This window comes from Rhinatrema bivittatum, chromosome 4, assembly GCF_901001135.1.
Source record: "Rhinatrema bivittatum chromosome 4, aRhiBiv1.1, whole genome shotgun sequence".
NCBI lineage: Eukaryota > Metazoa > Chordata > Amphibia > Gymnophiona > Rhinatrematidae > Rhinatrema > Rhinatrema bivittatum.
The window spans coordinates 301016185-301259977 of NC_042618.1; the positions used below are offsets into that span (position 1 = coordinate 301016185).

The 243793-nt window shown below is 44.1% G+C and overlaps 3 protein-coding genes across 15 annotated transcripts in view; 2 read left to right on the forward strand and 1 right to left on the reverse strand.

The window, feature by feature from the left end:
* Positions 1–20795, forward strand: part of DPH6 (diphthamine biosynthesis 6) — an 844298-nt gene extending 823503 nt beyond the window's left edge. For both annotated transcript variants that reach the window (XM_029600211.1, XM_029600210.1), the window contains one exon: positions 19090–20795. In XM_029600211.1, the coding sequence (XP_029456071.1) occupies positions 19090–19208 (119 nt within the window). In that variant the 3' untranslated portion in view covers positions 19209–20795. The remainder of the gene's footprint in view (positions 1–19089) is intronic.
* Positions 20796–97349: 76554 nt separating this feature from the next.
* On the forward strand, positions 97350–172370 carry ZNF770 (zinc finger protein 770). 11 transcript variants are annotated; one of them, XM_029600214.1, is made up of 6 exons: positions 97350–97547; positions 98103–98231; positions 133012–133122; positions 135750–135796; positions 166073–166222; positions 167942–172370. In XM_029600214.1, the coding sequence occupies exon 6, from the start codon at positions 168111–168113 to the stop codon at positions 170229–170231; it is 2121 nt and encodes a 706-aa protein (XP_029456074.1). In that variant the 5' UTR covers positions 97350–97547; positions 98103–98231; positions 133012–133122; positions 135750–135796; positions 166073–166222; positions 167942–168110; the 3' UTR covers positions 170232–172370. The 11 variants fall into 11 exon arrangements, with proteins under 11 accessions (XP_029456074.1, XP_029456073.1, XP_029456076.1 ...); XM_029600213.1 differs by lacking the exon at positions 166073–166222; XM_029600216.1 differs by lacking the exon at positions 166073–166222 and having other exon boundaries at positions 98148–98231.
* A 13797-nt stretch (positions 172371–186167) lies between these two features.
* Positions 186168–239590, reverse strand: TMEM220 (transmembrane protein 220). 2 transcript variants are annotated; one of them, XM_029600225.1, is made up of 6 exons: positions 239476–239590; positions 223907–223936; positions 202534–202594; positions 196097–196220; positions 195673–195822; positions 186168–186303 (listed from the first exon to the last, which is right to left on the reverse strand). In XM_029600225.1, exons 1-5 carry the CDS (start codon positions 239566–239568, stop codon positions 195780–195782), a joined length of 351 nt encoding a protein of 116 aa, XP_029456085.1. In that variant the 5' UTR covers positions 239569–239590; the 3' UTR covers positions 186168–186303; positions 195673–195779. The 2 variants fall into 2 exon arrangements, with proteins under 2 accessions (XP_029456085.1, XP_029456086.1); XM_029600226.1 differs by lacking the exon at positions 186168–186303 and having other exon boundaries at positions 195809–195929.
* Positions 239591–243793: the final 4203 nt, after the last annotated feature.

A 243793-nucleotide genomic window follows, 5' to 3' on the forward strand; every position in this document is an offset into this window, starting at 1 on the left:
GTTACCGAATTCCACCTTCCTCCCCTTAAATTTGAAGGTTAGCTTGCTGAAAGGACTGAGGAAACTCATGCGGTGGTGGCTGTACAGGAAGGTCCCCACATGCTCAGAAAGGTCTTCTAGGTTTTTATGAGCTCAGAGAACTTTTCCATCTTGGTGCCATAAGATTTCATCTCCCACTTGTGTGACTGATTTGTCCTATTGTCTATGGAGAATACCGGTTACAGATGAGCAACTTTGTTTTACCCCATCTAATTGACTATTAGGGAGATTTATCAAGTTGCAATAGGGCAATAATATGCATTAAAAAATGTATATCGCTTGATATAGCCCTGTCGCGATGATATGGTGTGATATTTGCACCTGAAACCAGCCCCTATTACAGTGAGCTGCTTTGCAAGGCATTTGCATGCATGAGTTTTGCAAATCCATGCAAAACAGCTCATTCATACCTAATCCTATGTAATAAAAAAAGTAACGTGGCTGACTTAGAAATTTTTCAGCCATGTTACCGGTATTTTATCTATACCTTTTCCAGAAATGCTATTCTGCTGCAGAAGCACCAAGATCCTGACATGGGTTCCAGTGCTCTTGTGGTAGAATTAAAGGGCCATGCAGCCCAACACATTCCCATCCCCCCTCCCAAAAATAAAAGTTTAAAGAAAGTCACCATACTGGGTCAGATCAAGGGTCCATCAAGCCCAGCATCCTGTTTCCAACAGTGGCCAATCCAGGCCATAAGAACCTGGCAAGTACCCAGAAACTAAGGGCCTGATTTACTAAGGCTTTTCTTTCATTCTGTGTCTATGGGAAAAATGCTTAATAAATGAGGCCCTAAGTTTATTTCATGTTATGGTTGCTAGTAATAGCAGTGGCTATTTTCTAAGTCAACTTAGTTAATAGCAGGTAATGGACTTCTCCTCCAAGAACTTATTCAATCCTTTTTTAAACACAGCTATACTAACTTCACTAACCACATCCTCTGGCAACAAATTCCAGAGTTTAATTGTGCGTTGAGTGAAGAAGAACTTTCTCTGATTAGTTTTAAATGTGCCACATGCTAACTTCATGGAGTGCCCCCTAGTCTTTCTATTATCTGAAAGACTAAATAACCAATTCACATCTACCCGTTCTAGACCGCTCATGATTTTAAACACGTCTATCATATCCCCCCTCAGCCTTCTCTTCTCCTAGCTGAAATGTCCTAACCTCTTTAGTCTTTCCTCATAGGGGAGCTGTTCCATTCCCCTTATCATTTTGGTCATCCTTCTCTGTACCTTCTCCATCGCAATTATATCTTTTTTGAGATGCGGCGACCAGAATTGTACACAGTATTCAAGGTGGGGTCTCACCATGGAGCGATACAGAGGCATCATGACATTTTCTGTTTTATTCACCATTCCCTTCCTAATAATTCCCAACATTCTGTTTGCTGTTTGCGGCACTGAACTGACTATTTCAATGTGTTATCCTCTATGACGCCTAGATCTCTTTCTTGGGTAGTAGCACCTAATATGGAACCTAACATTGTGTAACTATAGCATGGGTTATTTTTCCCTATATGCATCACCTTGCACTTATTCACATTAAATTTCATCTGCCATGTCGATGCCCAATTTTCCAGTCTTCCTGCAATTTTCACAATCTGCAATTTATCACAATCTGTTTGTGATTTAACTACTCTGAACAATTTTTTATCATCTCCAAATTTGATTACCTCACTCGTATTTCTTTCCAGATCATTTATAAATATATTGAAAAGTAAGGGTCCCAATACAGATCCTTGAGGCACTCCACTGCCCACTCCCTTCCACTGAGAAAATTGTCCATTTAATCCTATTCTCTGTTTCCTGTCTTTTAGCCAGTTTGTATTTCACGAAAGGACATCGCCACCTATACCATGGCTTTTTACTTTTCCTAGAAGCCTCTCTTGAGGAACTTTATCAAACACCTTCTGAAAATCCACCGGTTCACCTTTATCCACATGTTTATTAACTCCTTCAAAAAAGTGAAGCAGATTTGTGAGTCAAGACTTGCCTTGGGTAAAGCCATGCTGACTTTGTTCCATTAAACCATGTCTTTCTATATGTTCTGTGATTTTGATGCTTAGAACACTTTCAAGGCAGCCCTGCAAAATAAAGTTAAAAAATAGAAAATATCCAGCCAAACTCCTCCCTAATCCAGCAGCCACCCAGGCCCAATCGATGCTCCCCAGGTCCAATAAATGCTTCCCTACCCCCTGACCTCCCTTTCCATATTAAGTATAGATAGGTAGGGGCCTTCCTCCCACCCTCATCCCCCAAAGCAAATTACTTGGTAATTTAGAGGCTTCCACCGCAGACTCCCTGACACCCCCGTACCTTTAAAAAAAAATCATTGTTGGCCAGTAAGACGGCCCAGGGCACTCCTTCACCCTGGGACCAGTCAGTGCCAGTTTCCAAAATGGTGCTGACCAGCCTTTGCCCCTACCATGTGATGCCATTTTTTATTTAACTGTTTTATGTGGAACTGCCTCAAAAGACCCCCAGTTATGTTTTTAAGACTCTTGTTGGGAGGACATGAGCCCCATGGCCCTTTAAAACGATGGCGGTCCCATGCTTTGGGCACCGCCATTGTATGTTTTCAAGGCCCCTACTGTGTTTTTTTGCCTCATGGACAAAATATTTTATTGAGGAGGGGCAAAATATTGTGGGACCACCCCTCCACCATGATAAAATATCATGACTTAGGTTTTGTCCACGTAAGTTCTTACCCACCCAAAATTTACCCCCAAAAAATAAAGGCAGTGTTGAGGGTGTTCTGGAGGTAGGGCTTAACTTTAGTGCTGCTATTTGGTGCTATCTGTCAAAATTTAGCCAGGTAAGTCTGGTTGAAAAAATTGTTGACCTAAAGTTACCCAGGTATATTCTGCTGAATATCCATATAAAGTTATCTGATTAACTTTCCTACTCACCAGCTCGCTGAATATTGACCTCTAAATCACCAGCTGAGAGAGTGGCTCCTCTGGGAAGCAGATCTCTCACTGTTCAAATGGTTAGATCTAGCATGAGCAACTGAAAATGCTAGAGAAAGAGTAAGAACTTTGGAAGGTCATGAAACTGCTTTTGTATAAGCAGTACAGCTACAAAAGGACTAAAGAAAGAAGTCAGGAAAGCAGGCTTTAGATACTTTAGTAATCTTTTTATATTGTATCATCTGCAAATTTGATTACCTCACTCGTCGTATTTCTTTCCAGATCATTTATAAATATATTTGAAAAGTAAGGGTTACGCGCATAACCCTTTTAAAGGGTAAGTAAGGGTTACACGCATAACCCTTTTAAACCTGCTTCTGCGCACGCCGAGACTATTTTGCATAGGCCCGGCGACGCGTGCATGTCCCGGGGCTTGAAAAAAGGGGCGGGGAGTGAGTGGGGAGATCCGGGGGGTGGGGGCAGGACCAGGACCGAGGCCTCCGGCACAGCGGCCGTGCCGGGGTATCACACGCCAGCACTTGGCCGGCGCGTGCAATCTATGCCTGCCCAAAAGCAGGTGCAACTTTTAAAATAAAGGTAGGGTGGGTGATTTAGGTAGGGCTGGGGGGCATGTTAGGTAGGGGAAGGAAGGGGAAGGTGGGGGGGGGCAGAAGGAAAGTTCCCTCTGAGGCTGCTCTGATTTCGGAGTGGCCTCGGAGGGAACGGGGAAAGCCATCGGAGCTCCCCTAGGGCTTGGCGCCCGCAAGGTGCACAAATGTGAACTCCCTTGTGCGCGCCGACCCCGGATTTTATAACGTGCGCGTGAGTGTGCGCACATGTTTTAAAATCAGGCGTACCTACTAAAATCTGGCCCTTATATTTTAATCATGTAATAACTATAATATGGGTGTGTATTAACGCTGATATATATGCATTCATGTATTTTATAAAGAATTCACTTATTCTTCTTTTGTAAATACTTGTGCATGTACTTGGATTCACCAAGTCACCTGCACCCTTCAGCACTTCATCCTGACCTCCCTCCCAAAGCTGCAGACAAAAGACAAATGGAATTTCACTTCTGTGACTTAATTAGCAGGTATAAAAGCAGACAGACAAGTTTGGTAATGAATGTGTATATAGCGCATACAAAATAACTTGCGTGTGAACTTAGATATCCCACTCTGGATCACCACTAAACCGCCTTTTGTCTTTGTTTCACATTTACTTGCAGCTCTGCTAGTATGTGCATACTCTGGGCTCTTGCAAAATACTCCTTAACACACATAACTGTGAACCGAGGTGATGTTTTGCAAACGTGCCTCGGTATATAAGAAACCCTTAAATAAAATAAATAAAATAAATAAATAAATAAATGTTACACTTGCAAACAATTTGTAAAACATTTTAAAACGTATCCCTAAAAATACAATATATCAGCTAGGGACATGTGATCTTGTGATCACAAATCTAAGGAACAACCAAAAAATTCTAGTTGAAATTTGTAGTGATAGGTGACAAAGACCATCAGTCAATACTGGGGTACAAAGCAGTGCAAGCCATGAATTTAATACGAGTCCAGGACCATCATTTTATAGGTGTTATGCAGGATGATCTCCACTGGTCAGTGAACAAAGAAAACCATCTTACATAAATGTGCCCAAGTTTTCATAAATGTGCAAGAGGAATAGTTTATGGAAATTGACTATCTGGTGAATCTAGTCTGCCTGCCACAAAAGAAGTTACTAGTGGTCCTCAGGGATCCAGTTTACAAAATAATAAATGTCTATAAATGTATGTGCTGTGATATATATAGGTTTAATGTAGTATATGTGTGTGTATATATATATGTATATATGTGTGTATGTGTGTGTGTATTGTATTTGGATGTTACATTTTTGGATAGGTGGGATACAATGGGAAGATAAAAAAAAAAAAGTCTCCAACAAAGAAGCATCACAGTGCCAGTGTATGACAATGCAGTTTGGATAAGCAGTATGATGGTAGCAAAGGATTTGCATTGTTCCAAAGCCACTAAATACAGCACTGAAAAGCTGCCATTACGCTTTGCCCACAAGTAAAAATATCGTGCCTAATCTCGAGGGCTAGGATGTTAACAGTTTGTGATGTGAAGAATATATTTTGACACACAAAACTGGATGAATTGTCCAGTAAGCTCACCATCTTTGCAATGCTACAGATGGCATTTGCAGACTGGAATCAGCCCAGCATCTGAAATGTTTCAGAGCAGAGTTTCTCGATCCACGGTATGCGTACCCCCGGTGGTATGTGAGTAACATTGAGTGTGGCCGTGCTGGTGCCCCCTCCTCCACCACCAGTGCCCTTCTGCTTTAATCTTCATGCTGCAGGACACAGGAGATAGCACAGTTCTTTGCACCACCACTTGCCTAGGAGCTCCTGCCGCCGATAAAGCTGCAGTGTGCCTGGGAGCCCCCACCAAGCCTTCACCACCCCATTACCCTTGAGCACCATTGGAGAGAAAGGTATGAAGATAGGCCCCAGGTTGGAGGGACTGTAGAGCATGAAAGTGCAAACAGCCCACCTGACACAAACACTGCTTTGAGGCAAATGGCAGTTGCAGCACTAAAGTGTAACAATATAAACAACTACCAGATAGCGTAGGATATAACACTTTTGTTTCCTGGTAGTTTTAAAAGAAAAATGTTACTCTAAATATCCTGTTCCCCTTCTAGTCATGCAAACCTCTGGGATCCAACAGTAGGATGGGGTCATTTGTAAAAGTGTCTGTCTTTCCCTTCAGTGCTGATATTAGGCCCACGGGTACTCATTGAACAGCCAGGCCATTTAGGAAGCACTCTTGTACCAGACAATTTTAATTAAAATATGCTTGGAAAACAGATTTGGATCAATGGAAAGGATCCTGAACAAGAAGCTAATCATGTATTTAACAGTGTTCAGTTCAGTTCAATCACCTTCTCTGGTTTCTGTGGCTTTATGCATCCGTGTGAGAGCCTGTGTGTGTGTGTGTCTTTCTCCTTTAAATCCATCCCATTAGTCACCATATGCTTTCGATTCAAGAGGGAGCTGAGAGCTGTCTGCAATCTGCCAGGGATTTAGGGACATCAATAATTTGTGAATAGCCATGTTGGCACTGGTCGAAGGGTTAAGTGCTCTGCACACAGGCCATCTCTTTTGGGACTGGGACTCTTAGTCATTGTTAGGAACCTGATCCCTTTGAGGTACCTCTTTTTCATCCATACGCAGAAGCCGCAAATCCATACTGCTCAACATTGCAGCCTTATTAGCATTGGGATTTCCAGAGCTGTCGTGGATGATGTAACAGTATCTTTCAGCCAGAAGGAAGATGGGATGGGGGAGGGATGCTATGGCTGGTGGTACTTACAGTATTTCTCTCAAGTTTTTCTGTGTGTTTATTCTGTAACCATGGACAGCACATATTTTTCCTGCAGATAACTTATGAAATGGCTAAGCAGATTGAAGGATTCAGATAATTTTCAATACATGTCTTTCCTCTAGCTACCTTCTCTCTCACAATTGCTGCTTGCTGTTAGCAAAACATGTCACTTCAGTAACCAAGAACTGGTCCTGTGACACACATTGCAATGAACTGGATATTTGGTATGCTGTGATGCGTTAGCATATCAACATGAGAATTATCTAAACTTGTTATATTTAATTCATTTGAAGATGTTTGGTTTTGAAAGCTCATGTAAAGCATCAAGTTTGGATAATTCTTAGGTTGGGTTTATAAAAGATCAGAGCCTGTAAAACAAAAAAAGCTAGTTTTCTCCAGGACCAATTAAGGGTCTTACTAAAGAACACTATGGGGTGGATTTTAAAAGAGTTACACTTGTAATATACGAGCATAACCCTTTTAAACCCGCTCCTGCGTGCGCCGAGCTTATTTTGTATAGGCCCAGCGACGTACGCATGTCCCGGGGCTTGAAAAAAAGGGCGGGGAGTGGGCGGGACCGAGGCCTCCAGCACATCGGCCATGCCGGGGAATCGTGCACTGGCACTTGGCTGGTGTGAGCAAAAACAAAGGTAGGGGGGGATTTAGGTAGGGCTGGGGGGCAGGTTAGATAGGGGAAGGTGCGGGGGGGGGGCGGAAGGAAAGTTCCCTCCGATTTCGGAGCAGCCTCAGAGGGAACGGGGAAAGCCATTGGGGCTCCCCTAGGGCTCGGCGCGCACAAGGTGCATAAGTGTGCACCCCCTTGCACGCGCCAACCCCGGATTTTATAACTTGCTCGCGCACGTTATAAAATCGGGCGTAGATTTCTGCTTGCCGGGTTGTGCGCACAAATATACGCCGCACGTAGCTTTTAATATCTGCCCCTATATATATCAGGCTAGATTTAAAAAAAAAAATACACGTGCGCGGATTGGAGTGGATTGGGAGGGAACTTTCTTACCCCCTACCCTAACCTCCCTTCCCCTCTCCTCCCCACCCTCTAAAACCCTTTTTTTTTTTTTTTTTACCTTTTGTTTTGCAAGTTACTTCAGGGCCCGACCTGAAGTAACTTGCGCACGCTGGCAGAGTGAGGCATGGCGCTTTCCCGGGCCGTCCCCTTTTAAGGCCCCACCACTTACTCGCATCCTGAGGTTTACACACGTGGCCAGGCCCATTTGAAAATTGGCCCGGCGCTTGTAAGGCCCGGCCACGAGCGTAAACCCCAGGATTTACGCGCACCAGGGTTTTTAAATCCGGCCGATAGTGCTACAAAGTGCTACATCTTATGAGAGAGTTTGTTCTGAATGCATATTTAGAAATAAAAAAATATTCTACATGTTGGTGTTTTGCATCCAGGAAATGGGTATTTAGTATAAGAAGGTTTTTAGGTGTAGGGGCACTAATTTTAATGTGCAAGCTAAAATGGCACTCTATTTTTATTGTCTTTGTTTTAAAATAATATTATATCCCGTACCATCCGCTATCTATCTGCTATCTAATGTCAAGTGGCCTATTCAACAAACATCTTACTGTACAGACTCCTAACCACTGCATCTAAAGTGGCAAAAAGTAGCATATAAATAAATAATAACAGCTCCCATCAGACTCATCCGGCTATTTTACTTGAAATACAATAAATTATTTTTTAATATTAATTTTTATTGAAAATTGTTGTGTAGATAAAAAGAACAATGAGGTCAATATTCAGAGGCATTTAGCTGAATAATTCGGAACTTATCCAGCTAAATTCCAACTTTTGAATATTTTGGGCACTTATCCAGCTAAATTATAGATGGAAAATTCATTATCCATTTAAAATTTAGCCAAATAAGATAGGAGAGTTCCAGGGCAGAGTTTAGTTAGCTGGATAACTTATCCGGCTAACTCTGAGCATGCCAAAAAATAGTCCTATAATTAGTTAGATAAAGTTATCTGGCTATATTCAATAGTGTGATTGCAGCACTGAATATTTCTGAAAAGTCAGCAGGATAAGTTTATCCAGCCAGTGACTGGATATTACCCCAATACACCCAAAGAATAACACAAAACATTATATATAATATCACTATTAATCTTAAATCAGTCCTATCTCCATGCAACTACTGAAGTGTGAAGAAATAAAAAAAGATAACCTATCCTGGTTGAGCTTTTCCATCATTTGCAAAAGTCTGATTTGTCCAGTCGGTTTTTATCAGATGCTATAATATCAATTTTTCTTAAAAAAGAGAAAGACCGCACCTGAAATACTGGGTACAATTCTGGTCGCCGCATCTCAAAAAAGATATAGTTGCGATGGATAAGGTACAAAGAAGGGCAACCAAAATGATGAAGGGGATGGAACAGCTCCCCTATGAGGAAAGGCTGAAGAGGATAGGGCTGTTCAGCTTGGAGAAGAGACGGCTGAGGGGGGATATGATAGAGGTCTTTAAGATCATGAGAGGTCTTGAACGAGTAGATGTGAATCGGTTATTTATACTTTCGAATAATAGAAGGACTAGGGGGCACTCCATGAAGTTAGCAAGTAGCACATTTAAGACTAATCAGAGAAAATTCTTTTTCACTCAACGCACAATAAAGCTCTGGAACTTGTTGCCAGAGGATGTGGTTAGTGCAGTTAGTGTAGCTGGGTTCAAAAAAGGTTTGGATAAGTTCTTGGAGGAGACGTCCATTAATGGCTATTAAGTTTACTTAAGGAATAGCCACTGCTATTAATTGCATCAGTGGTATGGGATCTTCTTAGTGTTTGGGTAATTGCTAGGTTCTTGTGGCCTGGTTTGGCCTCTGTTGGAAACAGGATGCTGGGCTTGATGGACCCCTGGTCTGACCCAGCATGGCAATTTCCTATGTCCTTATGAACCTTTGAAAATTTGGCCATATTATCCTATTTTTATTATCAATTCAGACATAAAAATCTCAGTGAAAATTCTCCATATCTGCCATATCTGGTTCATCCAGACCAGATGGGATTTATTAAAAGCAGGTTTAATATCATTCATTTGGCACAAGTGTATCGCATTTCTTGCCTGGTGATATTGCTAGATGCAGACAAAGCCTCTGATAGATTACCTAGGTCTTTTCTTATCACAATCCTACATAAATATGTAATACCAGTGGACTTTATAACTTACATAGAGGCAATGTATGGGAATGCTAGGGCCCAGATAGTGGTCAGTGGACAGGTATCTTCTCACTGTCAGATTAAAGCAGCACCTGTCAGGGTTACCAATATTTTCTCTTCTATTCAGTCTGGCTGTGGAGTTATTTGCTCATATGGTAGGATAATCCCCTGCAATAAAAGTTTTTTCATCATACAGTAGAGTTCCAGTAAGATTTCATTGTATGTGGATGATACGCTGCTTTATCTTATGGTTTTTCTTTCCATTATTTCCCAATATAGTTTGGTGTCTGGATATAAAGTTAATTTGTCTAATCTGATATATTCCTAGTGGGTCCTTACACACAAATTCCCCAGTGCCTTTCCGAGTTTAAAGTTGCCAAGAAGAGATTTAAATATTTAGGGTTAAATGTGGATCCTTCTTAGAATGACTTTTTTTCAGGTTAATTTTCCCCCAGTGATTTCTCAGTTTAGAAAAAATTTAAGTAATTGGTCTCATCTCCCAGTATCTTGAGTGGACTGAATAGGGATTTTAAAGATGTTGGTTCTCCCTTGTTTACTATATTTATTTCAGCATTTACCAAGTAATATCCTTTGGGACTTGGGGATAATGCCATGGTATTTTACTGCAAGAGGTGAAAAATACTGCCGACTATAAAAAAAAACACCACAAGGGGCATTCCTGCAGTATTTTCCCCTCCACAGTTAACCAGCATGGCAGCTTCCCACAGTGTATTTTTCCATGAAAAAATTGCACAGGAAAAAATACTGCAGTGAAAAGGGAAAAAATTGTGGGATGGCAGCCCACTTTGTGCAGGGCTAGTGGGCTACTATCTTCTTAAAGGGCTAGCAATGGCCTTAAAGTACCCCCTGCTCTCAATGTGTAAGAAACCCCCTGGAAATCTTGAGAAACCCCTGCCCTATGCACTATCAATCCTCAAAGTGGACCAGCAGGTAAAAAAAAAGAAGGTAAATAAATATTTGTCCAAGTTATGCAGTGATATCCCCACCCCCTCCCAAACCTCCCCGGTCAACAAAAGTCAACCCTCCAATCCAAACTGGTCCTCATGGTTCCAAACCCTCCTGGACCCTACCCACCCTAGCCCACTTATCCCTTGGCCATACCTAGTAGTCTGAGTGGTTCCCTGGTAGTCTAGTGGGGCATAGAGTGCCTCCTAGGCTTCAGTCCAGCCGCCACCATCTTTCAAAATGGCACTGTCCAATCTTTTCCCCCTCACGTGATGGCCAAGTAGGGGTGGGAGGGACTGCTTTCTATGGGGAAGGATTTTGGAACTGACGTTGAATTTTCTTGAAAAAGGTGGGGCTTGGATAGAGGGGCAGGGCATTGCCATGCAACTGTAAATTCTATTTTCTAACTTTTGGTGACAGGGATAGGCAGAGATCTTACCAGAGCCTCCAGGGGACCGATGACACAGTGGGAGGGGGGTACTTTTGGCCTTCTAAATTTCATGCTGGTTGCGAGACGTGTTAGTATCCCAATGTTCCTGGAGAAAGCTAGCTATAACTCCTGAGTTATAGCTAACTTTCCAGAAAATAGCTTGCATTATTTGAGTCAAGCCATGTTATTTTCTTTGCATGAAATTAGATATTTATGAGCTGCTTTGCATGCATGCCCTTTATATAGCAAATGTTCTAGCTTTTTATGGATGGAATAACAAAACTCCTCTGATTAGGCTTTCAACTCTCTGAAACTTAAAGAAATGGAGGGATGGCTTATCCCAATTTTAAAATATACTATTTTACAGCCAGATTGGATGCCAGTTTCACCCTCCTTGTCCTGTGTTAAGAGGACAGGGGCAAAAGTTATAATCTAGCTGCATTGTTATGTTCTCTTCGAGGGAGTGGATGGGAAAGAGGGATTTGGAGAATTTGCAAATTGCATCCCATTGTTGCACACACAATAAATATATGGATGAAGGAATGCAGGCTTTTGAAAATTGAACCGGAATATCTCGACGCCCTTTCCCCTTCAAGTGAAAACCCCCATTTGTCTCCAATAACTTTCTCCCTGATGCACATTTATGGTGGGATAAAGGTCTCCGTTTTGTGAAACAAATGTGGGAAGGACACGCCCTTAGTTGTTTTTCAGAATTAAGGGCTAATTATAGTTTACCACCCCATTCACACTTATCTTAATTGGCAATTGAGAAAGGTTTTACTGAAACACCCAAAATGAGGAAGAACTCAGAGGTTTCATATTGTTTGCAGCATATTCCTTTATATCCAGAAGGAAATTTGTATCTAATTGTTATCAGAATTTAATCTCCTTGGTGGTTGGGTGTGACACAGCTTCTTTCCCTATTATCTGTGACGTGTGCTTGTAATAGTCTTCCTGAACTGGTGCATCATGCTCCCCTCTTTTATCATATTTAAAATCCCATCTAAAGGCCCACCTTTTTGAAAACACTTTTAAATCTTATGCCTGAATGTCTGCTTTTAGTCTTGACTAACTTTTTTTTTTTAACCTAGTCTCTTGTCCTGTATGTTTGTCTTATTAGACTGTAAGCTCTAATGAGCAGGGGCTGCATATATCATGTAGCGCTATAGAAATGTTAAGTAATAGTAGTAGTAGCTTGTGGAACAGGTACCTCCAACTCAGTCTAGAACAGGAAGACTGTGAGGGACTTTGGGAACTCACAAGGTATCAATTTGCAGTCGCCAGAAGGAATTGATGTGTATTTTGCATGAACATATAGTTCCTGGCCTAGCACTTCAGGTTTAGTAGCTGTTGACAAGATTGGGTACGGGTCAGTGGCATCATGCGTCCTTATATGGTGGCAATGTAGATTTTCCTAGCGTGGACAGATGGACTCAGGACCAATGGGTATAGTGTATGCCTGATAGCAGTTGGAGACGGATCAGATTTCAATCTGACTTCAGCCCTAGTACATATACCCCTGCAGGAAGTGCAGCTCTTCAGTATTTTCCGTCTCCATAGCAGTTAGGGACTCTATGCACGCTCGCACAGCGTTAGAGTAATTTCACCAAAGAAAACCAAAAGAATAAGAAATCTTACCTCTACAGACAAGCCCCGCTCTCCTGCAGTGACACCCATTGGATCCCTCCCCCAGTTGAGAATTCCCGAGGTGATTTCCGCGATCCCTCGGAGATAAGTCTCGGTCCGGCGGCCGATCCTCAGCGGGGACCTAGCCCCCGACATCAGGTGAGGCTGAGAGCCATCAGGTACAACCTCAAGCGCGGCGGTGAAGGTATTTTCCCTCTTTCCCCGCAGCTGGAGACCGCCCGGAACGAGACCAGGAAGCACTGAGACAAGGTAAGGTAGAAATCTAATTAAAAGTCTCCGGCCCCCGAAGCTCGAGGAGTCGCACAGGACACCAGCCGGGACCAGTGCCACCGGGTTGATCTGCCCTAGCAGGGCTAGACCCCGGTTAGATCCGAGGGTCCTTCCACGTGGAGACCCTCCAAGGTGGTCGCCATATTGCCCGCATGGTCACCATCACCATTTTGATCTGTTCGCTGCCCCAATCCGTGCGCACAGAGGCTAGGAAATCTAGGACCAGGTTGAGGATTAATCAAAGTGGTTAACAATAAACATACATAAAAGACTAAAAATAAAATAAAAAATTAAATTAAATTAAATAAGCACAAAAAATACATAAAATTAGACCAAATGCTAATAGAACATACAAGGCGCTTTCATAAAGTTTTGGTTTGTGTAATGAAACTAAGTAATGAGAGAAGTGAAAATGCAATTATGGGTGTTCTAAGTTTGAGAATTGATCAGTGTACTATAAGCTTTCCTAAATAGGTAAGTTTTTAATGTTTTCTTAAATTGTTGTATGGAAGATATAAGACAAAGAGGGTCAGGAAATGAATTCCATAGAATAGGGCCCGCTACTGAAAAAGCCCTTTTTCTGGTTAGTTCAAGTCTGGCCAACTTGTTAGTAGGTATATCTAAGAGATTTTTTGAGATAGATCTAAGTTGTCTAGCAGGTTTATAAATACGAAGATTAGTGCAGAGCCATGTTGATGTTGCATTATAGATAAGAGCATGAATAATAGTCAGTACTTTATATTGAATTCTGTATTTACCCGGTAACCAATGAAAGGAGAATAAAACTGGGGTAATATGATTTATGCAGGAAGTGCCTGAGAGAATACGAGTGGCTGAATTTTGTATTAATTGTAATGGATAGATGGCAGAGTCGGGTAAACCTAGGTGTAATGCATTGCAATAGTCCAGACCTGAAAATATCAAAGACTGTAGAACTGTATGAAAATCCTGAAGAAAAAGGAATGGTCGAATTCTTTTCAATAGATGTAATTTGAAAAAAGATTTTTTTGTAATGTTGGAAATATGATTAGACATTGTGAGATCTGAATTATGACTCCCAAACTATTAGTATAGGTACCAATTGGGATAGAAATTCCCTTGAAATTTAAATGAGAGGGGGGGTCCTGTGGAAGAACTGATAATAGATGAAAGGTGTGTAAGTACAGTTTTAGATGGGTTCAGCTTTAAATGGTTGTGGTCAAGCCAGGAATTTATTGTAGATAGGTACAGAGTGTAGCTTCCACTGCCATCCTCTTGGAAGGGTCATGGCAGGGGAATTCCACAAACTTGTCCGGAGGGAGGTGGTGGAAATCCAGGTAATATCCCTCTCGAATGATGGATAGGACCCACTTGTCCGAAGTTATCTCGACCCATCTTTGGTAGAATAGGGCAAGTCTTCCCCCTATGGCTTCTTCCTTTGGACGGGTCGGCTGATTTTCATTGTGGGGTGTGGCTGGGGCCTGGGCCCGAGCTGGCTCCCCTTTTGTTGTGCTTGTTCTGAAAGGACTGGCTTCGGCCTGCGGGGCGGGGCAGGCCGCTTGATATGTGCTTCTATATGGGTTGAAGCATTGTGATCCTCTGCCCCTGGAAGTTCGGGGGAAGGATCGCTGGTTTCTCTTATTCCTATCCTCCGGTAGCCGTGGCAGTGGGGACTTGCCCCATTTGTTGGCTAGTATCTCTAGTTCGCTTCCAAACAGGAGTGTTCCCTTGAAAGGCATCCTTGTGAGTCTCGTTTTGGAGGATACGTTGGCCGACCAGTTTTGGAGCCAGAGTTGTCTTCTGGCTGCCACGGCGGATGACACTCCTCTAGCTGTGGTGCGCACCAGATCAGAAGAGGCGTCTGCGAGGAATGATACTGCTTGTTCCAGGGCCTCCCCAGGAGTGTTGTTCCTGGTCTGTGATAAGCAGGCGTGTGTCATCACAGCACAGCAGGCCGCGATCTGTAAAGACATAGCGGAGACATCAAAGGACTGTTTGAGGATAGATTCCAGACGTCTGTCTTGAGCATCCTTGAGTGCTGCTCCTCCCTCCACTGGGATAGCAGTGCGCTTCGAGACCACGCAGACCATGGCATCCACTTTTGGACATGCCAGGAGATCTTTGGCATCTGGGTCCAGAGGGTACATGGCTGCCAGAGCATGCCCCCCTTTGAACATAGTTTCCGGGGCATCCCATTCCAGGTCAATTAGTTGCTGGACGGCTTGTAATAGTGGGAAATAACGGGAGGTCTGACGGAGTCCCTCTAGTAGGGGGTTCGTCTTAGGTTCCCCTGAGGCACTTGTGCCCGGGATAGCAAGCTCTTTTAAGCTATGTGTGACCAGGTCTGGAAGCTCGTCCTTGGTGAAGAAGCGTCTCATGGTTCGGTGGGGCTCGGTCCCCGGAGGGAGTTCCCCTTCCTCCAGGGGTTCTGAATCCTCATCCGAATTGTCTGTGTCCCCAAAGGTGGGGCTTCTGGATGGTGGGATCACTTCCCTGGGCATAGAGGGTCCCGTGATGTTGAGGTCCTCTGGCGGAGCTTGTGGCTGTATTATAGGAGGCCTCAGTTGCATGTGGACGAAGATATGCAGACCTTTGAAGAATTCCACCCAGGAGATAGATGTTGGGTCTAGACTAAGGGGCATCGTGTCCCTGGTGAGCCCTGTTTGAGGGGAGGTCACACTGTGCAATGCTAGGTCTGGTGTACTGTCCGAGAGGCTGGAACCCAGTATCGGCTGGGGAGGGCCATGAGTTGAATCCCCTAGGGCTTCTTCGCACTGTATACACAGGGCCATGGCCTCCTCATGCTGTGCAGCTCTAATGTGGCATGCTGAGCAAAGGCCCTGAGCCTTGAGTTTCTTTTCCGGTGGTGCCATGGCTTGTGCGCGTAAAATACAGTTGTGCGCTCCAGTGTGACGGAGTTGTGCGCGTAGGTTTGTTGCACGTTCAGGAGATGTGTGCGCTGTTGTGCGCACAGATCGAGTTGTGCGCCCGGCACAGTAAGCGGGAGATTTCCTAGCAGGAACCTCCTTCAGACCTCTCCGCGGCCTGTCTCTCCAACTATTAACATTGAAGACAGCCTTCCTGCTGGCAGTTCGGCCCGTCGTATATCTGAACTACAAGCACTGTCCTGCCAGAAGCCTTTCCTCAGCTCACCCCAGGAACCATCCAGTTACGCACAGTTCCGTCGTTCCTCCCAAAAGTGGTGTCTCACTTCCATCTCAACCAAACCATCTCGCTACCATTGCCAGATGAGCATAAGAATTCGGAAGAGGCTCGAAGTCTACGCCATCTCAACATCGGCAGACTACTAGTCCGATACCTGGAAAGGTCGGAATCCGTACCAAAGACGGACCATCTATTCGTCCTTCACAGCGGGAAGAAGCAAGGGGAAGCGGCCTCGCAAGCAACCATAGCCCGCTGGATCAAAGAAGCCATCAAGGAGGCCTAAGCAGAAGCAGGCAAGCCACCACCTTTACAGGTCAAGGCCCATTCTATTAGAGCCCAGGCAGTGTCCTGGGCGGAAACCAAGATGCTGTTACCCACTGAGATCTGTCAGGCAGCGACATGGTCCTCCATCCACACCTTCTCCAGGTTTTACCGCCTGGATGTTCAGGCTTGAAAGGACAAAGCATTTGCAAGGGCAGTACTACGTGGGTCACGAGCAGCCTCCCACCCGTTTCGGGAGTAGCTTTATTACATCCCATTGGTCCTGAGTCCATCTGCTACACGCTAGGAAATGGAGAAATTACTTACCTGATAATTTCGTTTTCCTTAGTGTAGACAGATGGACTCAGCATCCCACCTACGGCTGCCGTTATTCATGGAATCCTCGAGTGACATCAACGACAGTGAATGATTCATGGGTAAGCCATGCCTTTCTCCAACTAGAACACCCATCCTACCAGGTGTCGACGCTTCTCGGTTGGTGGCACTGGTGGTCTCCAGCTATAACCAATTCAACCAGTTCAAATTAATTAAGTTAACCAAGTTATAAAGTTAATCAAGTTATTCAAATTATTCAGTCCTACATATATCCACAATTGCTTTTCGAGGAGAATACTGAAGTGCTGCACTTCCTGCATATGTACTAGGGCTGACGTCAGATTGAAATCTGATCCGTCTCCAACTGCTATCAGGAGTACACTATACCCATTGGTCCTGAGTCCATCTGTCTACACTAAGGAAAACAAAATTATCAGGTAAGTAATTTCTCCAATTTTCAAGATTTTGGGTATCTTGTTAAACATTAAAGTACAGCTTTTAGGGATGCTGCTTTCACTCTTTCTCCATTTTGTTTACCGGGAAACTGTGACTCTTTTGATCTCCTTTCTACTCAGAAGAGACTATTGTTGCATCCAATTAGTTGCTTGTTTCTGGAAGATGATACCTCAGATAGAAGTCTGGTGGAGACAAGTGGCAGAAATGGCAACTTGTCTCCACCAATGGCCAATATTGGAGAAGCTAACAGCTGGCCTTAAAAAAAGAATTCTAGACAAATATGAAAATACTTGGGGATGTTACTGGTGGGGAGGAGGGGTATGATGTTTGTACTGTAATTCCAGTTCAACTTTGTTTGATTATGCTGCTTTTCAGGATATTGTTTTTATTCCTGAGCTGCAAATATATTTTTTTCCTATGACCCTATCATTGCCTTATTTGTTCCAATCTGATAGACTCAGTACAGAGTACAATCTTAATGTAGCTGCGCAAACACATTCTTATACATTTTTTTCTGACATTTGTCAAGAGATGTTAAAGCTACAAAGTCATGATAAAACTATTTGAACATACATGCCGCTATAATCATCGGTCCAACAATACACAAATATTTTTCTTCAGAAGTTTTTCTTCAATGCTAATAAACATAAATTTCTCATTTCAAGATTAAAGTGAAACAGGGGAACTCAAATGTTTGAACTGATATTGGTCCCAGCCCCTGATCCTACTGTGGCAGTTGCCACCACTGGGGAGGAGCATGATGCTCCTGCCCTCCCCTATCCACCACCAAGGGATCTATCAGTGGAAGTCCAGCCCCTTTGCTCCTAACCAGAGGGCCCCAGGCCCAAAGAGCTTGCTCACCCCCATCTAGTCAGGGCCTCCTTCCCCTTTGGTCCAGGGATATAAGAATGCTGGGACTCAGACTTGACAGCATTGCTGACCAAGGGAAGCTAAGATCCCACTCTACCTCTACCACCAACATCAGCTGCCCTGGGTGCTGAACCAGGCTCATTATCTGAAGTACTTGCTCCAGGTGATAAGCCTGCGCCTCAGCGCCTTTTTGGTGAAGGGATTCATATGATGGTGGAGGAGTTGAGGGGGATCCAAGTTGCCCCTGGGAGCCTGCTCGGTATGTTGGACTGTCAGAATGAGACACTACGGCATCTCACCATGGCAGTGCAAATCCTCACACTGAGACTGCCACCATACAGACCCCAGACTCCTAAGTCTGCAATTTCCAGCCTCTCTTCTTCTCTGGTCCTTTTTATGTTGTAATAAATAGTTTTTCTCCCTAGTTTTCCCCACCCCTGTCCTATTTTATGTTTTCTTTTATTTTGTACAGTTTTTATGCAGTTTTACAAACGTTTCATTATTTGCTATACTTTAGATGTGTGTATCCTTTATGAACTACCTACCAGGGCTTAATTTATGGGGGAATGTCCAAGAATGCAGTTCCGGAACCTCTTTTCACACTTAAGATGTAGAACAGCAGGGGTGTTTTTGTCCAGGCCCTCACCTCTTCTTCCCCCTCCCCCTAGATCTCATCCTATATTGCTGGGACCAGAAGGGTAATGGGGTGATAGTGAAGCAGATACTTCAGAGCACAGAACAGACACACAGAGGAATTGATTTTGCAGTAGTATGAAACTTGTGAGCAGATGATAGTCTGTCAGCCTCACTGCTTCTGCTACTCCCGGGTGTGTTGGCTTCTTGCTTATCAAGCTATCATCCCAGGCCCTTCTGCCTTTGCTTCTGGTGACCACACTGATAAGAGTGAAAGGGACAAGACAGTGAATTGGGGGGGGGAGGGGGGAGGGCATGAGTGAAGGAATCTGAAAGGTTATGGAGTCATGTGAGGGAGAGAGAAAGAGTAAATCAGGCTACCAAAAGGTGCTGAGGGGTGTGAGTGAGGGTATCTGAGGGACTATGAGATGTGAATGAGAAGATCAGGTTGTTTGGAAGGAGTCTGGTTAATGAAAGAAGTTGAAAATGCCTGGTATAGAATATAGAGAAGCAGAACTGGAAGTTACATAGTATTCTCTCTCTTCTTTTTCCAGGTCTAGGAGAATGCCTAGAGGAAGCCCTGGGTGAGAAGGGTCCTGTTCTGGTCCTGATACCTGTTATGGATTTACCCAACAATGAAATAGTACATGTTGTGTGCTGGCTGGCACACTAGCTTAGAAAAATCATGATTCCAGACATATGCTTTACCAATGAGGATGGTTTTTTGGGTTTTTTTTCTATTACTCTGCACTGCAAAGACTCTCGCCAGTGGTCATACAAGAATGTCAGCACCGCTCACAGGATAAGGAACAGCTCTGGATGACAACTTCAGAAGTACTGTCAGTCCAAGGATCAGGAACTTCCACAGAGCTCCTCTAACTGCATTTAAAAGCATCCTTAAATTTTCAGATCTCCATCGTTTAATTTAAGAGGACCCCCATCAAATCTTGCCAGGCTGCACATTTTTCATGTACTCAGTATTACTGTCTCCCTTGTATAAGAAATCAAACACATAGTAAAATATTAGAGTAGCCCTTCCTCCATCATTCACAAGGAAAAAAAAGCAGGAGTGAGAGGCCATTATATAAAAATAAATGGCATATTCCAAAACCTGCATTCCAAGGCAGGTCCCCTTTCTCTTCCAAAACAAATGATACCAGTGCTGTGGAGAGAGTTGCTTATGTGCCACCTCCTCAATCTTCTGGTTCAGGCTGCTAGAAGACCTAGATCACCAATACCCAAGAAACCCTCCACAGCATTTGCTATCAAAAGGAACACTTGTTTCATTATCTTGATTTAATTTGATTTTAAGGAAAATTGTACCAGCAGAACAATAAGTACACACAATGAATAATACAAATAAATTTTAACTCCTTAAACAGTACCCCTAAATTTCCTTGAAATCTTAAGAGCAGCCAGGTTGCTTCATACTCAGTGTGATTGGTCCATATTGACTCCAGTGTCAGAAATGAATTCATATACTGCATGAACTATTCAGATGTTAATCTATAAGAAACATTTTTTAACACTGCTGCAAGCATAGCTGTTTCCAGGGTTTCTGATGATTTGGTAAGTTGCATAATTATCAGAGGGTGCTTGTTACTGTTTGCTATGTGTCTTTTTAAATTATTAAGCATTACACAGAGAGTAAAGCTTTGTAAAGCCTTTTGCTTTGCAGTACCCTGGGTGTAGTTACAGTGGGGAACATATGCAACCGCTATCCAACTGTGCCGAAATATTCAGCAGCACAGCCACACTGGTGTAATATTGAGCTATCTAATAGTTAGCCGGATAAGATTATCCAGCTAACCTTAGCAAAGCTGAATAGCAGGACTAACTTAGCCCGATAAGGCTGAATATTGGCACTTATCCGACTAAGGGCCTCATTTATTAAGCATTTTTCCAATAAACACAGAATGGGAGAAAAGCCTTGGTAAATCAGGCTGTTAGTGGACTGGTTAAGTAGCTCTGCCCCAGAATGCTCCTATTTTGCCCCTCACTTATCTGGATAACTTTTTAACTAGATAAAAAAGTTATCCAGATAAGTGGCAGCTGCTGAATGTGGCTGAATATTGAAGCAGTGCCACTTAGCCAGATAAGTCCAGATAAGTTGAAAACAGTTAACTTGTGCTCCCTCTCTTAATATTTGTTTTTTTTACATATAAATATCATTGTCAAAATTCATTTCCTTCAATCTGGAAATGAAAACTTGCAAGCAGATGTGTATATTTGACATTAATTTGCAATTAAACAATTTTATATCCTTCGTTTTGACTTGAATTTATTCTTTCATTCTGCTTTCCTTCTGGCTTTACTCTTTTGTGCTGCTATTCCTTCCCACATACTTCTCTGTATTTCTTCTGAGAGTATTTAACTATCTTCTCAGTCCTTCCTCTATACTTTTCTCATTTTCCTAGTCTCGTCTTCCTGTATGTTTTTTGGCCAACAATAAGCAGGGCTGAATTACCCACGACATGTGAGTGATGTCTTCCGATGGTACTGAACAGACCCATTTCTCTGAGCTCAGTAGCAAGTTTAATGAGCATGAATGTTGGTTCCTGCATGCGCGCTGTCATGTGAGCTCCTCAGTCTGATTTTGTCCGAGCTCTCTCACAAATGTGTGATCCTCTGTCTCTATATTTTTTTCTATATTCTTTATTTGCCTCATTGCAGCTTGTTTATGCTATTTTATTGCTGTCTTGGCAGCCCCTCTACAGCATTTTTAAGTGCTACCAAAAATATATGGAGTATATATATAAATTATAAAAGTCTTTTGCCAGTTTGAGATACCAGAGAAGAGCCCAAGATGAAGCCATATGTCCATCACTAATGCTCATGTTGCAGATGTTTGGGCCCTAGCCATGACATGGCAAATTGCTATAATTGTGATTAAATGTCTCATAGGGCACAGCAATCACGGGCATGGAAGATGCAGGAGCTACCAAAGGTACTGAAACGCGCCAATGAGTCTGGTCAGAAGAGCTGGTCTTATTCCTGGGCTTTCATATCAACACTCTATCTCTCCCCCTCCTGTAGTGAGGGGTCCCTTATCCACTGCAAGCATGAGGTCAAGAAGAGTGCAGAGGCGCTTGGCACCGGTAGAGGCTCAGCCATCAGATCTTCATAACCAGGTGGAGCTCTTCAGGGTCGTGAAAGAAAAAGCCGTATGGAATCGTGACTGGGGTCTATCCACAAGTAGCTGGTATAATTTCTCAGCTGCAGGGTGTCATTTAGCAAGCAGAAGGAGTCAGTCAATGATAGCATATCAAAGTTAGACCTCACAGATGTTAAATAAAAAGGTAATGACAAACTAGAGATAGATGAGGGGAAGTTAAAAACACAAAAAGATCTAGACCCAAAAGGAGGAAAGAAGAAAAAGAAATCTAGGGCAAATAATAGGTATGGGAAGCTAAACTATCCTCAACCAAACAAGCTTCAGATACAAGGCAGCACCTGAAAGAGGTAACTGGAGGAAAAAATGAAGCAAAGGAATCTGAAATGGAGATCCTTGCCAAACAACTGCTGAAACTGGCCTAGTAAAGATGGAGTTGGAACTGCAATTAGAGGAAGCTCTGAGCAAGTTAAAAATATGATGTGGACAGTTATTTTGTTTTTTGTCAACTACAGAGCAATCTGAGAAAAGGTGACTGAGGAATGGAAGAAAGCCGAATTAAGTTTGCAGGAATCCCAAGCTAAATTTCAGGAGAGTAAGCAGGCTTAGGCAGAATTCATAGAAGAGACTGACCAGTTAGCAAGGGAGTTGGAGGCAGTGACGATAGAACTAAAAGATACTTTCCTAGCGTGTAGCAGATGGACTCAAAACAAGTGGGATATAGTGTGCTCGTGCTAGCAGTTGGAGAAGGATCTGACGTCAGCACGGGTACATATACCCCCACAGGAAGTGTAGCAATTCAGTAATTTCCATCTCCAAAGCAGTTTGGAGCTCCCTCATGCTCGCTGAGCGTGTTTCCAAATTCTACACGACTAAATTCATAGAAGACACCTACCTGAAGACGAGCCCCGCACTCCTGCGGTGATACCAGTCTGTCCCTCCCCCAGTTGAGTTTCCCGAGGCGATTTCCGTGGTCCCTCGGAGGTGAGTGCCTCGGTCCGGTGGCCGACTCGCGGCAGGGACCTAGCCCCCGAGTGAGAAGGGCTCGGGGGGGGCATGGAGGCAGCCTCGGTCCCGGCGTGGACTTGGCCTCCGAGCGAGACGAGTTCGGGTGCGGCCCAGAGGCAGCGGGTGCACTTCCTCGAGCGCGGCTGTGACGGTACTTACCTTCTCCCCCCGCAGCTGGAGACCGCTCGGGTCGCAACCGGGAAGCGCCGAAGACAAGGTAAGGCATACATCTTTACTTGGTCTCCGAGGAAGTGAGGCTTTGCAGAGTCTGCCTGGGTGGCAATCCGCCACGGAGGTCGCCATTTTCTTGCCTGGTTTGTTAGCCGCACGTTATTAGGCGCCTGCTGTTAGGCACACGGCGTTAGGCGCACGCTGTTAGGCGCACGCTGTTACGGCGTCCGTTCCTAGACGCACATGGAGCGTAAGACAGCCCAGGCATCAGCGGAGCTGGCCCCTCCAACATCAGGCATGAGCCTCTGCTCAGCATGCAACCTCAGAGCTGCACAGAGCGAAGAAGCAGACTCCCTATGTGCCCAATGTGAAGAGGCCCTGGGAGTTCCAGGCCAGGACCGGTCTCAGTCCAGCGTACTTGCCAGTTCCTCAGGGAACTCCCCAGACCTAGCCGGCGGTAGTGGGCAGCCGGGGACCCCGAGGGACCTGGTACCCCTCAGACCAGATCCTGCTTCGCTCTCCTAGGTGGAATTATTCAAGGGGATTCATGCTTTTGTCTCAATGCAGGCTGCTCCCCGAGCGGGTCCATACATACTGGATGACCCGGCCCCTGGACCCTCAAGGCCTAGGCACGGCCACGCGCCACTCGGGACCCCCACTTATGGGAATTCCGATTGCCCTGAGGAAGACGACGAGTCCCCAGAGGAGCGAGAACTTCCCTCGGGGGTTGAACCATATCGGACCATGAGGCACTTCTTCATGAGAGGGGATCTCCCAGGCCTGATCTCTCAATGCCTATCGGAACTGGCTCTTCCGGGCCATGCTGCCCCAGAGGAACCGAGAGTGAACCCCCTTTTGGAGGGCCTGCGCCAAACGTCTCACCATTTTCCCCTCCTACAAGTAGCTCAGCAGTTAATCGATCTGGAATGGAATACGCCGGAGGCCTCATTCAAAGGGGGTCGGGCCTTGGCTGGCATGTATCCCTTAGACCCGGCAACCAAGGAGAAGCTGGCGAGCCCTCAGGAGGACGCCATGGTTAGCACAATTGTGAAGCACACCACCATTCCAGTGGAGGGGGGGACAGCCCTCAAGGATACACATGACCGGCGCATGGACACCATTCTGAAACAAGCCTTTGAGGTGGCAGCCATGTCCCTACGGATTGCGACCTGCTGCACCGTGGTGACACGTTCCTGTTTATCACAGGCTAGGAGCAAAACCCCGGGAGAAGAAATGGAATCAGCTCTCTCATTCCTCACTGATGCAGCCTCCGACCTAGTCCGTACGGCAGCCAAGGGAGTGTCATCCTCAGTGGCGGCCAGGAGACAGCTCTGGCTACGTAATTGGTCGGCCGACTCCTCCTCCAAGACGCGCCTCACGAGAATGCCCTTTGAGGGATCCCTCCTGTTCGGCAGTGACCTTGAGAAATTGGCCAATAAATGGGGCGCCTCTCCATTACCCCGTCTACCAGAAGACCGGTCAGGGAGGAACCAGCGCCCCTTCCCCAGACCGTGCAGGCGGTGGAACAGAGAAGAGTCGGGGTGGAACATCAACCGACTAGAGGCACGGGCAGTCAGGCTAGCGTGCCTACGATTTGCCCACAGACTTCGCAACAGAGCGGTCAGAGTGATGTCAGACAATGCCACCACGGTGGCATACATCAACCATCAGGGCGGAACCAGAAGCCAACAGGTATCCTTAGAAATAGCCCCCCTGATGACTTGGGCGGAAGCAAATCTCCAGGACATATCCGCCGTCCACATCGCCGGGAAGGACAACGCCGCGGCAGACTTCCTCAGCAGAGAAAGCCTACATCCAGGAGAATGGCAGCTGTCGCCCTCAGCTTTCCAGATGATTGTGGATCGGTGGGGGACGCCGGGCATGGACCTACTAGCGGACAGGTCCAACGCTGAAGTACCCAGTTATTTCAGCCGCAGGCGGGATCCTCTATCCCAGGGGATCGATGCCCTGGTACAGCCATGGCCTCAGGGGATCCTGCTATATGCCTTTCCTCCATGGCCCCTGCTGGGGGCCATTCTACACAAGATTCAGCGGCACAGAGGCCTAGTTCTTCTAGTGGCACCGGACTGGCCAAGAAGATCCTGGTACGCAGACATGAGAAGACTACTGGCAGGGGATCCACTACCCCTGCCTCCACACAGGGACCTGCTGCGGCAAGGTCCCATCCTCCACGAGGATCCAGCTCAATTCTCTCTTATGGTCTGGCCCTTGAGAGGGCTAGATTGAAGACACGAGGATACTTGGGGCCGGTAATAGAAACCCTCCTCCGAGCACGCAAGTTCTCCACATCACTAACATATATAAGGATCTGGAGAGTATTTGAAGCCTGGTGCGAAACTCACGGCACCAATCCACATGCCGCCAAGATCCCTATCATTTTGGATTTCCTGCAAGATGGACTTCAGAAGGGTCTGTCCCTCAGTTCCATCAAAGTTCAAGTGGCAGCGCTATCCTGCTACGGTCCCCGGAGTGACGGCAACAGCATTGCCACACACCCAGACGTTTCACGTTTCCTGAAAGGAGTCAAACACATTCGCCCGCCACTGAAGTGGCCGGTGCCCCTGTGGAACCTCAACCTAGTGTTGGAATTTTTAGCGGGATCCGCCTTCAGAGCCCTTCGGGGCCTGTCTCTCCATTTGTTGACCTTGAAGATGGTGTTCTTGCTGGCGGTATGTTCAGCACACCGCATCTCAGAGCTACAAGCACTGTCCTGCCGTGATCCATTCCTCAGAATCACTCCAGAGGCTATCCATCTTCGCACGGTTCCTTCCTTCTTACCCAAAGTGGTCTCCCAATTTCACCTCAACCAAACCATATCCTTGCCAACCACGGAAGGTTTGAAGAAGTCAGAGGAAGGTCGAATACTGCATCATCTCGACATCGGCAGAATACAGGCCAGATACTTGGAAATGTCAGAAGCAGTACGAAAGACGGACCATCTGTTCGTCCTTCACAGCTGGAAGAAGCAAGGAGAAGCGGCCTCACGGCCAACCATCACCCGCTGGATCAAAGAGGTCATCAAGGCGGCCTACGTAGAGGCGGGAAAACCACCACCTCTACAGGTCAAGGCTCATTCTACCAGAGCGCAAGCAGCCTCTTGGGCAGAAACTAGGATGCTGTCGCCTGCAGAGATATGTAAAGCGGCAACGTGGTCCTCCCTCCATACCTTCTCCAGGTTCTACCGTCTGGAAGTTCAGGCCAGGGAGGACACAGCATTTGCGAGGGCAATCCTAAACGGACCTCGGGCAGCCTCCCGCCCAGTCCGGGAGTAGCTTTTGTACATCCCACTTGTTTTGAGTCCATCTGCTACACGCTAGGAAATGTTGAGATTACTTACCTGATAATCTCCTTTTCCTTAGTGTATGCAGATGGACTCAGCATCCCGCCCGGCTGCCGGTATACATGGGGATTCGCCGACTCACGGTAAGCCATGTTTGCTTGTATAGGGCTTCCACCCTGCCGGGTGTCGACGCCTTCCGGTTAAGAACACTGGCGGTCTCCAGCTACCATCGATTGGTCAGGGTAATCCTGTTCATTTAAACGATCGGTCAGTCACACATATATCCATAAAAGCTTTTGCAAGGAAGATTACTGAATTGCTACACTTCCTGTGGGGGTATATGTACCGGTGCTGACGTCAGATCCGTCTCCAACTGCTAGCACGAGCACACTATATCCCACTTGTTTTGAGTCCATCTGCATACACTAAGGAAAAGGAGATTATCAGGTAAGTAATCTCAACATTTGGACACCACTGCGACCCAGCAGAAAGAAGATGAGCAAGAAGGAGCTGTGTTGGAGAAGATAATTAAAGAAGAAGCCAACAATTACAAAGTCTAAATTCAGGAGATGAATCAACTGAAGATGCTGTAGAATGAACCTCAAGTCATGGAGGATGCAAAGCTACACCTGGAGGTAGATATGCAGATGTTGAAGATCCAGTTCCACAGAGACCTGCAGACATGAGATGAGTAGAATGAAGAAGAAAAGAAGATTTTTATAAAACAGATAAAGCAGAAAGGGCAGTCCAGCTTACTGATGAACTACAGAGAGTTGCTGTGGAATTATCTCAACTGGAGAGTGAGGCTACATAACTAGCTAGAGAAGCTGCCACGCATTAAAGCTGGATTTTAAATTATATGAAAATCAATTGGATTGGCAATCTTCCTCAGGAATTAGAATTGGGATTTGACCTATAATAAGAGCAATACTCTTAGGGAGCACACAGCTTGGATATTGCAGCATTTGTGTTTTATTGTGGCATGTAAGCTATATCAACTTATAACCAGTACTTATAAGCAGTATACAGTTTGCTTATTGCAGCATTTGTGTTATTTGTAATGGACACTACAGTTACATTACCAGTGAGCCCTGGGGTTTTCATCATAGAGATAGGACAGTTAGAGAATAATTAGGAGAGGATCAATTTGGTATAGCCCCTCCCTTTTAAAGGTACTAGGATGGACATCCCTCTCTGCGGTGCTAGGATGGACATTCCCCTCTCAACAGAGAGCTCTGGGGGCAGTATTAGTTAGGGATGTGAATCGTTTTTTGACGATTTAAAATATCGTCCGATATATTTTAAATCGTCAAAAATCGTTAGAGCCGCGATACAATAACAAGTCCCCCGATTTATCATTAAAAAATCGTAAATCGGGGGAAGGGGGAGGGGAAGGGGAGGGCGGGAAAACCGGCACACTAAAACAACCCTAAAACCCACCCCGACCCTTTAAAATAAATCCCCCACCCTCCCGAACCCCCCCAAAATGCCTTAAATTACCTGGGGTCCAGAGGAAGGGTCCCGGTGTGATCTTTTACTCTCGGACCTCCGTGCGTTGTAGAAATGGCGCCGGCGCTACCTTTGACCTGTCATATGACAGGTCAAAGGTAGCGCCGGCGCCATTTCGTTTTTTTTGTCCCCCGACGTCAGGAGCGTAGGAGATCGCTCCCGGACCCCCGCTGGACCCCCAGGGACTTTTGGCCAGCTTGGGGGGGCCTCCTGACCCCCACAAGACTTGCCAAAAGTCCAGCGGGGGTCCGGGACGATCTCCTACCGCGAATCGTTTTTCTGTATGGAAAATGGCGCCGGCCATACGCCATATGGCCGGCGCCATTTTCCATACGGAAAAACGATTCGACTGTAGGAGGTCGTTCCGGACCCCCGCTGGACCCCCAGGGACTTTTGGCCAGCTTGGGGGGACCTCCTGACCCCCACAAGACTTGCCAAAAGTCCAGCGGGGGTCCGGAACGACCTCCTGCAGTCGAATCGTGTTGCCGGCCGTACGGCAACACGATTCGACTGCAGGAGGTCGTGTTGCCGGCCGTACGGCAACACAATTCGACTGCAGGAGGTCGTGTTGCCGGCCGTACGGCAACACGATTCGACGTTTTCACTCAACGCACAATTAAACTCTGGAATTTGTTGCCAGAGGATATGGTTAGTGCAGTTAGTATAGCTGTGTTTAAAAAAGGATTGGATAAGTTCTTGGGGGAGAAGTCCATTACCTGCTATTAATTAGGTTGGCTTAGATAATAACCACCGCTATTACTAGCAACGGTAACATAAAATAGACTTAGTTTTTGGGTACTTGCCAGGTTCTTATGGCCTGGATTGGCCACTGTTGGAAACAGGATGCTGGGCTTGATGGACCCTTGGTCTGACCCAGTATGACATGTTCTTATGTTCTTACATAAGAGAGGTTACAAACTTCATTGTCAAATTTATATCAAAATCCAATAAAAATGTGTCATGTATCACAAAACCTTTCCCCTCATTCTCTCATACATATCCACTCATTAAAAAACAAATATACAATGATGAATAGGACACAACTGACATTCCATAGCTTGCACATCAATTACAACTTAGCATTGTATCATATAAGTGTCTGAAAGCCCTGTGGTATCTGTACTACATATATACAACCCTTAATGTGTATAAATGTGGCTACTATGTAAAAAAAACATCTTCTTACATTAATACATATTATTCAAATCTTAACACGTTTTTCTCTATTGTGTAGCCACAGCTTGTTTACAGCTGTTAATGTGCCCACACTTCTCTTAATTCTTTCTTCTGTTAGCTCACATGGCTGTTTAACTTGTTTTGACTGCTCAATCAGCCACAAATATCACCCCTACAAGAGGCCCTTATTTCTCCATGATCGGCTTCATCAGGGGGGCATCTCACCATCTACAGTACCAACCCATTGTTGCGCTTGGAGGTGGACCCTTGTCCTGCAGCAATGGAGAATGGCTCCCTGGTAGGGACCAGGAAGCACCTGCCCCCAGGGGGCGGAGCACTGGAGGAGACAGAGGCTAGGATGAGCTTCCCCACTAGAAGCCCGCGATCCCCCCGGGTGGAGCCTGTAGGGACCCGGGCCACTTGGACTTAGGTGGCCTCACAGGGTCTCCCGGAGAGGTAACAGAGAAGCGTGCCCACGAACAGCAAGGGAGAGCAGTTGGACTCTAGGCTGTAGGTCTGGTGGAGCAAGGAAGACCAGCACAGTGTAGGCGATGACAAGCCAAGGAACCAGAGCCAGAATCAGGAGACATGGTCAATGGCAGCTGAGGTCAGAATCTGAGGATCAGTCCAAGGAGTAGTCAACGAGACAGGGGTCAGGTTCCAGAGGGTCAGACGAGGTCATAAGGCAGGCAGAGGTCAGGATCCAGGCAGCAGACAGAATGGTCAAGGAGCAAGCTGAGGTCAGTACCAGAGAGACAGTCCAAGGGTACTACCTGGGAAGACAGGACAGACAGACGCTGGAACAGTAGGATGCTGAAACAAGGCTGGAACAAGACTATGAACGCGGAGGCAAACTAGTACACATGCAGTGCCGACCCGATTGCCAAGGGAAGAAAGTGCAGACAGGGACTTCCTTATATTGAACGTTCAATCAGGGCACGCCACTGAGCTAGGTCCCGCCCCTGGCCCTACAAGAGGCCAGGTGGTCCGCACGCGCGTAGGGTAATGGCCAACGCCACTGGAGACGCCGAACTCCGGCGCGAGGCCTGGTGCGTAGTGGAAGGCCCGGCGACTGCCGCCGCGGGACGCCGAGGCCTGGAGGAGCTTGTGGCTGCCGCTGGGAAGGCCGACCCATGACCTGCAGAGGAGCTAGCAAGGTGAGCAGGCCCGTGTGTGGGCTGGGCACAGAAGGGGCGTGTAACACCCATAAATTTAAACCACACACCTTCAACATTAAAATCCAACATGACACAACACTCACACTCCATTCACATGCTTACCAGATTATTTTCACCATATTGTTTGTAATAGACCAACTACTATAACCCAAACTTCTATGATTGTTAACATGCATTGGTGTGTCCTACAAGTCATTGAAGTTACCTTTGTTTTTACTTAAAGGTGAATGATAGAGAAGACCGAATGTTGATGCCTGACACCATACTACTGAAATAGTTTTGTATCCCACATTTTTACATAACTGTCCAAATGCTGGGCATCTTTCTCTAGCTTGTATGTGTCAGCAATCACAATATAAACAGTTTACTAAAGGCCAGAATCCTGCTATCCTGACTCTTTGCTTTCTTTCTGTTGTAGTTGTACTGTTTGTACTAAAGCAATCTCATGAGCTCCCAGAGTCCTCGATAGCATTTTCAGCTTCTTCAGCCAGATTTAAACATTTGCCTAATGAGTGATTTGCTTCTTGAAGGAGCCATTCTCTCAGCTGGCAATCTGCTGTTACACAGACAACTCTGTCTCGAATCAAAAAGTCAATCAACTTTCCAAAATGACATGTCCTGGCAAGTTTGCCCAGTGCTGTGACATAGGGATCTATTCCTTCACCTTTCTTTTGGTCTCTCAAAAATAATATGTAACCATCAGAAAGAACTAATGATATAAATTCTTCATCACACTTATCGGTACTTTAGATTTAGCATTCCAGCCCTCTCTGTTGGAGAGGCTGCGGGCTAGAGGGAACTTTTTCATATGTGGTGGCAATGTTTAAGTTCTGGATTTTTGGTGCCTTGAGAAGCATGAATATATAACTATCACCAGAATTATATTTATTCTTACACCCTTCTTTTGCTTGCTGGGAGAGTGAGATTCTATAGATTTTCCTCTTGTACAGTGGTGTCTCATTCTATAGTGGACATTACCATCTCCCTCAATTTATGCAGCCAGAACCACAATTGCTTGGTTCTGGAAAACACACCCTCAGATGGAGTTCTAGCATAGGCAAGTTGCTGAAATTGCAATTCTGGAATGAATTAAAGAAGAAGTTCGATAAGTCTGAGAATTCTTGGCGTCGATACTGGGTCTGGAGGAAAGTCAAATTATGACTTTTTCTCTTTACTGTCTCTGCATGACTGTATTACTTTTTGTATACTGGGATTGTAATTTCAAGTTCTTTGTTTCTGGAAGGTTTATGTAAACTGTGGTTTATAAATAAAAAGTTTGCAAAAAAATAATTTAAACCTCTCTACAATCTCATAGCAATGTAGAGAACAGTATTATCCTAATGCTGTTGGGACTGCATTCCAGGTGGATGTGGGGGTGAGCTTCAGTGTGTCACTCACTTCTCTTCCTCACCAATCAAATAGAACAATAACCTCACCTTCTTTGGTTCATCAGCCTTTGTCAAGTCTGCGTACAATTCAAACTGCTGCAGCCACCATTTCCAATGCAGGGGCAGGTTGCAGTCTGTAAAATCCAAAGTGCATGGAGTTTTCACACTTAGCTCCATGGCTCTCTGAGGATCACTCTTCTATCATGTATCATCAGCAATGGCTTCAGTGATTGTGGTACAAACACTATTTTATTAACAACATATGATACAAGTTCCTCTCAAACCAGGGCCTCTTTCAACAGTGATTCCACAGTGCCAGAAATCTTGATTCCAGGTCCTGGTGTCCAAGCTAAATGAGACCTCTCACTTACATGGTGTCTCATTCTATAGTTCCAGTCACCATGCTACAAGGATTTCATTTTGAAATCCCTGCATATACTTTTGCGCCTGCTGTAAAGTATATGAGTACAAAACTACTTGCAGTTTCCACTGGCCTCAAATTTTCAAAGGGATATTCTGCTAAGTCACAAGAAAAGACAACGAAGGGCAGATTTTAAAACATGCGCGCACATGTTATAAAATTGGTGCTTCCATGTGCGCGTGTTTTAAAATCTACCCTTCAGTGTCTCTAGGAGCGGGCTTGGAAGGAACTTTCCTACAATCTACCCTAACCTTTCTTCCCCTTCCCCTCTCCTCCACACCCTCTAAATCCCCCCCCCCCTTTTTTTTTTTTTTTCCCTTTTATTCTTCAAGTTATTTCAGGGCCTGGCCTGAAATAACTGGCAGCCGGCTGACGTGCGAGGCTTCGGGAGAGGAATGAATGGCGCTGTCCTGGCCAGCCCCGCTCTGCCCCCTGGACCAGCCATCCCCGACCCGCTTATTTGTCAGGGCCCAGCACTTATGCACATATCGCCACTTACGTGCATGGCTGAGCTCTTTTTAAAATGCACGCAGCGCGCAGCCACATGCATAAGTGGCAATTTCTACGCACATGGCCAATTAAAAATTGATCCCTCACAGCCGGATTTTAAGACTATCCGCTTTGGGACAAAATCTGCAGATACTTTTACCAGCAGACTTTGCACTAATTTTCAAAGCAAAACAGTTCGTATAATTTTACTATGAAAGTGGCCATGGGAAGAAAATACCTGCAGAAATTTGCACCTCTTTTTGTATGGGTACTTTTTAAAATGGAAAATAACTCGCATAGATTTGAAAATGCAGTCTATATACCTAATTTTCCTCCCCTGGCCTAAACACATTCCTGGGAATACTTCCTCTCAATGGAATATTGTGCAAACTTATAGTTGCTTAGAAAATTGTCCTCTGATTGATATAACAAGTTAGGGTGCAAGTTCTGGAGGACCAGTTTGGCTCTTCCCTGATCTTTAGTAGGGTCTTTCTTAGGAAACAATATTCAAAGCCATTTCCACTGGTAAAACAGAGGTCATTATTCAATAAGCCAAAAACTTGTACCTTTTCCACTGGTCCTGTGATTCTTTTGATCTGTTATCCATAAAAGAGGTTCAGCAGATTCTATCAAAGGTGAAAAAAATAGGTTATTGTAGTCTTGATCCCTGCCCATCCTTCTTAAGTAAGGAAGGTTCAGCTGTATTTTTGGCTCCACTTTAATGTGTAATCAATTACATAAGAACATAAGAAATTGCCATGCTGGGTCAGACCAAGGGTCCATCAAGCCTAGCATCCTGTTTCCAACAGAGGCCAAAACCAGGCCACAAGAACCTGGCAATTACCCAAACACTAAGAAGATCCCATGCTACTGATGCAATTAATAGCAGTGGCTATTCCCTAAGTCAACTTGATTAATAGCCGTCAATGGACTTCTCCTCCAAGAACTTATCCAAACCTTTTTTGAACCCAGCTATACTAACTGCACTAACCATTCTTCTCTGTGCATGTAAAATTGCTCCCCAGAACCCACCCCTCCCCATAAACCTTACTGTGTGTTACTAGTGCCCCCATTTACAGTGGAATAAATAGTTAACTTTTTTGTGAGCTTCTCTCTCTCTCCTATGCCAAGCAGTACCAGGAAAATTACCCGAACCTTGCCCCTTTTTTTTTCATGGGTGCTGGTTTTGCAATATTTATCGCAAAATGATGAATCTAGGCCTTAGATTGTGAGCCCTCTGAGGACTGGGAAATACCTACAGAAAAAACTATTGTAGAGATATTTCTCATTTTCCATGGACCGATAACTTGCGTAGGAATCTGGAGAGGTGAATTTGGTTGTTGTTCTTTTGGACCTATCAACCACCTCTGATACTGTGGACTACTACAAAATTCTTTTAAACTGGCTTCATTTCCTCGGTATCACAAGCAGGGCCGGACTGAGACATGTTGGTGCCCAGGGCAGGCTAGTAGTTTGGTGGCCCCCCTAGTAATTCAGCACCTCCCATCCCCAAAACACTCCACAGAATAGCACTGCTTCTTTATTTAAATTCAAAATAATGGATTTATTATATGCATTTAGGGATAGATTTTCAAACCGCGTGATTTGGCGTACTTTTGCTGGCGCATCAGGCGCAAGCAAAAGTACGTGGGATTTTAGTAGATACGCGCGTAGCCGCTAAAATCCTGGATCGGCGCGCGCAAGGCTATCAATTCCGTATAGCCGGCGCGCGCCGAGCCGCGCAGCCTACCCCCGTTCCCTCCGAGGCCGCTCCGAAATCGGAGCGGCCTCGGAGGGAACTTTCTTTTGCCCTCCCCTCACCTTCCCCTCCCTTCCCCTACCTAACCCACCCGCCCGGCCCTGTCTAAACCCCCCCCTTACCTTTGTCGGGGGATTTACGCCTCCCGGAGGGAGACGTAAATCACCGCGAGCCAGCGGGCCGCTAGCGCGCCGGGACGCGACCTGGGGGCAGGTCCGGAGGGCGCGGCCACGCCCCCGGGCCCGCCCCCGGAACGCTCCCGACACGCCCCCGGAACGCTCCCGACACGCCCCAAAAACGCCGCGTGGTTCGGGCCCGCCCCCCGACACGCCCCCCTCAGAAAACCCCGGGACTTACGCGAGTCCCGGGGCTCTGCGCGCGCCGGTAGGCCTATGTAAAATAGGCTCACCGGCGCGCAGGGCCCTGCTCGCCTAAATCCGCCCGAATTTGGGCGGATTTAGGCGAGCAGGGCTCTTAAAATCCGCCCCTAAGTATAACATTACATTTTATACAAACCCACAACACTCATACACACACACACAGTCACTCTCTGTCAGACAAAGAGATACACAGTCCCTCTCAGACACAGAGACAAACAAATACACACACACTGTCATGGTCGGGCATGCTGGATTCAAGTATTCCACCAACAGGAATGGTACAGGACTTCAGGACAGGACAAGGTCTTCTGCCTGACCAGCTCCCTTCCCCTTGGGTTCAGCCTGCAGGTTCTGGGGGCCGGTAGGACTTACCTGGCATAGTTCATGATAACAGTGAGGCAGGCCAGGAACTGGCAACAGGTAGGAGCTGAAGAAGAGGGCTGAAAGTGGAGGCAGGCAGAATCTGGCAACAGGCAGGAAGTTGAAATAGATAGGGGCTGGAGACACGGCTAGAAAAAGAGACAAGGGCTGGAATTGGCGACAAGGACTGGACTTGAAGACAAGGCAGTAATGAGAGACAAGGGCTAGACCAGATGACCCATAGGGAGCAGGGGCCACAGGGAGGACCAGGCAGGACAAGACAGGACACAGGAACAGAGCAAGGAACATACAAACTCAAGTAACCAGGAACTAAAATACAGCAAGTAACATATAAGACAAAACAAGGAAGCATGGACTAGGAGGCCTAAGTGGGCCACAAGGCAGGGCAAAATGGTCAAGGAGGCCACAAAATAACAAAAGAAGACCAAGGAGGCCAGAGGATAGGTCTAGAAGGTCAAGGAGGCCAGGGGACAGGGCTGAGAGTCCAAGGAGGCCAGGGGACAGAGCTGGAAGGCTGAGCAGGCCACAAGGCAAGGCATAGCAGACAACAGGAACCACAGGAGCAAGGTAAAGAAAGAGAGCCAATGCATGGACAAAAGGTAACTCGATGAAGAGTCACCAAGTTGTGGGAGAGGCAGGGCTAAATTGAGCTGGCCTTACTGAATCATGGGAGCATTAAAAGGTGGCTAGCACAGGAGATAGGGTGGCTCTGTGAGGACCTCTGCTAGCAGGGAGGCTGTCTAGCAGCCAGGATCAAAACACACACACACACAGTCATTCTCTCTCAAACACAGAGACAGACAGACACACACACATAGTCAATCTCAGATACAAAGAGAGACAGACACACACAGAGTCACTGAAAGACACAAACACACAGTAACTCTCAGGCACAGAGGCGCACAAACACAAACAGCCCTGGATTTATCAATAGGCACCCTTTATGTTTGTGCCTAGGGTGGCAAACTTTTAGGAGCAGCAGGCTAGCTAAGATTTGCTGCCTTCCAGCTCTTCTGAAGCTCATTCAGCAGAAAACAGCCGTCTACTACTCTGTAACAGATTCTTACAGAAGACGGGGAAGTGAAAACCCCAAAAGTGCCTAGAAGTAGCAAAATTCTAAATCCGACCCTGACAAAGATAGTCTCTCTCAGTCACACACACAGACACATACACAGTCTCTCTCAAGACACAGAGACAGACACACACCCATACGTTCACATTCTGCTGTTGTGTTGCCACTCTCGTGCTCACTCACAGGTTAATTTTCAAAGGACTTACACATGTAAATGTAACATACTATCGTAGCAATTTTCAAAAGCCCATTTATGCATGTAAAGTGCACATACATGTGTAAAACCTATTGGTAATTCAATGGCATATATTGTAGCAATTTTCAAAAGCCTACTCATATGTATAAAGTACATTTACACGTGTAAAACCCAGTTAGCACTGTCACATTATATGAAGTTCTTGCTTGCTGTCAGCCCTTCCACAGCCTGCAGCACCTCCCTCCTTTTCCCATTCTCACACCTCCTCAGCACCCACACTCTCCAGGAGACACCATATTCAATTACGCAGCTCACAAGATGCCCGTTAGCCACCCTGTGATAGGTGAATACCTCACAGATGCATAACACAGACAGGCTCACATCAAATACAGAATAGTGAGACCATAAATTATCAAAAGAAACTTGCTGACAAAAAAAACTAACTGGAAACTGCAACAAGCCTGACTGTATTATGCAATGCAATAATGGAAAAAAAGAAACATCAACATTCCTCATAAAACAAAGTCAAGAAATATAAAACATCAATTGTAACAGTAAAACTATATTAATAAACATAAATAAGAACGTAAGATATGCCATACTGGGTCAAACTAAGGGTCCATCAAGCCCAGTATCCTATTTTCAACAGTGGCCAATCCAAGTCACAAATACCTGGCAAGTACCCAAACATTAAATAAATATTTCAAAACAGCTGACAAATTGAAGCAATAATTAAAAACTCATAAAAATGTTTAACAATTTCACTTACACCAATAACATATTTCAAAACAGCAAACATATCAAATAATACCCAATAATTACAATGAATAAGGATTTTAAAATCCCCACTTCTCCATACCTGGAAACTTTAGATTATCATGGATTAGCCAGGGGTGGAGGGTGTGCACAGACTTTATCCTCGGTCTCTCTCATATAATCATATACTCTCTAACACACAAATGTTCATTCTCACTCATATGCTCACTGACTCTCTCATACATATGCTCACTGACTCTCTCATACATATGCTCATGCCGGGCAATTCAAGCAAATGCTCAGGGCACCTGCCTAGTACACTAAAACCTCACCATTTCCTTCTGTCTGCCCAGGTCACTCCCTTTACCCCCCTGGTATGTGCATGAGCTGAATGCATGAGTTCCGACAAGAAGAGATCAGTTCATTGTTTCTCAGCATTCATACAGGTTAATCCATGACCAGTGGGTAATGCACCTCTACTAGCAGATGGAGACAGAGCAATGCTGACGTCATGGTATATATACCCCTGCTCTGACATTAGCCAGTCTGTATTTTCCATCTCCAGCAGAAGCCTAAGCGGCTTGCAATCTGCACTGCTTGTCATATTCGGGCATCACAGCTTGGAGGCTCAGGGCAAGTTGTCTCCATCTGATTTTGCTGAGCAGGGCCCTTCCCAGCAGACTGCAAGAAGGGAACTGGAGGGGGACCTGTCAGAAGTTTTGCCTGGTTTTGAGACTTCCCTAACTGGTTCATCAGCAGGGGAGGGCAACTCAGTGGGCGACAGACCGACGACCCCTGGTTTTGGTATGGACCCTTCCGCCTTCTCTTGGGTGGAAACTTTTCAAGGGTTGCAGTCCTTTCTACAGGCACATTCAGCAGAGCTGGCCAAACCTGAAAGTTCAGGCTTGCAGGCTGCGGAATCCCACAAGGCTGTGCCACGGGTAAACATCAGAAGGCGTCTCAGGCTGTTGCGGTTCACACTGATGGGGACCCAGATGGCATGGATGAGGAAGGCGATCCTTACCCCCTGGAGGATAGGGAAAGTCCTCTGGGGTTGGAACCTTATAGAACAATTCATAGAGATGAACTGCCGGCGCTAATTTCTCAGACACTGAAGATGCTGGGAGTAACTGGGTACCAATCCCATGTCTAAGCCATAGAAGAATCCTGTTTTGGTTACTTTGCATAAAGCATCATGTTTCTTCCCTGATCTGAATGCTATTCAAGGGTTGATTGATCTTGAATGGAGTGCTCCGGAAGCTAATTTTAAAAGGAGGCGAGCCCTGGAAGGTCTGAACCCTCTGGATCCGGTGGTGAGAGAGCAGTTGCGTTTTTGGAAGTGGATGCACTGGTGTGTTCCATCACCAAGCGGACAACCATTTCGGTAGAAGGAGGAGCAGCATTGAAGGATGCTCAGGATAGGAAAATTGAGACTATCCTTAAACAGGCTTTTGAGGCAGTGACAATGAATTTGCAGATAGTCTCTTGCTGCTCCCTGGTGGCTCGCATTTGTTTGCTTCTATCACAGGAGGTTGATGAGATTGGTTTGAATTCCAGGGCGGTAATGGACCCAGCAACCGCCTTTTTGGCAGATGCAGGCTGCGACCTGGTCTGTACTTCTGCCAGAGGGGTGGCTTCAGTGATAATTTATTTATTTATTTTTTATTTATTTATTTAGTAACTTTTATATACCGACGAACGTTGGGAACATCTCGTCGGTTTACATATAACAGAACTGAGCAACAGGCTTTACAATTTTTGCGTAATTAGATAATTAAATAAGGAACATTCAGAGCATACAAATAACAGATTAGATTATATAAGTAAAATTATAAAAGTGTGATACATGAAAGAGGTTATCTAAACGGGGGTGGGGGGGTGGGGAGGGGGAGATTCTGATATATAGGGGGGTATCCACAATTAAAGGAGGTATATATACACGTGATTGGGCCAGGCATTAGCTGTGGCTGTGGTCAGCTAATGCAATTTCAAATTCTAATCTTATGAAATTGCCTTTTAAAGGGAGTGAGTTGGAAAAAATGGCCGATAAGAGTGGTGAGTCCCAGGTTCCTCGGTTGCCAGAGGACAAGAGGCAGACTCCGTGCTCATTCAGCACAGGAGGCAGTACTAGGGTTTCAGATGGTTTTTTTTACCTATGAAGGAGCAGCTTCTCAGAGGGCTTGACCTTTGGGTAGGTCTCAGTCTTTTTGGCCTAAGCAGCCCAGTTCTCTTTCACACAAACACACACAGGCTCTCCCACACATGCACACTCTACCAAACACATACACACACATATGCTTTCTTGCTGTCACACCCTCTCTCCCTCACATACACATGCCCTCATTCACTCAAGACAGGCCCCCTCATACACGCACATAGGTATGTTTTCTCATTCAAATTTGCACCCTCACATAGACTCCCTCCCTCTCTCTCACTAACACCATTGCTCTCTCATACACACACAATCCCTCTCACTCACACACACTGCCTCATTCAAGCTCCCTCTCTCTCTCTCATACACATTCCCTCACAGAGGCTCCCTCTCTCTCACAAACCTTCCCTCTGTCTCTCAAACATCCCCTTATACAGACACACTCTATCTCTTGCACACACACCCCTTCACACAGGCTTCCTCTCTCTCTGGCACACACACCCCTTATACAGGCTCCTTTCTCACATACACTCTCACACAGGCTCCCCCTCTCTATCTTGCACACACACACACACACATAAACAGAGGCGCCCTCACATACACACACACACACCTTTCCAATCTTTCTCTGGCTCACAGGTTCTCTTGATCTCTCCTTCTTCCTTCTGCAGGATTATGGGCTCTGCCCCCAGCTCTTCCTGGCCTCTTTCTTCTGTCTTTGGCCATTCCTAGTCAGCATGTGTGTGAGAGAGAATATAAGGGAGTTTGTGTGAAAATGAAAGTGTATGTGTTACGCGTGCCAGCCGCAGCAGACCCGCAGCTCGGCCCCCTCACCTCTCTCAAGCAAATCCAGTGCCTGGTCCCTCGTCTCTGGCGGTGATAGGCCGCCAGCTCCGTCCTCGGGCTACCCCTGGGGCCTGCAGCTCAGCTACAGACCCTGGTACCTCCAGTTCAGCTACTGCTAATGGTGCTCCACATCAGGCCTCTCTGCGTGGCTTGCGGAGAGACACTGCTACTCAGCGCCATGCCCCTCCCTAGGTGCATGCGAGCAAATCACTATGACTTAAGTAGGGCCCGCGGTGAGAACCGAGCCACGGCCCTGAATGATGACGTCAGCGGAGCTCCGGTATATAAGCCCGAGCTTCACTGCCTAGCTTTGCCTCTGCAACAGGTCTACTCACTGGTCGAGTACTCATTGCCTCCTGAGAGATTCTCCTAGTTCCTGTGTTCCTGATCCTCGCTGACCCCCCTGCTCCTGGTTTCCTCATTCCTGTGTTCCTATTGCTCCTGTTCTCCAACCTACCCTCAGATTGCCTTCTTGGATCTCGACCTCTGCTTTGCCTGACCACGCTGTTGACTTTCTCCAAGCCTCGACTTCTGCTTTGCTTGACCACGCCGTTGATTCTCTCCAAGCCTGGACCTCTGCTTCATCTGACTACTCCATTGCCTCTCTCCAGACCCAGACCTCTGCTTTGCCTGACTACTCTGTTGCCTCTCTCCATACCCAGACCTCTGCATTGCCTGACTACATTTGACTATCTCCGTGCCCAGACCTCAGCCTAGCTTGCCACCTCTTCCTGATTGCCGCCAGCCCTGACTCAAGCTTGCCCTACGACGCTGCTTCAGTCTACATCCTGGACTTGGCCTATTCAGGCTTTGGCCTGTTCTTGCTCGGGTGCCCCCTGTCTGACTTTGTTTCTTTGGTGCCCGAGTCTCTGGGACTCTACCTCATCCAGTACAGACTGTACCATTTCTCTGTTGCTGTCTCTGGGCTGACCTCAATCTTTCCATCGACGACATATGGAGGCCCACCTAAGTCCAGCTGGCCCTGATACCCAAAGGCTCAAACCGCGGGGAACAAGGACTGGTATTGGTGAAGCGATAGCTGGCCTCCGTCCATCAGCCCACTTCACCTGCCGATGGTGGGGACCCGTAGGACCCTTCCTACAGATTGCGTCAACCCCACCTTGGCCCAAGGGTCCACCTCTGGCACAACAGGTTGCAAAGGCCTGGCCTCCAAAGTACAAGAACAGCAGCAGTTTCTTGAGGCACTGGCCTCCTCACTTGAGCGTCTTCCTGCCCGGCTTGCTGCCCTAACCAGCAACCCACTTCTGGTACTGGCTTCTTATTTTCAACAGCCTTCTCCTTCCACCCCTAGAACCTTCATGGCCATACCAGCTCCACTTCGTTTCAATGGTGACTCCAAGCTCTGCAGAAGGTTTATCAACCAATGCTACATGCAGTTCTCTCTGCAGCCCTCTGTCTTTCACGATGAATTAACAAAGGCTACCTTTATCCTGTCTCATCTCAAAGGGAAGGTGCTGGCTTGGGCTTCTCCCTTGAGGGAGCGATCGAACTCCCTTCAACAGGAACTGTCTCGATTCGTGGCCGTGTTCTCGCGGACGTTCGATGATCCTGGGCGGCATGCTGTGGCGAGCACTAGTTTGTTACACTTTCGTCAAGGTCAAAGAAGCTTATTTGACTACACAATTGAATTTTGGACTTTAGCTTCTGAACCCGCTTGGCAGGAAGACTACCTATGAGCTATCTACCTGGATGGACTTTCCCCGCAGCTGAAGGATGAGCTGGCAGCACGGGAGCTCTCCTCCTCTCTTGAGGACCTTATAGACTTGACTGGCCAAATTGATCATCGTCTCCAAGAGTGTCACCGAGAGAATCAGATGCCCAAGAAGCCGTTCCCGTTCGCAACCTACCACCAGCCCTGCCTCTGGTAGGGTCTCTGTCATGGCCAAGATGGAAGAACCCATACAGCTGGGCCGTGGGCTGCTGTCCCCGGAAGAACATCTCCAGCGGAGGCAAACAGGCTTGTGTCTGTATTGTGGAGCACCCGGCCACCATCTACAGGTCTGTCCAGTCCATCCGGGAAACTTCCCGGCCTAAGTTCAGTTGGGGTCCTGAATTTGGGCACAACGTCACTGGCCCCTCAGTTATCCGTACCTGTCACCTTGATCTGGGACTCCCGGTCCTTTCTAGTTCTTACTCTGGTGGTTTCCGGAGCAGGAGGCAATTTTATCCTCAAGGATCTAGTTCAACTACTGGGCATAAAATCCTCCTCTGGAGACCTCCATGTGTATTGCTTCCATCTATGGAGAACCGCTACCTGGTCGAATATTCCTGACCACAGAGCCAGTTCAACTTTGTATTTATTTATTTATTTATTTATTATTTATTTATTTTATTTTATATACCGGCAACCGTTTGCACATCGTGCCGGTTTACAAGTAACTTATAAACAAGGAATATATAGGCGAGGCCTTTACAAAGAACAATATGTAACACAGTAACAAAGCAGATAACTAAATAACTTGGGGAAGGAGGGATAGAGACAAAAGGGGGGGGGGGGGGAGGGTGAGAACAGATACATAAGGATAAGATATATACATGGATTTGAGGAGCAGATGGTATGTACACTGGTTATATATGGAGTTGTATAAGTGCAGATAAAGACACGGGCACCATTCTTCTAGAACCAGTTTAATGGTGAGTAACTCGCGAGCTCTAATACTATAATTTTGTTCTGCTGAAGAGAACGTGCTCATTCTATTCTCGCATACTGAAGAGATCGAATTACTGGTACTGGAGAAATCCATTCACCCGGTAGTCTTAGGACTACCCTGGCTCCAACGTCATTCCCCTCAATTTGATTGGGAATCACTCCAGCTGGTGGAATTGGGGTTTCACCTGCCATTAGTCTTGTCTATGTAAAGTGGTACCACCACCCGTGGTTCCTCTAGCAGTCACCTCTTCAGGTATACCCGCTCCCTACGCGGATTTTGAAGACATATTTTCTATGCAAAAAGACCTCCTTCCACTTCTTTGGAGGTTTGACTGCCCCATTGAACTCCTACCAGGGACCACGCCTCCCCGAGGGCATACTTATCCTCTGTCTCTTCCCGAGACTAAGGCCATGACAGAGTACATTCAAGAAAACCTTGCGAAGGGGTTCATTCGTCCCTCCACATCTGCTGGTGCAGGATTCTTCTTTGTGATGAAGAAGGATGGGTCTCTCAGGCCGTGTATCAACTATCACAGCTTGAATGCAATTACCCGCAAAGACAAGTACCCTCTGCCTTTAATCTCGGAACTATTTGATCGTCTGCACGGGGCCTCCATATTCACCAAGTTGGACTTATGCGGGGCGTACAACTTGGTGTGGATTCGCCCTGATGACATCTGGAAGACTGCTTTCAACACCAGAGACAGGCATTACGAATATCTGATGATGCCCTTCGGCCTCTGTATTGCACCCGCAGTATTCCACTGAATGATGAACGAAATTTTCAGAGACCTACTATACACCAAGGTAGTTGCATAGCTTGATGACATCCTGGTCTTTTCCAAAGATCTGGCTATGCACTGCACTGACATTCGTACAGTCCTCCAATGCCTTCGTGAGAATCACTTATTCACAAAACTGGATAAGTGTTTGTTTGAGAAGTCTAGTCTGCCTTTCCTCAGGTTCATCATTTCACAATAAGGATTTTCAGTGGATCCCGCCAAATTCAAAGGAATCCAAGACTGGCCACAACCCATGGGTCTTAAGGCACTACAATGATTCTTAGGATTCTCAAATTATTATAGTCATTTTATTCCACTTTATTCAACCCTGGCAGCCCCTCTTACTGCATTGACTCGTAAGGGCCAAGATACTCGAAACTAGACTCCGGAAGCTATTACAGCCTTTCACCTCCTCAAAGAAGCCTTCCTAGCTGGTTCCTGTCTCCATCATCCCAACCCAAACCGCCCCTTCCTGGTTGAGGTGGATGCCTCCATGATTGGGGCTGGGGCAGTCCTGAGCCAACGCTCCGCTTCTGGATCTGCTGAAGAGAACTTGCGAGAATAGAATGAGCACGTTCTCTTCAGCAGAACAAAATTATAGTATTAGAGCTCGCGAGTTACTCACCATTAAACTGGTTCTAGAAGAATGGTGCCTGTGGCTAGAACGTGCTCAACACAAGTTTGTTGTATTCACAGATCACAAGAATCTGGAACATTTGAGCCATGCCCAATGTCTCACTGCCCATCAGGCCCGATGGGCTTTATTCTTTTCCAGGTTCAACTTTGAACTTCGTTATCGTCCAGCTGGGAAAAACCTCCAAGCGGATGCCCTATCACGCTCTTTTGAGCCAGAAGATACTCCAGAAGAAACCGGTCACATAATAGACCCAGCTTGTATTTGCCTGTTGTGCCCCGCCGACTCCGTGAAAGAGTCCTCTGGTGGGCACATAACTCTATGTTTGCCAGTCACCCAGGACAAGCGCGAACCCTGGCGCTGCTCCAGCAGTTCTTCTGGTGGCCCACTATGGTCTCTGACGCTAAAGCATACGTTGATTCCTGCAACACTTGCGCTCAACAAAAACCCCCAGTCGTCTGACCCTGGGGTCTGCTTCAGCCACTTCCAGCTCCGAAAGAAACGTGGACACACCTTTCCACCATCTAAGGGCCTCATGGTCATATGGGTTACAATAGATCGATTCTCTAAAATGGCCCATTTTGTCCCCCTACCGGGCCTACCATCTGCTCCCAAGTTGGCAGACCTGTTCTTTCATCACATTTTCCAATTGCATGGCTTGCCCAAGGACATTGTCTCCAACAGGGGTCCACAATTTGTTGCCCAATATTGGCGTGCCCTTTGTCGTAAATTTTGCATCAACATCAGTCTAACAACAGCCTACCACCCTCAAGCTAATGGACAAGCTGAGCACATGAATCGCTCCTTGAAGTCTTTTCTCCACGCCTATATCAACGATTGTCAAGACAATTGGTCCAAACTCCTTCCTTGGGTGGAGTTTTCTCACAACTGCCATATAGCCGCTGCTACAGGCATGTCACCTTTTTCCATCGTCTATGGGAAGGAACCACGACCACCATTGCCCATACCGTTATCAGTACCTTCTCCTGCTGTACACGCCACTGATGATGCCCTCAAGGCACTCTGGGAAGAGATGAACCTTCGCTTGCGTCAACCCCCATCCCGGGCCAAGAGATCTGTTGACAGCCGCTGATGCTTGGCTCCTGAATTCCTTCCTGGCCAGAAAGTCTGGTTGAGCACTCAGTATATCCGGCTCAAGATACCTTCTCAAAGGTTTACACCAAGGTACATTGGACCTTTTCCAATCATTCATTGTGTTGAAACAATTACATACCAGCTTCGGCTGCCGCCTACATTGGGAATTCACAATACATTCCACGTATCTCTCTTGAAGCCAGTGGTCTTATCCTGGCCTTCACAAAAAGACCCCGAACCATCTCCGCTGGTTGCTGAGACCGACACCACCTACATGGTTCACAAAGTCCTTGACATCCGCCATAGGTGCCACCAGTGGGAATACCTCCTTTCTTGGGAGGGTTATTTCCCTGAAGAAAACTTGTGGGAACTAGCTCGAAACATCCTGGATAAAACCCTCCTCCTACAACTTCACCGTGCCCATCCAGGCAAACCCAGACCTCCAAGGGGGGGGGGACGTAAAGGGGGGGGGTACTGTTATGCATGCCGGCCACAGCAGACCCGCAGCTCAGCCCCCTCACGTCTCTCAAGCAAATCCAGTGCCTGGTCCCTCGTCTCTGGTGTCAGTAGGCCACCAGCTTCGTCCTCAGGCTGCCCCTGGTGCCTCTGGCTCTGCTACAGACCCTGGTACCTCAGGTTCAGCTACTGCTCCTGGTGCTCCACGTCGGGCATCTCCGCATGGCCCGCGGAGAGATGCTGCTACTCGGTGCTGTGCCCTTCCCTAGGCACAGCACCGAGGCGCGCGCGTGTGCATCACTGTGACTTAAATAGGGCCCGCGGCATGAACCAAGCCACGGCCCCAGATGATGACTTCAGTGGAGTTCCGGTATATAAGCTTGGGCTTCGCTGCCTAGCTTTGCCTTTGCAACAGGTCTCCTCGCTGGCCGAGTACTCGTTGCCTCCTGAGAGATTCTCCTCGTTCCTGTGTTCCTGATCCTCGCTGACCCCTGTTCCTGTGTTCCTGTTCTCCAACCTACCCTCGGATTGCCTTCTTGGATCTCGACCTCTACTTTGCCTGACCACGCCATTGAATCTCTCCAAGCCCGGACCTCTGCTTTGCCTGACCTCGCTGTTGACTCTCTCCAAGCCTCTACCTCTGCTTTGCCTGACCTTGCCATTGACTCTCTCCAAGCCTTGACCTGTGCTTTGCCTGACCACACCGTTGCCTCTCTCCAGACCTGGACCTCTACATTGCCTGACTACTCCATTGCCTCTCTCCAGACCCAAACCTTTGCATTGCCTGACTACGTTTGACTATCTCCACACCCAGTCTTCATCCTGGCTTGCCACCACTTCCTGATTGCTACCAGCCCTGACTCAAGCTTGCCCTACGACACTTCTTCAGTTTACGTGGACTTGGCCTATTCAGGCTTCGGCCTGTTCTTACTCAGGTGCCCCCTGTCTGACTTTGTTCCTTTGGTGCCCGGGTCTCCGGGATTCTACCTCGTCCAGTACAGACTGTACCATTTCTCTGTTGCTGTTTCTAGACTGACCTCAATCCTTCCATTGACAACGACATACGGAGGCCCACCTATGTCCAGCCGGCCCCGGTACTCAAAGGCTCAACCCGCGGGGAATGAGCACTGGTATTGGTGAAGCGCTAGCCGGCCTCCATCCATCAGCCCACTTCGCCTGCCGACGGTAGGGACCCGTAGGACCCTTCCTACGGGTTGCGTCAACCCCCACCTCGGACCAAGGGCCCACCTCCAGTGCAACAGTATGGGCTAGATTTTAAAAGCCCCGCATGTGTAAATCCTGCCGGATTTACGCACACAGGGCACTCACGCGCTTGCGCACCTATTTTGCATAGGCCGCTGGCGTGCGCAAAGCCCTGGGACGCGCGTAAGTCATGGGGCTTCGTAAAAGGGGCGGGAGGGGGAGTGTCCAGGGGCATGTCTGGGGGTCAGGGGGCGGTTCGGGCGGGTCTGGGGGTGTGGCAATGGTTCGGGGGCGGGCCAAGAGGGCGGTCCCGGCCTGTGCCGGGGGATGCTGAGGCGGCGCACTCAAGTTACGCCTGCTTCAAGCTCGGCGCGCACAGGCTGCCAATTTTGCAAATCCGGCATACTTTTGTTCGTGCCGGTTGCGCGAACAAAAGTACGTGCTCGTGTAGTTATTTAAGATCTACCTCTATGTTAGAAAGTGTTTATGTATAAAAGAGGAGAAAGTTTGTGTATACCTCCTCCATAAACATTATATTATAGTTCACTATTTCCAAATATTGTATGTTTTTAATCCACATTACAATTACCATATATTTTAATCTATGTTACAAATACCATTTGTTTCAATCCATGTTCCCTGTAAAGCAATGTTATGCTGCACTAATGTTCTATGTAAACTGGTATGATGTTCCCAACGAATGTCGGTCTATAAAACTGTTAAGTAAATAGATAAATAAATAAATAAACCTTTTATCCCTGACTTATCCATGACAATCTCAGGGTGACTGGAATCTAAAGTTCCCAGGTATGGAGAGCAAGGGATTTTTTTTTTAGCCTTAGTTTTAATGATTTGGTGTTATTTGATGCGACTGCTGTTTTGAAATATTTTCTTGATTGGAAATTTAAAAAAACAATGTTATATATTTGTAATCATTGGATGTTCTATTCATCAGCTGCTTTGAAATATGTATTCTTTTTGTGAGTATGATTTTACTATTATGATTGATGGTTCATATATCTTGATTTTATTGTTTGATGTTTAATGAGGGATGGTGATGTTTCTGATTTTCTAGTGTTGCACTGCATATGGAGTCTGTCTTGTTATAGTTTCCAATTCAGTTTTTGTTTGCATGTTTCTAGTGAAACTTTATTGTCTCTTTATTCTGTATTTGGCAAGGGTTGTGTGTTCTTAATGTGTGACTGAGGTGAGATATTCTACTAGCATGTAGTTTATGTGTAGGGACCTATAACAGCTTGGTTTGTTCTATTTTCCTAATATCAGGTGTATTGGTGTTTTAGGGCCTGGTGTATTATTTGCAGTGTTGCCTTTTCATAGGTAGGGTTTTTACTGTTTGAGTGCAGGCAGTTAGTGGGTTTTTTTTGTATAGGAGATTTACTATATTGTAATTCAGTTTACTCAAAGCTTTCTGAAGGCCAACATGTTTTACAATATTCCTAATACCATATGGCTGCAGGTATCTTTTTTGCAAAGTTTTCTGACTTGTACCATATTAGTGCATGTAAATAATATACATGTTGTAAGTAATATTTTTACCTTAGACACTGAATGTTCTTTTTCATGTAAAATCTGATATTATAAATGCATAATTTTTAATTGTTTGTGGGAAGGTGGGGCCATGAGTGTGTGCAAGGCTGTAAGGTTCACTTATGACACCTAATACCCTTGCACCAGCCCTGGCTGCACTGGCTCCACAAGAGAAAGCAGGATTCCATCTGGAGCTGTGCTACTTTTGAGTTAGTGGCTCTCCCCAACTTGGTCAGGGCTTAATTTTCTCTTTTTATAAGCCCAGGGAACAGTATGGGTTCCCCCCCTCCCCTAGAGTAGGTAGGCAGAGCCGAGCCTGGGGATGCACTAGAGTGGTGAGAGGGTTGCAGAGAAGTTGAGGCAAGCTACAAGCACAGGAAGCAAGGGGGTAAGCCAGGAGGAAGTGCCTATGCAGTGTTGGGGAGGCTTCCATATGAGGTGACTGTACTGAGCTCTGAGAGAAGCTGCTGGCTGTGGAACCAGAAAGACTCCTAGAGAATGAGATTGAGAAAGGGAGGGGGCTGCTGCAGAATGGGGATGTGCTGGCAACAAGCAAAACTTTTATACCCTGATGCAGTAGTGCTGGACTGGGGGCACTCACTGTCAGGTCTATCCTGTAAAGTGCGGCCGCGTTTACCCTGCTCCTAAGCCGCGTTCTACTCACTTTCTGGCCGCGTTATCCCTTCCTGCGATCCCGAATCCCCTTTAACCTACTCCTACCGCGTCCTAAAATCCCCGGCCAACCCCTTCCGCACGCGGCATGTATATTGCATGCAAACGAGCGAATTAGCTATTCCCTAGCATCCCGTAACCCGCGCCCCGACTATCGCTATCTTTCCCTGCCGTTTTGTCGCGCATTTAACCTGCTAACTTACCGCCTACCCTTATCCCTGCGGTAGAGGCAGGGGTAAGGGTAGGCGGCAAGCTTTCCCCCAGCCCCCGCTCACCTGCCCCGGCCGCGATCATGGGTGCCGGTCTCCGGGGCAGCCCCAGTCCTCTCCCCTCCTCCCGAAGCAAAAAAAAAAGCGAAAAAAACGTAAAAGCAAAAAGTAAGTCGCTTCGCCGCTTCACACTGTCAGTGTCTCTTCTTCCCTCCTCCCGGAGCAAGGCTGCTTTTCACGCCCTGCTTCGGGAGGAGGGAAGAAGAGACACTGACAGTGTGAAGCGGCGAAGCGACTTACTTTTTGCACCCCCCTCCGGACATCGGACGACCTCTCCTGCCTCCAGCTGCTTGCGAAGATGGACGCCTGCAAAAAGTAAGTGTAAAGCGGCGAAGCAACTTACTTTTTGCAGCTCCGATCCTTGCTTTGCAGTAAATGTAACTGAGCTTAAAAGGATTGTAGCCAATAAACTGATAGCAATGACCTGGAAGTCATAGAAAAGGACAACAAATGCAATTCAGGTTTCTGAAGTTTTACGTTCAGATGGATGCTTTAAAGTTAACAAAGTCACTACAGCATCCCCATGAGAAATAAGAGAGGAGAGTGCCAGCCATATTACATTAAAAGGCCTGCCTCTTATCCAAAGGGCAGATTCATCCATCACAAATCTAAGAGGTTTCATTTATTTAAAAAGAAGAAAAAAATCACCTCTCCACTACACCTCGGACCTCTCCTGCCTCCCGCTGCGCGACTTACTTTTTTGGCAGCCGTCCGGCCATCGGGAAGAACGTATCGTGGCTCCCCTGCCTCCTGGGGAAGATGGATGCCAGCACGGGGGAAAGCGGCCCCTGTGCATGCTCAAGACGTGATGTCAAGACGTTTGGCGTCACGGCATGTGATGTCACGTCTTGAGCGGCCAATTGCATGCACAGGGGCCGCTTTCCCCCGTGCTGGCATCCATCTTCCCCGGGAGGCAGGGGAGCCACGATACGTTCTTCCCGATGGCCGGACGGCTGCAAAAAAAGTAAGTCGCGCAGCGGGAGGCAGGAGAGGTCCGATCGGGGCTGCATGGGCGTCCGATGGGCGTCCATCTTCGCGAGCAGCTGGAGGCAGGAGAGGTCGTCCGATGTCCGGAGGGGGGTGCAAAAAGTAAGTCGCTTCGCCTCTTCGTACTGCCAGTCCCTTCTCCCAGAGCAAGGCTGCTTTTCGCGCCCTGCTTCTGGAGGAGGGGAAGGGGGGCTGGCAGTCCCGACTTCCTGGTATCTGTCATTTCAAATGACATTTGAAATGACAGATACCAGCGTGGCGTGAAGCGTTAGGCCCGCGCACCCAGGATACTGTATAGGCGCTCTATCCAGTAAAATGGGTTGCGCGGGCCTAACGCTTCACGGACCCTTCTTAGACGCGGTTTACATTTGCATAAAATTATTGTTCAGGATCGAGCGGTAGGTGAGCTGCACTGTGCGTGCGGCAACCGCGGGTGCGCCAGGCACTAACGCAGCTCTTCCTACCGCTCGGTACTGGATAGACCTGTGTGTGAGCACATAAGCAGCAGCACAACTGTAGTATGTCTGTGTATGGATGTGTATCTATGTCTGTGTCGGAGAGAGTGAGCGAAAAACATACACCCATACACACTTTGTCTGTGACAGAGAGTGTGTGTTGGTGTGTCTTTGGTTCTGAGAAAGAGTATGTGTCTTTGTGTATTTCAGTGTGTGTATGTGTCAATAAAGTTTCTGCAATCTAAAAATCTGTTTGTGACTGAGCGTGTGTGTGTTATTACTTGCAACTGGTTCAAGAGCCAGACTGGGAATCCAGGATATATCTCATTAAGAGATATAAGCAGATGTGTAGGGGGCCCAATCAATTTGCATGGATAAAATGGGAGCAGCTCTGCTCACCCCTGTTCTAGAATGTGCTTAACTTCTTACAGGATCCGGCGGAGCACACTGTTAGCCCGCGTTTGGCCGTGCGTTTTCGACGTGCTATTTTTACCCCTTATACAGTAAGGGGTAATAGTGCGTCGAAAACGTGCTATTACCTTATACAGCACGTCGAAAACGCGCGGCCAACCCCCCTGAAACTAATAGCGTCCGCAAAATGCAAATGCATGTTGATGGCCCTATTAGTTATTCCCGCGCGATATAGAAAGTAAAATGTGCAGCCAAGTCGCACATTTTACTTTCAGAAATTAACACCTGCCCAAAGGCTGGCATTAATTTCGGCCGGCATTGGGAAAATGTACAGAAAAGCAGTAAAAACTGCTTTTCTGTACACCCTCTGACTTAATATCATAGCAATATTAAGTCGGAGGCCCCAAAAGTAAAAAATAAAAATAAAAAATCAGCCAGCAGGTTGGAAGACGGATGTTCAATTTTGCCGGCATCCATTTTCCAAACCTGTAGCTGTCAGCGGGTTCGAGAACCCACGCCGGTAAAATTGAGTGTCAGCTGTCAAACCCCCTGACAGCCACTGCTTCTGTCAAAAAGGAGGCGCTAGGGACGCGCTAGTGTCCCTAGCGCCTCCTTTTACCGCGGGCCCTCATTTGTATGTTGTTCCCTCCTGAATCGAGCGCACAGGAGAGTGGCCTGTGCGCGTGTCGGGAGAACGGGCGCTCGCCGGCTCTCCCGCAACTTTTTCTGAATTGGCCTGTTAGTTATTTAGAAAAGATTTTGGCTCAATTCTGCCAGTTTCTATGATAGACTTGTTGTGCTTTTAGGAGCTGTTGACACATGTGCTGCAGGGAAAGTGCCCCGTGGGCCGGTTTTGAAAACATCCCGTGGGCCACTTTTGAAAAAATCCCCCAGGCTGATATTTTCTTACAATCCACCTCTGAATTGGAGTGTGCATTTGCTCAGTTTATGGCCCACACACCTCAATGAGCTGTTGCTGCCACAATCAGGCCTCGGACTGGCTGCTTACATTTGGGGAGACATTGCCCCTCTCTCCTTTCTTCCAAATTCTGTCCATGACAATTTAAGACCTGAGTTGAAGCTCCTTTCAGCTTCCAAGCCAGCAGCAGAGCCCATGAGCATGCATTGATTCAGATCTCAGGCTGCAGTCACTCACAATCTCTATGAGCCTGAGAAGTCTGCTCATAGAGGGAGTGAATGGAAGCGAATGAGCATATGGAGTGGTGGGGGGGGGGGGGGGGGGGGGGGGGTGGAGTTGGGGAGAGCAAGCATATTTATTTATATGATTTTTTTTCCGCCCAGCCAGCTCATTCAGGCTACCCAAACAGTGTACAATAAACACAATACAAATGCAAATATATTAAAACAAAGTACCAAGAGCAAAAAAAAAAAAAATCCAGAGCAACACAGAGCCCATCAACCACATTCCATAAAGCAGTTGAATACAGAGTACTGTATTAACTCTGAAATTAGCTATCCCCAAAAAACAACCATGACTTGAGTTACATAAACAAAAAAAAAAAAAAGTAAGATAGCATGAATGTATGAATGTCACTTGTTGGGAGGGGACAGAAAAGAATTTACATGGAAGGGATGGGATCAGGGAAAAAAATAGAACATGGGCTGAAGGATGGGGGAAGGAGAGCTTTTGAGGGAACTCCCAGAAAACTGACATTTATTAGAACCCAAAATTTGTGTGACACCTGTGTGTTTTTGTTTTTTTATCCCAGTAGTTCCTTCTTTCTCCCACTATTCCTGCCTGGTCATTCTAGCAACAGTCCTAAGGCTGGGAGCTTACACCAGGGCTCTAAAATCCAGCCACCTGGTATCACCCTGAATGCTGATCATGATTCCTCCACCCCCTATCCCCAAGGTATGGAAACATTGCGTCCACAGCATTTCTGTACTGAGCCCCATCCAACCCATGGGACTCAAGCTGGGGACTTTCCACATGGCAATGCCTGACACTTGCCACTGAGCCACTGGGCCAGCCCTGTACAGGGCTTGAATAAAGATCCATTATTATAGCAGTTAAGGGACTGGAAGGCCCATTTGCTCTGCCCAATTTATTTCCTGTTACAACGCCATAGACCTTAATTGATCTCAGGCTTTCCCCTTCACTCTTTGTGCAGAGTTTGCAATTTACATCTATCATATGATGACTGCGTGCGGTCTTGATGAAGATTTGCTCTTCAGTTGTCTGTGCAGTATTCATACTTTTGCTTTATCAGTGTGATGCCTGTTTAAGATTCTGATGATAATTAACACAGCAGTGCCCTGATTTACACACATCCTTAACCGAGAAAATGGCTGAGTGTAAGGAGCTTTCAAAAGCCTTGAACATTAATATCTTTGCAGGAATAGACTATAATCCACCTGAAAAAGAAGACTCTTAAAGCATAAATCTTTACTGCCAGCTCAGTTATCCATGTTTTTCTTTAGTACTGCTGTTTTATAAAGGCCATAGACAGAAAATAAAAGGGGATAAAGGGTTATGGAGTAAAAACATCCAAGAAACAAATGTATTGTGAATTTTATTTTAAACCAAAGGAATGCCATTTGGATGGCTGCAGCACGGCTGTGACTGAAAGAGCGGGTTTTTCTAGCTTGCATTCAATGTTTGCTGTAAAGGACATCAGTATGAGCAACGATCCAAGGGGGAGTTGTTCCCAACAGGTCTTACGCTAAGAGCAGGCTTTTGGCACATAGAAGGAGGAGTTATGGTCCTTCTAAAGCGGCAGAAGTCTTGTTCAGTGCCCACTTCTGCAATGCAGCATGTTTAGTGAGTAAAGCAAGATTTCTGATGTCTTCCAACATAGTTTAACCCTAAAATCTTACTTTTGACTGTCCTTAGTATGCTACAAGCAGCTTTTCTACATATACTTGAAAAAGACATGTGTTGAATTTCTCATCTTTTTTTGGTTAAGATCAAAAGTCATGAGCTGGAGATTGCAACATTTACAGGTAAATTTTCAAAGGAGTTGGGATTATAAAAGTAACATACTCTCATAGCAAAGTTCAAAAGCCGTTTTCCCTTGTTAAGTGCACTTAACACGGGTAAAGCCTATTGACAATTCAATGGCATCTATTGTAGCAATTTTCAAAAGCCCACTTACATGGGTGAAATGGATTTACGCATGTAAAACCCAGTTTTAAGCGTGTAAATGATTTTGAGAATCAGGCCCATATTGTATAATATGGGAGGGTTAACACTCTGCCACTCAACCACTTTGGGGACACAAAACTGTTAAATCCTTACGGGAGGATAAAACATTGTGTAAAACCATTTTTTTTTATAGAGTCAGTTTAAGGACTACTCTATTTGGTGGGACAATGCTGCCCCCCAGTGTTTACCTAATAAAACATTTCTTAAGCAGTAAACCTCATTCAGCATGGAGTTTTAATTTAAAAAATATACTTTCAAATTAATGAGGGTGAAAATGATTAAAATTTAGAACATGAATGTTGTTTTTTGACCTTCCAAGCCCCTAATAAGTACTACCTCATATCTGTTGGACGATTTTCCTCTGATTGTCTCCCTCTCACATCTATAGCTCGCCATGGGGGTCCAACCCAGAGTCTCATCTGCCAGTTTGATTTGAATTTTCTCAGACAATCAGAGTTGTTATGTCCCAATTCAAAACTGACTACTTTTTTCAGGTTTGCTCATATTGGTTCAGATTTATGCAAATATTCAGAGATTCTAGGTGTTGGGAAAGGGTGTGAATACTACTTCAACTGTAAGTGTGATTTTGTGAATAGTCATGTATAAACCATGTAAACAAGATCTAAATCAGGTGAATATGGAGATTTGAGCAATCCATGTATGGGCCATGTTTATATGTACTATATATAAGATTTGCCATATTGGGTCAAACCATTTATTTTGTATCATATTAATATGAAGGAGTAAAACCAGGGAACTTTTTACTAATTATTATCAAAAATAGGAAGTACAAATTGGTGCTGAAACTGTTTCTGGATGGTTGGCATTGCCTCTGCTCCTTCCCACACATTCCTTGACATAAGAACATAAGAAGTTTCCATACTGGGTCAGACTGAGGGTCCATCAAGCCCAGCATCCTATTTCCAACAGTGGCCAATCCAGGTTACAAGTATCTGGCAAGTGCCCAAACATTAAATAGATCCCATGCTACTAACACCGGTAATAAGCAGTGGCTATTTCCTAAGTCAACTTGACTAACACAGTTTATGGACTTCTCCTCCAAGAACTTGTCCAAATCTTTTTTAATCCCAGCTAAGCTAACTTCCTTAACCACATCCTCTGGCAACAAATTCCAGAGCTTAGTTATACATTGCATGAAAAAGAATTTTCTCTGATTTGTTTTAAATGCTACTTGCTAACTTCATGGAGTGCCCTCTAGTCCTTCTGTTATCCAAAAGAGTAAATAACAGATTCATATTTACCCATTCTAGACCTCTCATGATTTATAAACCTCTATCAGATCCCCTCTCGGCCATCTCTTCTCCAGGCTGAACGGGTCATGTAAGTAACTGCTGTTCTTTGCACTTCTTTCCATATTTTTTATTTCTTTTAGGGGCCTGGCATTGGTAGTGGTCTCCATCTCTCTCTTCTTCTTGTCTTTCTATCTCCTTGCCTTTATCCAAGGTGGGTTTATGGGTTTGTTTGTTTCCTATGCCTTTTTATGTTTTGAGTTTAGGCTTGGGGCACCTATTATTTTTACTTGTCTCCTACCGTTATTAGGCGATTCAAGACCAGCCCTTAGCAGGGGAAGAGGGGCTTGGTGCTTAAAGTCCCCAAGCTTAGAATTTCTTGTTATCTTAAACGCTGGGCATTATGTCTTTGGTTTTTGACTATATGGCATTAGATTGGCCATGAGTTTTGCTGGCTCTCATTCTTGTGATCGCTTTTATCGTGCTGATGTTTATTATGTCTTGGAAGCTATGTAGATGTCAAGATTTGACTGGACTGTGGAGATCTCCTGCAGCTATGACAGCCACCCTTAAGTGGGTTTAACTGAGGGCGTGTATGGTTTTTGAATATCTGTAATATGTTAAGGACACGTGTGTTGCTTTACTGTTTTTTTCAAATGCGAGGGAGAGTGTTGCTATGTCCCCTCTGGAGCCAGATACCCTGGCCCGTTTCATGTGGGGGAGATACATACACTCTGATGTCCATTACCTTGCTAAATGCCATAATAGAGCCAAAGATGACATGAAATTACAGTTCCCTCTTGTAGGTACTTTTGATTTGGATAAACTGGAGTATTTAAGGGGTGCTATAGAAAAAAGACAAACGTAAGAAACAAGATGAGGTAGATGCCTATTACACTTGGTGGAAAGAAGCACATGAGAGAAAACAAAAATTAGTACATGCAGGCTTTAAAGATACTTTAAGAGTAAAAAAAAAAATCTACAGGAGACAAAGACATAATTGAATGAGCTGCACACAAAAATCTTTAAACATTCCCCTCTGGATTATGCTGTTGTGCAGCTACATCCTGTTATTCAGCTAGCTCAGTATTACATTTGCCTAGCCGTAGAGGGCCCCACAACCTACTGTAGTCACCCCCAAGACACCATCCGCGCTCTGATGTGGCATGGATGACACCAACAGATACCACTGTGCACACACATCAGGGCTCTCTTAAGGGCTCCACGGTGGCAAAGCCCAGCTCTGGCGCTCCCTGCTGATGTCACGTGACTCGCTATTTAAACCCAGCCATGACTCTAGCAACCCGCCTGAGCAACAGAGCCTCCTGCCTAGCAGTGCATGTTGCTCTCTCCCATTCCTGCTTCGCTGTTGATCCTTGCCTTGTTGTCCTGCTCGCCTAGCATTTTTCTCCTTGCCTCTTTGTTCAGCCCACCTTGCCTCTGTTCCCTACCCCCCTTGGTCTGCTTTGTCTGTTTGTCCTGTCCTGGTCCTCTGTGTCCTGTGTTCTGTCAGTACTGTCTGTCTCAGCTTTTGTACTGATTTTTGCCTTGGTCTCCTCTCTTGCCTGCCACCTGCCACTGACTGTTGCTTCGGATACAAACCTCTCTCTTGCCTGCTGCCTGCCACTGACCATTGTTTTGGACCTGGACTACGTTCTTCTTACTGCCTGCTTGACCCTTGGCCTGTAACCGGTGATTCTCTGACTGCTGCCTGCCTTGACCTCAGCCCGGCCCAGACTCTCTCTTTGCCTATGACCTGTGGGTCCACCACCTAAGTCCTGCCAGCCCCTGAAACCCAAGGGCTCAACCTGCGGGGAACGGGGCTGGTAAAGGTGAGCCTCAGCCCAGCCCCAGCTCAGGGCACTTCTGCCAGCTGTTGGTGTGGGCCTAGTGGATTCTCCCAACTAGGCTGCACCAACCACATCACAGCAAAAGAGTCTACTTCCCTTACACTCAGCTAGGAGATCAGGACTGGCTATTGCTTCCTCCACCTGCTTTACTGGAGGACCCTAGCTACAAAGGGGGGTATTTAGTTGCCTTTTCTGCCCAACTTTTATCTCCATGATCTCATCCATAAGATGAGAAACCTTTGATTTCTTTGCCAGACCTGCATACAGGGGGACCCCCATTTGGAGTCATCAGCACAGAGTTCTAGCCGCCTCTCCAATTGGGGTTGGGGTAGGGGGAATATCCACTGAGGATATAGGAACCCCTTCTAGTGACACCACTCCCGAGTCAGCCATGTCCTCAGAGACCAGTGCCAAATTATTTACAACTATGCATAAACAGGTGGCCAAGGATCTGGGTCACATGCTTGTTTGATGAATGTCAGCAAACTTTACAGACTCTGGCCCTCACTCCAAAGTCCTGGGGAAGACGGTCAACACCAAAGTTTGGTCTATGTGGCTGTGCTGACCACCCCGATTGTTACCATGCTAAATTAAAGTATCCTCACATAAAACAAGAACCACTGCATAGAAGGAAAACTAAGATTGAAACTGAACCAGGTGGAGAACCAAAGTCCGCTGTATTGTATCCATTGCGCAGGTTCCCTGATGCCCATCCAAGTGCCCAACAGGGGCTGCAGAAAGCGTGTATCCTATGGCCAAGGCAGGATTTATTGGCTATTAAGGCTTCATTACCTCATTACAGGAAGGAGCCAAAATTGTGGGGGTAGGAGATGCGAATCCTTTTATCGGCATTTTGTCCCACTTACCAAGATATGCAACAGCTATTGACATTGGTGTTGTCCAGAGATGCAAGGGTATCTCTGTGGGAAAAGACCAAATGGCCTGCCTCTCCTCCCCCTAAACCTGAATGTCCCAGCGCTGAAGCAATTAAAGTTCTTGTTAAGGCCGCCTTGGAAATTTTTCTAGCTAAGACAGACTGGTCGAAATTGGACCATTGTAAAATGATGGCTATCAAGGAGCCCTCAGAGTTTCTTAGTCATCTTATGGAAGTACAGTATTTGTGTCCCACCCAGTATCCAGAAAATGAAAAGAATCAGGCCCCACTGACTAATTATTGCTTGTGAGGTCTCCCACAGAAGCTAAGGGAAGAAGGTATCTTCTGTTTGTATTACTTGGGCCACTGAAATATCTACTAAAGTATGTGCAATTGCTCAAGCATGTTTCAATCAGATGACAGTATCCAAGGGGTCATAGGCAGATAAACTAATAACCTTACAGTTATGGAGGGAGAGGAGGAAAGGGTAGGGGAAGAGGGGCAGCCTCTATAATTTAGAGGTAGGTGTGCCTTCCCTTATACAAAGCCATGTAACTATTGTCATCAGCTTGGACACTGGAAGTGAGAGTGCCCTCAGATCAAATTGAACCCTCATCTACCTGCAACTTTCTTACTCTTTCCAGAGGCATGTTCTTATATGCCAAAGGATATAGCCATGCCATATGATTGCTAGGGTGTATGGAGACTGTCTTGCAGTAGGGCAGATGACGTGTTCTTCTCCTCCTTTAAAATCATGAGAGGTCTAGAATGGGTAGATGTGAATTGGTTATTTACCCTTTCAGATATTAGGACTAGGGGCAGCTCCATGAAGTTAGCTCCATGAAGTTAGCAAGTAGCAAATTTAAAACTAATCAGAAAATTCTTTTTCACTCATTGCACAATTAAGCTCTGGAATTTGTTGCCAGAGGATGTGGTTAGTGCAGTTAGAGTAGCAGGGTTTAAAAAAAGGTTTGGATAGGATCATGGAGGAGAGGCCCATTGACTGTTATTGTTCAGGCTGACTTGAGGAATAGCCACTGCTATTGCTGGCATCAGTAGCATGGGATCTACTTAGAGTTTGGGTTCTTGCCAGGTACTTGTAGCCTGGATTGGCCACTATTGGAAACAGGATGCTGGGCTTGATGGACCCTTGGCCTGACCCAGTATGGCAGTTTCTTATGTTCTTACATTCTTATGTTCTTGAGGCCATAATTACCTTGATAATCTTTGGAAAACCTGTAGAGTATCTGGTAAACACTGGAACCTCATGCTCTATACTTCAAATGCTTTCTGTCCAGCCACTTCTTCTCTTGTCTGAAAGTATTAAGGTAGTGGGTATCACTAATGTGCCTGAGACCCTCCCCCTTTCAGACCCAGTAATTATCCAAATTGGCTCACTCAGTACTAATCAATTCTTTCTGCTCTCAGCCTCTTCCCCTATGAATTTATTGGGCCAGGATTTGTTGTGCAAATTGAATTGTACAATTCGTTGATCTCCAGTAGGTGTTTTTCTCACATCGCTGGCATGTGAGGCCCAGTCTTTTGCAGGAGATTTCCTTGGCCTTGTTGTGGTACAGCAGCCTATGGCCTGCTCCCCAGAGTTGGATTTTTAATTGATACCTGATTCTTTTTAGGCCCATTGAGCCTAATACTATTATAGTTGATCTGTCTAAGCCTCTAAAAAAGAAACCGCATTTGCCCTGAAGCTGGAAGCTATAGAGGGTATTTATCATGTCATACAAGACTGGTTGAAGCAAGGAGTCTTGGTTAAGATGCCTCCTTATCATTATGAGCCACAAAACTCTCCTATTTTGATCTAGTGAAACCACACTCTGGCAAGTATCGGTTTGTACAAGATTTATAGTCTATTAATGTAGCTGTTGTACCAAGTACCCCAGTGGTCCCTGATACTTATATTCTCATCTCCCTGAATTCTGCTGAGGCACAGTTCTTTATTGTGGCAGATTTATGTTCTGCATATTTTTCTATTGAAGTCACCCCAGATTCTTAATTTTTTTTTGCCTTCACTTTTGAAAGCCAATGCTGCCTCAAGGATTTGTACACTCCCCTTCTATTTTTTCACAGGCACTTCACTCCATTTTTTAATCTTTTACCTTTCCATGTCATTCAGCATTTTTAGAGTATATTGATGATTTGCTTCTCTATTCTATTTCTTTTTCAGAATCAGTCAACAGCTCCAGCAGTTGGCAGCAATGGGCCTTAAGGTGTCTAAGAGTAAATTGCAACTTTGTTCATGGTCAGTATACTATTTGGGGATTTTGATTTCTTATAGACACCGGGCCTTAACTGATACTCAGATTCAAGCTATCTTACCAAATTCCTCGGCCAACCACCATAAAGTAATTGCGAGCCTTTTTAGGTTCAATCAACATTTGCCAATTCTGAAGTTTGGACTATGCAGCCCATACAAGTCCATTGTATGAAATGTTAAAGGGGGCACAACTTGCTCCCTCTATGGTCCTTGTTTGGACTAAAGAAGCTAAATCTGCATTCACTACCCTGAAACAGTCTCTGGCCTCAGCCCCAGCACTTGGACTTTAAATTATACTCACCCTTTTTATATTATTTTATCATGGAGAAGATGGAATGGCTTCTGGAGTATTAACTCAGTCACTTGGCAGCCACCTGTGATCAGTGGCTTATTTTTCCCTCCATCTAGATCATGTGGATTGGGCTTTGCCTGCTTGTCTTAAGGCTGCAGCTGCTTCTTGATCATACTTTGCACCTATATGTGTTTCATTCAGTATCAACATTGTTAACACATTCTTCCACACAATTATTATCAAATGCTAGACTTAGTATGGCTTGATTATGGCCAACAGAATTTAGTAGTTGTACAATTTTCTCCATTGAATCCGGCTTCCCTTCTTCCTTTGCCGGATGACAGGGATCCTCATGTTTGCAAGCTGGCAGTACAACAGTATGTTTTGGTCTGATGCTTTGGATGTCCCTCTTGATAATTTGGATTTTATCTTTTTTTGTCAATGGTCCATGCCTACATGATTTTTTTGGATGCCTCATGGCTAGTTACACAGCTTGTTCCCCTTTTGAAGTAATTGAGGCTGCTCACTTACCCTCTCATTTTAACTGCTCAAATCACAAAACATTTTGCACATACTCTGACTTGTGAAAACAGTCTTGGCCACTATATATACTGATTCCCAATATGCATTTGGAATGGTTCACAATTTGGCATCATTTGGAAGATTCTGGGATTTTTAATTCTAACTGGTTCTCCTATTCAGATCAGTAATTTTGTCCAAGCTTTGTTAACCTCTTTATTTCTCCATAGGCAGTTGGCAATCATTCAGTGTCATGGCTATTCCAAGAATAACTCTTTGGAAGCAAGAGAAAATACCTTAATGGATGCAGTGGCTCAACATGCTGCCTTGGCTCCCTCTGTGCTGAAGACTTCATCTCTTACTGCTATACTTCCTCTACAGCTTCCTGATCAGATAACATATGCTGACCTGAAAAGTCTGCAACAGGATTCCTCTGATGAATATTACTAATGGGAACACCAAGGATGTTCTGTCTTATAGTGTATGAAGAAGTCCAAACCATCTCCCTATTGCTCCTTCTTCATTATTGCCTTTTTATGCTTGAGTGATGCATTCCAATTCCTATTCAAGCAAACTGGAGGTTATGAAAGAGATTTCTTTTTCATGGTCTCCTAAGTTAGGCCCTATTGTTTAAAGTGTAGTGCAGAAATGTTCTACTTGCCCAATTTATAATATAGGGAAAGGGTTTTGAGGTGCACTGTCACATCTGACTGCCTCTTGGAGCCCATTTTTGAGATAGCAAATGGATTTCATTACAGTAACAAAGGTTTTGAAGTGGATATATGCATTAACAATTGCATTTATGCTTACTGGGTGGCTAGAGGCATTTCCCACTGTCGATCAGGAAGCTTCAACAGTAGTTAAAATGTTATTAAAAGAGGCAATTCCAAGTTTTGGGATCCCAGAGACTATTGAAAGTAATAGGGCTACACACTTTACAGGACTGATTATATAGGAAGTGGGTAAAGTGTGGAGGAGTAGCCTTTTGGTTAAAGCACCAGGCTGTAAGCCAGGGTTCAAATCCCTCTGCTACTTCTTGTGATCTTGGGAAAGTTACTTTACTCTCCATTGCCTCAGGTACAAACTTACTGGTGATTCATCAAGCCGTGTTAGTGCTGTAACGCATGTGATATTATGCATCACCCCTCCCCTATTACAATGGCCTTATTTGCATGTGATTTGCTTGCATGAATAATGCAAATGCTTGCCAGAAGGTCATTACTAGCTTTATCACAGAAGTCTGAGAAGGTGGTCATATTCGCAATAAAATATCTATACCTATTTGAAATACATTAGATGTGTGGCGAGATGCTCAGGACCTTAATGCAGGTCCCAAGGCTCTTGCCGCACAGTTAAAATGGAAAGGAAAAAAAAACTAAAATCATTGCAAACAGGGAGGTTGAGTGGGGGTCAGTGCTGACCCCTGTCTGAACCTGGGGCCATCAGATGAGTTGGTTATGACACCCCAAAAATGTGAAAAAGTAAAAAAAAAAGAACTGCGCAGCAATGGCTCCAACCACCCCTTTTCCCCTCCCCAAAGTACACAAGTAAAATGTGGCCCTGGTCCCTGATACCAATACCCCCAAGTCACAATATCAAACCCCTCACACTCCAGATGTCAAACCTCCCCAAAGTCCAACATCAAACCCCTCGCTCCCTCAAATAAATGTGCTAGACCCCCACCCACCAAACTCCAGAACCCCCAAAACCTTGAAAGAGGCAAGGTCAGGTTGGCGCCATTTTGGAAAAAGGCGCCAACCAGGCTGGAAGTAAGGATGCTCCCAGCCCCTACATGGGATCCCTTTCAAGGTTCTGGGGGGGGGGGGGGGGAAAGGTGCAGCACTTTGGGGGTTGGGGGTCTTGTTCTATTGATTTGGGGGGCCTGTGAGGTAGGGGCCATATTAAGCGCAACCTAGGCTTATATCCAGGGATACAAGAACACTTAGACTTTGTAGAAAGCATAATTTTGTTTTATTGATCAGAATAAGTATTCTTGAGAGATGCTGGATGCCCTTTCTCTGACAAACTGATGAGCATCTCCCTGTATACAGGAAGTGATCCTTCTTTTACAGATAACATACAATATCATACTAGGTTAGAAGATTCTAGAGTGCGTGACTACCCAAAGAATAATTTACATTGGTTGTCATGTCAACAGCGTGATGTGATTATCCCTAAACTGCCCTGATTACTTCTCCCAGGTGGGGCCCATTTACCATCACTCTCTAGATATCCTTTGTTCTGTTAAAATCTTGCTGGTCAGGGCAATTAACACATCTGAAGTTGTGTTTACAGATACTCCTGAGAATAGTGCCTCTTATTGTGACAGTATAGCCTGAAGTTTCCAACCGTTGCCTTTTCCTTTTATGACCCTATAATTAGGCATCATAACATGGCGCCAGCTTCAAATGCTGCCAGGTGTCCCTTGAATTTCTGCAAGTCAGGCTCAATAAGTCACTTAGAGTTCATATAGCCAAGACAGGCTAAGAAAGCAGAGGATTCTGGGACAGTTGCCTTTCTCCATATTGGGTTTCTGTTCAGGCACACTCATCAGTCACTGCGTTCTTTTGGGCCACAATGTTTAGCTGCGACACAAAAGAATGCACCATAGAGCCGCAATGCTTTTTCAGGAAAGGGGGCCTCACTATTGTGGTGAAGCCCCCCCCCCTTGCAATAGTGGGACCTCTCCTGCAATAAAACATTGCAGTTTAGTGAATCTAGGGGTTAGATTGTGAGCCCTCTGGGAACAGGGAAATACCTACAGTACCTGAATGTAATCCACTTATCTGAATGGTAGAATATAAATTGAATAGATAAAATAAATGTTGGGAATTAAACTGCATTATCATTGTGCATAAAGGCTTTGGCTTTGACTGAACATTTAGGTCAGATCTGTTTATTGATTTTCACACATACAACCTAAACTTGTGGTATCTTATTATCTGTAATCATTAATGGTAACAGAGTCAAATCAAGCATGAAGAACCCTTTTGTCCTCTCCCCTGTATGCTCTCCCTTCCCCCTTCACCTCCCCTATATATTATCCAATTAGGTGTTGCTTACCTGAAAATCACCATAATAATATTAATCTATGATAGTGACAATATATGAAGTATAAAACAAAGATACAATCTGTTCTATTCTGAAAATATTTCGATATGTGGAAAAGATTACTTCTTTGATTGAACATTTAAATCAAATTTTAAAAATTAAGTTGGCCAAACTTGTCCATGAGACTTTGTTACAGTGGGCAGATGCTCTTCCTTTGGCCCTTATAAGTATTAGAAATATGCCTAATCATAAACATGGACTTACACCACATGGAATCCTGTTTTCTAGACCTATAGATGTTGCATCTATGCTTTGCATCCCTGTGGACATGAACTTTACCCAGGATGAACTTATTTTACATTTTGTGTCCCATTTGCTTCCACAGAGCAATAAGATTGCCAAGTAAATTGCTCTGGTATTCCAGAATCCATCAAACACAGATTTCCCAGCAGTCCAGCTGGGTGACTTCATCTTCTTCAAAGTGTTTAAACTTAAGCATTTTTTGAGACCAAGATGAAAAGGATCATTTCAGGTACTGTTGGTGAGTCAATCAGCACTTAAATTGCAAGGTATAGATCAATGGGGTACACGCTAACTATTGTAAAATGGCATATGAACCTTTCAATTTAAACTTGCCTCGCTATATATGTAGCTAAGCTCCATTTATACACAACGGTTATCTCTTTCTTCCTCTTTCCTTGACTCCTTTTTCAACTCCCTAGTTGTTACACCTTGTTAAATGTAACTTTGCCTCCTGTTAATGACCTTGTTAATCAGTTGTTAATGAATGTTAACCCCCCAGGTTCCTTGTAAACTGATCTGATATGATACAAATCATGAAGGTCGGTATATTAAATAAATAAATAAATAAATAAATAAATAAAATAAATACGAGCCAACAAAAATGTTTCTAATTGATTGTGACCACGATGTTGTTCTGCTGGGACCACATCATCAGATGGGATGATGGGCAGATCTTGAGGCTGGCTAAGTCCTACACCTTTGTTAGAAGCAAGGTTTCATGGTCAGCGTAAACAAAAATGGAAGTAGTAGGATTGCTTTTCCTGATTTGTAGGCCCTTTGAGGTGGCAGGAAGCTTCAATCGTATGAAGCTTCAACAATAGCTAAAAAGTTATTAAAAGAGGTAATTCCAAGGTTTGGGGTCCCAGAGACTACACCCAGTTATTTACTCTCTCATATAATACAAAGACTAGAGGAAACTCCATGAAGTTAGGAAGTAGAACATTTAAAACAAATCAGGGAAATTTCTTTTTCATTCAATGCACAATTAAGCTCTGGAATTCATTGCCAGAGGATGTGGTTAAGGCAGTGAGTGTAACTGGGTTTAAAAAAGGTTTTGATAAGTAGCATGGGATCTTCTTGGTGTTTGGGTACAGGTTCTTGTGGCCTGGTTTGGCCTCTGTTGGAAACAGGATGCTGGGCTTGATGGACCCTTGGTCTGACCCAGCATGGCAATTTCTTATGTTCTTAAGTCCATAAACTGCTATTAATCAAGTTAACTTGGGGAATAGCCACTGCTTATTACCAGCATTAGTAGCATGGGATATATTTAATGTTTGGATACTTGCCAGGTACTTGTAACTTGGATTGGCCACTGTTGGAAACAGGATGCTGGGCTTGATGAACCCTCAGTCTGACCCAGTATGGCAATGAGGAAATCTTCAATGATAACTTCTTATGTTAATTGTCATTGCCATGGCTACATCTGGCTCACCCAAGCATGTCAAAACACTTCTAATTTGACAGACTGCCGAATCTTCTCTCATATTCTTGCATCAGCCTCTTCATTCTTGGCGCCATCTATATTTCAAGGAGTACCAGCCATCATGAGTAGAATGAAGTTTGGAGTGATAGGTCCAGGAGCAGTAAGCCTTCCAGCATCAGTGTCAGAAATTGAATTGGGACATCCCATCAAATCAGCTAAATGGTGATTTCGCAAATTACCTCTTGGACATGGGGTGAACTTTACTCATAAAGATGATTATCCCAGTTGTTCCATGACAATTCTGCCATTTGACAATGATACTTATGTACTCTCAGAAGGATGTGTGTTTAATGGAACTTGTCACCTAATTAATGCACATAAAAAGGAATGGAAAGTGTTGGACATATAGTATAATGATACTTTTGTAAATAACTCTTTGTATAGGACACAAAAGGGACTGGATTCTTTAAAGAAATATGGTTCATTTGAAAACATTTTGGCTCTGCCAAATACATCATTCCCTAACAGCTTATGAACTGCAAGAGAATCTCTTTTTCTGGATCCACTTTCTTTCTGGTTTAGTAAGGTGGTTTGACTGAAAGGTCCTACCATAGTGAAATGTATCCATGAAGAGTACTCCTGGCTTGCATATCTAGGAAAAAAAACCTGAAAAGATAGACGATCATATTACCCATTCCTCCCAATGGGACTTCTTTTTGAATGGAAAAAAGGTTTTCACTTGAATTTCTTCCTTTGCTGTGACTGCTGTTTATTAAAAAAAAAAAAAAAAAGGGTTATTTTTCTTACAGCACCAGCCGCTCAAGCTGTTTCTAATTTGATCATTGGGACAGGCCCGGGCTGGGGAAGGGAGCAGTGTAGCTTCTCTGTTAGCAGATTCAGGCTGCTCAGGTAGCCGGAGGCTGCATTGGGCCGTGTTTCCCTCCTCTCCTGTGCGCCACAATCATGCGGCTTCTGTTCTTCTGCAGGAGGTCCGGCCGAGTGGAGACAAGATGACTCCAACAGCAATTTCCCAATGCACAAAAGCGAGCTGCTTGGGGAGCCAGAGGCTGTGTTGGGCAGTATTCCCCTCCTCTCCCGCACACCGGAATCATGTGACTTCTGTTCCTCTGCAGCAGGCCTAGCCGTGTGGAGATAAGATGGTGCAGACAGTGGTTTCTGGGACAGCTGAATGCAGCAGTGCTATGCCACGATTCATTTCTGGGGTGGAGGCTGGTAGGAGAGCCACAGGTTCCCAAGGCCCTGTCAAGATCAATACTGGGAGCCTAAACAGCCTGTCAGGCAAGAGAAGGGCTACAGCTCGGAAGATGATGGACTATTTAGCCAGGAAAAGCACTGGCTATAAAGGCATTTCTGTTGGCTGTCTCATCCTGCTGCAAAGAGGCTGAGGGGCTTCTTGGCTAAGGAGTATGGGGACTTCCTTCACCGGCTAGACCTGGACTATCCCGAGAGGCCTGGTGGCTCAGATGATTTGGACTTGGATATCCCGGAAGATGGTCTTGGGGGTGGATCAGGATGACCCAGCAGATTTCACAGCAGATGTCAATCAGGGTGGGGGGATAAGGACATGGCTTATCCGGAAGAGGTCCCAATAATGGGGAGAGAGGACCCATGGGTGGCTCTTCTGTAAGGAGGAGTTGAGGCCCCTTATTTCCCATGTTTGGAGAAGGGCAACCAAAATGATAAAGGGAATGGAACAGCTCCCCTATGAGGAAAGGCTGAAGAGGGTTAGGGCTGTTCAGCTTGGAGAAGAGACGGCTGAGGGGGGATATGATAGAGGTCTTTAAGATCATGAGAGGTCTTGAATGAGTAGATGTGAATCGGTTGTTTACACTTTCAGATAATAAAAGGACTAGGGGGCATTGTATGAAGTTAGCAAGTAGCACATTTAAGACTAATCGGAGAAAATTCTTTTTCACTCAACGCACAATTAAGCTCTGGAATTTGTTGCCAGAGGATGTAGTTAGTGCAATTAGTGTAACTGGGTTCAAAAAAGGTTTGGATAAGTTCTTGGAGGAGAAGTCCATTAACTGCTATTAATCAAGTTGAATTAGGGAATGGCCTCTGCTATTATTGGCAATAGTAGCATGGGATCTTCTTGGTGTTTGGGTATTTGCCAGGTTCTTGTGGCCTGGTTTGGCCTCTGTTGGAAACAGGATGCTGGGTTTGATGGCAATTTCTTATGTTCTTATGATTATTTTCATTTTACCTTGGGATACACTATCCCTCACTTTTCAGTCTTTACACCACTTCAGCCCACTCCTATCCTGCATCCTATTTTTCATCCAGATCAGTGAGTTAAGAGATGTATTTGGGGAGCTATTATGGGGGTCCTTTCTCCACCTCTGGAAATTACCACCTTAAATATGAACCTGTGGTCGTTACAGCACATTGTTAAAAATGTATCCCGAGAAGGAAATGACATCATCCTGACATAGTGGCAGCATAAGTCGATAGCTCCGAGGGGCTGTTTTCATTAAAATTGCATCCAACCTTCATCGAACCTCCTACAATGCAATCCGGGACTGCTGAAAGAACCTAGAGCATAGTGAATCAAAAAAAGGCCGTCGATCTCCGAGAGTTCGCCTTTGCGGGAGCGGCTGCTTTGCTAAAGGAGGGAGGCCTAGATGGCAGTAATGACCCCATGGGAAACGCAGATCCTGCTAAGTGTGGAATGGAATCCGGCTCTGATTGGAGTGGTGTGACAAGAGTAGATTTTTTTAAGTTGGTTCATCACCATAAAAAATGACATCATGTCAGTAAAGCAAGAAATTCAGTCAGCTGTGAGTGAGATGAGAAGAGAGATGACAGAGCTGGGCAAGATAGTGCTGGATGTTGAGCAACAGGCCAACGAGCAGGCCGAGAAGGTGACACAGCAATCAAAAGAGATTCAGGAGCTACGTTCTGGACATTGGGATCTTCTAACTAAAATGGAGGATCTTGAGAACCACTCACAGAGGGGAACATACATATAAGAGAAGTGTCTAAACAGAAGCAATTCTCTGACTGTACCCAGATTTTTAAAGGTAAATGCTGGTTTATCTTCCTAAAAAGTCTACAGGATGAAGCAGCACCAGAGGTTGTGGAAGATATAGCGCATAAAGCATTTAGATTTTTTTTTAATATTCTACTTTTTGGCACTTCAAAGTGTACATCAAAGCAGAATACATTTAGGTACTAGAGGTATTTCCCTATCCCCACAGAACTTACAATCTAATTTTGTACCTGAGGCAATGGAGGGTAAAGTGACTTGCCCAAGGTCACAAGGAGTGACACCAGGATTTGAGCCCTGGCTTCCCTGGGTGGTAGCCCACTGCTGTAAACACTAGGCTACTCTACTAACACTAAAAGCTATCCGCAATTGCTCCAGGGATATCATAGCCCTCCTTCACCACTTTTCAGCAAAAGACAAATTAATGCATTTGGCTAGAGGAAAGGGAGCGATTATTTGGGAAGATAAGCCCATCTAAATATTCAATGATGTTTCAGCTATTACATTGCAGTATCAAAAAAGCATGCAATCCCTTACTACTATACTGAGGGCAGAGAAATTTGATATAAATAGTTGTACCCATTTGGTATCTCATACACGATTAGTGGAACTACTTCACAAGTGCAGTCTCTTGAAGAAGCAACGGTCATTTTACAAAAAGCGGGTATTAAGATGCAGGAATCAGCGGTGGTGGCTAAGTTCCAGCATTGCCATGAAACATCTAGATGGCCGCGTATTGGTAAAGGTGGAAAACGCCTGAGGAGGAATTCTGACAGTGATTTGCAACAGAGAGACCTTAACACTTGAACTGAGGATATCCTCAATGGCTTGTTGCTTTAATCATATTTAAATGTGATCTGCCTAGCTTTGAATTGGTTTTGGGCACAGGGGTGACCGGTTTGGGTAATAGTAAGAAATGTTGCTGGGATTTTTCCATGAATTGCTCTTCAGATTTTGTAATATGTTATCTTTCACATTTGAGATATGGCAGAAAGTTTGGATGTTATATGTGTGTAATTTTATACTGTGGGTTGATGTGGCCGCCACAGGGTAACGTCATTCCTCCTGGGTAGTACACAAGGGATGTACACACAATTACTTGATGATACGTGGCAGGAGGGTAGGGGGAGGGGGAAGGGAGTCTGGGATGTATGTATGAATGGTGGCTTTTTGGTTCAGTGGGGGTTCAGATGTGGGAGTGTTACATTTAGGGGAAAATGGCTGATATAAAATTTGTTTTGCTTAATGAGAAGGGTCTTAATTCTCCTAGAAAACAGCAACTGTTGCTGGAAGAAGCAAAAAACACTAGGGCCTCTATATTTTTTATTCAGGAAACTCATTTTAAAAACAGGGATGAACATTTATTGAAAAGTAAACAATATCCAAATATTTTTCGCATCCAATTATTTAAAACTTAAACATCGTGGTGTTGATATCCTACTTTCCCATACTTTACAATATGAATTATTGGATACCAGGAAAGATAAAGAAGGTAGATATTTGGCTATTAAAATACACTTGCTAATATAATAATTACAATGATAAATATATATGCGCCTAATACAGGGCAAGGTTTTTGGGTTTTTTTAAATTAGGAGAACACCTGAGTAATTTTTTGGAGGGTTATGTGGTTTTGGGGGGAGAATTTCAACTTGACTTTACATAGATCACTGGATAACTCCAATTTGCTTCCTGATTCGCTTAAAGCCCAGAGAAACAGGTTGAAAGTACTGACTTCCTCTTGAAATCTTGCTGATATATGGAGGTTACACAATCCTTCACAGAGAGTACACCTTTTTTTCTAGGGTTCATAAGACTTATTCTAGATTAAACTACTTCTTTCTTACAGGGTCATTTATCAAATCGCGTTATGGTGTTTTCGTATGCGAAAAACACCTTAACGCATGCGATAAGCAAGCACCATAACGCATGGTGCGATGCTAATTTTTAAAGGGGGAGGGATTGGGGAGGAGTTGAGGGTGGGAATTACGTAAAGGTGGGCTGGCTTCGTGAAGCAATAACACACAATATCGCACAGTTTAATGCTGAAAATAACTACACCTTTTTCAATTGCATTAGGATGCGATATGCCCATAACGCAATTTGCAATTTTTACTTTTAAATATAGATTTGAAATTATTGGCTAAAATATTGGCTAACCGGTTGAATAGGGTGTTACCTGATTTAGTCCATATTGATCAATCCAGTTTTATTCCGGGGAGACAAGCATCAGACAATATTTGGAAAATTATAAATTTGATTAGGATGGCAAAAGAGGGGAAGAAGCCAGCAGTGTTGCTTGTGATTGAAGGTCAAAAAGGCATTTGACAGGGTGCATTGGGGATTTATGTTTAAAATCTTAGTTAAAATTGGCTTGGGTTCTAAATTTGTAAATTGGTTGCAGGCTATGTACTTGTCTCCCACAGCATGATTTATGGTGAACGGTACTTATTCATCTACATTTGAGCTGGAAAGAGGGACTAGGCAAAGCTTCCACTTTTATTTGCTTTTGTGGGGAAAATTTGGCAAAATGGTGATATATGTAGTATTGCAATTGCACAATCCCAGTTTAAAATATCTCTATTCACAGATAATATCCTGTTTACCATAGAAAATCTCCTATTGTCTTTACCAATAGTGTTTAAGGAATAAGAGGATTACAGTCGGGTCTCTGGATTCAAGCTAATCATGGCGAAGTCAGAACTATTGAATACCTCATTGGTAGATTCCCAAGTTTCTCTAATTAGGGCTGTGTTTCCCTTTAAGTGGACTAAAGAAATTATTAGGTATCTGGATGTGCAACTAGGTGCTGACTGGCAGAAGCTTTCCCAGTTAAATTACTCTCCGTTAATGGATAAAACTGTGAAGTTGTGGTCTTTGTATCATTTTTCTTGGTTAGGTTGCATAGCAATGATTAAAATGATTATTTTACCTATGTGGCTTTATTTTTTTCAAACTTTGTCAAATGAAATCCCCAATGGGTTTTTGAATATGTTGCATAAAAGGGTCTTTCAATATATTTGGCGTAAGAGACCTCCGAGGATAGCTAGACAGGTTTTATGTAGGAAAAAGATTAAGGGGGGATTGGCTGTCCCTGATTTTCATTGCTATTATGCAGCTGCTCAACTGAGGGCTGTGGTTCATTGATTTCCCATAATCAAGATTAAACAGTGGATGTACATTGAACAAGGGGGGGGGGGGGGTGTCTCAGGAATTTGTATATTCTAAATTGTAGGCATTTTCCAAGGGATAATCCTTTTTTGGCATTTACTCTGAAACTATGGAATAGGCATAAAGTCAAGCTAACAGGGCATTGTGAATATTCTTCATTAATATGAATGGTGTTTGCACAACTGAATCATCCCTATATTCTAAACATCAGCATCAAAGAGGAATATGGTATTGTGGGCAACTTTTTTCTCAGTTTTGTTGCTCTATTAGAAAAATTCCAAATGCCCACCACTGAACATTTTAGATATATACAATTAACCTCTTCTCTATCACAATCTCAGATCAAGAGTCAGGTTGCTAGATCTCTCTCTAATTTTGAAGGAATTTGAGTGAAACAACAGGTTGGGAGATATCTGCTATCTCTCTTGTATAAACTGTTAGCACCTGTGTGCGCAGATAAGATGAGATATGTAGTAGAATGGAAAAAGGATTGGGGGGAAGAATTGGATGTACATCAATAGGAGGACTGTTAAATGGTGGTAGCAAAGAGTTCCATTTCCTCAGTCATAGTTGAAACCAATTACAAATTGCTCTATTGATGGTATTTAACACATGATAGAATTCATAAGATATATCTGAGTTATTCGTCTATATGTTGATTATGTAAGGATGAAGGAACGTTTTTTTCAAATATGGTGGGCTTGTCTCAGGGTATTGTATCCTTCTGGAAGACTGTTGGGATAACTGTAGAGGATATGACTTTTCTTCATCAGCCATGGGACTCTAAGATCTTTATATTATCACAGTTTCTGGATAATTGACCAGTGGACATGCAGCGTTTAATTAATCATGCTCTTGGGCTGGCCAATTGTGAAATGGTGGCGCATTGGAAACAGCCAGGCTTTCTACAGAGTGCTTGTTGGTGCGCAGACTCTGAAATGTACATTACATGAGTTATCTCACTGTGACACAGAAGAATAAGGTGTCAAAACATGTTCAAATATGGGAACCATTCCTAAAATGGTATCAACAATAGGATGACGGACTTCTGGAAGGACAGGATATCAGAAGGTGAGAACTTCAGGGAGATCTGAAGGTGAAGACATCAGAAGAATCAGACGACGAAGACATCTGAAGACAAGGACTTTAGGATCCGGCAAGAGACCAAAAATGGAACGAAGATGTAGACAAAGGATCAGGAACCACAGAGGAAGACAAGGGAATTCCCATGAAGAACAGAGTGCCTTGAAGAATCGGAGGAGGACATCATTGGAGACTCTTGGACCGAAGAGTTGGAACGGAGGATCCAGGAGCAGTCCAACTCTATGACTGACTCCTTGCGAACAGGAACTTAAGGTTGAGCCTTTTGTAGGGCTGAAGAGGAACACCCAGGATGACATCTTGAGGAGGAGCCAGAGGGACTGGCCCTTTAGATCTGGAGAAGAGGCGCAGCCCCGCGCCTAAGGAGGCAAGACCAGGGACAGCAGCCATATGCAGAGCAGGAGAAGCAGGCCCGAGGCGGCTCTGCTAGCGCTGAAGAAGGAGGATGTCGGCAGCTCCATGCCACGGAGGGTGGCACTGACGTAGGCGGCTCCAGCCGCGAAGAGAAAGACCGCTGCAGCTCCCTGCCGCCACAGCGGGGGAGAACGTCGGCGGCCTCTGGGCCGCATTGAGGCACGGCGGCAAGGCCTGCCATGCAGGAGAGGAGCGTGAGCAGTCTCCAAGCCGCAAGGCAAGAAGGCGGCCCGAGCCGCAGGACAACGGAATCGAGACAGTCGTAACAGCTTCTCTGCTACCACTTTTTCCTGTTTATCATGGGATTGGAATGGGTCCTATGCCCCAAATCTATTTTAGTGCCACTAGTATCTTCAGGTGCATTAGACATTAAAAACCCACGGCTCCAGACTAGCACATAAGAAAATAAGTAGAAAAATAACCACTAAGGCTACCCTTCACCACATCACATCCTGGGTTCTAGTTAGCTCCCTCAAATCCCACCAAAAACAGCTAACCTAATCACACCCTTCGCTGCTCCTCTCCCCCAACTGTGGACCTCAGTATGCTCCCCACCTTCTCTTCTGACCTCTATATTCACTACCATGGAGCATGTATGATGTAGCTGCTTGCCTTTTATTTATCGAATTAAAAAAAGTGCCTTTCCTTTCAAAGATGACTATACAACTGTGTCGAGGCGGGTGAACCTTATGCATATTGCTGTCCACCAAGTTGGTAATTATAGTGGTCTCAGGCTTGGGTGTAGGCCATTGCTGGAACAATATAAGTGGAAAGTCAGGGAATTTCAAAACTATTTCTGGTATGGGGAGGCTTACCTGCCCTTACACTTCTGGGATGGAGCACTTCCCTTTGCATCTGAGAGTGTGTGGCGCCGCCTCCTGGTATTTCAATGGATAGATATTAGTGCCTGCATGGCTTGCTTGCACCGCATTCTTTCCTTCCGAACATCTACATCCCCCTCTTAGTGTGGGGACCATTAACCTCCTGCACAATGCATTGGTAAACCTTAGGATTGTCCCCTAGAGACTTAGTTCACCCTAGTTACGCTGCCTTGGGCTTTTAGAACCTGCTGTCCTTTATGGAACCACTTTAGCCTGCAGAAACTCCCTCAGGTACCAGTGGAGTTTCTCAAACATCTGGCCAAAATCTCAGCTGCTCTTCTTTTCCAGCAGTCTGGGGCCTTTAAAGGATTTCACAAGGTAATTGCCATCAGGTAGTTAGTCAAAGTGCAAGCAGGACACAAAAGAACGGTTTCCAATGGGTTTTATGTCTTGCAGTTCAAAAGTGTCACTTCTCAGCTAGAAAAGGAAAAGAAAAATTACACTATTCTCAGGTACAAAGCCAGGCTTTTATTCAAAACAAAATCACTGTCTCTTTAAGTGAGTTCAAAACAATTGCAGTCTTCAAGCTACTATAATGCCTTGGGTTCTTCCAGATTAGATAATTCACAAATGATCACCCAACTTCTTTGGTGCACCAGTTAAGGGAAGTGAAATTAAATTACACTTGGGCACAACTGTTCCTTTAGGGGCTTACTTGCCAAATAGTCAGCTTGTCACTCTGCAAGGGCTTCCTATGTTAGCTTAATGAAAAGTTATGTTTCTAAGCAGATCCTTAATCAAGGAGACATCTGTGCTCAGGTGCAGCTTAACTGCCCAATCTAGTGAGAATGTTGTCTCTGCACAAATTAAATAGCAGGGTTTAATCTTCAAGAAGGCTTTTGACATCTACATGGTTTGCATCCTCACTGTGTCCGTTTATGACTGCCCCTTCTCTATGGCTTAAACCTGTAAGCTCTCAGTTAAGAGGAGCTTTACTGCTGGTACCAGACACCTAGCTTGTTATAACATGAGAGCTCTGTGGTCAGTGCATTTTGCTAATTGTTTCCTGGTGTAGATCTGTGAGGTACCATTCTCTTCATATCCACTTCTAGGGCTTCCTCCCTTTTCCAATCAGCCAGCCCAGCCTTACATTCTTCAGAGAAAATAAACAGATCCCCAGTCTGTGCTTCTCTCCCTCTCCGTTAACAGGGTCTCTCTACAACAGCATCTATGCATTTTTTCAAAATAAATTGTCCTCTTAACAGTTTGAAAACTCCCTCTCTGTAATCATTTAAAGAGAGAACTTATCTTAAGGTGTAGCTGGTGCCAATGTTCAAGGCCTAGATCCTCTCCTTCAGAATCCTCCATTTCAGGGAAGGTCTCCAGGCAGAGTCCTAGCTTCTCCAACACTCTCCCATTCTGTCTTTCTCCTACTAAGGCTTCTCATTAATACAGCTATTAGCCTATCCTGGCTGAGCTACTGACTCCACCCCACTCCAACTACCTGCTGCTTGGAACCTCTTGAAAGGCAGACTCTAGGGAACTTGAGAAATGTAGTTTATACATGGTAACCGCCTTACTTTTAGGCTATTCTGAACCATCTAGGAATTCACCACCCATAGGCTTAGACAGTTTTCAGTGCAGTGCAAAGACAAAGCAGCCACTAGTGAACCATCACAACATAGGATACAACAAGTAAATCTGTACAAACTAGATATAGCCAAACAGTAAATTGCATGGCAGAAGCTCTCCACCATCATCCTCCTCCTGTCCCACTTCTGCTACAAAACAAAGCTTTCTATCCCACCTGTTCTACACCATCTGAGCCAAAAGGAAGCTGTTTCTCTACCTTTACCCATGTGTGCTCATCTGAGGAAAAAGGAAATTTTGTCCTCCACCCATGCTACCCCTACTTAGACCATAGAAGATGTTTTCTCATCTGCCTATGCTAGCCCATGCCTGAGCACAGTACCAGCTTTTGATAAGGATAAGGCAAGCTGAGCAGTTGACCAGGACATCGTGAGATAAGAGGTGCCACCAACATCCCCTATTGGGCTGATCAGCCAGTGTGTTAGGCAATGGCAATGCTTGCTAGTGCAGGAGATCAAGGCACTCTAGCTGCAATATCATAAAAGCTTGTTTGTGCTCACCCCCCAATTAAAGATGCAAGGGTTCCTGGGCCAGTAGCATTTGAAATGCTACTGGCCTATGTGCCCTGTGCCTTTAAGGGGGCAGGCTCAGAGAGAACATGCTACTCTTCAGTGGCTCCAAGAGGAACAACAGCCACAAGTGAGGGAGCAGGACTGGGGCAGGAGAAATAGCAGGCCAGTGCAGGCTGCAAGCCAGGAGGAGCACCAGCCAGGAGCCAGAAACTGGCCAAGAGAAGTAGAGCTGTTGCAGGCTGTAATTGAGCAGTGGGCCAGAAGTAGTGACCAATAGTAAGGTGGAGAGGAGTCGCATCATACCCATCCATGCAGGCAAATGTAGGAGGGGCAATCAGCCAGAGGTAGGAGGGAAGGACCCAGGGAAGCCTGTGAAACTGTTGCTAATATTGGGGAGGAAGAATAGACCATGGGAGGCCTGTGAAACTGCTGCTCATATTGTGGCGGAGGGAGAGGCCCTGCTTGGAAAGCCACCCACTTCCCCTCAAGAAAGTGCTGGGAGGTACAGAGATTCCCTGGCGGGAAGGGGAGAAGAGGGAGAGCATGGCTGAGAAAAGGAAAAGAATGTCTGGAAGCAAGGAGGGAAGAAAAAAGGGAGAGAATTGAGGGAGAAAGGGGGAGAATGCTTGGAGGGAGGGTGGAGAAGAGAGAGAGGATGTCTGGAGGATGGGGAAGGGGAGAGAGAGGGGAGAGCAATTGACACACATAGGAACATAAGTAATGCCAAGGTCCATTGAGCCCAGCATCCTGTCTCCGACAGATGCTGGGCTCCAGAATGCCCACCATTCCAGAATGCAAATACCACAAAGTCCAACAGTAGCTAATCCAGGTTGCCAGTCTCATAAAGTAGATCTAATTTAGGTTACTCAGTCTCAGGCCGCCATTTGTTCTGGAGCTGGTTGCGTCTGAGTAAAAAGGAAACTCTCTATCCCACTGATGCTGCTCCATCACCAACCACTAGATTATGTCCTGATATCCTTAGCCGTTTCAGCAGTTTTAATCCCTTTGACATTTATTCTCAAACTTTCTCCACATTCATCTTGGAGTGAGTTTGGGAAGGGGTTCAAGCATTAGGTGTATTCAGACTTGAGTGTATCCTGAGATTCAAGAATTACCCACATTCAGCACTGTTTGTTAGGGGAAGGGGGTTTGCAAGGTTTAATCAGAGAATAAAGATGTGAATGAGCATGTAAAGATCCAGCAGCCCATTTTCTAAATGAGACCCAGGAGTGGCTATAAACTCTCTTTAATAATAACATCTGCTGACTGGTGTTATGACAGTACTTTATTCAATCAGCTCTTTAGAAAACACAATTAGAAATAAATGCTCCTAGCAGATTAAAACAATGGAAACAAAATTCGAAGTATTATTTAAAAAATACATGTGCACCCTGAAAACATATGCACTTGATTTAAGACATGAGACCCCTCTGGTTTCAGAACAGCACATTACCTGCATCGATACTTTACTATGCTTTACTTCTTTCTACTATACTCACACCATTACAGAATAAACTCATATGATTACATCATCTCTTGCAGTGCTCTCTCAGCAGTAAGTGGGATGGGTGGATGGGTTCCTCTGAAAGCTGTAACTCCAGCAGCCCCCGTCTCTGCTGACCAGTTCAAGTTTCTATTGTAACCAAACACATGTGACAGACCAGAGGCATTGCTAGATACTTAAAAGACCTTAGACATAGGACAATAGGGCCTATGTCAGCTTTCAGTGATCAAAATTAAGGGTCCCCCACCCTTAATTTTGATCACTGAAAGCTGATCGCAGTTCCTCCCTTGCCCACCCAAGAATAATCTTGTAAAAACACATAAATGGGCATCATATTTTAAGAGGACAGGTTTCAAGCAATTTGCATTGGGCCAAAGCAAATGGTGTTTCATATGTAGAAGTAAAGATAACTGGAAGCTACAAGTGGCCAGATGCTATATCGTATGACCCAGCAAGCAATACACAAGTAAATTAACAACACAGGAAGTAGAAAACAATGAAATATAACAATCAGCCACAAGGCTGAAACATGATTTACTATATTCTGATTATTATGGAACAATTGTTATATTATTTTCCTGTACTTTTTGCCCTAAGTTTCATATCTATAGTAAGCGGTTTTAATTTGAATCGGAACATTTCAATTGATATATGTTATTTTCTGTTTATGAATGCTACCTCTGTAAACCATCAATAAATGTTGATTTCTATTTATGAATGTTATTTCTGTAAACCGTTGTGATTTTGATATGGAATGATGGTATATAAAATGTCTAAATAAAATGAGATTACATCAACCTTTAAACTAACATCTGAAACATCTCCCTTTTCTTTGTTCAGTATATGCACAACTTTTTACTGGACAGGCAGGGTTGCAATATGACCAGTGCAGAGCTAGAGGGCTATACAAGGGCAGCTTTAGAGGAACATTCCTCTTCTGCATTCAGTTTCCTGGGAGAGGTAGGAGCTTCTTCCCAAGCAGGTGGTAGTGGAGGTGAGGCTTCACACTGCACGGCTGGAGATGCTGGTGGTAGTCCCATCAAAGGAGGTGCTGGAAGGATGGGTGAAAGTGGAGGTACAGCCACTAGGGCTGGTGGGGCTGCAGCCTGGGGAGGGCACATCCAGCTTGGTGTGGCTGCAACCAGTGTTCCATGTAATGGCAGGGTGCTGCTGATGGTGGTGGTTGCTAGGGTGGCATTCTCTGTAGCATCTTCCACCATACTTAAGACTGGGCATCTATGGAATCCCGAATACCTCTCATCTCCTCTCGCACCACTTCCAGGGGACCCTGGAATTCCTCTCTCACTACCTGTTACAGGCCCTGGATCTCCTCCCTCACAAACTCTCGCTGGTTCTGACATTCCTCCCGCACCATCTCTTGCAGGCCCTGGATATCCATACATAGACCGCATATCTCTTCCCCCAACCAGACATTTATGTCCAGCATACTAACACACAAATTGCCCCAATATACACACAAACATGGGCATGTACTATGCAGGGAGAATATATGTATGTAGATTGTTAAAATTGATAGCATTATTGTGCACATTATGTAGAAATCACGAAAATGTGTAACATTTACATGCGACCTGGTGTGGATAGGCAGAGATCATTCATTTATGTTGTGATTCTTCTTCCAATACTGGTGACCCCTGCCCCCAGGGAAGCAGATGTTATTTTAAGTGCATGATAGAGCAAAAGATGGTAAAGCATACAATCACACTGTGCATGCTCTTATTGCTCTTGCTTACATCTCACAAAATATCATCACCTGATTCCCTCTGAACCTTTCTTTCTCCAGATCAGCTAATAGACTAATCTTTGGGACATAGCTGTCTCCTAGTGTTTGTGTCCTGGGTCCCTCTACATCTCAGACTAACCTTTTCTTGAAAGATACCAGTCTTCTCCCGCATCTTTCCATCCTTTGCCCTATTTAATCTGAATGAATGTGAAAGAGCTGCTGACAATTACACTTTACATCCTACAAAAGGACATGAGCCAGCATGTCCTACTTTTCCAGGATGCTGTGGAATTGACAAAAGGTAGAGAACTAAGTAGGGATTTTTTTTTTTTTTTGTGGTCTTTGAAGAGACGTCTTTATGTCATCCTTCAGCTGACTAGCAGGGCCTTACCAGCTAGCACTTGTTGAGGACTGGGCAAGGAACAACTCAAAATTTATTCAGCTGGTTTTTTTTATTTATATGTTATTACATTTTAAGCATATCTTGACATGAACTGTCAATTGCACTACAGATATTTATTTATTTTATTTATTTAAAGGCTTTTATATAACGGAGTTCATGTACTAGTACATACCACTTCGGTTTACACAGAACCAATATTGGAAAATTACATCAAACAAGTGGGTATAAAATAACAAGGCTAACTTTGTAGGAACTTAGAACTTGAGGTAAAGGAGAGAACAGGACCAAGTGGTAACAGATCAATGTAAATAGCTAAATAATAAATACAAATTCTTACAATAAATACAAATGCTTACAGATTACAGTCTTCAAAATCTAAGTTTACATCTTCAGAATAATGTTTAAATCTACAAGAACTAACGGTTACATCTTCAAGGTTTGTAGACTTCAAAGCTGAGGTTACATCTGACTTAAAAGGTATTGGTGTAGCATGCTGTAAATTTAACGATTGGGAATATGAGACCAAGAAATACAATTAAGAGTTGCGGCATCAGACATCTGGTTAACATGATTATGAAATGCGTGAATGAGTCTAGTTCTGGGACGTGGCTCTGAGCGAAAACTTTAAGTGAAGGCTTTTGTAAAGAGCCAGGTTTTGAGTTTCTTTTTGAATGTTCGAGTACAGGTTTCAAGACGAATGTCCGTGGGGAGGGCATTCCAATGGAGGGGGCTGGCAGTCGAGAATGCACGTTTCTTGAGTGAGGACTTGGCTGAAGGTACGTGTAAGGTGCCTAAGTAACTGGTTCTGATTGGTCTTGATGATGCATGTGGACGAAGTGGACAGCTTAGATCAAGCGATGTTTGGGAATGGATGGTCTTGTGTGTTATAGTTAGCACTTTGAAAATGATTCTGGATCTGATAGGGAGCCAGTGTAAGTTTTTTAGTATGGGTGTTATGTGTTCACCTCTGCTGGTGTTAGTAAGAATCCTGGCAGCGGAGTTCTGCAACATTTGTAGAGGTTTGGTGGTGATGGCTGGAAGGCCTATAAGCAGAGAGTTGCAGTAATCGATTTTAGAAAATGAAGATATCTATGTTCAAACAATAACAAAATAAAATAATTCATCTTTTACATGAAATACACCAATATCCCATAGATATCCTGTTTACTATGTAATAAGCAGTGATCCATCTCCTATTATGAGCTTTTCAGGTAATAGATTCTCTAATTAAACAGGAAAATTTAGCTACTATATTTTTCTAGCCATCAAACTAATCTATAAACTAACATCGCTCATAAGGAGTATTTTAGATTCCAAAAGCAATTTTAAATCCTCTGGTTCAAAATAAATATATCTGTCATTATTGAACTTTACTAAACATTTACAAGGATATCGGACTACCATTTGTACTCCTATTTGGTCAGCTAGTGATTTCATCTCCAGGAACTGTTTCCTTCTGGATTGCGTTGCTTTTGCTATATCTGGGAAAATCCAAATTTGGTGGTTATAAAATTTTTCAGTTCTATTTCGAAGAAATAGTCTGAGAACAGTATCCCTATCTGAGGGAAACACAAACTTTACCAAAAGAGTTCCTTTCTTTTCTACTATATCATCTGAGGTGGTCTCAAGTATATTAGATATATTTAAGGGTGATATTTGTTCCTCAGGCAGATTAGTTGAATTAATATAATATAACTTAGCTAGGGGTGGGGATGCTTCTACGGGTATTTTTAGCACCTCACACATATATTTTTTAAATTGATCTTTTAACAATGTAAACCTGGTCAACAGAAAATTTCCTGGCGTGTAGCCAGATGGACTCAGTACGAATGGGATAGTATCCGCGTGCTAGCAGTTGGAGACGGATCTGACGTCAGCACGGGGTATATAGCCCCACAGGAAGCGCAGCGATTCAGTAATTTCCGTCTCCAAAGCAGTTTGGAGTGCCTGCACGCTGGTTCAGCGTGCTTTCCAAGCCTACTTTAAATTTTCTCTTTTTCTCCTTCTAGATTCTACTTTTTCTTCTTTACTACCGACTATCGAGCCCCGCGCTCCTCAGGGGCCGTTCTGTCCGTCCCCCCAGTTGAGCTTCCCGGGGCGCTTACCGTGGCCCCCCGGTGGGAAAGTCCTCGGTCCGGCCGAACCGCAGCAGGGGCACGGCCCCCGGGGGAGACTCGGGTGTGGCCTCGAGGCCCTCGGTCCCGGCGTGGACGAGGTAGCGGGTGCTGTTCCTCCTATCGCGGCGGTGGAAGGTAACGGCCCTTCCCCCCGCAGCCGGAGACCGCCTGTGTTCCAGCCTAGAAGCACCGAAGATCGGGTAAGGCGTACTTCTCTTCGCCCAGGTCTCCGAGGTCTCGAGGATCGGCGGCGTGGCAAGCCGTGGAGGACGCCATTTTGTGGCTCTATTCAGGTATTCCGCGCCCGTAATGGGCGCGGCTTTCTTCCTCCTTGTGCGTATATTGTATTACTTTTGCATGTTGGCTGCCACTGTTAGTATATGCCGCATATTATTGAAAGCCTATTGCATGCCATACGGCGTATATTGCTAACCGGCTTACTGCTGATTGCCTTTTGCCTACCTTTAAGCGTATATTGCTCTCTGCTTAGTGCTGTGTGCCTATTGCTTATGATCGTGCGCTTGTTCTCTTCAGCGCCTTCTTGCTGCCGCATATTCTTACTATTGTGCGCCTGTTGTATTGAGCGCCTGTTGCAGCCGCATATTCTTACTATTGTGCGCCTGTTGTATTACGCGCCTATTGCTGCCGCATATTATTACTATTGTGCACTTGTTGTATTAAGCGCCTATTGCTGCCGCATATTCTTCCTATTGTGCGCCTGTTGTATTAAGCGCCTATTGCTGCCGCATATTCTTCCTATTGTGCGCCTGTTGTATTAAGCGCCTATTGCTGCCGCATATTCTTCCTATTGTGCGCCTGTTGTATTGAGCACCTATTGCTGTCGCATATTGTTATTATTGTGCGCCTGCTGTATTAAGCGCCTATTGCTGCCGCATATTCTTCCTATTGTGCGCCTGTTGTATTAAGCGCCTATTGCTGCCGCATATTATTACGCGTTTGTTCTCTCTGGTATGGATCAGCGCGCAGCCGCATCCTCAGCGGCGCAACCGCTTGACTCAGGCATTTCAGCCCTTGGCCTCTGCTCTGCATGCCACCTTAGAGCCACACGCAGTACTGAGCCAGACTCACTATGTGCCCAATGTGAGGCGGCAGGGGGACCCTCCGGCCAGAACCAGTCTCAGCCTCAGTTCCTAGACAGTTCCCCTGGGGCTACCCCGGATTTGGGGGGCAGTCTTGACCATTCAGTCCCGGGGGATCTTGTACCCCGGCGATTAGAGGCTGCTTCCATTTCCTGGGTGGATCTCTTTAAGGGGATTCATGCCTTCGTCCAGATGCAGACGGCTTCCCATCCCGGCCCTGCTGTCCCTGCTGCTCCTGTGGTTCCTGCGCTAACTGCTTCTGCGGCGCCTGCTGCGGCCGCCGCTACGGTGGCAGCACCTAGGGATCCTGTGCCTGGACCCTCACGGCCTTATCGGGAGCGGGACCTCCCGCCACTGGACAGTCCGGATCAATCGGACCAGGAGGTTTCGCCGGACGAGTCCGATCTCCCGGATGAGGGGGACCTCCCCCCGGGAGCCATATAGAACCATGAGGCGGTTCTTCCCTAAGGAGGACCTCTCGGACCTCGTGTCTCAGTGTCTGGCGGAGTTGGATATCACTGGTCCCAGTGCTGTGGTTCCTTCTGCGCAGAACCCCCTGCTGGAAGGTCTTCGTCCTACAGCTCGCCATTTTCCTTTCTTGCAGGCAGCTCAGCAACTCATAGATTTGGAATGGGCGGCGCCGGCGGCTTCCTTCAGAGGGGGACAGGCCCTGAAAGGCATGTACCCGTTGGCTCCGGCTCTCCAGGACCTCCTGGCATGTCCTCAGGTGGACGCCTTAATTAGCGCTGTGGTCAAGCGCACTACTATTCCAGTGGAAGGGGGGACGGCCCTCAGGGAGCCCCATGACAGACGAATGGACACCATTCTGAAGCACACTTTTGAGGTGACAGCTCTGTCTTTGCGGATTGCGGCCTGTTGCACTGTGGTGACTCGTGCCTGCTTGTCTCAGGTCAGGAACAACGCTCCAGCGGCCTTCCTCACCGATGCCGCATCGGATTTGGTTCGCACTACTGCCAAGGGGATTTCGTCCTCCGTGGCCGCCAGGAGGCAGCTCTGGATACGGCCATGGTCGGCTGATGCCCCTTCGAAGTCTCGTCTCACCAGGTTACCCTTTCAGGGCTCGTTTCTGTTTGGCAGTGACCTTGATAAGCTAGCCACTACCTGGGGTGCCTCTCCTGTGCCTAGACTTCCGGAAGATCGATCCAGGAGGGGACAGCGCTCCTTTCCACGGCCCTACAGGGGCAGGAGTTCCCAGCGCTTTGTTCCGTATAGAGGGTGCTATCAGGCGACTCGTCCTCCGGCCAGGAATCAGTCCTTTCGGACCAAGCAGCGCAAGCGTGGGGCTGGCCCGGGCTCAGGCCCCGGTCGCGCCCCGCAATGAGAATTTGCCGATCCATCTGGGGAACGAAGCCATAGGGGGCAGGTTGACCCTCTTCTACCCCAGATGGGTCGAGATTACGTCGGACCAGTGGGTCCTTGCCGTTATCCGGGAAGGATATTATCTGGATTTTCATCGTCTTCCCCCGGACAAGTTTGTGGAATCTTCATGTCCCCAGCACAAGAAGGCGGCGTTAGAAGCTACCCTGGCGAGGCTCCTGTCCTTAAACGCCATCCTCCCAGTACCTGCCTGGGAAGTGAATTCTGGACACTATTCCATTTATTTCATGGTACCCAAGAAAGGGGGCACTTTTTCGGCCTGTGCTGGACCTCAAGTCAGTCAATCGCTACTTACGGGTACCAAGGTTTCGCATGGAAACTCTGCGCTCCATCAAAGCCGCAGTCCAGCCCGGAGAATTCCTCACGGCATTAGACCTGTCGGAAGCATATCTTCATATTCCGATCCATCCGGATCACCAGCGCTACCTGCGCTTCAAGGTTCTGGGCCGCCACTTCCAGTTTCGGGCTCTGCCCTTCGGGTTGGCCATGTCCCCACGGACTTTCACCAAAGTGGTAGTAGTGGTGGCAGCGGCACTCAGGCGGGAAGGGATTCTGGTCCATCCCTACCTGGACGACTGGCTGATCAGGGCAAAATCTCGGGAGGAGAGCCTGCGGACAACCGACAGAGTGATCGCCCTTCTGGAAAGCTTGGGCTGGGTAATCAACCTCAGCAAGAGCTGCCTACTGCCTTCTCAGTCAATAGAGTATCTGGGAGTGCAGGTCGACACTCGGGCAGACACGGTCAGTCTTACGACCAAGAGACAGTTGAAACTTCGACAATGCATCCAGCATTTGATGGGAGCCAGTCGGCCCATAGCCTGGGACTATCTGCAGGTTCTGGGTCTCATGGCCTCCACCCTGGAAGTGGTGCCTTGGGCGCGGGCCCATATGAGACCTCTACAGCATTCCCTGCTCTCTCGCTGGAGCCCACGTCGACGGGACTATTCCACGCACCTTCCTCTACCGGCCAGAGTTCGGACCCAGCTGCGGTGGTGGTTGCGGTCCAACCACCTGAGCAGGGGGTCGAAGATGTCCTCGCCCACGTGGACCTTGCTCACCACGGATGCCAGCCTGGGCGGCTGGGGAGCACATTGCGAAGAACTCACCGCGCAAGGGCGATGGAACAAGGGGGAGTCAACGTGGAACATCAATCGCCTGGAGGCCAGGGCAGTCCGCTTGGCATGCCTTCGATTCGCTCCCAGACTACGGCACAGTGCTGTCAGAGTGATGTCCGACAACGCCACCACGGTGGCCTACATCAACCGACAGGGCGGAACCGGAAGCCGACAAGTATCTCTGGAGATCGCCCCACTGATGGTTTGGGCAGAGGCGAATCTGCAGGACATCTCCACCGTCCACGTTGCCGGGAAGGACAATACCACAGCAGACTTCCTCAGCAGGGAAAGCCTGAATCCAGGGGAGTGGCAGTTGTCCCCCACAGCCTTCCAGATGATTGTCGATCATTGGGGGATTCCGGCCATGAATTTACTGGCGGACAAGTCCAATGCTCAGGTACCCAGATACTTCAGCCGCAGGCGCGACCCGTTTTCGCGCGGCATCGATGCCCTGGTCCAGCCATGGCCTCCAGGGACTCTACTATACGCCTTTCCTCTGTGGCCTCTGCTGGGCGCCCTCATCCACAAGATTCAGACACACCGGGGCCTAGTTCTTCTAGTGGCACCAGACTGGCCAAGACGACCCTGGTACGCGGACATGAGAAGACTACTGGCAGGGGAGCCTCTTCCCCTGCCTCCTCTCCGGGACCTTCTCCGTCAAGGTCCCATCCTCCACGAGGATCCAGCTCAATTCTCTCTTACGGTCTGGCCCTTGAGAGGGCTAGACTGAAGAAGAGAGGTTACTCGGGGCCCGTGATTGATACACTTCTCCGCGCTCGCAAGTTTTCCACATCCCTCACCTACGTCCGGATCTGGAGAGTATTTGAAGCATGGTGCGACACTCATGGCACCAAGCCACATGCCACCACCATACCTCTCGTGTTGGATTTCCTGCAGGATGGGCTTCAGAAGGCTCTCTCCCTCAGCTCCATCAAAGTTCAGGTTGCGGCACTGTCTTGCTATGGTCCCAGGAGGGAGGGCAAGACCATCGCCAAGCACCCAGATGTTTCTCGTTTCCTGCAAGGGGTCAAGCATATTCGTCCGCCACTGAAGTGGCCTGTGCCCTTATGGAACCTTAATCTTGTTTTGGATTTCCTCGCGGGATCCACCTTCCGACCCCTTCGGGGCTTATCTCTCCGGTCTCTCACCTTGAAGTTGGTGTTCTTGCTGGCGGTGTGCTCCGCACGACGCATCTCTGAGCTACAAGCACTGTCCTGCCGTGAGCCCTTTCTACGGATCACTCCGGAAGCTATCCATCTTCGGATGGTGCCCTCCTTTCTCCCTAAAGTGGTTTCACAGTTTCATCTTAACCAAACTATCTCCTTGCCTACCACGGTAGGTTTGAAGAAATCTGAAGAAGGCCGTTTATTACGCCATCTCGACATCGGCAGATTGCTGCCCAGGTATCTGGCCGTGACTCAAGACCTATGAAAGACGGACCACCTGTTCGTCCTACACAGCGGGAAGAAGCAAGGTGACGCAGCCTCTCGGCCCACCATTGCCCGCTGGATTAAAGAAGTTGTCAGAGCAGCCTACGTGGAGGCTGGGAAGGCGCCGCCTCTACAGGTTAAGGCTCATTCTACCAGAGCGCAAGCAGCATCTTGGGCTGAATCCGGGATGCTGTCACCGACTGAAATCTGTAAAGCAGCGACGTGGGCCTCCCTTCATACCTTTTCCAGGTTCTACCGTCTGGATGTCCAGGCCAGGGAGGACTCGGCTTTTGCAAGGGCGGTACTACATGGTCCTCAGGCAGCCGCCCGCCCCGGCGGGGAGTAAAGCTTTTGTACATCCCATTCGTACTGAGTCCATCTGGCTACACGCCAGGAAATGTTTGGATTACTTACCTGGTAATCCCCTTTTCCTTAGTGTAGACAGATGGACTCAGCATCCCGCCCAGCTGCCTGTGCACATGGGTTTCACCGGTTCCGGGTACGCCGGGCATTTGTTTACATACGTGCGTACACTCTACCAGTCTCTGCGCTTTCCGGTTGTGAATGCTGGCGGTCTCCAGCCACTGTCAATCGGTTAGGGGGGTCCTGTTTTCACTTTTCACTGAGCGTCAGTACACACATCCATAACAGCTTTTGCAAGGAAGATTACTGAATCGCTGCGCTTCCTGTGGAGCTATATACCCCGTGCTGACGTCAGATCCGTCTCCAACTGCTAGCACGCGGATACTATCCCATTCGTACTGAGTCCATCTGTCTACACTAAGGAAAAGGGGATTACCAGGTAAGTAATCCAAACATTAATCACTCTAAGGTTTAAATGTTTAGACTCATTCTCTAGTCTCTCTAGTTTTCTCGCTTGTACCACCCCTCCCTGTATTATTGTAGCTTGTTCTTTTTGAACATGAATCAATTTTTGTTCGAAATCAACCATTTGTTCATTCTGCACTTCTCCTGATTTTTCAATTTTCACTACCCTCTTATTTATCTGCATTGTTACATTTGTTAATTTAGATATGGATTTCTGAAGAATAGTTATTGCTGTCCATATAGATTCTAAAGTAATTGTTTGAGGTTTCTCCATCTTCTTCATATGAGTTTTGATGGTCAGTTCTTTCTCCTCTCTGTCCATCACTCCACCCGCCACAAGCTTTGCCTGATTTCTTAAAAACATTTGTAATAGAAACCCCCGGGAATTCACCCCACCTCGGTAAACACTAAACAGACACACCACTCCCCCACCCTGGATGGCCTCCCCCCCCCCCCCCCAGTTGCCTAAATCGATTCCTGCCGGGAGGGTCTTACTCACTCGCTCCTGGCAGCTCAAGCTGCTTCTGATTGGCAGCTCTGGAAGCGTAAACTATGTTCAGTTTACACTTCCAGTGCGCTCAGGGTTTACACCACTTGCTGCTGGCAGGGAACATAGCCGGTCAAGTAGAAAGTTATCCAGCTGCACAAGGCCGGATAACTTTAGACCTGCTCAGAAGCAGGTCTAAGGTTATCTGGCTAACCTAGCCGGATATACCAGATATGTGGCTAGGTTAGCCAGATATCTCAGCCCCTCCCTAGAACGCCCCTGAAATGCCCCTTTTATTTGCCTAAATTGTAGCCGGATAAGTAGTTATTTGGCTATAATATAGGCAGATAAGAGGCTGAATATGCCATATAATGGATAACTTGTGAGTTATTCCTCTAAATGGTTTTTGAATATTTACCTCTCGGTGTTTAAGATGGATTTTGTGCCCTAAACAATGGGGGAGAGATAAGGATGGGCAAGGATTTATTAATTTCATACCTCAAATGTTATGTTGATGTTCCATGTTATGTTTTGCGACAAAAAACTCAATAAAAATACTATTAAAGGGGAGCAATTCAAGATGGCGGCATGAGCAGACATATATTCTACTTCCTCCACACTTACTTGTTTCCTTAGTCTTTTCCTTTTTTCCTTGCACGCTGCCATATAAAGAGGAAGGGACGAGTGAGGGCTTTTCCTCACAAGCTCCCTGTGGACCAGTGATTGAAGGTTGAATATGCTGTTCCCATCTCAGAATTGCAGATTTTGAGCCCTGTAGCCGAAACAGAGAGAGGGGCAGTCTCTCTCAGTCTGCCGGATATTAGACTTCCAAAGCTTGCTGCTTGCATCTACCTAGTGAGACGCTGACTACGCAGTGGCGCTGGATGATGACCTCATTGCAGCAGTCTGCACAGGAGTTGTCGTCGTGGCTGGCATGGAGATGAGTTTTTCTACACCTCCGCGTTCTTGCTATGCTGTGAAAGAAGGCATCGCTGATGGAGAGTTTGTTGGAGTTTTCAGGGGGGAGTCTGCCTGCAGCTGGGGCCACATCTGAAGGTGAATGTACTGCTTCTTAGGCCCCTCTTACGATTGTCAAACCAGCAGTGGTAAACCTTGGAGTCACTTTGGAACTTGATAGCAAATCTATTCCAGACTTTAAGTGATCAGTCCTTGCATTTGGAGGCTGTTTCCCATAGGTTAGATACTGCAGCCCAGGGTCACCAGTAAATTCTCCAGGAGCATTCGGTTTCTCTTCAGTCTTTGAGGAATGATATTAAAGGCATACAAGCAGTTAATGCCTCAATTATTCGTGAACACTATTCCCTTAGTAGAAGGCTGGAAATTATGGAGAATCAAATAAGACATTTAAATTTGAGACTTACTAATTTTCCTAAAGTACTCGGTGAAATGCCTTGTGTAACACTTAGAAATTACCTCATTGAAGTCTTGAAAATTCCAGCTGAAAACATTCCTGCCTTTAACAAAACCTCCAATCAGTTGGGTGTTCCTCAGAATGCTGTGGATTTTTCAAATTTATCTGCATACTTGGAAAATTCTACTCGTGAAGTAACTGAGAGGTATACAATGCTTGTTTATTTTTACTATGAGCAAGATCTAAACCTGATGGTGAAGTCTTATTTTCAAACTTTAAATGTTCCTTTTTTGGGAGGTATAGTCAGGATTTATCCTGACTTAGCCAAAGCATCACAAGAACGATGCAAAGCTTTCTTGTTTATGCGCCTTAAAGTTTTGGCTCTCAGCGCAACTTTTCTTTTACAATATCCATGTAAATGCATCATTAAATTAAATGCCGATACTTTTAATTTCTTCATTCCAGAACAACAGCGGGACTTCCTGAATGCCAGAGTGATAAATTCTGCATCTAACCCAGAGGTTCCTTAAGGTTTATCCATTAAAAATGGGTTAAGGGGTGATATGGTGTGCAAAGTTTATTCTTTGTATGCATGAAAAACTTAATAAATAGAAATTTTTTAAAAAGTATAAACAAAAAATCAGTGCTAAAATAATATTTTCAAGGACTTAAAGCCCTGAAATAGCTCATAATAAGCATTACCACGCTGTAGCCAAAAGAAGTCCATGCCAACAGAACACGTATTGCTGATTTTCCAAGTGCGTGGTACATGTTCTGCACATATTGTTATCTGTAGGAAAACTTTCTTGCTTTGATTTTGCATGGTGCATTATTCCCAAAGATCACTTACACATTGCTGCAGCACAAAGAACATTAGCTTTTAGAAGGTAATTTTGTAACTATGTGGATAGCAGGGCCGATGCTTCCATTAGGCAAACTAGGTATACCAATGGTATACCACCTTCACGGAGCGGAAGGATGGAGGGCTGCCATCTCCCAAAAAAAAAACAAAAAAACAGGGATGGGTAAGAGTATGTAAAATTTCCGGTGAGGTCATAGGCTATAGGTATTGCCAATTATTAGGCTTGTTCAATATTTGTTGGTTGTTAATGTGGCTACTATCTAGAGATAATACCCTTGTTCAGTGTACATACACACGGTTGATGAGACTCTATCATTGCTCTGGGCTTCAACTGCAAGAGGTAATGTGGAAGAAAAATTAAAAAAAATATATATATTTGTATTCACAGGGAAGCGAGGTGTAGCTGGGCAGATACTTTACTTTCAATGCATGTCCAGCGTAGCTCTCTGCTTCAACGGCAGGGAAGAAAGTCTAATACTTCTCGTCCAACGCATAGCTCTCTGCTTCTACGGCAAGGGGAATGAGGAAGGGAGGATCTGTATGTGGATTGCATAGTCTGGGTGGACAGGGGCATGGGTGTGGCCTGCTTATTGCGGCAGTTACTACCCCTAATTGAGCTGGATATTCACTTGGATGCAGTTCCAGCGCTGCTCTCTACATTGAAAGTGGGGTGGAGGGGAAATAGAACTAGAGAGTACTAGAAGCCAAGCGTAACAAGTATATGAGAGAGAGAGAAAAAAAAAAAGTACATAGCTTGCTGGGCAGACTGGATGGGCCGTTTGGTCTTCTTCTGCCGTCATTTCTATGTTTCTATGTTTAGGTGGTCACCTAGAGCACCAAATGTTTTGGGGAGGGAGGGGGGGGGGGTGGCAAAATCCTGCCAGCATGAGGCCCAAAGTGGTGCTGTGCCAGAATGAATACTACCAAAGAAGAGTGCTGTTTTACAGCTAATGCCCCAACAGGAGTAAACTGTGTGTTGGACATAAGTTGGGGGGGTGGGGGTATATGACCAAAGGTTCACCTAGGGTGCCAAATACTCTTGCACCACCCTATACATAGGGCTAAAGTCTGAGTGTAACTTGTACATATAGACTTTAGCCAGCATTTTCAAAACAAACTTAAATGGATAAGTTCAGTTTGAAAAATGCTCAGGTAATTGGCCAAGTATTCACATAGATTAATTTACATAAAGTTACACCTGCTCTTCAGAGGGCATAATTTAGGACATAAGGAGAAAATACTACTTACCTGAAAATGTCCCTTTTTTTTTTTTTTTTTTAATGAAGACAGGTTAATCCACACCAGTGAGTTATGGACCTCTACCAGTCGATGTAGACTGAGCAAAGTTGATGTCATGATATATAAACCCCTGTACTGACATCAGCCCACTAGTATTCTCTGCAAAAGCCAACTGTGGACAACTAAACAATATATGATGATAAATATTAACAGACAACCATTCAAACACTCAGTTAACAGGAAAACATTGAGCTCAGACAAGGAGTGTAGTTATGACTAATCTAGGAACTGGATCTGACACTTACTGGTAATCGCTGGAGTTGCAGACACTCAGGACAATAGCACCACCATCCAGCAGCCAAGGGCAGGAAGAAGGATTAACCTGTCTTCATTAAAGAAAAGGAAATTATCAGGTAATTAGTCATTTCTGCTTTCTTAGCATTCAGGCAGGTTAATCCACACCAGTGGGATATACTAAAGCTACTCCCGAACAGGGCAGGAGGCTGCCTGCGGTCCGATCAACACTGCATGTGAAGACTACGTCATCCTGGGCCTGCATATCCAGGCCCAGGATGACGCAGACTGGCAAATCTCAGTGGGAGACAATACTATCTCCGCCCATGACACTGCCTGAGCCCTAACCTGACTAGGCAACGGTTGCTCAGCATCCACACATGCGGCCTTGATAATCTCTTTAATCCAGTGGGCTATTGAAGCCTGCAATGCCTGCTCACCCTATTTACTCCCACTGTCCAGGTAGGCGCCAACCTAAGCAGCCACCTGAGTGCACATCCAGGCGCAATGTGCAAACCGATGTCAGACACTGTTTCGCGGCAGACTTGTGGTTAGAAAAGCATGCAAACGCGGCCACGGCCTATCACAAGGCGCCTAAGCAAAACCTGAGAGCGGGGTCTAGCCAAAAGGCTGCTCAACCTGCCAAGACTCCCCAAGCTCCCTTGGAGGCAGGAATGGATGTCAGATCGGCACACCAACACTTGGAGAACAGAAGGGGAATGGAAACCCTCACTCCTTTTCTCTTTTTTTTTTTTTACTTTTTACCTGAGCTCAGCCTGTCCCGGCCAAGTATAGAGTTGGTCTCCGGCTGCAGGGGGAGAGAGAGCAAAGGCCTTCACCGCCACACTCGGCTTCTTGCACCTGCTAGCCTCTCAGCTGTTTCTCTCTCTAAAGCTAAGTCCACGCCGGAAAACCAGCTACCAGACTGAGGCACTCCACTGAGAGAGGGATCCGCAGATATCACCTCAGGAAAACTCGACTGAGGGAGGGACTAATGAGGTATCACTACAGGAGAGCGGAGAGAATTAATTTCCTTCTTCTTTTCTTTTTTTTTAAAGCAATCCCCAGTATGGAAATGCACTTCCACCATCTGCTGGAGACAGAGAATACTGGCGGGCTGACGTCAGTATAGGGGTATATATATATACTGTTTCGTCAGCTTGACTCGGCTCCATCTGCTAATGTAGATTAACCTGTCTGAATGCTAAGAACCATAAGATTTGCCATACTGGGTCAGACCAAAAGTCCAACAAGCCCAGTATCCTGTTTCCAATAGTGGCTAGTCCAGGTCACAAGTACCTGGCAGAATCCCAAAAGTTTGACAGATTCCATGCTGTTTATCCCAAGATAAGCAGTGGATTTCCCAAAGTCCACCTTAATAATAGTTTATGGATTTTTCTTCCAAGAACTTGTCTAAACATTTTTTATACCCAGCTATACTAACAGCTTTCACCACATCTTCTGGCAATTTATTCAGGGTGATTGGAAATCAAGAGCTCCCACAGAATGGGACAGCAGGGGCTTTTTAAAATCCTTATTAGTTTTAATTATTGAATGTTATTTGATATATGTGCTGTTTTGAATATTTTATTGGTGTTTGGGAAATTGTAAAAAATGTATATGATTTTAATTAATAGAAATTCTATTATCAGTAGTTTTAAAATATTATTTTATTATGGTTTTACTATTATAACTGATGATTTATGTTTCTTGATTTTATTTGTTTTATGAGGAATGGTGGTTCTATTTTTCTATTGTTAATACATGGAGTCTGGCTTCTTGGAGTTTCCATTTCAGTTTTTGTCTAATTTGTGCTCCTTCATTTTGTATTCTGTTTTTGGTGAGAATCTGTCTCTGCTCTGTGTATGTGACCATGATGAGAGATTCTGCTAGCATGTAGAGTCTGTATAGGGATCTATAGCAATCAGGTTTGTTTTGTTTCTTCAGTAGGTGGTGTATTGGTATTCTAGGACCCGTGTAATATTTTCCCTTGCTTATTCACAGGTAGGGTTATTGTTGAGTCCTTAGTGTTAATACTGTTATGTTATGATGGGATTACCGTATAGATTTTGAGTGTCTTTTTTTTGCGGGGTTTTGTGTTAGTTCACAATGGGACAGATTTTCAAAGCCTACGCGCGTAACCTGAGGAAATCTGCCCCTGCACGCGCTGAGCCTATTTTGCATAGGCTCGGCGGCACGCGCAACCCCCAGGATGCGCATATGTCTCGGGGCTTGCTAAAATGGGCGGTCCGGGGGCGTGTCCGTGGTCTGGGGGTGTGGCCGAGTGCCCCGACATAGCGGCCTGTGTCAGGACCTGGCCAGCCGGTGCGTGCAAGTTACGCCTGCGAGAGGCAAGCGTAACTCCATCGAACAAGGTGGGGGGGGAGGGATTTAGGTAGGGCAGCGCGTGCATGTTATAAAATCGGGTGTACCGGGTGCGCCGGGTAGCACGCACAAATGTACCCCACACACATAGGAATTAAAATCGGCCCCAATGTGCCTGGCAGTGGAAGCTGTTTGTGCTGCTGTTACTGTGAAGTGACACCAGAATTTGAAAATATCTTTTACTATGATGAGCTGTAAGGGAAACATCCAAGCTCCATTGTTTGGGGGAATTTTCAGTGGATGCACAGAGTTAGAGAACTGGAGGTGCAGGATTTATATTGACATTCTGTCCCTTCCTATATATTCCAGACTTCACTCTCATAGCCATATAGAATTAGTTGAATGAGGCTATCAAATAATTTTATAGTAGTTTTACTAGAAGTGTGAAACTGGCCAGCTTTTTAAAATTACGAAGACCTTTTGGACTTTTTTATTAACACTTTTTTTTAACCAATTTTAAAGCAGGATCCATGCTATAGAGGTGGGTGTGATGAAGAAATGTCATTTTGGCTCCCCCCCCAAAATAAAAATTCTTCTGTCTAGAGATGCCACTGATTTTCTGTGACCTTCAGCATTAGTACAAGAAGGATTATGGGGGGGGGGGGGGGGGGGTGCTGGAGAGGCACACAAATGCAGTGGCCCCTGGGTGCCAGAAACCCTTGGTGCGCCACTGGGTGTGAGCCATATGGGGCCGCAAGCAGTGGCAAAGAGGAGTGGAGATTTGGCGGGCCGCAAGCAGTGCCCAACCTGCTCGCGACCCAGAAAACCACACAGCTGGTGGTCATGATCGAGAACGATGTAGGAGTCGGGGCCGAGACCGAAGGGGGGGGGGGGGGGGGGCGCGCAAGGGAGAAGGCTCGCCTAGGGCGCCTAATCCCCTTGCACCGGCCCTGATGGTGACTCCCAATGTGGAAATGGAGCTTTTCCTGCTTATTATGTGGAAGGAAGTCTTTGATTTTCTCAGTCAGCTTTGGGAACTGGGAGACCACCTGCAAAATTCAAGTGCTGTGGACTGTAGAAGGCAATGGCAAGACACCACTGCAGGGCTTCCCAAACTTTTAACCAATGTGACCCCATTTTAGCACTTGAAAATGTACATGAGCCCCAGAGGATGATCAAAGCAATTTAGCAGTGGTGTGGTCCCCTTTCAAAAATCACTCCTCTCACATCCTCCATCCTTTCCAGTTAATCCTCTCTCAACTTCCCCCAGAGCCATCCTCCAGCTCATCACTTCCCCAGCTCATTCCCTCTCTTTCCCCCCCCCCCCCTGCAGTCTTTTTTTTGTATCCCAACTAATTCTCTCACCCTCAAACTCTTCTTATAAGCCCCAATTGACCCTCTGTCATCCCCTTCCTCTCAACTCATATCCCCATTCTCTTATGTTAATCTCCCATCCCCTCTCAGTTCCCAGCCCTCACCCCAACTCCCCTGCTCTAGTAAGTCCCCCTCCCACCAATCACAGTCAATCCCTTTCCATCTGATCTCTCAAACCTCTCATGCTTCTGATCCCTCTCTCCAAACAGTCCCTCCTCCATCAATCTCCCCTGACCAGAGTTAGTGGCAACATATAGACCCCAAACCAAAAGTAGATAACTGCTGCTGGGAAGACAAGGTAGGCTGATGACAGGAACAACTTTTTTCTCATGGCTTCAGTGGTGGGTGAGGAGCAGCTCATGCACACTCAGCCCAGCTTGCCCCTTATGACTGGTCCCAAGCCGAATAGTGCTCTACAGGTGCCAATATTAATATTGACAGTCAATACAGAGCCTTCGAGCCAAAGCAAGCAAACAGGCCCTGCAATATCAGGGATTCCTCCTTACCCAGGGTATCCTTTTACCACAGAAACTCTTATGAGAACAGGATCACTGCAGGATCTGTGATCTCGTGTTGGCTCACAGAACCCACACGGACTTCCATACTAATGCTGCTCCTAGTGCTTGAAGAGCGCTGATGTTTGAGACTCTGGTGACTCCAGCTTAAGGTTTCGTGACCCTATTTTGGAAGCCCTACACTCTCGTATGTATCTGTGCAAGAGATCTCATCGTCACGCGGTGGGCCACGAATGCCAACGTTTGTATCAGCAAGGAACATAACACCACAACGCGTGTATAACTGAGGACACGGCCACATTAACGGGGAGCCCTTGACGGATATTTCGGGCTAAACCAAAATTTCAGGCGTTACCGTGGATACTAAACGCCGCCACAGCTCTTCACTAAAGGCCAACAAAGATACAGCGGGACGGAACCATACTAGTGTGTTAGGAAAAGAGGGCGTGACCGAGCGATCACAGCCAATAAACCTCTGTTATGTAACTTCCATAGGAGCAAGGCTCCCTAGTTCAGGGAGAGGCTTGAAACGCAAAGGCTCGGCTTGGGCTTTAGGGTGGAGCGAGGCGTTTTCAGCCAATGAGCTGGCGGAGGCTTGGAACGCAGGCCGCTGGTAGCTGCCCGGGCCGCTGCCTCGCTGTACGGCTTTCCGGAAGGGGAGAGTGTGTGGCGGCTCCGCTGATGGGATTGCGGCGGAAGTGGTTCCGAGTGCTTGCGGCGGAAGTGGTTCCGAGTGCTTGCGGCAAGGGTGAGAGTGCGGTGCTTGCTAACAATAATAATTACAACTAATGGCCTCTCTGTGGGGTGAACGATGATTCCCCAGCCTTCTTGTCTTTGGTGAATAGCAGGCTTCGGTCTTTTGGCAGCTTCCCTCGGTGTTGCCTGCCAGTATGTACTCTTTCCTCACCCTCCACCCCGCACTGTCTGAGCTTTGGTGCTGCCGAAGACTCCAGTAAAAGGTGGCTCATGGGCTGGAAACATAGCAATTGGGATGAGGACACCGTTTCCAGGGCCATGGCTTTCGGTTAAGTAAATTTGTTGGGCCACAGTCTTGTGCTGCTGTGATGTCGCCAGTAGTTTAGTGGTTGTGGATGGGTCAGTAGCAGTGACCAGGACAGTTACTAAGCTGAGAGCTGTTCCCCAGCGTCCTGCAAGTGACACATGGAAAGCAGATGCGTGTCTGGGGGATTATCGTTCCATTGCCTTTCAGTTTCAAATTTTGATCTGGGTGTGTGGGAATAGGTTAATTGCAGATGACTGACCAGTGGAACAGTGTTGTAAAACATAAGAATTACTATAATAGGTCAGACCGAGGATCCATCAAGCTCCGTATCCTGTTTTCTAACAGATACTGAAGATTCTGCGAGAGAAGGTGGAAGTGCACCAGAGACAAGAGGAATAGGAGCTGTGGAAGAATGTGCAACCGAGACTGGTATTTATGGTGTTTTGTTTTTATTATTTTCACTTGGCAATTTCCTTCTGTTTGTTTGGGCCTTCAACCCCTACTGGGGCTGCAGTGCTATGAGCCTCCCCTCCCCTTATTTTTTTCTTTTTCCTCATTTAACTCGGCCATTGGGGCGGTGTATTATTTTTTACTCTTTACTCATTTAACTTAGCTGTTGATGTGACAGGCCTCTTGTCAGGGCATGCATTCCACCAGAACTTGGTAGATATAAACCCTGTTTAACCTTTAGGGATCAAAACAGAATGGACAGTACTCACCACCCCCACTACCTTCCTCCCCTCAGCCAGGCCTGCCCCAGCAGTATCCCCTGTCCATTCTCTCTCTTCCCTCTAAGGAGCAAAAGCCAACCTTGGGAACTGAATGATGATCACTTGTATAATAGCATGCAGCACTAAAGTTGACTCAAGATCACTGCTCAAGTTTGTAAGAGTCAACTGTCCATCTGGAAACAGGAACTGTGAAGTGTTGCAGAAGCGGAATTTGCCTAGCATGGTTTGTCTGTTATTGGCACTTAATAACTATTTTAATAAATATATATAAATAAAATCACAGTGTGTATTAGAGACAGGATATGTGAAAAGAGGAAAGGAAATAAGAAAATAGAGACTTTAGAGAGAAAAATAATGGAGTTAAAATGCACCTCTTCTGTCACGTGGCGATTGCTTTCAAAAAGGTAAACAAAAGTGACACAGCTTGCACAAACCATGACTTCTTTCTGGCAAAACTAAGGAACTCCAGGAAGGCTTGAGAAACTCAAAAATTTCTCAAGCCATCCTGGAGTTCCTTAGTTTTGTCAACAATATGGATACAAAACTTTCACCATAGCGGTGAAGTATAGAATAGGTACTAGTCTGAGGCAATTTTCTTCATTGGCAGAGAATTCTCCAGCATTTCATTTAGTAGCTCTGGAGCCTGAGAGTCTGCAGGTCAAGGAAGGAGATTTATAATCTTTAAATAGAAGAAGAAGAATTCTGAGCTGTTGTGTAGAGGAGTAGTACTCCTTTTATTTATTGGTTAAAATATAAACTTTGTAATGTTGTCTCTGTAGATAGTACATTTAGTCCCATGTACTGCAGGGTTCACGCTCCTTTCCCCAAATATGGCCCTTCCTATAATTCGCAGAGTGTGGGCAATTTTTAAAGAAACTGTCAGTGATGCAACTTATATAAGGAAAAGGCGAATATACTCACATAAGAGAGCCTGCAAAAATCAGATATTTACTTTCAGGCCTTAGCTTGCTTGCTTTTTCTAGTTTTTTCTGCTTTCCTGTTAGTAGAATAACTTTAATTGTATGTAAAATAATTAGATTGTGTTCTTTTGTTGTGAAGTTCTGTGGATCTCATGCATTTTTGGTCACTTCAGTGCACCTAATGTGCTCTTTTTGAAGGATTCTCATTAGCTGCAAAATGTGTCCACAATAGATAGTGCTCGAAGTAAGAAAATAAACTTGGGGGCCAATGTAAGAAGCTGTGCGCTTAAATGATACACTGAAATTTGGCCCATGGTTTCTTAACACAGTAGCAAAAAACATGTTTTATGTGCATAAATCATCTTTTATGTCTGGTGTACCAGGTTTTGGGGGTTTTTTTTAAACTCCTGAGTGCATTGGCATTCTATTAGCTTACTGCATCATGAGTAAAATTATTTTTCTGCATAGGAATCATATCTTGTACACACAAATAGTGTCCTCTGTGTATAAGCTAATGCCTTCATTAATATGGGATTTAATTGGAGGAATGCTAATTTTGCACGCAAAGCTCCTTGCTGCTTCGGGAATAAGTCTGCACACAAAAAAATGTGCACACGCTCACGGGTAAACTTTTATACAGCCCAGTGCACAATATTACATCAGGCCCTTAGTAGCTCTCTGATTAGGCAAGTAACGAGAGAAAATGTCACCAATCTTTTTATATCTGCAGTCAGAATATGTAGCAATGAGATGGTTTCTTGAGTAACAGTGGATGTCTATTCTTTTAATTGCTGATGGGCAGGGCTGGTTCTTCCACTAAGGGGTAGATTTTAAAACATGGATGCCCGATTTTTTTATAACATATACACACATGTTATAAAATGGGGGGTTGGTGCATGCAAGGGGGTGCACAATTGACGCCCGTGGCCTTCCCCATTCCCTCCCAGGCCGCCCCGAAATTGGAGCGGCCTGGGAGGGAACTTTCCAACCCCTACCTAACCTCCCTTCCCCTTCCCCTCCAGCCCCCTAGCCCTCACCTAGACCCCCTCCCCTGACCTTTGTCTTACCTGTTGCGCCTGCAAATGGCTGCTGTGCCGGGAGCCTCTGACCCCACCCCGCCCCTTTTTCAAAGCCCTGAGACATACGCGCGTGGCCAGGCCTTTTTAAAATCCAGGCCTAAGCGAACTAGGCAGTCACATAGAGTGCCAACCATTAGGGGTTGGCAAAATAGCCAAAATGAATTGCCCTGGCCACCTGCGGAGCCCATTCTGGGTGGAGTTCATTTATCCGCGGTGGAAGCAAAGAGAGGAAAGCTCGGGAAGGCTGTGGGCAGAACTCATCCTGCATACAGCCAAAGGCACAAAGGCTTGGGAGTACCGTGGGCCGAGTCCAACCGGCCTGCGACTAAAGACACACACACAATTAAGCTTTGGAAGGGCCATGAGCCAAGCCCATCCCACCAGCGGGCCGTGGGCAGAGCCCATCCTACCCAATGCAAAGATAGTAGGCCCTGAAAGGGCTGCAGGAGGAGCCCTTCCTGCCCTCAGGAAAAAATTGGAAAATCCACTGGTGGAATACATCCCTCCCACAGCCAAAGAAGATGAGAGGCCCAGAATGAGAGAGCAAGGGAGCCTAGTGTTGCGAGAAAGGAAGCCAGTGTGTTTGTGTGAAATGGTGTATGTGTGTGAGAGAGAGGAAGCCTGGGAGTGTGTAAGAAAGGGGGAGCCAGTGTGGGTGAGGATCTGTGTGTGATAAAGGACATGTTTGAGTAGTTGAGAGAGAGGAAACCTGTGGGTGTATATGTGAGAGAAGAAATATGTGTACATGTGAGGGAGACAGTGGTAGAAATGAAATGTATAAGTGAGAGAGAGTGTGTCTGTGTATATATGAAAGAGGGGAAAATATATGCACTCTGCTTCCCTACCCCATTTGCTAATCCTCAGCAATCTCAGGACAGCTGGAAATCAAAAGTTCCCAGGTATGGGGAGTGAGTGAGAGATATATCAATCACTCACTCCCCTTACCTGGGAACTTTTGATTAAACTGTTGAGTTTAATCATTGGATGTTGTATGATGCGATTGCTGTTTTGAAATAATTTTTTAGTGTTTGGAACAGGTTTGTGTGTGTGTTTTTTTGTTTGGTTTTTTTTACATTTTTATGAGTGTTAAATTTTTGAATGTTCTGTTTTTTTCACCTGTTTAAAATATTTTTTTATTAGTATGGTTTTACTATTATTGATGTATTTTTCTTTATTTTATTGTTTGATATCTTATGTGGAATAGTAATGTTTCGGTTTTTCCAACATAATCTGGCTTGTTGCAGTTTACAGTTCAGTTTGTTTTCACATTTCTATTTATACTTTATGGTCTATTCAGGTGAGGGTCTTTCTAAGTACTGCATATGTGACTGAAGTGAGGTATTCTGGTAGCATGTATTTTCTTTGTAGATATCTGTAGCAACTTGACTTGTTCTATATTCCTAATAGGAAGTGTATTAGTGTTTTAGGACTTGGAGTAATATTTGCAGTATTGCCTTTTCTTTCATAGTTAAGGTTGTTATTGTTTAAGTACTGTCATTTAGTGCTATTTTGGTTTAAGTGGTGTACTATATTTTAATTATAATTAAATTTATTTATGACTTTCTGAGCACCAAGCCCACACCCAACAATAGTCCTAATACCATATGGGTTCCAAGTGTCTTTTTTGCAGGGTTTTCTGGTTGGCATTCAGCAGGGCCTGTAAATATATCTGGTGTTGTATTTTTACCTCAGAAAACTGAACTTTGAATGTCATTTCTGTACAATCTGTTTGTTTAAAAAATGCATAATTTTTAATTGGAGCTGGGAGTGTGGACGAGGTTGGGTTTGGGGGGTGGATGCCTGTGTGCGCAAGGCTGTAAGGTTCGCTAGGGCACCTAATACCCTTGCATCAGCCCTAGCTGTTGGAAATCTTTATGCTGAGTTCGGCGAAGTCCCAGACTCTTCTCCTCTTTGTGATCTCACCATGCAACAAGTATGAATGTACCAGTCTTCAGTGTAGTTATGTTTTTGTTTTATTGGTAGGCAAGCCTTGAATTATGGTCATTTGACTAACTGCACAATTAAACACAACCTGGGTACCTCTCAGATACTGTAAACTTTAGTTGTAAAATACAGAGATGGCATGTGGTATGCTTTAGAATCTGTCTCCTGTCCCATAGCAAGTAAAAGAATGAGTTGGACAACTTGGGAACTTGCCTCCTGTCTTTTCTGTAAACGCTTATAGGTCGATTTTAAATTGAGCACATGCATTTGTTGTATGCGTATGTTTAAAAATGCACCAACCACGTGTAAGTATGTTCCTAATTTTAAGAGGTTATGTGAGCACAGCTAGTGCACGTGTCTTCCATAGGGCCTTGTCAGCTTTTATGCACGTACATTTGCAAATTTTTAAAACATGCTTGCGTGAGGCACGTTCCTAGTTTTCCAGTTAGTCCACCAGTTTGTCCAGTTAATAGCGAGGTCTTTCAGACCTCTCTAGTTCTTCATCCTACACACCCCTCAGTTGACCCAGACCTCTCACTCTGTTCTTTGTGCCCTAAACCTTGATATCTACATTCTTGCTCCTCAGCAGCAGCAGAGGTAAAGTTATGCGGATATGAGGTATACGCACGCTGCAGGTTTTGGTTTTAAAATTCAGAGTTTAAGTGCAAAAGTCTTGACCCCTGCCCCTATCTTGCCTCCTTATTCCTTATGCACACACGCGTACATACGCACAAATTTTGTGGCTTTGTAAAATCCGCATTGCTCGCGACGCTGGCTACCTATCCGCCTATGTGGGCGTTTTTGCAGGAGCAAGACTTTTAAAATCAACCTGCAAACTATCTGCAATCATTTATTTAAGCCCAATCACTTCAACTGTCTCATTGTAATATATGTGACAGCAAATGGATATATTTATGTGAAAGGGCCTTGTGCTGTTAGGGATAGATTTTAAAAGGGCATGCACACATGGACGTGCCGATTTTTATAACATGCGTGCGCTGGCGTGCATATGTTATAAAATCCATTGGCCGTGTGCGCATGTGCAGGTGGCGCATGCAGGGGGTGAATTTAGTAATTATGCATGGCGAAGCAATCGGGCCTTCCCCAGTTCCCTTCCAGTCCATTCCAATTAAGGAGCGGACTGGGAGGGAATTTTCCTATCCCTAACCCTACTCTTCCTACCTCTTACCCTCTCCACCCCTGACCTAACCCTAACTATCCCCATTGTTTTTGCTTTTTCTTACTACTACTACTCCGTCAGAGCAAAAAGCAACTTCTGCGCACTGGGCCGGTTGCCGGAGTATGCTTCCCTGGAATAGTGGGTAATAGCATTTGTGCACATATCGGGACTTATGCGCAAGGCTGGACCCTGTGCATGTCGTGTGCATTTTCAAAAGGATCCAGCCATGTGCGTAATTCCTGATTTTTATGTGCACAACCCTTTGAAAATTCTCCCTTTAGTGTGTAATTCTAAGATATTACTTGTTATGTCTAATAACTTAGTAGTTCTTTGAACACTCATCAATGGATTGATTAATAGTGAACAGAGAAATTCTACATCCCTTTCCAAAATGTTCACCTGTTGTTGGCTCTTATCCTGGAAGTAAAATTCATTAAACCAGTGTTTGTTCCATGTATTCACAATATTCTATCCCTTAATTCCCAAATGAAAATGCATTCCAAAATTCCTTAGAAAATGAAGTAGAGAAATAAAAACATGGAATAGCTTACAGGCCGATACAGTACAGTGCGCTCCAGTGAACCCGCGTTTGGACACGCTAGCTTTACCCCTTATTCAGTAAGGGGTAATAGTGCGTCGAAAACATGCGTCCACCCCCCCCCCCAAAACTAATAGCGCCCGCAACATGTAAATGCATGTTGATGGCCCTATTAGTTATTCCCGCACGATTCCACTAAGTAAAATGTGCAGCAAGCCATACATTTTACTTTCAGAAATTAGCGCCTACCCAAAGGTAGGCATTAATTTCTGCCGACACCCGGGAAAAGTGCACAGAAAAGCAGTAAAAACTGCTTTTCTGTACAACAAACAAAGGATGCCCAGTTTGGATGCACATTTTTAAAATGCGGTTTATTGCACGGGCCTCCAAGTGAATTGGACCCACCTGTGTTAAATTAAAGGATAACAGGATAAATTCAATAGTTCCTGTTGGTTCTCTCTGTTGGGTATGTAGTATGTCTCAGGTTAGAGATTTATATTAGATTATCAGATTTAACCAGCCTCTTCTGATATGAATTCAGTGAGTTTAGGGTGCAGATTCAAGACACTTTTATGAGGTAGTTAATTAATTTATGAGCAGCATATGTGAGAAACAAAGATGATAAAGTTTCAAATGTTCCATCCAGTTCTGCCCAGCAAGCTTCCCGTGGCAGTAACTGCCACTCTGTGCGGGTTACCCCCTTGTCTTATTTTAAGGATACTAATATTTACAAGCAAAACCAAGTAACTGTCAAATCGATAACAAAATTACTGCAACATTTTTATGTGATGAACAGCCTTCCTGATAATTCATACGATGTTGCTTGAGCATTCTTTGCTTTTGGACTTAGCCGTAGAAGCTTGATTCCCCCATTGTCAGCATATCAGTACCCCAGACCTTAAAGTCGGGACCCACCGTTGGCTGTCTTCAGAATCCAATACCCTTTTTTTCCCGCCTTCAAAGCAGAGTGATTTTGCAGTTGTGACAAATCATCAAAGCTACTTATGAAGGGTATTGATCTCCCATGCTGTCTTTTAAGGGTAACTAACTGCCATTCCGTGCAGGTTACCTCCATGCACCCTTCTGTTCATTATCATTTCAGGCCGTTAGGGATCCACAGTGTTGATCCATGCCCTTATGAATTCATTTACTGTTTTTTTTTGTCTTCATCACCTCTTCCGGAAGGGCATGCCAGGCATCCACCACCCACTCCATGAAAAAATATTTCCTTAGGTTTGGTTCTGAGTCTTCCTTCCTGGATTTTCATTTCATGACTCCTATTTCTAACTGTTTCCTTCCAGTGAAAAAAGGAAAAAAGTTTGAGCATTATTGAATCCTTTCAGGCATCTGAAAGGGATTTATCATATCTCCCTGCACCTCCTCTCTTCCAGGTATACATATTCAGATCCTTTAGCCTCTCCTCATAAGTCTTCGCGATACAGACCCCACACCATTTGATTGCCCTTCTTTGGAATTCCTCCATCCTGTCTCGGTTCTTTTGAGATACAGGCTTCGGTACTGAACATAGAACTGCTCGTGAGACCTCACCAAGGACCTGTACAAGGGCATCACTAACCTCCTTTTTCTTACTGGTTATTCCTCTCTATGTATCCCAGCATTTTTCTGGCTTAGCTATCGCTTTGACACATTGTTTTCGCTGCCTTCAGATTGGCAGACACTATCAAATCCAAGGTGTCTCTCTCCCAGTCTGTGCATATTAGACTTTCACACCCCATCACATACAGTTCTTTGGATATACTGCACCTCAGTTGCATGACTCTACACTTCCTGGCACTGAATCCCAGCAGCCAAAATCCTCGATCAATCTCAAGCTTTCTTAAATCACTTTCATTCTCTCTATTCCTTCAGGTGTCCACTCTATTCAGATCTTAGTATCATCCACATATAGACAAAAACGTTATTTTCTATCCCAACTGCAATATTGCTCACAAAGATATTGAACAGAACTGGTCCCAAAATCGATCCCTGTGGCACTTTGCTTAACACCATTCTTTCTTCTTTCTTACCATTACTCGCTGTCTCCTGTTAGTCAACCAGTTTGCAATCCATGCCACTACCTTGGCGCCCACTCCCAAGCTTCTCATTTTGCTCAGTAATCTATGCAGGACTGTATCAAAAGCTTTGCAGATACCCAAGTAAATCACATTTAATGTTCTTCCTTGATCCAGTTCTCTAGTCACCCAGTCAAAAAAAATCAATTAGATTTGTTTGACAGGACCTTTCCCTGGTGAATCCATGCTGCCTTGGGTCCAGCATCCTACTGGATTGTAGATAGTTCACTATCCTTTCGTTCAGCAGAGTCTCTATAAATTTTCCGACCATCTAGGTGAGGCTAACTGGTCTGTAGTTTTCAGCCTACTCTCTGCTCCCACTCTTGTGAAGCTGGACAACCACTGTTCTTCTCCAATCTCATGGCACCACTCCCGTTTCCAGAGATCTATTGAATCTCTGAACTTTCTCAGTATCCTGGGATGTACCTTAACTGACCCCCATGGCCTTGTCCACGTTCGGTTTTCCTAGCTCTTCCCATACATTCTCTTTTATAAATGGAGTTTCATCTACTTTTTCCACATCTATGTTCTTGTCAATCATCAACAGTCCTTCTCCAGGGTCGTCTTTAGTGAACACCGAACTGAAGTATTTGTTAAATATTTCTGCCATTTCTTAATCTCTCTTCACACTTTGCTACTTGTCTCCTTTCAATTTCACTGTACCACTTTGGATCTTCCTTTTTTTTTTTTCTGTGATATATCTGAAAAAAGTTTGGTCACCTCGCTTTACCTCTTTGGCAATCCTTTCTTCTGCTTGACCTTTTGCTTTCTTGATTTCTTTCTTCATCTCTGTCAGTTTCATTAGGTATTCTTCCCTAGACCTCTGTTTGGGATCCTTTATACTTCTTGAACGCTGTTCATTTTGCCTTTATTTTTTTAAGCCACCTCCTTTGAGAACCAAATTGTTTTCTTATTCATCTTACTTTTGTTTACTTTTTTAAGATATAGATTTGTTGTCTTTGAATTAGTTCCTTTTAATTTGACTCACTGTTCCACCTCCCCCATTTTCTCCTAGTGTTCTAGTTCTTCCTCCAGGTACGTCCCTATTTTGACAAAGTTTGTTTTGAAATTCAAAACTCTGGTCTTTGTGACTTCTCTGTATCCTGTTTGTGATATTAAACCATACTGTTTAATGATCACTGATGCTCAGGTGGGCACCCACCCGGACATTAGAGATTTTATCCCAATTAGTGAACACCAGATCAAATATCGCACCCTCCCCCGTGGGTTTCATTACCATTTTTTCGAGCAGAGTCCCTTGAAGAGCATCCACCATCTCTCTACTTCTTGTCGATTCTGCAGAAGGGATACTCCAGTCCTCATCCGGCAGATTAAAATCTCCCATGAGCACCACTTCTTCTCCCTTCTTTCCCACCTTTCAGTTGTCTTCGACCAGATCTATGTCCAGTTTTTTCCGTAGAGGCTGAGCCTGTAACACTACACCAATAAAAATGGATGCGGCCATCCTTTTTTTTTTTTTTAAAGGGATGGCTCATAATGCTCTTTCTCTATGCAATGTCTCTTGCAGTTCGATTGCATGATATTCATTTTTGACATAAAGAGCTACTCCTCCCCCCTTTTTATCCTCTGTTTCTTCCTTAGTTATAGCCTGGAATGGCCTTATCCCCATCATGAGAATCTGTGAACCATGTCTTCATAACCGCAACAGTGTCCTTAAGTCCACTTCCACCATTCTGCAGATCTGGGATTTTATTGCCCAAACTACGATCATTTGTGGTCTTTAGCTTTCCAATTTTTCTTCCTTGAGTTGCTGCACTCCTAGTCATCTTTCTTTCTGCTTTTTTGAACGGATTGATTGATTTTTTTTTTCCTCCTCCTACTTCCTGACTTCTTGGGGTGATGCATTCCGAATTTCTATGACTACCTCCTGCCACCCCCATTCTTTAGTTTAAATGTCTAAAAATATACGATCTGAATTTTTCTTAGCATGCTCCTTCCTGCCACAGGCAAATGTAGGCCATCCTTACCATATAGCCTTTTACTGCTTTATACATGGCCCTATCCTCCAATGTATCTAAAACCACTTTCTGTACACCGGATTTTGAGCCAGGAATTGAAATTATCTATATGGCATAGCCTTTCTTTTCCCTTTCCATGAACAGGAAATACTTCCGAAAAGACAATAGTCCTTACTATGTGTCTTGTTTTCTTTCCTAGATTTTGGAAATCTTTCTGTACTTCATGGATACCGTTTCTAACATTGATATCAACTTTCCTACTTTCTTTTGCAATGGCTTTGACTATCTGGTTTGCATTTCTACTAGCTGAGCATCTGGAAGGCATTTAACTGTTGTCACCATCAAAATAAGCTCCCAAATTGGTTCCTCTGATCTGGCATAAGTGATCTTAAACATGTTTATTGTATGCTGTTAGTGGGATGGGATGTCTGGGTAAACTGGGCGTTCAGGCTGAAGAACCAGGAGGATCTTAATGTCTTGGAGAAGGACTGGGCAAACTGATGCACTAATTGATAAAACTGGTAATGTTTTAAAATACACCAACTTATGTGCATAAATCCCGATATACACAAATAAGGCCTATTATATTTTTGCACGTAAAATATACACATGGATATTTTAAAAATAAGTAGGAAACGTATGCTCATTCAGTGCATTGATATACATGGTTTCAGTGCATTGCATATATTTGTACATAAGCTTCGGCATGTGCATATGTTGTGACATAAACATACATATAAAATACTATCATAAATCTGCATGTGGCCATATACATGCGATATGCTGCTGTGTGCAGTTTGTTTTAAAGTTATCCTCCCAGATTGTAAGCTCTCTTGGGATAGGGGAATACCTACAGTACCTGAATGTAATTCACTTAAGTGCCTGAAAAGCAGAATGTAAATAAAATAAAATATGGCACCATCAAGACCCATCAGGCTGTCCCTTCAAACTGGCTGACTGAGCAAGAAGGAGACTTATCATGGAGGCAACCAAGATACCAATAGCACTTTAAAAGAGCTACAGGCTTCCATGACCAAGATTGGTCAAAGTATGCATATAACAATAATATCTCAATCATTGCATAAATCTGGTTTATATGGTAGGGTGGCAAGAAGGAGACCAATACTCAATGAAAGCCCACCTTGAAGTCTGCACATGAACACACAAGGAATACTGTAGCATGTGGCAAAATGTTTTGTTATCCGACAAAACAAAAATCGAATTTTTTTTGGCCTAAATGCACATCATCCAGAGAACACCATCTCTACTGTGAAGCATGATGATAGCAGCACCATGTTATGGAGATGTTTCTCATCAGAAGAGACTGAGGCAATTGTCAGGACAGAAGGGACAATGAATGAAGAAAAGTAGAAAAAAGCCCTTGAGGAAAACCTGCCCTCTGCAAGAAAGCTGACTGAGCTGAAAGTTCACCTTTCAGCATGACCCATGACCCAAAGCACATAGCCAAAGCCATACTGGAGTGGCTAAGGAATAAAAAGGTAAATATCCTGGAGTGGTCCAGTCAGAGCTCTTACCTCAATCCAATCAAAAATCTGTGGCATGACTTGAAGATTGTTCTGTCAACACTCCCCAAGGAACTTGACAGAGCTTGATCTCTTTTGTAAAGAAGAATGGTCTAACATTGACAAATACAGGTTTGCAAAGTTGGTGGAGACCCATCTCAACAGACTCAGTTGAAATTGCTACCTGAGGTGTTTTCTACTAAATATTTGACTTGGCGTGGTGCAGACATTTCCAGTTCCAGTTTTGATGTTTGGATACATATATGCGTTATCCCCCCAGTAATACACTTTTGCCCTTGAAAAGTGTGGAGTATGGCATATTGAATGGCAATAATTCTTATTTTAATGCATGCATGACTGATGTATTGAGAAAAATGTGAAAAATGCTCAAGCGGGTGTAGATGTATAGATAGTTAATACTGCTTTGGGAGTTGCAAAGTATGTTGGTCTAAAGCATTATTAAAGGAATATCTGAAGCTGGTGGTATAGCCTACATCCCAGTACCATAGGAAAGAGAAAAACAGAAATTCATTGGGTCAGGAGAGTTGTTTTTATAACTATGCATTAATAAAATCTACTTTTTAACTAAATTGTGTCATCATTCTATATGCATTTCTGTTTTAGAAGCCCAGTTAATCATACCTACCAACTAAATTCTAGTTACTGCTGAAAATCATTGTAGAGACCAAGACTATACATTTTAGAAACTATTGCAGGTAAGGATCATAAAGCCTATCTAGGACCTGATTTACTAAGGCTTTTTTCCCATTCTGTATCTATAGGGAGGTAAACTCTGCCCTTGTTTGCCCATTCCTGATTCAATACCATAGAACTTGGGGCTGGTGTTAATAAACAACTTTGTCGGCAATATTGAGGACTTAGAAGGAAACGTTTGCCTTTTTGCACAATGCACGAAGATCTGCAACAGAGTAGATAACCCTGAAGGATTAGGAAAAATGAGATACGATGTAAGAAAGCTCAAGGAGTAGTCAGCTACTTGGCAATTTAAGATTCAGTGCAAAAAAAGTTCAGACATGTATTTGGCATGCAAAACTCTCAGGGAGTGGGTCATGATGGGAGGTGAAAAGCTGGATGTGCTATAAGTAAGATAGAGACCTCTGGGTAATGTTTGATCTCAAAGCATCAAAGTATGATGAGGTTGTAGCCAGAGCCAATGGATTGCTGATGTGCATAGGGGGAGGCATAACTAGCAGTAATGAGATGATAATGCTGCTGTACAGGTCATTGAGACCTCACCTAGAATATTTTGTGTTTTGTTCTGGAGGCTGTAGCTATGCAACAATATAGATTGGCTAGAACTTTTCAGAACAAGACAAAAAGATTCAGGGTCTGCACCAAAACACGTATGAGATGAGATTTACAGACCTACTGTATTAAGCTTAACTTTTTTTTAACATGTTACTGGATAATAAATGTTTCAAGATAATTATGCATTTGAGTGAAAAATACTTAAAAGCTTTTTATTAAACCTGAATTGTTTTGTGTATCTTTTCTTGAAACTTTTGTTAGTAAAATGCAACAAAAAGCATACAACAACACAGCAAAAATTCCATATGGTATACTTTATATAATTTCTTTTGCCTCTGATGTATCTGCTTTCTTAATAAACATATATGCTGAAAACAGCTAACAAAACACATAAGAAAAACATTCATACCCAGGCATGCCATACATTGAGATAATGGCAAAGAACATTTAGTTCCAAACAGTAGAATATCTAGTTTGCCTCTTTGGATGTAATTGGTTGAATATCATAAAATCTATTCCAAGCAGCTCAATAGTCATTAGCAGGAATATGTTGCATAAATATGGCATCCATCTCTCCCTCTGGATCCTATTCACAATTATTTGATATCATAACCCTATAGGTGGTGATATGTCACCCAAAATTTCAAAATACAAAATTTAGCAATCAAAAGAACAGTTTGAGCAAATTTTTGTTAAAACCTTTTGATTGTTAGAATCACAATGTAATGAACCCCCAACAATTCACCTTGAAATGGGGTATATACAGAAATTATACTTTGAAGAGCTGACAAAACATTTCAGAAATTATATAGCTGACCACAAATCATAAAGTTTTGGATTAAGGTTCCTCTAAGTACCATACACTTCTCACAAATATCTAAATCTAATATACCAATGTGGAAAACTGTAGAAGCAGCATAATAAGATGTGTAGAATCTTGAATTGCATTTCCTGTAACTTGGAATCAACTGAAATACCTTTTATGCCCTTGAATACAAACAAAAGATCATGCACAATCAACACTACCTTTCTCTGCATTCCAAATAAGTTAGCTTACTTAGTTATTGTTAGACCCCAGGTCCCTTCCTTGACTTATTGCTGCCAGATGCACTCCGCCCCACAGGAAACCGCTATCGGGCCCCCCCTAATGCCCATGCTAAGAAAAACGGCAGACTGATGCTTAGGTGCGTGCACGTGACTGTACACACATGCACACAGTGGTGGGGACCCTCCGTGATCACTTCTGATGTTCTCACACACCTCTTCTATTAATACCAGCTCAGACCTGGATTCCTTGCCTTGGCAACAGCTCCTCTGGGTAACATCTCCTCAATGCGTGTTGCTGCTTCCTGTTTTCTGCCTCTGTCTTCCCGGCCTTGTCTCTATGTTTCAATTCCTTGGGGTTTTCCCTGTCCTTTCCTGGTCCTCTGCCCTTGACTGTCTGCGTCTTTGACCCTGATTCTGGATATGAACCTTTGCTTGCTTGAGACTGTCCTGACCTTGGACTGCCTTCTGGACTCAGCCTGCTAGCTATCTGCCGTGACCTGCATTGGCACCTGGCCCATCCTCGCTTGCTGTGCCTTGGGACTCACCTAAGTCCTGCTTGACTTTCTGCACCAAGGGCCAAAACTGTGGGAGGCGACTGTTGATACAGTTGGTCCTTCCTGTCAGCTTCCGCTGTGATTAGGAGTGCCTCCATAGGTTCATCTGTGCAGTGTATTTCATTACCTCACCACACAAGGGTCCACATCACATACCAGCTAGTCTGAAAGGACTCGCGGAGTGGACGCTGGACGAGGGGCTGCCTCCAGATCAGTAATAGTTATCAAATCTAGCTTGACCAATCATGCTTGCTGGTATATATTAATTTTATTTTGCTTTCTAAGCTGTTAAGCCCTATGCTTAACAGCTTAGATGGTATTTAACAATGAGGGTGCATGCGTCCGTATACGCACATATCAGCATGTGAGCGAAGATAGCGTAAATTTGAATTGTGCATGCTTTTAAAAATGCACAGTGCGTGTAAAGTATGCATAGCTAGTGCCAATGTGTTTTCCAAAGGACTTTGTTGGCTTTTACGTGTGTATGTAGAATTTTAGAGACATGCTTGAGTGAGACACATTTCTAGTTTTCCCAATTAGTCCGCTGGTTTGTCCAATTAATTTGAGGTCTTTCAGACTTCTCTGGTTCTTCATCCTGCACACCACTTGATTGATCTTGACGCCTCACTCACCCTGTCCTGTAAGCCTTAAAATTCGAGATCTATAGACTTACTCCTCAGGAGCAGCAGTAAAGTTACATGGATATCTTGTGTATGCGCAGCGTGAGGTTTTCGATTTAAAATTCGGAGTTATGCGCGTGTAAGCCCTACCTTGTAATGCCCATGCCCCATCCTTTTTCCACCTTGTTTATTTCACACATGAATGCGCAGAAACAGTCTTGCGTATTTTGCGGCTTTTTAAAAATCTACCTGTTTATGTCTAGAGAATCTAAGGTGAATAACATAGAATTATGATTTTTTTAGGCACTGAACTTAAATGTCTGTCTTGCAAATATGCATAAAAATGATAATTAGGAAGATTATAAATAGCTTTCAGTTGATCACAGAAGAATATTTTATCTTGAGCTATGCAAAGAGAAGAGATCCCTTTAATTCCCAAGTTAAACAATTCCTTGAAAATGTTCCCATTTAGCCTTGGCAAGAAATCTGAATTATCACTAAAAGGCAACTAGAAACCATCCAAGACACATCCCATTGTTAGTTTTAGAAACACCATGTCTAGCTCATTACAATAAAGAAGATGTATGTTTTTAATTTTGAAGGAATACCAGTATTTTGTTAGTGGAGAAAGAAATACTATGGACTCAACCAAACTAGGAGTACAGTGTTGCTCAGTGCCTTCCATTCCTTTCCCAACCAAAACAAAATTGACAGCCAGATAAGCAGGCTGAATTAGCCATGCTCTCTGGGACGTCCCCTTGGTGGCCCGATGCGGAACTCTTAAAGTATACAGAGCTGTGCGCTTGCCCAGCCGTTCCCGCGCGATTACTCTCCTCCGTTTTCGTTTCTCCTGCGCAGCTCATGGTCGCAGCTAGTCTCTCTCGCTCCTATTTCTTCTATTTTTTTTTTTTTTTTTTTGCTTCTTTTACACACTTCTGTGTACCCAAAAAACACTTAAGTGCTAACATGGCACTGAAGGCAAAAGGGTTTAAGTTCTGCCAATGTGATAAAATTATGTCTGTCAGAGACAGACATAATTATTGCTGCATTTGCCTGGGACCGGACCATGATCGGGCCTCCTGTCGCGACTGCGGCAGGATGTCCCCATTAGCCCGGAGACAAAGGGCAGAAAAAATGGAAAAATTGAGGAGCGACCCATTGGGCTCAAGTAATCCTTACCGGCTCAAAAACCCAAAAAGTCGGTGCCAGGTAAAAGGTCATCATCGCTGGAGCCCCAACCAAAATGTAACATTCCTAGTAAAGAAACGAGCAGAAAGGGTTTGAGAGATAAACCCCCAAAAAACCCTAATGCATTACAAAGACCCACAGTAGTGGAGCCGGAGTCCAAGAACAGGCATGGTGCAGACCAACCCACGGCACACAGCTCGGACAGCCGATCGCATGACGCGCTAAAACGTATGGCATTGGAAAACCACCGAAGCACGAATCAGGGCGTCTGAACACAGGACCAAACGCTAACATAAGTAGCTTCCACACATGCATCCAGGGATAAGCAGAAGGTTGACAACACATTATCCAACTGTCCCTTTTCAACGCCATCAAAGCATACAAACCCAGAGACAAGGAACAACCTAAAGGGGGTAGTCCTCAGAGTATCAGAAAGATCTTCCTTTGCCTCCTCAAGGGACAGTTTATATTTAGGCCTGTCATTCAACTACAAGAGTTCTTGATAAAGTGGCACAAATCCCATCAAGGGCCTCATGTCTGATCAAACTCGCAAAGAGAACCAGCTTCCGCCATCCTTCTGGCAGCGCTACCAAGAAAGATCCCATCTGACAGTAGCCAACTACATGGGATGGAACGGCCATCCTTCCCTACCCAGAGAAAAGAGAGCAGCATTGCCGGCAATGTCCCAAATCTCAGATATCATGCTGAAGAACTTTTTTGCCGCAATACTAGACACCCCTTGGAATGAGATTCCCTCAAGTGAGTCAGAGGACAATATCTCCCTGAGGTCACTACCATCTCTCTCTTCTTCCCCCCCCCCCCCCCCCAAAGATAATGAAGGGGCAGAAGAAACTACTGCACAGGATCTCAGTCCAGTGACTTGGAAGGAGACGTGAACGTCCCTACCTCTCCACCATTATCGCCAGAGTTGTCTACAGGGATACCTTCAGATCTGCTTGAGAACAACTTGAAGTGTCTTTGCCTCCTGAAGATTTAACATACTCAAAATTTATAGAGAAGGTAGGATCCTTCCTAAAAATTGAGACAAAAAAGCTACCAGATCCGAGAGCAGAAGTTCACGGAATATTAAAGATCTTTGATATTCCATCAGAACCTATGGCGCTCCCGCCCCATGCAGTTTTGGAGGAAGTACTGAATAGATCCTGGACTTCACCATTTTACAGTCCTGCTGTTTCCAGGAAAACGGATTTAAAATTTAGAATGAATAAATCCTCCCACTATGGAGCGGTTGCAACTGCCCCATGCTTCGTTTGTTGTCGAATCCACGATAAAGAAAGCAAAGACGACAAGACTGTACTCTAACACACCACCAGGTAGAGACAGCAAATACCTAGATGACTTTGGAAAGAAGACAATCGAGGGGGGGGGGGGGGGGCATGCTGAATACGAGGATTCAGCAACACCAATTTTATATTACTCAGTATTTTATATGAGTGTTTGCAGGGGTTGAAACAAAGAAGTCCTTCTAGTGCTGACGGACAATTACGAACTCAGATTAAATCGGATATTGAGAGAGGATTACGCCGTCTGCTTAGAACATTCTGTGAAGCCTTCAACACTTCCACAAGAATGTCAGCAGCTGCTTGCTATAGCGGCTTGTAGAATTGTGTGGCTCAGAGCAAGTGCCATAAGGGATGATGTCTGTCTATGAAAAGCTGGCCGACAACCCTTGCAAAAGGGATAATCTGTTTGGAGATAGATTACACGAAACAGTATCACAATTTAAAGGAACAAAGCGCAGCAGTATCCTTGCTCACGACAGAACAGTACCCCCCCCCCCCCCCAAACGATATTTTCAGCCATATAAAAGGCCATTCTTCCAACGTCATCCATACAGGTCGGTTACTCCTCATTAGACTCCGCCTTATCAGACCCAAAAGCAACAGCCACAGGCAAGGAGTCACCCAAGAGCCCTGCGCCAACAAAAGCAGACACTGGGCCCAAGTCAAAAGCCACAGCAAAATGTTTGAACACTTGGCCACAGCCATTAAAGCGGTGCAAGGAATATCCTCCTTCATAACATTGGACCATTGGGTTCTCAGTGTGGTAAAGAATGGTTATCAGCTGAATTTTTGCTTAGTCCCCACCTACCTCATCTCACTCGCACTCAGGGAGATTGCCAAAATCTGGATCTCCTTCACAAAGAAGTAAAAGTGCTTCTGGGGCAGAATGTCATCCAACTGCAGCCTCGAAGATGGCACATTTGGGGGTTTTACTCCAGTACTTCCTCATTCCCAAGAAAGCAGGGGGGCCTCAGACCTATTTTAGAACTTCGGGCCTTGAACAAATTTATTCAAAAAGAGAAATTCAAGATGACCTCTCTCAAAACCATTTTGCCATTTCTGCAACCCAACGATTGGATCTCAAGGATGCCTATACCCATATTTCAATGCATCCGGTCTCGTGGCGGTACCTTTGCTTTTAAGTCAACAAGACACACTGTCAATACAAGGTACTTCATATGGCCTATCCTCAGCTCCCAGAGTGTTCACAAAATGCCTACCAGTGGCTGTGGTCCATCTTTGCAGGAAAGGCATAAAGATATTTCTGTCTAGATGATCAGCTCTTAGTATCCTCAACACTGAAAACACTTCTTTCATTCACACCTTCAGCAGACCATTGTTTGGACAAATTGGGATTCATAATCAACTACGAGAAATCGCACCAGGCTCCTACCCAAGTTCTGCAGTTCATTGGGTGCTGATAAACACCAAGCTCTGTAGGGCTTTCCTTCCAATGCAGCGAGTCCAAATCTTTCACAAACTGCTTTTGCATTAAAGAGTCACTTGAGTGCCTCGGCTCATCAAATTCTCACAATATTGGGTCATATGGCAGCAGCCCTATATGTCGTACCACACACCCGTTTTCATATGTGTCGTCTTCAATGGGGACTCCAAGCTCAATGGTCTTAACACAAGCAACCAATATCTCGTCAAGTTCTCAGAATTCGCTCTATGACCTCTGACATAGATTGGTGGCTCTCCCTGCTTCCCCCCCCCCTCCCCTCCAAGTTCTGCAGATGGGAGCACCATTTCAAACTCAAATACCAAATCACTATGATGACAGATGCATCCACTCACGGCTGCGGTGCACATGTGCTTCACCTAAAAAAGTCAAGGGGTTTGGTCACCACAAGAGAAGCATCTACAGATAAACCTACTATTGCTGAAAGCTATCAGGAATGCAATCGACACCTTCGTATGTATCCTTGCTGGAAGTGTGATGGTTTACATGGATAACCAAGTAGCCATGTTTATATAAAAGGAAGATCTGGTTCACAGACACTTTGCAAGCAAGCAGTGCTGATACTAGAGTGGGCATTGAACCACTCCATCCAGTTGCAAGGAATATACGGTATCTACCAGGGATACAAAACACAGAAGCTGATAGGCATTAATCTAAGAGTTGTGGACTGTCTTTTCAGGAAATGGGGAACACCCTACATAGACCTCTTTGCAATGGAAACCAACACAAAACTGCCACTGTTTTGCTCCATCTGCCCCAGAACTCGCAGGATCGGCCAGGGTGCATTTCTGCTACCTTGGACGGAAAACCTATTCTATGCATACCCACCGATACCCATGTTGGGGCGAGTGATCCAGAAGTGCATAGCAGATGAGTCTGATCTCATTCTTACCTATTCAAACACCAATTCAATTGGTAAACCGGGAGGATATCATATCGCAGGAAGGGGGCATGTTAATTCACTCTCTATACTCCTCTCTGCATCTGACGGCTTGGAGGTTGAAAGGAAGACCTTAAGCTATCTCACTCCTTCTGCCAGACATTGAAGATATTCTTATTTCTGCTAGAAAACCATCTACACGGAAGAACTATGCTGGCAAATGGAGCAGGTATTCCAATTGGTGCACTAGATTAGCAGTAAACCTGCTTGACCAGGTCCCTACAGCAAATTGTTCAATATCTCCATCTCTTATAGTCTCTGGCTTAGCGGTGTTATTATCCATTAGGGTGCATCTAAGTGCAATCTCAGCATACCACCTTTCGTCGGCATGGAAAATCCATTTCTATGCATTCATTGGTATCTCGATTTATGAGGGGGGGCTATAAAACATCGACCCCCAGATTACCAAACTGGCAGTTCCTTGAGACATTTTACATAGTTTTGGAAAAACTCATGCCACCCACCATTTGAACCATTACATTCTACTTCAATGAAATTCCTGACGTGGAAGTCTTATTTCTAGTGGCCGTCACATCAGCAAGAAGAGTCAGCGAGCTACAGCCCTTAGTTCACTAGTCTCCTTATTTACAGTTCTACATGATAGTTGCCCTGCAAACCATTCCAGCTTTCCTTCCTAAATTAGTCCTCACCATTTCATTTAAACCAAACAATCACTTTACCAACGTTTTCCCCAAAGCCACATGCTATGGAGAGGGAATAAACCCTGCACACCTTGGACTATAACAGAGCTTTAGCTTATTACATTCAAATAACTCAATCCCCGGAACATAATTCACAATTGTTCTCTTTCAACCCGAATGCACCAGGCTTGCCAGTCTCTAAGCGTATATTGACGACTTGGTATGCATCGCACAAGGATAGACTTCCCGATGGAGTAAAAGCACATCAAATCAGAGCCACGGAAACCTGCATAGCTTACCTCAAAGATGTGCTGATTTTGACTATCTGCAGGGCAACCATTTGGTCCTCTCTGCACACCTTCACATCTCACTACTTGCCTCAGACTAAATCAGACACAGCAATGGGAGAGGCAATATTATGCTTAGCTACTCAAACGTAAGCTGTCCACTCAAAAAAATTAATTCTCTCGTGCACTTTTTTCCGCTCTTCGGAGAATACTGCAAAGCCTCTTATCAGTGTGCTCTAGCAATTCTTAGCTGGGACTCATAGAGAGCATGCCTAATTCAGCCTGCTTATCTGTGGGAAAAAATCAAGTTTGTTTACCATAAACTGTGTTTTTCGTAGATAGTAGGATGAATTAGCCATGCGTCCCTAACCTCCTCCCTGGACAGCTTCTACCTTAATTCTGTCTCTGTTCTGTACTCTTCTCCGTTCATTGCACATTGATGCTTTGTTTTAACTGACGAGAGGAGAGTAATCGCGTGGGAACGGCAGTACAGAGTACGGCAGTACAGAGCACAGCTCTGTATACTTTGAGAGAGTTCCACGTCAGGCTGCCGGGGGGACATCCCAGAAAGCATGGCCAATTCATCCTGCTATATATGGAAAACACTGTATATGGTAAACAAACTTACTTTTATAAATTAGGGTAACTTATCCTTCATGCTTTAGCTTGCCACAGAAAATTAGACTTCAGCCTCTCTTCAGCCTCTCCATTTTTTCAGTGTAAGCCGGCAAGGAAGCATTTGTAGCTTAATAAGTTTGGGCAATAACACCATTTTAAACAAGGCAGCTCTACCAAATCCATCCATATTTGAAGATGTAAACCAATATCATCAATTAGTGTGGTAATATTTATCATCCTTTTTAAACAATATATAAAAAAAACATTTGTATTGGAAATTTCAGAGATACATATCACAAAATCTTAAGGCAAACAAACCCATTATAACCACAAATCTTTATATTTCAATTTCAGAATTCTCTTATTACATAGGTAATTTGGAGAGAAAAGAAACATTAAGAGGAGTATATTAGTAGAAACCTTTTACATATAATGGTACCCATAATCACACCCTTAATTATTATCAACCCCTAAATTCTCAACAGGTAGAAAACCCTTAACTGATCCGGTAAGAAGAAAACATAAGTATTGCTGGCCAGTTTGATAATGCATTTACAAGGGTAGTGTAATTTAAAGCTACCCACTAATGCTAAGGGCTCAGATCTCATCTGTAAAAATTCTTTTCTACGCTGCTGCGTAGACTTTGCTAAGTCTGGGTATACTCGAAAAGGACCTCCACAGTATAGCTCATTTATATTTTTAAAATAACTCTTCATTATCATAGAGACAGCTAATTCATCAAAAAAGGAAACAAAAAGCACAGCACGATCTATAATTTCTGCATTTGAGTTTTCTAGGTAATTGGTCAGATTTTGAAAATCTGATCCTTGAGCAGCAAACACTGATGGAGTGCTGCTTCTTTTAGGCAAAAAGAAAAGTTTAATAGCTGGTATCTCTTCCTGAGGAATCTTTAAAGTCTCCATTGTGTATTTCTTAAAAGATGATAAAGGTATTTCACCCATTACAATAGGGAAATTCAAGAATCTCAAATTTAAATGCCTCACATAGGGGCAAATTTTAAAACCTGCGCACGGGCGCAGATTTGTTCGTGCAATCCGGCACGAACAAATCTACGCCCAATTTTATAACATGCGTGCGCAGCCGGGCGCATGTTATAAAATCCAGTGTCAGCGCGCGCAAGGGGGTCACAATTGTGCAACTTCCGTGCGCCGAGCCGCGCAGCCTGCCTCCGATTTCCCCCCCCCCCCCGCACCTTCCCCTCCCTTGCCCTACCTAGAACCCCTCCCTTACCTTTGTTGAAGAAGTTACGCCTGCCAGCCCAATATGTTTAGCTCATCGCATCTCCGAACTACAGGCACTATCCTGCCGGGAACTGTTCCTTAGATTCGCTCCTGGAACCATACAGCTGCGCACCATCCCCTCCTTCCTACGGAAAGAGGTTTTCGAGTTTCATTTGAACCAAGCCATCTCCGGATAAACATAAGAACTCGGAAGACTCACGCCTTCTTCGCCATCTAAATATCTGCAGAGTCCTGGTGCGATACCTGGAAAGATCGGAACCGGTGCGCAAAACGGATCGCTTGTTCGTTCTCCACAGCGGGAAGAATCAAGGAGAAACGGCCTCACGGGCGATCATAGCTCACTGAATCAAGGAAGTAATCAAGACGGCCTACATAGAGGCAGGAAAGCCCTTACCCCTACAGATTAAGGCTCATTCTACTAGGGCCCAGGCAGTATTTTGGGCAGAAAACCAAGCTGCTGTTGGGTGGTGACATGGTCCTTCCTACACCCTTCTCCAGGTTCTACCACCTGGATGTTCAAACCCGAGAAGATGCAGCCTTCATAAGGGCAATACTAAGTGGGACATGGGCAGCCTCCCACCCTGTCCGGGAGTAGCTTTTGTACATCCTGAGTCCATCTGGCTACACGCTAGGAAATGGAGAAATTACTTACCTGATAATTTTGTTTTCCTTAGTGTAGACAGATGGATTCAGCATCCCACCCACAACTGCCCCAGAGAAGGAGGACCTCAGGAAGCGAACCTCGAGGTTAAGCAAATACGGGTAAGCTGTTGCCTACCCCTAGTTCAAGACACCTTCAGTTTGTCCGGTGTTGGCGTTAATTGGTTGAGTGCAATGGCAGTCTCCAGTTTTTGAAATTAGTTGAATCGGTTCAATCAAGTTTAATCAGTTTTAATCAAGTTATTTAAGCAAATATATATCCACAATGGCTTTTTGAAGAGAATACTGAAGAGCTGAGGTCACTGCAGGGGTATATCTAGGGTGCCGTCATCTTTGAAATCTGACTCGGTCTCCCATCTGCTAGCAGAAGAGCACATAACCCACTGGTCCTGAGTTCATCTGTCTACACTAAGGAAAACGAAATTATCAGGTAAGTAATTTCTTCATTTTATAAGTTTCTGAGTGGGGCCTTAGGGGATACTTTGCGAGATTTCTTTGCAGACGCCTTGCTTAGAGGCTCCTTTTCCAGAGAAGCCAAAAAGGCTTATATTACCAAAGAGGGGAAGATCCATGCCATCCGGCCTCGTATAGGCCCATATCTCTGCTAAATTTTGATTTAAAACTGTGTGCTAAAATGATGGCCAGTCACTTGAACACAGTGTTACTCGCTTTGATCTCTTTAAACCAAGTGGGCTTTGTAAAAGGCAGGTCAGCGGGCAAACACATTATCAGATTATGGACACAATTGTACACTGTAAATTATCTTTGACAATGGAGTTGGTGATAGGGTTCAATGCTGAAAAGGCATTTGATCAAGTGGTATGGAAATATTTATTTCAGTTCTACACAGATATGGGTTTGAAGGTGACATCCTGTGAAATACTTGTCTCCTATACCAAGAGCCTTGCTCGATTTATTTGGCTAATGGTTGCATATCACAGGAATTTGAATTAAAAAGAGGCATGAGGCAAGGATGCCCGCTATCTCTGCTATTATATATTCTGTCTTTAGATCCACTGTTGTGAATCTTTTGATATTCGGGGTTTTATGAAAAGTGGGGAATGGTTTAAAATAGCATTTGCAGATGTCCTAGTTTTTTGGGGGTGTTTTTTTTTTTGACAGACCAGGTTTGTTCGCTGCAAGTGGAAATGGATGTCACGGGGTCCCTCAAAGCCTCCTGGCCTGGCTTGTTTCCTCTACGGTGGGTAACCACTGAGATGAAATATTTAGGGGTTAAAATCCCGACAGATTTGTTGAATTTATGTTTGCACATTCTGCCTGTGCTCTTAAAGACCAAAAGGAAATTGGCAGAATGGCAGTTGCTGCCCCTAACCATCAGTGGATGGATCCATTTGTTTAAAATGATAGAGCTGCTAAAATGGCTATATGTGTTACAAATGGTATCAGTTTCGGTTAAACGCAAACATATTGCTGGGTTAAATAAAGCTTTAAGGAAATTCTTATGGGAAGTTAAAAGGGTGCGGTTGGCCTTGAGCAATTTACAGTTACCTTGGGAGGAGGGTGGGATGGCCTGCCCAAATTTGCAGATGTATAATCGTGGTTGCCTACTTCACCATGTTCGTGATAGGTTATATGGTCCCGCTAAAGCTTGGAAATCTTTTACATGTACCTGGATATGTGCTCCCAGAGTTTGTTAGAATGAACCCTATCATTTCCAGCTGTTCAACAGGCATGGAAGCTGTTTGCATCAAACTTCAGACCCATTGGGAAGTTTTCCCATTTCTCGCTGTTATTGGGCTTCCAGGATTTACCCCAGGCTTGGATAACCCACTTTTTTTTAGACTGAGTAAATAGGGGTTGTCTGGCTTAAGGCAACTTACTCGCATTGATACGGGGTAGTGTGCCCATTTCAGGAGCTTCGAGCAGAGTTTAATCTTGCTCACAGAGTTTTAAGCTTACTTGCAGGTTAGACATTTCGTAGAAAGTGCTCTCTCTAAAAGATCCCAACCTGTAAATGCTGCAAAGGTTGCTCAGTTGTGCTCAGGACAAAGTGTATTCTGTGCGTCTATGATTAAGGCTCTTAAAAGCATAAAACAACCAACACTCATGCCAGAGCTAGTGTTAAGATGGAATCAAGAGTTAGATGCTCCTGGCACTTCTAAAAGATTAAAAACTTGTTTTTTAATTCTTTACAAGGTCTCAGAAAATGTCACTCACGGAGACGGGTTTTAAATTTCTTGGACAGCTGTAATGTCTCACCTGTTTGGGCGGCTAAAAACAAAATTGGTATCCACAGAAATATGTAATAAAATGTTCAATGGCTCCAGGTATTCTTTTTTTTACTGTTTTTGGGTCTGTGTGGTGATTAAATTATTCTGGACAGTAGTATTGTGCTATTTAGAGAAACTGGTCAGCTTCACCATCCCAGTTTCTTCTTCCAACTGTGTTTATTTGATGACATGGAAGAAGACAGCAGCTACCTCCACAAAATTGCAATAATTATTTCTGCAAAAAGCTTTTCTGCTGGCCAAGTAATTTATCTTGGATCATTGGATTACTGCAGAAAAGCCGACTTTTACTCATTGGAAATTAAAACTGCATAAGATGGTGGTAAGACAAGACGTTCTTCATCTAAGTATGAACTCTTTCTAGAAGTGTGGTAAGACTATCTGCTGCCATTGAATGCCAAAAGCGCGAAATGTACTTTTTGCAATATAACCTTCCCCTCCATCCTCTTTAACATAAAGTCGGTATTGGCTTGGAGCTATAAAGCTTTCTCTATGCTTATGGCCAGGGACACAAGAACACTTTAGACCCAGTAAAAAGTATAATGTATTTTTATTAGTCAATATAAGTGTTCTCAGGAGGTACTGGGTGCCCTTAGTCTTACAAACTGACCAGCATCTCCTTGGATACAGGAAGTGACCTTTGTTTTATAGATAACATTCAAATACAGGAAAAGGATAGAAGGTTCTAGAGATTTGCATGACTGCCCAAAGGATCATGTACATAAGTTGTAATGTCAACTGCATGATACATCATCGCTAACTACCCTGATTGGCTTCCCAGGATGTGTAGCCCATTCCCATGGCTCTCTTTGTTCTGTTAAACTCTTACTGGACAAGACAATCAACACGTCTGTAACTATATTGATTACAAACTCCTGAGAATAGTGCCTGAAGCTCCCCTGTGGTTTCTTCTTTGTGACCCTATGAATAGCATCACCTGTCTGGTGCCAGCTTGCCTGCCTTTGTAGATATCCAGGGTCATTCTGTAAGTCATGCTCAGAAAGTCACTCAGAGTCCATTCAGCCTAGGCAGGCCAAAGAAAAGCAGAGGTTTCTGGGGATTTTCTTCTTCATGTTGGTTTTCTGTTCAGGCATACTTCTCAGAGCCCTGTCCTCTGTTTTCCGTATCCATTTTTTTTGTTTTTGTCTTTTTGTTCTACATTGTCTTATTTTTTTTTGCTTAAAATTCCCTAATTTTCATATTATCTTTAGAATTTTCATGCTTACATAGCATTCTGTGTATAGGTATGTTTGTATCTCTAGGTATTTTGGAAACTCTGATCAGGAAGAAGTCTCAGCATTGTTTTGTCTCTGGGAGAATGGGAGGGGGGAATCAGGGAGAGTTTTAAGTTGTATACTTGATGCAGAATTGTTGTTGTTGGATTGTATGTGAAAACCTGTAAATAAAGGATTATAAAAAAAAAAAAATAATGCAGAAAAACAAATCAGATCATCTTTTACACAAATTATCCAGAAATTGTTTTGCCTGATACTTCATCTAAACCAGCATTTGTTTTCCATCCTTACAAATTTTCAGCTAAACTGCATATTTTAAATACAAATTTGATACCTCTTTTATAGAACTCCATGCAAATCGGGGCCAAAACCCTTCTGTTCTCAGAGACCTTGACAGAATAATCATTAAATAGCAGAATTTTATGATTATTGTAAACAAAGCATCCTTTCTCATACGCTGACATAATTTTGTGCACAAAGTAAAACTTAAGAATGCGCGCCACCATTGGTCTAGGTTTGGAGGCTGCGTCTCTCACCAGGCCTACTCAGTGGGCAGCAGAATGCGCTCATGGGCTCTGTTTCTAAAGATGGCCCAGATTTTCAGGAAGTCTAAATAGCTGTGGACCCTTAACATTCACTGATAAACCAATAATTTTTATATTATTTTTTGTGTCTGCAATTTTCCTGATCTTCAATTTTCTCCAGGGCTGCATTTCTTTTTCCAAAGCTCATAACTGAATAGTAAACTGATCTGATGTCATTTCCCAAGCAAGCAGCCTCTGCTCAACTTCTGTGATTCTTGTGTGCTTGTCATATATCATTTTTTCATTTTATTCTTTGAAGATTGGAGGTTTATTAAGCCTATCTTCCAACACAACAGAAACTTTTAGAGATTTCCCGTGCCAGCTTTTCTTAAACTTCATGATGAATGTCCTTGCAATCACTGCCATCTTGGAGTCAGGACCATGAACTTCTCCTAGTATTCTGCAGGTTCACTGAGAGACCCATTATTTCTTAGCATCCAGGCAAATGAATTCAGAACCAGTGGGTTATGCACCTCTACCAACAGAGATGGTAGGTCTTGGTCCTTTTGTTCCAGACAGTTCAAGCGAGGCGCAGGCTCAGGTAGTGGAACTTCCCAAGCCTCCCAATGAAAGTGTGCTGACCCAACCCTGGGAACGAGATCTAGGGGTGGATGGAGATAGATATGCACTGGAGTTTTTGCAGTGTTCCTCGGGGCGTATTCATGGTGTCTCCTTGCCACTCCCCGCAGAGAGGCAGGGCAGCGGAATGTACATTTTCAAGGCTCTTCAGTCTGAGGGCTGTGGCTCCAATGCCCACGTCTCAAGAAAATACAGGCCGATACTCTGTTTATTTCATCGTGCTCAAAAAGCAGGGCTCCTTTCATCCCATTCTGCATCTCAAAGGGGTCAACCGTCATTTGCAGGTGACTCATTTTCGAATGGAAACTTTGCACTCAGTGATAATGGCCATGCAGTCAGAGTTTCTGACCTCCTTGGATCTGTCCAAGGCATACTTGCATAGTCCCCATCCAGCTAGAGCACCAATATTTTTTGCAGTTCATGGTCTTGGGTCGTCATCACCAGTTTCGAGCACTACCTTTTGGTCTGGCCACTGCGCCCAGAACTTTTTCCAAGGTTATAGCGGTGGTGGTGACAGTTGAGAGAAGATGGGATCCTGGTACACCCATACTTGGATGACTGGCTGATTCGGGCCAATTCTTTGGAAGAGAGCTGCCTGGTGACATGCAAGGTGATCTCCTTGGTGCAGGAGCTTGGTTGGATGGTGAACTTGGCCAAGAGCAGTCTTCAGCCATCTCAGTCGTTAAGAGTATCTCTGTGTTCGGTTCGACATGAAGCAGGGCAGAGTCTTCCTGCCAGAGGTTGTATTCAGAAGTTGTCCTGCGCAGATGTCTGTTGATGAATACACTGTTGGGTATATTATCTCTACAGGTGCTTGGATTGATAGCGGTGACCCTGGAAGTGGTGCCGTGGGCATGGGAGTTTATGGGAGTTGTGTGTCCTCTTCAGCTCTCCCTACTGTCTCATTGTAACCCGAAGTTTCGGGACTATTCAATTTGGCTCCATCTTTCAATGGAGGTCTGCTCTCAACTACAGTGGAAGTTACAAGCAGATCATCTAAGAAAGAAGGGTTTCCCTAAAATCTCCAGACTGGCTAGTACTCATGACAGATGCGAGCCTCCAGGGTTGGGGGAGTTCACTGTCAGGAACTGACAGCGCAAGAACGCTGGAGTACAGAAGAGTCTCTCTGGAGCACCAATCAGTTGGCAGTCTGCTTGGCATGCTTGCAGTTCGGTGACATGTTGCAGGGTCAAGCATTCCGGATAATATCAGACAGTGCAATGACAGTGGCCTATATCTATCGCCAGGGAGGAAACCAAGAGCCAGCAAGTGTTGCAGAAATAGACCAACGTAAGGAATGGGCGGAAGTGCATCTTCAAGAGATCTCAACCTCGCACATTGCAGGAAAATACAATGTCTAAGTGCAGACTTTCTCAGCATGCAGAGTCTGAGCCCAAAAGAATGGGTATTCTTGGCTGAGGTGTTTCAGCTGATAGTGGATTGCTGGGGCCTTCTGTTTCTAGACCTGCTGGCTTCTCGCAATGCAAAGGTTCCTCAATTCTTCAGTCGCTGAAGAGATCCGAAGTCATTGGGTATCAATGACCTAGTGCAGGAATGGCTGGAGGAAAAGCTGCTGTATGCCTTTCCCCCATGGCCCATTTAGGTATAATGTTTCAGAGAGTTGAGTCAGAGAGGGATGGTGCTTCTGGTGGTACCAGATTGGCTCGGAGACCATGCGGATCTGCGAAGGCTCCTGGTAGACTCCTCCCCCCCCCCCCCGCTTTCTGGTGCACAGGAATCTGTTGAGGCAGTGGCCTGTTCTTTACAAAGATCCAACTCTATTTTGTCTTACAATATGGCCCTTGAGAGGACTCACTTGCTGAAGCGTGGATATCTATTGCGGTGATTCTCACTCATAGCATGGCGGCAAAGTTCTTGACTTCCGTAGTTTGTGTGGGTTGGCGTATGTTTGAGGCTTGGTGTGAAGATTAAGGTGTTCTTCCTCGTTTGGTTAACATCCCGCTCATTTTGGAATTTTTGCAGGATGGCCCTTAATTCCTTAAAGGTGCAGGTAGTGGCTCTTGCCTGTTTCAGGGGTCAAGTGAAATGGTGGATCCTTATTGGCTGGCTCATCCAGATGTGGCCTGTTTTTTTTGAAAGGAGGTGAAACATCGTTGTCCCTCCCTTGCCCTTATGGAGTCTTAATCTGGTTTTGGATTTCATAGCGGGCCCTACGTTTCGACTGATGCGTAACCTCTTCTTGCGGTTACTGACATTGAAAACTGTTTTTGTGGCAGTTTGTTCGGCCTGTAGATTATCTTCAGTTTTAAAAGGTTGTCAAGCTTTGAGAATGATATGGATTGTCAAATAACCTTTCTAAATCCACATGTTAAACAGTGTTGGGTTTTTTGTTTTTTTTTTACATTAAGTAAAAGGAAACTGTGATAAAAGGTTTGTCTGCTGCTCTTTGCACCTAGTGAATAAAGTAACCCAATGCCAGCTCCAGCCAAGATAGTGCGTGTACTCAAGTGTCTATAACTTTTGCAGTCCTTGATAATAATATTGAAGGTTTCTCTTCTCCTTTGCACAATGATCTGACCATGTATGGTACAAAGAAGGAGCCTCTTGATTCATGTCTTTTAGCTTTTTGAAGACTTGCAAAGATTCATTTTTTGTTTTGGCATGTCCACCTCCTCATTTTTTGTGTGTGCAAGCAACACGAAAGACACTTAAAGTCATTCATTTTTAGGCCCAAGTCAGCTTTAGTGTAATGTTTGCAAAGAGCTCTGCAAATTCCTCCTACTGTAGAGACAATGAGTGATGCAGTTGGATACTTTGCATCAGAGTTATAGTGCCGCCTTGGAATGGTTTGAGCTTTTCACACACTTCTCTAGAAACATCTTCAGTAGTGACGTTTAATGCTGGTTTCTTCAGTTTCACAGCTGCAATTTTAATTGTTCTGCTTACTGGACTACTTTGTCAGTTATTGGCAAACTTGAATTCTATCTTGTAACACTTTTGGAATTTTATTTGGTTGAGAACTAGTTTCAGCCTGGAACACTTTAAGAGAAGCATGTCAAACACTTTGTGATTTCTTAAAGGTTAGCTATTACTCGGCATTTTCCAATTACCATGGATATTTCTTCCACAAATGGAACTTGCTTTCCCTGGGCCTTCCAACCCCCCCCCCAACCCCGAAAAACGTGTAAGCTCTCTTACTTCTTTGAATTCAAGATACTGCACATTCTGCATTGGATGCACTGTCTGTAATGTGTAGTTTAGTTTATTTAAAATTTATATACCACCAAATCATAGAATGGCAGTAATATACAGTAACATAGTATTGACTGCAGAAAAAGACCAAATGGTTCATCCAGTCTGCCCAGCAAGTTTCTTATGGTAGTAGCTGTCACTCCATGCAGGTTACACCTATGTTTCTGTTAAGGGTAGAAACTGCTGCTCCATGCAGGTTACCGCCAAGACTTTTATATCTTAACATAGCAACATTTTTACTGACTAAGGAGCCTTCTAAAAATTCAGACAATGCTGCTTGACGTGCTTTGCTTTTGGACTTAGAAGCAGTCTTGTGCTTTTTCCCTTAGGTTCGTGAATCAGTAACCCATACAGTAAAAGTTGTCACAAAAAAAAATAGAACACAGAATGCTTCACAAATATGCGTACTAAAGCTCACTTAAAAATTTAAAGCAAAAATGGTATATTCTAACATTGAGGTACTCCCTTCTGGGAGTTACCCTTAAAGATATACCAGACATTAAAAGTCTACCCATAAGGATTTGCATTTTCCCGTATTTTGTTTGTTGTTCAAGAAGAGGTTAATTATATTTTTGAGGTATGTATTTTTTGGTTGACATTGAATCTGAGCTGCCAAATCAACCAATCTTCAAGCTTTTTAAAATCATTTTTAATTTTCTCTACTCCCTCAGGTGTGTCCACTTTGTTGCAGATCTTAGTGTAATCCGCAAAAGACAGACTTTATCTTCTGTCCCTTCTGCAGTGACACTCACAAAAATATTGAACAGAACTGGTCCCAAAACAGATCCCTTGTGGCATTCCACTTAACACTGTGTTCTTTCTTCAGAAGAGGTTCCATTAACATTACATGCTGTCTCCTGTCAGTCAACCAGTTTACAATCTGTGCCCACTACCTTGGCACCCTCTCTCAAGCTTCTCATTTTGTTCATGAGTCTCCTATGCGGAACCGTATTAAAAGCTTTACTGAAATGCAAGTAAATCACATTGCGTGCTCTTCCTGGATCCAATTCTCTAGCCGCCCAATCAAAAAAAACCAGTTGGATTTATTTGATAGGACCTTCTCTTGGTGAATTCATGCTGCCTCAGGTTGAGCAACCCACCGGATTGTAGATAGTTCACTTTCCTTTCCTTCAGCAGAGTCTCCAATAATTTTCCCACCATCAAGATGAGGCTAACCTGCCTGTAGTTTCCAGCCTCATCTCTGCTCCCACTCTTGTGAAGCGGAGCCACCACTACTCTTTTCCAGTCTCATGACACTGCTCCCATTTCCAGGCATCCGCCAGCTTGTCTCTGAACTTCCGTAGTATCCTGGGATGTACCTCATCTGGCCCCATGGCCTTGTCTACTTTGTTTTTCTAGCTCTTCCCATACATTCTCATCTGTAAATGGAGTTTCGTCTCCTCCACTTCCATCTACCGTCTTGTCAATTGGTGATGGTCCTCCACATACCACTAATTTTAGGCTGCAGGAGTCCAGCACATTTTGCTCAGAAGTTGCAATCTTCTTTCCTGTATGGGACTCGTCAGGAGGAATTCAATCAATGCACTTTCCTCCTGATGAGTCCCATATTGGAAGGAAGATTCTTGATTAATAAGAATGGAATGTTTTGATTGATATAACTGCATGTCAGTGCAAGAGTGTAAGATGAACATTTTAGGCAGCTTAGCTAGATCCCGGAAGACTTTGTGATGCGAAGAGAGCCATGGATCAGAACGGGCCACAATGATTGTAAAGGCATGACGCTATCACTGTCTTTGTTCCTCGTTCATTCCTGAGACTCCCTGGCACCAATGAGCTGATGATGATTTAAGATAACATCAAAAGACATCTGCTGTCTCTTAACAACTTGTTTTGGTAAGAAATAAGCAGACCGATTATAGTAAGAATCTCTGGAGAGCGGGCACTCCGTGTTGAGCACCCGCTTTCCTGACATGCGCCCAGCCACCTCTACTAGGCATGCGATTCTTTATTTAAACGAGGGTTCTTGCTAATAAGGAAGCGCTAGGGACAATAGCGTGTCCCTAGCGCCTCCTTATTAGCATAGAGGTGGCTGTCAACGGGTTCCGACAACTGCTCAATTTTACCGGCCTCTGTTTCCAAACCCGCTGACAGCCATGGGTTAGGAAAATGGACGCTGGTAAAATTTGAGTGTCCGTTTTTCTATTTTTTTTTTTTTAAGTTTTTGGTTCCTCAGACTTAATATCACTAGGATATTATGTCTGAGGATATTAAGTTGGAGGGTGTACAGAAAAGCAGAAAATACTGCTTTTCTGTACACTTTTCCGGGTTGCTCAGAAATTAATGCCTGCCCATGGGCAGGCATTAATTTCTGAACATAAAATGTAAGAATAAAAAGAGACCACTTTTGATTTTCTAAAGAATTAGCTGAAAAGGTAAGAAAAAAGGTTAGTGTTTAATAAACTACAAGAGATTGCAGAAAGAAGATAGGTGACTGTGATAAAGGTAAGAGAAGAAGCAAATGGAAGAAAAATAGCGAATATGGTAAAATGGGAGGACAAGATTTTTCTTAGCTATCTTAGTGATAGGAGGAAATACAAAAGTGGCAACTGTGAGAGGTAAAGGGAAGGAATATGTAGAAGCTGATGAGGAAAAAGGGGAATTACTTAACTAATTTTTCTGTTTGGTGTTTCCTGAGGGAAGGGCCTGGGTGAAAACCACAGAAAATACACAGCCATTTTCAGAAAAGTGTATTTGAGGACCTAGCTAAACTTTAGATAGTAATGGGGCAGGATGAGATACATTCAAGGGTTTTAAAGGAACGTTGTGAAGTGCTGCCATCTCTGCTGGCTGACCTTTTCAATGCTTCTTTATTTATTTTATTTATCTTACGCATGACTCCTAAGCAATTTACAAGATAGATACATACATAATTAAAAAAAATATATAGAGAGTTACAGGCAAAAACAAAATAGCAAAATTCAAGGAGAGAAAAATAAAGGAAAAAAAATAAACTCCCATCAGTAAATAAAATTCACTAACTGCGGTAGTAACTCCTGTTAAAAAATAAATAAATAAAAATAATTGTTATATAACTACCATAAATCTAAAACTAAATAAACTGGAATGCCAGAACTTAATGATCAAAATCTGATCCATACCAAAGCCATAGATCAACATTCTTCTTCAGCCATTATTTGCTCAAATAAAAAGGTCTTAAACATTCCTTTTAATATTTAGTGCAGTCCATTAACCTTTACAGCAACAGGTAGCAAATTCCCCATAATCGGAGCTACTACCAAAAAAGCTCAGTCTAAGGTCTCTGCTAGGCTTGCTGATTTCACAGATGGAATATCTGAGAGAAGATCTTAGACCCTGTTGTATTGTATTGTATATTTTGAAGGAGTGCATGTAAGAGAGTCCAACTTCAACAATTTGTGGACTATCAGAGCAACTTTGTACTAAATCCGATATTGTACTTTCAACCAATGAAAATCAACACAGGTGAAATATGGTCTCGGTCTCTCTCTCTCTCTCTCTCCTCTCTCTCTCTCTCTCTCTCTCTTTTTTTAGAGTCTGAGGTAGTTCTGGAAGACTGGAAAAAGGCAGGATGTGGTTCCTCTTTAAAAAAGTGGCAGTGAGGAGGAGACTGGGAACTACAAGCCAGTTAGTTTGACCTCTGTGGTGAGTAAATTTAATGGAATTGCTGCTAAAAGAGAGGAGAGTGCAGTTTCAGGAATCCAGTAGATTTCTAAATCCAAGGCAGTAATAGGTTTATTAGAAGTAGGTCTTGTCAAATATATTTGATCAACTTCTTTAACTAGGTGACCAGAGAGTTGGATGAGGGGGCAGCATTAGATGTAGTGTACATGGATTTCAGTAAGGCCTTGACCATGTTCTGTATAGGTGACACACAAATAAATTGGGCACCCTTGGTGTGGTCCTTAAAGTGACTTACTGCATTAAAGCCAATTAACTGGTAGGCTAGAGGTAAATGGAGCTTACTACAAGAAAAGGGCTTTACTAGTAGCAAGCTGCAAGATCAGTCCTTTTCAACATTTTTGAATGTGATATTACGCAAGGACTACTGGGAAAGGTTTGTCCTTTTGTGGATTATACCAAAATCTCTATCAGGATAGATCTCCAGGAAGGTGTGGAAAGCATGAGGCGGAATCTAGCAAAGTTTAAGGACTGGTATAGTGTCTGGCAGCTAAGATTTAATGCTTAAATGCAAGGCGTGCATTTAGACTGCAAAAATCCAAGGGAGTCTAGGGATTGAAATTATTCTATGCATGAAAGAAGAGTGGGATCTGGAGGTAAATCAAATCTGATGATCTCAAGGTGGCTAAACAGGTAGATAAGGCAATAAAAGCCAGAAAACCTTGGGTGCATAGTGAGAATAGTCAAAAGAAAAAGGGAGGTGATATTGCCCCTGTTGAGCCCTCATTTGGAATACTGTGAACATGTCTGGAGAACACACCTTCAAAAGGATAGAAAGAGGATGGAGTTGGTCCAGAGGATGACTTCTAAAATGGTCAGTGATCTTCATTGTAAAGTTTATGGGCAACTCTTAAAAATCTAAACATATATACTCTAGAGAAAAGACAAGATAGACATTTAAATACCTCAGAAGTATTAATGCAATGAGAGTGGGTCTCTTTCAATGGAAAGAAGACTTTGAAATGAAGGTGAAGGGAGTAGAACTGTGGAATAATCTAAGGAAGTATCTATTTACAGAAAAGATGGTGGATTGCATGGAACAGCCTTTCAGTAGAGGTGGTGGAGACAAGAGCAGTATCTGAATTCAAGAAAGTATGGGACAAGCATAGGGGATCTCTGAAGGTATGGTAGGGATTGTAGAGTTGAGTAGTTGTGTGGATGGACAAGTTCCTAAAAGAAAAATTCATAACCCATGCTGTAGTTACACAATGTTAGGGTCCTATATTAGGAGCTAACCCTCAGGAAAGAGATCTAGGCATCATAGTAGGATAATACATTGAAATTGTTGGCTAGGTGTGCCGCAGCAGTCAAAGCACTTACCAGTATATCCTTGTTAAGTTTATTACGTTAAACCTCTGCCTCTGGCTATTTCAGTTCCCAAGTTCTCACGACATTGTTTTATTGTAACTTTGCTTCTTCCTCAATGTTAATGTTATAACTCCCCTTGTTCCATGTGAATCGATATATGATCTGTATCATGAATGTCAGTATAGAAAAGAGTTAAATAAGGCAAACAATGTAAGGAATTATTAGGAAGGGAATGGTGAATAAAACAGAGGTTGTCAAAAAAGATAGTTGCGATGGAGAAGATACAGAGAAGGGTGACCAAAATGATAAAGGGGATGGAACAGCTCCCCTATGAGGAAAGGCTAAAGAGGGGCTGTTCAGCTTGGAGAAGAGACAACTGAGGGGGGATATGATAGAGGGTCCTTAAAATCATAAGAAGTCTAGAACGGGTAAATGTGAATCAGTTATTTACTCTTTCGAATAAGAAGGACAAGGGGGGCACTCTATTAAGTTAGCAAGTAGCACATTTAAAATAAATCATAGAAAATTCTTTTCACCCAACGCACAATTAAACTCTGGAATTTGTTGCCAGAGGGTGTGAATAGTGCGGTTACTGTAGCTGAGTTTAAAAAAGGTTTGGATAAGTTCTTGGAGGAGAAGTCTATTAATTTCTATTAATCATGTTGACTTAGGAATAGCCACTTCTATTACTGGCATCAGTAGCATGGGATCTACTTAATGGGTACTTGTAGCCCGGATTGGCCACTGTTGGAAACAGGATGCTGGACTTGATGGACCCTTGGTCTGCCCCAGTATGGCAATTTCTTATGTTCACATTATTAGCCAAATAGAATAATAAAAGCTATTGCTATCCCAGGGAGTAAATAATAGAAAAAAGGTTTGCTTCATCGGGTTCTTGTAACCCATACTATCTACTGTCTGTCAGGATTCTTTCTGACCTAGCATGGCATTTATGTTTTATTTTTCCCTGTCCTCTGTATTCCTTTTTATCTTTTTCATGCTAATCTCTTTTCTCTTATGGTTTGATAGTCACACTGATCATTTTCTTCTTACTTTCATTTACTTTCTTAAAATTAAGATGTTACCCTTACAGTAACTTCTTGTAGTTTAGACCACTATTCTATGTCACCTAGCTATTCCCATCCTGTCAATGCCTCCTTACGGTACACTTCTGTCTTAATAAAAATAATACTTCTGAAACTGGATTCCAACTGATATTCCCTTTAATTTTTTTCTGGGGTACTTGTGAATGTGCCTTAATATTGGTAACTTAATTTTTGCAGGTGAGCAACAGCAGGGGGAAAGAGACCATTCTTCTCCTCACTCCCTGGTGAGCGATTTTCTACCATAGCACCATTTGTTCGCAACCTACTACCATCTTTCTCAGATTTCATCTCTTTTCATTACCATCTCTTCTCATTCCACCCTAGCTTGTCACATCTTTAAACTCTCTCACCTACACATCCATTCCTTTGTCTCCCATCTTTTCTATCTTCTTCCCATATTTCCATCATTGCTCATTCATATAATGCCTCCTTTTCCATTCTTACCCCTTGCTGACAACAACCTTCCATTTCTGTCTTCTCCAACATTGGCCCTCCTTCATCCTTCCATCCCCTCCCCAGCATCTGTGCCCTGCCTCTTTCCCCAGTATCCTCACCTTTCTTTTCCCTCCCCCTTCCCCAGTATCCTCTCATCTGCCTTTTCCACCCATTCTCCTGTGTTTGTCCTTTGGCTCTCTTAACCCTCAGTATCTATCCTCCTCTGCATCCTCTCCTGTGCCTTTTACTCCCCACCCATCTCCATCATGTGCCCCATCTCTCACTTTCTCTCTCTCCTTCCCCACAAAATTTACCTTTTGCCTATCTCAGCAGCAGGAATCTGTGCCACTGCTACTGACATATTCTCCCTTCTGTGCCAGCAGCATGAGCATGTTCAAAACTTAAGGGTTAACACTTCTATTCACTGATCTTATGCATCGTGAGATCAGCATCAGGATATACCAACCCACAAGCTTCCAACATGCTCAAGGTGGTAGTACAAATGGACATAGAGCAGAAGCATGGACTCCTGATAGGTCATTCCAGCTGGAGTTACAGTATGCATGGCTGCACCAGGAACACTGCATGGCCACGCATGTGTACACCTTTGTAGGAACACAGATCGTAAGCTTTTATATGATCCCTGTCTGCCTTTGTTTTTATATTGGACCACCTACGATAGAAAGTCTGTCTTCCATTTGTAAGTTCCAGGTCTGGTATCGCACATTCCCTTGTAGATACTTTTTTTCAGGTTGCCCAAGTAGTGCGTATTGTGTAGTGTCTAGATTCCCTTGTTTTTCTGCAACAGGTATGCTGTGATCACTTTGCATATTAAAATCCACCCTCCAGCAACACCTCCCTAACAAAACTGAAAATATCAGACAATAGCCACACCTAGTGACTGATGTTAATCTTTTATGTGCTTAAGTGTAAGGAGACAGCACAATTATACTAATCTAAAGAAATCAGGAAATATATGGGTATGTATCATTTTGGTTATTCATTATTAACATATCATTATTTGGTGTTCAGCTAATAGGAGCTTTGCACCTCTGGGTGGTCTTACCTACAACATGGTGTACTTCCATATAAGAGAAAACTCTGATCCTGTCCAAATAAAGATCTGTTAACTGTCTACATTTCCTGCAGTTTCTTTATCTCATGAAAAATTTTTTTATGCCTGCTTACAATTTCTTACTTCTCTAAAACTTCTTACATTAGCTGCATAGAGAAACTAGTTTAAACCAGTTAGTCAATGCAGAACACTAACTTTCACTTCAGAACAGAAAAGGTTATTAAAGTTCACAGCATAAAGCTGGTTATTGATATGAGACATTTCTGTGTACTTTAGCTAGACATGGGAGAGCACAACACAGGCCAAACTGGACCTACTAATTTCTACAAAGTTGTGATTTCCACAACTCTCCAGCTACCTACATCTGATACCTGCTTACACATACCATGCCACCACCCATAGCACGAACGCAAACCTTTTGAGTACTTTACAACAAATCAATATTCTTTTGCACTCAGGCAGGCCAGTCTTCACAAGTGGGTCATGCATCTCTATCAGCAAATAGAGACTAAGTAAAAGCCAATGACATGGATATATTCTCCATCTCCAGCAGATAGTGGACATTCATTTCCCTACTGGGACTGCTTGTAGTACAAAAAACAAACAAAAATCAGAAAAAGGTGGACAGATTCAGAAGACGATGAGCAGCTGTTTAACACTGCTTGCCTCCTGAAGTGTTACCTGTGGGTTCTTCCCTCAGTTGAGTGCCTTGTCAAGTAGCCATTTTTTCAGGTGTGAACATGTGGAGAAAAAAAAAAAAGCGGTTGCAGGCCAAGAGAGGCTTGGCGGTGAAGGCTTTTGCTCTCTGCCCCCTGTAGCCTGCTTTCAGCCAGGGAGGGCTGAGTTCAGATTTAAAAAAAAACAAAAAAAGGAAATAAAGGGAAAAGAGAACCTTCTAGCCTATTTCATTTTTACAGGGTCTTCCTTGGTGGTGGTGTTCAGTGTCTTCCTGCTCACGTCTCTGGGGAATTTAGTGAGACGTGGAGGTAGCACAGGCTTGATGGGTTGAGCAGCCTTTGGCTAGGCTCCACTTCCAGACTTGATATCTCAGGCCACGTGGTAGGCTGCGGCAACTCCCTGCGTTTGTGTGCAAGGTCATGGTGGTAGCGGCAACCTTGAGCAAGTACGGCATCCTAGTTCACCCGTATCTGGACGATTGGCTGATTCAAGCCGAGAGCGTGGAGGAGAGCCACCGAGCTTCTCACTGGGTGGTCTCATTACTGCAGGATTTAGGCTGGGTGGTGATCTTGGCCAAGAGCAACTTAGAGCCATCTCAGATGCCTGGAGTATCTCAGTGTTCTTTTAGGTACAAAACATGGTAAATCCTTTCTGCCAGCGAGTCACATTCAGAAGTTGATTGCTCAAGTTGAAACCCTGAGAAGGACTATTTGCCCAATGGTTTAGTTTTATCTACAGGTCCTGGGTTTGATGGCAGCCACGTTGAAGGTTATTCCCTGGGCAAAAGGCACATATGCGGCCTCTTCAACACATGTTGCTTTCCAGGTGGAGTCCACGTTTGCAGGACTACGTGGTGAAGCTTCACTTACCATTGGAGCTGAGCATACAACTGCAGTGGTGGTTGCAGGCAGATCATCTCAGGAAGGGAGTTTTCCTTGGAGATGCTGCATTGGTTTGTGCTCGCAACAGGTGAGTCTCTTGGGTTGGGGGGCTCACTGTCAAGAAGTACTGGTGCAAGGTCGCTGGAATGCCAAGGAATGGCAGTGGAGCATCAATCAGTTGGAAGCACGGGAAGTACGGTTGGCATGCTTGCAGCTTGCTTGGTGTCTAGAGGCTCGGGCAGTCAGGATAATGTCAGACAATGTGACGACAGTGGCCCTTGTTCAATCATCAAGGCGGAACCAGAAGCCAACAGGTATCTGAGGAGATAGATGCACTCATGGTATGGGCCGAGCAATATCTGCTAGACATATCTGCCTTCCACATTGCCAGAAAGGACAGTGTAAGGGCAGACTTTTTCAGCAGGAAGAACTTGGACTCAGGAGAATGGGAGTTAACAAAGTTTTTCAGCTCATAGTAGAGCAATGGGGACACCCATATCTGGACTTGCTGGCGACTTCCAGCAACATAAAACCTCTGTGGTTCTTCATTTGCAGAAAGGATCCAAAAGTACTGGGTATTGATGCTCTTGTTCAAGTGTGGCACTCAGCAGGGTGTTGTATGTCTTCCTGCCCTGGCCTCTGATAGGCAGGATCATATGGAAGATTGCAAGTCAGGCCGACAAGGTACTTTTGGTGGCTTCAGATTGGCCCCCGGAGGCCATAGTATTCCAATCTGCAGAGACTGTTGCTTTGGAAGGATCTGTTGTGGCAGCGACCCATTCTATACAAAGATCCGGGTCGATTTTGTCTTATGGTTTGGCCCTTGAGAGGGCTCTGTTATTGAAATGTGGTTATTCTGCTACAGTGATTTCCACTTTGCTTCGGGCCAGGAAGTTTTCTACATCTCTGGCTTATGTTAGAGATTGGAAAGTTTGCAAAATCTGGTGTGAGGAGGGAGGTTCTCAGACTTTCAAAGTGGAAATTCCATTAATTTTGCAATTTTTACAGGAAGGCTTGTGTAAAGGTTTGGCCCTTAATATCTTGATGGTTCAAGTGGTGGCTCTTGCTTGTTACAGGGAGCCCCGTCAATAGTGGACCTTTGTCTTCCCATCCAGAAGTGTCCTGGTTCTTGAAGGGAGTTAAGCATCTTTGTCTACCCTTGCAACTGCTGGTGCATCTGTGGGACTTAATCAGGTCCTGAATTTCATTGGGGGGGGGGTCTGCTTTTTGCCGCTACGTGGCCTCTCCTTGTGGCTGATTACCTTGAAGACAGTTTTTCTAGTGGCAATCTGTTCTGCATGTTGGGTTTTCGAAATGCAGGTTCGTTCTTACCGTGAGCATTTTCTGCGTGTGACACAGGGAGCGGTACAGCTTCAGACTATGGGTTCTTTTTGCTGACAGTGATTTCGCCACTTTCATTGAATCTGTTTATTTCCCTGCCCATGTTGGAGAGAGGCAGAGATGAGAGCAAGGCATAGTCTTTTGGTTACCTTGGATGTCAAGCAGCATCTGATACAGTTCTTGGAGGTTACTAAATTTGTCCGGAAGTCTGATCAACTATTTGTGCTCCATGGTGGAGGTAAACAGGGAAAACTGGCGACATGGGCAACTATAGCCCATTGAGTTAAGGAAGTTGTCACGGCCATCTATGTGGATGCCAACATTCCTTTGCTGAAGCAGATTAGACTGTATTCTATGAGGGTGCAGGCGGTATTGTGGGCAGAGATTTGATTATTGCCTCTGTCAAGATTTGCCGAGCGATGAAACAGTCATCCTTACACACTTTTTTCAAGCAACACCGATTTTTGGATGTTTAGGCTCGGGAGGACTCCACATTCATGCTGGCAATGTTGACTGGACCATGGGCAGCCTCCTGCCCTGTTCGGAAATAGCTTTAATGCATCCTGCTAGTGGGGATTGGCCTACCTGAGTGCAGAGGAAGGAGAAATTACTACTTACATGATTATTTCCTTTCCTCTAAGGAAGGCAGGCCAATTCCCAACCTGCCCTCGGCTGCTGATTTTTGCCTTTGATGCGCCCTTAGGTGCAAATAATGCAGAGTTTTGTTCCTGCTATTTATTGGAGGACTGATAAGTGTCTTTACCAGTCCCTCAGTTTAGTAAATGTTCATTGTTTTGTCTGAACTCTGTGTTCCCTATTGGTTGGAAGCATGAGTGGTTGATGGTTAATTTTTAAGTGTAATCAGTTTGTCCACAATTTGGATTTCCAGAGAATACTGGCAGACTGATGGGGTAGGGTTATATATCCGTGACATCACCTTTTTACTCTGTCTCCATCTGCTGGTAGAGGTGCATAACCCACTTGTGTGGATTGGCCTGCCTACCTTAGAGGAAAAGAAATTATCAGGTAAGTAGTAATTTCTCCTTCAAGCAAATGTTCTCCTCTTGGAAAGAGAGCTCCTTCAATTCATGTTCCTCAGATCCTGAAGAGGAAGTAACCATCATAACTGTCGTACAAGCAACAGTCTTACAGCATATAGAAATGTAGCATTGAGCAGTTAAGCAGATGGCAAGAAAAATGAGGAGGATGATGATGTACACAATTTTCTTTCCCACCCCAGCAAAGACCCAATACCAAACTGATCTCAGTCCCATTTGTAACCTTTAATACTCATTTCCAAGTCTTTGAGTGTGGCAACAAAGTGCTTTATTTGGCCTTCATTATCAATATACATGCAACAGGAAATGTTTATCATTGGCAAACTCCTTCTTTCTCTGCCAATAGTATGTCCAAAGCAATTCCATTATTTATCACAACCCCTGCAAGTGAGGAAATCCAGCCTGTTCTTTGCTGGTTTCATTGGCTATTTACTCTTTGAAGAAGGACAGATTTTTCACAAACACTTCTAGCTCATAGACTCCAAGGTTGGGAGTTCACACATAAATTTGTGGCAACCAAATGAATTTATTGAGGTTAATTGTACTCTTTTTTTCCACACTATAATGGGGATGGATATCTGGATAAATGGAAGCAGAAGTAATGGGGATGCATTGACATAATTGGCCAGAGAAGATGGGAATGGTGCACCCAAGGGTGACTCGAAGTATTTAGTTAGCATTCTTTTGAAAGCTCTTATCCCAAACAATAAGACACCCACAGTTCTTAAAGTTATTTGTCCAGTAGCACGAATAGATGAGTATACTTGCCATTTCTCCCAGGACAAGCAGGATGTTAGTCCTCACATATGGGTAATGTCATCAGGTGGAGCCCTATTATGGAACACTTTTGTCAGTTTCTAGAAACTTTGACTGGCACACTGAGCATGCCCAGCATGCCATAATCCCTGTGTCCACAGGGGTCTCCCTTCAGTCTTTTTTTTTCCGCGCTGCAGTTTGCCTCACGTTTAGGAGCTCTGTGAGATTTTTCTCACAACTTTTCCTCACAGAAACACTTGAAGCTTTTTCTTCACAAATTATTTCCCTACACGGGTCTCCCTTCATGTACATTTCATCGATGCTCTGTGAGTACTATGCCCTGTCTCCGGCCGTTTCCTGTCACCTCACTATCTGTTCCCCCCAGGTTACCTACTGAAATTGTGGCCTTCTTTCTCCCTATATCTGTCACCCTTGGTCCGCCCCACAATGCCCGCGATTGACCTTGCTGCGATCTCCCACCGGGGCTAGAGGGATTAGGATGTCCACGGTTCATGTTGCAGATGCCATGGAGGCCTCCGTTGAGGCCTTCATCAATGCCTTCAAAGCTGTCATCGACGTCTCTGTCGATGCTCTTGACTAAAGAAAATGCTTCATACTTCGGGTTCTCAACCAGAGCCCCGTGCGAACCTTGGCGAGAAACAATGCCAGGAGCAGTAGAGGCACGATGACCGTCCATCACCAATGCAAACCCGGACAGCGAGGGCATCTTCCTCGGTGCTGGAGAATGACCGGGCCGAGCACCGAGGGAAACATAGTTGCTGGCACCGACGTGGGTTCCGCGTTCGGTGCCGGCACTGATACCACACCAGTATCAATGTCCATTGTGAAGCGGGCCCAGGTACAAGAGTCTCTATGCTCCTCTGCACCGATGCATTCCCCACAGACAACCAGTGCCGGGTACTGAGCCACCACAGATTCATGTGGAAGTGCCAGTAATGCCTAGCCTGCCCCCCCCCCCCCTCCAGAATCTACTAACACCGGAGCCATTGATATTCACACCATTGTGGAACTGCCTTGTTGTGGCACCTACCAACAACAGCCTAAGTCATCTACGCCGACTCGTCCTTCTGAGCCTCCATGGAACCCCTATACCTATCCCAGGATCCTTGAATGGCGATGGGCACTTTAATACCGCTTCAGCACCGATCCCATTGAGACCTGTCAAACCATCCCTTTCGACCTGGTCACTAAAAAGGACCTATATTGGTGTCACAAATTGCTATTTACCAGCTATATTTGACACAACTCCAAGGGAACCTCTGCCATCCACATGAAATTTGAGCAACGTGATTGCTTTGAAATGTCCTCCCGTTGCCAACAACAGGACTCTGTGCTAGATGGTGAACCTGGTTTACGGCCCGAAGTCCAAGATAAACCAACTGATCTGCCATGCACCGCAGATAATCTCTTCATGCACAGGGTCCAGCAGACAGTGGCTCAATTGCAAGACCACCGCAACACCCTGCAACAGCTCTCTATGCTTCTTGCACAGCAAAGAGTGATGCTAGAAGGTCCTTTTACCGCTCCCGCTTGAGACCAACTGATATCCAGATCACACCAGCTCCGCCAGTTGGGCAGGCTCCTGGATTTTTCAACCTGGCCAGAGAACAGAACTGTCCATCCCACTGAGGACCAGGGCTCGGGATACTGTTCCCCAGATGCAAAAGGCACAGGATTTTAATCCCGCTATTTCCTACATTTAAAGAAAACAGGCGACCTCCGCCCATCCTGGACCTCAGAAGTTTCAACAAATTCTTCAGAAAGAAAGCTCAAAATGGTTGTGTCTCGGCACCATGCTTTCCTTACTACAATAAGGGGGTTGCTTCTATTCTCTGGACTTTCTATACACTTCATAGTGAGTCAGCAACATTTTCAATATCCAGTTCTCCCATTCGAACTACCTTCGACAGCTTGTGTATTTCACCAATGCCTAGCAGTGACTGCCGCTCGTCTACAAAGAACAGCATTCACACATTTCCTTACCTGGACGACTGCCTAACAAGGAGTCAATCCAAACAAGGAGCTCTAAATTCTCTAAGACTCACTAATAAATCTACTACATATGGCTGGGGATTCTGATCAACTACCATAAATCCCCTATGGAGCAGATCTGGCCACTACAGTCACAATGGCCTTCCTGCCCAACAACCATGCAGACATCCTATCAAATTGCCCACATCTCTGCGCGCATGCAACGTAGCCTCAGCCCATCAATTCTTCCATTGCTGGGCCACATAGTTTCCATAATCCACGTCACTCCTATGACCAGCTTAGCCGTGAGAAAAACTCGGTGGGATTTTAAATTTCAGTGGCTCTGAGCCATATCACCCATCCAGTAACAAATCCTCAGATGATATTGGCCACGGTCACATCCATCTTGGGTTTGAGAGCTCGTATCAACACCCTCCAAACCCAAAATGTCGACTCCACTCCATGAAAAGTCTCAGATCAACTTCCTGGAACTTCGAGCCATGTGTTATGCCCTTTATGCCTTCAAACACTGCCTCTCACACAAAACTTTGTGGATACAGACAGACAACATAGTGGCAATGTGGTACTCGAACAAACAGGGATGCATAGGCTCTTATCTGCTCTGCCAGGAAGCCGCGCAGTTCTTGGCCAGGACCCTTGCACACTCCATGCATCTCCGGGCCACTTATCTACCAAGCATACCGAACATACTAACAGACCATCTCAATCGATGTCTCCATCCTCACAAGTGGTCTCTGAAATCCATGTGTAGCGAGCAAAATCTTCTAGCGCTGAGGTCAACCAACCATTGATCTCTTGCTTCCGAATCGATCCACAGAGTGGACAGATTCTGCTCCCTATACAGGCTTCGAAATGTGTTAGCCATGGACGCCTTTGCTCGCCCCTGCAACAAAGGCCTCCTATATGCGTCTCTCTTCCAATACCGCTCATAGCCAAAACTCTCGTGAAGCTACAGCAGGACAGGTTTTCAATGATTCTCATAACCCTGTATTGGCCTCGACAAGTATGCTTCCCCCATACTTCTCAACCTATTGCTCCAGGAACCAATTCGCCTGCCCACAGGTCAACCTCATAAGAACATGCCATACTGGGTCAGACCAAGGGTCCATCAAGCCCAGCATCCTGTTTCCAACAGTGGTCAATCCAGGCCATAAGAACCTGGCAAGTACCCAAAAACTAAGTCTATTCCATATTACCATTGCTAGTAATAGCAGTGGCTATTTTCTAAGTCAACTTAATTAATAGCAGGTAATTGACTTCTCCTCCAAGAACTTATCCAATCCTTTTTTAAACACAGCTATACTAACTGCACTAACCACATCCTCTGGCAACAAATTCCAGAGTTTAATTGTGCGTTGAGTGAAAAAGAACTTTCTCCGATTAGTTTTAAATGTGCCACATGCTAACCTCCTGGAGTGCCCCCTAGTCTTTCTATTATCCGAAAGAGTAAATAACTGATTCACATCTACCCATTCTAGACCTCTCATGATTTTAAAACACCTCTATCATATCCCCCCTCAGTCATCTCTTCTCCAAGCTGAAAAGTCCTAACCTCTTTAGTCTTTCCTCATAGGGGAGCTGTTCCATTCCCCTTATCATTTTGGTAGCCCTTCTCTGTACCTTCTCCATCGCAATTATATCTTTTTTGAGATGCGGCAACCAGAATTGTACACAGTATTCAAGGTGCAGTCTCACCATGGAGTGATACAGAGGCATTATGACATTTTCCGTTTTATTTACCATTCGCTTTCTAATAATTCCCAACATTCTGTTGCTTTATTGACTGCCGCAGCACACTGAACCGACGATTTCAATGTGTTATCCACTAAGACGCCTAGATCTTTCTCAGCCAGGGCCCTTGCACACTCACTGATATTCTCAGGTTCTTGTAGCTTCACGAAAACCTTCCACACACAAATCTTACCATTCGAAATGGGCAAGATTTACCAAATGGCGTGCACAAAAAGGCATTAGCCCTTTTTCCTGCCCCACTCCATCTCTATTAGGCTATCTAGGATACCTTTCAGATTCTGGTCCCCAGACATCCTCCGCACAGGTACACCTCAGTTCATCTCAGCGTACTACCAGGGAGTAGGGGATGCCCTGTTAATGGCTCAACCCCTTATGAGTCTGCTTATCATGGGTTTTTCTACAATTTAAGCCTCCTCTGTGATCACCGGTTACGGAATGGGGCCTAAATTTAGTGCTTACAAGGCTCATGCATTCCCTGTTCGAGCCTTTGCATTCCTATAACATTAAAATTCTAACATGGAAAATTCTTTTCCTTGTAGCCATCACCTCTGCTTAAAGGGTCAGTGAGTTACAAGCCCTTCTTGCATACTCACCCAACACTAGGTTTCTCCGTGACAGAGTAGTCCTCCGTACTCTCCCTAAATTTCTTCCTAAGGTGGACACAGTCTCTCCCCTTATTCAGTCTATAGTCTGCCCACTTTTTCCCAAGGCCTCACTCTCACCAGTGCGAGAGGTTTTTGCACACCTTGGACTATAAGTGTGCACTGCATAGGAAATCCACCCAACTCTTTTTGCTTCTTTGACAAAGACAAGCTGCAAGTTCCAGTGAGCAAACAAACTCTTTCCAACTGGCTAGCAGACTGTATTGAATTGTGTTATGAGGAAGCAGGCCTTCCTCTCCAGGAGTGAGTGCAGGCACAGTTTGTAAGGGCCATGGCAACATGAGTAGCACAATATCATTCAGTACCAATTGCCGACATCTGCTAGGCTGCGACATGGAGCTCTCTTCACACATTCGCAGCTGCTTGGTTAGGAAATTGGTCAAGACTCTGCCTTTGGCCAATCTGTCTTGAAAAAGTTTGTTCCAGTATAATCCCCAACTCCTTCCACAACCACCTGCTGTGATTTCAGGCTGCCTCATCATTGCCAATAGCACCCCAATTATTGTGCCTGCTGCACGAGTTGTCTGCTATTGGCCTGTTGTAATATGAGTCAACCTATAGCTTGCTAATCACCCATATGCGAGGACTACCATCCTGCTTGTCCTGGAGAAAGCAGAGTTGCTTACCTGTAACAGGTGTTCTCCCTGGACAGCAGGATGTAGTCCTCACGAAACCCACCCGCCACCCCCGCAGAGTTGGATCCACTTATGTTTATTTTTATTTTTTCGTTCGCACTATTCCTACAAATGAGAATGAAGGGGGAGACCCCTGTGGACACAGGGATCATGGCATGGTGGGCATGCTCAGTGTGCCGGTCAAAGTTTCTAGAAACTTTGACAAAAGCGTCTGTAATAGGGCTCCGCCTAATGACATCACCCATATGTGAGGACTGCATCCTGCTGTCCTGAGAGAGCACCTGTTACAGGTAAGCAACTCTGCTTTCTTCTCTGAAGAAGATTTCTGCTATTTTGGGCAATCTATATGAATCATATGACTGAGCCAAGATGAAGTATGTTCAAGAACAAGATTAACAGTTAGTAATCATGGTTTGACAAATGGTGTTTGGCAAAGCCAGAAAGCTCAGAAGCAGATGATGATCTTTGGAAACATGGTGCTGATGATAAACAGGAGGAAAAGTGGAATTGTAATAAACAGCCACAGGAGTATTAGTTGAAAACTTTGTCTTTTTAAAATTCTAGGGCCAGAATTGATAGAACATATTGCAGATCACATTTTTCTTGCAGCCAGGTGAAGGGCAAAGCTTTCATTAGGGGGTAAGCCTTAACAATATAAAGACATTGTTTAGCTTTCCCCATGTAATTGTGATGTCTCACCAGGATTGTACTTGAAACACATTCAGCTGAGTCAAGAACATGAGACAATTCAGTAGTCTGTATTCTTTGGGAGATTGGAACAAAGTCTTTGTATACAAGATCAGAGTCCATAATGGCAGGTGAAATATGCTGGGACTGGAAGGAAGGCAGTAGCTGTAAAAAAAAAAACAAAAAACCAACCCAAAAAAAAACGAGAATGGACTATAATGGCAGTTGGCAGATGAGTGCATATCCAGCATTCAGTAAGGTTGAGGGCTTGTCCCAGAGCATTGATCAGTTGGACAATACCCATTTCGTTCAGGAGTATATGTGATGGTGACAGTCTGGATCAGGGCAAGAAAAATAGTGTTCAGCCACATGATGTACATCCACAGCAATTCTTTTTGGGGTTGGAGCACCTGTCTACCACAGGATCCCCAATGACCCCTCCCAGGAGAGTGCAGGTGTCTGTTGGAGAGTTAGCCGTTATTCATTCAGAGGACGAGAGACTTTTGGGGTCCGTCTATCACTAGACCAGGAGGGGCCTATCCAGGTGGAGCTCATGTGTGCTTAATCTGCTTTCACTGCTGTGGGATCAAACGTCCTTTTGCAGTGGTTTTGCAAGGAGACAATGGTCAAATCCTTGTGTCTTAGCGCTTAATGACTTACCAAAAGCTCTTTGTAAGAGTCTTTCCACAGATGCTGTAAACACATTTCGCTGGAAAATCTTGATTAGTACAAATTCGCCTGGCTGAACATCTGTTAATGCTGCATACATCCATTGATAATTCTTCTTAAAATGCTGGTGTGACTGTGAGACAAAATGCAAAATTGGTTCATCCTGAGCAAAGTCTATATCCACAGGTGATTTTAGCATGGAAACTGTAGACATAGCCTGTCCTGTAACGATCTTGTGGGGAGTGAGTCCTTGCTTATGATTTGGCATGTGCCTTATATTCATCAAGCCAAGTGGGAGAGAATCCAGCCATTTCAGGTAAGGTCTTGTGTGAGTTTCTCAGGCTTAATCGTTAAGATCCCATTTAGTCATTCTGTAAGTTCTGAGGCTTGGTTCCTTGTATACAAAGGAAATGCAGTCAGATCCCCAGGGATATCAAACCTGGAGATGATCTAATAATTTTTCTACTATCATTGTTGCATCTTTATACATACAGTGGTTCAAACCCCATTTGGCATGTATATAAAATCCATTTATAGTCTCATAAAAGGACCCCAAAGGACATTCACATGTCAGTGTGTAATCTGAAGTCCTTTCCTCCATTATGACTGTGCAGGTACTACAACTTTGACACATCTTCTGTGCAATAAGGCCCACCATGATTGAATTTCATGCTTGACCCCTTCCCCTGCTTTTGGCTCGAGTATGAAGCCTGGTGAGGCCTATCGAGCCAAATATGCCAAGGAAGATGGGAAAGCAACAGGAAGTGTATTTGGGTCTAGCCAAAGGCCTTCAGGGGACTGCATGCAACCGTATTTCTTCCAGACAGAATATTCAACTGCAGCATTGTTCTGTAAGACAAATAGATCGGTTAATGAAACTCGATCTGGAATCTTCAATGGATGAAGATGTGCATTAAGTGTCTGTAGAGTTTAGAGTCAAGGCAGTTGCTTGTGCAGCTGAATCTGGCAAAGTATTGACTTTGGCCTTAAAGATATTAATTGGCAACTTGTGAAGGATAGAAGAGAGGGCAACAAAGCATTAACATAAGTAGAGTTCTGAATGGATGCATCTGAAGAGAGAGAGAGAAAAAAAAAAAGTCCTAAGTCAGAGGACATCAAGATGGTTTGTTTGACTTTGTGATAAAAGGCAGGTGAATGTGAGAGCAATGAACTCTGCCATTTGAGCAAAGGCCAGGAGGAAGGTGGGCAGCCTCAATGACATCCATGAACGAATAGACAAGAGATAGCAGCAGTGAAACAAGTGTGATTTTGAATGTGAGAGGAGGCTTGTTAAAGAGGTCTGGCCAAGGCAGAAAAATATGGGATCCAAAGACAACAGGAATTAACGGTGCCGACATTAAGTGATCACTGTCTCGGAGAAATACAATACCCTGGTTAAGTGACAGAAAAGGTACAGAAATGCAGTTTGTGCTTGGAAACCCTTAACCCTGTCTGAGCCAGCTGATCTATAACAAAGAACTGGAAAGGGAGAACATCATGCACTGCCTGAGAGAGGAGTGTATAAATTCTTGCGGTAGTCTGTTCCAAGTTATTAGCATTGTATTATAGCTCTTTAATTAAAGACAGAGGGACCAATTCCAAGCAGGTCTGTACTGCCAGGATTTTCTGAGGTGTGGAGACATCAGTGACTTTGGCAATTGGAGGAAAATGTCACCATGCTCAGTACAGAAAATAGTGCAGCAGAGTTTACAAAGGAAATCTCGGCTGAGAAGATTGAGATGGGAAGAGGAGGAAGGAATAGGACATTTTTTTAGTGGAGCATGAAGCAGTTATAGCAGTAACAGCACAGAGGTCCCGGGCAAATCAATACTTGTCAGTGCACTTGTAAAATAGGAATGTTATCTGGGCAGGGGGGCTTCCTGAATGAAAACCTCACTACAACATACAGCCTACTGAGAAGCAAGGGTGAGCTGAATTTATCTGGAATAGACACTGAAAATCATATATTGGGTTTATCTGTTTTAAGTGTGTCATCCATTACATTAAACTCCCTGACAGCTCAACATAAATCAGAAAGTCATCATTTCCTAGTACTAATTTCCTTTAAACAAAGCACAAGCAAAACCACAAATCCCAGAATACAAATCAACAGATATGATGTCAAACACATGGGAGAAAAAAATCTTTCCAGAATAACTTTACAGTCAAACTACTTTATAAAGTTTACACAGATTTACTGGTAAAAACAGTTGCTGGGACATTTTTATTTAATTTAATTGAAAATAAAGCTAACAACTTAACTTAATTGGACAAGTGCTAGGATAAGACTATACAGTTCTTATCTTTTCTTACAATTGCTATGCTAAATCATAGTATACTCTGACAGCAGTAAACTAGGCAAGGAAACTATTTAACCTTTAAATAGCTAAAGCATCTATATAAACACTCCAATATATTGTTGCAACACTCAAAATTACTGATACACGTTGGAGAAGTTAGACAGACCCGAAATTCCACCACTTACTTGCGAGGGTGAAGGGAGCCCGGCCCAGAACGCTGCGGTGAGGCTGCCTGGCCCCGTCAACGCTGCCGGAGAACCCCGCCCATCAAGTGACGTCATCGGGGTGGGACCCGCAGCCCATAAGACCGGCTTTGCAACGGCACTTGTCGACGTCCGCGCTGGTCCTAAGCCGCGCTGTCCCAAGGGGCGTGCGGCTTAGTGTGGCTTTGTGAAGGATTTGGGAGGGATTGAAGGACTTCTAAGCTCCCCTTTAAACCGAGAGATCTAAGAGTTGGGATTTGGAACATCGGTAAACGTGAGTACCGCTGACCCAGTATATTTCAATAATGCCGCATTCAGTTAGAAAACGGAGGGCCAAAGAAAAAGAGGCCTCTGTAGACTGTATTTCCACTAAGCTGGGCCCGATGGATGCACATGTATACCGTGGAGCACTGTATCGGGTGAATGTTCGCTGAGAGATGGTAAGGAGGAAGTTTTACCTGGCCTCTCTCCTGAACTTTGTGCCACTCTATCCCCGATAGAACAAAGTCCCCCAGGTAATCCAGCAGAGTTGAGGCCGCAAATCCAAATACCTGATCCGGAAAAGGCTATTGAGGGCCTGGAAACACCGGAAACAGGGACATGTTCCATCTTGGATTTGATTAGCCCCTCTACAGTGTCATCGGAACCTGAGGTCTATGCCAGTAAACCTAACGAAAGGGAGAGAACTCTGAGGCAAAAATTATCTTCCCACAAATGAAGAGGATAGAATTGAAAAAGCCTGTAATCATATCTCTTGAATCAATATGGGAGGCTATTCAGTCTCTAAATGAGAATATTTATATTCAGATGTCCCCAGTATATAGTAATATGGAGAAAATAGATACGCGACTTACTGAAGTTGAGAAAGGAATGCAAATTGAGAAATTAAATACTGCTAAATTAAAAATTGAAATAGACAGTAGTAAAGCACAACAGAGTGCGATAATTAAAGATAATATAATTCTGACAAATAAATTGGAAAATATTGAAAACACCTTAAGAGGAAAAAATTTGCGCTTTATCAATTTCCCAAAAAGTCAATTTCATCAAAAGAGATGTGGAAAAAATATATGCTAGAGGTTTTGAAAATACCAGAACAGGCTTTACCAGTAACCACTAGGATATATTATATTCCAAGTAGTAGTACTAGTAAGGAAGGAGAAAACAGAAAGGTAAACGATGATTCTATTCAACTTAACCTAACTGAATTCCTAGAAACATCTCAAAATGATCAAATTTTACCAGCTACCATGGTGGTTTCCTATTTAATGGAATCAGATAGAGAATGGACTTTGAGAATGTTTTTAGACACAGAACTGATTTGTTTATGGGCTATTAGGTTAATATATTTCCTGATTTGGCCAAAAGTACTCAAAAAGGAGGAAGCAATTCCTCATATTAAGATCAAGAGTGTTAGAAATTGGTGCAATGTTCTTTGAAATATCCCTGCAAATGTTTAGTTAAATATCAAAGTTTATCCTATGTCTTCTTTCATCCGAATCAGCTTATAACTTTTCTGGTGGGAAAGAGGGTAATGCCTGAAAGTTCATCCCCGAAAGAATAGGGAATATTGTCTAGATAATTCGTTCGTTAATGATGTATATCACAATGCTTTTGTTTCAATTTTTCTTTAAAAGTTTAAAAATAGAATTCCTGAGGTATTAACCTTGGATCTCGGATTGTGGACTTTGATCAATGATATGAATTATATATCCAATGTATTGAAATATTCTTATATAATCTGATTTGTATATGTTTTCAAACAAGAAGTGTTTTCTTGATTGTAATGTTTAAAATTCATTAAAATATAAATTAAAAAAAAAAAATTACTGATACAAACTAGAATCCATGATTAGTTATCACCCTAAAATTGGAGTTTTCTCACACACTTATGCCAGTAAACTTAATGACAGTATAAAACGTTTAAAAAGAATTTTTATTTAGACCTCAAAATTAACTTTGTGCACAAATGTCAGTGTGCCCCTGTGGTGGCGGTACATTTCAAGATTCTCAAAATGCTTAGATTCATTAGTAAGAAAATGTATTATCACTCCAGAGAAATATATCGGAAGGGGACACAAACAAAGAACAATAACATAGCCTAAAGCTAGTAAAAACTCTCTGTTCTTTGGACTAACAGCAGAATAAACATCACTTTTTTTTTTCCTTTCACAGCAGCAAAAACCTTCAGTCAGAGCAAACATACAAATAACTTTTGTAACACTAGTATCCCACCATCTGAACCTATTCTTATCAACTCAGTAAAAAACTTTGACCACTAATGATGAACCCCCCAACAATTATCACATGATTATAACCTTCAAAAGAGAGCAATAGCTCCAAAGTATAATATTTAATACTTACATAGAATACTTCATTTTTACTTTAAGGTAGGAAAGGAATTTGGTGGTATGTCAAGGAATTGCAGAGATAAAAAGTAACATTGAGTGCCTAGAGAAACAGTTGAAAAAGGTGGAATGGATTTTAGGTTTCTCTTCCCCCCCCCCCCCCCCCCCCCCCCCCCCCGCCAGCTGGAAAGGAACAATTATGAAAAGCAATCTCTTCACCAAGAAGGAGATGTGATAAGGGGTTAACTAAAAATGCTCGAGAGAGAGTGAGAGTTGGGAAGAGGTCCGGAGTTGTTCCTGCCATAAATGTATCCTCATGGATTTCTCCAAGGTTTATTTAAGACTGGAAAGAGCAGACTCATGTTTCAGCTATGCTTTCCCTAGCAATCCATTTAATCATATATAAGACATCTGCATGACCTAATGTTACCCACATATGTAGTTATTTATGAATTTGAAGAGGAGGCTGGTCTTAGACTTCTGACTCCCCATGGCAAAAATAAACACACGTGTGTCTACAATATCCCACAATTGCATTGAATCACATAGTCACTACCAAAGTTATAAAAATATCCAGTGTTCGGAGGCCCTCTGAGCCACCATTCCTCCAGCAGTCTGCCCAGTACCTGAACCATTGGCTAATGGTTCCAAAGTTCTCAAAACTCTGACCGAATGCCACTGTCAATCAATATCAACATGCTAGTGAATTTATTTCTGTTCACCAGCAGAAACTACTCTTGTCAACCACCAACAGGTGCTACAAATATTCACACAACAGTGGATTTACTTCTGTATGCCAACGGAAGTTGCTCCTATACGCCAATAGGAGTTGCTTCTAGGTTGCCACCAGAAGCTAAAAGAATAAGCGGGGGAGATACGGTGAAGCAGCTGAGACCATTTCCAAACTCCCCCAGCACTGGCGCAGGGTAGAACAGCCCCAAGCCAAGCACAGCAGATGTGAGAGGAAAAGGGATCCATAGGAAGAACGAGAAAATAGGGATGAACGAAAGAGAGGTGAGAATCACCTTGCTGGTGGCTGAAAGGAATCAGTACATTTTTGCTTGGGACATTGTCTTTTTTTTTAAAAGTATTGGGGCAAAGTTAACTATTTGGGAATATTATTTAGTGTGTTTGTGCTTTTAATAGTCAGGCAGCGAATAAACAAGTTAGACTTTATTTTTAAATAGTCAGTAAGGCAGCTAGTAAGCAGAACTGTGTGTTTGTATTTAAAAAATAAAAGTAGCCAGAAGCTAGAAATAAGTTAGGAGCAGTGTATACCTAGGTAAAAAGGTTGAAAAGTTCAGTTATTCACCTTGGAAAGGTGTTGAGGTAGTGTGATTTGGTTTGATTAGGTACCAACATCTGTTAATCAAGAGAGCAGTGAGTCACTCTGGCTGACTAACTGAAGTTAGACTGTTTGTATTTCCCACCCCTAGCTCATCCTTTAATTTATAGGCAGGTGCCACTTTCACAAACAAACCAAAAAAAAAAAAAGAACAAAAACTTTGAGAGTTTGATCAGTCCCTTGTAAGCCACTACCAGACATATAGTGAATTCACTAATACATTTAAAGGACATTAATTAGACACATTCCTACTCCCATAGCAACCTAAAACTTAACTAGGAACTGAACAAAATTGAGATGAAGGCAGCAGTCCAGCAGCAAGAGGGGGGCTTCCCAGTCTTTTGCATCGAGTGTCACATGTATGATTTTTTACCCGCCAACGAGAAGTTGTACATGTGCATGCGATGCAAAGAGCTCCTGGCTCTCAGAGAACGAGTCCAATCTCTGGAGACTAGAATGGCAGACCTGGAGGAGCTGAGGCAGACAGAAAGGTATATAGATGAGACCTCAGGGACATAGTAGCCAAGTCCCAACTTCAGACTGGCAGCCCTGGTCTTGCTTTGGAGGAAGAAGGTCTCATGATTGGAGAGCATCAACCTGGTGCAGCAGGAAAGGATCCTGTAGCAAGGACCTGCTCTCCAGGTGATGCATTGTCATTTCGAACCGAGGATATCTCCCCAAGGCCTACTGCCCAGGAGGGAAGGGTTAGGTCAGCCGTCATAGTTGGTGATTCGATTATTAGGAATGTAGATAGCTGGGTGGCTGGTGGGTGTGAGGATCGCCTGGTAACATGCCTACCTGGTGCGAAGGTGACGGACCTCACGCGTCATCTAGATAGGATTTTAGACAGTGCTGGGTAGGAGCTGGCTGTCATGGTACATGTGGGCACCAACGACATAGGAAAATGTGGGAGGGAGGTTCTGGAAGCCAAATTTAAGCTCTTAGGTAGAAAGCTTAAATCCAGAACCTCCAAGGTAGCATTCTCTGAAATGCTCCCTGTTCCACGCGCAGGTCACCAGAAGCAGGCAGAGCTCCGGAGTCTCAATGCGTGGATGAGACAATGGTGTAAGGAAGAGGGATTCAGTTTTGTTAGGAACTGGGGAACCTTTTGGGGAAGGGGGAGTCTCTTCCAAAGAGATGGGCTCCACCTTAACCTGGGTGGAACCAGACTTCTGGCGCTAACCTTTAAAAAGGAGAGAGAGCAGCTTTTAAACTAGAACAAAGGGGAAAGCCGATAGTCGCTCAGCAGCGCATAGTTCGGAGAGAGGTATCTTCAAAGGATACTAATGATGCATTAGAATTAGGGCATCCCGACAGTGAGGTTCCAATAATAAGAAAAGTAGTCCAAGTGCCTGTAACTAAAAACACACCTGAGCTAAAAAATTCTAACTTATCCCTATCAATTAAAAAGCAGAATGAAAATACAAACAAAAAACAAACTTTGAAATGTTTGTATGCTAATGCACGATTTCCGTCTTGTAACTCAAGCTTTAATATTGATTACCTTAGATTACTGTAACGCATTATATCTCGGTCTGCCTCAATCGTCATTACAACCTTTACAACTTGTCCAGAATGCAACAGCCAGAATACTATGCAATGCTTCATGTAGGGACCATATCACACCACTACTATATCACTTACATTGGCTTCCAATTCCATACCGCACTTCCTACAAAATTCTGACTACGATTCATAATTTATTATATAACCCCAACTCAATTTGGCTATGCTCACTTCTAAGACTATATAAACCAAACAGACAACTTAGATCCATGAATAAATGTATGCTGGAAATTCCCACTATAAAATCTGCAGGTCTGACATTAACCAGAAAACGAGCCTTTTCTATTGCAGGTCCCACTTCATGGAACTCAATTCCTGAGTATATTCGTTTAACAGAAAACCGAAATGACTTCAAAAAGCATTAAAAACGTACTTATTTACTTGTGCTTACGATATATCTGAATGAACATCTCACTTCTGCTTCTTACGATGCTTGAGACACTGATAACCAGTTGTAAAGTAACTGTAATGTATTGTATTTTATTGTATGTTTTTTGATATTATGCTTTAATATGTAAACCGCTAAGATGGATAGACCACTACCCCTAGTACGGTATATAAAAACTTTTAAATAAATAATGCCAGAAGTCTAAGAAGATGGGAGAATTTAGAATGTATTGCAGTGAATGATGACATAGACTTAATTGGCATCTCAGAGATATGGTGGAAGTAGGACAACCAATGGGACAGTGCTATACCGGTGTACAAACTATATTGCAATGACAGAGAGGCGCACCCTGGAGGCGGTGTGGTGCTTTATGTCCGGGATGGCATAGAGTCCAACAGGATAAACATCCTGCATGAGACTAAATGCACAATTGAATCTTTATGGGTAGAAATCCCATGTGTGTCGGGGAAGACTATAGTGATAGGAGTATACTACCGTCCACCTGGTCAAGATGGTGAGACTGGCAGTGAAATGCTAAGAGAAATTAGGGAAGCTAACCAAATTGGTAGTGCGGTAATAATGGGAGACTTCAATTACCCCAATATTGACTGGGTAAATGTATCATCGGGACACGCTAGAGAGATAAAGTTCCTGGATGGAATAAATGATAGTTTTCTGGAGCAATTGGTTCAGGAACCAACGAGAGAGGGAGCAATTTTAGATCTAATTCTCAGTGGAGCACAGGATTTGATGAGAGAGGTAACGGTGGTGGGGCCACTTGGCAGTAGTGATCATAATATGATCAAATTTGAATTAATGACTGGAAGGGGGACAATAAGCAAATCCACGGCTCTCGTGCTAAACTTTCAAAAGGGAAACTTTGATAAAATGAGAAAGTGTTTAGAAAAAACTAAAAGGAGCAGCTACAAAAGTAAAAAGTGTGCAAGAGGCGTGGTCATTGTTAAAAAAAAAAAAAACAAAAACAAAAAAAAACCATCCTAGAAGCACAGTCCAGATGTATTCCACACATGAAGAAAGGTGGAAAGAAGGCAAAACGATTACCGGCTTGGTTAAAAGGGCAGGTGAAATAAGCATATTTTAGCCAAAGATCTTCATTCAAAAAATTGGAAGAAGGATCCAACAGAAGAAAATAGGATAATGCATAAATGTTGGCAAGTTAATGCAAGACATTGATAAGACAGGCTAAGAAGAGAATTTGAAAAGAAGTTGCCCGTAGAGGCAAAAACTCACAGTAAAAACGTTTTAAAATATATCTGAAGCAGAAGCCTGCGAGGGAGTCAGATGGACTGTTAGATAACCGAGAGTTAAAGGGCACTTAGAGAAGATAAGGCCATCGTGGAAAAGATTAAATGATTTCTTTGCTTCGGTGTTTCCTGGAAGAGGATGTTTGGGGAGGTACCCGTACGGGAGAAGGTTTCATGGGTAAATGATTCAAATGACTGAACCAAATCACGGTGAACCTAGAAGATGTGGTAGACCTGATTGACAAACTGAAGAGTAGTAAATCACCTGGACCAGATGGTATACACCCCAGAGTTCTGAAGGAACTAAAAAATGAAATTTCAGACCTATTAGTAAAAATTTGTAACCTATCATTAAAATCATCCATTTACCTGAAGACTGGAGGATAGCTAATGTAACCCCAATATTTAAAAGGGTTCCAGGGGCGATCCGGGAAACTACAGACCGGTTAGCCTGACTTCAAGTGCCAGGAAAAATAGTGGAAAGTATTCTAAACATCAAAATCACAGAACATATAGAAAGACATGGTTTAATGGAACAAAAGTCAGCATGGCTTTACCCAAGGCAAGAGTTGCCTCACAAATCTGCTTCACTTTTTTAAAGGAGTTAAACATGTGGATAAAGGTGAACCGGTAGATGTAGTGTACTTGGATTTTCAGACTGCGTTTGACAAAGTTCCTCATGAGAGGCTTCTAGGAAAAGTAAAAGTCATGGGATAGGTGGTGATGTCCTTTTGTGGATTACAAACTGGCTAAAAGACAGGAAACAGAGAGTAGGATTAAATGGACAATTTTCTCAGTGGAAGGGAGTGGGCAGTGGAGTGCCTCGGGGATCTGTATTGGGACCCTTACTTTTCAATATATTTATAAATGATCTGGAAAGAAATACGAGTGAGAATCAAATTTGCAGATACAAAATGTTCAGAGTAGTTAAATCACAAGCAGATTGTGATAAATTGCAGGAAGACCTTGTGAGACTGGAAAAATCGGCATCAAAATGGCAGATGAAATTTAATGTGGATAAGTACAAGGTGATGCATATAGGAAAAAATAACCCATGCTACAATTACACAATGTAAGGTTCCATATTAGGTGCTACAACCCAAGAAAGAGATCTAGGCGTCATAGTGGATAACACATTGAAATCGTCGGTGCAGTGTGCTGCGGCAGTCAAAAAAGCAAACAATGTTGGGAATCATTAGGGAATGGTGAATAAATGGAAATGTCATAATGCCTCTGTATTGCTCCCTGGTGAGACAGCACCTTGAATACTGTGTACAATTCTGGTCGCCGAATCTCAAAGATATAATTGCGATGGAGAAGGTACAGAGAAGGGCTACCAAAATAAGGGGAATGGAACAGCTCCCTTATGAGAAAAGACTAAAGAGGTTAGGACTCTTCAGCTTGGAGAAGAGACGGCTGAGGAGGGATATGATAGAGGTGTTTAAAATCATGAGAGGTATAGAACGGGTAGATGTGAATCAGTTATTTACTCTTTCGGATAATAGACTAGGGGGCACTCCATGAAGTTAGCGTGTGGCACATTTAAAACTAATCGGAGAAAGTTCTTTTTCACTCAACGCACAATTAAACTCTGAATTTATTGCCAGAGGATGTGGTTAGTGCAGTTAGTGTAGCTGGGTTTAAAAGGAATTGGGGTAAGTTCTTGGAGGAGCAGTCCATTACTTGCTATTAATTGAGTTGACTTAGAAAATAGCCACTACTATTACTAGCAATGGTAACATGGAATAGACTTAGTTTTTGGGTACTTGCCAGGCTCTTATGGCTTGGATTGGCCACTGTTGGAAACAGGATGCTTGGCTTGATGGACCCTTGGTCTGACCCAGTATGGCATGTTATGAAGAGTGCAGAAAGGAGAATTATATTACAAAGAGCAAAAACTTGAGCCAGGAAAATTACCAAAGGGGGGAGGTAGGACATCGGCCAGTAAATCAGGTGGCATGAAAAAAGCCCAAAATACTCACCTGACTTCTGAACAGCTTCCCCATGCATCTGTGTAGCCTAATTTCTCCCTAACTAGGTGCTGTACAAAATTGTTGAAAATATCAGACCGGGACCACACTTAGTAACTCCGATAATATTATTTATTTGCTTACTTGTAAGGAGACAGCACAATTATGCTAACATGAAGAAATGAGGAAATATTACCCATATACCATTTCAGTTATTTATTATTAAATTGCATCTCATTATTAGTGTTCAGCTAATAATTGGAGCTTTGCACCTCTGCGTGGTCTTACCTATATCATGGTATACTTCCATATATGGTAAAACTCTGATCTTGTCCAATACAAGCTCTGTTAACTAACTACATTTCTAGCAGTTTCTTATGAATAATAATTTTATGCCTGCTTGTAATTTCTGACTTCTATAAAATGGCATCTGCAAGAGAAACTAGTTTAAAAACAATTAATCAGTGCACTGTAGCTAGTGTAAACTGACTTTCACTTCAAAACAGAAAAGATTACTAAAGTTCACAGTATAAAGCTGGCCATTTCTCTGAAACCTTCCTTCGCACTTTAATTAGCTAGGCATGGGAAAGCACAACACAGGTCAAACTGGGCCTAGTAATTCCTACATGCTTTTTGTTGCAATTTTATGACTGTGACTAAATCTCTATACAGCTTTTTTGCCTACAGTGGAAGTCTGTAGATCACACTGGCAAATGAAAATGCCATTTCTTTATTTTTTTTTTTCAATTTATAACTTTTATTAATAATCACAGAAATTTTCCATGTTCAAATAGAAACAAGAGTTAACAGCCAAACTACAGACACAGCATCAAGGCACAAGTATTTATATGATACAGCGAAGCAGTCATCTCCAAACAAATTGTAGATAAAATTATGGACTTCGAGATACAAGCAAACAGCATAGTCCGCAATTGATAACAATGGAAATACTGAATATAATACAATATTTTGAAATAAGAATTCCCTTCCCCTACCCCTCCCACCCCCCATCTCTTCCCCTTTCCCAATGACTGTGGGTATGTTGGTAGATCCAAGTTAGCGATATAGGCAATTATGATCTCAATATGTTATAAGCATATCATGTTGTAGAATTAGAGTGTAACCATAATTCATAGCACTTCCAAATTCTAGTAAAGTGAAAAAGGTGGTTCGTTGTTTATAAGCAGTGATTTTCCCAAGGTGTGTGTATCCAGCACCTGTGATTGAATATATTGTAAGGTGGGGACTTGGGGATCTTTCCAATAACGTGCATTAGCACACCTGGAAGCAGTAGTGACATTTAATAAACGATTTTGAGCTTTATCATAATCTGTCGACTCTTTATTCAACAGTGCTTGCGAAGGTCCAAGCGTTATAGTAACATGCAAAATAGTAGTGCGCCATTGGGACACTTGTTGCCATAGGGATTGGTTTGAAGGACATAACCACCAAAGATGAAGAAAAGTGCCCTTAGATCGACAGAGTTTCCAGCAGTAAGAGGAAGTTCCAGGAAGCATATGACATAATTTATCAGGCGTGATATACCAGCGAAAAAAATAATTTATAGGAGTTTTCTATGTGGCACGCAGATACAAGACCCCTCCCCTATTGTGTATATATATGTTTCCAGTCCTCTATGGTCCAGGAACACTGTAAATCCCCTTCCCAAGCTTTAATGTGTGAGAACTCTAGCTGAAACTCCTCTGATAGAAGCATATAAAGTCGGGAGATAATTTATGTGATTTATCAGCCTGTCTAACAGGCCTTCAAAAGTAGGGATCCCTGAGCCAGTTCCCCTAAATACCCTTATGCGTTATAAAATAACGCAGTTGTAGATAAGGGAATACATCAGAGGGACTCAAATGATACCTTTCACTTAGCAATCTAAATGAAATCATACCTCCAGGCTCGTAAACATGGGATAAGTGTGTGATTCCCTTTGCTATCCAATTCTTAAAGAAGAGCAAATTTTCAGCAGGCTTAAAATGTTGATTATGAAATAGAAAAGTGCTAATAAAATATGTTCTCCGACCCACTAACTGTTTCTTCCATTGATCCCATATTTTCAAAGAGAGCTGAACAGTATGCGGAAGACTTGTAGATCCATCCCACGAATCTCGAGGTTGCCACAAAATAGCAGTGATTGGCATCGTCCCAAGTAATGCCTGTTCTAAGAGCACCCAAGGCTTTTTGCTTTAACTTTGTGCCAGTCTAAAATAGCTTTCAATTGGACTGCTCCTTGATAATGATTCAAATTTGGCATCCCCAAACCACCCTGAGCTTTGGGCATCATAAGGATCTTTTTAGCTATACGAGGGCGTTTCCCTTTCCATAAAAACTTTAATAACCTCCGTTGCCATCTATCAATAATTTTGGCCTATATTTCTAGTGGCAGGGTCTGTAATAGAGCATACGGGGAAAAATATTCATTTTTATTACTGCCAGGTGCCCAATCCACTCTTCCAAATCTTTATAAATTTTGGCCATTAAGGGGGGGTAATTAAGTTGAATTAAATCCTGTGCATTGCCCAAATCCTGCGTATTGCCATTGTAAAACAAGACTTTGTCTCTGTTATTTTTTGCTGGTTGTAATGTAAACCGAAGTGATAATTAATCTTGTTAATTGAACCTCAGTATATAAAAAGTTATAAATAAATAAATAGATCCCTAAATATTTGAGTTTTGTAGAAGCCCAGCGAAATGGATGAGCCCTCCTAATTTGTGTAACCATCAAGTCAGAAATTGTTATATTGAGCAGTTCGGATTTGTCCCAATTAATTTTAAAACCTGAGACTTGGCTAAATTTTGAAATCTCAAGACTAATCGCATCTAGTGAGTTAAGTGGATTAGTGATTGTAAACAAAATATCATCCACAAATAACAATAGTTTAGATGAAAAATCCCCCACCTGTATCCCAATGATATTGTCATTTTTATGAATTTGACAGGTAAAAAGTTCTAAAAATAGAGCAAAAAGTAAAGGTGAAAGAGGACAGCCCTGTCTAGTACCCGACCCACCTTGAATGGTTGGGAGTAACCCCCATTAACCTTTAAACAGGCCTGAGGTGCTGTATATAATTTCTGGATCCAGCCAATAAGTTTCTCCAAATTTAAACGCCCTCAGAGTGTGGAACAAGAAAGGCCAGTGAACAAAATCAAAAGCCTTCTCCACGTCTATTGCTAAAAATAAAAATGGTATGTCCTGCATTTTGGCCCACCAGATGGAATCTACAGTTTTCCGGACATTGTCGGAAGCCATTCTTCCAGGGATAAATCCTGATTGATCAGGGTGCACTAAATCTGGCAAGATAGCATTGAGCCGGTTGGCCAAAATTTTTGCCAACAGTTTCATGTCGAGATTAATTAAAGAAATCGGCCTATATGATCCACACACCGTAGGATCCCGTCCCGGTTTAGCTATTAATGTTACTCCTGCTAAGTTGGCTGAGGTAGACAAGGCTGTGTGCCCCCTTAGAGAGTTAAATAATCTTACCAGCAAAGGCGATAGAATGTCTATAATTTTTTTTATTAAAAACTCCAGTATCGCCATCTAAACCTGGTGATTTGCCTGTTTTTAGGCTCTTTATGGCGCAAGTCACTTCAGCTACCGTTATATCTCTATACAAAAATTCTGCACGTTGCAGTTGTAACTGTGGCAACACCAAATTCTCAAGGTACAGATTTATCTGATCTGTTGAAATATTAGAATCAGTGCGGTATAGTTCAGGAAACGACGTCTAATATCTGTATTGGTAGTCAATATTTTGCCTGATTCATCTTTAAGTTTAACTATATTATTTTGAGCCTGCTGTGATCTCAATTTGCTCGCTAATTGTTTACCTGCCTTGTTACCACCCTCATAATGAACCTGTTTACACAATTCCAATCTATGTGCTATTTGAGCGGCATCATTGATCAATTCGAGTCAGAACCTTTGGTGACCCTGAGGTTTGGTGTAATTTCCCTAAGCGATGGAGTTGATCTAAAATAGCTATCCTATCTTTATTTTTTTGTTTTTTTAAATATGCCCCTCTAGCTATCAGTTTCCCACGAAGGACAGCCTTCAAACAATCCCACAAAACCATGATAGATACCCCTTCCATATCATTAAATTGTAAATAATCCAGTACCTCCCGACGAAGTTGGGCCACAAATTCTTCACTCTCTAACAAGCTATCATTAAGCCTTCAATACTGGTTACCCTTATCATATTGAGGAATGGTAAGTGTCATTCTCGTGGGTGCATGGCCAGACCACGTGATGGCTTCAATAGGCTTAGATATCCAATTGATGCAACTCTTATCTACACACAATAGATCTATTCTTGAGTGTAATTGGTGGGCCCTGGAGTAGCAAGTATAGCTTTTGGATTTGGGATATCTATTACGCCAGGTATCGACCAAGTTCAGCCTCTTTAGGCATTGTTTAAGCTTTTGACGATCCTTGCCTTTGGCTGAGGAATGTCCTAGGGAGTTATCAATATAAGGATTGATTGTTATATTAGTGTCCCCCCCCCCTCCCCCCCCCAAGTATGAGGTGGCCTTCCACCTTATCTTCTATAAGTTTAGTTACCTTTTCAAAGAATAGACCTTGATCAACATTGGGCGTGTAAATATTTACTAGTGTGAATTTCTCTCCCGCGATGGCCAAAATCAGCATAAGATATCTACCTTCCGGATCTGGGATAGAAGAAATCAATTCAAAGGTGAAATATTTTCCCATGAGGATGCCCACTCCTGCATATTTATGAGCCTTAGAGCACGCTGCCCAATACTGAGAGGGGATATAAGTGATGTTTTAACAAGTATTCATATCGGCGCTTTAAGTGTATTTCTTGGACAAAAGCTATTGTTATGTGGAATTGTTGTAAGTCAGCAAATAGGCGATGCCTCTTTAGCGGAGAATTTAATCCCTTAACATTTAGGGAAAAAATATTTATGTCCACCATTCATAGAAAGAATAATGTTTTGCATTGTCAATTTCCCACATAAGGTGTCCCATCCATAGTAATGCACTACAACACTGTAATACCACATAATTGTACTGCATGTTTTCCTTGAAATTCAGCCTATATAGTAGTAGTGTGCTAACCCAGGTCCACAGTCGCCCCAAAGACAAAACCCCGCCCTTTGCAATGCTGCCTACGAATGAGACTGCACTGCATGATAGTAGAGAGGAGACAGCCACCCCAGCCAAGTCAGTGACCCCCCAACAGCTGAGCAACAAAATATAAAATAAACAATTTTCTCAATAACTAGTAAATCTCCAAAACATGCTGAAAAGTGTATAAAACATTTGGCAACTCTTATGGGCGAACTAGAGCCCAGCAAGGCACATTGTGTCACACATACGCAGAACTGACTGCAAGTTATATAAACTCAGAACTAAAGAAATATGAATAAGTATCCTCCACTCTGAGAAGAAGGAACTTGAGCTAGTGCAGTCCACCTGGGCTCATGTCTGATCTCTGGATGATTCCTCTTGATCTGGATTATGGCGTAATCTGTGGCCTCCTTTGGCAACACGTTGCCATCTTGGTGGATCATCCCTCCTATATGGTGTTTTAGGGATAGCTGGTTGTACTTTAAGTCCGTATAACCGGCATCTTTAAGTGCTGTTGACGCTTCCTACAGTGTTTTTACCTGGTGTGTAACTCCTTTTATTGCAAAGCTTAACCTAAACGGGAAGAGCCATCTATAGCGTGCATTGTTCTTGTGAAGGATTTCAGTGATACCCCTCATTTCCTGACGCTTGCGGATTGTTACAGATGAGAGATCAGTGAAGATCATTATGTCAATGCCTTTCCAGCTCCATTTTGCTTGTTTCTTAGCAGCTGAGGCAATCCAGTCTTTAATATGAAAATCATGGTAGCATGCAATAATGTCTCTGTTTATTACTCTGTCTGGTTCCCAGGGTGCGGTGTGCACGGTCAATTTTTATGGTCAGTAGATTCATAGGATCTGATGAAGCACTATCTGCATTTAATAACATGTTACTTATCTGGGTGACCACCTCCGTGCAGTTCAGATGTTCAGGAGATTCTGGGATGCCACGGAATCTAAGATTCTGCCGGCAGGAGCGTTTCTCCAGATATTCTACCTTTTCTGTTAACTGCTCAATTTTAGAAAGTAAAGAGGAGTGTTCTTCCCGGGCTAATTTAATGTCCTCTCCATGTGCGTCAACCCGTGACTCGACCTCAAAGATCCTTCTCCCATGGTACACGACTTCTTCCTTTAATTCATCTATCGAGGTCATAATTTCGCTTTTATTCCCATGCATATCCTTTTGAGATCCGCAAACCAGTGTTTCATTTCAGCTCGTGTCGGCAACTCATCATCCGCCAGCGAAATGGATCTGGGACTCCGCCCTCCTCCTCCATCGCCATTGCCTCTGTGTCCTCTCCCTCTTCGTTGCTTATTTTTTGATAAGAGAATCTCTTGAAATCGACTGATTTCTTTTTTACCGACATCTAGGGTTGTTACCGAGACTTGGCAGCAGAAAAATCTGTGTGGCTATTGAGATGCCTGTGATATGTGGAGATTACAGCTGCTGGAGGATAGTCCTGATTAAGCGGCCATTTGCTAGCGTGACGTCACTTCCTCCTCGAAAATGCCATTTCTAAGGTAACCTGCAGTGTCACCTCTTCCCCACAACACCCCTTAAACACAAAATGCAATGCCTTTCCCAATTCTCCCTATCCTATCTAGATTATAGAGTGTTATGACTGTGTTCCAGTCATGGGGCTCATTACATAATTTCTGTTTTAGCAACAATATCCAAATCTGCCCATTCCATTAAATTCCTACAACTAGAGACCCTATTATCCAGACAATGAACATTTGTGTACACAGCTTTCTAGATACTGCTCCTTTTCTTGTCTTCTGTCTGCAGATCTTCATGCCTAATCAACCACATCTTCCTTGTTCTTTGCAAGTGGCTTTGCATGATTCCCATCTTTTGTTTTTAATCATTTACCTTATTTGTTTAGAGGTGACATCTGCTATCGCCTTCAACTAGTTTAAACTCATCAGTCTGTGATCTGAACTGTTCACCTATAACTAGGGACCTTCATTTTCAGTTTTTATTTTATTATTCTGAGAAATTTATCAGTGTTTATTACAAGAACAAAATGGGAGAAATCAGTGGAAAACTGACTCCTTATTTTCCAGATAAATATAATTTTTGTTCTTGTTTTAATAAACACTAAAATTCCTGAGAAAAATAAAAAATGTAAACAAAGGTCCTACTTGGATAGATGCAGGTCATTACTATTGTAATTTTTTCCCTTCAAGTAGAATCTCACTTCCCAATAAATTAAAAACCATCTTCCTCACACCAACTCTTTGCCCATGCATTGAATCTGTTTGTGTCATAACCTGTCTATCTCCCCTTTTCCATGTATATGCAATGTTTCAGAAAAAAAACCTGTTCTTGACAGCTGTCTAAAAACCATCCCCTAATTTCCCAAAATTCTTATATTGTGCTGAATTAGTTTCTAAAGATGTCATTTGTCTCCAGGCAGACTATAACAACATCAATCTCTCCTTCTCTATCTTTCTGTTCCAACAGTCATGAGAATCTCTCTGCTATCAGTGGATCCTAGTAGTTATTTAACCATTTGGTATATCTGACCATGCCCCCAATCTATTGTTCTGATAGACTACTCTCCCAATCCCGCCCCCGCCTCCCCCTTTCCCCCAGAAGGAGTTTCCTATCTTGGCATTCTTTGCCACTATTCTTGACCTCTCCTTTGTAGTAGTTGTCCTACCTTGTCCCATGGGGATCTATCTGCTCCTCATTTTTGGAATTGCTTGTTGGAGAGGTAGCAGATTTTAATGGACTCTAAATATGGGGGTGGGGGGGGTGCGCCTTTATAAATTTTGAACAGTTTTGCCTTGAGCTGTGCCATCTCCATCCTGAATCCAGAGATTAGACGTAGGTCAACACCACAGTTTCCAAATGCATTCTAAAAGCTGCTTTCGCACAATTCATACGCTGCAGCACTCCCAGCAAAAGTCTGCAATACTATTTCTAGCCTCATCCCGCTCCACTGTTGCAGCATCCATGGTTGTTATGCTAGTAGGCAGGCCTAATATTGTTTGTTCAAGAGCAGTTAGACCTGGATTTTGCACACTGTAACAGGCTTCAAATGGCATTGCAGAATACCTTGCCTTCAAACTAATGTCTAATTATATCCCAAGAATCCTTGATTCCTCTAACTTTTGTGGCCGCCATTATTCTGTTTGTTTTCAAGCAATCTGGTTGAACTCTCCACCATGCTGTGTCATATATAACAGTCTGATCAATGCATATAGCACTAAATCATGTTTCTGTTATTGCAGGAGACCGACAAGATCAGGAATATTATCTGAAGAACGATACCTGTGGATTCCTCTCCTGTTATATTTGTCATCTCATTCCAGCCCCTTTTAATGGATTCAGCTTCAGTTATGTTCTTTGCACACTGAAAAGAAAATCTTTATTTCTGCAGTCTGCAAGAGCCAGAAGAAAATGTCAAAAGTTCAGCACTGTAAAGCCACCAACAAAGTACCCAGGAAAAGACCATATATGTGTGACATGTGTTTCAAACAGTTTGAAACTCCATCCAAGCTTGCAAGACATTACCTCATCCACACTGGTCAGAAGCCATATAGCTGCCATGTATGCCATAAAACATTCAGGCAGATGGTACACCTGGAGCGGCACCAGTTAACTCACACACTCCCTTTTCAGTGCGACATTTGCTTCCGAAGCTTCAAAAACCTGGTGACATTTTTAAAGCACCAGCAGCTGCACAATGAGAACTGTCCTATTGATCCAAAGCCAGTGAAAAAAGCAGAAGCTCAGCCAGAGAGATCTGTGTGTGCCCAACCAGTCCATTGTCCAGATTGCCAACAGTCCTTTTCTACACAGGAAAAGTGGGTGCTGCATCAGTGTTCTCCACCAGCCCACCCTCACAGTGTGAGCAGGAGGCCAAAAGCATTAAAGTGTGAGACCTGCAACAAACCCTTCCCATCTCGTTCTAAACTGGAGCGACACCTGCTCATCCACACTGGTCAGAGACCATTTGCCTGTTCTCTGTGTGTTAAATCCTTCCGGCAGAAAACACATCTGGCAATCCACCAGCTAACACACATAAAGGAGAAGCCCTTCCAGTGCAACTTATGTTATAAGAGCTTCAAGCTCCAGAGCAAACTTATGAAGCACAAAGAAGTCCATGCCCACAGCCTAGCTTATGCTAATGGTCTGTGCAAACCTCAGAGTGCGAGAGCAGATCCTGCTGCAGCACAGAATCTGATGGAAGACAAAACAGAGGTAATGGCAACAGATTCTACATGCGAACAGGACTCGGAAGATGTTTGCTCCATCTATGTTGTCCCTTTTCAGTGCACTGTATGTGAGAGGTGCTTTGAAACTGAGCATATTTTACGCATGCACACATGTTTTATTGAGGGAGATGGGAGAGCTTCCAACACACTCAAAAGGAATTCCAGCTATCGAACCAACCGTAGAAGAAACAGAGTTTCAAAAAAGCTGAAGTGTTCAGCAGTTCAAACCTCCAACACACACTTGACTGGCAGGAACAGGCTGAAGAGCTATCGTTTTAAGAGTCAAGAGCAGCCAAGTTCTGGGGAACAAAGCTGTTCCAATTATGGCACTTTGCAAAAAACTGCTAAGAAATCAAAGCCACCTGGTACCCTCAAAACTTATAAAGCAGAAGCAGGACAGAGGCAAGGCAGCAGGACACACTGCTGGTCAAAGCAGTTACACAGTCATGAACTGGGCATCAATATGCAAGGCTTGCTGAGAGCAGAAAGCAGGCTGGGAGAGCATGATTCTGTGGATAGAAATATTGTTTTTGTCCAAAATGGAGATGAAGTATTTGCTTACCCCAAGGTTGCTCAGGACCATTACTCAGCTCCTCCTAGAAATATATATAGCCGGCACAAAACCTTTCATTGTGACCAGTGTGAAAAAGCATTCCCATCTTTATCCAAACTTAAGCGACATTACCTGACCCATACAGGACAGAGGCCTTTTAGCTGTGATTTGTGTGGCAAGATGTTCAGGCAGTCTGCTCATCTGAAGAGGCATCAAATCACCCACACTGAAAAAATGACTTACCAAATCCCTGTATGTCAAGTGGAGTTCCAAGACCTAAATATGTTTTTTGACCAACAGAAAGAGCAGCTGGAATTGAAAACTTCTCAGCACATTGGGTATTCTTCCAATACCCTGCAGCCTCCAGCCTTCCAGGAATATGAGATGCTTCCATCAGACCCTGTCCCTGAAATCAAAGTGGAGCTAGGAGGTCCAGATTTCTCTCTGGACATGAGCTGCAGTAACACACAAGCGTATCTGTCTAACAATGGATCTGTTGAGGCTAAGCCAACCCACCGTGGCCCTCGGTATAATCACTCCAGAGGTATGGAAAGAAGCAAAGCTCCCAAGAGGATGTATCAGTGCACTGTTTGCCTGAAGAGTTTCAAGTCGCCTTCTAAGCTGGAAAGACACTATTTGATGCATGCTGGGCAGAAGCCTTTTGAATGTCCAGTTTGTTTTAAAACTTTTAGGCAGACACCTCACTTAAAAAGACACATGCTTACCCACTCAAAGCAAATGGCCTGCTAGTAACAGTTTCAAATGCACGAGTCACCTTACAGGTGATGAGAGAACTGTCTTACTGCCATTAAGAGTTCTGCTCTTTTATCCTCCTATGTTGATGTTCAAAGTACTTTGGCAATTAGCCAAATTAAGCTGTATGGGCATCACTTTATTTGTACATGGCCGAATTCTTACCAAGGTTGAAAGGGATCTGTCATTTTGTGATTTAAGTTTTGGCTTTTATTAACATAGGTGCTACCTCTGATATCGATAGTCCACTGCAAATAAACCATGTGTTAGTCTTCTTTCTTCTTTCTGGGTATCCAAACTGGGATATTATTCCAAGCACACTATGCCGAAGAGGATTGTTGAGGATGGCAGACAGGGTAAAAGTAGGGGCATTAAGGTTTGGAAAATCTGAAGGATTTTGCTTGATGAGCAGCTAACCAGAGATTAATTTACCCCAAACTTTCTTGCCCCAACAGAGATCCACAAATTACAAATTTCACTGAGATGTAAGCTAAAATCTCTGGCCTGTGATTACTTTCTGCATTGACCCTACTAAGTCTCCATCCCAGTTCCTGGCTGCCTCCTGCTCTCATCCCTCAATCTGTGTAATATACATGAATTCACAACTGATTTTGCATTGACACCACAGAAAATTATTACTGTGCCAGTCAACATGGGTTTACTAGTGCTTTTAGACAACAGATACTAGTTAACTAGCTATAGACTACAGGACCTGGGATTTTTTGCTTACTCAGGTAACTGTTTTTTAAAAGCTAAAATCTGTCAGAGATCAGAGTATTTCTAGGAGGAAAAACAGAGTGCACTGAAAAACATGCTATCCACTGTATACTGGGCAACATTTCAAAATGATATGGCCAGTGGTGGTACCTACCATTTATCATTTGCAAATGCAAATGTTTAGCTATATTCAAAGTTCTTTGAGCTCCTTCCCTTGTAACTGCCTCAGATCTCTAGGAGCAGCCATGTTAGCAAGAATCAGGTTATCTCATTCATATATGCAGTAAATATGATTTGGCTGGTACATCACAAATAGCTAGAACCAATCAAAATAATTTTTTTTTTGGATGGATAAGCTTGTGATTTGTTAACAGGACATCCCTGTGAATTCAGGGAAGTTACAGAAGCTGAGAACAGCCAAGCATTTAAAGTAAAATTTGGAATAAATGATGGGTGCTAGCACTTGCAATTTAATACTGAAGTGTGGAATAGCAGTTGGGGTGTACAGTTTTCTAGTAAAAGCTTGAATGTGGTGGTCCTTCACCACACACCAGCAGCTCTTTCAGTATAGAGCATTTGCTTTGACATCCTGGAATCTTTGAGTCTGGAATCAAAGGACATATAGTAAATTGAATGACTGGCATTCATATTTTTTTTTTTTATTCTAAAACTGAATTTTAGATGTTGGGTTAGGTAGCATTGGAAACTGAAGAACTCTATTGAACAGAAAAGATGGAGTTGTGTTCTACACTGCCCCTGGAGAAATTGCAGTGGCAAGAGGTTATGATCAGGGACATTATAAGGACTGTAAATGTTTGACATACTAGATCAAATTCACAAGAGATTAAAAAAAAATAATGGTTATCTTTATGCATGGTAAGTAAAAGGAAGAGCATCTGTTTTGCGTTGTGGGGAAAATTGTACAAAATGAACTGTAGGAAAACAAGTTTCTAATGTCCCTCAATTCTGCTTTGGATAGTGAAGTCTACTCCTCAAGTACCAACAGATCTGGTTTTCATGATAGCCAAATTATGGAAATTAATCAGCTCATGTATCAATTGTATACAAATACATCATGAATAGTCATTGTGGAAATCCTGAAAATAACCTTGGATATCAGAATTTATCGTCCTTTGGGCTGAGAAGTTCAGTCTTCATGCTTGTGCAATTCTTGTTGCTCTGCTAACACTGCAAAGTATGAAGGGAATTAATCTCATATCTAAGTATTGCCAACATAACTTAAGGGTTAGCTGAAAACCTGGCATCACCCTATGGAATGCCATCACTGAAATTTACTCAGTGTGTGGGTAGGTCACTGAAATTCCCTGTACATCTTTCCTTTCTTTACTATTTCTGCCCGCATTTCCTGCTGTGATGCATATGTTGGTATATTAAATAAATGCTTCTTCATTTCTACTCCTCCATGACTGCAATTTCTTTACTAATAATATGGTTTGTCAGGAAAATTAGAACCAAATTCTTAACCACACTGGACAGCTGATTCAGATCATCTAACAACCAGATAAGCCACAGCCAACCTAGGACTGATCTTGTATTAGAGTGAGCTTACTAGTGACTTGGAAGCTCACTATACCGGGGTACAAATTAAATCGCAATGACAGAGAGGAGCACTCGGGAGGAGGTGTGGCGCTTTATGTCCGGGATGGCATAGAGTCTAACAGGATAAACATCCTACATGAGACTAAATACAAAATTGAATCTTTATGGGTAGAAATCCCTTGTGTGTCGGCGAAGACTATAGTGATAGGGGTATACTACCGTCCACCTGGTCAAGATGGTGAGACAGACAGTGAAATGCTACGAGAAATTAGGGAAGCTAACCAAATTGGTAGTGCAGTAATAATGGGAGACTTCAATTACCTACTAGAAAACGTTATGAAACTCACTTTTTATTTTTACATGTGCTATATAAATATTATTTTTGAATTTTTTAATTCTTTAAGGACCATCATAACACCCGCGGGCTTACTGACTTATTCATTATCATGTATAGCCTCTTCGGGTCATAATTAATCATAGGTCCAAGTCCATATCTTTTATTGCTGAACACTTTTATCGTTTTATCTTATTTTTTCAAAAGCTTTTTTACGATCTTTTCTTAAAAAGTAGAAAGAGGTATGATACTTTCCTTAAATGAAGTTTCTTCAATGTGGTGCAACCGCACTCAACGCCTTTGAATTCGGAAGATGATGCAGGAATTATTTCCTTTTTCCAAGGGCGATTAGCTCCGCTCCAGCCCGTACGTTTCGCTCAATGCTGCTTCAGGGGCTGCTGTCAACAATAAATTCTTCCGAACTGCTCACTGACAAGTCCTCTTATTCACTTACTCTGCTTTCACTGCTGAAAAGTGTTTAACGGACAGACTTTAAACATTATTCTGTTAAACTTTTTACCGCACATACTTTTAACTAAAAATAAAAATAGGCACTTTTTGATGATTTATCATGGGTAAATGTAACTCCGATGCTGACTTACCAGACCTTACCGCCGTTTCCTCACTTGTTGGCGTTTTTAGGCGAAGCTGTCGTGAGATTCCAAGTTTTTTTGTCATATGTCATTCTACAGCTGTGTGTGCAATTTGACTGAGTGGATTCACATGACTGAGTAAGTGGATTCACTTTTTGATGATAAATCATCAAAAAGTGCCTATTTTTATTTTTAGTTAAAAGTATGTGCAGTAAAAAGTTTAACAGAATAATGTTTAAAGTCTGTCCGTTAAACACTTTTCAGCAGTGAAAGCAGAGTAAGTGAATAAGAGGACTTGTCAGTGAGCAGTTCGGAAGAATTTATTGTTGACAGCAGCCCCTGAAGCAGCATTGAGCGACACGTACGTCGGGCTGGAGCGGGGCTAATCGCCCTTGGAAAAGAAATAATTCCTGCATCATCTTCCAAATTCAAAGGCGTTGAGTGTGGTTGCACCATTGTATTATCTTATTTATTTATTAAAGGCTTTTATATACCGACTTTCTTGATACAAATCAAATCAACTCGGTTTACATCGAACTAAGCAGTAACTATAACCAACCATTCAACAAGAGACAATCTAAAAGGAGCATAAAGTTACATTATAACAAGGATGCCTTAACTGGGAGTTGGAAAGAAAGGGAAAAACGAAGACAAAGTACTATATACAACGAAGATAAAGTACTATATACAATAGAGTATGGGAGGGAGGCAAGGGCCTGACCTCATTAATTTGTGAGCATAATTAAGTGATTGTTTATTTACATAAGTAAAGGGACAATTCTAGGTCAGTCTGTTGGGCTAGTGGCAGGGAAGGCTCGGCAGAATAGCCATGTCTTTAGTTTCTTTTTCAACGTAAGTAGACAAGTTTCCTGCCTAAGGTCCTGAGGCATGGCGTTCCAGATGGAGGGACCTGTGATAGAGAATGTCCTGTCTCTGATATTTGAGTGGTGTACAAATTTGATTGGAGGAACATGTAAAGATCCCTTGTAGGCATCCCTTAAGGGTCTGGCTGTCGAGTGTAATTTGAGAGGGTGTAGCAGATCAAGAGGGGTCTGGTGGTGAATATTTTTGTGGATAGTTGTCAGTGATTTATGGAGAATTCTGAAGTTTACTGGGAGCCAGTGAAGATCTTTTAGAATAGGAGAGATATGCGCTCTCCGATTGGTATTCGTCAAAATTCTCGCCGCTGCATTTTGGAGCAACTGGAGGGGTTTTACAGTAGAAGCAGGGAGACCTTGCACGATGGAATTGCAGTAGTCAATTTTGGAGAACAGAATGGCTTGGAGGACAGATCTGAAGTCGTAATGGAATAGGAGTGGTTTGAGTTTTTTGAGTACTTGTAGCTTGTAGAAGCACTCCTTTGTGGTGTGTTTTATAAATTGCTTTAGGTTCAAGTGGAGGACTAGCCTAGTGGTTAGAGCAGTGGACTATGAACCAGGAGACCAGGGTTCAAGTCCTGCTGTCGCTCCTTTTGACCTTGGGCAAGTCACTTTACTCTCCATTGCCTCAGGTACAAAACTTAGATTGTAAGCCCTCTGGGGATAGAGAAATACCTACAGTACCTGAATGTAAACCGGTGTGATATTTCAATTGAGATGAATGTCTGTATATAAAAAAAAATAATATTATTATTATTATTATTATTATTTTATTAAGTGACTATCAATTGTGACTCTGAGATCTCTAGCTTGGGATATTTGTATGTTGGATTGCAGTTGGTGATGTGAGGGACTGCCTTCTGGGGAGATTAGCAATAGTTCTGTCTTGGACGTATTGAGCACCAGGTTGAGGCTTGAAAGATGATGGTTAATTGTTTGCAGGTGAGAGTTCCATAACTTGAGTGAGTCCAGTGAATTAGATATGGGGATTAAAATTTGGACGTCGTCTGCATATATGTAGAACTTAAGTTTTAGATGTGAGAGTAAATGGCAGAGAGGGAGTATGTATATGTTAAACAGGGTGGGCGATAAGGAGGAGCCCTGGGGGACTCCGAAAGGGGCATTAGTGTGAGATGATTCCTTGTTATTAATTTTAACCTTATAGCCTCTATTGCTAAGGAAGGAGTCGAACCATCTAAGAGCTGATCCTGCAATTCCTATGTCTGATAGCCGGTTTAGCAGGGTATTATGATTTACAGTATCGAAAGCTGCAGAGATGTCGAGAAGGCAATCTCTGCAAGATTAAAGGCGTTGAGTGCTGTTGCACCACATTGAAGAAACTTCATTTAAGGAAAGTATCATACCTCTTTCTACTTTTTAAGAAAAGATCGTAAAAAAGCTTTTGAAAAAATAAGATAAAACGATAAAAGTGTTCAGCAATAAAAGATATGGACTTGGACCTATGATTAATTAAGACCCGAAGAGGCTATACATAATAATGAATAAGTCAGTAAAGCCCGCGGGTGTTATGATGGTCCTTAAAGAATTAAAAAATTCAAAAATAATATTTATATAGCACATGTAAAAATAAAAAGTGAGTTTCATAACGTTTTCTAGTAGCTATTGTACTCGTTGTGACGAATGCTGTTTATTCTTTTGTGAGACTTCAATTACCCCAATATTGACTGGGTAAATGTATCATCGAGTCACGCTAGAGAGATAACGTTCCTGGATGGAATAAATGATAGCTTTATGAAGCAATTGGTTCAGGAACCGACAAGAGACATTTAAGGTAAGCATAAACAAACCTTTTCCTTCAATAAGCAGGCTGAATTAGCCATAGCATGTCTGAGGTCCCAAGCTAAGGGCTGCAGCAGAGTATTTAGTAAGCAGCCAGGACCCCACCGTGGAGAGTAGACTATTGGAAAAATAGTTTACACAAGCCTCCTTGTCTGAATTTACTGTCACTCCTTGAGAGACTGTCCAGATAGTAATTCTGAGGTATTGGGTGCAGTGCAGCACTCAAACCAGTAGGGGCCCTCAGTGGGCCATATTCCATCCTGCTGCCTTCCAAGCTCTATGGCTTGGAAATCCGGCTGGCGGCCATGGTCCAGCACTGCCACAGGATAAAAGCTGTACCCACTATGAAGATCCTGCCTCATATTGGAATCTGGTGTTCCTAGTTCTGGCCTTTACCTGATCTTATCCAAAATCACAAGGACTCGGAGCAAAATAAAGCACTCCAAATTATCAGTATCAATCACCAAAAGGAATGCAAAGAAATTGAAGGTCCAAACTTAAAGATATTGCAAGAAAATTTTTTTTTCTTTTTATTTAATTTGGCTCTCCTTGCCTTGTCAGCTGTATGAAAGCCACTTTGCATTTAAAGTTTCTAAACACTTACTTTGTTCCTCCCGACGCAGCCTTTGGGCGAAACACGGGGTCCATGTCGGGGGACCCTAAAGAGAACTATTTGAGCTTGACATTTGAGCAATGGAGATGCCGAATTAAATAAAAAGAAAAAATATTTCTTGCAATATCTACGTTTGGACCTTCAATTTCTTTGCATTCCTTTACCTGATCTTAGCCATAGCTCTAGCTCCGTTCCTGTTCCCAGTATAGTGGCCAGCTGTTATTCTGTGTTCCTTGTCTTTATCTCTGCCTTAACCTGTGCCCTAGTCTTGTGCCTTTGTCCTACCCTTGTGTGCACTCCCTAGTCCAGAGATGGCAAACTGTAGTCCTTGAGTGCCAGAAACAGGACAGGTTTAAAGGATATCTACAATGAATATGCATGAGAAAGATTTGCATGCACTGCCATTTTATGCAAATATATCTCATGTATATTCATAGTGGATATCCTGAAAACTTGGCCTGTTTGTCATAGTCAAGGACTGGAGCTCACCATCACTGCCCTAGTCCTGTGTTTAGTTTTGGATACCCTGTAGTTCCTAATAGTTGTCAGTGGGTGTCTTTCTGAACCTTCCTTGTTGTCCCATCATCTGTTAAGTCCTGCCTGCTATCAGAGCCTGAGGGCCAAACCCAAAAGGAAGGTCACTGGCCAGGCAGAAGAGCCTGGGGGCCAAGCCATCACCATTCCTGTAGTCAGCATTTCCCAGAGGCCCACCCTGCTTTAGCTCCAGGGTTTACCCCCATATTAGCAGTTTAGCCATGACATCTTTGGGCTGTAAAGGTGTGACTTGATGTCCAAGTTGCAGCTTTGAAAATGTCTTCAAGACTTACTTTTTACAAATGAGCAACAGCAGAAGCCATGCTGAGCTTTGACAGAGTCTGTAATTTGTTGGTCTACAACCGAGTAGCAGTGCTTAACACAGTCCACTATCCAGTTAGCCAATGTACATTTGGTGACTATTATGGCAATAGTGATAGCATCGAAAGATATAAGAGCTTGGCATTGTAGCTGAGTTCTTTTCTTGTAATAGGCTAAGGATCTTTAACAATCCAAAGTATGAAGAGTTTTCTCCCATTTGTGCATATGTGGCCTCAGAAAGAAGATAGGGAAGACGATGGACTGATTGATGTAAGATAAAGTGTTAATGTGCTCTGATGTTTCAATGTCTCGAAGTCACCCTCAGAGTAATGAAAAGTCACCCTTGTACGTGCTGAATAGCACATGTTTATGTTGCTGCAGGCAGGCAGGGGGGGAAATGACCTATGCATCTGGACGTCTGGCCAATGTCCTGTGACCGAGATGTGCCCCTGCCTAAATTAACATCTGCCCTCTCTTCGTATGCACACTTGTTTGTGCAGCACTAAAAACATCGGGGATTCCCAGGGACCCGCAGAAGTCTCACCTGTGGAGTAGATGCACTGCCCGGGATTTTTCCCCTGAGGCTGCTGCTCGATCGCTGGGGACTTCTGATCTGAAGCTGATAGCAGGGTGATGAGGTATATGTCTGTGTTTATAAATACTGTTAACAGTGAAGTAATATTTTAGTTGTATGATATATCTATTGGTGTGTGTGTCGCTAATAAAAGAATCTTATAGTCAGATATGGTGTAATATATTTCCCAACAATTGATCTGGAAAGCCAATATGACTGTTGGAAGAAACCTTCGGAGGAGTGCAGAACACTCCACTTTGAAGAGGCTGAAAGGCGGAAAATAAAATAGAAATAGAAAACATTTTATTTTCAGTTTAGCGATTAGAAGATGTCAGCTTTGAGAAATACGCATTTCTGATGTCTTTGTGTTTTGCACAGTACAGGAACACGTGTATTTCTATTTCTTTCTCCAGTGTTTTTTTGTTTTTTCTTTAAACTCTAGTTATACACTTTTTCTAGGCATACAAAGTAAAAAAGACAATACACCTATACACTGTACAATCGCATTGTTCACATATCATTTGGCAGTTACTAGTGCATACACAGAAAGACTTGCATTTCAATTATTACAGTTTCAAATCTCAAAGTCAAGCAGCAGGACCATAACTATCCAAAGAAAATCTTCCATTGAAGAGGGAGAAAAGAGGGATCAAAATACAATTTTAATGCATAGCAGGGCTATAGTACTGATGAAAGAGTCCCAGAATATTTTTATATTTGAATTGTTTTGGTTTTTTTTAACACATAACAGAAGCACTCTTTGTCAGCAACATCTCACATCTGGGTTCACCAATGGTCTAGGCATTTCTTCAGTGTTTGATTAGATAATATCTAATAATTTTATGTTAAATCTGTTTTTATTATAAATAATGAACATTACCAAAGCATAACATTTGGTACATTATATATATTCTATTACATACTATTAAATAAATATTTTCTTAACTCTATCCATATTCTTACCCCTCCTCCCATAACCCTACCTCCCCCATCCCTCTTTCCCTCCCTGCATCGAAGAAGCACAAGGATCACATATCAAATATCTATACGATTTAAAAAAAGACTTTTAGATTCATGTGGTAAGGTTAGAATAAAGGGAAGCCAGACTGCATTTATTGCTCTTCTAGTCTTGATAGACAGGTGATTAATAGCCAAGGTTTCCATGGTTAGTAGATTTATTATAGAAGAACGCCATAATAATATAGATGGTCCTTCTGAAATTCTCCAGGCTGTTAGTATGGCTTTGCAAGCTAATAAAAAACTTTTGTAATCCAGAGAATCGAGACCTTATTTCTTTTGAATGAGTTAGGAAAGATTCCAAAAAGTGCCACCAATGAAGAAAATGGAATTTTATAACCCACAACTTTATTTGCAGTATGATAAACTTTCTTCCAAAATATTTGAATTGTTGGACAACTCCAAAAGGAATGACCCAAGTGTGTTGGTCCTCCTTTGCACCTGATACATATATCAGAGTTAGTGAAACCTGCTTTGAATGCTTGATGCTGGGAAATGTACATTCTATATATAATTTTATATCTAGTTTCCCGCAAGAGCGTATTAATTGTAATTTTACGCGTACTAACAAATGCAGATTTCAATACTGCAATTGATATCGGTTGCTCAAGTTCTAATTGCCATTTAAGTTGCACCTTCTCCAAGGACCAAATCTTATATGAAGACTCTAATTGTTTGTACAAATATGATATAGAACGTTTCTGGGGGTTTTCTGGATCAAACCAGTTACTTAGAAATTGCCAATTAGTGTCCATGAAGGTTGGTGAACCAAGCGATTGTATATAATGTTGAGCTTTAAGGTACTGATAATAGTCAATAGCTGAGAGTTTATAAAAAGAACGAAGTTCTTTAAAAGTAAGAAAAGATCCATCCATATGTATTAATTGTCCAATGCATCTGAGTCCCGCACGGTCCCAAAGTCGAAATCGTGATGCATCCGATCCTAAAAAGAACTTTGGATTACCACAAAATGGAAGAAATGGTGATATATTGTCAGATAATGAATTCTTCCTCATTAGCCATATCCATGTTCTTCTTAAAGGTTGTAAAAGCAGATCTGATTTGATTGTGCGAGATAAAGAAGCGTTAGGAGCATGTAAAGCATAACGAAGCGATATTGGAAGAAGCAATTGTGCTTCAATATAGGTGTCTGAAAAGTATTGTGTGCCCATCAACCAGTCCCCTATGTATCGTAAATTAATTGCATGATTATAGAGTTTCAAATCCGGAAGACCCATACCTCCCATGGATAGTGATTTCATTAGGATAGATAGTTTAATTCTTGGTTTTTTCCCCTGCCATAAAAATTTTGTCACTACTCTGATATTTGCTAATAGTCACCTGAGTTAATAGAAGAGGTAGAACACTGAGCACATACAGCCAACGTGGTAATAATGTCGTTTTCAATAAGTGTATTCTTAATTTATCATTTGTCCATTTTAAGGGGAATTTCCCATACCAAGGTATAGATGCATCAGGACCTATTACCATGGCCTCAGATTTATCGAGATTTAAACTAAAACCTGCATGAAGACCATATTCTTCAATCACATGAAGAGCAACTGGAAGAGATTTGGTGGGGTTTATCAAATGCAACAAGAGATCATCCGCAAATGCAGCTAATTTGAATTTTGCTGATCCCATTTTAATCCCTTCTATGTTCTTATTATCCTCCAAGATACGTAATAAAGGATCCAAAGATAATACAAATAATAAAGGGGACAAGGGACAACCCTGCCTAGTACCCCGAGACAATGTAAAGTCTGATGAAAGTTCCCCATTTACCCAAATATTAGCTTTTGGCTGATTATATAGATTTTTTAGAAATGAAATAAAGGAGCCTTGAAATCCATAATGGTTCAAGGCTTCAAATAAAAATACCCAGTTCACTCGATCAAAAGCCTTCTCAGCATCAAAGCTCACTATAAGAGAATTCAAATGTAATTTTTCTGAGAAGGTAATAGATGCCAGAACTCTGCAGACATTTGTTACTGCCTGCCTACCTCTGACAAACCCCACTTAAGAAGGAGAAATAAGTTTAGTAATGATCGTTGCAAGTCTATCTGCCATTACTTTAGCTATTAATTTAAGATCACAGTTAATAAGGGATATAGGTCTATAAGAACCAGGTAACTCCGGGTTTCGATTAGACTTAGGATGTACTACTATAGTTGCTTTATTCGCCTGCCAAGTTTGTAATTCATCCGAAGAAAGCCTATCATATACTTTTTGAATAGGACTACTAATTAAATCAGACATGACTTTGTAAAACTCATACGTGAATCCATCTGGACCTGGAGATTTACCTAGAGCAGAATCCTTAATGATCAATTCCAATTCTGTTTTTCCCATAGGAGCATTAATTAATGATAGGTCCTTTTTATTTACCCGGGGGAGTTTTATCTTAGACAGGTACTTATGAATGTCTGGGTGATAGTCTGTATCCACTGAGTATAATTTTTGATAGTAATCTGTAAATATTTTCCCAATATCTTTAGTGGATGTCTTTATTTGTCCTGTTGAATCCCTTAATACTTTAACATATGATTTTCCTTCCCATGACTTTACTAATCCAGCTAATAATTTCCCTGTCTTATTACCAAATTGAAACAACCGATGCTTATAGCAGAGAAGATTTTTTTGTGTTTTTTGTTGTATAAAATCATGAAGAGTACTTTGGAGAGAGTAAAATTTTATGCGGTTTTCCCTTGTAGGAAAAGAGGTAAAATGGGCTTTAGCTTTCCTTAATTGTTTTTCTAATCGAACTATTGTCGCTGACAATTCCTTATGTTTTTTAGCTGTATATGATATAATCTCTCCCCTCAGGACTGCCTTTGCCGTGTCCCAATATAAAATTGGATCACCTTGATGCTGGTTATTGAAATAGTCGTATTCTTTCCATTTATCTCTTATATATGATTTGAATCCTTCATCATAATATAATTTGGCTGGAAATCTCCAATGTTTACCCCCTCCTGTGCTATTAAATCCTGCAAAATCCACCCAAACAGGGGCATGATCTGAAATAACTAAAGGCCCTATATCTGAACCTGTCACTTTAGAAAAATAAGTGGAGCTAACCAATAAATAGTCCAGTCTAGATTGTGATCCATGAGCTCGTGAAATATGAGTAAAGTTAAGATCATTAGGGTGTAACAATCTCCAAACATCTGCAAAATCTAATAATTTACATATAAATGGAAGACCTCGCCCTTCATCTATCTTGGAAGTTTGGTGTGGTGGTTGTCTATCCATTGTTGGTTCTAATACAGTATTAAAATCACCTCCCAAAATAAGTGGAAGATGTGAATGTTCTTGCAGAATTTGGAAGATATTTTCATAAAATATTGAAGAATATTTGATAGGTGCATATATATTTCCCAAGAATATTCTTTTCCCATATATCTCAATGTCTAAAAAAAATATACCTTCCCTCTGGATCTGCTTTTAAATGATGTAAGTGAAAAGGAATCTTTTTATGTAGAAGTATAGCTACTCCTGCCTTACTTGAGGAGGATGAGGCATAAAAGGATTTCCCCACCCATTGTTTATTTAATTTCTCATGTTCCAAGTCAGTGAGTCTCGTCTCTTGCAATAAAGCAATATGTGTTTTATAACGCTTAAGTGAATGTAAAATTTTATAGCGTTTTTATTACTGAGCCTATACCACAGACATTCCAAGTACATATCCGTACCTCAGCCATCTATATAAATAAATGCAAACTTCTTTATGATTTGGTTTACAGTTATTATGTGAGTGATTATCCCCCAGCCTAGACTCTCACCCACAATAGTATTGTATAAATTATCCACATATATTAAAAGTACTTCGCATACTATAACCATGTGCCCCCTCGATGCTTTACCCTTTATATATCTTCCCAAAAGGTGTAATAGACCACATAAGATGAACCAAAATTGGATCATCCCATGCACCCCCACACATAACATATTAATGAGGGTCACTTAAGAACCCCCTCTTAAGGAGAAAAAAAAAGAAAAATTTGTCATGAAAAACAGTTTATTTAGCGAGTAACCTTTCTTTTAGTAAAATTTTCTTCATGTGAAAACAACCAAATCTAATGAGTGATCCAAAATTGAAAAATCAATCTATTAATAAAATATTCTTGTAGAGATTTCCTGAAAGTTCTCTCAATGTGAAAACAAACACCAGAGAGATCATCTAATTGAAAACAAACAGCTCCAATGAAAAATTATATCAAGTCACATCTTCTGATATTACATCAATGGAAGTCCTTGAATAAAAGCTTGAGCTTCAGCAGCTTTTGTGAAGACATGAGTTTGATCATTATAATAAATACGCAGTTTTGCAGGAAACATCAGGGTGGCTCTAATTTTTAATTTGGCTAATTGAGAGCATGCTGGAACAAATGCTTTTCTTTGAGCTGCCACAGAGGCTGAATAATCTTGAAAGATGAGCACTTTACTCCCTTCAAAATTTAAATCTGTTATTTTTCTATAGGCTCGCAGTATCTGTACCTTATGTGCAAATTAAGAAATTTAAGAATAACTGCTCTCGGTCTAGTTTTTGAGGACCTGTCTACCTGATAGGGTCCCAACCGATGTGCCCCTCTCTATATATAGCTGCCCATGCTGATTATCTAGGTTCAGTGTTAGAATTAGCCATGAAGTAAGTTTAGATCCCAAATCAACATCTGTTATGCTTTCAGGTATGCCTATAATACGCAGATTGTTCCTGCGTGATCTGTTTTCTAAATCATCAACCTTACTTTGCAGTATTTCCTGGGATTTCTGAAGTTCTCTCAAATCCTTAGCTTGTTCTTCCATCTTATTTTCTACTTCTGAGATTCTGGATTCAGCTTCCTTTAACTGAGTATGAATTCCTGTAATTTGAGAGCTTACACCAGCAATTTGTGTGGAAAGTTGCTGAAACCTCCCCTCTAATGCAGCTATTACCAACGCTGCGATGTCAGGCCCCACCCCCTCTACCGAGTCAGTTAACTGTGTAGTGTCTGTGGTATCAGCCATCTTAGGATCAGCAGCCTTCATCTTTTCTCTTTCTTTCCTACCCGATTTTGTTGTCATTTCCACAAAAGAATTCAAAGAAGTTGTATTTGAAGCTTGTGCTTAATGAAGTAAGTAAATTCAAATATTGTGAGTTATTTTATAACGATTCGCTGCGTTTCCCCTCCCCCAGAGGGTGTTCTCACAGATCTGCTACTGCTCATCCACAAAAATCTCAAATTTTTTTTAACTTAAAACAATATTTGGTAGTTTTCCTTTTCAAAATAAGCAATTTTGAAATACAAATGAGCGATTTTATGTAGATTCGCCGCTTTTTTCCCTGAGGGGGTCCCCGGAGCGATCAGACCCGCATCTGCTCACTCACTCAACATCACGTGACCTCCATATCTAATAATTTTAGTATATGCTGCTTTGATGTTATATGGAATTGCAGTATATAATAAACTGAATTGTTGCACTGAATGCAGAGTCTAACGTTTTGGGATTTTCAGTTCAATTTGTGTCTATTTTTCTATTTCCAATTTATGTTCCCTTATTCAGTAGTAGGTGAGGGTCTATGTGTTCTGTCTGTGGGGAAAAGGTGAGATAATTTGCTAGTGTTTCGTTTCTGTGTAGGGGATCTGTAGCAGTCTCACTTATTTTCTTTTCCCAAGTAGGAACTATTGGTATTCTAGGCCCCATGAAATATTTGCAGTGCTACCTTTGATAGGTAGGATTTTTACCATTTGAGTCCTGGATGTTAGTGCTGTTTTGGTATGGAAAGTTTGCTATATAGGGTTGACATATGTTTTTAAATTGTGTTTTGTGTTATTTCTAAAGTGCTTGGTAGTGAAGAGTTGTTGCTTTCACTAAGGCAATTCCATAATCTGTATATTATCAGAAAATGTCTAGAGAGAGGGGAGGGAGAAGGGGAGAAAATGATTGGAGGGATGGAGAAGGAGGAGGTGGATAATGTTCATAATGAGGGAAGATGGAATTTGGGAGGAAGGAGGAGAAGAGGGGAGAGAATGGATATAGGAAGAGAGAAGAGAATGTCTGTAGGAAGGGGAGATAATGACTAGAAGGAAGTAGGGGCACCATTTGTTCTACAGTCAGGCCTGATGACATGATTTTGGACAGGGAGATCTTCAGGCCGGAAGTGTAAACCACATGGTGTGGGATTCATCTGTGAGATGATAGTCTGCACATTTTTTCCAGGGACATGGCAGGAATGTTATAAAGTTGGATTTCGTTATGTAATTGATCCCCTTCTATCCTGAGAGAATTTTTCTAGCACTAAATTAATCTTCGTGTTCTCATGCTTACAGCAAAACTGGACATCCACTGACAGGCAGCAACTGGCTTCATTTTTTTTTCAGGGCAGGCTGATCAATTCTTGGTTTTACACTAATCCATACATGGACTTCTACGCCTACTTTTCTTCGGGAAATCAGCACTATAAGTTCATAAATAGAGCAGAATAAAATCAGGAACTGCTTCGCATCTCCTGAAAAGGTGGTAGCTTTGAAGTCTGGATTGTTATTTTTTTCACTTAAAAGGAAAAAGCTGCTTTCTTAATATGAAAAAGTTAAAAGTATTTTTATGGACTATAATTAAAATTCACTGCAGTATTTCTAAGGAAAAGGCATTTTGTAGCCATTGTTTTTACTTCAATTGATGCGTGCCCATTCTTTTTTTTATACATGATTTACTCTTCTCTTACAACAGTGGGCTAGGCACGGTGAGTTGTTTTTGACCATTTGGTAGCCTGACATTTGGCACTAGACATTGGTTAAGGTTAGATGCACTTCCAAAAGTCTTTAAGGGGGCCCGCTGTCCTGAAGCAGGAGTCTGGAGTCTCAGGGTGGCCCTTCTGCTATATTTCCAAATGAGCTGTAATAAACAAAAACTGTAGTGAAAATCTAATACATGCAACACTGCTTGATTTCTGCGCTCTGGTTCCCAATGACCCAGCCTAACTGTCCATTCATGTCCCACTTACCTAGTAGCTAGATTACAGTTTTGCAATGTGCTGGCCATAGCGCTCGCATCTCCTGATGGATATAAATGTATAGCCAAGCCACAAAGGGAAACCCCAAGATACAGACAGCAATACTCAAGCGGATTCCACCGATGGCACTTCTGCAAAGTAATAGAATGATTGAGCTGCACCGAAAGGAAAACAGAGTTGCTTACCTGTAACAGGTGTTATCCCAGGACAGCAGGATGTAGTCCTCACATATGGGTGATTAGCAAGCTACAGGCTGTCTCATCCTGTAATAGGTCAATGGCATGTAACTCGTGCAACAGGCACAACAACTGATGTGCCATTGACGAAGATGAGGCTGCCTGAATCACAGCAGGTGGTTGTAGAAGGAGTTGGTATTACACTGGGAATAGGTTTTTCAAGACAGATTGTCCAAAGGCAGAGTCTTGTCTTCCTTCCTTATCCAAGCAATAATGAGCTGCAAAGGTATGCAGCGAACTCCAAGTAGCAGCCTTGCAAATATCCACAATAGGTACTGATGGAGCCCTCTCACGGAAAACTTCTGTCAAAGTTTCTAGAAACATTTGGCTGGCACAATGAGCCCACGGAGCATGCCCAGCATGCCATGATCCCTGCAGCCACAGGGGTCTCCCTTCAGTCTCGTTTGTAGCAATAAAAGTACGAGCGAAAAAAATAAAATAAAATGTATTGGACCCAACTCTGCGATGGTGGCGGGTGGGTTTCGTGAGGACTACATCCTGCTGTCCTGGGATAACACCTGTTACAGGTAAGCAACTCTGCTTTATCCCAGGACAAGCAGGACGACAATTCTTACATATGGGTGATTAGCAATCTACAGGCTGACTTATCCTGTAATAGGTCAATGGCATGTAACTCGTGCAACAGGCAGAACAACTGATGTGCCATTGACGAAGATGAGGCAGCCTGAATCACAGCAGGTGGTTGTAGAAGGAGTTGGTATTACACTGGGAATAGGTTTTTCAAGACGGATTGTCCAAAGGCAGAGTCGTCTTCCTTCCTTATCCAAGCAATAATGAGCTGCAAAGGTATGCAGCGAACTCCAAGTAGCAGCCTTGCAAATATCCGCAATAGGTACTGAATGGTAGTGTGCTATGAATGTTGACATAGCCCTAACTGAGTGCACCTTTACTCGCCCTTGGAGAGGAAGACCTGCTTTTTCATAGCAGAATTCGATACAGTCTGCTAACCAGTTGGAGAGAGCTTGCTTTCCCACTGCAACTCCTGGCTTGTTTTTGTCAAAAGAAACAAAGAGTTGGGTGGATTTCCTATGGACTGCAGTGCGGTCGAGGTAAAAAGTATGCACGTTTACAGTCTAGGGTGTGCAAAAACCTCTCGCCCTGGTGAGAGTGAGGCCTTGGAAAGAAAGTGGGCAAAATGATGGATTGATTAAGGTGAAAATCCACCTTAGGCAAAAATTTAGGGTGAGTGCGCAAGACTACTCGGTCATGTAGGAACCTTGTGTAGGGGTGAGTTATGTGACCAGTGCTTGTATCTCACTAACACTTCTAGCAGATGTAATGGCTACTAGGAACAGTACTTTCCATGCAAGAAATTTTACATCACAGGAATGCAAAGGCTCAAACGGAGATCGCATGAGTCGTGCAAAGTACAACATTAAGGTCCCATTCCGTACCGGAGGCCGAATGGGTGGCTTCAGCTGAAGTAGGCCTCTCATAAATCGACTTACTAGGGGTTGCGCTGATATTGGGGTATCCCCTATTTGTTTTTTGTGGTATGCCGCAATGGCACTCAGGTGTACACGTACAGAAGTAGTCTGGAGACCAGACTCTGAAAGGTGCCATAGATAATCTAGTAAAGATGGGAGTGGAACAGGAGAAAGGGTCAATACCTTTTTGAGTGCACCACTCTGTAAATTTAGATTACTTGGAATGGTAAGATTTACGTGTTTAAGGCTTTTGTGAAGCTACGAGAACCTCAGAGACTTGCGTTGAAAGATTGAGTGGTTGTGTGGATCAAGATTTTCAACATCCAAGCTATCAAGGCAAGAGTTTGTAGGTTCAGATGGCGTAATCTGCCGTGATTCTGAGTTATGAGAGTGGGCGCTGTGCCCAGGCGAACTGTTTCTCTCTGATAGAGAGATCGAGAAGTATGGGAAACCATACTTGCCGAGGCTAGTTCGGGGGCTATGAGAATCATTGACCCTCTGTCCTGTTGTAGCTTCACGAGAGTCTTGGCCATGAGCGGAATCGGAGGATACGCTTATAGAAGCCCTATGTTCCATGGGTGAGCAAAAGCATCCCTGGGGAACATTTGTCGACGGCTGTGGAGGGAGCAAAACGTTTCCACTTTGTGGTTCATCCTGGATGCAAAAAGGTCGATGGTTGGGCGACCCCAGCATTGAAAAAAATTTGCTCGCTACACAGGGATCCAGAGACCATTCATGTGGGTGGAAAACGGCGACTGAGATTGTCTGCTAGGACATTTTGTATGCCTGCGAGGTAAGTGGCCCTGAGACTCAGAGTGTGCTAGGGCCCAGGCCCAAATCTTGTACTGCTTCTTGACACAGGAGATATGAGCCTGTGCCTCCTTGTTTGTTTATGTACCTCATATGACTGTGTTGTCTGTCTGTATCAATACAGTCTTGTGTGAGAGGCAGTCCTTAAAGGCAATAAGGGCATATCTTATTGCTCGAAGTTCTCTAAAAAGTTTATTTGACAATTTTTTTCGAGCAGGGTCCACGTACCTTGAGTCTTAAGGTTGTGACGTGGGCTCCCCCATCCCAAGTTGGATGCATCTGAGGTTAGAGTTACTTGAGGAGTCGGCTGTTGGAATGGTAACCCGGTCCGCAAAGCCGATTGGTTTGTCCACCATTGAAGTGAAAGACGTAACTGGTTGCTGACTCGAATCAAGGTCGACATAGGCCGAAGGGCTTGCAGCCATTGAGACTTCAGGGTCCATTGAGTTATCCTCAAGGCTAGCTTTGCCATAGGTGTTACGTGGAATGTGGACCCATGTGGCCTAGTAAAGTCAGGAATGGATGAGCAGAGGCGAAGTTGCGGGTGCTCAAGGAGTTTGCAAGATTCGCTAGATTGTTTGCATGGTCGCTTGGAAGAAAAAGCTTTTGTGACTTTGGTGTCGAGGTCTGCTCCGATGAAAGGTAGAAGTTGAGACGGGTTCAAATGTGATTTCTGATAATTGATTAGAAACCCAGGGCATGCAAAAGAGATATGGTGGTCCGCAAGGCAGCCAGAGCTCCTTGTTTGGATGGATTCCTGATGAGCCAGTCGTCTAGGTAGGGAAAAACATGAATGCTGTTTTTTCTTAGATGTGCCGCCGCAACTGCCAGGCATTTTGTGAACATCCGAGGTGCTGAGGTCAGTCTGAATGGAAGAACTCTGTATTGGAACTGTCCTTTTTCCCACTACGAATCGTAGATAGTTTTGATGTTGTGAGGAGGAAATGGGAATGTGAGCATAAGCTTCTTGAAGATCAGGGGAACAGAGCCAATCCCCTCATTGCAATAGGGGCAGAATGGTTCCCAGGGAAACCATGCAGAATTTTCTTTTTGAAGAAATTTGTTGAGATTGCGGAGGTCTAGGATGGGTCGGAAACCGCCTGTTTTCTTGGAATTAGGAAATAACGGGAGTAGAACCCCCTGCCATGTTGAACCGGGGAACGGTTTCGATAGCCCTGGTAGTCAGCAGGGTAGAGAGTTCTGATTGTAGTTGAGATGTTATGATGCTGTGTGACCACAGAGGAATGGATGGAGACTCCGGGGGTAGCTTTTGAAATTTTAAATGGTACCCCCTGTTCAGGATAGCTAATACCCACTGATCTGTGGTGATGAGGCTCCATTGGTGTTGGAAGTAGTGGAGCTGACCTCCGACAGGCAAGTTGGGTTTGGGGTAGTTGAAAGGCTGCTGTTCTCTGGTATGGATTTCAAAAACCAGATGCTGGTCCTGTTTGTGGGGATGGCTGAGTTTTAGCCTGCTTTGGTTGACATGGACGTCCTCTCTGGGACTGACGGAAAGGGCGTGTAGAAGAAGTAGGCAGATAATACCTACGAGGCAGATAGAAGGGCCTTCTAGTGTCACATCTTGCAGGTTTACATACTGAGGATGGTTGGTCCGATGGCAGCTTAGACAGCTGGCATAGTGTCTCGTGATGATCTTTAAGTAAAGAGACAGTAGCTTGGATTTTCTCTCCGAAGAGGTTGTCTTCTGTACATGGTAGGTCCACAAGACTCTCTTGGACTTCCATTCTGAAATCTGAGGCCTTCAAGCCAACCCCATCTACTTGCACTAATAGCTGTAGCTGATAGACGGGCCGCTGTTTCAAAAGAATCATATGCGGTCCTTACTTCATGTTTCCCTGATTCTAGCCCTTTGACAATAAGAGCGTTGAGTGCTACTTGTTGTTGTGGGAGGGTATCCGCTATATCTTGTACTTGTTTCCATAAGTTCCTTTGATACTGTGTCATATATAACTGATATGCAGCTATATGGGACACAAGCATGGATCCTTGGAATATTTTCCTCCCTAAAGAATCTAGAAATCTATGTTCCTTTCCTGGAGGAACAGATGAATGTGGCTTCTGCTTCCTTGCTTTTTTCTGGGCAGATTCAACAACAAATGAATGATGTGGCAACTGTGGTTTTTGAAAACCTGGTGTATGTTGAACCAGGTATATTGCATCCATTCTCCTATTGACAGCAGGCACAGGACAGGGATGCTCCCATAGGTGATGCTGAAGCTCTAAAAGGGCTTCGTGGATGGGTATTGCCATGACCTCTTTTGGTGCATCTACAAATCGTAGTACTTCAAGTGTCTTATGTCTGGTATCCTCTTCAGCCAACAATTCAAAGGGGATGGTATCAGTCATTTCCTTTATGAAATGTTGGAAAGATAGATCCTCTGGTGGGGATTTCCTTCTTTCCTCTGGTGGAGAAGGTTCAGATGCGAGGTCATCAGTATCAGGGTCAGTATCAGTATTAACATCCTCCCAAGGATGTTGCGGAGGCTGGAAATGGGATCCAGAAGGATGTAAGGGATCCTGTGGAAGAGGATGTTTTTTTCATCGATGCAGGTTTCGATGGTTATGTTGGAATCTGTTTTGGCATCGATGGAGGCAGAAAAGACATCGACGGGGAACCGAAAGGTATCGATGGGAACCGATGCGTGGAATCCCCCGATGGACCAGGCAGTAAGGGCATCGATGGACCCGGGAATGGCATCGATGGAAAGTGGGGTTTTTGTAAGCCCGATGGTCCTGGAGTGTGATCAGAGTCATCATCTTCAGATGAGCCTGGTATAGGTATTGCTGGAAGCCGTTGGTGGCTGCTTTGGTATGGACGGCGCCGATGGAGGCATTGGGAAACCAGTTGATGGTATCAGTGCTGGTGCTGGAAGAGCACCGAGTAACGCATTGATCTTTGTCAGGAGAGGAGCAAATATGGTCGGCTCCGGTATCGGTGCCGATGGTGGCATCGGCGTCGATGGAAGTTTGAATTTTTGACAAGCTTCAGTGACTGCCTGCTGAATCACTGAAGTCACTTTTTCTCTGGAAACTGGGACTGGGTCCTCTGTCACAGGAGAAGGTAAGACTGGCGCTGCTGGCACTTCCACAGCAGAGTGTGGTGGCACAGCCTCTGACACGTCACCGGTGGAGAGCGCCTCGGTGCCTCAGGTACAGAGGGACATGGTAACTCTTGTACCCGGACCCGCTTTTTCATCGGTTCGACATCCCTCGAAGCCGATGCGGACACCGATGGTTCCGAAGGAACGGAATCGGAATGATGCCGATGGCATCTTTTTTCTCGATGATCTTTGCTGGAGACCGAAGAGGATGCTATAGAAGATCATCGACCTTCTTTTTACCTCGATGTTTTTCAACATAGGAAGGCATTATTTTCAGTGACGCCGCCGAAGATGATGATGGAGTGATCTTTTTGAAAAGTTCCTCCATTTTATCCAGTTGGGCACGCCTGTCCTTCGGTGTCATCTGGGCGCAGGTGGAACATGCGCGGCCATCATGGCCTGATCCCAAGCAGAGAAAACAAATCTCATGCGGGTCTATAATTGACATTGTCCGGGGACAATTTGGACATTTTTTAAAGCCTGTGGCCATTATTGAAACTTTCAGGCCGGGTAACGGTCGATGGTTCACGGATAGTGAAAAAAGAGTATCCGGAATCGACGGAAAAAAAGAGTCTAAAGAGTACTCACCGAACGGGATGTCGAAGGGAGACCCAAGAGGGAGATTTTGTGACAGAATTCTTATTATTATAAGTAATATTCCATGAGGAAAAAACAGTGAGAAGATCTCATAGAGCTCCTTCAATGCGAGGCTAAAAGCAGCACGGAAAAAAAGAGACTGAAGGGAAACCCCTGTGGCTGCAGGGATCATGGCATGCTGGGTATGCTCAGTGGGCTCAGTGTGCCAGCCAAAAGTTTCTAGAAACTTTGACAGAAGTTTTCCGTGAGAGGGCTCCATCAATGACGTCACCCATATGTGAGGACTATCATCCTGCTTGTCCTGGAATAAAGAATAGTAAATCATCTGTATTAGATTGTATACACAGAGTTCTGAAAGAATTAAAATATAAAAATGCAGATCTATTACTAGAAATTTGTAATCTATCAATAAAATCATCTATTGCACCTGAAAACTGGAGGGTGGCCAATGTAGTGCCAATCTTTAAAAAGAGCTCTGGGGTGATCCAGGAAAATATGGGATGGGTGAGCCTGATATCAGTGCCGGAAAAATCACAGAAACTATTCTGAAGAACAAAATTACTGTACATATAGACAGAAATGGTTTAATGGGACATAGCCACATGGATTTACCCAAGGAAAGTCTTGCCTTAGAAGGGGTTAATAAACACATGGATAATGGTTATATTGTATCTGGATTTTCAGAAGGCGTTTCACAAACCCGTTATGAGAAATTTCTAAGAAAATTAAAAAGTCATAGGAGACAATGTCCTATTGTGGATTATGAACTGGTTAAAAGATAGGAAACAGAGTAGGACTAGATGGTCAGTTTTCTCAACAGAGGAAGATAAAAAATTAGAGTGCTCCAGGGATCTGTTCTGTGACTGTTCCTTTTAAATATACAGTATTTATAAATGATCTGGAAAAAGGAACAATAAGTGAACAAAATTTGCAGAGACAAAATTTCAAGTTGTTAAATCACAAGCAGATTGTGAAAAATTGCAGGAAGACAATGGGAGAGTGGGTAGCCAAATAGCAGATGAAATTTTATGTGGACAAGTGCAAAGTGCACATAGGGAAAAAACATCATGTAACTACAGTTTGGATTATAAATTCCTTATTAAGAGTTGCCACTGGAAAATAATCTAGAAATTGTTAGGGATAATACATTGAAATCCTTAGCTCAGTGCATGGCTGTAGTCAAAAAAGCAATGTTAGGAATTAGTAGGAAAGGAATGGAGAATAAAATGGACAGTAGCATAATACTTCTGTATTGCTCCATGGTGCAACAGCACCTAGAGAACTGTGTGCAATTCTGGTCGCTGCCTCTCAAAAAAGATATAGTGGAACTAGTAAAGGTACAAAGGAGGGCGACCAAAATAATAAAGGGGATGGAAGGACTCCCTTATGAGGAAAGGCTAAAGAGGTTAGGACTCTTCAGCTTGGAGGCGAGATGGCTGAATGGAGATTATGATTAGAGGTCTATAAAATCATGAGTGGCGTGGAAAGGGTAAAAGCAAACTGGTTTACTCTTTAAAAAATAAAATACAAAGACTAGGGGACATTCCACGAAGTTACTAAGTAGCACATTTAAAACTGTGAGAATTTATTTTTTTCACTCAACTCACCATTAAACTCTGGTATTCACTGCTAGAGTTTAAAAACTGTTTTAGATCCTGCCAGGTACTTGTGACCTGGATTGGCAACTATTGGAAACAGTAAACTGGTCTTGATGGATCTTTGATCTGACCCAGTAATGACGTTAAAATGTTCTTATGGAATGTTGGAAGCAATTACATAAAACCCCCAGAATACACACACCTGCCCCAAGTACACCCTCACACCTTGACACCTCCACCCTTGCACCCCCCTCACAAAACAAGAGGAAAATAACTGACAACTTCTCAAGTCACACACATCTACCTCAACCTAGCAGCCCCCACCTACACAAAGCCATACCATAAAAATACATACACCCCACAATTCCCTCTTACACTCACCAACCTGCCATGAATTACCCCCCACAGAATGCCATCCATATACACCACCCTACCCACATACATCCATCCCTCCAAAACATATAACCACATGCGCACAACCCTGCCACCATATGTTACCTGCAAGCACACAGTCATACCCCTTAACACACTCCTCACTCTCCATACACATACAACTTCTACAAAACTCAGTCCAAATACATCCGCCCCCTCAGATATACCCTCCACACTACACACACTCCTTACCCCCAAACTAATACCTTACCCACACCCTCCTCCTGCATTCACTTTCCTACAGATCTATATTGGGAAGTATTTCCGAAGTCCTGTCACTACATGCTTTCTCTACTTGTTATACTCAGCTATACTACTATCCATTGACCGTATTCTCTGGCAACAGATTCCACAGCAATTGCATATGAGCCAATAATGCACATCTAAGAAGGGGAGGAAGGAAAGAAAGAAAGATTAAATGTGGGGGAGGAGAGGAGGGAACATAGCTGCTTCTATGTTTCCTATTACTTCCAAAGCACTTACAGGCCGATACAGTAAAAGTCGCGGGAGAGTGGGCGAGCGCCAGCTCTCCTGTGCGCGCGATTTAGTATTCAAATGAGGGCCTGCGGTATAAAAAGAGACACTAGGGACACTAGCGCGTCCCTAGCGCCTCTTTTTTGACAGGAGCGGCGGCTGTCAGCGAGTTTGACAGCCGACGCTCAATTTTGCCGGCGTCTGTTCTCAAACCCGCTGACAGCCATGGGTTCGAAAACCAGACGCCAGCAAAATTGAGCGTCTGGTTTTCAACTCACGAGCCGCGGGCTGATTTTAAATTTTTATTTTTTTTTATTTTTAATTTTTTTTAACTTTTGGGACCTCCGACTTAAAAATCGCCATATCATCAAGTCAGAGGGTGTACAGAAAAGCAGTTTTTACTGCTTTTCTGTACACTTTCCCGGTGCCGGCAGAAATTAACGCCTACCTTTGGGTAAGCGCTAATTTCTGAAAGTAAAATGTGCGGCTTGGCTACACATTTTACTTACTGAATTGCGCGGGAATAACTAATAGGGCCATCAACACACATTTGCATGCTGCAGGCGCTATTAGTTTCGGGGGGGTTGGCCGCACATTTTCGACGCGCTATGACCCCTTACTGAATAAGGGGGTAAAGCTTGCACGTCGAAAACGCGCGTCTAAACGCGGGGTTAACAGTGCGCTCCACCGGAGTGCACTGTACTGTATCGGCCTGATAATTAGTAGCTGTGCTGAGACAAATTATGCAGACTCCGAGGGACAGAGATGCAAGTCATCGCTTACCTTCTCATGGATCCTGTTTACTCCTCTTTGCTAAGTTGTTTTCACCTGTACAGATCGGTCCTTTTTGTGTGTTTGTTTTTGTTGTCTGTAATTGAGTCTTGATTTCTTCATATCATCCCGCAGGCTTCCAGCTCCCTGAACATCTCAGCTCTGCAACAAATGTTTTATATGCCCAATTCAGGTTAGCAGAAACACTTACTTTCAGAATTGCGGCAAATCATCATCCATAGAATTATGATGACTAGTCAGACAACTCCCTACAATATAAGAATTTTTCTGTAAAGACTGGTTTTGCAAGTTTAAAAAGTCAAGATTACAGTTTACTAATAACTATATTCAGACAGCATCTCTGCAGGCCATGAGGTCACTTGTGTTCTTTAGAGGTACTGCTGAGATATGCAGGGGTTATAACACCACTACTCACCTGCCTTCTTCTTCTTGCATGATGTTCCTCTCTGTGTAATAGATCAGGAACCAACCCAGGTAAGTGGCTCCCACACAGCAGGCCAACATATGTAGATCGGATAAACTTCTCCAGAGGAAGTTACCTGCACATCAGATATGCTGGTGTTAACTGTGCTATAGAATGTGCATGGGCGACAGCTTTATAGTACAACAGCATTGAACCTCACACAGTTACTGCTGAACTTCACATGGCTAGTGTTACAATTAGCTTCATAACCAACCAAAACAGATTTCATCAATTTAACATTAGATCAATGAAATCAGACTTTTAAAATTGGTTGAGAAGTGGTGTGGCAACCATGCTGTAAAAATTACTGTAAAATTACTGAAGGAAAATAAAGGTGAAATTTAAACTTGCCTGTTAATCTCCTTTTCTTTTAGTCCTTCCAAACCAGTGGGTTATGTCCCCCTGTCAGCAGATGGAGACAAAGCTGACTTCACTACCCTTATAGAGGTCTGGTGCTGCCTTCAGCTCTCAGTACCTTATGTCAAAGCTAAGAACCATAGGCAATTGTTTGTTTTGGTTTCCAAATCACAACCACCAAAACCTGATGCAGCCAAAAAACTTCACTCTAAAGTAATTAACCCAGGGATAAGATCATCCCTAAACCAAGATCACGATTAGGTTAACTACCTTCAGAGTGGGCAATAACATACTGGCAGTTTTCTGAACTTGTCATCCTGATCACTGGGCTTCCCTGGGTGGGTTCTGGAGTTTTGGACTGGTCTGGCAGGACTAAAGGAAAGGAAATTAACAGGTACATTTAAATTTCACCTCCCTTAATTAGTCATTAACAAATGACAAATTAAGAGGGTGCTCTGCCTTTACCTTTTAGAAAAGCCACGACTTAAGCCTACCGACTTGAGCAGCTATTGGCCCATTTCTTATATTTGTTTTGTAGCTAAGATTACTGAAGCAGCAACACATAGTAACAAAATAATGATGGAGGAAAAGAACCACATGGTCCATCAAGTCGGCCCAGTAAGCTTCCCATGCTAGTATCTGCCATGCCATGCCACTTACCCACATATTTCTCTTAAGGGTAGTAACTGTCACTCTGTGCAGTTATCCCCAAGCCTTATGATAAGGGTACTTATATTTACAATCAAAACCAAGCAACTGTCAAACCCATAAAAAATTACTGCTTGCAACATTTTACTGGGCGAGGAGTCTTCTTGAAAGTTCAGACAATGCTGCTTGATGAAATACCTGGAAATCTGTATCATTTTTTAAATAACTAGGAAACCTCCAAATATGCTCCCCCAACCCAAAACTGGAGAATCTGAGATCGATCCAGATGGTTGCATGATCAGAAATGGCCTGTGGTCCAATCTCAGCTTGAGTAACAAAAGAAAAACCCTCTTTAGCTATTAAGATATAGTCTATCCGTGACAAAGAGGCATGTGCTCGGGAGACGTAGGTATAATCTTCCTCCTCTGGGTGTAGAGCACGACAAATATCCAAAAGGCCATTTTCTTTGCAGAGAAATGCAGCCCTTTTATCTCTATTTAGATTCCGTGCAGCACATGGGGGACACTTATCTAAAGAGGAATCATGTACATGGTTAAAATCGCCAACTATTAAAAATAACCCTTGTGCATGGAGGACAAGCTGATGTGAAACACAGAGAAAAAAGTCATGGGAATAAATATTGGGAGCATACATATTGCAAATAGAAGCCAACTTCCCATTTAGAGATCCTGTGACCATCAAAAAGTGACACCCCCCCCCCCTCTTACCCTTTGCTTCCAAGTAGTTAACAAGCAGCCATCCAACTCCCTGCTAAGTTTTTTAGATTCTGCTTCTGTCAAGTGGATTTCCTGGATACAGGCAACCGCCACCCTGCATCTTTTCAAATGCTGTCAAACTTTTTTTTCCTCTTGATGGGGGAGCCCAAACCATTTACATTCCAGGAAACTATCCGAGCTACATCACCCTGTGTGAAAAAAGAGATGCCGAAGAGTTGACATGTAGTCCCTTAGCATAAGATAAAAAGTATGCGGGACACCCAGCCAACCCCACACACAACAGACCAGTAAGGAGGTTATCGCAGTAGACCTTACAAAATCCCTCAGTGTCAAAACCTTGGCTCTGGCTGTGGTCCTCTGTGAGATCATATGGTAATCTTGCTCTTTAAGATGCATCCCCCTTAGGATTCCTCTTTCCCTGAAAGTGATCTCCTTAGCCCCTCTCTGGATAACCACTGGTTTGCCCCGCCCCCCCCCCCCCCCAATCCCCATTCAATACGAGGACACAGGGTCATGTTAGTAATGTGAATGGGTGCCCCGCCCCTATTCCTTTGCCCCAGAATTTTCAATAAAAATGAAAGAGAAAACAACAAAGAGATGAGAACCTGCCAATGGATGAAAAGCCAGTAAAGAACCATAGCCCTCGTGACCGCTGGCTCAGCGATGGCGGGCTTGTTAACCCAATCATTGTTTATAACAAGCAAAAAGTGAAGAAAAAGCTTCCTTGAGAACATGGATTATTGATATAGGCTAGGTTATAGATGTTCCGATCAATCGTGCTCAAGCCCACTGGCCGCACAGGTCTCCCGGAGCTGAAGAAAGTCTGCTGGCCCAGACCCTGAATGGCTAGGCTTTTACCCTGAAGCTTGACAAAGTACCATCGCCGCTAACAATTGCATTCCTGGCCATACGAGAGTCAACGACTCATGCTTCGACAAACTTCTGAGCCTCCTTCACACTGTCAAAAACTGTTGCTTTTACCGCCCACTCCAGATCTTAGTTTGGCCGGAGAGAGAGGAAACCAAATTTGGCTTGGCGCTTGATCAGTGTCACATAGCGGCGAGAAGCTCTGGCAAATGGCTGAAATGCGGCCCGAACAGTCCTGGAAGATGCGAATCTTCTGCGAACTGTAGGACAGGTCCAGGCATTTTCGATAAATCTGAACAAGGGCATTTTCGATAAGCCTGCATAATGGCCTGCTTACAGTCAAAATTTAAGATTTTCACTCTCACGATTCTGGGCCAAGGGTCCGAGTCTTTTCGGGATCCTAACCAGTGTGCCCTCTCAATAAAAAAGCTTGATTGCAGGTCCAGAAGATTTAAGTTCTTGGGTATCCAAGATTCTAGGAAGGTCCCCAGGTTCCGGTCCTCAATAGTTTCAGGAAGGCCAATGTTAAGTTGGAGTGCCGTGACCTGTTCTCGAGATCATTAAATTTGACGGCTTGTTTGGCTACAGTCCTTTCAAGAACAGACATTTTTACAGAGAAAGCGGTTGAATCGTCTTCCAAACGGAGATGTGGCCCTCAAGTCGAGGTCTTAGCTCGGTAAGTGCGTTTTTCACCTCCATCAGCTGTACTGAAATCCCTGAAAGCTTGTCATCCAGAGTCATGACCACAACGGCTTTAATCTCCGCCAGCACCGAATCATTCAGCAAGGTTACGTCCATGGGGGTCTGTGCAGCCATCTTGACATCCATTCCGCGGGTCTTATCCTTTTTTTTTTAGCTCCTTTAAAGGGCATTCCCGATGGAGATTGCTGCATGTATGGCACAATCGACATATGAGCGAGCCAAACCGAGATAGCCCTCACCCAGAAACTTCCCAGGGATAGCTGATTATTAAAGATTGCAGGAGCGGGGGACCTGTAGCTCAGTGGAAACCATCCTCCTCAGCTCATCACATCACGTCACGTGACCCCCCTGCCTGGTGCTTTTTAATGTATTTATAAATGATCTGGAAAGGGGAATAAGTGAGATGATCAAATTTGCAGACACAAAATTATTTCAAGTTATTAAATCACAAGCAGATTGTGAAAAATTTCAGGACCACCTTGTGCATTTAAATGTAGATGAAATTTAATGTGGAAAAGTGCGAAGTGATGCACATGGGGAAAAGTAATCTACACTGTAGTTACAAGATGTTAGGTTCCATATTAGAAGTTAATGCCCAGGGAAAGGACCTGGGCGACATAGGGAGCAATACTTTGAAATCCTCTGTTCAGTGTACAGTGGAAGTAACAAAAACACAGAATGTTAGGAATTATTAGGAAAGGAATAAAGCAGCAAATAATATAATACCTTTGTAATGCTCCATGATGAGGTCGCACCTGGAGTACTGTGTGAAGTTCTGGTCATCGCATCTCAAAAAAGATATAGTTGCATTGGCAAAGGTTCAGAGAAAGGTGACCAAAATGATAAAGGGGATAAAACGTCTCCTCTATGAGAAAAGGCTAAAGAGATTAGGGCTGTTCAGCTTGGAAAACAGACAGCTGAGGTGGGATATGATAGAGGTCTATAAAATCATGAGCAGAATAGAATGGGTAAATGCAAATCAGTTATTTAGTCTTTCAAAAAATACAAAGACCTAGGGGACACTCCATGAAGTTAGTAAGTAGCACACTCAAATTAAATCAGAGAAAATTCTCTCTCAATCAGCACATGATTTAAGTTCTGGAATTCATTGTCTGAGGATGTACCGTATTTTCCGGCGTATAAGACGAGTTTTTAACCCCTGAAAATCTTCTTAAAAGTCGGGGGTCGTCTTATAGGGCGAATAATTACCGTATTTTTCACTCCATAAGACGACTTTTTTCCCCCAAAAGTGGGGGGAAAACGTCTGCGTCTTATGGAGCGAATATAAAAAAAAAAAAAAATCTAACAAAACCCCCCACCCTCCTGACCCCCCCCAGACCTGCCAAATTAATTTACTGCAACCCCCCACCCTCCTGACCCCCCCCAAGACCTGCCAAAAGTCGCTGGGGGTCCAGGAGCGGTCCGGGAGCGATCTCCTGGACTTGGGCCGTCGGCTGCCAGTAATCAAAATGGCGCCGACGGCCCTTTGCCCTTACTAAGTCACTGGGGACGACCAATGGCAGCGATAGCCCCTGTGACATAGTAAGGGCAAAGGGCTGTCGGCTGTCAGTAATCAAAATGGTGCCGACGGCCCTGGGGTCGACCAATGGCCGGGATAGTCCCTGTGACATAGTAAGGGCAAAGGGCCGTCGGCACCATTTTGATTACTGGCAGCCGACAGCCCTTTGCCCTTACTATGTCACAGGGGCTATCGCTGCCATTGGTCGACCCCCAGTGACATAGTAAGGGCAAAGGGCCGTCGGCGCCATTTTGATTTTGATTGCTGGCAGCCGACGGCCCAAGTCCAGGAGATCGCTCCCGGACCGCTCCTGGACCCCCGCTGGCCTACCAGGGACTTCTGGCAGGTCTTGGAGGGGTCAGGAGGGTGGGGGGTTGTAGAAAACTAATTTGGCAGATCTTGTGGAGCGGTCAAGAGGGTGGGGGGTTGTATTTAATTAATTTGGCAGGTCTTGGAGGGGTCAGGAGGGTGGGGGTTGTATTTAATAATTTGACAGGTCTTGGGGGGGGGGTCAGGAGGGTGGGGGAAGCTGAGGGATTAGTTTTAAAGGGTCGGGGTGGGTTTTTTGTTTATCGGCTCGGGCGCAGCCGATAAACAAAAAACCCAATCGGGCCGGACGAAAAAAAAAACACGATGTGAATCGGAACCGGAATCAGAACCGATTCCAGTTCCGATTCACATCTCTATTACCGGTACCTCCTTCTCTGCCTCTCAGATCTCGCACATGCACGTCTGCGCCGCTTCACTGCAGTCCTCAGGAGCGAGATCTGAGAGGTAGAGAAGGAGGTACCGTTAATAGGATACAAAGGTGGGCCAGAGGGATGCGTTACCGCTCTGATAGTCTTGGAGACAGGGAGGGCTGGGCAAGCAGGGAAAGCTGACCAATCCAAGCAGGATTTGTATACAACAACCAGCCAATCGCCGGTAAGGTACATCGCTTGCCGTGATTGGCTGGTTGTTGTATACTGGGTACCACATACAGTATGGTTATGTAGTGACACAGAAGGGTAGTCTTATACGGCGAGTGTATCCCAAACTCTATATTTTAACTGGAAAAGTTGGGGGTCGTCTTATACGCCCAGTCGTCTTATACGCCGGAAAATACGGTAGTTGAGGCAGTTAACACAGATGTAAAGAATAGCCACTACTTATCAGGGCATGATAGCAGCTTGGAATCTATTTACTGTTAGAGTCTTGCCAGCTACTTGTGACATGGATTGGCCATTGTTGGAAACAGGATACTGGGCTTGATGGACCCTCAGTCTGACCCAGTATGGCAAATTCTTATGTTCTTATGCTCTTATATTACGAGCACATACTGTGGTGCTGTAGGATCGCACACAACTGTTTTCAGGCACCTGATAATCTTTTAGAAACTCACGGGACAACACAGATAGTGTGTTTGCTATGTTCTATTGAACTATGAAAAGGTTGATTGTCTCAGGCACAAACAGGCATAAGGAAGACTTCTGAAAACAAGAGGAAACATGGAAGAATATATTAATTAGAAAACTTGATTGGCACATTTTGAGAATGCTAACTGTATTCTTGTCTCCTACCTGTGATTTTAGGCTGCAGACCAACAAGAACTGTCAGAGCTGAAGGGATGGCATACACCACCTGTTCCAAAAAGAAAACAAAATATTTTGCTATTATGGCATGACAGCTCAATGCATGGAAATAAAAGATCAACAGACAAAAGGAATTATAAGGTTACTGGACTAACTTAATAAATTTCTTGACTCACTTTTTGGATCTAAACACCCTTCATCAGGTGTTAGAAACATAGAAATGATGTCAGAAAAGGACCAAATGATCCACCCAGTCTGCCAGGCAAGCTTATGCCAGTATCTGCAGCACTGTCAGGTTACCTCCATGCTTATCAGTTTCCCAGACCATAAAAGTCAGGGCCCTTGGATGCTGTTTGAATCCAATTTCCCTTAACCGCTGCCGTGAAAGCAGAGAGCAATGTTGGAGTTTCATCAAAAGTATCAGGCTTACTGATTAAGGGTAGTAAGTGCCTCATCAACTAGTTACTACCCCCATGTTTATTTGTTCCACAAACCGTAAAAGTTGGAACCCTCGTTGGATGCTGTCTGAATCCAATTCCCCTTTTCCCACTGCCGTTGAAGCAGAGAGCAATGATGGCATTGCATTAACAGTATCAAGGTTTATTTGTTAAGGGTAGCAACTGCCACACCAGCAAGTTGCCCCCAGTTACCCCCATGCACTCTTTTCTTTATTTTCAACCTCTAGCCTTTCAGGATCCACAGAGTTTATCCCATGCCCCTTTGAATTCCTTCACTGTTTTCTTCTTCACCACCTCTTCCGGAAGGGCATTCCAGGCATTCACCACTCTCTCCATGAAGGAATATTTCCTGACACTGGTTCTGAGTCATCCTCCCCGGAGTTTCATTTCATGACCCCTAATTCTATTGATCTCTTTCCAACGGAAAAGGTTTGACTATTGTGCATCATTACAACCTTTCAGGTATCAATGTCTGTATCATATCTCCCCTGCACCTCCTCTCTTCCAGGGTATACATATTCAGATCCTTCAACATCTCCTCTTAAGTATTCCAGTGCTGACCCCTCACCATTTTGGTCACTCTTCTTTGAATTGCCTCTATCCTGTCTTTATACTTTTTGAGATACGGGCATCAGTATAGAACGCAGTACTCCATGTGAGGCCTCACCAAGGACCTGTACAAGAGCATTATCACGCTTTTTCTTACTAGTTAATCCTCTCTCTATGCAGTCAAGCATTCTTCTGGCTTTTACTATCGCCTTGTCACATTGCTTTGCCGCCTTCAGATCAGACACTATCACACCAAGGTTCCTCTCCCAGTCTGTGTGCATTAGTCTTTCACCGTTCATCACATAAAGCTCTTTTGGATTACTGCACCCCAGATGCATGACTCTGCACTTCTTGGCATTGAACCTCAAGCTGTCAAATCTTCGACCACTCTTCAAGCTTTCTTAAATCACTTTTCATTCTCTCTACTCCACTCTGTCACAGACCTTAGTATCAGCCACAAATAGACAAACTTTACCTTCTATCCCTTCCGCCAGGATGTTCAAAGATATTGAACAGAATCGGTCCCAAAACTGATTCCTGTGGCACTCCATTTAACACACTGTTCTTTCTTCGGAGTAGGATCCATTTACCATTACACGCTGTCATCTGTCAGTCAACCAGTTTGCAATCCACACTAGTACCTTGGCACCCACTCCCAAGCTTCTCCATTTTGTTCACAAGTCTATGAGGGACCACATCAAAAGCTTTACTAAAATCCAAGTAAATCACATCGAGCATTTTTCCCTGATCCAATTCTCTAGTCACCCAATCAAAAAAAATCAATCAGACTTGTCTGACAGGCTCTTCCCCTGGTGAATCCATATTGCCTCAGGTTGAGCAACCCACTAGATTGTAGATTGTTCACTATCCTTTCCTTCACTGAGGTGAGGCTAACAGGCCTGTAATTTCCAGTCTCCTCGCTGCGCCCACTCTTGTGAAGTGGGATCACCTCTGCTCTTTTCCAATCTTGCGGCACCACACCTGTTTCCAGAGTTCTATTGAATAGATCCTTCAGCGGACCCGCCAGCATACCTCTGAGCTCCCTGGTATGTAGCTCATCCGGGCTTATGGCCTTATCTACTTTGTTTTCCTAGCTCTTCCCATACATTTTCTTCTTTTTTGTCTACTCTACCCCCATCCACAGTATTATGTCTTATCACTCTGCAAACACATCGGTCCTCCACCCTTTTCCTCTTCACACCATCATTATAATGTAATCGTAATCAGTGGAGGACCGATGTGTTTGCAGAGTGATAAGACATCACTCCCCAAATCCTCTCTCAAACAGTAGCCAATCTATGTCACTAGAAAGTATCTAGCAAATCCAAAAGGGTAGATCCATTCCTTGTTGCTCACTCCCAAGGAAAAGCGGTAGCATTCCCAAGTCTGCCTGGTTAATAATTGTTTATGGATTTTTCCTCCAGGAAATTGTTCTGAACCTTTTTAAAGCAAGATATGCTAGATGCCTTGACCACATCCTCCAGCAACAAATTCCAGTGATGTTTATGCGTGGCATGAAAAAATACTTTATCTAATTTGCTTTAAAATCTGCTTCCTGTTAGTTTCATGGAGTGTCCCTAGTCTTAGTACTATTTCAAAGGGGAAATAACCATTCTCTATTTACCTGTTCCAAACCACTTATGTTTTTATAAACCTCTGGGTCTCCAAGTTGGAGAGCCTTAACCCACTCAGCCTCTCTTCATAAGGGAGCCATTCCATTACCTTTATCATGTTTTGTTGCCCTCTCTACTTTTTCTAGTTTTGCTATATGTTTTTTTGAGATAGGGCAACCAGCACTGCATACAAAACATGCGGTCACTCCACAGATCTATAGAGGCATTATGATCCTCTCAGTTTTCTGCTCCATTCTTTTTTGAATTCTCAACATTTTATCTGCTTTTTGGACCACTGCCACACACTGAGCCGAGGATTTGACACATTGTCCACAATTACTCCACAATCCTTTACCTGACGGGTGGCTCCTAATATAGAACCCAGCATTGTGTACCTATAGTTTAGATTTTTCCCTACATGCATCACTTTGCACATGTCCACATTTAACTTCATCTGCCATCTAGATGCCCATTTCCCCAGTCTGGCAAGGTTTATCTATAGTCCACTGTTAAATACTTTGAATATTTGAATATTATCTACAAATTTGATCACTTAATTCTTTACTCCCTTTTCCAGATTATTAACAAAATAAAACACTGGTCCCAGAACTGATCCCTGCCTCTTTCCACTGGCAAAACTGGCCATTAAGTCTTATTCTTTGTTCCCTATATTTTAACGAGTTACCAATCTGTAATAATAAGAAAAACTGATATTTCACGCATATCCAGCATAGCTCTCTGCTTCAATGGCAGGGGAGAAGAAAAACTGATACTTCACGCATATCCAGCATAGCTCTCTGCTTCAATGGCAGGAGAGAAGAAAAACTGATACTTCACGCATATCCAGCATAGCTCTCTGCTTCAATGGCAGGGGAGAAGAAAAACTGATACTTCACGCATATCCAGCACAGCTCTCTGCTTCAACGGCAGGGGAGAAGAAAAACTGATACTTCACGCATATCCAGCACAGCTCTCTGCTTCAACGGCAGGAGAGAAGAAAAACTGATACTTCACGCATATCCAGCATAGCACTCTGCTTCAACGGCAGAGGAGAAGAAAAACTGATACTTCACGCATATCCAGCATAGCTCTCTGCTTCAAACGGCAGGAGAGAAGAAAAACTGATACTTCACGCATATCCAGCATAGCTCTCTGCTTCAACGGCAGGGGAGAAGAAAACAACCAATAAGGGCTGAATACATAGTCTGGGTAAAAACAAATAAGCATGGGTGTAGCTTGCTTATTGCGGCGGTTACTACCCCTAACTAATCAAGCTTGATACTTCACTTGGATGCCGCTCCAGCACTGCTCTCTACAATAATGGTGGGGGTGGAAGGGAAACAGAACCAAAGAGCTAAGAGAAACAGATAAGTATGAGAAAAAAATGTGTGAAGCTTGCTGGGCAGACTGGATGGGCCGTTTGGTCTTCTTCTGCCGTCATTTCTATGTTTCTATGTTTCCATGACTTTTTATTTTCCTGAGAAGTCTCTCATGAGGGACTTATCAAATGCCTTCTGAAAATTCAAATACACTATATTGACTGACTAACCTTTGTCCACATGCTTATTTATATCTTCAAATAATTGTAATAGATTAGTAAGGCATGACCTCCCTTTGCCATGCTGGCTCTTCCCCATGAAACCACATTCATTCAAATAACCTATAAATTTGTTCTTAACAATAATTTCCACCATGTCAGGCTCACCTGTCAGTTAATTGGGACATAACAGCCGTACTGAGCCAGACCAAGGGTCCATCAAGCCCAATATCCTGTTTCCAAAGTGGCCAATCCAGGTCACAATTTCCTGGCAGGAGCCTAATAGTAGATACTGTAGCAAAATGACAGGAGGTAGGATGTTGTGCTTTTGTGTGATCTGAGTACAGATGCAACTGCCAAGTTTCATAGTCAGGCAAACACTGCAAGGTCTACAAGAATGCCATTCCCACACATGAATATTATAGAGGAAATCCTATCCAGGCTTTTAACTTAGGTCAAGGAAGCTAGGCCTCAAACTTGTAAACTATGGATGTAACTATAAATGATAAAGGAAAAGTATATGTCAGGGGTTAAAGTTGTGCAAACATGCACTGGAACAACATGCAACACACTAGTAATAGTTTCACAGTGTTTTATTTTTTTACTGTCTTGCAAATTCTTTTTCCTCTTATCTATAGTAGTCACTAAACCACAAGGCTGGCATATATATTGCTTTCAGTAGTCTGGAAGATGCCAGAACCTTCTAATCACGAGAGTATATAAACACCAACATCTCTTTGTTCGGAGAGAGACTCTCCCTTCTGTCAGGTTAACTGGCTGATATGTGTCTTGTATTAAAGATTACTTCTGACTGACCTGCTTGTTGTAGACTTTACTTCTTTAACAATGGAAGTATAACTTTTATAATTGTTTAAATGATGTATTTTTTGCTTTACTGGCCTCTTTCACAGCACCATTTAGACATTCTGGCAGACACTGGTTCATTTGACTTGATTTAAATTTGTGGAATACATTTTATCTAGACTTCCAAGATGGTATTTTTAAACAGTTTCCATGTCTCATGTAGACTTTTAATCCTTATAAATGCTCCATAGTTTGCTTCAAACTAGTTTCCTCACTTTATCATAATCTCCTTTTTTTTTTTTTATATAAAGTAGTTTTTATTGAGGATATTGTCACAGAAAATACATGCTGAACATAGAAAAGTACAGTCCTCAACAACATTTTCATGCATATCCTTTTTTAAAGTTATATGTTACCACAGTAGTTTTATTTGTAACTCTCTCTCCTATTATATCAAATACGATTTAATTATGATCACTATTGCCAAGCAGCTCCACCACTATTCTCATAGGACTGCAGGATCTCGTGAATAGGGTAACAAGATCTAGAGTAGCTCACCCGCTCTTAGTTCTAAAACAAGTTGCTCCATGAAGGATTTATGACATCTAGAAAACTTTACTTCCTGACACACACTGATAAGAAATTCATCCAATTGATACTGGAGTAATTAAACTTCCCATTATTGTATTTCCACGTTTAGCAGCCTGTCTAATCTCTATTAGCATTTTACAATTTGTTTCAACATCCTGGTTGGGTTGACAATAGCAAATCCTCAGTGCTACACTCCTATCAATAGGGATTCGAGCATGAGGTTTCTGTCCTGCAGAATTTGTAGCCTACTTGACTTTATGGCAGTGGTTCACAATCTGAGGTCTATCAGACCATAATAGGGAGTCCATGAGCTGTAGGAAGAGACTAGAAAGCCTGTGCCAAGAAGAGGCCCAACTGGCTGCCACAAACCCCATCCCTTGGCAGCTGAAAAAGAGAAGGCTCAACAGAGGCGTAGCGAGAGTCTAGGGCACCCGGGGGCCAATGCATGTGTTGTCTCCCATGCGCCCCTCACCTTTCTCCCCCACCATCACATCACTGCATGGCACAACTGCAGACAAGAAACTAGGCTCTGTATGTATTGCAACAATGAAAAAACAGAAACATTATTCCTCATAAAACATGAAATACAAAATATCAATAACAGTAAAAGCATACTAATGAAATTTCTAAACAACTGAAATATAGAACATCCAATAATTTAAAACTCATAAATTATTTTAAATTTCCCAAACAGTAATAAAATATTTAAAAAAAGTCAGATATATCAAATAACTGCCAACAATTAAAACTAATAAGGATTTAAAAAAAAAAAAAAATCCCTACTCTCCATACTGCGGAAAATCAAGTTTGCTTATCGTAAACTGTTTTCCATAGATAGCAGGATAAGTTAGCTATGATCTGTGGGTACATCATCAGATGGTATTGATTGGAGTTATCTCTCCAAGCTAGTAGAGCTTTGAGCTCTATTGAGCATGAGCAGGAGTTTCCACGTGGACATTGCCTCAATCTCTCCTCAGTTTGTTTCAAAGCTAATTGAATAGGAAATTCTGCTATCCAGATAAGGGGGAGGGCATCACATGGCTAATTCATCCTGCTATCTACGGAAATCACCATTATGGTAAGAAAACCTGCTTTTTTCCATCTTTACACAACAAGAAACTGGAGGGAAGAGGAATAGATGAAAATCCTTTTACAGAAGAGAATGTATGGGAACAGCTAAAGAACCTGAAAGTGGACAAAGCCATGGGGCCTGATGGGATTCATCCAAGGATACTGAGGGAGCTCAGAGATGTTTCTGGCGGGTCCGCTGTGTGACCTGTTCAATAGATCCCTAGAAACAGGAGTGGTACCAAGAGATTGGAGAAGAGCGGTGGTGGTCCCGCTTCACAAGAGTGGGAACAGGGAGGAGGCTGGCAACTACAGACCGGTCAGCCTCACTTCGGTGGTGGGAAAAGTAATGGAGTCACTGTTGAAAGAGAGAATAGTGAACTATCTACAGTCAGGAGAATTAATGGACCAGAGGCAACATGGATTCACCAGGGGAAGATCCTGTCAGACAAATCTGATTGACTTTTTTGACTGGGTAACCAAGGAATTGGATCAAGGAAGAGCGCTCGATGTCATCTACTTGGATTTCAGCAAAGCTTTTGATACGGTTCCGCACAGGAGACTGGTGAATAAAACGAGAAGCTTGGGAGTGAGTGCCGAGGTGGTGACCTGGATTGCAAATTGATTGACGGACAGAAGACAATGTGTGATGGTAAATGGAACTCTCTCTGAAGAGAGAGCGGTTTTAAGCGGTGTACCACAAGGATCGGTTTTGGGACCGGTCCTGTTCAATATCTTTGTGAGCGACATTGCGGACGGGATAGAAGGTAAGGTTTGTCTTTTTGCGGATGACACTAAGATCTGCAACAGAGTGGACACGCCGGAAGGAGTGGAGAGAATGAGACGGGATCTAAGGAAACTGGAAGAGTGGTCAAAGATATGGCAGCTGAGATTCAATGCCAAGAAGTGCAAAGTCATGCATATGGGGAGTGGAAATCCGAATGAACTGTATTCGATGGGGGGGGAAAGGCTGATGTGCACGGAGCAGGAGAGGGACCTTGGGGTGATGGTGTCTAATGATCTGAAGTCGGCGAAACAATGCGACAAGGCGATAGCTAAAGCCAGAAGAATGCTGGGCTGCATAGAGAGAGGAATATCGAGTAAGAAAAGGGAAGTGATTATTCCCTTGTACAGGTCCTTGGTGAGGCCTCACCTGGAGTACTGTGTTCAGTTCTGGAGGACCGTACCTTCAAAAAGACAAAGACAAGATGGAGGCGGTACAGAGAAGGGCGACCAGGAAGGTGGAGGATCTTCATCGGATGACGTATGAGGAGAGATTGAAGAATCTAAATATGTACACCCTGGAGGAAAGGAGGAGCAGAGGTGATATGATACAGACTTTCAGATACTTGAAAGGTGTTAATGATCAAAAGACAACGACAAACCTTTTTCCGAAGGAAAAAATCAGCAGAACCAGGGGTCACGATTTGAAGCTCCAGGGAGGAAGATTCAGAACCAATGTCAGGAAGTATTTCTTCACGGAGAGGGTGGTGGATGCCTGGAATGCCCTTCCGGAGGATGTGGTGAAGACCAGAACTGTGAAGGACTTCAAAGGGGCATGGGATAAACACTGTGGATCCATAAAGTCAAGAGGCTGCCAATGAAGAGTGGGTGACTCGCCAGAATGACGGCTACTGCCTGGAGTCAATACCCTTATTAAATAAACATACACAGGCTTACTGTGACTCCAAAATCGCTCTAAGCTTCAACAGCAAGAGGAAATGTGGAAAAAAGGATTCACACTCACAAAGAGGGGAGTAGCTGGCTTGTTACGGCGGTTACTACCCAAATCAAATAAGCCTGATACTTCACTTTCAATGCATATACAGCATAGTTCTCTGATTCAACGGCAGGGGAGAAGAAAAACTGATACTTCACACATCCAGAAAAGAGGGTTCGCACTCGCAAAGCAGGAGTAGCTGGCTTGTTACGGCGGTTACTACCCCAAACCAAATGTGCCTGATACTTCACTTTCGATGCATATCCAGCATAGCTCTCTGCTTCAACGGCATGGGAGAAGAAAATCAACCAATAAGGGCTGTATAACAGTCTGGGTAAAACAAATAAACATGGGTGCAGATTGCTTATTGCGGCGGCTTCTACCCCTAACTAATCAAGCTAGATATTTCACTTGGATGCAGCTCCATCACTGCTCTCTACATTAAAGGTGGGGGTGGAAGGGAAATAGAACCAAGAGCTAAGAGAAACAGATAAGTATGAGAGAGAAAATTTGCGGGGCAGACTAGATGGGCCATTTGGTCTCCTTCTGCCGTCATTTTTCCATCTTTACACAACAAGAACTGGAGGGAAGAGGAATAGATGAAAATCCTTTTACAGAAGAGAATGTATGGGAACAGCTAAAGAACCTGAAAGTGGACAAAGCCATGGGGCCTGATGGGATTCATCCAAGGATACTGAGGGAGCTCAGAGATGTTCTGGCGGGTCCGCTGTGTGACCTGTTCAATAGATCCCTAGAAACAGGAGTGGTACCAAGAGATTGGAGAAGAGCGGTGGTGGTCCCGCTTCACAAGAGTGGGAACAGGGAGGAGGCTGGCAACTACAGACCGGTCAGCCTCACTTCGGTGGTGGGAAAAGTAATGGAGTCACTGTTGAAAGAGAGAATAGTGAACTATCTACAGTCAGGAGAATTAATGGACCAGAGGCAACATGGATTCACCAGGGGAAGATCCTGTCAGACAAATCTGATTGACTTTTTTGACTGGGTAACCAAGGAATTGGATCAAGGAAGAGCGCTCGATGTCATCTACTTGGATTTCAGCAAAGCTTTTGATACGGTTCCGCACAGGAGACTGGTGAATAAAACGAGAAGCTTGGGAGTGAGTGCCGAGGTGGTGACCTGGATTGCAAATTGATTGACGGACAGAAGACAATGTGTGATGGTAAATGGAACTCTCTCTGAAGAGAGAGCGGTTTTAAGCGGTGTACCACAAGGATCGGTTTTGGGACCGGTCCTGTTCAATATCTTTGTGAGCGACATTGCGGACGGGATAGAAGGTAAGGTTTGTCTTTTTGCGGATGACACTAAGATCTGCAACAGAGTGGACACGCCGGAAGGAGTGGAGAGAATGAGACGGGATCTAAGGAAACTGGAAGAGTGGTCAAAGGTATGGCAGCTGAGATTCAATGCCAAGAAGTGCAAAGTCATGCATATGGGGAGTGGAAATCCGAATGAACTGTATTCGATGGGGGGGGAAAGGCTGATGTGCACGGAGCAGGAGAGGGACCTTGGGGTGATGGTGTCTAATGATCTGAAGTCGGCGAAACAATGCGACAAGGCGATAGCTAAAGCCAGAAGAATGCTGGGCTGCATAGAGAGAGGAATATCGAGTAAGAAAAGGGAAGTGATTATTCCCTTGTACAGGTCCTTGGTGAGGCCTCACCTGGAGTACTGTGTTCAGTTCTGGAGACCGTACCTTCAAAAAGACAAAGACAAGATGGAGGCGGTACAGAGAAGGGCGACCAGGAAGGTGGAGGATCTTCATCGGATGACGTATGAGGAGAGATTGAAGAATCTAAATATGTACACCCTGGAGGAAAGGAGGAGCAGAGGTGATATGATACAGACTTTCAGATACTTGAAAGGTGTTAATGATCAAAAGACAACGACAAACCTTTTCCGAAGGAAAAAAATCAGCAGAACCAGGGGTCACGATTTGAAGCTCCAGGGAGGAAGATTCAGAACCAATGTCAGGAAGTATTTCTTCACGGAGAGGGTGGTGGATGCCTGGAATGCCCTTCCGGAGGATGTGGTGAAGACCAGAACTGTGAAGGACTTCAAAGGGGCATGGGATAAACACTGTGGATCCATAAAGTCAAGAGGCTGCCAATGAAGAGTGGGTGACTCGCCAGAATGACGGCTACTGCCTGGAGTCAATACCCTTATTAAATAAACATACACAGGCTTACTGTGACTCCAAAATCGCTCTAAGCTTCAACAGCAAGAGGAAATGTGGAAAAAAGGATTCACACTCACAAAGAGGGGAGTAGCTGGCTTGTTACGGCGGTTACTACCCCAAATCAAATAAGCCTGATACTTCACTTTCAATGCATATACAGCATAGTTCTCTGATTCAACGGCAGGGGAGAAGAAAAACTGATACTTCACACATCCAGAAAAGAGGGTTCGCACTCGCAAAGCAGGGAGTAGCTGGCTTGTTACGGCGGTTACTACCCCAAACCAAATGTGCCTGATACTTCACTTTCGATGCATATCCAGCATAGCTCTCTGCTTCAACGGCATGGGAGAAGAAAATCAACCAATAAGGGCTGTATAACAGTCTGGGTAAAACAAATAAACATGGGTGCAGATTGCTTATTGCGGCGGCTTCTACCCCTAACTAATCAAGCTAGATATTTCACTTGGATGCAGCTCCATCACTGCTCTCTACATTAAAGGTGGGGGTGGAAGGGAAATAGAACCAAGAGCTAAGAGAAACAGATAAGTATGAGAGAGAAAATTTGCGGGGCAGACTAGATGGGCCATTTGGTCTCCTTCTGCCGTCATTTCTATGTTTCTATGTTTCTATGTTTCTAATTAGTAGGGTTGAATTAGCCATAGTCTGTGGGGAGATCCAAGCTGAGGATTGCAACATAGCATTTAAATATAGCAACCCAGACTCCACTGTGGAGAGCAGACTATTTGGAAACTGTATGGTGCAAGACTGCTTGTTCTATTGCACTATCTGCAGTAGCCAAGGTATCTAGGCAATAGCAAGACGTGAATGTATGCATCGATGATTAAGTAACTGCTTTACATATGTTCTCTATGGGTACCTCTCAGAGGTGTGCAATGTAGGAAGATGTTGCTTGCACCTGCTGAGTTCTGACTGGCTTGGTGAGATTGAGTCCAGTTGCTCTGTAGCAGTGTTGTATGCAACTGGTAGGAGACAATTTATCCAATTTGATAGTGTTTGTTTAGGTACACACAATCTGTTGAGATCATACGAGACAAATAGTTGCAACAATTTCCTGTGGGCTTGCACTCTACGTTTGTAGTACACAAGAGCTCTTTTGGACTCAATGTGCATGAAGTTTTGGGAAGAAATTCAGAAGCAAAATTGATTGGTTCAGATGAAAGGCAGACACTTTTGTTAAAAATTTTGGGTGTGTTCTGAGAACTACCTAATCGTGGAAGAACTGAATGGAAGATGTGTAATGAACCCAGGGCACGCACTTAATAATCTGTACATCCCGTGTAAACAGTCTAAGTTTTTTCTAAACCTCTGCTTGCGTATAAGCAGTCCAAAAATTTGAGAGATTTTTAGTTTCTTCTTTTTGTAACAGTCAAGCCAGGATCAAGTTCCAGCAGTGTTAAGTCTTCATCCATGTGGATTCTATAGTGTTTATGCTTTGCCACTTTCAATTACCAAATTTATACATCCGATCACTAAATGACTTAGGGATCTACAACTTGCCAGTCAAAACATGTGATTTATATCATTCTGGGCCCTGCCAGTAGATTTACTTTGGATAGACTAGCCAACCACTGAAGACACGTATCACTGAACATAGGAGCGCTGTAAATATTGTTCAGAACGAGGCTCTACTAACATAGAAACATAGAAATGACGGCAGAAGAAGACCAAACGGCCCATCCAGTCTGCCCAGCAAGCTTCACACATTTTTTTCTCATACTTATCTGTTTCTCTTAGCTCTTTGGTTCTATTTCCCTTCCACCCCCACCATTAATGTAGAGAGCAGTGATGGAGCTGCATCCAAGTGAAATATCTAGCTTGATTAGTTAGGGGTAGTAACCGCCGCAATAAGCAAGCTACACCCATGCTTATTTGTTTTACCCAGAATATGTTATTCAGCCCTTATTGGTTGTTTTTCTTCTCCCCTGCCGTTGAAGCAGAGAGCTATGCTGGATATGCGTGTAGTATCAGTTTTTCTTCTCCCCGGCCGTTGAAGCAGAGAGCTATGCTGGATATGCGTGAAGTATCAGTTTTTCTTCTCCCCTGCCGTTAAAGCAGAGAGCTATACTGGAAATGCATTGAAAGTGAAGTATCAGGCTTATTTGGTTTGGGGTAGTAACCGCCGTAACAAGCCAGCTACTCCCCGCTTTGTGAGTGTGAATCCTTTTTTCTTCTCCCCTGCCGTTGAAGCAGAGAGCTATGCTGGATATGCGTGAAGTATCAGTTTTTCTTCTCCCCTGCCGTTGAAGCAGGGAGCTATGCTGGATATGCGTGAAGTATCAGTTTTTCTTCTCCCCTGCCGTTGAAGCAGAGAGCTATGCTGGATATGCGTGAAGTATCAGTTTTTCTTCTCCCCTGCCGTTGAAGCAGAGAGCTATGCTGGATATGCGTGAAGTATCAGTTTTTCTTCTCCCCTGCCGATGAAGCAGAGAGCTATGCTGGATATGCGTGAAGTATCAGTTTTTCTTCTCCCCTGCCGCTGAAGCAGAGAGCTATGCTGGATATGTGTGAAGTATCAGTTTTTCTTCTCCCCTGCCGTTGAAGCAGAGAGCTATGCTGGATATGCATTGAAAGTGAAGTATCAGGCTTATTTGGTTTGGGGTAGTAACCGCCGTAACAAGCCAGCTACTCCCCGCTTTGTGAGTGCAAATCCTTTTTTCCACATTTCCTCTTGCTGTTGCAGCTTAGAGCTATGTTGGAGTCGCAGTAACCATGTGTATGGTTATTGAATAAGGGTATTATCTCCAGGCAGTAGCCGTCATTCTGGCGAGCCACCCACTCTTTATTGACGGCCTCTTGATTTTATGGATCCACAGTGTTTATCCCACGCCCCTTTGAAGTCCTTCACAGTTCTGGTCTTCACCACTTCCTCCGGAAGGGAATTCCAGGCATCCACCACCCTCTCCGTGAAGAAATACTTCCTGACATTGGTTCTGAATCTTCCTCCCTGGAGCTTCAAATCGTGACCCCTGGTTCTGCTGATTTTTTTCCTACGGAAAAGGTTTGTCGTTGTCTTTGGATCATTAAAACCTTTCAAGTATCTGAAAGTCTGTATCATATCACCTCTGCTCCTCCTTTCCTCCAGGGTGTACATATTTAGATTCTTCAATCTCTCCTCATAAGTCATTTGATGAAGACCTTCCACCTTTCTGGTCGCCCTTCTCTGGACCGCCTCCATCTTGTCTCTGTCTCTTCGGAGATACGGTCTCCAGAACTGAACACAATACTCCAGGTGAGGTCTCACCAAGGACCTGTACAAGGGGATAATCACTTCCCTTTTCTTACTCAATATTCCTCTCTCTATGCAGCCCAGCATTCTTCTGGCTTTAGCTATCACCTTGTCACATTGTTTCGCCAACTTCAGATCATTAGACACCATCACCCCAAGGTCTCTCTCCTGCTCCGTGCACATCAGCCTTTCTCCCCCCATCGAATACCGTTCATTCGGATTTCCACTCCCCATATGCATGACTCTGCACTTCTTGGCATTGAATGTCAGCTGCCATATCTTCGACCACTCTTCCATCTTCCTTAAATCCCGTCTCATTCTCTCCACTCCTTCCGGCGTGTCCACTCTGTTGCAGATCTTAGTGTCATCCGCAAAAAGACATACCTTACCTTCTATCCCTTCCGCAATGTCGCTCACAAAGATATTGAAAAGGACCGGTCCCAACACCGATCCCTGCGGTACACCGCTTAAAACCGCTCTCTCTTCAGAGAGAGTTCCATTTACCATCACACATTGTCTTCTGTCCGTCAACCAGTTTGCAATCCAGGCCACCACCTCGGCACTCACTCCTAAGCTTCTCATTTTATTCACCAGTCTCCTGTGCGGGACAGTGTCAAAAGCTTTGCTGAAGTCCAAGTAGATGACATCGAGTGCTCTTCCTTGATCCAATTCCTTGGTTACCCAGTCAAAAAAGTCAATCAGATTTGTCTGACAGGATCTTCCAATGGTGAATCCATGCTGCCTCTGGTCCAGCAATTCTCCCGACTGTAGATAGTTCACTATTCTCTCTTTCAACAGTGACTCCATTACTTTTCCCACCACCGAAGTGAGGCTAACCGGTCTGTAGTTACCAGCCTCTTCTCTGTTCCCACTCTTGTGAAGCGGGACCACCACCGCTCTCCTCCAATCATTTGGCACCACTCCCGTTTCTAGGGATCTATTGAACAGGTCACACAGCAGACCCGCCAGCACATCTCTGAGCTCCCTCAGTATTCTGGGATGAACTTCATCAGGCCCCATGGCTTTGTCCACTTTCAGTTTCACCAGCTCTTCCCATACATTTTCTACTGTAAATTGAGTTACATCTACTCCATTCCCCTCCAGTTTCTTGTTAACTAGTGACGGTCCTTCTCCAGGGTCCTCTTTAGTGAACACAGAACTGAAGTATTCATTTAATATTTCTGCCATTTCCTCATCTCTCTCCACACATTGATCCTTTCCACCTTTCAATTTCACTATACCACTTTGAACTTTTCTCTTTTCACTAATGTATCTGAAAAATGTTTTGTTACCACTCTTTACCTCTTTGGCAATCCTCTCTTCCGTTTGACTTTTTGCCATCTTGATTAATTTCTTCGTCTCCCTCAGTTCTACCAGATATTCTTCTTTGTGCTCCTCCTTTTGGGATCTTTTATATTTCTTGAACGCTGTTCTTTTAGCCTTTATTTTGTCAGCCACCTCCTTTGAGAACCAGATAGGTTTCATTTTTCTTTTGCTTTTCTTTACTTTTCGAACATATAGATTAGTTGCCTTGGTAATTGCTCCTTTTAGATTGGTCCACTGTTAATCCACATCTCTCTCGTTTTCCCAGCCTTTTAGTTCTTCCTCCAGGTACTTCCCCATTTCATCAAAGTCTGTGTTTTTGAACATCAAAACTTGGGTTTTTGTGCTTCTTTTCTGTGTCCTTTTTGTGATATTAAACCATACCGTTTGATGATCACTGGTGCTGAGGTGGGCACCCACCTGGACGTCTGAGACATTATCTCCATTAGTGAGCACTAAGTTGAGTATAGCTCCTTCTCTCGTGGGTTCCATTACCATTTGTTTGAACAAAGCTACTTGCAGGGCATCTACTATTTCTCTACTATTATTAGATTCTGCAGATGGGATTCTCCAGTCTACATCTGGCATATTAAAGTCTCCAACGATCACCACTTTTCCTTTCTTTGCTATCCTGTGGATGTCTTCAACCAGATCTCTATCCAGCTCTTCCTTTTGGTTTGGAGGCCTGTAAACCACTCCAATAAAAATGGATGCCCCATCTTTTTTTAAGTCGACCCATAGTGCTTCTTCTTTGCCCCATCTTCCTTGCAGCTCAGATGCTTGGATATTGTTTCTGACATAAAGAGCCACTCCTCCCCCTTTCCTATCCTCTCTGTACTAGTACAACATTGGGTGGGCGTGGGTCAATTGATCCACAAGTTACGGTTTTTGGTGATTCAACATCTTTGTACATATCCCAATGGAGGGAATTTATCTTGTCGCCTGATGCAATTGGAACAGTGTATTGACTTTGTTACACCAAAGGGTTTGAATAATAAGATAATGTCCCACTATCTTATAACTATTTATAATGTGTATTTTTTCTGGGGCTACCTGAGTTGATCTATTAGCTTGTTTGGCCCTCTAATTGTTGTGTTCGTGCCTGTTCTCGCCCTCGCTCCACCCTCTATACCTTAGTGGCGACTCCCTTTGGGTCTGACGGACAGATGCTGCCGCGGCTTCTCCTCGCCGTACCTCCTGGAATCCCCGGGCTGGCCTGACGCTGCAGATCCGCCATGTTCCTGATGACGTAAAGGCGTGCGCTCCAGAGTTTGTACCGGCAAGGGTGCGAACCTCGGGGGCGTCCCCCCGTAGTGACGTGATCCGCTTTCACTTTAAAAGGTCTTTGCTTGCAACTACGAATCGAGTTTGCAAGGGGAATTCTTTCTCCGCTGCTCTGCCTCCACCATCTTACCAGGGGTATCCGCTCCTCGGGGGCCCCGCTCTCTCTTCTTGATTTCAGATTGCTAAGACAGGATCCGGTACTCGCTCCTCAAGGGCCTACGACCCTGAATGCTGAGAAGACTCCTGACTACCTGGAAGCGATTGCAGACGTGAACACAGTGAGTTTAATTACACATAGGAACCGGTACTCGCTCCACGAGGGCCTATGTTCCTAATCTCCAAGACTCCCTTCTGTCTAAGTCGTTATTGCAGGTACGGAGATCGTGAGTCATTATTGTGGATTGCAGATAGGAACCGGTACGCGCGCCACGAGGGCCTATGTTCCTAAATCCCTTCTCTACTCTCTTCTATTTCAGAAGCTATTATATACCTATATCTTGTGCATTACTATAATAGATTGCAGATAGGAACCAGTACTCGATCCACGAGGGCCTATGTTCCTAAAACCCTCCAAAGACTCTCTTCTCTTCTATAAGCCATCTCATACACAGTTATTGTGAGTTCTCATTTCAGACTGCATATAGGAACCAGTACTCGCCTACGGCTCCTGTTCCTGAATATACTGAAGACTCTGTTGCAGAGAAGCTATTACAGATCTCTACGATTGTGAGTATATCATCTACTACTGGCTATGTATCCAGCATACCCTGTCTATTCACTACCTATAGTCTCTCTCTACAGCTCAGCAACCCAGAGACCGCAATTCCAGTATCTGATTGACTACAGCCCTGCCGGGCACATCAGCTCACTACTGCCATCTCTGGTGGTTCTACTTCCTGTCTAAATAAAGAACTATCTGTGTTTGTCGCCATACTCCAGCCTAGCTGGTGGTCCCTCTCAGGATATCCTCCTGAGGGCGCTGTCATCTGCCATCGGTCCAGGGATTTACCTCAAGTGTTCATTCCTTACACTACTAGAGCGGTATTATACGACTGCCACTCTGTGGGAAGCCAACCCACTACAGATCATTAACTCCACCTACGGAGTATTACAATTGTTAGCTCTTCCCCTTGGCAGGGTGATCCATAATCGATTGCTAACTCCCTGTCGGACTTATAACAGATTGCTATCCATAGCAGCAGGGACTGATAACAGATTGTTAACGCCTCTCTCTCCAGGAGGAGATCCATATCAGACTGCTAACTACTCCCCCTACAGGAGGAGCTCGATAATAGATAGCTAACTATGAGCAGCAGAATTATAATAGATTGCTAACTCCTCCTCTCTGGAGGAGCAGATCTACAACAGATTGCTAACTCTGCAGTCTAATCCACAACAGATTGTTAACTCCTCCCTTCTTGAGGAGCCAAGCCTAACACTAATATCAGTTTTTGACATTATCATGGCTTTTTGTTGGTACGCTGAGTTTTGGTTGTCTGGTGTTGATGTGCAGCAAATGGTTGTATCCTGTAGATAGGCGGAACTAGGTTGGGGATGGCTGTCCTGAAGACAGGGATGTGTGTTGATTGGTTGGTATTCTTTAGTATTGAAAAACAGAGTGGGTGGTTAAAGCGCTTCAGCGTTCTTTGCTTCCTTACTGTGCTGGTGGGTTTCCCCTGTGAATCTTAAGTTTTAAGTTGTTTAGCAGTAAGTATTTTCTTTGGTAGTTTTATTTTCAGTATGTTTTTTGTTGGGTGATTTGTAATTTTATTTTTTTATTTATAGGTTTTAGAAATGTTTATGAAATTTGCTTGTGCTTACTAGTGGGGTAAGTGTGTTTTTTGCTTTTAATTTGGTCTGTTTTGGCAACAATTGTAGTTTTAAATTTGTGGGTCATTTATATATTTTTTTGATTTGTCCCCTAATGCAGCCTTTGGATTGAGGCGAAACATGAGCTTATGGTGGGTAGCTTGAATGAATGCTCCTGGATGTTAACAACCTGAGCAGTGAACAACTGAAGTTTCAAAGATTCACTGCAGAGTAGTTTTGTGCCATTTATCATCTTTGCACTCAAAAAATCTGTTGACACATTATTCTGTTTCTATTACTTTGAAAATTATGAATTTTGTTCATTGTCTTTGATCATTAAAGATGTTATGGTTTTATTTATAAAATGTAGATGCTTTCCCTATATGTAGCACTTCACCTCCTAACCTTTGTTTGCTCTAAATTATGTATATATTTCACCCGCTCCTTCCTCCCTTTTCATATAATAACTTTCCATATTTACTTTACTCCTGCCCTCCTGGCACTATATTACCTTCCCTCTTAGCCTTCCCCTTATCTCCAATTTTTCTTCCCCTTTTCTTCTCTCTCCCTACTCCCATTTTCCCCCCTCTCCTCCCACATCCTTTCCCGCACCACTGTATCAGCCTTCTCTCTCCCCCCCCCTTAATCTTCTGCTCTCTCCCCCCCTAAGCTTAGTTTCCCATACCTTGTACCTCAATCATGTTCATTACAACTCCATCATGCTCATTGTAAGCAACTCAATCATGTTCATTGTAAGCAAATATTATACCCCCTCCAAGTTTTGCTCACCATGTTCTTTGTATTACGTTCAAGTTCTCTGTAAACCAATATGATGTACTCACAAATACCAGTCTAAAAAAGCTTTTAAATAAATATATATTTTTTGTTATTGCATTACGGTGTGTTAGTGGGCGTAACCAGCTATTTTCTTACCAAAACACTTTTCTCTCTGAAAAAACACACACATATGCATCCTCTCTCTCAGATACTCATGCTCACACACTCATGCTCCTCTCTCTCACTCACACACACGTTCCCTTTCTCTCTCTCATATATTTATGCTCATACACACATGCTCCTTCTCTCTCATATACACACTCTCCCTTCTCTCTTAATCCCTCCATGGTCACACTTACTCAGGCTCTCACACACACATTCTCTCTGTCATATACTCATGCTCTCTCACATACACGCTCCCTCTTTTATAACTCATGCTCTTTCTCTTGTACACTCATGCCCACAAAAACGCTCCCTCTCATATACACACACACACACACATATACACAAGTTCTCTCTTTCTGACACACACACAAACTCCTCCTCTCTTATTTACACATGCTCTCTCACATCCTCTCTCTCACCTGGGCCTCTCCCTCTCTTTTTTCTGGAGTCTGCAGGTAGAGGGAGGATACTGTAGCTGCCTTCTCACTCAGGCTGCCAGTGGTCCTTTGCCTTCTTCATTCTTTGGCTGCTGATGAGATGGGGGGATTATGCTGGCAGCCCCGTGGCCTCCTTTACTCTTCAGCTGCCAGCGAGATATGATCTAGCAGCCTGTCAGGTCTCTTAATGGCACAGGCTCTTGTCTCCTCCCACAGCTGGTGAACCCCCTTGTTATGGTCGGCAAACCCCTATGGGTCTGAAGACCACAGGTTGGGAACCACTAGCCTAGCTTGTTTCCCTTGGCTATTTTTACAAGTTTGATCAATGCAATATGATTATGCTGGAATCAGCAAATTAGTCTGGCTTCATAGAAAACTTTGTTAAAACATCCTTACAATAAAGCATGAATACACAATTGACAGCTGAAGAGCATACCATCAGAACCCTGCCCAGGAATCACAGGGATACATGTAAGGCAGAACACAGCATGGACCACTGAAGTCTTAACTCATAAAAAGAAACAAGAGTTGTGGCCATTATAAAAATGTACATTTAGAGTTATTCTTAATTTAACTAAAATTACAACAGACTCTAAATTGAAAGTTTTGAATATTGAGACTTCCATCTCTAAGGTGGATAAGGAAATGAACAGATGAAAGTCAGAATTGATAAATTATAAACTTGTCATCAGAAACTTACTAAGTCAGAAATTCTTAATGACAAGAGGTTAGAATTTATCGAAAATTCATTGAAATATCAGAACCTCAGAATCTTAAATTTTCCTAGACACACTTTAGAAACACCACAAGATATGTTTAAAGAATATTTGAGTCATATATTGAAAATACCACAGCAGGCTTTGCCTGCCTTTTCTAAAATATATTATGTTGCAACTAAAGAAAATATAGCAAATAGCAAACCAGGAGAATCTCCATTAAACCTAACAGCTTTAATCGAGGCTACACCTGAGGATAAAATATCCTTGAGGGCTACATTGCATGTGTCTTTTGTTTTCGCTGCAGAAAGGGATACAGTATTTCGCCTTTTCATGAGGAATCGACATGATCTTTTTCATGGAGAAAGAATCTGGATATATCCAGATCTCTCTAGAGCAACACAAATTAGAAGGAAACAATTTTTGGCGATTAAAAAAAGAAGTAGAGAGTAAAGGTGGTAGAATGATCATTAAATTCCCATGCAGATGCGAAGTAACGTATCTTGATCAGAAATATGTTTTCTTTGAAATCTCACAGTTACGAACTTTTCTTGATTCCCAAACCCAAATGTCTTCAGCTAGTGGATCAGAGCAATAGTACTGAAAAAGTCATGTATTCTCTTTAAATTCAATTGTTCATATTGCCTTTATCTGCTTAGTATAATTCTTTTTTCTTTCCTGGAAATTACTTCTGTTTTAAATACAGATTTTATTTTTTTTTTTCTGGGTATCAATTTCTTTATGAACTATAAATTTGCTGTATTTAATTTCATGATCAGTTACTTGATTGTATAAATGAAATTGCATAAATAAAAAATTAAAAAAAAAATGTACATACTGTTTATGATTCCAAAAATATACCGTTAAGTAAAATAGGAAAAAATGACACATGGTAACAAAATTAAAGAGGAATCAAAGTCAAGACACAGAAGACTGCCACCAACACTGGTGCTCCAGCTCTGAGTTTCCATGTATACCCTGCATTTTCCTCAGAGCTGATAGGACGATCTTCTATTTAATGCAGTCTGAAAACACTGGCTGCAACTTTCCAGGGGGTCATACTCACTATCCACATTCCTGCATCAGGGTCATTCACCTGCAAATTAAAGTGATGAGATTTAATTAAAAGCTAAATGCTTGTCAGCAAACAATGAACTCATGCTCTCAGGGAATAGAGTATCTTTATAGGAGTCTCAAAAGGGGAAAAATAGAAAAAGAAGAGAATAAAATATGTATTTTAAATATTATGGCACCTCGTGGATTTACTACTTCACAACATATATGCACATCTCCATTACCCCAGGTACAAACTTAAGGTCCTATTTACTAAGCATTTTCCCCACAGACACAACATAGAAGAAAACCTTTAGTAAATAAGCCCCGGGCCGATTCTGTAAAGTGAACTCGGCCGTGTGCACTGTTTAACATGTTTGGCCACATGTTTTTGAGGTGCGTCTATTACCCCTTATACCGTAACGGGTTTAGTGCGTCAAAAACGCATAGCCAAACCCCCCAGGAAACTAGCAGTGCTCATCACATGCAAATACATGTTGATGAGGCTATTAGTCACTCGGGAAACTGAAAGTAAAATTTGCGGCCAATCTTGCCCTTGGGCAGGCGTTAATTTTTGAGCAGCCCGAAAATATGTACAGAAGAGCAGAAAATATTGCTTTTCTATACACCCTCCGACTTAATATCCTAGCGACATTAAGTCGGAGGAACCAAAAATGTAAAAACAAAAATTAAGAAAAATATGCTGGTCAGTCTGGTTAGGAGAACAGACCCTCAATTTTAACGGCATTTATTTTCTACTCCTGGGGGAATTCTGCGCAAAACATTTTAAATTCTGCGAAATTTAGTGGTCAAAATAACACAATTTACAAGTTGGTCTTTAAGTAATTACATTTTAAATTAATACAGAAAAAAGTTATTACTTAGAGATGCAGAATTTTAAAAATATTTTTACAGTGAATTTCTAGGGAAATTCTGCTCAGAGTGTCCCTTTCCACTCGCTCTCCCTACTCCCCTGGTCACTTTGCCCTCTCAGGCCCCAACTCCTCCACCTGCCAGCATCTCTCCCCTCCACCTCTATGCTCAACCCCTTCCACTCTATCGTCAGTCCCAGAGTTTGACCCCGTTCTCAGTACTGCCCCTTCCTCTCTCACACACATGCTCTCTCTAGTACACATACACACACACTCATACAGGCTCCCTCACTCTCTTGCACACACACATCCCCCTCACACAGGGTCCCTCTCTTGCATACATTCCCACACAAGCTCCCTTTTTCTCTCACACATACATCCTCACACAGGCTACCTATGTCTCTCTCTCATGCACCCCTTCACATAGGCTCTGTCTCACACAAACAATCCCTTCACACAGGCAGGCACCCTCACATACACACAATACCATTTTCATACACACGAGCTCCCAATCTCTCACACACACATACACACTCCTTCACAATATCCTCATATAGGCTCCCTCTCTGGCACACACACTCAAGCATCCCCCCCAACGCTCTCATACCCTCCCCTTCCCCACACCCTTCTCCCTGCTCTCACCTTCCCTCACACCCCGCTCTCACCCTCACACGTCTCCCCGCTCTCACTCTCCCCCACACCCCCTCCCCGCTCCTCACAGCCCCTCCCCTCGCCTTGCTCTCACCCTCTCCTCCACACTCCTCTCACACCCCCTCTCCTACACTTCTCTCCCACAGCCCTCTCCCTGCTCTCATCCTCACCCACACCCCCTCCCCGCTCCTCACAGCCCCTCCCCTCCCTCACACCCCCTCCACGCTCCTAAGAACATAAGAACATGCCATACTGGGTCAGACCAAGGGTCCATCAAGCCCAGCATCCTGTTTCCAACAGTAGCCAATCCAGGCCATAAAAACCTGGCAAGTACGTCAAAACTAAGTCTATTCCATGCTACTGTTGCTAGTAATAGCAGCGGCTATTTTCTAAGTCAACTTAATTAATAGCAGGTAATAGACTTCTCCCTCCAAGAACTTATCCAATCCTTTTTTAAACACAGCTACACTAACTGCACTAACCAAATCCTCTGGCAACAAATTCCAGAGTTTAATTGTGCGTTGAGTGAAAAAGAACTTTCTCCGATTAGTTTTAAATGTGCCACATGCTAACATCATGGAGTGCCCCCTAGTCTTTCTATTATCCGAAAGAATAAATAACAGATTCGCATCTACTCGTTCTAGACCTCTCATGATTTTAAACACCTCTATCATATTCCCCCTCAGCCATCTCTTCTCCAAGCTGAAAAGTCCTAACCTCTTTAGTCTTTCCTCATAGGGGAGCTGTTCCATTCCCTTTATCATTTTGGTCACCCTTCTCTGAACCTTCTCCATCGTAACTATATCTTTTTTGAGATGCGGCGACCAGAATTGTACACAGTATTCAAGGTGCGGTCTCAGCATGGAGCGATACAGAGACATTTTGACATTTTCCTTTTTATTCCCCATTCCCTTTCTAATAATTCCCAACATTCTGTTTGCTTTTTTGACTGCCGCAGCACACTGAACCGATGATTTCAATGTGTTATCCACTATGACGCCTAGATATCTTTCTTGTGTGGTAGCTCCTAATATGGAACTTAACATTGTGTAACTATAGCATGGGTTGTTTTTCCCTATATGCATCACCTTGCACTTATCCACATTAAATTTCATCTGCCATTTGGATGCCCAATTTTCCAGCGTCAGAAGGTCTTCCTGTAATTTATCACAATCTGCTTGAGATTTAACTACCGTAATCAATTTTGTATAATCTGCAAATTTGATTACCTCACTTGTGTTTCTTTCCAGATCATTTATAAATATATTGAAAAGTAAGGGTCCCAATACAGATCCCTGAGGCCCTCCACTGCCCACTCCCTTCCACTGAGAAAATTGTCCATTTAATCCTACTCTGTTTCCTGTCTTTTAGCCAGTTTGTAATCCATGAAAGGACATCGCCACCTATCCCATGACTTTTTACTTTTCCTAGAAGCCCCTCATAAGGAACTTTGTCAAACATCTTCTGAAAATCCAAATGTACTACATCTACCGGTTCACTTTTATCTACATGTTTATTAACTCCTTCAAAAAAGTGAAGCAGATTTGTGAGGCAAGACTTGCCTTGGGTAAAGCCATGCTGAGTTTGTTCCATTAAACCATGTCTTTCTATATGTTCTGTGATTTTGATATTTAGAACACTTTCCACTATTTTTCCTGGCACTGAGGTCAGGCTAACTGGACTGTAGTTTCCTGGATCGCTCCTGGAGCCCTTTTTAAATATTGGGGCTACATTAGCCACCCTCCAGTCTTCAGGTACAATGGATGATTTTAATGATAGGTTACTCATTTTTACTAATAGGTCTGAAATTTCATTTTTGAGTTCCTTCAGAACCCTGGGGTGTATACCATCCAGTCCAGGTGATTTACTACTCTTCAGTTTGCCAATCAGGCCTACCACATTTTCTAGGTTCACCATGATTTGGTTCAGTCCATCTGAATCATTACCCATGAAAACCTCTGATTCCGCCCAGTTGTTCTATTATTACAAATATGAAAGTAATTTTGGTAGTCAGTGGCCATGAAGCCCCTCTTCTGTGTTTTGCCTGTAGTAGAGAAAGGGCTTTGGAAGGTCTAATTGTCTAGGAGATGCTTTTGTGAAGGGCACACAATTTCAGCACTACACATACCTACTGAGTGAAGGATACAATTATCAGAGCAGCCAAGTCTGAGCACTGTCTCTTCTCCCTCCAAAGAGATGCAAGCACGTCTGTGACAAAGGGAAGAACAGTCCAAGGCACTTTCCCACAAAAGATGTAGACGAGTTTGTGACAGAGGGGAACACACCCTGAGCCGTCCCCTATCATAGATACAAAGGAGAATCTGTGACAGAGAAGCAAAGCAGGGTCCTTCCAGAAATGTAGGAGTCTGAAAGATAGGAGCACAGTCTGAACCCCTGACACTCGAGACATGCAAATTTGTGACACTGGAAAGGATATACTGTGCCCCCTCCCTGATAAGAGATAGAGAGAAGTCTGTGAGCGAGGGTAGTACAACCTGAGTCCCTCCTCATCCAAGAGACATAGGAAAGTCTGTAATAGAGAGAGAGCACAGCCCAAGTCCCCTCCTCCAGCACAAGAGACATAGAGAAGGCCGTGACAGCCTGAGCTCTCCCCCCCCAGATCTTGCCAGGAACTTGTGAACTAAATTGGCCATGGTTGGAAACAGAATACTGGACTTGATGAGCCCTACGACTGATCAAGTATGGCGAATTCTTATGTTAGTGCAGGTTTCACTTAACGAGCGTATTTATAAGCACAGGTCCTCACGAGATGCAGTAAGCTAAGGGGATGCAAACCAAACAGGAGTTTGTACACAAAAATCAAAAGCCACTTTATAAAAGCAAGCTCATTTGGGAGAAATAAAAACTATGGCCAGACCGAAGGGACGTGCTTGAAACTGATAGTGTTGCCTCAACCTGAACCTGAGGCAACCTGAACCTGAGGAACTTCTGATGTTCTTGCCGGATGGGGATATGAAGATAAGCCTCGGTGAGATCCAGAAACGCCAAAAACTCCCCGCTCCTTACCACCGCAATTACGGTACGTAATGTCTCCATCCGAAAACATGGTACCTTCAGAGCCTGGTTGACCTTTTTGAGATCCAGGATAGGTCGGAAAGGGCCCTCCTTTTTTGGCACCACGAAATAGATGGAATACCTTACTCCGGGGGGAATTCTGCGCAAAGAAACTGAAAATTCTGCACACAAAAAACGAAAATTCTGCAAACTTTTTATTGGTCAAGTAATTACATTTTAAATTATTACAGAAAAAAGTTATTACCTAAAGTTCCAGAATTTTAAATATTTTGAGCAGAATTTCCCTAGAAATTCACTGTAAGAGTGTCCCTTCCACATACACACCCCCTCATACAGGTTCCCTCACTCTCTCGCACACACACATCCTCTCATACAGGGCCCTCTCTCTTGCATATACAACCACACAAGCTCCCTTTCTCTTTCACACATACAACCTCACACAGGTTACCTATGTCTCTCTCTCACACAGCCCTTCACACAGGCTCTGTCTCATACATACACAATCCCTTCACACAGGCTAGCACCCTCACATATACACAATCCCTTTTTCATACACACGAGCTCCCAATCTCTCACACACATACACACTCCTTCACAATCTCCTCGTATAGGCTCCCTCTCTCTGAAACCCACTCAAGCATCCCCCCAGCCCCCCTCTCTTACCTCCCATGCTCTCTCTCACACCCTCCTGCTCTGTCACCCTCCCCTCATATAGGCTCCCTCTCTGAAACCCACACTCAAGCATCCCCCCACTCCCCCTCTTACCAACCAAGCTGTCTCTCACCATCCCCCACACCCCCTCTCCTCACTTACACACACATTCTCTCTCACCGGCATCCCCCCCCCCCTCATATAGGCTCCCTCTCTCTGAAACCCACACTCAAGCATCCCCCTACCCACCCTCTCTTACCTCCCATGCTCTCTCTCACACCCTCCTGCTCTGTCACCCTCCCCTCATATAGGCTCCCTCTCTGAAACCCACACTCAAGCATCCCCCCACTCCCCCTCTACCACCAAGTTGTCTCTCCCCCTCCCCCTACAATAAATAAATATAGGCTTCCTCTCTGCAACCCACTCTCAAGCACCCCCCCCACTCCCCCTCTTACCAACCAAGCTGTCTCTCACCATCCCCCACACCCCCTCTCCTCACTTACACACACATTCTCTCTCACCGGCATCCCCCCCCTCATATAGGCTCCCTCTCTCTGAAACCCACACTCAAGCATCCCCCTACCCACCCTCTCTTACCTCCCATGCTCTCTCTCAAACCCTCCTGCTCTCTCTCATCCTCCCCACCAACTCTTACAACCATGCTCTCTGTCACCCTCCCCTCTCTCACACACACACATTCTCTCTCACCGGCACCCCCCCCCCCCCCCATGCTCTCTCTCACACCCTCCTGCTCTCTCTCACCCTCCTCTCCCCGACACACATTCTCTCTCACCGGCATGCCTTGGGACACGTTCCGTTCGCAGCGAAAAGGGAAGGCCCCCGTGTGCCGCAAACGGCACGCTGGGCCTTCACCTTTGCCACGAACAGAGCGCGTCCCGCGGCACACGGGGGTCTTCCCTTTTCACTGCGAACGGCATGTCGGGCTTACACCTTTGCCGCAAATGGAGCATGTGCTGTGGGACGCACTCCGTTTGCGGCATGCCGGGGTCTCCTCTGCTATCTTCTGCGCAGAATTTGGCAATTCTGCATGGGGGGGGGGGAATTCTACACAAATTCTGCATTCCGCAGTAGCGCAGAATTCCCCCAGGAGTAATACCTGCCTTGTCCCTGTTCAGCAACCGGCACTGGCAGCACCGCCTGCAGACTTAACAATTGCTGAAGCGTTTCCTGGACCGCTGCCTGCTTGTTTCAGGAAAGACAGCGCGACTCCAGAAAAGCCGGCCTTAGAGGGCAAGCAAATTCTAATGCGTAATCTTCTCTCACTCCTCGTAAAACCGGGCTAGCCTGCCCCCGATTACCAGAGCCGGAGAGTGGGCCTGCTGGATCTCATTAGGCGGACTTACTGCCCCCGGGTGGCACCTCCTCTAGATGACCTGCCAGTCCGTCGAAAGGACTGCTGTCTATGCAAAGTCTGTCTTGGAGCTGAGGTCCCTGAGGATCTTGACGGACGAAAACGCCTTGAGTCTTGAAAACGAGGCCGCAAGGAGAAAGACTTCCTGATCGACTTCCGATCCTCCAGCAGTCTATTTCCTTTCGTCTCCCCTAGCGACTTCATCAGACGATCCAGATCCTCACCCTGAAAAGGCAAATTACAAAGTTGTGATTTCGACGAAAGATCAGCCGACCAATTTCGCAACCACAAATGACGCCGGGCCGCCATCAACAAGACCATACCGTGGTCTGCACCAGGTCATATAAGGCATCAGCACCATACGCAACCTCCACTTCCAGTCGAGCCGCCTGAGCTGGGGACAGGATCCCAGAGGCAGCCTGTTCCTGCGGCTTCTGGATTCAACACAAACAGGCCCGCTGCATGAGGCTGGCATAGAGCACCGCTCGCAGGCCTAACCCCAGAACCTCAAAGGCCCACTTGAGGTGCACCTCCAGCTTCCGATCCTGAACATCCTTCAGAGCGGAAGCTCCAGCCACCAGGATGGTCGTCTTCTTGGTGACCGCCGAAACTGCCGCATCCACCTTCGGAAGCTTAAGAACATTCAAATGCTCCTGGATCAGCGGATAAAGCTTGGACATGGCCCTGCCGACTCGCAATCCCGAGTCGGGGGAATCCCACTCCCGGTCAATCAACTTCTGAATTTTCTTAGGAATCGGGAAGGCACTGGGGGGTTTCCTGATGCCATCTAGCACCAGATTAACCCCTTCTGCATCCAAATCCTTTAGCGTCAGCTTGACCCCCAACTCCTCTATCACCTGGGGGATAAGTGAGTGCAGCTCCTCTCTTCTAAAAAGACGGATCACTCGCGGATCATCGCTTTCAGCCTCCGCAGGCTCCGCTCCCGGCTCCGTTTTCGCATCTAGTGGATCTAGAGGTTGGTCCCTTATCTGGTCCTCATCAGGGTCGCCTTCCGAATAGATGTCTACTTCCTCCTGAGACTCGTCCGACTCCTCCGAAGCCGACTCCACACGTGCCAGTCGTCCCTCATGGGGGACGATGCACAGTTGCGTGGACCCCTTAGCTGAAGCCTTCTTTTGCTTTGCCGAGTCTGTCAGGTTAACCTGCAAACCGCACTTTCCCTCCTTCTTAGCCAGAAAGGCTTCGTGCATGAGTAGCACAAATTCGGGTGAAACCCCCCCAGGGGTCCCATAGGGCACTTGGGGCTGCTAGGACCTGCACCATTCCGATCCTCCGGCCTCTGCTGGGACTTCGAAACAGGATGAGACGGCAGGGACCCCCGAACCCTCAAGGTGGTACCCCCCGATCTGGCTCCGCTTCCATAGCCACACCTTCCTGCAAGCCTAGCGCCGCTGCCGGTCTTGCCCCGCTCTGGGGTTTTAACATTTTATCTGACGCCCCTTCCCCCCCTCTCGCACACGCTGCGCAAAGGAGGAGCTCATTAAGAAGAGCCACCCGACCCCCACAAGCTCGGCAAACCTCCCAGAGCTGTTTCTCTGCCATCCCCCAATCTCTTCCGCTGTTTATTTTTATTTTTTTAAACACAATTACCAGCAAAAATCGCAGCAACGCCGCCGCGGGTGGCACAAGAAACGGCAGAGGGCACCTAGCCTAAAGAGAAAGTTTCCCGCCGGCTCACTCAGGAGGCCTCAGAAAAAACGGCCAAAAATCGCACGCTAGAAACGGCAGGGCAAAGAACCACAAAACAGAGGTACTGGCTCCCAACCGGGCCCTAACCCCACCGACAGTGATCCCACTCTGTCCGATGACAAGCAGGCCTGACCCCGACTGCCACCGAGTCGACTGCCTCTGCCGCAACATAGCTTGTTTTTTTAAACTCAGAGCCTTAAAGGGCCCTGTTACAATAAAAAGAGTTAATAAAAAATTAGGATACTTCCCTTTTGTAGCTGGCGGAGGGGCTTCAGGTGACTCTGAGGGAACCAGACCACTGGTTAATCGGGTCCCGGGGTTGAAGGCTTAACTGGCCAGGGGTATCCAACCCTCCATTTGCCCGGCTCCACCCGAGGGATGGCCCTTGCACAGGAACCTGCCACCTCAGGGAGCAAATTTTCTTCCTTAACAAAACCAGTCAGTCAGGACTGCAGGAGTAACACCTCTACCATCTGCTGGAGGTAGAGAAATACTGAGGGACTGCAGGTGGCACTCTCGAATATGTGGCAGTGCCCAAAGTTTTGTTCTCTACCGTCATCTGCTGGTAGGGATGAATAAAACCCACTTGGTCTGGACTGATCTGGGTATGTTCAGGAAACCTATATTATATACATGAATAAAGATAGTGCCAAAAACCCACACAAAAATCGGAGTAAAAAAACACGGATAGTGTTACGGTTCTGGCCGCGAGCACCGCAACCAGTCCCTTACCTCCGTGTTCCTGGACCTGTTCCCGCTTCTCGTGGCCTAGTTCGCGGCTGGTTTGGTGGCGTCCCCGTGGGGGCCGCGCCGCCGGGAAGCTCCCATGCACGCTCTGCTCCTAGGCGCGTGCGCCACTTGGGCGCTTTTCTAGGCCGTTTCCCACCAGTGGTGACTCCGCCCAATTCCTGATGTCAGACGCCGCGGCCTTGATAAGCCGGCCGCGGACCCTCAGTCTTTGCCTTGCAACGGGCTTACCTACCGGATCCCTGTTGCTTCGTGCCCCGGAGTGAGCTGCCTTGGAACTCGCTCCGTTCCTGCTTGCCTGCTACAGTACCTGCCTGGTTCCTGCCTGCTTGCTACAGTACTTGCTTGGTTCCTGCTTGCCTGCTACAGTACCTGCCTGGTTCCTGCCTGCTTGCTACAGTATCTGCTTGGTTCCTGCTTGCCTGCTACAGTTCCTGCCTGGTTCCAGTACCCGAGTCTTGCTACAGTCCCTGCCTGGTTCCAGTATCCAAGTCCTGCTACAGTTGCAGTCAACCGTTCTAGACTGGTTCCAGTTCCCAGTTCTGCTCATCAGCCTGTTTGTTCCAGTCCCAAGGTCATCAACCCGACTAAGTCCCAGCGGCCGGTCTCCTACAGGCTCCTCCCGGAGGGGCTTCGGCTTCCAAGGGTGAAACCTCGCCTAAGTCCCAGCGGCTGGGCTCCTACAGGCTCCTCCCGCGGGAGTACCAGCTTCCAGGGTGAAGAGCTCCTCTACGTCCTGCCTGAACATATGCCTCCCGGCCTGTAGTGTCCCAGAGACTTTGAATATCTTTCCCAGTCTCCTGCAGGTCGGCCCAAGGGTCTGCTAAACTGAGACTCCATAACAGATTGCAAGGCCATGGACTCGGCGGATGTGCCTGGTCCCTCTGACCTGCCTGGGATGGCCCAGTAGATGCAGTGGAACGACTGTCCTCTCGCCTGGAGTCCTTGCCTCCTGCGGGTGTGGTCCCCGAGGGACACAGCTCTTCTGTGACTCAGCTACCGGCACCCTCTCGTTACGCTGGAGACTTAAGGACCTGCTGCTGTTTTCTGAACCAATGTTTTATACGGTTCTCCCTGTTGCCTCGGCAGTTTCCCTCGGATGAGGTAAAAGTAGCTTATATCCTGTCCCTGCTTGATGGGAAAGCCTTGATATGGGCCTCTCCCCTTTGGGAACACAATGACCCCTCGCTAATGGACTTACAACAGTTCATCTCGAACTTCCATCAGGCATTTGATGAGCCCACCCGAGTAGCTACGGCTACATCTGAACTGCTACAGCTTCGTCAGGGGGCTCACTCCTTGGCAGATTATGCTGTGGAATTCCAGACCTTAGCCCAAGAAGTAGGTTGGCAGGATGGTAGTCTTAAAGCCATCTTTTTGGAGGGTCTTCCCGGCCGCATAAAGGATGAGATTGCAGCCCGAGATCTGCCGGAGGACCTCAACACCTTGATAGAGATGGCTGCCTGCATTGACCACCACCTACAATAATGGGCCAAGGAGCAGCGCTCCTCCCACCACAGTCCTGCATCTGGGTTGGCGAGACCCGCCTCTGTACCTAAGACTTCTCGTCTTGACGCTCCCACCTGTGAACCCATGCAGCTGGGACGGTCCCTGCTCTCTGCTGAAGAGAGGAAACGACGTCGTTCGTTGAAATTGTGCTTGTATTGTGGCCAGAAGGGCCATTTCTTGGCACGCTGCCAGGAGCGTGCGGAAAACGCCAAAGCCAAGGAGGTCGGGAGGAGCTCCTCCTAGGCTGTGCTACAGCTCCTCAATGTACCATCCCTGTTACCCTGGAATACCCTGGAGGATCCATAGAGACGATAGTATTCCTGGATTCTGGAGCCGGGGGTAATTTCATCCTGCAGGACCTAGTCTCCCAGTTGCGAATTCCTATGCATAGACGGGAGGTCCCGTTACAAATTACCTCCATCCAGAGGTCGCTCCTTCCAGGACCCATCGTGATGTCCACCGCACCCATTACTGTCCGCACCGGGGCGATCCATTCGGAGGAGATAGCCTTCCTAGTATTGGATAAGGCTGTCCACCCTGTGGTGCTAGGGTTGCCGTGGCTACAGAAGCACTCGCCCACGATTCAGTGGGATACTCTACAGATTGTCAAGTGGAGTCCCTTTTGTCTAGCTAACTGTATGAAGGTGCCTAAGACTCCCGGACTTCCATTGATGCACTCTGCCTTAGGTCCTCCGGCACCTTATGAGGACTTCACGGACGTCTTTTCCAAGTCCGAGGCGGAGATCCCTCCGCAGCATCGCCTGTATGACTGCGCTATAGACCTGCTACTGGGAACTATGCCTCCCCGAGGAAGGTTATATCCCTTATCTTTACCTGAAACCCGGGCCATGTCTGAGTATATTTCTGAGAATCTGGCCAAGGGGTTTATTCGCCCATCCAAGTCGCCTGCAGGGGCAGGCTTCTTCTTTGTTAGCAAGAAGGATAGCTCGCTGAGACCGTGTATAGACTATCGAGGCCTAAACTCAATTACCAAGTGGGATCGTTACCCGCTCCCGCTAATTCCGGAGCTCCTCGATAGGCTCCAGGGAGCGAAGATTTTTACAAAGTTGGACTTATGAGGTGCTTACAACTTAGTCAGGATTCGTCCCGGAGACGAGTGGAAAACTGCTTTTAATACCAGGGACGGGCATTACGAATACCTTGTGATGCCTTTCAGCTTATGTAATGCTCCGGCGGTGTTCCAGCACCTTATGAATGAGGTGTTACAGGATCTTCTGAACACCTGCGTTATTGTCTATCTCGATGATTTGCTAGTCTACTCCCAGGACCTGTCCTCACACCGTCAGCATGTCCGTCAAGTGCTCCAAATACTTAGGGAGCATAATCTGTACGCAAAACTAGAAAAGTGTAGTTTCGAGAAGGCGTCCCTGCCATTCCTGGGCTACATAGTCTCTGCAACAGGCTTTCAAATGGATCCTGAGAAAGTGGCAGCAATTAAGAATTGGCCCAGGCCGAGGGGCCTCAAAGCCTTACAACGCTTCCTCAGCTTCTCCAATTTCTACCGTCACTTCATTCCTAACTACTCACATATTGTGGCCCCGTTGACTGCCCTCACCCGAAAGGGAGCCAATGCAGTGGATTGGCCTGTTCCCGCTTGTCAAGCCTTCGAGGCCCTCAAGGAAGCGTTCTTGTTGGATACCTGTCTTCGTCACCCTGACCCCAGCCGGCCCTTTGTGGTGGAAGTCGATGCCTCCAATGTGGCCGTGGGGGCCGTGCTGAGCCAGTACTCCGATTCTGGACAATTGTTACCCTGTTCATATTTCTCGAAGAAATTCTCGCCGGCAGAAAGCAACTACTGTGTTGGTGATAAAGAGTTGCTAGCCGTGAAACTTGCCCTGGAAGAATGGAGACAATGGTTGGAGGGGGCCAACCATCCGGTTACGATTTACACCGACCACAAAAACTTAGCATTTTTGAAGCAAGCTCAACGCCTGAATCCAAGACAAGCCCGGTGGTCGCTGTTTTTTGATCGGTTTGACTTTACTCTATGCTACCAACCCGGCTCTAAGAATGTTCGAGCCGACGCACTCTTGCGCTCCACTGAGGTCGAAGAGACTTCTGACACTCCCCGGTACATCTTGGATCCTGTGAAAGTGAGCCTTGCAGCAACCTCGGTGTCCTCTCAAGGAAAGACCGTCGTTCCACGTCGCTCCCAGAGAGCAGTCCTCACTTGGGCCCATGACTCCCTCACTGGGGGCCATTCTGGCTGTAAAGGGACTTTAGACCTGTTGAATCGATTCTACTGGTGGCCGACGGTGAGACAGGACGTCCAAGCTTTTGTGGGATCTTGCCCTACCTGTGCCGAACAGAAGCCGCTCATCGGGAGACCCAGGGGCCTGTTACACCCGTTACCCATCCCGGTGGAACCTTGGACACACATTTCCACCGACTTTGTCGTGGACCTTCCCGTCTCAGAAGGCAATTCGGTCATTTGGGTGACTGTAGACCGATTTTCTAAGATGGCGCACTTTGTCCCCTTGCCAAAGTTACCTTCTGCACCTGACTTAGCCAATCTCTTCGCTCAACTATCTTCAGCCTTCACGGCCTTCCACAAGATATAGTCTCAGACCGAGGACCACAGTTTACTGATATTGGAAGGCACTTTGCAAATGCTTCAGTGTGCAACTTAGTCTTTTGCCTGCGTCCCATCCCCAGAGTAATGGGCAAACGGAACGGACTAACCGAACCCTAAAGACTTTCCTCCATTTGTTCGTGAATGAACGACAAGATAATTGGACCAAGTTGCGGAATTCTCGTATAATAATCATACGCATGCTGCTACCGGAAGTTCATCTTTCCTCGTTGTCTATGGGAAGCAACTTCGACTGCCCTTGCCTTTGCCTGAACCTAGTGCACTCCCGGCAGTGCAACTTTCAGCCCGCCAGCTCCTTTCCCTATGGATCTCTATCCAGAGAAAGCTCCGTAAAGCCGCCCAGTCTGCCAAGAAATGGGCGGATAGGCATCGTCAGGCAGCGCATATCTTCCTTCCAGGAGACCGCGTCTGGCTTAGTACTAAGAATTTACAGCTACGAATTCCGTCTCGAAGACTAGCCCCGAGATTTTGTGGGCCTTTCCGAGTCGCCGAACGAGTGGGAGCAGTCTCGTACCGACTACGCCTACCCTCCTCCATGCGCATACATGACGTGTTCCATGTGTCATTACTGAAGCCTCTTGTCCTGTCCAGATACCACTCCCGGGCTCCTGAACCATCAGATCCTTCAGTCCCAGACGACATTACGTATCAAGTACGTGAGATCTTGGATGTACGATTCCACCAATGATGCTGGGAGTATCTGCTTGCCAGGGAGGGTTGTGGACCCGAGGATAACTCGTGGGAACCTGCCCGTAACATCCTCGACAAGGACTTATTACGGCAGTTCCATCTGGTTCACCCAAGTAAACCTGGACCTGCTAAGAGGGGGGCGTAAGAGGGGAGGTACTGTTAACGGTTCTGGCCGTGAGCACCGCGACCAGTCCCTTACCTCCGTGTTCCTGGACCTGTTCCCGCTTCTCGTGGCCTAGTTCGCGGCTGGTTTGGTGGCGTCCCCGCGGGGGCCGCACCGCTGGGAAGCCTCCCATGGAGGCTTCCCAGCCTAGGTGCTTTTCTAGGCCGTTTCCCGCCAGTGGTGACTCCGCCCAATTCCTGACGTCAGATGCCGCGGCCTTGATAAGCCGGCCGCGAACCCTCAGTCTTTGCCTTGCAATGGGCTTACCTACTGGATCCCTGTTGCTTCGTGCCCTGGAGTGAGCTGCCTTGGAACTCGCTCCGTTCCTGCTTGCCTGCTACAGTACCTGTCTGGTTCCTGCTTGCCTGCTACAGTACCTGCCTGGTTCCTGCCAGCTTGCTACAGTATCTGCTTGGTTCCTGCTTGCCTGCTACAGTTCCTGCCTGGTTCCAGTACCCGAGTCTTGCTACAGTTCCTGCCTGGTTCCAGTAGCAGAGTCTTGCTACAGTCTCTGCCTGGTTCCAGTATCCGAGTCCTGCTACAGTTCCAGTCAACTGTTCTAGTCTGGTTCCAGTTCCCAGTTCTGCTCATCAGCCTGTTTGTTCCAGTCCCAAAAATCAACCCACCTAAGTCCCAGCGGCTGGGCTCCTACGGGCTCCTCCCGCGGGAGTACCAGCTTCCAGGGTGAAGAGCTCCTCTACGTCCTGCCTGAACATCTGCCTCCCGGCCTGTGGTGTCCCAGAGACTTTGAATATCTTTCCCAGTCTCCTGCAGGTCGGCCCAAGGGTCCACTAAACTGAGACTCCATAACAGATGGCTTAGTTTCTCTTATTACATTGCCCCTCCCCCCCCCCCAGTCTCAAATGGGGGTCGAATGCAATAATGTGTGGGTTAAAATTGCGCCGAAATTTAGTGCACAATTTTTTTTAAACACACAGGTTAAATTTTTTTTACTTCCTGATGCAGTAAGCTAATACAATGCTAAATGCATCTGAAGTTAAAACATTGCACCGACTGCAAAATGTGCGCTCAGCTCAGGTTGAACGCACATTTTAAACTCAGGAGAGTCTCTCAGTTGTGATTTATGTGCACAAAAATGCTTTTAGTGTAGAATGCATTTTGTGTGCAGAAAGTAAAGCATGTTTTCCGTACATAAATCCCAATTACATGTCCCAGTGTCGAAATTTCAGTTTCTACCCCATAGAGTCAAAACTGACACAAGAGCTATACGAGGAGTAAATTTTCCAGCGATAAGAAAATCTGAGTTAAGCCAGGGGGGTGGCGGGTAATAATTAATACCTTCATTTCCTTGACATTTCCATGCGAGGGCAGTAAGCAGGGCGCACATTTTCTTTGCGCAAAACTCCTTACTACATCAGGAGTAACATTCCTACACCAAAAATGTGCTTATAAAACTGAGGGTAAAACTGTGAACTCTGCTAAGTATACTTTATTGCATCGGCCCCTAAGCCCGCTACTGTCCACCTAGCTTCAAGAAACGCAGGCAAGGAACCCGCTAATGCGTGTGGCGAGTGATACAAGCTGGCTCATGCATCCCGCCACTGACCTGGACATACGCGGCCAAAGCGAAGAAGAGTGCCATGATGACGTTACACACTCGCCAGAGGTTACAACACACAACCATCCATGCATCCCCCATCTTATCCGCAACTTCGGGAATCTCCGCCCACGGATGATCTCAGACGTACGAAACTAGCTGACTCCTCCCTTCGTTTCACAGTGCGGATCAGCAAGGTCCACCCACATGCAATTTCATTCATGTAGCGGGGCAGGGCATAGCAGGCTTCACACGATCAGCATAGAATCATATTACACAGCGGTAGCAAGCTCCGCCCGCGGGTGAAACTTTGCATTTTGGTTGCCCATGACGCAGCACAGTGCTGAAAGCTCCATCCAATAAAGTAACTTTGCTGTATTGGATATAGCAAAGTATCGCGTTTGTGGAGCGCGCCCTGTGGGATAAGATCGCTGTAAATTCAAAGATGACACCCAATACAATACTTTTCTGGCTTCCAGAGGAATACCTTTTCACCTTTGTGATAGCATTAACGCTGTTTATATCCATATCTATAAACTTCTTAGTTGTGGTCACCCAGAGGAGGCCTAAATCCTGTCCTCTGCCTGGCAGCATACAGGGAACGGGAGGGTAAGACTGAGGCTGTATGAGAGAAAAAAAGTCTCTTGTCTAAATAATCCAGTCCCTCGCTTCCTTTCATGCAGGGGACAGGCGTGGAGGGGGGGGGGGGGGTGGTGATACATGCAAAGCGTGGAATTAGTTTGGGGAAAGCAAGGGGGCAATACCTCCATTCCCCAATGTAATTGACCTAGTTACCTGCAGTGGGAACTTTGCACAGGAAATACACATTGCTGTTTGCTAACATCTTTGGCATCATGCTTCGCACAAGGCTAGAAAAGGAATAGTTAACATAGGCACATGCATAGGGTGCCCTATTTGGAATGTGCCCCCAGGCACATGCTGGAGCTGCCACCAGGATGCAGGCAGGGCGCCTAGCAGTACGTAGCATGTTATACCGCATAGACTCACTGCTGCACTTAACATGCCTCTTGTTCGGGAGTCCCTAGGCCAGAGCTTTCCAAACTTTTCATGTTGGTGACACACTTTTTAGACAAACATAATTTCACGACACGGTAATTCAGTCTACTAGTAAACCAGAGGTTAAAGGTTAAACGAACGAAACATATTTCGACAATTTATGTATGTTTCCTTAAATATATACATAAATAAAATGTTTCACGACACAACCTATCTCATGAAAACCTTAAATTTATATTAAAAATATATATTCCAAGATTCATGTTATTGTTATAATTTATGAGAAACAATAATAAAACAAATTGTCTGTCCCCCACACACTCATCTCTCTCCTCCCCCCCAGCACATGTCTAGCCCCCACACACTCATATCTCTCCCCCTCAAGCACATGTCTGTCCCCCCAGCACGTTTGCCCCCCACTCACTCATCTCTCTCCCCCCAGCACATGTCTGGCCCCCACACTCATGTACCTCGTCTTTTTGATTGTTGCCAGTTAAGTGCTTCACTCCCTTCCATGATCACCAGACACTGCTGCTTGCAGTCAGCACTCCTCATGGCCAGGCCTCATCGGCAGCAGCAGCCAATGCAAGGATGGCTGGGCTCGTTCCACCCACCAAGCCCCCCAAAAAAACGCGATTGACAGCAAAAATCACCCAATAATAAGCAACCCATAAACTGAGAAAAAAAGTGAATTTCTAGAAAAAAAAAAGCCCAAACTCGCATCAGAGTTGACCGGGCTTGCGCGACACACCTGCACACTGCAGGCGACACACTAACGTGTCCCGACACATAGTTTGGAAAGCTCTGCCCTAGGCAGTCGTGGGCAGCTGGAGGATGCCATCAGAAAGAGCAGCATAGCAGGAGATAGTCCATAGCTGCAATTTATTTTGTAACCACAATCACATGATTCCAGGGGCAGCCTTACATAGGAGAGACAGTCAACCAAACACCAGGTGATGGGAAATCCTTAAGAGCAAGCCTGATGATGGGGGTGAGCAAGTGCGAATTGGGTACTTGCCAGGTTCTTATGGCCTGGATTGGCCACTGTTGGAAACAGGATGCTGGGCTTGACGGACCCTTGGTCTGACCCAGCAAGGCAATTTCTTATGTTCGGTCATGCAGCTGTGACCTGGTCACGTGATCACCTCTCCTTTTCTTACCTTATAATACTCTGCTTTCTGACCCTGCGCATACTTGCCAGGTTCTTATGGCCTGGATTGGCCAGTGTTGGAAACAAGATGCTGGGCTTGATGGACCCTTGATCTCACCTAGTATGGCATGTTCTTATGTAACCTCAAGTTCTGTAAGTTTTCCTTCTGCTGCTGTAATTAAGATCCAAAGCTCATGGCCAGCAGCAGTTACATTTACTAAGGTCTCTCGGTGACTTTTTCCTTGTTTTCTACTTCCTACGTCTACAGAAAAAAAAGCACTCTCCCTAGTGAGTTGTACTGATTGTGTAATAGGGTACAAACAGCAGGTACAAACAGAAGACTCCAGGCACTTGGTCCGAAAAAAGGAAAAGTTTTTATTTTGCTAGCAAATAGGTGCAGCTGAATCGCTCAGCAAAACTGCACACCCTCCCAAGCAGGGAGTAACTTCTTATACATTTCACATTTCTTATCTTTCACACATGCGTTCTACACACTGCTGAGCAAGCATATCCCGGCTGAGGGGCTACTGACCCCCTCCTCTTCTGCAGCCTGGAACTTTCTTCTGTGTCCTGCAGGAGAGGCTGCTGGGACTTGCAGTTCAGGAAAGGAATTTGTGCGTTGGCAGTAGTACTGCCCTATACATAATACATTCATTGTTCTAATCTAGGTTACAGACTTGGCAGGCAAGCTGTGAAAGCTTATCAGACAATAAGAACAGCGAAAACCAAAAATGAAAACGTGCTGACAGAGAGTTTCTCAGTGTCCTAACTATAGCTGTATTGCAGGCAGTAGACCCTTTATGAAGCGGGTGATTCTGGTACATGCAGTCCTGTAGGAGTTTCAGGTTGTCCTCTGTCAGAGTGAAGTCTCCGCCCACTACATTCCCCCCTTTGATACTTTTCAATCTCTATGAAAAGTATCACACCATTACGAAGCAGCTGTGGAGCTGAAAGAAACAGAAACAAGAAAAGTTAGCAAATTGAGTTCTCAGGGGGCCCTAATTTCCCAAACAGTCCGATGGTTTCTTCACGTGTTTGAGACGGATGGGCCCTATTGGCTCCACCCCCCTTTGTAGCCGACTTGACATGAATGGGAAGGTGGCCCAATTAAAACATGAGGATGGTTAAACAGGCTCGATAGGCTCAGAGGTAGGCACAGAGGAATACATATGCAGTGACAGGAGTTGCGTGGCTGTTTTGCGTTCAGCAATATCCTCCATCATCCGACGAAGGCGGTTGAGCAAGAAAGGAATAATGCAGGGTCCTAAAAGATAAAACAGAATTAAACTGGCTAGGATAGCAAACAAGCTCTTAAATCCACCGATCATGGAAAACCAACCACCGAATCCGTTGGCCCAGTCCCAAGCACTATTCCACTGCTGGACAGGGACATGTGCCATCTTGACCATGCGATCAGTGATGTCTTGGATAACCTTGCTTTGGTCATCTATCTGCAAACAACAATTAGAGAGATTAAATTTACCACATACGCCACCTTCTTGGGCCAGCAGGTAATCTAAAGCCAGTCTATTCTGGTACACTGCAGTCATAATCTTGGTGTTTTGTTTTGCCAAGAGGTTAAGAGCGAAAGCAGTGTCGTTGGTGATGAGCTCCAGGACTGCCTGGAGTCTGATTATCCGATTTAACATGTAAATAGGGGTGCGATAACCGTATGAGCCATCCTCCGCCCAGAATACTGGATTATACGTTCAGGTGGCCACTCATTATCCTCCCAGTTACCAATTTTCAGGGGTGTGGCAGATCTTTGGGCCCTGCCCTTGTTAACGTATACAGGTATTCCTAACTGTTCCCCTGCAGTGAGTGGCAGCAGGAAGAAACTGGGTCAGACAGTACCTAAGATGCAGGTCCCTGCCCAGGCAGGGGGCAGTCGTTCATATGCCCAGCAGCCACAGATATAGTAATACCCATCAGGAGCAATCCAGGTTACATTAGTGTACCTCCCCTTTGACCAGGTCTGATTGAGCACCTGGTCCGTCCACAGAGGGGTAGGAAGAGAAACATTATCAGTTTGCCACCAGGTGGTGGAGTTGAGGGTGAAAGTGAGCACACCCGTGCAGACAGTGTCACCTACGGGATGTGTGTAGGTGTTACCCGGCATTCTGGAGGCACAGTGCTGACCGATGATACTAGTCTGGAGTG

What these genes read in the sequence shown, in the direction of transcription:
- ZNF770 (XM_029600214.1), top strand. Translation starts at nt 168,111, where the DNA reads ATGTCAAAAGTTCAGCACTGTAAAGCCACCAACAAAGTACCCAGGAAA.
- TMEM220 (XM_029600225.1), bottom strand. Translation starts at nt 239,568, where the DNA reads ATGGGGGATGCATGGATGGTTGTGTGTTGTAACCTCTGGCGAGTGTGT. An exon ending in CTTTGGCCGCGTATGTCCAG is followed by an intron (nt 223,937 to 239,475) that starts GTCAGTGGCGGG and finishes TTTAATTTGCAG; the next exon opens with GTGAATGACCCTGATGCAGG. An exon ending in CTGATGCAGGAATGTGGATA is followed by an intron (nt 202,595 to 223,906) that starts GTGAGTATGACC and finishes TTTTTGGAACAG; the next exon opens with GTGGTGTATGCCATCCCTTC.